This window comes from Grampus griseus (assembly GCF_964374135.1).
Source record: "Grampus griseus genome assembly, chromosome: 7".
Lineage (NCBI taxonomy): Eukaryota > Metazoa > Chordata > Mammalia > Artiodactyla > Delphinidae > Grampus > Grampus griseus.
In genome coordinates, this window is record NC_139001.1 from 93,081,526 (window position 1) to 93,369,883 (window position 288,358).

The following is a 288,358-nucleotide window of genomic DNA, read 5'->3' on the forward strand; positions in this document are numbered from 1 at the left end:
AGGGCTCTTTATATATTCTAAATATAAGTGCTTTGTCAAATATGTTTGGCAACTAGCTTCTCCCAGTCTGAAGCTTGCCTTTTCTTTTTTTCCTTAGTTTCCTTTCAAAGAGCAGAAGTTTTTGATTTTATAGTTGTGCTCCTGTGGTCTATTTAAGAAATCTCTAACTAACCCAATGTCACGTGTATTTTTTGTTATGTTTTCTTCTATAATTTTAGTAATTTGAGCTCTAACGTTTACATCTGTTTTCCATTTCGAGTTAATTTTTGTCTACAGTATTTGTAAGGGTTAAGGTTCTTACCCCCCACCCCTTCATGTACATATTTAGTTGATCCAGACCATCTGTTGAAAAGACTATCCTTTCCCTGTTGAATTAACTTGGCACCTTTGTGGAAAAGCGTTAACTATATAAATATGGGTCTATTTCTAAACTCTGTTCTATTCCATTGATCTGTGTGTCTGTGCTTGCACCAAAACCACAGTGTCTTGATTTTTGCAGTTTTAAATAAATCTTGAAATCAGAGAGTTTAAGTCCACCAGCCTTGTTTCTTTTTCAGGATTATTTTAACTCTTCTGAGTCCTGTGCCTTTCCTTTTATATATATATATATATATTTTTTTTTTTTTTTTTGCGGTACGCGGGCCTCTCACTGCTGTGGCCTCTCCCGTTGCGGGGCACAGGCTCCGGACGCGCAGGCTCAGCGGCCATGGCTCACGGGCCCAGCCGCTCCGCAGCATGTGGGATCTTCCGGGACTGGGGCATGAACCCGCGTCCCCTGCATCTGCAGGCGGACTCTCAACCACTGCGCCACCAGGGAAGCCCCCTTTTTATATTTTTATATCATCAATTTCTTCAGAGAAGCCTGCTGAGGTTTTGATTTGGATGGCACTGACTGTATAGATCAGTTTGGGGAAAATTGCCATCTTAACAGTATTGAGTCTTCCAATCCATGAATATAAAACATTCCATTTTTTTTTTAGGTCTTCTTTAATTTCCTTTTGTAATATTTTTTTTTTAGTTTTCAGTGTACTAGTTCTGTGTACTAGTTCATCATACCTCTTTGTAAATCTAACCATGTGCTTTTGGAAAGAATGTGTATTCTGTCCTTGTTGACTGTAGAGTGTTTATAAAAAGTATTACTGGGTTTTTTGTCTAGTTCTTTCAATTGCTGAAATCAAACATGATTTTGGAATTGTCTTATTTCTCCCTGTAACTCTGTAAATGTTTGATTCATGTATTTTGAAGCTTTGTTATTAGGAATATACACTTATATGATTGTTATGTCTTCCTGATTAATTGGCCGTTTTATCTAATGAAATGCCACTTTATAACTCCAGTAATGCTCTCTCGTGAAATCTGTGTTATCTGATAGTAATATAGCCATTCCCATCTTCCTGTGGTTATTGTTTACATGGTACATCTTTTTCCATAATTTACCTTCAGCCCACCTCTGTCTTTATATTTAATGAGTTTCTTATAGACAGCATATAGTTGGATCTTGTTTATCCATTCTAACAATCTACATTTTAATTGGAGAGTTTATCCCAAAAGGTTTAATGTAGTTATTTATATGGTTAGATTTGTATCTACCATTTTTTGTTTCCTCCTTCCCTCTTGTTTGTTTTTTATCTATTTTTCCTTTCCTGTCTTTTTTTAAATGACTATTTCAATAGTTTTTAGAATTTCACTTTAGTTTTCCTGTTGGCATTTTAAGTAAACTTATTTCTATTTTTTTTTTAGTGACTGCTCTAATAATTATAATATACATTCTTAACATTTACAGTCCACTTAATAGTTGCTAATTTTATATTTAAAGATTTTATATCTATGTTTATATCTGTGTTCTTTTTCATGTTGTTCTCTTTCAATTTGGATATCTATGGCATATCAGTCTCTGATTTTTGAAATAGTTTAAGAGAGAGTTGTTTTTGTTTTGTTTTGATTTTTGGCCAGGCCACACGGCTTGCAGGATCTTAGTTCTCCCAACCAGGAATCGAACCCAGGCCCCCTGCAGTGGAAGCACAGAGCCCTAACCACTTGACCACCAGGGAATTCCCAAGAGAGAGTTTTATATTTAATGGAATAATCATAGTATTCTCATGGTTTTAAAAAAAATTAATCTTATCATTTTGTGCCTTTTCTCTCTAACTTTTTAAAATTATTGTCTTATTAGACATTTATCTATTGTTAAAATCTCTTCAGCTGACATTTTTAACTTTTGATTCTATTAATCCTATTTTTTGTATTTTAGTTCATTAATTTCTGCTCTTGTATCATTTTTCTTCTTTCTGCTTCTTTCTTTATTTTTTTTTTTACACCATTAAATCCTCTTGTTGCCTACAAACAGTTTGCTGTCAGTACCGTATAGTTGTTTTTCCTTTGTAGATAATCTGGCCTCTTTCCTTGGTAGCATCTAACTTGCCTCTTTATCTTTGATATTCTACTAATTCCTTATGATCTGTTTGACAGTTATTCATCTTGTTCAGTATTCAGTGTGCCTTTTGTCTAGGACCCATATCTGTTTTCAATTACGGAAAATTCTCAGCAAGTCTCTCTTCAAATACTGCTTCTTCACCACTTTCTCCATTTTTTTTTTTTTTTTGAAACTCTAAACAGCTAAATTTGGGCCTCTAACCATTCTATTGTCTCATATTTTTCATCTTTGTCTCTATTCTGTGTATGGATGAATTCCTTGGTCCTGTCTTCTGATGTATTTAATTATTCTTCAAATATGCCTTGTCTAAAATTAACCTCATTTGTTGTATTTTTTTATTTCAATGACTATATTTTTCACGTCTAAAGCTTCTAATTAGTTTTTATCTCATTTATGTCTATTTTTGTTCATACATTCTTTGGTGACAATTATGCCATCATTTGTGTCTTTCAGTTTTTTATTACATTGTACTACAAAATATTTTTGCCTGTGTCTAATTTTGTTTTTGTCTTTTCTTGACACGTGTTTACATAGAAGGGGTTATCACATGTAAACTCATTGGACCATCTTGAGGAAGGTGACTATAATATGAAAGAAGAAAATAATGCTTAAACAATGAATAGATGCTATCTCCTAGTACAGTAGTTTTTGTACTAAGTTGTTACCAGTTGACATTTGCAGTGGCTGAGTGTAGCAGGCTCCACAGGAAGTTCTGTCTAGCTGTTGCATGGAGCACAAAGCATTCTGCTAGAGTAGAGTCAAATTTGTAATGAGGCTTTTGTCATAGACCCATCTCTTGTATTGCATGACTTCCTGCATTTCAGATTTCTTTTTCTCTTTAACTTATAGTAACAGTACTTTCTGAAGTCAAACTTTGTTAACTCAAGCTGAAACATGTTTAAGACTTTTAAAAAATATTTTTCCTTTAAGTGACTGTTATATACAGTACATTACTGTATAGATGGATCAGATAGGAATATATTTTTCAGCACAGAAGCTCCTGTAAGCTCTGGAAGGTTTGGGTTTTTTTGTTTGTTTTCATTTTTTACCAGCTTTATTGAGATATAATTGACATATCTGGAAGTATTTAGACCATTACAGTTGTCTTGCCCATGGGTCAGCCTTATTTTTTAATTAAAATTTTAATTTTTAACTTTTAAATTAATAATTGACTTATAATACTAGATTCAGGTGTACAATGTACTGACTTTATATTTTATACATTACAAAATGATCACCAAGATAAGTCTAGTTACCGTCTGTCACCATAAAAAGTTATTATAATATTATTGACTATATCCCGATGCTGTACATTTCATCCCCATGACTTACTTTACAACTGGAAGTTTGTACCTCTTAATCTCCCTCACCTGTTTCACTCATCTCCCCACCCTCTTCCCTCTGGCAACCACCAGTTTGTTCTATCTATGAGTCTGTTTCTGTTTTGTTTGTTCACTTGTTTTGCTTTTTAGATTCCACATATAAGTGAAATCATATAGTATTTGTCTTTCTCTCTTTCACTTATTTCACTTAGCATAATATCTTCTAGGTACTCATCACGAAGGGCAAGATTTTATTCCTTTTTCTGGCTGAGTAGTATTCCATTTTGTATATATACCAAATATATATACTGGAGGATAAAGAGGTTATATATATATATATAATGGATAAAGAGGATATATATATATCCTCTTTATCAATTCATCTATTGATGGATGCAGGTTGCTTCCATATCTTATTATAAATAATGCTGCAGTGAACAAAGAGGTGCATATATCTCTTCAAGTTGGTGTTTTTATTTTCTTTGGAAAAATACTCAGGAGTAAAATTGTTGGATCATGTGGTAGTTCTATTTTTAATTTTTTGAGGAATCTCCATACTTTCCATAGTGGCTATATTAGTTTACATTCCTACCAACAGTACACAAGGGTTCCCTTTCCTCCACATCCTCACCAACACCTGTTATTTGTTGTCTTTTTAATAGTAGTCATCTGACAGGTATGAGGTGATATCTCATTGTGGTTTTGATTTGTATTTCCCTGATGATTAGCGATGTTGAGCATCTTTCCATGTGTCTGTTGGCCATCTGTATATCTTTCTTAGAAAAATGTCTATTCAGATCCTCTGCCCATTTTTTAATTGGGTTTCTTTTTTTGATATTGAGTTGTATGAGTTCTTGGTATATTTTAGATATTAACCCCTTATCAGATAAATTGTTTGCAAATATCTTCTCCCATTCAGTAGATGGCATTTCCATTTTGTTAATAGTTTTCTATTCTGTGCAACACTTTTTAGTTTGATGTAGTCCCATCTGTTTATTTTTCTTTCCCTTGCCTGAGGAAACATATCAAAAAAATATTGCTAAGGTCAATGTAAAAGAGCAGACTGCCTATGTTTTCTTCTAGGAGTTATGGATTCAGGTCTTGCATTTAAGTCTTTAATCCATTTTGAGTTTATTTTTGCATATGGTGTGAGAAAGTAGTCCAGTTTGATTCTTCTGGATGTAGCTGTCTAGTTTTCCGACCACCATTTATTGAAGAGGCTGTCTTTTCCCCATTGTATGTTCTGGCCACCTTTGTTATAAATTAATTGACCATGTAAGTGTGGATTTATTTCTGAATTCTCTGTTCATTCCATTGATCTACGTATCTGTTTTCGTGCCAGTGCCATACTGTTTTGATGATGTAGCATTGTAGTATAGTTTGAAATCAGGATGCATGATAACTCCACCTCTTAAGATTCTTTTGGCTATTCAGGTCTTTTGTGTTTCCATACACATTTTTAGAATTATTTGTTCTAGTTCTGTGAAAAATGCCATTGGTCTTTTGCTAGGGATTGCATTGGTTCTGTGCATTTCCTTGAGAAGTATGGTCATTTTAACAATATTAATTCTTCCAATCCATGAGCACAGTATATTTTTCCGTTTGTGTAATCTTCAGTTTCTGTCATCAGTTTCTTATAGTGTTCTGAGTACAGGTCTTTTACCTCCTTGGTTAGATTTATTCCTGGGTATTCTATTCTTTTTTTATGCAATTATAGGGAGAACTGTTTTCTTAATTTCTCTGTCTGATAGTTAATTGTTAGCGTGTAAAAATACAACAGATATCGGTATATTAATTTTGTATTCCGCAACTTTACTGAATTCAATTCTAATAGTTTTTTTGGTGGTGTCTTTAGGATTTTCTGTATATAATATCGTGTCATCTGCACACAGTAACAGTTTTACTTCTGTCCTTCTAATTTGAATTCCTTTTATTTCTTTTTCTTATCTGATTGCTATGGCTAGGGCTTCCAGTACTATGTTGAATAAAATTGGTGAAAGTGGGCAACCTTGGCTTGTTCCTGATCTTAGAGGAAATGCTTTTTTCACCATTGAATATAATGTTGGCTGTAAGTTTGTCATATATAGCATTATGTTGAGGTATATTCCCTCTACCCACTTCATTAAGTGTTTTTATCATAAATGGATGTTGGATTTTGTCAAAAGCTTTTTTTTTTTTTTTTGCTGTTGTAGTCCTGTTTTACCATGTTGTTGTTTCATTCATATTTTTTATTTTTTCTACTAAATCTTTAAAATTTCTCTAATTTTATTTTATTTTTTATTCTTAGTTATTGTTCTGCACACACACACACCCTTTTCTTTCCACACCACATGGCTTGCAGGATATTCACTCCCAGGCCAGGAGTCGGGCCTGGGCTCCTATGGTGGGAGCGCCAAGTCCAAGCCACTGGACTCAGAGAACTTCAGGCCCCAGGGAATATTAATAGGAGTGAGTTCTCCCAGAGGTCCTCTTCTCAGCACCAAGACCTGGCTCCACCCAACTGCCTGCTAATTCCAGTGCTGGACATCTCAGGCCAAACAACCAGCAAGACAGGAGCCCAGCCCCACCCATCAAAAAAAAATGAGACAACAAAAAAATATGTTACAGATGACAGAGCAAGGTAAAAACCTACAAGACCAAATAAATGAACAGGAAATAGGCAACCTACCTGAAAAAGAATTCAGAGTAATGAGAGTAAAGATGATCCAACATCTCAGAAACAGAATGGAGGCATGGATCAAGAAATTACAAGAAATGTTTAACAAGGACCTAGAAGAACTAAAGAACAAACAAATAGTGATGACCAACACAATATCTGAAATGAAAAATACACTAGAAGGAATCAATAGCAGAATAACTGAGAGAAGAAAGAATAAGTGAGCTGGAAGATAGAATGGTAGAAATAACTGCCAAGAAGCAGAATAAAGAAAAAAAGAAAGAAACAGTCTCAGAGACTTCTGGGACAACATTAAACACACCAACACTCGAATGATAGGATCCCAGAAGAAAAAGAGAAAGAGAAAGGGTCTGAGAAAATATTTGAAGAGATTATAGTCAAAACTTCCCTAACATGGGAAAGGAAATAGCCACCCAAGTCCAGGAAGCACAGAGTCCCATACAGGATAAACCCAAGAAGGAACACGCCAAGACATATTAATCAAAGTAACAAAAATTAAATTCAAAGAAAAAATATTAAAAGCAGCAAGGGAAAAGCAAAAAAACAACATACAAGGGAATCCACATGAGATTATCAGCTGATTTTTCAGCAGAAACTCTGCAGGCCAGAAGGGAGTGGAAGGATATATTTTAAAGTGTTGAAAGGGAAAAACCTATAACCAAGATTAATCTACCCAGCAAGGATCTCATTCACATTCGACGGAGAAATCAAAAGCTTTACTGACAAGCAAAAGTTAAGAGAATTCAGCACCACCAAACCAGCTTTACAATAAATGCTAAGGAACTTCTCTAGGCGGGAAACGCCAGAGAAGAAAAAGACCTACAACAAGAAGCCCAAAACAATTAAGAAAATGGTAATAGGAACATGCATATCAATAATTACCTTAAATGTGAATGGATTAAATGCTCCAACCAAAAAAACACCAACCAAAAATACACAGACTGGCTGAATGGATACAAAAACAAGACCCGTATATATGTTGTCTATAAGAGACCAACTTCAGACCTACAAAAACAAACCTAAAACAATTAAGAAAATGGTAATAGGAACATGCATATCAATAATTACCTTAAGTGTGAATGGATTAAATGCTCCAACCAAAAAGACACAGACTGGCTGAATGGATACAAAAACAAGACCCATATATATGCTGTCTATAAGAGACCCACTTCAGACCTAGGGACACATACAGACTGAAAGTGAGGTGATGGAAAAAGATATTCCATGCAAATGGAAATCAAAAGAAAGCTTGAGTAGCAATACTCATTATCAAATGAAATAGACTTTAAAATAAAGACTGTTATAATAGACAAGGAAGGACACTACATAATGATCAAGGGATCAATCCAAGAAGATATAACAATTATAAATATTTATGCACCCAACATAGGAACACTTCAATATATAAGGCAAATGCTAACAGCCATAAAAGGGGAAACCAACAGTAACACACTAATAGTAGGGGACTTTTAACACCCCACTTACACCAAAGGACAGATCATCCAGACAGAAAATTAATAAGGAAACACAAGCTTTAAATGACACAATAGACCAGATAGACTTAATTGATACTTACAGGACATTCCATCCAAAAGCAGAAGAATACACTTTCTTCTCAAGTGCACACGGAACATTCTCCAAGATAGATCACATCTTGTGTCACAAATCAAGCCACAGTAAATTTAAGAAAATTGAAATCTCATCAAGCATCTTTTCTGACCACAATGCTATGAGATTAGAAATCAGTCACAGGAAAAAAACTGTAAAAAACACAAATACATGGAGGGTAAACAGTGCACTGCTAAATAACCAAGAGAGCACTGAAGAAATCAAAGAGGAAATTTAAAAATACATAGAAACAAGTGACAATGAAATCATGACGACCCAAAACCTATGGGACACAGCAAAAGCAGTTCTAAGAGGGAAGTTTATAGCAATTCAGTCTCACCTCAAGAAAAAAGAAAAATCTCAAATAAACAATCTAACCTTACACCTAAAGCAACTAGATAAAGAAGAACAATGAAAACCCAAATTTAGTAGAAGGAAAGAAATCATAAATATCAGAGCAGAAATAAATGAAAAAGAAATGAAAGAAACAATAGCAAAGATCAATAAAACTAAAAGTTGGTTCTTTGAGAACATAGACAAAATTGATAAACCATTAGCCAGACTCATCAAGAAAAAAAGGGAAAGAACTCAAATCAATACAATTAGAAATGAAAAAGGAGAAATTACAACTGACACCACAGAATTACAGAGGATGATAAGAGACTACTACAAGCAACTATATGCCAATAAAATGGACAACCTGGAAGAACAAATTCTTGGAAAGCTACAGACTTCCAAGACTGAACCAGGAAGGAAATAGAAAATGTAAACAAATCGATCACAAGTAATGAAATTGAAACTGTAATTAAAAACCTTCCAACAAATGTCCAGGACCAGATGGCTTCACAGGTGAATTCTATCAAACATTTAGAGAAGAGCTAACACCTATCTTTCTCAAACTCTTCCAAAAAATTGCAGATGGAGGAACTCTCCCAAACTCGCTCTACAAGACCACCATCACCCTGATACCAAAACCTGGCAAAGATATCACACAAAAAAGAAAATTACAGCCCAATATCACTGATGAACATAGATGCAAAAATCCTCAATAAAATACTAGCAAACAGTACCCAACAGCACATTAAAAGGATCACACACCATGATCAAGTGGGATTTACCCCAGGGATGCAAGGATTCTTCAATATATGCAAACCAATCAATGTGATACACCAGATTAACAAGATGAAGAATAAGCCACATGATCACCTCAATAGAGGCAGAAAAAGCTTTTGAAAAAATTCAACACCCATTTATGATTAAAAAACTCCAGAAAGTGGGCATAGAGGGAAACTACCTCAACATAATAAAGGCCATATACAACAGACCCACAGCTAACATCATTCTCAGTAGTGAAAAACTGAAAGCATTTCCTCTAAGATCAGGAATAAGACAAGGATGTCCACTTTCGCCACTCTTATTCAACATAGTTTTAGAAGTCCTAGCCATGGCAATCAGAGAAGAAAGAGAAATAAAAGGAATACAAATTGGAAAAGAAGAAGTAAAACTGTCACTGTTTGCAGATGACATGATACTATACATAGAAAATCCTAAAGATGCCACCAGAAAATTACTGGAGATAATCAATGAATTTGGTAAAGTGGCAGGATACAAAATTAATGCACAGAAATCTCTTGCATTTCTATATACTAATAACAAAATATCAGAAAGAGAAATTAAGGAAACAATCTGAATTACCATTCCAACAAAATGAATAAAATACCTAGGAATAAACCTACCTAAGGAGGCAAAAGACCTGTACTCAGAAAACTATAAGATACTGATGAAAGAAATCAAAGATGACACAAACAGATGGAGAGATATACCATGTTTTTGGATTGGAAGAATATTGTGAAAATGACTATACTACCCAAAGCAATCTACAGATTCAATGCAATCCCTGTCAAATTACCAATGGCATTTTTCACAGAATTAGAACAAAAAGTTTCACAATTTGTATGGAAACACAAAAGACTCGGAATAGCCAAAGCAAACTTGAGAAAGAAAAATGGAGCTGGAGGAATCAGGCTCCCTGACTTCAGATTATACTACAAAGCTACAGTAATCAAGACAGTATGGTACTGGCACAAAGACAGAAATATAGATCAATGGTACAGGACAGAAAGCCCAGAGATAAACCTACGCACCTATGGTCACCTAATCTATGACAAAGGAGGCAAGAATATACAATGGAGAAAAGACAGCCTCTTCGATAAATGGTACTGGAAAAACTGGACAGCAACATGTAAAAGAATGAAATTAGAACACTCCCTAACCTCATACACAGAAATAAACTCAAAATGGATGAAAGACCTAAATGTAAGACCAAACACTATAAAACTCTTAGAGGAAAACATAGGCAGAACACTCTTTGACATAAACCACAGCAAGTTCTTTTTTGATCCACCTCCTAGAGTAATGAAAATAAAAACAAAAATAAACAAATGGGACCTAATTAAACTTAAAAGCTTCTGCACAGCAAAGGAAACCATAAACAACAGGAAAAGACAACCCTCAGAATGGGAGAAAATATTTGCAGATGAAGCAACTGACAAAGGATTAATCTCCAAAATATACAAATATCTCATGTAGCTCAATATCAAAAAGCTAACCACCCAATCAAAAAATGGGCAGAAGACCTAAGTAGACATTTTTCCAAAGAAGACATACAGATGGCCAAGAGGCACATGAAAAGATGCTCAACATCACTAATTATTAGCAAATGTAAATCAAAACTACAATGAGGTATCACCTCACATGGGTCAGAGTGACCATCACCAAAAAAATCTACAAACAATAAATGCTGGAGAGGGTGTGGAGAACAGGGAACCCTCTTGCACTGTTGGTGGGAACGTAAATTGATACAGCCACTATGGAGAACAGTATGGAGATTCCTTAAAAAACTAAAAATAGAACTACCATATGACCCAGCAATCCCACTACTGGGCATATACCCTGAGAAAACCATAATTCAAAAAGACCTGTACTCCAATTTTCATTGCAGCAGTATTTGCCATAGCCAGGAAATAGCAACAACCTAAATGTCCATCAACAGATGAATGGATAACGAAGGTGTGGTACATATACACAATGGAATATTACTCAGCCATAAAAAGGAACGAAATTGGGTCATTTGTAGAGACGTGGATGGACCTAGAGACTGTCATACAGAGTGAAGTAAGTCAGAAAGAGAAAATCAAATATATATTAACACACATATGTGGAATGCAGAAAAATGGTACAGATGAACCTATTTGCAAAGCAGAAATAGAGACAGACATAGAGAACAAACATATGGACACCAAGGGGGGAAAGGGGGGTGGGATGAATTGGGAGATTGGGATTGACATATATACACTACTGTGTATAAAATAGATAACTAATGAGAATCTGCTGTATAGCACAGAGAACTCTACTCAATGCTCTGTGGTGACCTAAATAGGAAGGAAATCCAAAAAAAGAGGGGATATATGTATACATGTAGCTGATTCACTACATTGTACAGCAGAAACTAATACAACATGGCAAAGCAACTATACCCCAATAAAATAATAATAATAATAATAAACATTGATCTATCAGGAATTCCCTGGTGGTCCAGTGGTTAGGACTCTACTCTTCCACTGCAGGGGTCACAGGTTCAATCCCTGGTCAGGGAACTAAGATCCAGCATGCTGTGTGGTTCGGCCAATAAATAGATAGATAGATAGATGTTTCGGCCAATAAATAAATAAATAGGTAGGTAGATAAATAAGTATTGATCTAGGCAATTGACTATACTGCAGGGTATTCAACCCAAAGAAAACTATATTTTCTTACTATCAAGACCACATGGATTTGCACTTAATTTTTCTCCAAAATTCCTGTTACTCTTCATTCCTGCTGTTTCTTCAACTGGATTTTTTAAACAATTTGGTGTAGCAATGTGGAGTCAAAAAATGGCTGGAAAATAATTCTCAGTCTCAGATCTCCTCATCTGCACAGTGGAGTTAATGCCTACCTTGCAGAATTGTGAGGATTAAATGAGACACATAGGTAAAAGTTCTTTTACAGGTCCAAGATATAAATTGTATTCACTAAACAGGTATTGTTAATGCTAAGGGCAGGCACCTGGTCTTAACCTTTCTGTAGCCCCATATTCAGAGCTTGGTTCTTTGGGACACTAGTCCACCATCTTCTCCGTCTGCTGGCTTTCCAAATAAAATTGCTATTTCTTGCTAGAACAACTTGTCTCTCGATTTATTGGCCTGTCATGCAGTGAGCAGTGCAAGCTTGGACTCAGCTCCCAGGTCAGCCAGGAGGCTGGCTGCTCATTGCCAGCCAGCCCTGGCTGGGGAACTTTGGGGGTAAGGTGCTAGCAGCTGCCAGGACCACTTGTCCTGAGGATCTTTCCTTCAAAATTCCCCGAAGTGACACCAGTAGCCCCAGTGTTTAGTAGCTGGAGCAAGGAATAGACCAACAGGCTTATTACAGTATGGTCTGCCTATATCCAATTTAAGTAGCCTTACATCCTTTCCAACCCAGAGACCAAGTCCTCCTTAAAACCAGGAGAGAACAAGGGCCTGAACCTCAGCTGACTGAAAGAGGGACACATAATGTTACTTACCATGCACTCATCTGTCACGTTAGCTGGGCTCACAGGAAACATCTTGACCAGGCTCGCCTGTGAATGGCTGCAGGAAGGAAGAAATTAGCATATCCCCTCCAGGACTTTACCACCTCCCCTTTTAGTATAAAAGAAGCCTGAATTCTAACTCAGGGAAGATGGTTCTTTGAGATACTAGTCCACCATCTTCTCAGTCTGCTGAGAAGACTTTCCAAATAAAGTCACTATTCCTTGCCCTACCCCTGCCCCCCAAAATGACATGTGCCTGATATTAGTTATAAATTGGCTGGTTAATTTTGACAGTTCAGGAAAGAAGATGTTAATAATTAACCCAGGATAAAGAGGAGTTTTACACAGAAATTTTACTTTTATATTCACCTCTGACAGTGTATTGTATTCATTTAAATGTGAAAATGTATAATATATTTATTTAAAACACCAAAGTGTGACCCAAAGGCCTTCTTTAAAAATAAGCCATCTGGGCTTCCCTGGTGGCGCAGTGGTTGGTAGTCTGCCTGCCGATGCAGGGGACACGGGTTCGTGCCCCGGTCTGGGAGGGTCCCACATGCCGCGGAGCGGCTGGGCCCGTGAGCCATGGCCGCTGAGCCTGCGCGTCCGGAGCCTGTGCTCCGCAGCGGGAGAGGCCACAGCAGTGAGGGGCCCGCATACTGCAAAAAAAATAAAATAAAATAAAAAAATAAAAATAAAAATAAGCCATCTATAACAGGGAGCAAGGAAATGGGGACCTTACTCCTATAACCACAAGGAAGTGATTTCTTCCAAAAACCTGGGGAAGCTTCAAGGTAGATGCCTCTCCAAGGGTTTTCAGAGAAGAGGCCAGCTTGGTTGGTATCTTGATTTCAGCCTTATGAGACACTAAGCAGAGCATCCATCCAAGCCCCCCAGATTTATGATCTACAGAATGGTGAGCTAACAAGTGGATGTTGTTTTAAGTCCCTAAATTTGTCATAATTTGTTATGTAATAGAAGAAAACTAATACACTAGCTGACTTGGATTCAAATCTTAGCTTTGTCCTTTCTTCAATTTGTGATGGTGGACAAGTTACTTCATCTCTTTGTTTTCCCATCTGTAAATGGAGATAATAATGCACAGCCCAAAAGTTGGTGGGAGGACTGGATTAGCTGCACTCGTGCTGGCACCTAGAAGCTGACACCTGCTACTTGTGAGGAAGAATCAGAATAGCCGAAAGAGTCCCCCAAACTGGCCACCAGGTGGTGCCAAACAGGAACAGCTGAGTTTTCATTCTGAACGCCAAGCTGGACTAGGAAAGGGAAGCAGTGGGACAATGGGAGTGAGGCTGGTTCTTTATACTTATGACTGTTTACAACTCAGGTGTACAGAATCAAGAGAATTACAAAGGTAAACTGCAGAGAGATGCTATGCAATATGTGCAGAAGTTATAAAATGTAATGATTTACTTAAAACCTATGTCATTCCAAATGTATTTGAGGTAGTTTACAAAATAAAGCCATATATCAAAATAATAATAAGAAAATTGGTGAAAAGAAAAGAAAGGAAAACCAGGGATATACAAACTGTGTGGTATTAAGATCTTTTACCCATGCTAAGGATGGTTTTTGACCTTCCCAGTAATCACTGAAAGCAAGGACACAAGGACAGTATACAATTCACAGAGAAATTTGCTCAGAAAAAGCAGAGACCTGGGAGAGAGTCCTCACGTGGATCCTTACAAACTAGACGCCACATCATATTGGGAAAGATTTCTTGGAAAATACACCACAGACATTTATAGTTCCTTCTTGATGTTTCTTTGTGTGTCTTTTGCATATTTTAAATTCAAATTTTAGTATTTTTCTTCATGATTTTTATGGGTTTGTTATACGATAAGAATAGCGTTTTGTCATATTTGTTGTCTATCATATTGCAACAAAAACACCGAAGAGTTAATATCACAAATGTATTTATTTAATTTTGTTTATATTTTGACATGAGTTTTAAATTTTTAGGTAGTCTAATATATAGATATATATTTTCTTATATATATGTGTGTGTAAGGAATAGGTATACATATGTACACATATATTATACAATCTCCTATTACTTTATAGCTAGAATGCATTTTTCCACCTAGAGACCAGTTAAATTGCCTTTATTTTCTTCCAGTTTGTAATGGCTTAATTTAAAAAATTTCTGTTGCCTAAAGACTACTGAATTTCAAAACGCATCTGAGGTTCAGGCCAGCGTTCATAAGAACTGGAATGGGTAGTATTCCTTAAGCAAATAAAAGGAAACCTTTTCTAAGAAAAAAAATTTTAATAAAAAATAAATTAAAAAAAATTAAAACAAGCCATCTAGGTAAGAGTGGTAGCCACCAGTTTGTGAAGTCTTGCCATTTTTTTTAATATACTCTCTCTTCAAATCATTGTTTGTTTGTACCTTGCTTAATTAAAATGAGCCAGACTCTTAACTGCTGCCCAGAAAGTTGGACTAGTGGCTGCCGCTGTTTTTCATAGATTAAGATGTCATTATGGAAGGAAGAGATATGGGAACATATGTATATGTATAACTGATTCACTTTGTTATAAAACAGAAACTAACACACCACTGTAAAGCAATTATAAGCCAATAAAGATGTTAAAAAATAAATAAATTTTTTTAAAAAAAAGATGTCATTATGTCCCTAGAGGAAGTAAATGCTCTATTTTCAATGTAGTCTTTAGGGAACTCTTTTTCCAGATAACTTTTTAAAACCTTATCTCTTAAAGATGTTCAACTTCCCTGGCAATCAAATTGAAACACCAGTGAGATATCAAACTGGCAGTGATGATAAGACATGCTTATTGTTTGCAACAGGATGGAGAATTGGGAACTTAGAGGCATTGTTGGTGGAGTGTAAACTGGCCCTCAGCCTGCCTTTCCGGAAGGCAGTTCAGCCGTATGTATCAAAATGTGAATGTGCACTGCCTTTGACCCTGTAAACATTCACTCTTAGAATTTATCCTAAGAGTACAGGTACTCAAAAAAGATGTTATAAGAATACTTACTGCAGCATTGTTTATACCAGTGGGAAAAAAATTGTTATCAACCTAAATTTCCATTAATAGGTCATTAAATAATGTTTTATTCATATTATAGAATGTTAATCAGTCATTGAAAAGCACAATACAGGCAGTCCTTGCTTTGCATAGTTGTGCAGGACCCTAAAAATGAACATACAAACCCAAACTGTGCAAAGCAATGTCAAAAATCAAAGGGGGAAAATATGATTGTTCTGTGACCTTAAAAATCTGTCAAGTATTAAAAATTCTCTTAGTGTTAGTTACAAGTGTATAGGGAAATTTAAAAATAGTAAAATTAATATTTACTTAATTGTACATTATAATTTAAAATATTAGAAACATTAAGAATTATAATTTTAGTCCTTTGTAAAAAAATCTATTAAGAGTAATTTGGACAGTGTTTCCCGTCTTCTTGTTTAGTATGGAGTGGCCACCTCTCCTATGTTTTGGTGAATTTTCATACTACTTCTTAAATTCAGATAAGCTTCTGACACTTTGCCCTTTGTACTTTCAATGTCATGAAATATCTCCAAGAGTTGTTTTACTGTGAAGTTTTTTGCTGCTATCACTTCATGTGAAATATCTTCATCCTCTCCAACACAGCCACTTTCTTTGTTTATGTCAAGAAGTTCATCTAGCTTCATATCTGGAGTTTCTCAAATGGTGGCAGTGTCAACACTCCCATGTTCTCATTTCCTCTATAAAGCCATTTATGTTTGATTCAAATTTTACTCTGTTTCTTTGCTACACTTTTATTTTTGTTAGACAATTCCCACTTTCAATTATCTATTTTTGCAAAATATCACATGGGTTCATCAGTAGGAGACAACATAACTACCATGCTTTGCTCTCTGTATGAACTGAATAACGTGCAGTGATCAGTCACTGACAAGCTTTGAAAGAAGTGACATGATTGGTCACAGATCATGACAAACATCTGTTATTTACGGAGTGATATGTGGACTAAAGAGCTAGTAATCATGTTTGTATTTTAAGGTAACTGAAATTTGAACCATGTTGTTAGGGGACTGGTGTGATTTAACAAGACGGTTGAAACTGAAAATCGTACTTATCAGAAACATGCAAAACTAGGACTACATATATGTGTATTCATTGTCATTGAAAACTCTTCTTGTGAGCTGGACATTATTTGCCCCTTCTCCTCTCTGCTGTGTGCCCAGGGAAGCCAACTTCTATGGACTACATCAACCAGGTAACCTTCCCAATGTCTTCTAATTGGGTTTGGTCATTGGAAGCCACCAACAGGAGATCAGGTGGAGGGAGAAGAGAAAGATCAGGATATTTATTTTTCTTCTCTGCTGGGCTACATTTTGGCCTTGGCTGTTCTCCTCTCCTGAAGGCTACAGCTTCCATGGAGCAGAAGGTCACAGCTTCCTCCCTACAACCACAGCTTCTTCTCAGGTCCCATTGCTGCTCCCTCTCTTTGCCCCTTCAGGCCTAAAGTGGGTAATAGCTTCCTATGGTTGCTGGCTCTTGGATGCTTCACTATCCCTTCCTGGTTTCCTTTAAAGCTTCCCAAACCTTTGTTTATGGCCTCTTCACAAAACGCTCTTCAAGCATACTCCTCCTGAGTGTGCCATGTTTCCCACCAGGACCCTAGCCTAGATACCACGTCACACTGTTTATGGAAAACTATATGTACATATCCAAATATGTATATGCACTCCAAGAGAGGTCTGAAAGGATATAAACATAACATTGTTTTTAGCCCTTTGCCTTTTTCCTGTCTGCTTTTAAAAATAAGTGGATTACATGTATTAATGGATTATTTGAGCTTCAAAACAGTTATTCATTTCTCTAATTTAGTCAAATCTTTATACAAGTTTCCAAATTAACCACTCTACTTTTCTAACATACTCAGCCAGACATATCTTTGTATGAGTGTTCTTTAAAGCTGTTCTAACAAAGAAGAGCTGATCATGCAGCAATTCATATTAAGAAATTGCTGAACAGAGACAAGTTTTAGGAATTAAATGAGATTAGTTGTCGGTTTTCTTAAATAGGGCAACTCAGAACATGCTTTATGCCCTTACAGACTCCTGCACCTGGGCTGTGACTGGATCTAATTTGGGATAGCTAACATGTTCCAATTTGCAGGAAAACCGTAGACATGCACACATAGATTTATTGCTGCTCTGACTGGTTATTAGCCACAGCCTCCATATATCCAACTTAATATTTCCTTCAGAACCAGACGTAATTGTATTTTCCACCTGTGAGAAGCATTAAAATGCTAATTCCAAAGTTCTTTTGTTTTCTTATTACTCACTCGAATATTTAAAAAGGCAAAGCAGACATGCTGGGGCTAAACATATACACAAAATGGATTTTGAAAATGCCTGTGTGACTTTATCATTCGAAATGCTGAAGGTTCTGTGTGTTTGGGTCTTTTTTTAATTTTTATTTTAGGCGATGAGAAAGTAAAACATTTCTTGAATGTTTTTAAAGAAACCTATCATAGGGACTTCCCTGGTGGTCCAGCGGTTAAGAATCTGCCTGCCAGTGCAAGGGACACAGGTTCGATCCCTGATCCAGGAAGATCCCACATGCCATGGAGCAACTAAGCCTGTGAGCCACAACTACTGAGCCCACGTGCCACAACTACTGAAGCCCACACGCCTAGAGCCCGCGCTCACGCAACAAGAGAAGCCACCACAATGAGAAGCCCCTGCACTGCAACAGAGAGTAGCCCCTGCTCACCACAACTAGAGAAAGTCCACGCGCAGCAACAAAGACCCAGTGCAGCAAAAAAAAAAAAAAGAGAAAGAAAGAAACCTATCATAGAAGAGCATCCTAAAAGAAGATCTGTTCCCTGGAATTCCTTCCCTTTGCCCTGACAGTTTACACAGAAGTACTTGCAGAATGCACCGTGCTGGTTTTATGATTGTGGATTAAAGAGATATTTCCTCCATAACATTTTTATGTTTGCCCCATTTTTTATAAGACATTCAAAAAGTGTAATAATAACAATAATATCCTAATTTATTTTTACTTTCTAAGTCTAGTATACATGGAACTAATAACTGTTGAACAGAATACTTCACACTTCGCTCTGACCCATCTATATGGAATGCTATCAGGTTTGAGTGGTGCCTAGAACAGGAGAGGGCTCTTAAGCAGGTCCAGGCTGTGGTTCAAGTAGTAGAACCTGCAGTTGTAATAGTATCAGTGGTGAGAAAAGGTACCATGTGGAGTTTATAGGAGGCCTGAATAGGAGAATCACAACATAGACCCGTTAGCTTTTTAAGCAAGGCTATGTCGTCTTCAGCAGAGAACTATACACCATTCAGTAAACAGCCCCTGGCTTGCTACAGGGCCCTGGTGGAGATAGAGCATGTGACTATAGGACATCAAGTGATCATGCAGCCGGACCTTCCCATTATGTGTTCTATCAGATCCACCAAATTATAAGGGTCAAGGCAATCCATCATAAGATAGTGGTTGGTATGTCTGAGACTGGGCATGAATAGAAAAGGGCCCAAGTAAGCCGGATAGGCAGGACTCCCAGAGTCCCTTGTCATCACCACTGTTGCTTCAGTGCTTCTCCTTGCTGAAACTTATGGCCGTGCATGGGGGACAAGGAGACTTCCTTAAGACCAGCTGGCAGAGGAGGAAAGGGGCCATGTTTGGCTCATGGCTGGGCTGACTCGGCAAGTAGCTGCTGCTGCTGCACTACTACCACTCAAGGGTGGCCTTGAAAGGCTTGAAACCTGCCCAGTACAGTGCCTCTGGCTGTCTGTTTTGTATGGAAAGAGAAATGGTCCAATGTAAGACCATACACAACCTTTGCGGGCATCAGTGAATGGCTAGGCTGATTAGTCAGAGGCCAGGAAAAAGACTGGAAATTTGACAATAAGGAGGCTTATAGAAAAAGCATATGGATAGATCTATGGGCATAGGCACAAAATGTAAAGATCTTAGTAACACATATTAATGCCCACTAGAGAATATCCACCACACAAGAGGCACTAGTAGACAGAATGTCTTGGCCAGTTGATGTCAGCCAGCCTCTGTTGTCAGCCATTGCAAGCCTGGCACAATAGCCTCGTGAAAGAGTAACCAGGTGGCAGAGAGAGGCTTTGAGCCCAGCATTAGTTTCCACTCACCAAGGCTGAGCTAATTACTCCCACTGCTAAATGTCCTTTAGGCCAGCAAAGAAATCAATGCTGAGCCACAGTACGGCACCATATCTTGAGGAAACCAACCTTTTACTTTTAGTAAGTTGAATACATTTGGAACTTTCCACCCTGGAGAGAAGAGCAATTCACCTTAAGTTGACTCAATGCATACATCAGGTTATGAGTTTTCCTTTCCTGCCCACATGGCATCTAGTAGCAGTCCAGGGGCTTACCAAGTTTGATCCACCAACATGGAATCCCACACTAAAACTCAGACTGAGTCCCACTTTATAACAAAGCATTAGGCACCATACCATGGGATTTACTGATTGAGGAGTCTGGCTTCTGGTTAAAAACCTATGGGTGATTTTTCAGACCCAGTTACAAAAGCTCTACCTGACAGAGAAAGCTGCCCTCCCCGCACCAGAGTTGGTGCACAGTGAATGCATTGCAGTCTCTGAAGGGAGATGCATTCAAGGATGCAGACCCCTTTGGCTGGTCATACTCCACATATTTACATCCCTAGCCCAGGCACTTTCATTCCTAAGTCTCTTTATCTGAGGCCTTGGGCAGAAGTCTTCTTTAGGCAGCTTTGCTGAGACCTCCTAATAGAAGATGGGTTGGGGGGGAAGTGGCAGGCTGGGGGTAAGGAGGGTGGACCTTGAAGATGTCTTTTCCCATTCCAACTCAGTACCCAGGACTTTTTCCCTCCAAGCCCTTCCCTCTGACCCCACCCTCCACCTCAGGATCCTAAAACTATCATAGCCTTTTGTTCAAGGCTCCCTCAACAATGAGATGACCCCCAAATCTGCACGGATCCACCACTCATCATTCCATGGGGGAAAAGGAACAGAGGAATCTGCTTTCTCTGGGTTTAGCCTCTTGCTTACACCATTACAATAAGTGCTTAAAAGTTTAGCTCTTTCATTTTTGGCTTATTTCATTAATCAGCTACTCAGACACTTGACAGTTTAGCTCTTTCCCAACTCAGCTGAGCTCCCGACACTGATCTATTACATACTGCACACCCCCAGAAGCTTCAAGTCTTACAGAAGGACAGAGGGACCTTTTGAATGCTCGACCAAGGTGCCAGTGTGGAGATATTGTACAAGGAGGGGGTACCACCTCCAGCACATGTTATACACCTTAAGTCAACAACCACTGCAAGATGCACGGTGCCCATTAGGTAGAATACAAGGGTCCGGGATACAAGAGGTGTAAGGAGTGGCCCTGCTCACCATCTCTTCCAGTGGTCCACCTGGGAAATTAGTGCTCTCTTCCCCACAGAATGAGACTGTGTGGATCTAGAGGTCCTGGATTCCAGAGAGTTAGCACTTCCACCAGGAGACACAATAGAGCCCCATAAACTAGAAACTGTAACTGCTGTTTGGCCATTTCAGGTTCCTCATGCCAGAAAGCAGGAGACAAGGAAGAGACACGATATTGGCAGGTTTATTTGATCTGATTGGCAGGAGGAAGGGCAGCTGGGACAGAAGAAAACGTTTGACATCAGATAATCCAGTAGGGCTTCTCCTCGTACATCTGCTAACCAGTTTTAGCCATGACCTGAGAAAGGTATGGTGACCAAAAGCTTAGGTCCCTCAAGTACAAAGTTCTCTGTCACTGCACCAGGTAAGCCACCTACAGCAAAGGTGCTGGCTGAGAGTGAGGGGAATCAAGAATGAGTGGCAGGGCTTCCCTGGTGGCGCAGTGGTTGAGAGTCCACCTGCCGATGCAGGGTACATGGGTTCGTGCCCTGGTCCGGGAAGATCCCACATGCCGCCGAGCGGCTGGGCCCGAGAGCCATGGCCGCTGAGCCTGCGCGTCCGGAGCCTGTGCTCCGCAACGGGAGACGCCACAACAGTGAGAGGCCCGCGTACCGCAAAAAAAAAAAAGATAAGAATGAGTGGTAGAGGAGGAGTCATGATGAGTACCAGTTGTAGCCTCAAGATCAGCTTCAGCTGCAAGGGCCGTCTTTCATCCTACTAACCTTCCTCTTGTAAGTTTCTCCAGGAAAAGAGCCAACCAGGATCCTGGAGATGCTGTTCCCAGATGCAGAGTTACTTACCATATGAAGCAAGTGGATCTGAGAGGTGCAAGCGTGGGCTGTAGTGGATTCTGTGATGTGCCACCCAGACACCCTCTTCAGGACCTCATTCACCACCAGCCACAGGAGTGCTGGCTGTTGAAAACTCACAGCCATATCCCTTTCTAGGAATTGCCCTTGACCGAAGGAAGGTGCTCCACCTAAAGTTACACTTCCTCCCCAAGGGCAGCCTGCATCCAATGACTGCTTGATGCTGGGGTCAAAGGTCCAGTCCCCTACCTCTATGTGGGACAGCTCTGAGGGGCCATCTGACCTCCAGGGCTATCTGTGGGATCAGCTGAGGTCTCTGTTGCAACTGCATCGCAGTTCAATTTCTCCCTCTACCCGGTTGTGCTTTCCCTAACTCCACTAGGTATTGATCCCAAGAGCACTCCCCCATAAATCTCCTGCACAGAAATCTCTGTCTCAGAATCCATTTCTAAGGACTAAGACAATGAGGAAGATGTAGTCTCAGAGTTTCACCCTCTGTGTGAAATGCAACAGGAGAGCATACCCTTGTGTAAGCCACAATGGAACAATCAAAGAAATCCAGATTTAGTGCAGTCCATTGAACTGTATTTATTGAAAGCTGGTGAGGTTCCCCAGAAAATCGTTAGAATACATGTAAAAACTAAATGTGGTCTCATTTTTTCTTCTTAAATCGGCAAGGAGGGAAAAAATGGCAATGGTACTACCACAATGCTGGAGAGTGTATCATTTTTCTGGAGGACAGTTTGAAAACACATATCAAGAGTATTAAAATGCTTTCCCCTTTGACTCATTAATTCCTCAAAAACATCTAAAGATTTAAATTAAATTTGTAAAAATATACTACATGGGTGGACTTTATAGTAATCTAGATAGCCATTAAAATAATACTGAAATATATTGGGTTGGCCAAAAAGTGCCTTCGGTTTTTAAGTAAAAATAAAAGACACATTTTTCATTTTCACCAAGAACTTTATTGAACAATGTATTCACCCTTTTGTTCCACTACCTTCTGCCATTTTTCAGGCAACTTCATAATTCCATCTTCCCAAAACTTTTTATCTTTTTGAGCAAAGAACTGTTCCAGGTGCCTTTTACAGTCTTCTACAGAATTGAAATTTTTTCCATTAATAGAATTTTGTAAAGACCTAAATAAATGGAAATCCGAAGGTGCAATGTCTGGTGAATACGGTGGATGAAGCAGAATTTCCCAGCTAAGCTGTAACAGTTTTTGCCTGGTCATCAAAGAAACATGCGGTCTTGCATTATCCTGATGGAAGATTATGTGTTTTCTGTTAACTAATTCTGGATGCTTTTAGTCGAGTGCTGCTTTCAGTTGGTCTAATTGGGAGCAGAACTTGTTGGAATTAATCGTTTGGTTTTCCAGAAGGAGCTCATAATAGAGGACTCCCTTCCAATCCCATCATATACACAACATCTCCTTCTTTGGATGAAGACCGGCCTTTGGCGTGGTTGGTGGTGGTTCATTGCACTTGCCCCACGATCTCTTCCATTCCACATTGTTGTACAGTATCCACTTTTCATAGCTCGTCACAATTTGTTTTAAAAATGGAAATTTTTCATTACATTTAAGTAGAGAATCGCATGCAGAAATACAGACAAGAAGGTTTTTTTCGCTTAACTTGAATGGAACCCAAACATCAAAGCAATTCACATAACCAAGCTGGTGCAAATGATTTTCAACACTTGATTTGCATATTCTGAGTATGTCAGCTATCTCCCGAGTGGTATAACATAAATTGTTCTCAATTAATGTCTCGATTTGAGCGCTATCAACTTCAACTGGTCTACCCAACCGTGGCGCATCGTCCAGCGAGAAATCTCCAGCAAGAAACTTCGCAAACCACTTTTGACATGTTCGATCAGTCACAACACCTTCTCCATATACTGTACAAATCTTTTTTTTGCGTTTCAGTTGCGTTTTTACCTTTCTTGAAATAATAAAGCATAATATGCCAAAAATGTTGCTTTTTTTCTTCCATCTTCAATATTAAAATGGCTACACAAAAATTCACCAATTGTGAGGACTTCTCTGGTAGCGCAGTGGTTAAGAATCCACCTGCCAATGCAGGGGACACAGGTTTGAGCCCTGGTCCAGGAAGATCCCACATGCCGCGGAGCAACTAAGCCCATGCACCACAACTACTGAGCCTGTGCTCTAGAGCCCGTGCTCCGCAACGAGAGAAGCCACCGCAATGAGAAGCCCACGCACCGCAATGAAGAGTAGCCCCAGCTCGCTGCAACTAGAGAAAGCCCGTGCGCAGCAACGAAGACCCAACGTAGCCAAAAAAAAAAAAAAAAAAATTCACCAATTCTGATAAGTCTTTTTTTAAATGCACGCTGATATGACAGCTGTCACATACAATCTAACAAAATTGTTTCGAATGAAGTTAAAGACACCTAAGTGCTACTAGAGCCATCTCACAGAAAAAAACGAATGAACCTTTTGGCCCACCCAATATTTATCAAAATATTAACCAATAATATTTCTGTGTGATACAATTTGGGGTGGCTTATATTGTCTTTTATCTGTATCTCTCTGCCTTTATTTATCTGTACCCCTCTGAATATGTATTACTTGCAATTGTTAAAATTATAATTTATTATAAAATAAGGAATGAAAGATTTTTTTTTGCCTCCCCATAGGTTATCTCAATTTACAGAAAATATCCTAATTAGAATCCTCCATTTCAACTTTCTACTTTCATATCACTTTATATTTTATGTATTTTGGTATACTTGCATTTTTCTGCAATTTTTAGTTGTATTCATATCCTGCCTCCATCATTAGGTTGTAAGTTTCTAAGAGCCCTATCTACAGAAATGTCGGCCCATTGAAGGATACCCCAACACACTGATGACTGAAGGACAGGATTCATACACTGAGCTGTAGCACAGAAAGAACCAGTAGCAGCACGAAGCACTACAGCCCTTTGTTCCTGTTAATTAAAAATATAACAACAAAACCCACACATGCCACACACTCTCAGATATTCTAGTTGAAGCCATGCTAGGAATCAGACTAGCTGTCCTTATTGCCTCCCACATACCTGTGCAATGCAATGCCTTCTAAACATCGCTATCAGTCATACAATCCTCTATAACCGCGGAAAGGAGCACGGGTTCTTTTTGGTTTTGTGTTTCTTTTTTGTTTCCTTTCACTTAATTATTCACAATAACCTGGTGGACTTGCATTCAGATCAGAAAAATGTTTCGTTTGGTTGTATGTGAGCTGCTTGTAAGTGCCTCTTTTTCTGAGCTGCCTGTCAACCCACCAGTCTTATAGGCCCAGAATGAGTCTCCTGGGGCTGATAAAAGATGGATGATTAGCCCCTGATGCCGGCACAGCCTGCCACAACTGCACGTGAAAAGTATGCATCTCTTTTTGTCTTGAAGAATGGGTTGTAAAATTTCCTTTTTCAATTTCAAGCCAAGAAGATGGGTTTTATCTCTTTATAAAACACTGGGTCATTATTGGGCTAACTGTAACAGAAACAATTTACCTGGTTGAGGCTCAACAGCAAGAAGGAATGAATTCTATCCAAGTTTTCAGTGTGCTCCACTTCAGCCTGGCCCCCTAGAATATAAGCTACACAACAGACAGGCACTGCAGTATCAGTAGTACCTTGGTACTGATGCATAGTAGGTACTCATTAAATATTTGTTGCATGATTGAATAAATGAATGAATGGAGCAAAGTTTGGGGATTGCTGAGACTTTGGGGTACCAGGTAGCTTCTATTACCCAAATAATCATTTCTCACGGACAGACCGCCACCTGTAATTCTAAGCTCAGAATTTAACCCATTTGGCTTAAGGTTCTTATTTCACTTAAAATGAAAATGCCCTGTGCATTGGTAAGAGAATAAATTGGTACAACCTTATTGAAAACCAATTTGGCAGTTTAGGCAAATCGAAAATATTAATTCCCTTTCACCTAGGACCAGCCCTTCCAGAAATTTATCCTCCAGAAATACGCACATACAAAGAGGTTTATTGCACTGTTGTTTCTAATGGGGGGCAAGGGGAAGAAGGGAGGGGGAAAAACCCTAACCTAACCTACATACCCACATGTAAGGGATTGGTTAGGGGAAAGCAATTTAACCACTGACTCTCCTCTCCCATTGATCAAAGATTCTGTGTGACCTTGACTTCCTCTCTCCTCCAGGGTGCTTCTAAGAGGCATGAGCCAGTTCCTCTGTGGTGACAACAGGGAAACCTGAGAGGCACAGGGGGCAGGAGATACCATCAAGTGGCTCAGAGCGCTCATGGAACTGGAACAAGAGACACGTGAGGACCTGAAGGGGTACAAAAGAGCATCTGATATAGTGGCTGTATGTTTTTTTACAGGAATGCTTGTCTTTTACAGATTCATACTGGACTGTTTACAAAAGAAATTATACAACGTCAGAAATTTCCCAAATAATTTAATGTCAGGAGAAGATGGTGGGGTTATAGATCCAATAAGATTGAACTAGGTGATAGATACATAGGGGTGCATAATTCTATTCTACTTTTTAATATATTTGAAATTTTCTATAATAAAAATTTTTCTTAAGAAAACGTGCCCTTTGGTTTCTTAGAGATGTTAAGTCTTCCCAAGTTCCCAGTTTTAATCAGTCAATAAAAATGTTTGATATCAAGCCAAAAGATAACAGCCTGAAAAGAAAACCAACCTAATCACGCAGAAAACTACGTGTGCCAACTGGGAGATGGAATGTTTCCAGAGTTCAGAGAAAGGAGAGAGAACTGTAGGCTGGGAGGTCAGAAAGTCTCACGGTGGAGGTGAGACAGTAAGGAGACAGGTCTAATCATAATGGACACATATCCCATGTTGCCAAGGGGTCTCTGGGTCCCTGCAAACGGGAATGCCAGCCATATCAGCCCTACTTGGGTCCTCATAGCACAGTCCTTAGGGAAATGCATTCCTGGAACACTGGCATTTGCTCTTGGATCTCCTCAATAACTCTGAAGTTAAGACATGCCTTAGGCCAAAGTTTCTCCCAGGCACATGTCATATCATTCTTGGTCTTTCCTCCCAAGTGGCAGTGATGTTTATGAAGCCCTTCATAACATCCATCTTCCACCCATCTCCAGCTGGTAGTCCTAATACGGTGAGTTGCAGAACACACTCACTTCGGCAGATGGCGATGTGCAGTTCTGCGGTGTGGTGGGCTAACCAACCTTTACTGGTACAGAGTATACAGTACAGCAGGCTACAGTGGTTCTCTTTGGCTGAGCACTCATAGGAGCACTCAAAGGAAGGTTACACACACCACACGCACACACACACACAACACACACAGCACACACATGCTATACCGTAGTGTATTTATGTCATCAAGTATATATATATATATATATATATGTCATCAAGTATACATATATATATACACATATATATATATATATATTTTTTTTTTTGGTCTGGTCACACCACGTGGCATGCGGGATCTTAGTTCCCCAACTAGGGATCGAACCCATGCCCCCTGCAGTGCAAGCACGGAATCTTAACCACTGGACCACCAGGGAATTCCCCTACAAATATATTTTTATGGAAAATATTTTAGAGATAAATAGCGTTATAATGAATCAGTACTGAGGAGGGCTAAATAGAATATGAGTATGATATCTAATATGTGCCAGGCATATTTGCACATATTATGAAGCACTTTATACATATTATCTCTTTTAATCCTTACAATGACAGCCCTATTAGCAGGTTCTATTATTACCCCTCAGATAAAAACTCATTATACATATTATCTTATTTACTCTTTATAACGATAGTGCTGTTAATGGTTTCTATTATTGTCCCACAGATAGCAAACCTATTGCACAGAGAGGTTAAGTAACTTACCCAAGATCACTTAAGTATTGGAGCCAGGACTCACATCCAGAGCCCATGTGCTTAACTGTTGAAGCTATGCCAATTACTCCGCATACAAAACGTCCTTCCAGGTACAACTGGATTCTGGTGCAAGGTTCTGAGTGAGTACTCCTTTATTGTACATACTTTTGTAGAGTAAAAGGCTTCCCCATATTTGCCTTTTGGGGATGACAAGTAGGATTAGCTAAGGCCAATTTTCTTGGAGAAGGGCTATGTGCAGGGAAACTGCTAGCCCATCTAGTAACTCTGTGCAATCTGGAACAAAGCTCTCTACCAGGGCGATTGGCTGGGCTGGTAGAGTTTGACTGGGTTTCAGCAGCCTTGCTACCATAGGTGGTAACCCTGGCCGTACGAGTGGAAGAGGGTGTAACAGGAGGCCTCTGTGGAGTGAGATAACCCCTTCCATCGCAAATGGTGGGGACCATGTAGTCTCCCCTCTTCTCCTCAGTTGCCAGAGGGAGAGAGTAACTGCTGACTGGCTCTCTCTCCCTGCACCTGTGCTCCAACAGCCAACTGTTTCAAAAGCACCAAAGCCTGTGTCAAGGGCCTCTCAACCCAGACAGAGCAGAGCACGTCGCTTACAATCCACTCTGTCTTTGTAGCCCAACTTAGTAAGGAGTGGTCGCCACTCACTCTGCTTCCTCTGCTCTCTTCACTCCCCTGCAATCTAACTTCCACCCCTCCACATCACTGAAGCTCCTTCCGCCATGTTTAGTCTCTGTCCTCCTTGACCACTCTGCAGCCTTTACCACTGACAATGACTAGTTCCAGAGTCTTCTCTTTTGGCTTTTCAGATTCTCCTCCTATTTCTTTGGCTGTTCTTTTTCTTTCCCAGTCTCTCCCATGGCATTTTCCTCTTCAACCTCCTTTTTTATTTTTTGGCCACGCCCTGCAGCATGTGGGATCCTAGTTCCCTGACCACGGATTGAACCCAGGCCACCTGCATTGGAAGTGTGAAGTCTTAACCATTGGACCACCAGGGAAGTCCTAGGATGCCCCTCAGCCTCCTTTTAAATGCTGGTATTCCCCAGGGTCTCATGCTTGGACCTACCTTCTCTTTCTTCAGATGCTCTTTGGGTGATCACATCTATTCCTAAGGCTGCTCTACCATCTCTTCTGAGGATTCCTCACTCTGTTTCTGCTGTCCAAATCTTTCCTAAACTTGAGAAGAAAAAAAAAGTTAATTTCAACAAACCTTTGCTTATACAATTTTTGAAAATAAACTTCTTTCATTTTATAATGTTCTTTAGATAAATGTTGGCCAAAACCTCAGAGCTCAAGATTTAGGTCATTCAATGTCCAGAAATATCCACCCCATAACACTTAGCGAAGCCTGTCCTCATTGTAAATGAATCGGCTAAATCACACTTACTGTTCTGTTAGAAAAAAATCCAACTTCGTTTTTCAATGCAAACAAAAATGTTAATATTCTTTCAAGAAATAGTCCTAAAAAACACTGGGAGAGAAAATCTGGAAGACATTTTGTAAAACTAATGACTAAAAGCAGTCAAATTGATATTAAAATAATACCAATATAATTAAATTACCCATTTTCATAATAGCTATAAAAACAAGAATAAATTTATATGCTGCTCCTCTTTTCTTGAAGTATAATAATGTAATATAAGTATGGTCAAAATGATGTTATAATAAATTGAGAAATATAATGAAAGTTTTAAATATTTTTGCAGTAACTGTGTGTGTGTGTAATTATGGCACTCACCTTTGGAAAAAATTAAATAAGTATTATATAAAAACAGGTAGAAACTGCCATCATTACCACTGCCCTCACCACTACTTTTGCTACACATTATGACCAAACTTCTCATATGTAAGTAACTAAAGTGGAAGGCAAATGACTAAAAAGGCATTTAATCATGTACTGCTAAAAACGAATTGATCAGCAGCTAACATCTAATTCTCTTGTTTAGTTAATAAGAGGTAATATATATTACATATTTTATAAGATGAGGATTGACTTTATTTGGAAGAAAATATTTCATCATATGATTTGATAAATATATTATTGAATATCGTACACCACCTAAACCATGTAAAAATTAAATCTGCTGGTTTTATTCAAAATATATTGAAGTGTTGGTAATCAAGGAAAATATTACAATTAGCTTTAAAAGAATCAGCATCATCAACCTGTACTGCTACAGCCCGGCCAAAGATATGTCTCAGGAAAAAGAGCCCTTATCTTATAGAGATGCCTTCTGACATATCTACAGATGAAATGATATGATATCTAGGATGTGCTTCAAAATCATAAGGGAATGATGAGAACTGTACTTTACCTCTATGGTCTTCCTCCCAAACCCCCTAACTACAGTCTAAACATGAGAAAAAATATCAGACAAATCCCAACTGAGGAATATTTTGCAAAATACCCGAGCTGTATACCTGAAAACTGTCAATGTCATCAAAACCAAGAAAATTCTGAGAAACTGCAAGACCAGAGGAGACTAAAGAGATAGGACAACTCAATGTAATGTGGTATCCTGGGTGGGATCCTGGAAGAGAAAAGGGACATTAGGGGAAAACTACTGAAATCGAAATAAAGTATGGAGTTTAGTTAATAATACTGAAGTTCCTTCTTTAATTGTGACATATGTACTGTGGTAATGTAAGATGTTAACAATAGGGAAAAATGGGCATAGAGTATATGACTACCTTTTGCAAGACTATTTTAAAAGACGATTCGAAAATAAAAAGTTTAAGATAATCACTATGGAGAGGGAAAAGCAGATGGGGTGTGTGGTTGGGACAGGATTGGCCACATGTTAGTGCTTATCGGGGTTACATAATGAAAGTTCATTAAACTATTCTGTCTACATTTATGTGTGTTTGAAATTCTCTATTATAAGGTTAAAAAACACATACATTGTGTTGGGGGTTCCTCAAAGCCATCCTCAGGTTCAATGATTTGCTAGGAGGACTCCAGGACTCAGCATATAATCATACTCATGGCTATGATTTATTACAGTGAAAGGATAGAAAGTAAAATCAGCAAAGGGAAAAGGCACAGGAGGCAAAATCCTGAGGAGACCAAGCACAAGCTTCCTAGAGTCCTTCCCCTCTGGAGTCATACAGAATGCACTTAATTCCTTCCCAGCATCAAACTGTAATAACACACACATGTCTACCAGGGAAGCTCATTTGAGAAGCCTGTGTTGTTACTGGGGGCTGGTCACATAAGCACCGTCTACCGAGCACATGTCAAGATTCCAAACTGTCAGAAGATATTCAGTATCAACCACGTTGTTTGTAAAAAGCATTTCAGGCACAGTGAGCCATCCTTACCATTTAGGGAAAGTGTAATATCAGTGTAGGGAACTGTTTACCAGTCAAGTTCCCAAGTGCCAGCCAAAGGCCAACCTTGCAAGCAGGCCTTTCTAAGGATAGCAGTCTCAGGCTTACACACACACAGAGGCATACTACTCTCTGGGATACAGCTCAGATATGTTTCATAACTCACATCCTCCTCTTCTATGGAAGGTAGCTCCACTACCCTCACTAGGAGACCTCATCTCCTATTCTGGTCCAGAGGTGCATGTCTGAAGGGGAAAGGGAGGGCCTGTGAGGTGTAGAGAGTTGAGAAGAGCAAGTTCCAAGTTTCTCAGTGGGCACAGCTGTAAATTAGCCTGGAACTCTGCACTCCTGTTCTTTGATTTTTTCCTTCTGTACACGGTGCTTTAGTTCTGGGAAATCTACCTTGAGGACAGAAGAGGAAGAGAAGGGGGAAAAAGAAAAATGGGAAAGAAAAGAAGGAGGACTTTTGAGAGAATGAGACAGAATCTGGTCAGCAATCTGCTCCTAGATAGCTCCTGGATCCATTCTTGTGCCAGTGCAGAAGGGCTGTGAATATCATGAAACAGGTGAGTTTGAGGTTCTTAAAGTATATACAAGTGGTGATGTCTTGTAGGCAGGCAGATCTGGAGCTGGTGAAGGGCTGAAGGGTACAGGCCTGCAAGGGCTCCCATCCCCTTCAAATGAAGCAATATACACACTAATACACTACAGCACACAAGTAATGAGTTTTTGGTTAAACCTTGTAAATATCTTGTGAATAGTGTCTTTCTCTATGTGTGTGTGTTAAAAGAATTACTGTAGCTTCATGTCATCCTGTTCGGCATTTAAAAAAATATTTTTTTTTTAATGTGCTTGGAAGCCTCAAAAAATGGAATTGATCCAGGCTTCTTGTAATTTCTTGGAGCCCCAGGAAACAGAACTGGTTGGTGATACAGATTCAGAAGTCATCAGCACCAAGGCCTTGGTAAATTGAAAACAAGTGAGTGAAGGGGATCGCCCAAGAGAGCTCCTTTATGGAAAAAGAGGGCTCTGGGACGAGAACATTTAAGGCACTCCCTAAAGAGGCGCCTACAAAGGAGGCTAACCAGGAATGGCCAAAGAGATAAGAGAAAAATCAAGTGAAACGAAGTCGGGAAAATATGGCAAAAGAGAGGGGAAGTCAAGAGGACACAAACCAAGAGTGCGTTTGAGAGGGGAAGTAATCAACAGCGTCAAATATTCGCTGATTTTTCCCGGTCAGCACCAACCAGAGTAATTCTGCCAACTCCCCTCTCTCCCCTCCCCCTGGTACTGTTACTACGTCACTTTTGACTCTTACAGGGTTTCAGCCGGTGGTTTACAGTTTATATCCTCCAATTAGATGGCTCAAGCAGGAGGTCGGAATCTTACTCATTTTCCTCTTCCATAAGGCATTACGCCTCTTGCTCAATTAATATAAGTGAAACTATTTGAAGAACATTTGAAAAACCACCCCCGGGCAAAGATCTTACGTTTTAACTCGCTCCAGCAGCCAAATTCCCCCGGACACGAACAACTGCGCAGGCGCAGAGGCCGATCACCCGGCTTTCTCTGGTCTTTGCATTTGGCGCGAAATCTCCGTTTCGTGGGAGGGGCTGAGAGAGACGCCGCGCTCATTGGACAGGTTTGGCGCGAAATCCCCGAGCTCCTGCGCCACGATTGGCTCCGGCCTTCCGGCGAAGGGGCGGGGCAGAGGAGGTGCGCGCCGAGCGGCAGCGTCCGGGGAGAAGCAACTCTCTGCGGTCCAGTGAGGCGCCGGCGGCCCCTCAGCATTAAGCAGCGATGGACCTCGCGGCGGCAGCGGAGCCTGGCGCCGGCAGCCAGCACCTGGAAGTCCGCGACGAGGTGGCCGAGAAGTGCCAGAAACTATTCGTGGACTTCTTGGAGGAGTAAGTCGGAGGGCGCCCCTTACCCGCGGAACTTCCCCTCCCGCCCCTCGCGGCTTCCGGAGCCCGGGGGCGCCGTGGGCCCCGCGCGTGTTCGGGAACTGAGGGGTCGGGCGCCTCGGAGAGCGGGCCGCGGAGAGGAGGCTGGGCCGGCTGGGCTGGTTTCCGGGGGTGAAATCCATCTGGAGCTCTTCCGCAAACTCCTGCCGTGCGCAGTGCCCTAGGCCGAGCGCTTTAGGCCCGTCGTTCAGTCCTCACAGCCTGTAAGGCTGGTGGTCGCGTAGCCCCCGGTTCCTTGTTCGGACCCTGAGGCTGGGTGGGGATGAGTAACTCGTCCAGTTAGGCCGCGCGTCCTCAGGGTCGCGGGGGACGCCGAACTGGCGTATGAATCCTGGCGGGGGCCTGACTGGGGTCCACCGAGGGCCTGGCAGCCCTGGAGCCCGTGGAGTTGAAAGGGCCGGAGTGAACCCCGTGGTTGACAGATGCTCGGGCGAGGGCCCGACCTGCTTATGGCGCTGAACGCACTTCCTCCGTCTCTTCCTTTCCTTCCAACCCTCCAAACCCCACTTTTCTTTTTTTTCTGTTGCCTTTTTTTAGGCTCCAGGCATCTCAAACCCCCTCTCCCTGGCTTTCAGCCACTGCCACCAGTTACTTTTCTTAGATTGTGCAGATATAGCTCTGCTTTCCCTGAGTGGGACTCTACCGCCTCCGGGAAGAAGTGGAAGCACTGCGGAATGTCTTAGGAAATTCTCTCTTTTTTTTTTTTAAGAGCTCAGTTTTTTAATTTGATCGTTTCTTGCATTTGAAGTTCTCCTCGATGACATCTTGGCCTGAGACTCTTTGCCATAGTCCTAAAAAAAAAAAAGTCATATGCGGTTTTACTAATATTTAGAAACTCCACTAAGTTGTTAGCGCTAGTTATAGTGAAGCTTTTAAAAATTAGCACATGTCTTACGAAAATGCTTCCCATCCTTAAAATTTCTTTTAGCTATTCTCAAGGGCCTTAATGACTTCCACGTCTTTAAGGCTCATAACATGGCAGGAAATTCTTTTTTTTTTTTTTTTTTTATTGTGGTAAAACCTTTACCATTTTAACCTTTTTTTTTTTTCTTGGCCGTGCCCTGTGGTACATGGGATCTTAGTTCCCCAACCAGGGATCGAACCCATGCCCCCTGTTTTGGGAAGAGAGTCTCAACCACGGGACCACCAGGGAAGTCCCCATTTTAACCTTTTTTAAACACAGAGTTCACTGGCGTTAAGTACATTTACCTTGTTATACAGCCATCACCAACATCCATCTCCAGACCACTTTTCTTCTTCCCAAACTGAAACTCTGCACCCACTAAACAATGATTCACCATTCCCCCCCGACCCTCCTGCCCCTGACAACCACCATTCTATTTTCTGTCTGTGAACTTGACTACTCTAGGTACCTCAGACTTGGAGTCATACAATATTTGTCCTTTTGTGACCAGCTTACTTCACTTAGCATAGTGTGTCTTTGAGGTTTTCCATGCTGTAGCATGCGCCAGAATTTCCTTTTGAAGGATGAATAGTATATCATTGTATGTCTATACCACATTTCGTTTGTCTCTTCATCCATCCGTGGATGTGTAGGTTGTTTCCACACTTTTACCACTGTGAATAATTCTGCTGTCTTGTGAAATTCTGATAGAGTTAAAACCATAGTTTAACTTATATTACCCTACTTTTGGCAATGTTACTCTCTGCCTGACAGCTCTTCATCCTTCAAAGCCTAGCTAAAGAATCATACCTCATTTGTTAAACCCTAGAAACCTTTCAGGCAGCACCAATCCTTTCTTCCCTTATGTTCCCAAGCTGCCATTTTCTGTCATCTCTGGTAATATATTTACCTGTCAGCCGTTTCATCTGAATGTAAATCCCATCCTTAATCCCCCCTAGCCACCACACCACATTACACAGGTCCTCAGTTATGTTTGATTTTAACAAATAATGTAATTACCTTTGCTTCCTTGAAGTTTGCCATGCAGCTGACTCCTGGGCACAATGATGAACAAGACAAATAATCCCTGTATTTGTTGGGGAAAAAATGTTAACGCCCTCTCAAAATACCAACTTTGATTGCCATTGCTTATGGAATAAGATCCAAATTCTTCACAGCTGCCTTTTCCAGTTTGATCTTCCACAGCCATTCTGTCATTATCCACACTCCTCCCATACCCTTCCTGACTTTGCTACATACTTGCAAACATCTGTAGCCAATCTATCCACCACTCATTTTTTTTTTCTTTCAAATTTTGAAAGTCTTTCAACGCCGAATTCCAGTGTTACCTTTTATATGCATGAAGCCTTTGTAGATGTTCCTGTTAGGCAAAATTAGTTTATATTCCCCTGTTACATTCTTTTACCTCCTCCTTTTTCTTTTTCCTTTTTATTTTATAGTGGAAAGAACACTTAACATGAAATCTACCTTCTTAACAAAATTTTAACTACTGTGTTATTGTTGTACAGTAGATCTGTTAGAGCTTATTCATCTTGCTTGACTGAAACTTTATGCCTGTAGTACCTCCACATTCTCCTCTTCCTCCTACCACCATACCACTCTTTGATTCTATGAATTTGACTTTTGGGGGTTTTTTTTGGCCTCTCCCAATGGCTTGTGAGATCTTAGTTCCCTGGCCAGGGATCGAACCCCGGGCCCACGGCAGTGAAAGCGTGGAGTCCTAACGACTGCATCACCAGGGAATTCCTGAATTTGACTTTTAGATACCTCATATTAGTAGAATCATGCAATATTTGTCTTTCTGTAATTGGCTTATTTCACTTAGCACCATGTCCTCAAGATTCATCCATATTGAGACATTGCAGAATATCCTGTTTTAAGGTTGAATAATATTCTGTTGTATGTGTATACTACATTTTGTTCGTTCATTTGTCATGAACATTTAGATGTCTTGTCCCTCTTTTTAGTAGAAATGTCTCCTATGAGAGTGTCAACCCCAGCAGAGGGACGATGCTGTCATTTCCAGCCTGTGGTACCTCTGGCATAGTGCTTTGCAGATAGATATTTAGGTATTTAACAGTTAGAACATGCTGTATTTGAAGGAGGAATTGATTTTTTCTCAAAACTAATCTGCATGGTTATGTTAGAAGAACAAAAATCAAATATGTTCGTATGATACGCTTTTGGAAAAAACACACCAGCTTTACTTTGTGTGTGTGTATGTTTCCTTTTTCCTGAAGGTCTTAGGCGCTGAAGCACCTCATTTCTGTGTATTTATTTGTATTCTGGTTCATAAATCAACAGCTAATCTGTCAGTTTTCTCTTTAGAAATTAAATCTTTGGATTTTAACCTGTATTTCTTTCTTTTTTTTTATATCATTAATAGAGTTGGGTTTTTTTGAGTTTTTTTATTACTTATCACTTTTTTTAATATATGGCACATTCTTATTAGTTATCTATTTTATACATATTAGTGTATATATGTCAGTCCTAATCTCCCAATTCATCTCACCATCACCACCACCAACAACAGCCCCTCGCTTTCCCCCCTTGGTGTCCATACATTTGTTCTCTACATCTGTGTCTCTATTTCTGCCTTGCAAATGATTCATCTGTACCATTTTTCTAGATTCCACATATATATGTTAATATACGATATTTGTTTTTCTCTTTCCAACTTAACTTCACTCTGTATGGCAGTCTCTAGGTCCATCCACGTCTCTACAAATGACCCAGTTTCATTCCTTTTTATGGCTGAGTAATAGTCCATTGTATATATGTACCACATCTTCTTTATCCATTTGTCTGTCAATGGGCATTTAGGTTGCTTCCATGACCTGGCTGTTGCAAATAGTGCTGCAGTGAACATTGCGACGCATGTGTCTTTTTGAATTATGGTTTTCTCTGGGTATATGCCCAGTGGTGGGATTGTTGGGTCCTATGGTAGTTCTATTTTTAGTTTTTTAAGGAACCTCCATAGTGGCTGTATCAGTTTACATTCCCACCAACAGTGCAAGAGGGTTCCCTTATCTCCACACCCTCTCCAGTATTTGTTATTTGTAGATTTTCTGATGATGCCCATTCTGACCAGTGTGTGAAACCTCATTATAGTTTTGATTTGTATTTCTCTAATAATTAGTGATGTTGAGCATCTTTTCATGTGCCTCTTGGCCATCTGTGTGTCTTCTTTGGAGAAATGTCTATTTAGGTCTTCTGCCCATTTTTTGATTGGCTTGTTTGTTTTTTTAATATTGAGCTGCATGAGCTGTTTATATATTTTGGAGAGTAATCCTTTGTCCGTTGATTCATTTGCAAATATTTTCTCCCATTCTGAGGGTTGTCTTTTCATCTTGTTTATACTTTCCTTTGCTGTGCAGAAGTTTTTAAGTTTCATTAGGTCCCACTTGTTTATTTTTGTTTTTATTTTCATTACTTCAGGAGGTGGGTCAGAAAGGATCTTGCTGTGATGTATGTCATAGAGTGTTCTGACTATGTTTTCCTCTAAGAGTTTTATAGTGTCTGGCCTTACATTTAAGTATTTAATCCATTTTTAGTTTATTTTTGTGTATGGTGTTAGGGAATGTGCTAATTTCATTCTTTTACATATAGCTGTCCAGTTTTCCCAGCACCATTTATTGAAGAGATTGTCTTTTCTCCATTGTATATCCTTGCTTCCTTTGTCATAGATTAGTTGACCATAGGTGCGTGGGTTTATCTCTGGGCTTTCTATCCTGTTCCATTGATCTATATTTCTGTTTTTATGCCAGTACCATGTTGCCTTCGTTACTGTAGCTTTGTAGTATAGTCTGAAGTCTGGGACTTCCAGCTGTGGTTCCTCCAGCTCCGTTTTTTCCCCTCAAGATTGCTTTGGCTATTCGTTTTTTCCCCTCAAGATTGCTTTGGCTATTCGGGGTCTTTTGTGTCTCTATACAAATTTTAAGATTTTTTGTTCTAGTTCTGGAAAAAATGCCATTGGTCATTTGATAGGGATTGCATTGAATCTATAGATTGCTTTGGGTGGTATAGTCATTTTCACAATATTGATTCTTCCAATACAAGAACATGATATATCTCTATCTGCTTGTGTCATCTTTGATTTCTTTCATCAGTGTCTTATGGTTTTCTGAGTACAGGTTTTCTGTCTCCTTAGGTTTATTCCTAGGTATTCTTTTTGTTGCAGTGGTGAATGGGACTGTGTCCTTAATTTCTCTTTCTGATCCTTCATTGTTAGTGTATAGGAATGCAAGAGATTTCTATGAATTAATTTTGTATTCTGCAAGTTTACCAAATTCATTGATTAGCTCTAGTAGTTTTCTGCTGGCATCTTTAGGATTATCTATGTACAGTATCATCTGCAGATGGTGACAGTTTTACTTCTTCTTTTCCAATTCGGATTCCTTTTATTTTTCTTCTGTAATTGCCATGGCTAGGACTTGCAAAACTGTTGAATAAGAGTGGCGAAAGTGGACATCCTTGTCTTGTTCCTGATCTTACAGGGAATGGTTTCAGTTTTTCACCATTGAGAATGATGTTTGCTGTGGGTTTGTCATATATGGCCTTTATTATGTTGAGGTAGGATCCCTCTATGCCCACTTTCTGGAGAGTTTTTATCATAAATGGGTGTTGAAATTTGTCAAAAGCTTTTTATGCATCTTTTGAGAGTTGAATATTGTCAGAAGCTTTTTATGCATCTTTTGAGATTATCATATGGTTTTTATCCTTCAATTTGTTAATATGGTGTATCACATTGGTTGATTTGCATATGTTGAATCCTTGCATCCCTGGGATAAATCCCACTTCATCATGGTATATGATCCTTTTAATGTGTTGTTGGATTCTGTTTGCTAGTATTTTGTTGACGATTTTTGCATCTATATTCATCAGTGATATTGGTCTGTAATTTTTTTTTTTTGTAGTATCTTTGTCTGGTTTTGATATCAGGGTGATGTCCTCATAAAATGAGTTTGGGAGTGTTCCTTTGTCTGTAATTTTTTGGAAGAGTGTTAGCCTTCTCTAAACCTTTGGTAGAATTCACCTGTGAAGCTGTCTGGTCCTGGACTTTTGTTTGTTGGAAGATTTTTAATCACAGTTTCAATTTCATTACTTGTGATTGGTCTGTTCATATTTTCTGCCTCTTCCCAGTTCAGTCTTGGAAGGTTATACCTTTCTAAGAATTTGTCCATTTCTTCCAAGTTGTCCATTTTATTGGCATAGAGTTGATCTTTGCTGTTGTTTTCTTTGTTTCTATTTCATTTATTTTTGCTCTGAGCTGTATGATTTCTATCCTTGTACTAACTTTGGGTTTTGTTTGTTGTTTCTCTAGTTCCTTTAGGTGTGAGGTTAGATTGTTTATTTGAGATTTTTCTTGTTTCTTGAGGTAGGATTGTATTGTTATAAACTTCCCTCTTAGAACTGCTTTTGCTGCATCCCATAGGTTTTGGATTGTCATGTTTTCATTGTTATTTGTCTCTATGTATTTTTTGATGTCCTCTTTGATTTCTTCAGTGATCTCTTGGTTATTTAGTAACATATTGTTTAGCCTCCATATGTTTGTGTTTTTTACATTTTTTTTTCCCCTGTAATTGATTTCTAATCTCATAGTGTTGTGGTTGGAAAAGATGCTTGATATGATTTCAGTTTTCTTAAATTTACCAAGGTTTGGTTTGTGACCCAAGATGTGATCTATCCTGGAGAATGTTCTGTGTGCACTTGAGAAGAAAGTGTAATCTGCTGTTTTCGGATGGAATGTCCTATAAATATCAATTAAATCTATCTGGTCTATTGTGTCATTTAAAGCTTGTGTTTCCTTATTAATTTTCTGTCTGGATGATTTGTCTATTGGTGTAGGAGAGGCGTTATAAAGTCCCCCACTATTATTGTGTTACTATTGATATCCTCTTTAATAGCTGTTAGCATTTGCCTTGTGTATTGAGGTGTTCCTATTTTGGGTGCCTATAAGTTTATAATTGTTTTATCTTCTTCTTGGATTGATCCCTTGATCATTATGTAGTGTCCTTGTCTCTTGTAATATTCTTTATTTTGTTTGTTTGTTTGTTTTGCGGTACATGGGCCTCTCACTGTTGTGGCCTCTTCCATTGCGGAGCACAGGCTCCGGATGCGCAGGCTCAGTGGCCATGGCTCACGGCCCTAGCTACTCCGCGGCATGTGGGATCTTCCCGGATCGGGGCACGAACCCGTGTCCCCTGCATCGGCAGGCGGACTCTGTACCACTGCACCACCAGGGAAGCCCTATTCTTTATTTTAAAGTCTATTTTACCTGATATAAGTATTGCTACTCCAGCTTTCTTTTGATGTCCATTTGCATGGAATAACTTTTTCCATCCCCTCACTTTCAGTCTGTATGTATCTCTTATAGACAGCATATATACGGGTCTTGTTTTTGTATCCATTAAGCAAGCCTGTGTCTTTTGGTTGGAGCATTTAATTCAATCACATTCAAGGTAATTATCGATATGTATTTTCCTATTACCATTTTCTTAATTGTTTTACGTTTGTTTTTGTAGGTTCTTTTCTTTTGGGTTTCCCACTTAGAGAAGTTCCTTTAGCATTTGTTGTAGAGCTGGTTTGGTGGTGCGGAATTCTCTTAGCTTTTGTGTGTCTATAAAGCTTTTGATTTCTCCATCGAATCTGAATGAGATCCTTGCTGGGTAGAGTAATCTTGGTTGTAGGTTCTTCCCTTTCATCACTTTAAATATATCGTGCCACTCCCTTCTGGCTTGTGGAGTTTCTGCTGAGAAATCAGTTGTTAACCTTATGGGAGTTCCCTTGTATGTTATTTGTCGTTTTTCCCTTGTTGCCTTTAATAATTTTTCTTTGTCTTTAATTTTTGTCAGTTTGATTACTGTGTGTCTTGGCGTGTTTCTCTTTGGGTTTATCCTGCCTAGGACTCTCTGTGCTTCCTGGACTTGGGTGACTATTTCCTTTCCCATGTTAGGGAAGTTTTCAACTATAATCTCTTCAGATATTTTCTCAGGTCGATTCTCTCTCTCTTCTCCTTCTGGGACCCCTATAATGCAAATGTTGGTGCATTTAATGTTGTCCCAGAGGTCTCTTAGGCTGTCTTCATTTCTTTTCATTCTTTTTTCTTTATTCTGTTCCTCAGCAGTGAATTCCACCATTCTGTCTTCCAGGTCACTTATCCATTCTTCTGTCTCAGTTATTCTACTGATTGCTTCTAGTGTATTTTTCATTTCAGTTATTGTATTATTCATCTCTGTTTGTTTTTTACTTCTTCTAGGTCTTTGTTAAACATTTCTTGCATTTTCTCAATCTTTGCCTCCATTCTTTTTCCGAGGTCCTGGATCGTCTTCACTATCATTATTCTGAATTCTTTTTCTGGAAGGTTACCTATCTCCCCTTCATTTAATTGTTTTTCTGCGGTCTTATCTTGTTCCTTCACCTGGTATAGTCCTCTGCCTTTTTATTTTGTCTGTCTCTCTGTGAATGTGGTTTTCGTTCCATAGGCTGCAGGATTGTAGCTCTTCTTGCTTCTGCTGTCTGCCCTCTGGTGGTTGAGGCTATCTAAGAGGCTTGTGCAAGCTTCCTGATGGGGTGGGTAGAGCTGGCTGTTGCTCTGGTGGGCAGAGCTTAGTAACACTTTAATCCACTTGTCTGCTGATGGGTGAGGCTGAGTGTCCTCCCTGTTGGTTGTTTGGCCTGAGGCGACCCAGCACTGGAGCCTACAGGCTCTTTGGTGGGCGACACCAGGAGGTGTCTACTTCCCAGAACTTCTGCTGCCAGTGTCCTTGTCCTCGCAGTGAACCATAGCCACCCCCTGCCTCTGCCAGAGACCCTCCAACACTAGCAGGTAGGTCTGGTTCAGTCTCCTATGGGGTCGCTGCTCCTTCCCCTGGGTCCCGATGTGCACACTACTTTGTGTGTGCCCTCCAGGAGTGGAGTCTCTGTTTCCCCCAGTCCTGTCGAAGTCCTGCAGTCAAATCCCGCTAGCCTTTAAAGTCTGATTCTCTGGGAATTCTTCCTCCCGTTGCCGGACCCCCAGGTTGGGAAGCCTGACATGGGGCTCAGAACCTTCACTCCAGTGGGTGGATTTCCGTGGTAAAATTGTTCTCCAGTTTGTGAGTCACCCACCCAGCGGTTATGGGATTTGATTTTATTGTGATTGCGCACCTCCTACCGCCTCATTGCAGCTTCTCCTTTGTCTTTGGATGTGGGATATCTTTTTTGGTGAGTTCCAGTGTCTTCCTGTTGATGATTGTCCAGCAGCTAGTTGTGATTCCGGTGCTCTCACGAGAGGGAGTGAGCACACGTCCTTCTACTCCGCCATCTTGAACCAAACTCCTAACCTGGATATCTTGATTTAATATTTTCTAATCAACAAATACTAACTATTCCTTTATTGTTGGTGTGTACAGTTAAGATTGGAAAGTGTTAAATCAAGAAATTCAGATTTAAATCTGAAGACGTAGTTTTGCTATGTTCCCAGCTTTGTACAAAACATTTTAAAGGCATTTTCTCATTTAATCTTCACAGTGATCTTAAGAGATAAGATGATGTTCTAATCTTTTTTATTATTTTTTTTCAAACAGAAGAGGGACAGGTTTAGAATAGGTAAGTAACTTGCCCCAAGTTATACAACTACTAAAATGGGCCTGTCTGACCCTAAAACTGATGGTCTTTAACCAATATGCTGAATTATCAGGCATTCACATTCTTCTTTTTGCTGCCTAATTCTTAGGTTTAATCTGACTTGCATGTATCTACAGGTTCCAGAACAGCGATGGAGAAATTAAGTACTTGCAGTTAGCTGAGGAGTTAATTCGTCCCGAGAGAAACACATTGGTTGTGAGTTTTTTGGACCTGGAGCAATTTAACCAGCAACTTTCCACCACCATTCAAGAGGAGTTCTATAGGTTTGGTGTATTAATCTTCACTTTAAATAGACATGTAGCCTGGGAAGCCAGCTATTCTTAGAATGGAAGTGTTCATTTGTGAGGCAAAAGGGCAGCTGTCACAGAGGCCCTTCGATACAGCCAGTGGTCATTTTAGTGCTGCTCTGAACTAATTTAAGCCTTTGTGGAGTTGACTGTTTTTCACATGCGAATGTTGAAAACCTTTGTTTTCTATGTAGTTTTTCCAGGTGTTAAGAGGATTGCTTTGTTTCAGGCTTCAGTGCTATTGCTATGTCATTCATTTAATCCACTCTCCCTCCCCATATCATATAAAATCCCTTGAAACATTTTAAAAGCTGAATGGTATTTTTTTGGCAGAAATTAGACATTAGGCTTTTGTTTTGCTTTCAATTGCTATATAAAGCCAGAAATATCTTTCTACACAAAACTTAGTTTAAATAAAATCAGGTTAAAATAAACACTGTGGACTGTTACGAAAGAGAAATGAAGACCCAGGAGTAAGGAGTCACAGTCTTGTTCTTTTACCTGGTGTACTGGGAGATGGAGAACTTGTCTCGGTGTTTCTAGTCATATATGGCTATCAAGAACGGTTAGAGGGATAAGCAGGAGAGTTTATTGTGATAGTATGTAGCAGGAAAAGTTGTACTGACAAGTGAGAGGGAAATAGAAAATCAGGGCTGATGGTGGAAACACCTGTGCCTGTACCTCATACACAGACCGTGCTGCAGTTCTGTCTCCTGAAAGTAGCTGATTTTTCAGAGGACTTCCAGATCCTACCACTTAAACCAAGCTGCCTCAGCTATTTAAAAGTTAAGAGAACATGCACACTTCCATCTAACCAGTCAAGTGAAACGTTTCTGCCAACTTGCTCTGAAATCAGTACACCAATTCCTTCCCTGCCCTTATCCACTTCCTATCAATCAAGAATAAAACCTGGAAGAAAATAGTAGGCCTTGACAAGTGGGAGGCTGCCTTGCTAGGTAGTATACTGCCCAGGTGGTTCAAGTAGAGTCATCTTGGACAGAGGAGTGACCTGCTGTGTGCATGCTAAATGATTATTTAAAAATAATAGGTTTTCAGGAACAGCATTTTATCTTTGGTGTTTCTATTGTCTTAGATATATTTATGGTGGAATAGGAGAGGATTGAAGATGCTCTAAACCTGGATCAGATGATAGAAGTGTCCCACAGAGTTAAATTCTAAAGCTTGGTTGTAGCCAGATGAAATTCCTTACTTTCAGCTGTTGGGAAGCATAAGGGGAAGGAGCCCTTGGTAAGCCTCTTGAAGTTGTCAGTTGATTTACTTTTTGTTTGTTTTTCAGAGTTTACCCTTACCTGTGTCGGGCCTTGAAAACCTTTGTCAAAGACCGTAAAGAGATCCCTCTTGCCAAGGATTTTTATGTTGCATTCCAAGATCTTCCTACCAGACACAAGTAAGAAACCCTTCTTTGAAAAAAAAAAATTCCCCAAATAGTATAGGCATCACTTAATTGTCAGAAAGCTCAGAAGGTTGTAGTCTTAGGTCTATAAAGAGTTATATCCAGGTCTATAAAGAGTTATATCCAGTTATCCAGAAGATTTAGTTTTGGAAAATATGTATTTCCAGGAAAATGGGATGGGAAGTATGTTAAGTGAAGCAATTTCTGGGGATTATAGTATTTTAGGAGACCTTTTAAGGGATGTTGAGGTGAAAAATTAGTGAGAAAATATGAAAACTGAGAACAGTCACAAAAATTAATGAATTGTCAAGAGCTTAAATAGCATAGCTTTTAAACTGTTTTCCTCTTTAGCAGTTATTTAAAGAATAAATTTGTTGGAGGAAATTGAAGTGATATTTTGAAAACTTAAACTACTAAAATTACTTATAAAATTACCAAGTTATTTAATATAAAATGGGTTTGTGAAATACAGTGTTTTCTAAACCTTCAAGTTCAGAAAAAAAATTTTTCCTATGATAATTTTTCCCAAGGATAACTTTACTGTGAAAATGCTTATTTAGAAATGTAGGTAAGAAAAAAATGTATTTGCATATAAAACAAAAATGGGATCATTGTGTTTTATAATTGTAATTGCATTTCTTTCATGTCCTTTACTTAGTTTTTCTTATTTATTCATTTATGTATTTTGTTGTGGATGCATGTACATTATACTTCAGGAATGGGCATGTTGACTAAATTATTCTTGTAGGAGAGTCCAAAGAATACCTTGTCTCTTATTTTGTTGTTGTTATTTTAAGCATAAATTATCATTGAATATCCTCTCATTAAAAGTGAAAATTTTTAGTTTGAAAATGAATATTTAGTAATACAATATCTGTCTTTAAACAGAATTCGAGAACTCAACTCATCCAGAATTGGTTTGCTCACTCGCATCAGTGGGCAGGTGGTACGGACTCACCCAGTTCATCCAGAGCTTGTGAGCGGAACTTTCCTGTGCTTGGACTGTCAGACAGTGATCAAGGATGTAGAACAACAATTCAGATACACACAGCCAAACATCTGCCGAAATCCAGTTTGTGCCAACAGAAGGAGATTCCTGCTGGATACAAATAAATCGAGATTTGTTGATTTTCAAAAGGTGCTTATTAATTTCTTTTTAGATCAGATTCAGCCTATGCTAATAATTCACTTCTAGGCACTTGTAATTATTATAAGCTTACTTAGGCAATGTTAAACTCAGTTTTTATGTAAGTCAAGGTTCATCAAGTGTGACTACAGATTTAAGCTAAAAATTTGTAATGCAAATTTCAATTATCAGTATATAAATGTGTTCTAACCATTAATAACTTGGATTGGAAGCTCCTTCAGGCAAATAAAATGTATTTGTCAAAGAATAAACAGTAACCATTATTATTACTGTTATTATTACAAGCTAGAGTTAGGAAAATTTTTGCAGAAGTAGAGACTTGTTGGTGTAAGACTTGGAGTTGGTGGTTAGGAGGGAGGAAGGCATAAATAAAAGGACAGGTGAAAATGGACATGCTTGTCAATAGCAATGAGGATTATCATGATTAAAGTAGAGGAACCAAATTGGAGATCATCTGAGAGATGATTTGGTATGAAGCATGGAAGTACTTGGAGCCTTAAATCTCAGATTGAGAAGCTTGGACCTATCTTGATAAGCAAGGGGATAAGTTTTCAGATGATGTGAATTTTAAAGGAAGATTAATGAGACAACTGTGTGTGGTATTTAACAAGAGACTAATAGGCAGTTGTAGTAACTGGGCAAGAGTTGGATGGTAGCAGTAAGAATGAAGGGGCTAAAGCTCTTCAGGGCTTAGTAACTCTGATATATGCAAAGAGAAAAGCTGCAGCAGCTCAAGCACTGGAGAATGAGTACCAGACTAAAATAAATAATTTATATTAAATTCAGTTTTTAGTCCTTACTTAGTTTTCTTGTTTTATTCTGATACTTGGTTTATAGGAAACGTGTTCTTACCAACAACTTTGGGTAAAAGATGCTTTATATTTGATAAAGAACATGATATAACAACCAAGTACAAAATATGAATTTAGGTTGGGTCTTGGTTTGGGGGGGAAAAAACAGCTGTAATAAAGGACATTCTTGACAACTGGGGAAATTTGAAGATGGACTAGATAAAGAAGTCGTTATGGAATTAAATATTTAAATCTCTTGGTGTGATTGATGGTATTGTGGTTACATAGGAGACTGTCTTTATTCTTAAGAGGTGAGTGCTAAAATATTTAGGGGTGAAGTATCTTGATTTTTGCAACTTCTTTCAAATAATACAGTAAAAATATGTGTGTCTTAAGTAATGTTAACAGTTGTGTTGAGGTGGAGGGTATAAAAGATGTGAAATTTTTCATAAAATTTCCCTGACAATTTAGAGGAAGATGGAACACAGAACAATTATTTAAAGTCAGTTTGAACAAAGAAAAAAATACATGTTGTTTAATGACAGTAAAAGTGAACTTGAAGTTTTTAAGTAGATGTAATCTCTTACCAAATTGAAAGTTTTATGGTAGAGAATTTTTAAAATGAATGTTGGCACATGTCAGAAGTCTGCAAACTAGTAAGATAATTTAGGATATGTCGATATTTGTGGCATTTAATTTAGATTGCATGGCATTTGAAATAGATCTCTTCTCATCCTTGGCAATTTATTTGTCTTTGTTACAGGTTCGTATTCAAGAGACTCAAGCTGAGCTTCCTCGAGGGAGTATCCCTCGCAGTTTAGAAGTGATCTTGAGGGCTGAAGCTGTGGAGTCAGCTCAAGCTGGTGACAAGTGTGACTTTACAGGGACGCTGATTGTTGTGCCTGATGTGTCTAAGCTTAGCATACCAGGTCAGTAATCTGTGGCTCAAATTTAACAAATTCTCAGTTACCCGAACTGCAGAGTATCTAGCTTCTTGCGTCTTCCTTGTCTTATTTTTGGCTACCAATCAGAGGGTGAGCAAGGAACTATGATGAGAGTAAAAACAAATTGGTTTGCTATAAAAGCTACTGTTCTGAAAAATTTCAAAGCCTAAATGAAATATTTGCATTTATAGGTTTCATTTATCTGAGCAGTTTTGATTCTCAGCACCTTCAGTATTTGAGCTGTGAAACAGTCTATCATTCATTGTTTCAGGAGCACGTGCAGAAACTAATTACCGTGTCAGTGGTGTTGATGGATATGAGACAGAAGGCATTCGAGGGCTCCGGGCACTTGGTGTTAGGGATCTTTCATACAGGCTGGTCTTTCTTGCCTGTTGTGTTGCACCAACCAACCCCAGGGTGAGTCTTCTTAGTAGAATGGCAGAGCTTAAGAAAGGCATCCCCTGAGGCTGCCGCAAACTCAGTGTTAAAAACAGGGTTGGGTTGAGATTTGTTCTTTAGTTTTAAAACCAGATTTTTTCATGTCTGTCTTCCCGATCTTAAGGAAAAGTCTTATTTATTTTTGTACATAAGAGCTCAATGCTTTAAGAGCATTGGTACTATTATTATTCATAGTGGTTTTTCTGTTTTTGTTTTTCTGTTTTTAATTGTTAAAGTTCCTCTGTCACGTTCCTCGAGAAAGTACAAGTAGAAAAATTTAGTATCTGGGAAGTACAGTATACTGCTCTTTCTGAGAGTGATCGACCCCAGGTATTGTAGTTCTTCAGAGCTTGATTTTGTTCCAGGAGGGGAAAGCAGTGAGGAAAAGTTTGGAAAATGAGTGGTGAACATAATGTACTGTTTCTTCATTTTCATCTTCATATGAGTGATTAACATTTTATTATGGCTCATCTCATGAGCATCTAGATTCATTTAGATAGCAATACAAAACAATAATGGTAGCTTTTTTTGTTTTTTTTAAATCACTGGACAAATGACAAGCTCTTCAATATCTTAACTTAGGCCATACTGGTTAGGAGATTTTTTTTAAAAACCTTTACAGTCAGCAGATTCTGAAGTTGACCTCCCAGGCTATATTTCGTTTGTGGTGATGTTTCTTCTCTTTCACATTATTTTGACTGTTTCTATACTACTATTTTTTTCCTTTCTTCTCCACCCCTCAGTTCGGAGGAAAAGAGCTCCGAGATGAGGAACAGACAGCTGAGAGCATTAAGAACCAAATGACTGTGAAGGAGTGGGAGAAAGTGTTTGAAATGAGTCAAGATAAAAATCTATACCACAATCTTTGTACAAGCCTGTTCCCTACTATACATGGTAAGAGTTCTATCCATTTGTGGCATAAACTTGAAATCAAAATAATGATTATAAAACAGCAACATGTGACTTCTTAAAACACAAAAGTCAGGTTATGAAAGTTTTTTAGTGGGTTTAGAAGGGGTTTTAAAAAGTCATTTATAAAAGGACAGATATTATACAATTCCACTTAAAATGAGGTACTTAAAACAGGTAAATTCACAGAGAAAGAAAGTAGAAAGAGGTTACCTGGTGAGGAGGGAAATAGGGAATTGTTGTTTAATGGATAGAGTTTCTGTTTGGGATGATGAAAAGTTCTAGAAATGGATAGGGGTGATGGTTATAAAAGATAATGAATGTACTTAATTCCACTGGACCACTTAAAAGTTGTGTATATTTTACCACAATTTTTTTTTTCCTGAAGGTTACTATTTTATTTACACAGATAGTTAAGGACTGGAAGAGAATAATGTTTGGTTTTTTTAATTGAAGTATAGTTGATTTACAATGTTGTGTTAGTTTCAGGTATACAGCACAGTGATTCAGTTATATACATATATATATTCTTGTTCAGATTGTTTTCCTGTATAGGTTATTACAAAATATTGAGTATAGTTTCCCGTGCTATCCACTAGGTCATTGTTGGTTATCTATTTTATATATAGTACTGTGTATATATTAATCCCAACTTCCTAATTTATCCCCCCCACCTTCCCCCTTTGGTAACCATAAATTTGTTAGAGAATAATGTTAACTTAAACATCATTGGAAATAGATTATTCTTGACATGACTCTTACTAGGAAATGAACCTAGCAGAATTCTTAAATTATATTAAATTTACAAAAAAGTTCGGACTGCCCGCAGCAAATTCTATACATGAAAACTTTTTTTTTTTTTTTCTTTTTTTTGTGGTACGCGGGCCTCTCACTGCTGTGGCCTCTCCCGTTTTGGAGCACAGGCTCCGGACGCGCAGGCTCAGCGGCCATGGCTTATAGGCCCAGCCGCTCCGCGGCATGTGGGATCTTCCCCGACCGGGGCATGAACCTGTGTCCCCTGCATTGGGAGGCGGACTCTCAACCACTGCGCCACCAGGGAAGCCCATGAAAACATTTTTATAAGTGTCTAACAACTGTAATCTACTTTTAACAAGTATCACTACCACAGGCAGGTAGTCAAATAAGTGCTCACTTACATTTTCTTTGGCTTGTTGATGCCCCTCTCCCATATTTCTTAAACTTGCCAAATACAGTTTTTCCAAGTTCTTTATTTTCTGAGTTTGTGATTCCTCCCATTCTGTCCTTAGTTCTTCTGCCAAACGAGTGAGTTGCTGATTTCTTCTCTGTTTTATATCTTCTCTTATTTGTAAAGCAATATCTCTTTCTTGTTCTCAAACCTGTAGCAATCTTAATTTTCATCTTCTTTCATAATCTTCCTTTAAAATGAAGGCTTCCTCATTAGCACCCAATCTCAGCCTGCTGGCAGCATACACCACCTTTCTTTTCATTTTCATGTAGTACTTTAAATCTGAAGGTTCCGGGAAATGGGACCCCAGACTCAGGAACTGTGGCTCAGACAGAGAAGGTCTCAGCGGCCGCCACACAGCAGCCTCCCGACAGCCGTTTGTGCGCCTGCAGGGCGGCCATAGCCAAGCCCTCGTCACTCTACCAGTTTTTTTAAATTTTTATTATTTATTTATTTTTCGCTGCATTGGGTCTTCATTGCTATGCGCAGGCTTTCTCTAGTTGTGGCATGCAGGCTTCTCATTGCGGTGGCTTCTCTTGTTGCGGAGCACGGGCTCTAGGCACATGCGCTTCAGTAGTTGTGGCACACAGGCTCAGTAGTTGTGGCTTGCGGGCTCCAGAGTGCAGGCTCAGCAGTTGTGGCACACAGTCTTGGTTGCTCCACAGCATGTGGGATCTTCCTGGACCAGGGCTCAAACCCGTGTCCCCTGCATTGGCAGGCGGATTCTTAACCACTGCGCCACCAGGGAAGCCCTCTACCATAGTTTTTTTTTTTTAAAAAAAAAAAAGGTCATTTAGTCTTTTTTTCTGGCTTTAGGATAGAACTGCACTTAAGTATACTCTAATATGCCAGATTAATATCCTGATCTCATTTTTCTTTTTAGTTTTCATGGTGGAGAGAGATTTCTTGATGTTTTTTGGCTATATTACTATGCCTATAGCTTGTGGTTTCTTCTTTCATATTTTCTTAGCTCTTGGTTACTAGCTGCTCACTTGATTAAATCCCCTTGTGTGTTGAGGATTTGACTAAATTTTCAGGCCTCATGCTTTACCCTTGTTTTTTCCATCCTTATCTTCCGCATTCAGTTGGAGTTATGGCAAGAATTCATAAGATTATGGGTACTTGGGGCTTCCCTGGTGGCGCAGTGGTTGAGAATCTGCCTGCTAATGCAGGGGACACGGGTTCGAGCCCTGGTCTGGGAGGATCCCACATGCCGCGGAGCAGTTAGGCCCGTGAGCCACAACTACTGAGCCTGCGCGTCTGGAGCCTGTGCTCTGCAACAAGAGAGGCCGCCATAGTGAGAGGCCCACGCACCGCGATGAAGAGTGGCCCCCGCTTGCCACAACTAGAGAAAGCCCTCGCACAGAAACGAAGATGCAACACAGCAAAAATAAATAAATTAATTAATAAACTCCTACCCCCAACATCTTTTTTAAAAAAAAAAAGATTATGGGTATTTCTCTTAGGTATATACATATATTTTTAAGCTATTGGGATTTTTACAAATATTTATTTGTTTATTTATTTGCCTGTATTGGGTCTTAGTTGCGGCACGCGGGATCTTTCATTGTGGTGTGTGGGCTCTTCATTGCAGTGCACGGGCTTCTCTCTAGTTGTGGTGTGTGTGGGTTCTCTAGTTGTGGCACACGGGCTCTAGAGCATGCAGGCTCAGTAGTTGTGGTATCCAGGCTCTCTAGTTGTGGTGCACGGGCTTAGTTGCACTGTGGCACGTGGGATCTTAGTTCCCTGACCAGGGATTGAACCCGCGTCCCCTGCATTGGATGGCAGATTCTTAAGCATTGGACCACCAGGGAAGTCCCTAGGTATATATTTTTAATCATTGAAAATTAACCTTTTTTTCTACTTAAATATTTGGTCAGTGAAATTGAACTGAAATTCTTTTATGTTAATAATCTTTTGTGGATTTTAGAGTGTCCTCCCTTATAATGAGTAGGTGTCAAATTTTATGTTGCTCCATTCCCCTGTAAACTAAACTGTTGCTACATAACAAATTATACCAAAACTTCATGGCTTGAAACAACAAACATTATCTCATAAAGTCTATAGGTCAGAAATTTGAGAGAGACTTAGCTAGGTGGTTCCGGCTCAGTCTTTGATGAGTTTGTAGCCAAGACGTCATCTGGGGCTGCAGTCATCTGAAGGCTTGACTTGGGCTGGAGAATCCACTGATGAGGGAGCTTACTCACTGCTTATGTTAGTGCTAGTTGTCAGCTGGAAGCCTCAGTTCCTTGCCACATGAGTCTCTTCCATTGAGCTGGTTCAGTGTCCTCCCAACACAGCAGCTGGCTTCCCCCAGAGCCTGCAATCCAAGAGAGCAGAGCAAGGAGGAAGCAAAGTGCTTCTCAGGACCTAGTGTCAGAAGTTAAGACACCTTCACTTCTACCATAGGCTATTTGTGGGAAGCAAGTTGCTAAGCCCAGCCACACTTAAGGAGAGGAGAATTAAGCTCCATCTAGAAAAGCGGATTATCAAATAATTTGTGGGCCATTTTAAAACTACCACACCTCCAACACATTTGTTTCATATAGGTTATGAGTCAGAGAAATTTTGTTTTTGGATTGGATTTTTAATTTTTTGCTTTTAAGGAGTGTTTTGTATAAATGTACCTAGCACTTTGTTGATGGAATTCACAGAAAGTCATAATAACTAAAACGGAAAAATGTTTCTTCTGGTATCACATTTCTAAAAATCTGGTGTTGTCTTTTTTTTTTTAATTGTGCATTTCCTTCTTATATTGCATTTATAAACAGTTCTCAGAAGCAGCTGTAAATCACATTCAGCATCTTATCTAATCCATATCAGTTCAATTAGCTTGTATTTATATTCAGCATGGGCCACTGTACCTGATACAAAAGAAGTAAGTCATGGACCATTTCCTCAAACTCTTGGTAGAGCTGTAAGACTTGCCTGCAGAAAGAACTAGCAAATGTGGTAGGCTGTAGTGGACATAGTTTATTTATGGGGAGAGATATTTGAGGACTGTGACATGGGGAAAGGCTTTGTTTAGGAAGTAGGACTTACGGACAAGGAGAGGCTCTTAGAATGGGGAGCATTGCCATCTATGATTAGGTGAAGACATTAGGACAGTGACTGGGTGACTTTACATTCACAGGACAAGAACCACATATTTTTACTCTAGTCTTAGCTTTTCTTCAGCGGTCTCTGTTCTTTTCGTTGGTAAATATGCCTTTGTAGTTTCCTGTGAAATTGTTTAACCTCATGTTGAAAAATACCTTGGATTTTCATTTCAGGCAATGACGAAGTAAAACGGGGTATCTTGCTGATGCTCTTTGGTGGTGTTCCAAAGACAACAGGGGAAGGAACCTCTCTTCGAGGGGACATAAATGTTTGCATTGTTGGTGACCCAAGTACAGCTAAGAGCCAGTTTCTCAAGTAAGTGTTTGCCTGAGATAGTACAGCAGAGAAAACAATATGCGTAGTTCCAGGCTTTCTGTGCTACCAAGAATGCAGTCAGTGTGCCCTTACCGGAGCAGGAGTATAAATTATGACTGTTGAATATATAACTCTCTTAGGTTAAGTACACCTTAATTTGTTAAGTAGAATGTAAGAACATTTTACAATTTTGGGGAATAGGGAAAAATTGTCTGTAATTCCAGTCCCACATAGAATTTTTTTAATCTTTGTGTAAAAGTCTTTGAATATATGAATATATATTCTCATGGTTGTAAGTCACAGCATGCATAATTTTAATTTACCCTAAATATTTTTCCATGTTTCTTTATGTTCATGATTGTTGTTTTTTGTTGGTATAACTTACAAAATCATTCCCCTAGCCTGATATTAGACAATATAACAGTAATTTATTTTAATAGTCAAATACAGTGAACATCATAATGTGTATAAGTTTTTATTTTATTATTTTCCTTTGGGTAAATTCCTAGGCATAGGATTGCTGAGATTAAGAATACAAACATCCTTAAGGTTCTTAAAGAGGACACTCTTTCCAAAAACAGTGTGAAAAAGATGAGACATTTTATGCTAAACCTATCAGTATGAGTAGTACTTTAGCAATTTTTGCTTATTTTTAAAAGCTATAATAAAACACTTGCTTACTTTCAAACTTTTAAGAAACTTAGAGGTCAAGATAAGAGCAACCAGTTTTTGAGCACTTGCTGTGTTCTTGGGGGGGGGGGGTGGTGTGTGTGTGTGTGTGTGTGTGTGTGTGTGTGTGTGTGTGTGTGTGTGTGTGTGTGTGTGTGTGTGTGTGTGTGTGTGTGTGTGTGTGTGTGTGTGTGTGTGTGTGTGTGTGTGTGTGTGTGTGTGTGATGTCTTATCCTACCAGCATCCAGACAGGCATGTAATATTATTCTCTTCTTTTAGGGAGGCAATCAAAACTTCTCTGAGCCTCAGTAATTTGCCTAACTGCATAGAGCTGACAAGTGCCTCTAAGCCATGAATATTAGAACTTAGCATTTTGACTGCCAAGGATGTGCTCTTCATACTATATCAAGCTGCCTTTCCTTTATTTGTCTGGGAAATTTTTAACATGGAAATGTTCTAGAAGCTGAAACATTTTTAGTTGAAGTTTTATAATTAAATACTATTTCCTTCAAGTATATCAGGGACTGAGTTCTAGATTTGAAGGTAATAGTCCTGTGTTAAGAGAATTCTCTTTTTTTCTCATTTCCTCTGCCCCTGCCTCCCACCTCTCCCACCACCACCACAGAAAGATGTACTGCAGTGTTGCCTCTGAACAGTATTGTACACGATTATGTTTGCTTTTTAACAATATTAAGTCTTTTGATCCATTAACATGGGATATCTTGGTCTTCTTTAATTTTTCAATAATGTTTTGTAGTTTTCAGGGTATAAGCTTGCTCTTCTTTTATTAAACTTATTTCTAAGTATTTTATTCTTTTTGATGCTATTGTAAATGGAACTGTTTTCTTAGTTAAATTTTTGGGTTGTTTATTGCAAGTGTGTAGAAATACAATTACTGATCTTTTATCTTGCAGCATCGCAAGAACTGACTTATTAGTTCTAACTGTTATAGTGGATTTCATAGGATTTTCTGTCGACAAGATCATGTTAACTGCAAATGGTGATAGTTGTTGTTTCTTTCAAATCTGGGTGACTTTTTCTTGCCTAGTTGCCCTGGCTGAACCTTTCAGTATAATGTTGAATAGAAGTGGCAAGAGCAGACCCCTAAGTCTTGTTCCTGCTCTTAGGGGGAAAGCATTCAGCCTTTTACCATTACGTATGATGTTAGCTGTGGGTTTTCATAGATGCCCTTTACCAGATTGAGGGAAAGTCTCTTCTAGTTAGTTGAGTTTTTATCATGATGGCCGTTAGATTTTTTGACATGCTTTTTCTGCATCTGTTAAGGTGGTTCTTATCATTTTTTAATATGGCATGTTATTGATTCTTAGATGTTAAACCAGCCTTGCCTTTTTGGAATAAATGTCCCATCTTGTTTTGTTTTCTTTTCTTTTTTTCGTTGTAGTTGTTTGTTTTGTTTTGTTTTTTGTTTGTTTTCATTTTAAGTGCACGGCCTTCTAATAGATCATTTTTGCTGAACTGTTTATTATTGTTTTTGCCATGTATGAACTTCATCTTCCTTTAACAGGAATGGATTTGACCTATTTAAAAGACCAAAGGAGAAAAGGCTTTCTCTTTGGTCTATGGCATGTGTCTTTATGAATTGCTTTTTTTCTTAATGCCTCTTTCAAATGTTCTTTTAGAAATTTAAATTCTTACTTGACATAAGCCATAACCAGCTGATAATCCTGAAAAGGTTGCTTTGTAGTCATATATTAATGAATATGATAACCTTGAACAGGCACGTGGAGGAATTCAGTCCCAGAGCTGTCTATACCAGTGGCAAAGCATCCAGTGCTGCTGGCTTAACAGCAGCTGTTGTGAGAGATGAAGAATCTCATGAGTTTGTCATTGAGGCTGGAGCTTTGATGCTGGCTGATAATGTAAGAACGTTTTACCCTCTTGGATATAAAGAAATCAGAATATCCCCATCCCCATCAATAAAGGCCTATACGTTCCTATTAAGGAGATGTCCTCTTTTTAATAAGTACTTTTAATAAATAATTCATGGTTTTATTAATCTAGAAATTGGGATTGTCATCATTAATTAGCACTTTCTGAACTTCTCTAGAACGTATTACTTGCCCTGAGCTTGTGTGTTTGCTGTGACTAGTACTTCTCAGCAGTTTTCCTTTCTAGACTGTGACACATCTATGAGTATATCTATTGCATTTTGCATGTATTTGTCATAGATCAGTTAGCTCTGTGAATGCGTGTAAATTGTAGCTATATATACTTACAAACATTATGTTCCAACTCCATCCTTCACTTTCCCAGCCTAAAGTCAACACTGAGGTAGCAGAATATTTTGACCCTGAGATTTATACAAGGTTTTGATGTTGAATAAAAGTGCAGTAAGTAACTGCATGTTTTTAGTTTCACTCTTGGTTTAAAATGAGTCAAAAGAGTATGGTTCCCTCGAGCTCTGGGAACTATTGTACTATCTTATTCTAGTAGAGGGAGTTAGGATTGCTTACTTACCTATCTTAGTTGTTTAAAAGAACTGAAAGGTCTCTGTGGTAGCAAACTTTGAGTTTCCTTGCCGTTTGACATCTGAAAGGCAGTTTCTTATGCTAGGTTTGTTTGGTTACAGGGTGTGTGTTGTATTGATGAATTTGATAAGATGGAGGTGCGGGATCAAGTTGCTATTCACGAAGCTATGGAACAGCAGACCATCTCCATCACTAAAGCAGGAGTGAAGGTACGTGTGTCCACTTCTGTTCCATTGCATCTTGCCTTAGCCTTGTAGATTAATGTGGCTCTAGACGATCACTTGGATAAAATGCATTACTTCAACATGAAATGCAGTTTACTGAAACGGAAAACACAGCCTTGAGGATTATTAATCAAGTCGATGGATTATTTAAATGAAAATAATAAGTACAATATTGTAACTAGCATTAGAGAGAAATCAAACTTTAAAAATAAAAGTAATACATTCAAATAGTTAAGAAAAATGTAAGCAATACTTTAAACCGTAAGTTAAAAAAAAATCTTCCCCTCCAACTCCTAGCACCAATAGATTCTCAGAAGTATCTGCTGAGTTTATGTCCCTTTTAGGAATATTTTATCATAAATAAGCATAATACACATACAGTTTTGTTCCTTGTTCATTTAACTTCATAATTTTATTTTGGTAATCTTTCTATACCAGTATATATTAGATCCACTTGTCTTTTTATTACTCCATGATTTTCAATTGTACATACCCCAGTTTGGCTCATTAGACTCTTATAAAGAAGAGTGACATTCAGGTCATTTCCAGCCTTTAGTATTACAAACAATATTGTAAACATCCTTGTACATATCTTCCTGTACCTAGCTGCAAGATAAATTCTTAGTAAGAAATTGCTGGCTTAAAGGGTGTGCACATCATACCATCAACATCATATGGGAGTACCTGTTGCTATATATTATCAGACTTTAATTTTGATGATTCACTGGGTGAAAGATGATATCTTATTCTTTTGGTTTGCATTTAGTTCATTATGAATGAGGTTGAGCATTTTGTCATATGCCATTACAGTTGTCTTTTTAAACCTGTCACGATTTTTCCTTTTGTGGTCAGGCTACTCTAAATGCCAGGACATCCATTTTGGCAGCAGCAAACCCAATCAGTGGACACTATGACAGATCAAAATCATTGAAACAGAATATAAACTTATCAGCTCCTATCATGTCCCGATTTGATCTCTTCTTTATACTTGTGGATGAATGTAATGAGGTAACTATGAGCTATCGCTCTGAGCTTCCTTTATTATTTCCAGTTTGAGTAATTGAGTGAGACAAGCCTGGAGGATGTACTCCTGAAGAACTGGTGCATGTGTTGTCACTGACCTTTCATTTCTCTCAGAGTGGCACAGGATTGGACAGGGGTTTATTAAGCAACTGAAAATCACTTGAATTGCTTGTTCTGCTTAATTGTGTTGAATATCAAGTTTTTTGGTTTTGTTGCTGTTTTTGTTTTGTTTTTTTTAAAGATTTATTACTTATTTACTTATTTATTTATGGCTGCACTGGGTCTTAGTTGCGGCACGCGGGATCTTTTGTTGTGTTGCACAGGCTTCTCTCTAGTGTGGCATGCAGGTTTTCTCTTCTCTAGTTTTGGTGCACAGGCTCCAGGGCATGTGGGCTCTGTAGTTTGTGGCACTCAGGATCTCTAATTGAGGCACACAAGCTCAGTAGTGGTGGCATGCGAGCTCAGTAGTTGTGGCGCGCAGGCTGAGTTGCTCCACGGCATGTGGGATCTTAGTTCCCTGACCAGGGATCAAACCCGCGTCCCCTGCATTGGAAGGCAGATTCTTAACCACTGGACCACCAGGGAAGTCCCCTTGTTACTGTTTTTTAATTCTCAAAAAAACAGTATTTCAGTTAATTCCCAACCATACTCTTTAAGAGGTTTTTTTTTTTTTTTTGCGGTACACGGGCCTCTCACTATTGTGGCCTCTCCCGTTGCGGAGCACAGGCTCTGGACGCGCAGGCTCAGCGGCCATGGCTCACGGGCCCAGCCACTCCATGGCATGTGGGATCCTCCCAGACCGGGGCACGAACCCGTGTCCCTTGCTTCGGCAGGCGGATTCTCAGCCACTGCGCCACCAGGGAAGCCCATGATTTTTATTAGATTTTTGTTTTTGTTCTTTCATTAAGGTTGAAAAGAATTGGGGTTCCAAACAAATTTTTCTTTTTCTTTTTTTTTTCAAATTGAGTCATTTGTCTTCCTCTGTCTTCCTATCAAATTATTGCATGTGTCACATTTTTTTTCCTAATTGTGTAAGAATGTTAAGATTGAATATAAAATTGCAGATTTAGGGACTTCCTTGGTGGCACAGTTGTTAAGAATCTGCCTGCCAATGCAGGGGACACGGGTTTGAGCCCTGGTCTGGGAAGATCCCACATGCTGCGGAGCAACTAAGCCCGTGCGCCGTAACTACTGAGCCTCTGCTCTAGAGCCCGTGAGCCACAACTAGTGAGGCCCGCACACCTAGAGCCCATGGTCCACAACAAGAGAAGCCACCTCAATGAAGAGTAACCCCCTCTCGCTGCAACTAGAGAAAACCTGCGCGCAGCAAAAAAGACCCTATGCAGCCATAAATAAATAAATAAATAAATAAAAGAAATTTTTTTTAAAAAACTGCAGATTTACTTACATTCTAACATGTCAGTATTAGAGTTATTTATACTTAGACTTAAATATTTAACAACATTGCACATCTCAGATGTGCACAGAAGTACAAAATGACCTTCTGTAGAAGGTCATGTTGTACTGTACTTTTAATTGCTGAGCATGGAGGTCCTACAGTACATTAGGTACAATGCATACCTCTTGCTTACGGCAAAATTTTAAATTCATCTAGATAAAATTTGCCTCCCATTAATGTGAATGTTTAGAGGGTTTTCGTTTTTTATGTTTGGGTTTGGTTCTTTTCCTTCACAAATCTATATAAATGTTTAACCCAGTCCCCTCCTCCCCATTGTTGGGCATTGTCTGATTTTCATATATTTCTGTCTATATATAATTTACTAAATTAGTTTTTTAGCTTTTTAATTAGAAATAATTTCAAACTTACAGAAAAGTTGCAGGAAATATAATAGTGCATATAATACTCATATACCCTTTATTCAGTTCACATTAACTTTTTGCCCTGTTTGCTTTACCATTTGCTGTGTATCTCTACTTTTTTTTTCTGTACTATTTGAGAGTATTGCATATTTTTAGTGTGATTTTATTTTTTTCAATGTTAATAACGGTTCTGTGATGATCATCATTCGTATGTTCATAAGCGGCAACGTAATGTAGTGGCTAGGAGGATGGACTCTGAAACTAGACTCTTCATATCCTTGCTCTATTACTAACTGTGTGGACAAGTTACTTAATCTTTCCAGGCCTCAATTTATTCATCTGTAAAATGGGGGTAATAATTATCTACCTAGTAAATTTTTTGTGAGGGTTGCATGAATTAATGCTTCTAGACACACTTAGGGCCCTAGAAATCTTATTTCTGCCATATTAAAGTCAGTAAATTCCTTCAGGAATAGTCTTAGAGTAGGGCAAAGGTATACATTTAAACTTTTGATTTTGGATGTGGTACTAAATTTTCATCAGAAACTTGAACCCATTAATACATCTTATGGTGGCATATTAGAGCTATTGTTGTTAGCTATAAAAAATTTCTTAATGCCTGGGATAGTCTGGAGTGGATATTACTATAACTGATTAAAATGACTTTCTTATTTTGAATTAGGTTACAGACTATGCTATCGCCAGGCGAATAGTAGACTTGCATTCAAGAATTGAAGAATCAATTGATCGTGTGTATTCCCTTGATGATATCAGGAGGTATCTTCTTTTTGCAAGACAGTTTAAGCCCAAGGTAACCTGCCCTTTTGTACTGTAATTGGGCATAATAAGTATATGAAAGTGGCATTTAAACAAAAGCGTTGTATGGAAATTAACTGAACCTGACTTGTTTGGGTGTTTAAGGTCATTTGGTTGGTTAGTTGGTTGGTTTGATTTTGGTTTGGGTTTTCTGGTTTGTTTTTGGTTTTTTTTGAGAACAGTTTGTTTCCTCAGAGAGACTTGAGAAAGGGAATTTTTTAAAAGTCTGAAAAGTTCAATTTCTTTAACTTTTTAGGTATAATAAAAAGATTTTTATGGGTGAACAGTTTTGAATAACCAAATAATGTAGGATATCCTTTTATTTCAACCATTATTCCTAAGAATCTTAAAACTGCATGTGTTTAAATCAGTAGTCTACTGAATGCTCTCAAATCTATCTCTGAGGGAAGCTTGTATTCCTCTAGGTTATTGTAATGAACATGAGTAACTTTTACAATACAGGATCCAGGGTGCTCACTTGGACATTTATTTTTAAGATAAACCTCCATAATGCATTTTTTTTGACATTTTCCTAAAGTAGAGTACAAAAAAAAAATTGTTTGATTCTGGTTGAGGTTTTTACACTCTTTCTGGCTTGACTTTTGGGAGTTATGCTTAGATTTTAATTATCTATCACCTTCACTTAATATTGGGATTGACTCTCACTGTCCCAAGGGAAGGGTAAAGCACTTTTGTTTGCAGAGGCATTTATTCTCCATGACTACGCTGGTCCCTCTTGACTTTGGTATGCTTCCTTAATATGCTTAGTTCCTTGCTCTGAAAAACAGTATTCTTTAGAATGCCTCATTTTGTTGTTATTATTTAATTAATAATAAGGTATATATACAGTAGGGGATATGTTGCAAGACCCCCAGTGGATGCCAGAAACCACAGATAGTACCAAGCCCTATATGTACGATGTTTTTTCCTATACGTACATACCTGTGATAAAGTTCAGTTTATAAGTTAGGCACAATAAGAGAATATCTGAATTGCCAGCATTACTACTCTTGCACTTTGAGGCCATTATTAAGTAAAATAAGGGTTACTTGAACACAAGCACTATGTTACCCTAACAGTTGATCTGATAACCAAAATGGCTACTAAGTGACTAATAAGCAGGTAACATATACAGTGTGGATACACTGGATAAAGGGATGATTCTTGTCCCAGATGGGACATTGGACAGCATAAAATTTCATCACACTTCTCAGAATGGTGCACAATTTAAAACTTATAAATTGTTTATCTCTGGGATTTTCTGTTTAATATTTTCAGACTTCAGGTGACCACAGGTAACTGAAACCACAGAACGTGAAGCCACTGATAGGGGGCAGTATTATATATATTGACTTTTCTTTTTCCCAAAGACTGCATAAGTTAATTAACTGAGCCTCAAGAATAGCCTGAGCAGTAATCTGTTTAATGAGCTTTCGCATGTTGGGTATAAAAGTATACATTGTTTAGAAATGGTCATTTGCTTAAATACTAACTCTACTGTCTTCCTATTCATAAAATTAGTACATGGAATTCATAGTCCTCCTTTGTATTAGTTTCTTTTGAAAGGCATTTCAGTATTAATTTCTTGTCATTGGTTTCAAAGTTTTGACCTTCTTAGTTCCCCCAGAGTATCTTCACCTGGAAGGCTCTTAAACTTAATGTTTAAAGCTGCTCCCATTAAGTAGAAATGCTCTGACTTCACTGATATTCTGGAACAGATTTCTAAAGAGTCGGAGGACTTCATTGTGGAACAGTATAAACGCCTCCGCCAGAGGGATGGTTCTGGAGTAACCAAGTCTTCATGGAGGATTACAGTGCGACAGCTTGAGAGCATGATCCGTCTCTCTGAAGCAATGGCTCGGATGCACTGCTGTGATGAGGTATCAAAGTCACTCTAACATAATGGGAAAGAGAAATTGATTTGTTGGCTTACAAGCTGTTTTTATGTTTGGTATAAGACATACTAGCATTAGCTGCAGATTTATTTTTATATGACTATTGAGTGCTCATAGGATACATGACCCCTGACCCTGGGGTTTTCCCCTTGAAGAATGTTGCTGTCAACCATTTTTTGAATGTAGTAGTTAGATTAATGATAATGAGATAATCATGACATAGATTATAGAGTACATACATATAGAGGTGAGTTCAAGATTAATGCCATTCATTCAAGGAAAATTTGTTTAAATCCTACAATGTGCTAGGCCTGTGGGAGGGGATACAGATATGATAATGTAGCCTCCAGTCTCCTAATAAAGGAATTCTCCTTTGTATAACATGTGTATATTAAATTGTTCTTTGAGCCCTGGGTTCTACAGGTACATGTCAGTGGGTATTTAGGGAGTAAATGGGGGGCAGAGTGGAAGGATGCCCTCATCTCTGCTTCAAGCAAACAAGCCCTGCTTTTATCTAGCTTTATATTTTAGACAGTGTAAGATTTTGTTTGAGGAAGGAGTTTGGCTATTTTTCTTAATAGTATGATTGAGGTATAATTCACATAGAGAAAAATGTACAGCTTTGACTTTTTACGTACACCCTTGTGGCCACTCAGCTTATAACAAAGAAGGTTTACATCATCCTAAAAAGTTCCCTTGCACCCTTCCTTCCCCAGAAGTAACCACTGTTCTTACTTCATTCACCATTTCTATCTCATAGATTTCATTTTTTGGCTTTTTTCCTTTTGTCTAATTTTTCAAATTCTCTGATGTGGTACTTTACTGTTTACAAAATACTTTCACACTGTCTTACTTGTTATTCTTTGATTCTCCTGACATTTAGTGGACATCTTTGTAAGTTAGGAGATGAATAAAAGAGCCCCTGTCTTCCATTGCTGATAGTTTGGTGGGAGCAAGACATATGTTTAATTAAGCATGTGAAATATGAGAGGCGATATTAGATGGAGTGTCATCAGCAAAGAGTACAGAGATCAATGAATTATTTCATAACAAAGGTGGAGGGTTTGGGGAGATGCCAACATTTAAACTGGATCACTGAAGGGTGTATAGAATTTTGGTAGGAATTTTTAGAGTGAAGGTGGAAAGTTTAGAGTGAAGGGTATTGGGAGGAATATAGTGGAATCTGTAGAGAAAGAATAGGCCATGATGGAGAGGAATTCTTAAAAACCATACTAACATTTGTACCTTTTTTTTTTTCTTCATTGTAATGTTTCTTAAAATGAATTTCATAGAACTGATGTGTCTTGGAGAATTTCTAACAGATTTTTCTTTCCTTTTTTTGGTTTTTCAATAGGTAGTAAATGCATATGATATAAAATAAATATACATATATGCATATATATATACACAGATGCAGTTCCTGAATAAAATTGAGTGTTTTTGCATATATTTAAGAGCCATTTCTACTTCCTTTTATGATCATATTCTTTGTTCACTTTTTACTTTGTTTTATTAGAAGGCCTCCCCCACTCTAAGATTATAAAAGAATTTTCTCAGGATTTCCTCAAGCATTTAGATGGTTTCATTGTTTGTATTTAAATCATTCAAACATTTGGTATTTATCGTTCTGTAAGATGTGAGGTGTAAATCAGTTGATTCTTTTTCAGCTAGTTTCCTAGTTGTTCCAACACCACTTACTGAACAATCCGTCTTTTCCACACTGGTTTGGTATGCTTTTATTATATATTCTTGTGTTTGTTAGGATCTCTTTCCTGAATTCTGTTCCTATGCTGTCTTAGCCTCCTCTTGCATTAGTACCACAATATTTTAAATGTTCTCTTTTGTTCCACTGCATTGTTGCACTTTTTTTCCAATGCATGTTCCACTGCATTGTTCTCTTTTGGCTGTTGTGAACTTAATAGCCAGCTGGCTTTGTTTTGTTTTGGTTTTTATTGATGAGTGATATTCACTGTTTGAGGAAAGCATCCTAGGAACTTGTTTGGAAAACCCAGGAATTTTTGAACAAAGCACTAACCATTCTGTCTCTAGACTGCTGTTCTAATCTATAGATTCTGAACTTGAGCTACAACATTTCCAGCCTCCAGCCACCTCTGCTCACTTCAGACTGGCCCACATAATCCTGATTGGCAAGAACCAATTCCTTAATACCTATCCTATTGCTCCTGAATTCAGTGTTTTTTGTATACTGACAGACTCCTTGGTTTGTCTGAAGTCAAGGGGAGATTCTGTTGGCATTCAAGGACCTCTCTGTTCAGCCCTGAAATGGGTTTTTCCTCCAGTTGCATGGCTTTTCCCTGTACTTGTGCTACTAAATGTATAAAGGTATATAATTATACCACCCCCTAGATTTTCCCTAATTGTTGAATATATTGTGAAATATGAAATACATTCACCCTTAAAGCTATCTGTCCATTTATCTTTATTTCAAAAATCTGAACATAGGGCCAGCATATACTTGAGCTCAGTATTTGAGGTGAAATTTAAATATGAATAAAATAAAAATAGTATACCCCCCAAAAAATTATTGATATTGAGAACATGTTAAATTTATATGTTAATATGGAGAATTGACTTCTTTATGATGATTTTTTCTAAGAAAGCATAATAGCAGTTAGAATCTAGATTATGCCACTATAAAAATCTCAGCTGTTTAAAACAGAAACAATTACATTTTTTTGCTCATGCTTCATGTTCATTTATGTTAGCCAGAGGCTCTGCGCTTCACATCGCTCAGAAATTCAGGCTGATGTAAAGGTTCTTTCTTGACATACACTTCCATGATCACAGAAGACAGAAAAGACAAGGTGAATCATATGCCATTTCTTAACCTTCTATCTAGAAATGACATGACACTGCTGGTCACATTTCATTGGTCAGAGGAATTAACACGGCCATGCCTAAGTTCAAGAGGTTAAAACAGTGCCTTCCTTTCAGGTGTCTAGAATGACAAATGCAAACATTCGTTAACAGTTCTGAGTACCAGAGACCTCATTATCTTTCCACTTATGTCTTTTTTTTTTTTTTAACATCTTTATTGGGGTACAGTTGCTTCACAATGGTGTGTTAGTTTCCGCTTCACAACAAAGTGAATCAGCCATACATATACACATGTTCCCATATCTCTTCCCTCCTGCGTCCCCCTCCCTCCCACCCTCCCTATCCCACCCCTCCAGGCGGTCACAAAGCACCGAGCTGATGTCCCTGTGCTATGCGGCTGCTTCCCACTAGCTATCTACCTTATGTTTGGTAGTGTATATATGTCCATGCCTCTCTCTCGCTTTGTCACAGCTCACTCTTCCCCCTCCCCATATCCTCAAGTCCGTTCTCCAGTAGGTCTGTGTCTTTATTCCTGTCTTACCCCTAGGTTCTTCATGACATTTTTTTCCCTTAAATTCCATATATATGTGTTAGCATACGGTATTTGTCTTTCTCTTTCTGACTTCACTCTGTATGACAGACTCTAGGACTATCCACCTCATTACAAATAGCTCAGTTTCGTTTCTTTTTATGGCTGAGTAATATTCCATTATATATATGTGCCACATCTTTATCCATTCATCCGATGATGGGCACTTAGTTTGTTTCCATCTCCGGGCTATTGCAAATAGAGCTGCAATGAAAATTTTGGTATGTGACTCTTTTTTAATTATGGTTTTCTCAGGGTATATGCCCAGTAGTGGGATTGCTGGGTCATATGGTAGTTGTATTTGTAGTTTTTTAAGGAACCTCCATACCGTTCTCCATAGTGGCTGTACCAATTCACATTCCCAGCAGCAGTGTAGGAGTGTTCCCTTTTCTTCACACCCTCTCCAGCATTTATTGTTTCTAGATTTTTCCACATATGTCTTTTGTTTCACTCAATAGGTTTTAAAGTTCATATGATTTTTGCATGTTTCTTGTTGAATTTATTTCTTGATATTTTGTTATTTTTGTGGGTATTGAAGGTAGACTTTTTTCATTTTATATTTTAACTGGTTGTTGCGTGTATATATGAACTATTGATTTCTGTATGCTAGTTTTGTACTATTCTGATGCCTTTTGTTTGTAGTAGTTTTTCAGTTGAGTCTGTTGATTTTCCAGATTTTTGTTCTTATTTGCAAATGATAAATGGCATATGTTTTTCTTTCTATTCTTATTGAAAAAGAAACTTAATCTTTTCCCATATTTTCCACTAATTTACCTTTGCTGTTGTAATACAATGTCTAATAATTATGACATTGGACATTTTTTTCTTGTTCCTAATTGGCTCTGTGGCTGAGATATGATGTGTTTTTATCAATAGGAACTATACATTTATTATTATGTCTTGAATATTTTTATCAAGAAGGTTTTTTTTTTTTGGCCAGTTGTCTTTTTAGTGTGTATAGAGTTAATCATGATTTTTTTTTCTCCTGGATCTATTAAAATGAAAAATAAATTAATAGACTTTCTAATGTCAAGCCTTCCTGGAATAAATCCCACTTTTTTTTAATGCATTTGGCTTCTGTTTGCTGTTATTTAGAATTTTTAAAGCAGTACTCATAAAAAACATTGATTCCATTTGTTTTTGCAGTCTGTTTTATTATCGTGGTTATTTCATTTACATTTTTGAAAGTTTTCCCCTTTTTTCTCTGTTCTAGAATGGTTTTCTATTGCATTAAAATTATCTGCTATTTTACTGATATGAATTCTCAAGTAAAACTCTCTGGGTCTAGTGTATACAATTTGGGTGCATCGTTCTTAATTTCTGCCATGGAAGTCAGTCTTGTTTAGATTTTCTATCTCTTCTTGGGTCAGTTTTGGTAAGCTACATTTTCCTAGAAAAGTATCCACTACCAAGAGTTGTTTCAGAGTTTAATAATATCCAGTTAGAATAATATCCAGTTAGAATGTTTTTTTGGTTGCTTGTTTTAATTTTACTGCATTGTGATTAGAAAATGATGTCTATGTTTCTCATTTAGTTTTTTGGTTTTTTGGAATTTGGTTTTTTGGATGCTTTGTAGCCCAGAGCCTATTTCCATAAGTGTTCCATGAGCACTTCAATGGAAGGCCTAGTCTCTGTTTACAGTGTATATAATTTTATATATCTGTGAAGGGGGAGGTTACCTTATTATGTTACATAGGTCTTCTATTTTTTTGTGGGGTTTTTTGGTCTACTGTATCTTCTCTAGATTGAAAGTTAAAAGTCTCCTATGGGGACTTCACTGGTGGTGCAGAGGTTGAGAATCCGCCTGCCAATGCGCATGGGACAAGGGATCAAGCCCTGGTCTGGGAAGATCCCACATGCTGTGGAACAACTAAGCCCGTGAGCTACAGCTACTGAGCCTGCGCTCTAGAGCCCGTGAGCCACAACTACTGAAGCCCACGTGCCTAGAGGCCGTGCTCCGCAACAAGAGAAGCCACCGCAAGGAGAAGCCTGGGCGCCGCAATGAAGAGTAGCCCCCACTCGCTGCAACTAGAGCCTGCACATAGCAATGAAGACCCAGTGCAGCCAAAAATTAATTAATTAATTAAAAGAAAAGTCTCCTATGAATAGGTTTTATTTCTCTACCAACATAGTTATTGTCTCTTTGTATTTATCCTTTTTTCTCCTGTAAATTCTATTTTACTGATATTGTTGTTCTCTTAACTGATACATATATTTTCATTGAGATTTGTACCCTCTAACTTTGTCTCATTTATGCCTTTTGGCCTGAACTCCACCTTGCTTTCTTTGTTAGGTATACAGGTATACCTTTGCCTAACTTTTTACTATTTTTCGGCATTTCTGAGTAAGTTTAAGTGTGTCTTATATACATATACAGCATAGAGTCGGATTTTGTTTTGTGATGCAAAGAAAATTTATTTAGCATGTAAGTTAAACCCATTTACATTTATTGGTATGAGAGATAGGTTTATTTGGGTTTTCGTTTTTGTTTTCTTTTTATAGTTGACATGATTTTTCATTTTGTGGTCACTTTGCTTTTGCTTGTATGTGTAGTTCTGAGATTCAGAAAGTTATTTTAGTGGTTACTTTTATTATTATAACTTTATATTGTACCCTTAGTTCTCTATTGGTTCTCTACTATGAAGTGATAAAATTAGCATGTTTCATCTTCTTTCTTCTTCCCTTCCCTCCCAACCACCTGATTTTAGTAAATAATATTTTACTGTTTACCTTTGCACAGTCAGATATGCTTATCCATGGCTTGATTTATCATCTGTTACAGGTGAGAGGCAATCAGCAAAATTTTTTTTTAATTGGGATATAGTTGTCTTACAATGTTGTGTTAGTTTCTACTGTACAGCAAAGTGGAGTTCCCTGTGCTATACAGCAGATTCTCATTAGTTATCTATTTTATACATATTAGTGTATGTATATGTCAATTGCAATCTCCCAATTCATCCCACCTCCCCTTTCCCTCCTTGGTGTCCATACGTTTGTTCTCTGTCTTTCTGCCTTGCAAAAAGTTTGATCTGTACAATTTTTCTAGATTCCATGTATATGTGTTCATATATGACATTTGTTTTTCTCTTTCTGACTTACTTCATTTTGTATGACAGTCTCTAGGTCCATCCACGCCTCTACAAATGACCCAATTTCTGTCCTTTTTATGGCTGAGTAATATTCCATTGTATATATATATACCACATCTTCTTTAACCATTCATCTGTTGATAGGCATTTAGGTTGCTTCCATGACCTGGCTATTGTAAATAGTGCTGCAATGAATATTGGGGTGCATATGTCGTTTTGAATTAATGGTTTTCTCTGGGTATATGCCCAGTAGTGGAATTGCTGGGTCATATGGTAATTCTATTTTTAGTTTTTTTAATGAACCTCCATACCTTTCTCCACAGTGGCTGTATCAATTTACATTCCTACCAACAGTGCAAGAGGGTTCCCTTTTCTCCACACCCTCTCCAGCACTAATTGTTTGTAGATTTTTTGGTGATGGCCATTCTGACTGGTGTGAGGTGATACCTCATTGTAGTTTTGATTTGCATTTCTCTAGTAGTTAGTGATGTTGAGCATCTTTTCATATGCGTCTTGGCCATCTATATGTCTTTGGAGAAATGTTTATTTACGTCTTCCGCTCATTTTGGGGGCTATCAGCAAATTTACTCCCATCTCTTGGGTCTCCCTGTACCCCTCTATCTTCAGGACATATACCATTTACATTTTGTTCTGTCACTCTTGATTCCCACGTTTGTTTAAGTCTTAGTTTTGTAGCTAAATGTGTGCAAGGCATGATCATTGGAGATAAATTTGTTACGATTTCTAACTTATCACTTCACTGATTGAAAATTGGCCTTTTTTCAAGGGTTTGATGAAAAAGATGAGTTCATGGGAATAATATTCCCTGAGTGTTATGTTCAGCAGGGTTATTTGTAGTCTTTACCTGAATGACATCCAACCTCTGGCTCATATTTTCTTTTCTTAGAAATTTTTCTACTGTATCCTGACATCAGTTGTTCTTTGCGAAAATCTGAGGCCAGCCCTTGATTATTAATTTTTCCTCCATAAGTAGTTTGATATTTTTCTCTTTCCAAAGTATTCTCTCTTATTTTTGTAGACCAGTAAGTTTACTAGGATATGTCTTGATATTGACTGTTCTCAAATGGCTTAAAGTTTCATTGCAGGTGGTAATGTATTTAAAGGAAAAAAAAAAAAGGCTGCTCTGCTGGGTTTATCTATTGTTATAGGGCTCAGCTCATTAGGAAGGGAGTAGATTTAGAGAGACTGTTGATTATTCATACAAAGACTTAAAGCAGTCTCCCCCTGCCCCCAAATAGACTTGTAATTTTTCTTCTAAGTAGGCTTTTTTTTTTGAGGCAAAACATACGTACAGAGAGTGCACAAATCACAAGTGTACAGTTCTGTTAACTTTCAATGAACGTATCTATGTAATCTATACCCAGATCAGGAAGTTGAACATTCCTTACTAGCATCTCTAAGAGCTACCCTTTCAGTTTGTTTACAGTCACTGCTACTGTTCTCTGAGGATAACCTTTTTTTTTTTTCTTTATGGTTATATAGTATTCTAACCATACTTTTCCTGATGGTTAGTTAGGTTGTTTTCAACCTTTTTTCCCCTCCCAGTTGTGGTTAAATACACGTAACTATCAGTGAATGTTATCACAGTGATTGGCTCATTCTTCTATTAATGGACATTTGGATAGTTCCAATTTGGGTTCTTATGGGATGTGCAGGTCTTTTAGTTCATCTGATGTATTTATACCTACATTTCTGTTTGGTGTGTATCTAGGAGTGGAATCATTGGGTCATAGATTGTAGGTGTGTGCAGTTTAGTAAAGCCTGAAAATCAGTTTTCCATAATGGTTGTAACAATTTATATTCCCAGCAGCAGTGAATGAAAGTTGTCTACATTCTCAATATTGTTGGTCCTTTTAACCATTCTGGTGAATTTATGGTGTTCTCTCATATTTTATGTTGTGTAGAGGGAGAATGTGAGAAAACCAAAATGCCACTGTAATTTCATATGGAGAAAGTCTGTTTGTTGTATCAAAAAGACTGGCTTACTGATTTACTTCATCTTGATTGGCTTAGGTCCAGCCTAAACATGTGAAGGAAGCTTTCAGGTTACTGAATAAATCAATCATCCGTGTAGAAACACCTGATGTCAATCTAGATCAAGACGAAGATGCCCAGATGGAGGTAGATGAGGGCCCAGATGGCATCCATGGTGAGGTGTCTGTTCATGACTGTTCTAGAGTTAGGGACCAAAATGTTCTCTGAGATGTCATGGTAAAAGTGCACTTACTGATGGTTGTGAAGTCTATTAGCAAAAGGGGAAAAAATGGATATTGAATTTTATTAACTGTTTCTAAGTTAAAATATAATTACTTGATATAAAATATATATGCTTGAAAGACTGAGAGAAAAAACACCAAAATGGAGACAGTGGACTTAATATTGCAAATGCACTTTCAGATTATGAAATCCTTTTATCTCCCAATCTTCCCATCCCTTCCAAATGGGTTTTTGTCTTCACTGGTAGCATTTATAAACTTTCTAATTTATTTATACAATTACTAAATACTGAGTATAACTATATGGTTATAGTATTAAAATATAAGTATTTATACTTATATATATAAGTATAAATATATTTATATTATTAATATTAGTATTAAATTAATTATTTAATTTAATACTATATTATTATTATTTATATTATATAGTTATATATTATATATTATATATATTATATATTATATATATAATATATTTATATATTATATATATTATATATTATATATAATATATAATATATTTATATATTATATATATATAATATATATATTATATATTTATATATATAGTTATATAATTATAACTATATAATATAGTTATAATTATATAACTATATTTTTATATAATATATATTATATAAATATATATTTATTTTTATATATATATTATATAAAAATATAGTTATATATATATTATATATAGTTATATATATATTATATATAGTTATATATATAGTTATATATATAAATATATATTTTATATATTTTTATATATATAATATAGATATTTTTATATACATATAAATATATAATATATATAAATATATATTTATATATATAAATATATATATAAACACATATTTATATAATATTTATATTTATATATTATATATATTTATATATATAATTTATATATAATAATATAAAAAATTATATATTTTTACATGATATTTATATTTATAAATATTTTTATATTTATATATATATTTTATATATTTATATATAAAATATATATATATTAAATATAAATATTTTTATATATTTTTTATAAATATAAAAATTTTATATAATATTTATATTTATAAAAATATTCATAAATATTTATATATTATATATTTATATATATATAAATATATATAAATATATATAATATATAGTTATATATAGTTATATAATTATAACTATATAATATAGTTATAATTATATAACTATATTAATATTATTAATAGTAGTATTAAAATATAAGTAGTATATTTATAAACATTTAATAGGGGAGTATTGGAGGCACAGAAAGAAGATTCAAACAGTTAATATTTCACTTAGGTCATGCTGATATCCCTGCTCCTGTGAATGGAATTAATGGCCACAGTGAAGACATGAACCAAGATGCTGTTCCAAAACCCTCCTTAAGGCTGGGCTTCTCCGAATACTGCCGAATCTCTAACCTTATTGTGCTTCATCTCAGAAAGATGGAAGAAGGTGAGGCCATACATACTTAGTGCTGCTCACATGCTGAGTCACTTACATAAGCTGTATTCACATAAACAACTTTTTTTTTTCTTGTCTAACATCTTTTTTTTCTTTAACATCTTCATTGGAGTATAATTGCTTTACAGTGGTGTGTTAGTTTCTGCTTTATGACAAAGTGAATCAGCTAACAACTTCTGATTGCTAAAGATTGTGTTATTTTGTCAGAAGAGATGAGAAACTGTTAGGCAAGCTCACTTTGGCAAACAAAATCTACTAGGGAATGTCAGCATATCTACCAGCCCAGACATTTCCCCACAAGTTCATTGTCAAAGGTTTATGACTCATTCTTATTAATGTCCTTGGCCTATTTTAATATTTGTGAAGCTGAATTTGGGATCTGATAATATATAAAGACGCACTTAACAAATGTTTTTACAGATGCAAAGTCACTTTTCCTTACAATGGGTTTGTTTAAAATGGATGGACTCCTAGAGTGTTTATATATCATAGACAAGTAATTGAAACTCAAAAGGCTATTAGCACAAGTACATTCCAGACTAGAAATGAAGTAAAATCCTCATTTCTCTGTAGGTAAAGTGTGATACCTGAACATTACTATCCTTCCTGTTCTTAACTGCTTTACCATGCTATCCAGGTTTTCTCAACCTGTAATTAGCCACAAGGCAGAAGGAAAAGTGATTAAATCAAGGGGTTGAACTTAAACTTCGATTTGGTGATTAACCATCAAAAAATTCTTATTTGACTGTCAGTATGCTGGCTTCCAGACATATTCTCATCAGAGTGTCCTAACTGCGATGGAGGAAGAGAACACCAGAGATTGTCTTAGCTTACTAAAAGATTTAAGCCCTTTAGTTTCTGCCCTCATTCCCCTGGGAACTGTGGACCAGTGGGAAGGAGGAAAGAAGGCAGTAAAGAGGCCACTAGGACAGAGAGGTTTTAGTTCCAGTCCCTTCTCACATAAAAAGATTTGGGAGCAAACATTCCTGTGTTCATGTTGTACTTATTCTTTCTCTCTCTCATGCAACTAAGTTTTAAACATGGCCAACCATCAATGGAGCAAAGATACGATTAGCACCCACACACTGCATTCCACAGATAAATTCTAGGTCTTCCTCCTTTCCCTAAAAAAAGAAAAAAGACGCTATTCACCCAGCCAGGTAAGTTATTAATTCTCAGTCTTCAGATAGACAGCTGTTTTCTAACAAAACTTTATTTTTTTTAAAGTTCATTTATTTATTTAGGCTACTCTGGGTCTTCGTTGCCACTCTCAGGCTTCTCTGGTTGCAGCACATGGGCTCTAGGGCACGTGGGTTCATTGCGGTATGTGGGATCTTTGTTCCCCAACCAGGGATGGAACCCAGTCCCCCTGCATTGGGAGTGCAGAGTCTTAACCATTGGACCACCAGGGAAGTCCCCTGGCAAAACTTTAAACTGTAAACCAAAGAGATTACTTACTCAAAAGCATTTGGACAAACCACTGAAATTTCAGTACAACCATAATAAAACTTTTCAGAGGCATCATCAGTAAAGCTAAAATTTTCCTATTTTGATTTTGTATTTTATTAGCAATTTCTAAAATCAAGACAAATGAAGTTTTCTTTTAGTATACTTTATATCTGTGATAGTTTAAAATATTGCCAGGTTCCAAATTCTCTTGTGAATTTAGAGTTCTGGACTCTAAAGGGCAGGTAGTTCAGTCAATAAGGATAGACCTTGCTGGAATAAATTGGTAATTTTTTATTTTTGAGTGAACACCTATGGATTTCACTCCTTGGTTAACCTCAATTCCATAAAGTGTTCCCCTTTCCAAAGAGGAATAGTTGTATTTAAGCAGTTTTGCTTGCTGTGACTTCATTCCTAATTTACGCTTTCAACTGCTGTTGACAGATTATCATAGGTGGTGAAGCATGAGAAGGTGAAGGAAACACCTTCATACTTTGAAGTCGTTATAGCTTTAAGAAACTTGTTTCTTATAATCTCTATTTTTTTAGATTTTTCTTTTCAGGATAAAGTAAGGCATACTTTAATTCAAGTAATATTTTTCAGGCTTATGCTGGAAGATTGCAAATCTTATTTCAGCAGATATGTTTTCTGACAGATTGAAGGTTATCTAATCTGTACATTATCTTGTGCATGCAGACTCCAAGAATTGGCAATACAGTTTGCTACAAGGATAATTTAATCCTTTTTAAATGTATTTTTTGTTGTTACAGAAGAGGATGAGTCGGCATTAAAGAGGAGTGAGCTTGTTAATTGGTACTTGAAGGAAATCGAATCAGAAATAGATTCTGAAGAGGAGCTGATAAATAAAAAGAGAATCATAGAGAAAGTCATTTATCGACTCACCCACTATGTACGTATATAATTAAGCTTGCTGAGGTATTACAGAAGGAGTTCATGCCTCAAATCTTTGTAGGTTCATTAGATGTTCATTTATTTTGAATCATTAGGATCTAGTCAGAATTAGGAGTTGTATAAAACAAGAGAGAATTATTAACAGTTAATTGACTTATTTCTTCTGCTAAAATAAGCAGAACTTAAAGCTGGTAAAGTGAATTTAGGGTCTTATTATTTGTGTGTTTTTAACCTTTGTTTTCCACTCTACCATAAACCTTTGAGCGTCCTGACCACTGTCACCTATTTTCTGCATTTTATCCTTCCTCATGTTATCTCCCCCATTACCCAGCTTAAAATCTATCCCATGATCACTTTTTTCTTATACTTTCAACTTCATTCATTCTCTTTTATATTACTTGCTTGGCAAAATTCCAGATTTGGTTCAATCTAATTCGTTTTCTATACCTATATCTATGCAGTTAAAAGTATCTGGAGAAAAGCATACAACCATGTGCCCACTTTTATTTTAAATTCATGACCACAAATCTCAAATGGACAATTCTTTACTTCTGTCTTATCAACGTCACAGTAGTACTGACCTCACAGTAGCACTGCCCGATGCTATTACTTTTCCCTAGGCAGTTCATTCTCCTACTCTCTTAAAGGACCATTACATACATACCTTCTCACTACTCCAATCAGTTGATTATTTTCAGTATTCAGCTTGTCAGCAGCATCTGTCAAAGTTGATCACTCCTGGTCTTCCCTGGTGGTGCAGTGGTTGAGAGTCCGCCTGCCGATGCAGGGGACATGGGTTCGTGCCCCGGGCCGGGAAGATCCCACATGCCATGGAGCGGCTGGGCCCGTGAGCCATGGCCGCTGAGACTGTGTGTCCAGAGCCTGTGCTCTGCAACGGGAGAGGCCACAGCAGTGAGAGGCCCGTGTACCGCAAAAAAAAAAAAAAAAAAAAGTTGATCACTCCTAGAAATACTTTGTTCACTTGGCTTCTGAGTCACCATGTTCTCCTGGGTCTTCTCCTTCTCACTGGTTATTTCCTCTTATTCTCTTTTCCTGAGTCTTTCTCTTGTCACTTTTTAAATGAAATATTATGCTTAGTTCTCAGACCTCTTTTCTATTTATATTCATTGCCTAAGTGATCTCATTTGGTTCTATGAATTAAAAACCATTTGTGATGACTCCCATATTTATATCTCCAGCTCTCACCTGTCCTCTAAATTGCTAATGTATGTAGCTAGCTGCCTACTTGCAAATTAATAGGCGTCTCACGCTTAATGTGTTCAAAACAGTTTTTCCTTGCAATGTTTCACTTACTCATTTGCTTTAAGCCAGGCACCTTAGAATTATCCTTGATTCCTTGACTTCTCTTTCCCCTCACAACTTCTCTCCTTTTATAAGCAAATCCTGTGAGCCTTGCCTTCAGTATCAGTATTCTCTGTTTTCTTCTCACCACCGTCACATCTACCCAAGCCACCGTGCCTGGACCTCCATGGGTGCCTCCTAACTGTCCTCCCTTGCAGTGGCTCTCTGCCCAGCAGCCAGACAGATCTTTTAACAAATCAAATTGTTTTAGTGCCCTTCCTTCTAGTCCTTCTCTCACATTTAGAATAAAATCCAGTCTCCGTACCGTGGCCTGCAGAACCCTACACAAGCAAGCCCCTGCCCACCTCATTCACCTCTTTTCATAGCCTCTTCCCCTTGCCCATTCTGCTTAGTGACACTGTCCTTGTCACTGTTCCTTAGACACACCAAGCATGAAGGCCTTTGTACATGCCCTTTGTTTCTTTGCCCATATTCCATCCTCCATTCTGAGGTCTGCTCAAATGTTACCTTCTCGGAGAAGTTATTCTTGCCTGGCCAGTCAGAAGGGGTGCTGTCACCCCTTTACCCTGCTTTGTTTCTTCATAGTGCTTATCATTGCCTGGCAGTATAGTCTTTATTTAGGTGTTTATTTTGTCTCTCTTGTTAACATGCAAGCACCATGAGGACAGGGACTTTGTTTCTTTAGCCACTGTGTCCCCAGAATCTACAGTGGTGCCTAAGTCATAGAGGGCTCAAATACTTGTTAAATGATTGAATTTTTCTGTTCAAATGGCAGAGATTGCAGTTGACTTCACAATGCTCACTATATAAATATTATAGTTGTCACATATCAGGGTTTGTCATCTGAAAAATTATTTCCCTATAGAACTAGATGAGTCTATGGTTACAGGTGTGGGGGTGTGGGAAGAACTATTCCATTCAAAATTTAATGAATAATATGTATAAAAATAAAGCTGAACTGGGATGGCGTTGTGCTCAGAGTTGTCTATCTAGTTAGTGGTGGGCAATGTGTTTGCATCAGGCCAGCCCTTCCCTCCCTTGTGGCCCTGGGATCAGTGTAAGATAAGATGGTCCATGCAAGAAATCCACATTTGGACACGTTGTGAAATTAACTGATCTAAATTGGGCTTACCTTTTTAAGTTTGACTCACCGCCTGAGCCAACTCAGTACAGAAGACTAAGGAACTTGTACTGTGCTAATCAAATATGCTTCCTGTGAAGGTGTGTTAGTACATAGAGTGAGTGCTTGAAAGTGTCCAATCCCTCTTAGTGGAATTAGTGCTTATACTGTGGGCCTTTTCCACCTTCTTAGGATCACATCACTATTTCCTGAGTTCCTCTGTATGGGCCTTCGGTAGGAGCCTTTCTCATTTGTGGACGTATTAGACTTATAGTTACATCATGGCTTCAAATCTGTCATCAAGTTTATTAAGCCACATGGCATGTTCTGCTTTTTTTAATTAGTTAATAGGTCAGAGGGAAAATTGTTTCATGTTAATTATCTTTAGATTCTACTTCTAACTAAATTATGAATGGATGGTATATAAAAGAGTTCAGTGGCCAATAATTAAAAATTAACATAATATTAAGTGAAATTAAACACTTATCAGAGTGATAAACAGAATCATAAACATACTTATCAGAGGATTTTATACAATTGCATGATTGTAAAATTCATATGTTCTTTTTTGAAGTTATATTTATAAGTAGTTGATATATATGCTAGGGAACCTGATTAAAATCACAACGTCAGTCTTACTGATGTATTTCTTAATTTTTCAAAAGTTTATGATATGAAAAAGTCTATATCCTAATGGGAAGGTGACTTAGCAGAAGCTTGATATTGACTTTAAGATATAGTCCTTTTTCTGAGAGAGTTTCTGGGGGGAAATGAAAGAAAATGTTAGTCACAAATATTCAGAAGAAGGGTCAAGTCCAAGTCCTGTGTATCTTAGCATTCTTATAATACTGCTGGAGAACTGAGGACAAACGTTTGTGTTTCATAGGATCATGTTCTAATTGAGCTCACCCAAGCTGGATTGAAAGGCTCCACAGAAGGAAGTGAGAGCTATGAAGAAGATCCCTACTTAGTAGTTAACCCTAACTACTTGCTTGAAGATTGAGCTATTGAAAGTAACCAGAGAAACTGGCCTTCCACCTCTGGCGTGGAGTCTGGGTGGAGCTCTACTAGCCAGAGAAGTGCTTCTGGGAGTGATGATTCAGGAAGATTTACTCTGAGGAAGAAGAACCAAGTTGATTGCCTCATATGTCACATTCCTTTTATACCAACGCAGGTTTTATCCCTTTGTTTAGTGTGCTTCTTGCCTAAAAAAAGTTGGATTGCAATAGTGTGTCATTTCTATAACTGAGACCTTTGTTTTCATGTGTAGGAAAAGGTCTGTTGTTTTTGTTATGTGGTGTCTTATTGGAGAAATAACATTTTTCAATTGCCAACTACTTTTTTTCACCAAAATAACTTTTTCTGCAGTTGTCTATTGGCTTTATTTCTATTATAAATTATTGCTTCCATTTATTCATGAATATGAGTCTTTCCCTTTTTGCTTGATTCCTGGGGCAAAGGGGTGGAAATACGGCATTATGGTAAACATTTAGGTGTAGGTTCCTGTGAGGAGAGTCCTTATAAGAATTTGTTAGTGTGAAAGCTAAGAGGCCTTGGAGATGACTTTCCAAGGTTAATTCCAGTTCTCTTTGGTTTTTTTTAAAGACAGTTTATGAAAATAAAAAGTTTATTATACTTTTTGCATTACTCTTTAATAACTTTTTTAACTTATATATCCTAAGAGTAAGGTCTCAGAATTATTTTCTAACTGCTTTTTTAAGGGAAATACATTTTTTTTTAAGATTTTTTTTGATGTGGACGACTTTTAAAGTCTTTATTGAATTTGTTACAATATTGCTTCTGTTTTTTCCTTTGGTTTTTTGGCCACGAGGTATGTGGGGTCCTAGCTCCCCAACCAGGGATCAAACCCACACCCCCTGCATTGGAAGGTGAAGTCTTAACCACTGGGCCGCCAGGGGAGTCCCCAATATGTCATTTTCTATATTACAGACCACCCTTAAATTTTATGGCATTTTTCCAGGAAAAGAGTTATTGCTGTTTATGATATTAATAGTCCCTGAGGCTTAGCTTTGATCAGTATGTACATGATGTAGCATTTCCTTTTGCTGCAGCTTTTGACAACAGATGATTCTGGGGCCTGCGGGGCCAGTTGGGGAATGTTTATATGTGGTATTTGAGTTCACTAATACAAACCTCTCTCCACTGGTTTGCGTACAATAGGGTAAGGGAGACTAGAAATGGATAGAGAAGTTGCAGTTAGCAGCTGCAGGGTATAAGCTCCTGTGAAAACTATGTTCCTAGTTAATGGAGGTAGGAGAGCCTGTTGGAATAAGGAAACTTCAGTGTACAGGATCTCAGACTTCCTGTTGAGACAGGAGAGTCTAGGATAAGGCATGGACCAAGGCAGGGACGTTCAGTAACAGGTGATAGGAAGAACAACGAGTAAAAACTCAGAAGACAGCAAGAAAGAGTTCCTTCCATGCACTGATTCCCAACTTGATAAAGAAAATGGGGTGAGGAGGTTCCGAAAAGAGAAACAGCCTGACAGAAATTTGAACTTCAATTTGATCAAATACTGAACCCCGAAGCAAAGTGTGAAGCCCAGGGAAGATGAGTTCCTTAATGGTGAATCTGTCTTCTCCTCCCCAATTCTGTCGTTAGTGAAAGTAGGGGCTCTAAAGCAAAGTGAGGCCATTAATACAACTAAAATCAGTTTTTACCCATCTGAATAAGTGTGCTTACTTTTTCACACACCCCCTTTCTCTACATGTTGTCAGGGAAACGAAGTGGCTAATGGATGATGGAGCATGTATAAGATCTTTATGAAGAAAATTAGATGAGTATTTAGTAAGCAGATGTAACTTCTTTCTGAATAGGACGTCTTAAATATTGTAAGTTGTCAACTGATCCATAAATTTAATGTATTTTCAACCAAATGCCGACAGATGTCCATCAATAAGCAAATGACTACATAAATTGTGATATAGCAATGCTCTGAGTTATGCAAACTAAAATGAGGGAAATGAAGATGTTTGAAATGGAAATATCTCTAGGACACATGGAAAAGAAAATGTGCAAATAAAGCTGTGTAGCACCTAAATATATAAAGCAAGTATTAACAGACATAGACAGCAAATATTAACAGGATAGACAGCAAAACAATAATAGCAGGGAACTTTAGTACCCCACTTTCATCAAAAGGATAGATCATCCAGTCAGATTATCAATAAGGAAGCACTGACCTTAAATAACATGTTTAGACCAGATGGATGTAACAGACATGCAGAACATTCCATCCAAAAGCAACAGAATATAGACTCTTTTCAAGCACACATGGAAAATTCTTCAGGACAGATCATATGTTAGGACACAAAACAAGTCAATACGTTTAAGAAGACTGAAATCAATATCAGGCATCTTTTCTGACCATAATGGTATAAAACTAGAAATCAACTACAAGAAGCCTAAAAATTTCACAAATATGTGGAAATTAAGCAACCTACTGAACAACCAATGGGTCAAAGAAGAAATTTAAAAATAATGAGAAATGAAAATGGAAACAACATACCAAAACTTACGGGATACAGCAAAAACAGTCTAAGAGGGAAGTATATAGGGATAAAAGCCTACATCAAGAAACAAAGATCGCAACCTAACTTGCTATCTCGGGGGGAAAAAAATGAAGCCCAAAGTTAGTAGAAGAAAGGAAAGAGCAATGAAACTTAAGAGCTGGTTTTTTTCTTTTTAAGATAAAATTGATAAAACTTTAGCTAGACTCACAAAAAAAGCCCTCAAAATCAGAAAGGAAAGAGGAGGTGTTACAAGTTGTACCATGGAAATACAAAGAATCAGATGTTACTGTGAATGATTGTTGGCCAACAAATTGGATAGCCTAGAAGTGGACTGCTAGAAACATACCTACCAAGATTGAATCATGATGAAATGTGAAATGTGAGTAGTCTGGTTAGTAGTGAGGAGATTGAATCAATAATCAAAAACCTCCCAACAAAAGTCCAGGACCATATGGCTTCACTGATGACTTCTACCAAACATTTAAAGAATTAATACCAGTCCTTCTCAAACACTTCCAAAAAATCAAAGAGGAGGAACCACTTCCAAATTCATTTTATGAAACCAGCATTACCCTGATACCAAAGCCAGACAAGGACACCTAAAGAAAAGAAAATTATAGGCCAATATCCCTGATGTACAAAATAGATGCAAAAATCCTTAACAAAACTTCAACAGTATGTTAAAATGACCATACAACATGATCAAGTGGGATTATTCCAGGATGCAAGGATGATTCAACATCTGAAAATCAATCAGTGTATTACACCAGTTTAACAAAAAAGGATAAAAATCATGGTCCTCTCCATAGATGGGGAAAAAAGCATTTGGTAAAATTCAACATCCATTTATGATTTTAAAAAACTGTCAACAAATTGAATATAGAGAGAAAGTACCTCAACATAATAAAGGCCATAGAGACTTTCCTGGTGGTCCCCTGGTTAAGACTCTGTGCTCCCATTGCAGGGGGCCCGGGTTCGATCTCTGGTCGGGGAACTAGATCCTGCATGCCACAACTAAAAACGGATCCTGCACACGGCAACAAAGATTCCATGTGCCACAACTAAGACCCAGCATGGCCAAATATTAAGAATAAAGGCCATAAATGGCAAGCCCACAGCTAATCATACTCTTGGGGATGAGACAAGGGTGCCTGCTCTCACCTCTTATTCAATATAGTATTGGAATCCTAGCCAGAGCTAGGAAAGAAAGGCATCGAAATTAAGGAGAAGTAAAATTGTCACTATTTGCAGATGACATGATGTTGCATATAGAAAACCCTAAAGACTCCACCAAAAAACTTAGAATTGATCAATGAATTCAGCAAAATTGCAGCATACTAAATCAATATGCAAAAATCTGCATTTCTATACACTAATAAAAACTACCAGAAAAAGAAATTAAGGAAATAATCCCATTTACAGTTGCATAGTAAGAAAAAACATACCTAGGGATAAATTTAACCAAGGAGGTAAAAGACCTGTACACTGAAAACTATAAGCGTGGTGAAAGAAATTGAAGAAGACACAGATAAATGGAAAGATATTCCGTGCTTACAGATTGGAAGAATTAATATTGTTAAAATGCCCATACTATCCAGAGGAATCTACACATTCAGTGCAATCTCTATCAAAATTTCCATGGCATTTTTCACAGAAATAGAACAGACAATCCTAAGACTTGTATGGAACCACAAAAGACCCAGAATAGCCAAAGCAGTGTTGAGAAAGAATAAAGCTAGAGGTATCATGCTTCCTGATTTCAAGCTGTATTACAAAGGTATAGTAATTAAAACATTATGGTATTGACATTAAAACATACGTATAGATCAGTAGGACAGAATAGAGAACCTAGAAATAAACCCATGTATATATAGTCAGTTAATTTACAACAAAGGAACCAAAAATATACGATAGGGAAAGACGGTCTCTTAAATAAATGGTGTTGGGAAAACTAGATCACTACCTTACACCATACACAAAAGTTAATATGGATTAAAGAGTTGGAGATTAAACCTGAAATCATAAACTTCGTAGAAGAAAACACAGGTGGTAGTTTCCTTGATATCAATCTTGGCAATGATTTTTTGGATTTGACGCTAAAGCAAAGGCAACAAAAGCAAAAATAAATAAATAGGGCTACAACAAACTAAAAAGCTTCTGCACAGCAAAGAAAACCATCAGTCAAATGAAAAAGAATGGGAGAAGATATTTGCAAATACTGTATCTGATAAGGGCTTAATATCCAAAGTATGTAAAGAATTTATACAAGATAACCGTCTAAAATGGGCAGACAATCTGAATAGGCATTTTTCCAAAGAAGATATTCAGATTGCCAACATACATGAAAAGGTGCTCAACATAACTAATCATCAGGGAAATGAAAGTCAAAACCACAATGAGCTATTACATTACACCCATGAGAAAGGCTATTATGAAAAAGGCAAAAAATAACAAGCGTTGGCAAGGATGTGGAGAAAAGAGAACTCTTGTATAATATTGGTGAGAGCCTCTATGGAAAACATAGAGGTTTCCCAAAAAACTAAAAATACAACTACCATATAAATCCAGCAATTCCACTTCTAGGTATTTATCTGAAGAAAATGAAAAAGCTAACTCAAAAGATTGATGCACCCTCATGTTCATTGCCACATTATTTACAATAGCCAAGACATGGAAGCAACCTAAGTGTTCACTGATGGAAGAATGCATAAAATGTATATATATGTACAATCAAGTATTATTCAGCCCTAAAAAGAAGGAAATCTTGTCATTTGTGACAACATGGATGAAACTGGAGGGCATTATGCTAAATGAAATAAGACAGAAAGACAAATAGTGTATAATCTGTGTGGAATCTAAAACATTTTTAGAGTAACTTTTTAATTTATTCATTTTATTTTTTTGGCTATGTTGGGTCTTAGCTGCAGCATGCGGGATCTTTTCGTTGTGACACATGGGCTTCTCTAGTTGTAGTGCACAGGCTTCTCTCTAGTTGTGGTGTGCGGGTTTTCTCTGTCTAATTGTGGCGTGAAGGCTCCAGGGTGTATGGGCTGTGTAGTTTGCGGCATGCAGGCTCTCATGTTGAGGTGCGTGAGCTCAGTAGTTGTGGCGTGTGGGCTTAGTTCCCCTGCAGCATGTGAGATCTTAGTTCCCCGACCAGGGATCAAACCCGTGTCCCTTCATTGGAAGGTGTATTCTTTACCACTGGACTACCAGGGAAGTCCCTAAAAAAATATTTTTAATAAAATAAAAAATGAACTCATAGGTACAAAGGCTAGATTGGTGGTTGCCAGAGGTGGAGGTGGTAGGTGGGTGAAATGGGTGAAAGTGGTCAAAAGGTACAAACTTACAGTTACAAAATAAATGTCATGGGGATGTAATGTACACCATGGTGACTATAGTTAATAACACTCTATTTGAAAGTTGCTAAGAGAGTAGATCTTAAACGTTCTCACCACACACAAGAAAAAAATTTGTATCTATGTGTGGTGATGGATATGTTAACTAGATTTATTGTGGTGATATGTGTGCAGTGTATACAATCATGTTGTACACCTGGAACAAATATAATGTTATATGTCAATTGTATCAATTTTTAAAAATTAATTTTAAAAAGGAAAAATACAAGCTTTTCTTAAAACTTTGTAGAAGAGGCTTTTTAAAACTATGTATAAGCAGAGATGCCATAAGGAAAAAAAATAATAAATTTGACTACACCAAAGTTTAAAAATTAAAAACCAGAGCTACAGATTGGGAAAATGTTTTCTCAACCTATATACGAGAGAAAGGATTAATGTCCAGGAAAAATAAGCTGCAGATGAGAAGAATATACTATATATATGTTTCAATAGCTATATATTTTCTCAGTTTATAATGGGAAAAAGATTATTTCCCAAAATGGATACAGAGCTGATACAAATCAATTTTAAAAATCATTCAAAATTATAAACACACTAATAATTTGATAATATTGTAATAGCATTGGTGGGTTTGTCTGGAATTTGATGTTGTAATGCACTACTGGTAGGAGTATAAATCGGGACACTCCTTTTAGGGAAAAATTTGTCAGTACCATTAGAAGTTAAAATATAACTGACTACCCTATTACCCAGCAATTGTACTCTTCAATATCTTCCCTGAAGAAATAACCTATATATGTATAGAAAAAGGTATATACAATGACATTCATTGTGACATTGTGACACTGAAAATGGAAAATAACCTAAAACCTAATCAACAAATTAATGATTATGCAAGGTCACAAAGTGCAGCTTTCAAAAAGAATAAGATATATCAATATTTGCACAATGTGAAGATCTCCAAGTTGTGCTATATGGTAAAAATACCAGTTGTAGATCAATACTCACATTATAGTACCTCTTATTTTGTAAACTTGTTAGGTAAAAGTATATTCTTTATGTACATACACATGTAATAAATGGTGAATACTTTTTAGGAAGTAGCTGGGATTAGGTATAAGGCAAATGGAACTATTATCTAAATTTTGGGGATATTTATGAGAATGCATTTATTTAATATTTCTATAATTAATATAATATGCTTTTAGAGAGATAACAATGATTATAAACACAGGAATCTGAAAAATGATACATTTATATGAAGCTGTCAGGGCCACCTTGAAAATTCCACTAAGTGAAATAAAACTTTCTATTAAAATGAATATATATATACATTAACAAGACAATTCTAGGAAAAAGAATGATAGAAGAGGCCATGTCCTATCATAAAGTGAAAAGTACTACGCTACACAGGTATAAAAATTGAAATACTGTGGTACTGGCACAGGAATAGATAGACAAGGAGTAGAAAGTCTAGAAACACATATGTCTAGATATATATTTCATTTCTGATAGTTGGCATTTCAAATAGTGGGGAGAGAATGGCCTATTCAATAACCCATTAGAAATTGATAAACCTACCACACAGCACAAACAAAGTTAAAATTCAAGATGGGCTAAAGATCTAAAGATTAGAAACAAGAATATTAAATAATACATTTCACACAAGCTTTCAAAAATATGGTACCAAGTAATGTATTTTGAAGGACACTATAAACCAAATTTTAAAACTAACACTAGAGAGAAATTTTTTTTCTATCACATTTTAATACATGATATCCAAACTCTATTAAGAGTTCTTATATCAATAATAAGTTAATAAAAATGTACAAAGGATATAAAGAAGAAAAACAAGTAGCCAATTAACCTGAAAAGCTACCCCTCTAAACAGAAACAAGTGTCCAAAATATGAAGTTTTATAACAGGTGTGAGCAAACCAGAGAGATTTAGACACACTTCTAACTGTAGGTAGGATTTAAATTTGAAGAAGCCTGTTTTAGAAGACTTTGGATTACAATAAAAATTCCAAATGGGCATGCCATTGAGTCAGCAACTTAATTTCTAAGAATCTATCTTAAAGAAAAGAAATGTGGACAAAGATGTATAACTAAAGATACAGATATTAATTTGCAACATATTAAAATTAAGAACCAACCAGTGTTCAATACGCAAGAGATTAAACTATGGTACAACCTTACTGTGGAATGCTATGCATCTGTTAAAAAGAAGTGGGTCTACATATTCTGGTATAAACAGAGCTCCAAGCACTATTAAGTGAAGGAAAATAAAAAACAACTGAGGAATGCTACATAAGACATAATTCCATATATGTTAAATTATATATTTTAAATGTTATACACATGTATGTTTGCATTATATATATGTAATAATAGCTATCATTCAGTTGCATTGTTCTTAATATGCTAATGAATGACCTCATTTAAATCTCACAACCTATCTGTCACCATTATACAGATGAGGAAGCAGGCATAGAGAAATTTAGTAACTTTCGCCAGATGAGATTTAAACACTGGCATTCCAACTCCTGAACAGCCATTAATATGTACAGAGAAAGGAAACTGGAAGGAAGCACAGTGTTGAAAGTGATTACCCTATGAAGGGAAGGGAAGAGGGGAATTAGTAAGTTTTCATATATATTTCTGTATTGTTTGAATCTTTTACAAAATGTGTTCATCATTTACTTACATATTTTTATTTTATTTTATTTATTTTTAAGATTTTTTATTTATTTATTTTTGGCTGCGTGGGGTCTTAGTTGCGGCACTTGGGATCTTCACTGAGGCATGCAGGATCTTCTGTTGTGGCACGTGGTGTCTTCATTGCGGCTCCCAGGCTTCTCTCTAGTTGTGGCATGCAGGTTTTTTCTCTTCTCTAGTTGTGGTGCACAGGCTCCACGGCACGTGGGCTCTGTAGTTTGTGGCACACGGGCTCTAGACGGGGCGCAAGAGCTCAGTAGTTGTGGCGTGCAGGCTTAGTTGCCCTGTGGCATGTGGGATCATAGTTCCCTGACAAGGGATCAAACCCGTGTCCCCTGCCTTGTAAAGTGGATTCTTTACCACTGAACCACCAGGAAGTCCCTACTTTTTTTTTTTTTTTTTTTTTTATTGGCTGCGTTGGGTCTTTGTTGCTGTGCGCAGGCTTTCTCTACTTGCAGCGAGTGGGGGCTACTGTTCATTGTGGTGTGCAGGCTTCTTATTGTGGTGGCTTCTCTTTTGCGGAGCAAGGGCTCCAGGCGCGGACTCCAATAGTTGTGTCACGCAGGCTCAGTAGTTGTGGCTCACGGGCTCTAGAGCACAGGCTCAGTAGTTGTGGTGCACGGGCTCAGTTGCTCCACTGTGTGTGGGATCTTCCCGGACCAGGGCTCTCACCCATGTCCCCTGCATTGGCAGGCGGATTCTTAACCACTGCGCCACCAGGGAAGTCCCTCTACATGTTTTTTTGTGTGTGTTTTTTTCCCGGTATGTGGGCCTCTCACTGTTGTGGCCTCTCCCGTTGCAGAGCAGAGATTCCAGATGCGCAGGCTCAGCGGCCATGGCGCATGGGCCCAGCCGCTCCGCGGCATGTGGGATCTTCCCGGACCAGGGCACGAACCCGTGTCCCCTGTATTGGCAGGCGGACTCTCAACCACTGCGCCACCAGGGAAGCCCCCCCCGCTACATGTTTTTAAAGGAGAAAAAAAGTTTGGCGAGGAACTCACTTTTGTTCTGCTATGTAAATAAGTTTTAAAATAATTTGTAAGTAAGAAAAAAATGTGGAGAACTTTTTTTCTGCAGACACTTCCCAGGTTCCTTGGCATAAATTGTGTGAGAAGTTTGAGGTTTTTGTGTTATCTCTTATAGTTTTAAATTTTTTTGATGTTACATAGGTGAATCACATACTGATTTTATTATCGTAGATAACCCAGTTACATAGTAAGTGTTTACAGTCACTTAATATTTTACAACCTCAACTGTAGTTATAAAGTAAGTATTCCACATACCTCCTAACAGTTCCTTGAAGATGGAGCTAGTCTGGCATTTAGTCCTTATTGTCCTCCTAAGTTTTTCTTGTTGGGGGTTAGACTGGGAATCTGATAGAAACTTCATTTCAGCTGCTGGTCCTCTAACCAGCGACTTGCTACACAACCTGAGGGGTCCACTGGGAAACCAGGATGCTCCCTTTGTAACAGGAGACAAAGAAATTTATGTTTGTCACCAGCCACTGCCCTCTTTCCTGCCAGAGTACTTTAGCAGTGTTCGTGCCATTATGATCACTCATTACAAAGTATTTCTGCCGTGGGCACAGCTACTCCCAGAAGGAACCTCCAAGAACCCAGACAAGGAAACAGTGCAGTGCTACCGGCAACTCCTTGAGGCCCTCAAGAGTGCTCAGCTTCAGCCCCTGGTGGTCCTGCACCACCAGACCCTTCCTGCCAGCACCGTCCAGAGAACTGAGGCCTTTGCTGATCTCTTTGCTGACTATGCCTCCTTCATCTTCCACTCCTTTGGGGACCTAGTTGAGATCTGGTTCACTTTTAGTGACTTGGAGGAAGTGATAATGGAGCTTCCCCACCAGGAATCAAGATCTTCACGTCTCCAGATCCTCACTGATGCCCACAGAAAAGCCTATGAGATTTTCCATGAAAAATATGCTTCTCAAGGTGAGTACACATGACCCAGGTGGCTGACCCACCGGCAGCCTTCATTACCCACCTTCCTCCACCCTCCTTAAAGCAGGACTCAGCATTTCTTTCCACTTACCTCCAATAGTCCCTTTGGGACTTCCCTGGCAGTCCAGTGGTTAAGACTCCGAGCTTCCACCGCAGGGGGTATGGGTTCAAGCATCCCTGGTCGGGGAAGTAAGATTCCGCATGCCACAAAGCACAGCCTAAAAAAAGTCCCCCATATCTATTTATTAGTGAGAAATTAATACCGTACTGAAGATTTCCCAGTGGAGGTAGGTAGGGGTGGTTTACATTGTACAGTGCCCAGCATTCCCTTTGAAAAATATCTTTTGAGCCCCCTTGCCCAATCTTTTTTTTTTTTTTTAATAAATTTATTTATTTATTTTTGGCTGTGTTGGGTCTTTGTTGCTGTGCACAAGCTTTCTTTAGTTGTGGTGAGTGGGGGCTGCTCTTCGTTGTGGTGCGCGGGCTTCTCATTGTCGTGGCTTCTCGTTGTGGAGCACGGGCTCTAGGCGCGCAGGCTTCAGTAGTTGTGGCACGCGGGCTCAGTAGTTGTGGCTTGTGGGCTCTAGAGCGCAGGCTCAGTAGTTGTAGCGCATGGGCTGAGTTGCTCTGCGGCATGTGGGATCTTCCCAGGCCAGGGCTCGAACCCATGTCCCTTGCATTGGCAGGCAGATTCTTAACCACTGCGCCGCCAGGGAAGTCCCCTTGCCCAATCTTGAGTCTGCACTATCACCGATTATCTTTCTGTCCTCCTTTCTCCAGTCCTGCATCCCTGACTCTTCCTACCATTTCAAGATTGCCCATCCTCTCATCCACCCCGTTTTCTTTTATTTATTTATTTATTTTTATTTTATGTGTGTGTGTGTGTGTGTGTTTCGGTCATGCCCCTCAGCTTGGGGGATCTCAGTTCCCCGACCAGGGATCAAACCCATGCCCCCTGCAGTGGAAGCCCAGAGTTCTAACCACTGGACCTCCAGGGAATTCCTGAGCCTCCCCTTTTTCTTATGCAAAGCGAGTTACATGTTCTAGTTGAAGCCTATATTCCAGCAGGGGAGACAAATACAAAGATAAAATAATAATATGCTGACAGATAGTGAGAAGAGCATGCTTACAATTGTCCGTATTCCTGCTTCATGGCTAGTTTAAGGTTCCAATTCAGTAGGCCCGGATGGAATCAGGACATTGATTTTAATAAATTCCGTAGGTGAATCTAGGCTAGGTACACCAAAAAATTGGTACACCAATTTTGAGAACCAATTTTGGATTATATATGCTTCCTGGTTTTTATTATATACTGTATGTATATTTTTATACATAGTATATAATACATCTGCATACTTGTATACTCTGCCTTTGAAACTTAACATATTTAATGAATATATTCTCATTTTATTAAAAACTCTTTGAAAGCATGATTTTCAGTGTTGTTACAGGTTCCCATTATATTAATGGATCATAGAGTTTAAAATATTCTTTCATTTTTGTATATAAGTTTATTTAATTTTCACTATTAAAAATTATGTTGGGCTTCCCTGGTGGCGCAGTGGTTGAGAGTCCACCTGCCGATGCAGGGGACACGGGTTCGTGCCCTGCTCCGGGAAGATCCCGCATGCCGCCGAGCGGCTGGGCCCGTGAGCCATGGCCGCTTTTAACCAACATATGTTGGTTAAAAGCAAAATAACTTTTTGAAGGTGGGGATATTGAATAATATCCCCCAAACTGAAAAGGAACTTTGAGACCAAAGTGAAGCAGGCAACTTCATAAAATGCAATTATGGAGTTTACTGTGGGTAATTTACATATGGGTAAGATCGGGTGAACAGTGATCTGGAAGCATTTGCAGCTGCATTCCTTACTGCCAAAAGGGGCACAAGGGAATTTAAAGGGGCCAAAGCTAAAAATGCAGTCTGATTATTAAGGGAGAAGCACATCTGCACCAGTGGGACTGGAAGTTTTTCCATCCCCTTGGGGGTCTCATGACCATTATTCCTTGAGGACCATTAACCATCTGTGTCAGCTAAAGAGCATTCTTCCAGTTCTTGTATCTGATGAAGACAAGGGTAAAAGTTGATAGGAAACTTATCTGGCTTGGGTGCATTACTTGTGAGTAGGCTAAAGCTCAGTCACACAGGAAGGGGAGGGGTTAGGACTGTGGGCCTAAGGTGGAGCTGACAAAATAGAGTCAGTGTGGTTCAGCCACACAATAACTAACACCCATGGAGTGACCACTCAGTCCAGCAATTAAAATATAACAATACTGTGGTGATTTTGTAACACGGAATTATTGAATCACTATGTTGTGCACATGGAACTAACATAGTGTTGTAGGTCAATTATGCTTCAATTTTTTAAAGAGTAAGAAAACAGCAAAAAATTATATATAATATATAATACATATATATAATATATATATTACACCACTTCACATCAATTAGGATGGCTGTAATAAAAAAGACAGACAGGGACTTCCCTGGTGGCGCAGTGGTTCAGAATCTGCCTGCCAATGCAGGGGACACAAGTTCCAGCCCTGGCCCAGGAAGATCTCACATGCTGGAGAGCAACTAAGCCTGTGTGCCACAACTACTGAGCCTGTGCTCTAGAGCTCAAGAGCCACAAGTACTGAGCCTACGTGCCACAACTACTGAAACCCATGCACCTAGAGCCCGTGCTCCACACCAAGAGAAGCCACCACAATGAGAAGCCTGCGCACCGCAACGAAGAGTAGCCCCCACTTGCTGCAACCAGAGAAAGCCCGCGCACAGCAATGAAGACCCAATGCAGCCAAAAATAAATAAGTAAATAAATTTATTTTTTTAAAAAAAGACACAATAACAAGTGTTGGCAATGATGCTGAGAAATTGGAACACTCATACTTTGCTGGTGGGAATGAATTATGGTGCAGCCACTTTGGAAATCAGTTTGGCAGTTCCTCAAGTTAAATTTTAGAGTTACCATATGACTCAACAATTCCTCTCCTAGGTATATATCCAAGAGAAATGAAAGCAAATGTCCAGACAAAAACGCATCACAAATGTTCATAGCAGTATTATTCGTAATAACCAAAAGTGGAAACAACCCTAATGTCCATCAATTGATGGATAAACAAAAAGTGGCATATCAGTACAATGGAGTATTACTCAGCCCTTGAAAGGAATGATGTACTGATTCGTACTACAACATGATAATCCTTGAAGACATTATGCTAAGTGAAAGCAGCCAGTCTCAGACCACATATTATATGATTTCATTTATATTAAATATACAGAGTAGACAAATCTATAGAGACACTAAAGTAGAGTAGCTATATCTGGGGCTAGAAGAGAGAATGGGAAGTGACTGCTAATGGTTATATAATTTCTTCCTGGGTTACTAAAATGTTCTGGAATTAGTGGAGATGGTTGCACAGCTTTGTAAATGTACTAAAGACCACTGAATTGTATACTTTAAAGCGATGAATTTTATGGTATATGAATTATATCTCAGTTTTTTAATGTTAAAAAATTAATTGGAAGGTTGAGGGTTTATAAAACAAAACAAACCATACCACAACTTATGTCTACTTGTATATTCTTCCCTATCTCATCTCCCATTCTCCCCCACCCCATCCCAGGTTACCACTGTGCTAAATATTCCATCCATTTTTATTAGTCTATGGCTTTCCCCTCTTCCCCATTTGGTGTCCGTAATGGAGGTACAAGGTCAAACGTTTTGAATAAAAATATTTAATTACAGAAAAATTGGGATTTTACTAAATATATTGTAGCCCCCCAAAATTCACCATGTTTTAAAAATATGTTTAAAAATTAAATTCCCGAGCTTCCCTGGTGGCGCAGTGGTTGAGAGTCCGCCTGCTGATGCAGGGGACACAGGTTCGTGCCCCGGTCCGGGAGGATCCCACATGCCGCGGAGCGGCTGGGCCCGTGAGCCATGGACGCTGGGCCTGTTTGTCCGGAGCCTGTGCTCCGCGATGGGAGAGGCCACAGCAGTGAGAGGCCCGCGTACCACAAAAAAAAAAAAAAAAAAAAAAAATTAAACTCCCATTTACTGCTGATTAGAAAATAAACAAGGTGAAATGCAGTTCTGATTTTTTCCTAAGAATTTTTTTATCAGGGTATGATTTACACACAGTGAAGTGCATAGATCTTAATTTTACACTTTGATTAGTTTTGACAAACCCATACATCCATGTAACCCATACCTTTATCAAGATATAAGACATTAACCAACACCTCCAAAAATCCCATTCCTGATCAATTTTATCCCTTCCTAATCAATCTCTACCCAAGGAACAACCACTGATCTGACTTCTATCAGCATAGTTACGAATGGAATCATAAGTATGTACTTTTTTGTTTGTCTTTTTTCATTTGGCATGTTTGTGAGATTATTTTGTTGCTGTATTAGTAATTTGCTCCTTGTTTCTTCTAAGTGGTGTTCTATCATGGATGTATCACAATTGAGGGGCATTGGTGCAATTTCCAGTTTTTATCTCCTATAAATAAGTTGCTATGAACGTTCTTGTACAAGTTTTTGCATGGACATATGTTTTCATTTCTCTTGGATAAATACCTAGGAGTGGAATTGCTGGATTTCAGGGGAGAGATGTATTTGACTTTCTAAGAAACTGCCAGTTTCCCAAAGCAATTGTTCCATTTTATACTCTCACTAGCCGTGTGTGAGAATTTCAGTGGCCTCACATCCTCACCAACGTTTGGCATTTTTATCCTTTCTATTTTAGCCATTCTGATGGTATCTCATTGAGATTCCATTACTTTTTAAAAAATATAGTTTCTATCCCAACTGCATGTGTGCTTAAACAATATAGTTTTCAATTTTGAGTGGTTTGGTTTTGAGCATCATGAAAGAGTATTATACTTTTTGTAGTCCTCTAGGACTTCTTTTTTCTCCAACAAAACTGTTTCAAAAACTTACTCATATTGTTGAATATAGCTATAGTATCTTCTTTTCACTGCTATCTGATATTCCATTGTGGGACTAAGCCACATTTTATTGATTAATTCTGCTGCTTATGTGCATCAGCCACCAGAATGGCTACTATTTTTAAAAAGCAGAAGATCCCAAGTGTTGGTGAGGATAGAGAGAAATTATAACCCTGTGCATTGCTGGCCAGTATGTAAACGGTGTAGCCACTATGGAAAACTCTGTGGCAGTTCCTCAAGAAATTAAACATAAAATTACCATATGATCTAGCACTTGTGGGTATATACCCAAAAGAATTGAAAGCAGGGACTTGAACAGATATTTGCACACCCATTTTCATAGCAGCATTATTCACAATAGCCAAAAGATGGAAATAATCCAAATGCCCAGACAAGGATGAATGGATAAAGAAAATATGCTAGATACATACAATTGAATATTATTCAGCGTTAAAAAGAAATGAAATTCTGACACATGCTACAGCATGGATGAACCTTGAAGACATTATGCTAAGTGAAATAAGCCAGACACAAAAGGACAAATATTGTATGGTTCCACCTATGTGAGGGACCTAGAATGATCAAATTCACAGAGACAGAAAGTAGAATAATGATTACCAGAGGCTGGGAGGAGGGGGAAATGGGGGAGATACTGATCATGGACACAGAGTTTCAGCTTGAGATGATGGAAAAGTTTGGGAGGTAGATGGTGGTGACAGTTGCACAGCAATGTGGATGTATTTAAAGCCACTTAAAAAAATTTTAATGGTAAATTTTATGTTATGTATTTTTACCACAATTCTGAAAAGTTCTTTTCTAATCTTTCTATATGTGTTATTATAAACCTCCTATTGATGTTTTTAATGTGCACCATGGGAAGGATACAAAAGAAGGTTCTTAGCAGAGAGTCAGAGGGAGAGCAGGAGAGTGAACATCCCTCTCACATAAGAGTAGAGTTGCACATAGCACCCACCTCTTGTACAACACTGGGACACAATCTACAGCAACACTTGAGTCCCCACCCACCTCTTGAAGCATTGATACTAGCAGTTCAATACTGTCCGTATTACTTTTATTGAAGCATTTAGGGCAAAAGAGAAAGGAGCAAACGGAAAGGGACTATTTTTTAATGGACAACGGCAATGGTTTTTGGAGGAAGAACTTCCCTTTGTGGTGGAAACAGAATTGAGCTTATCCTTAGTGAAATCTACTAATGCCTGTGAGGGACATGAACTTACACAGTGCTGTGCAGTGATTTTTCTACATGGCCTTGAAACAGTTAATTCTCAACCCACAGCAAATACTGACTTTGAGTTCTGTAGACAAGAATACTGACTTTTAACCATCTCCAGCAAAAATTACAAGATAAATTATCTTAAGCCAGAGCAATTACCCCCCATTTCATTCCCAAGAAAACATGAAACTGCAAGCTTAGAATGAGAATCTAGTTTTGAGTAATCTGCATTTTACATTATTTTAAGAAGTATAGTTTGTGCTTGCACTGGGAACAGGTTGGGAACCATATCGGGAAGTTTATTTTGTATGATATGAGAATTTCTGGGACTTCAGGTACATTAGTTCACTCTGATTCTAAAAACAGCTTGTAAAGTCAAATAGAAGTGATTTGTGGGTCAATTGTGCTTAGGGATTAACTGTACTCTTGTGTCATGTCATTGATCCAGAGATAATACTAAATTGTACATTTTAAAGTGTTCAGCACAGTCTGAGAACACGTGTTCTATGTGAGCTGATGTGATGATAGACTGAAGCATGGAAATCTGTGGAATATGAAATGGCTCCATCGGGCACAATCACTGAATAACTGGGAAATATCTTTATCTTATCAGAATGAGGACTAAATGTCTCTGAGTGATATTCCCTTCTCAGGGGATTTCAAAGTTCCATTATGTTTATCAAAATAAGAACTTTGATAGTTGGCAGCGGTTGTTAATAGTGGTTTCATTGACTGGGGAGATCTTTCTCCTGTACAGAATTTGGATGCAGGAGAGAAGTCAGACATATAGTCTTATAGTTTAAGTCTCAAACTCTGGTTTCATTCAATTTTTGTTTACTGTTTCCAAAGCACAGGTCTGAGCACCTGCCTATGCACCCAGTCCTAAGCTTGCTGTTTGGAGGGCCTAGAGAAATGTTTAAGTTTGCCCCTCAAGGAGCACACAATCCAGCAGGAGATAAAGACTTATGCACATCAAAGAGTTAGATGGCACTGCTAACAACTGAGGAATCCCAAGTCCACAGCAGCGTGTTTCGAGTTGTGGTCTGAGCATCACTGCCTCAGAAGCACCCAGGAAGCTTGTTAAAAGGCACTTGCTCCTGGGCCCACCCCAGTGGGCTGACGAGAAGGACAGGTGATTCTGATGCACATAAGCTTAAGCACCACTGTTAGGTGATCAAATGTCAAAGCAAGTGGGTACAAGCTGCACAGATTTATATTTCCTTCATGCGCAGTAAGTGTCGAATGGACATTTGCACAGCAAAAAAGGACAGGTAACAGCAGTCCCCTGAGAACGCCCTGCCTTTCAAAAGTCCCTCCCCACTTGGAACTCTTAGCTGTTTGGAACCAATGGTTCCCAAGCTTTACTGTGTATCAGAATCACCTGGAGAGCTTGTAAAGCACGCAGAGACCAAGGTTTATTAGGAACTTAGGACGCAGTTCTCTCCTTTCCGCCTTTTACATTGCTCAGGGTTGGGAGAAGGAACTGCTTTTATTCTTACAAAAGACTTTACGAGTGTCCTGCACTTCACCATCCTGATTTACATGAAACACTCTTTAAAAGGACATTTTTAATTTTTTTTTTAAATTTATTTTATTTATTGTTTTTGCGTTACGCGGGCCTCTCACTGTTGTGGCCTCTCCCGTTGCGGAGCGCAGGCTCCAGACGCGCAGGCTCAGCGGCCATGGCCCACGGGCCCAGCCGCTCCGCGGCATGTGGGATCCTCCCGGACCGGGGCATGAACCCGTGTCCCCTGCATCGGCAGGCGGACTCTCAACCACTGCGCCACCAGGGAAGCCCAGGACATTTTTTAAAAAGCTACCTTGTTTTCTAAAATCTTTCAGCTAGGGTAAAATCATGTGAGTGATTTCTTAAGAAATCCTTTTTAAAGTCAGTGAACATGGAATAGAAAGGTCAAGAGGAAATGAGTTCGCCAGGGGCTTCTGGGTTCACAGGCTCCTTCCTCTCTCACCTTCAGCCCTTCCTCTGGTTGGTTTCAGGCCAAAAGCTCTCTGTCGTCCTGCGAGCCCAGGTGGTCTCCGAGCTCCTGCTAGAACCGTCTACGTCTGCACTTGCCAAGGTAATGACAGCCCAAAGAAATAGTATCTGTAACTTCTCAGGAAAGTTGCTATTTTAATTTTAAAAAACCAAGAGAAATTTTTGTCTGTTGGCTTGACATTCTTTTTTTTAATCTATTTTATTGAAGTATAGTTGACTTACAATGTTGTGTTAATTTCTGCTGTACAGCAAAGTGATTCAGTTATACATATATATATGTATTCTTTTTCATATTCTTTTCCATTATGGTTTATCACAGGGTATTGAATATAGTTCCCTGTGCTATACAGTAGGACCTTGTTGTTTATCCATCCTCTGTATAATAGTTTGCTTGACATTCTTACAAATGCCTCTTATGAGTGTTATGCATTCTCTAGATTCATAATTACTTTAAAACAAAATCCTATTTGTTGTAGCCCCAGCTCTCACTTGGTCAAGTGTCAGATTTTGCCTGCACAAAGAAGTCAAATGCCTCTGCTCTTGCTCTGACTTTTTATTAAAAGAGCTTCTTAGAAGAGCAGTCAGTGTTTTTAGCAAAACAGATACTAGGGTAAAGGTTTTTTTTTTTTTAAAAAGTAATGTCCCCCTAGAGTGCCCATCCTGGTTTTGACCTCGTCTAAATACACCTTTTAAATATAATTTTAATAAGAAAAGTTAAAACATCTGAGAATTTAACAGCTTTGGCCCTTGTAATGTTGGCTGCTGGGCGGTATGGAACGCCCTTAGAGAAAACAACTGATTTCTGTAGTTGTGCAGCACTGGTGTCTGTGTTATGATGGAGGCCCCATATGCCAAGGTCCAATTTCAGATTTACCAGCTCAGGGATTTAAAAACCAGACATGATAAGGTTCTGAAATGGCCAGGTCCAAGACTGATTGTATGGCCATATTACCATCTAAATTCTTTTACGAGGGGCGATAATTGCTATCAGTTATGAGCTCAGGAGACCAAAGTGCTGATTGAAAAGTGTTTGTCAAGCAGCAGTCTTTGAACTGGTCTCTCTGCCCCCACTCCTGCCACGCATCTGGGCCGCCTTCCGAAAGCACAGTTTTGTTCATTTCCCTACTGAGAAGCTACACTCCCCTGAATTGGTGAAATTCCTCAGGGCCTTCCAGAATATGGCTCACTCAGGCCTTCTTGCTCTCTGGCCTCACCTTTTTGTCCCAGCGTGTATGCTATTTTTCCTGCCGACTCTCCTGCATTCCCTACCTCAAGTCCTATCCTCCTGGCCTTCCTCAAATCTCTTCCAACAAAATTCTGTCTATTTTTAACATCTGTGTGGATGTGCCCTCCATCAGGAGGCCTCTATTAATAATACTCCCTCACTCAACCTGATGTGATCTCTCCCAGCTTGGAACCCTTAGCCACTTGTTTAGATCAGCGGTTCCCAAGCTTTGGTATGTACCAGAATCACCTGGAGAGCTAGTAAAGAACACAGAGGCCAAGGCTTAATGTGGAGGGTTGCCGTGGGCCTTCATAGGCTTCCCAAGTTCCCAGGTGAGTCTAATCCCCACCAAGATTTGAGGACCACTGATGTGGATTTTTCATATAGCACTTAGAACTTTCTGCCTGTTCTTCATATAGTCAGTGCATCTGTTAACACTCTGTATCAAGTTGGAAGCTTCTGTGGATCTCACTCATCTTTAAACCCAGCACAGTGACTTTCAAGGGTATGAACTCAATGATCATGTGCTGTATGGAATTGACAAACAAAGCAAGCGCTGATAGGGCAGAGGGGAAGGTTCGAGTGGAGCTCACCAGCGGGGAGCAAGCCTGTGGAATGTTGAGTAAACACCAGTGATAACTTGACTGGGAAAGCCATAGGGAGCCAGAGGAGAGTCAGTTATCAAATGTCACAGTGCACTGGGTTGTCAGCAGATACCATTATTGACGGTCTTTGTCCCAAGGGAAGAGAAGGGGAGAAGACAGGCAATGATCTGGTCATGGCCAGGATAGAAATGGCTCGCTGAAAAGGGTAGGGAGGGGATCACCGTGGTATCTGCATATGTTTAGACTCTGAATCTGTAGTTCTTAAAGTATATGTAGGCCAGAGACAGGGCAGAGGGGTATGTCCTTAACTGGAGCACAGACGGGGGTGTCCATGGACCATGAGAGTTCTGTTCTCCAATAATAATGTGGACCAGGCTAAGGCCAGCTGGGATGGACTTTAAACTGTGGCCTGAATGTAGCCAGTGACTATAGCCTACAATTAAAACAAAACCCCAAACCCCAGTAGGGTCTGCCGAAATTACTAAGGGGCCTGTGGGTGGGTGAGGGCTGCACTGCCTCCGTCCTGCAAAGTGGAAGGCCATGAGGAGGGTGCTGCTCAGGGCAGCTCTGGCCTCTGACTCCCTTCCTTCGTGCTCATCCACTTGGTGGAAACCCACCCTTTCTGGCATATGGTGCTTCTTTCATTCACTCACTCATTCAATTGTGTGCATTTATTGAGAGCTTCCTGTGTGCCAGGCACTTTGCTGAGTGCACACGTGATGTATTCCCCACAGCACGTAGGCACACCCCACACACATTCTCACTGTGTCCCCAGCTTTTCCTCATCCTGCTTTTCCCTTGGAAAATCCCACTTTGGAGTATTCCATTTAGTAATAAGGGGAGAAACAAAAAAAGAATACTTCTGAGCAGTTCTTTGTCTTGAAATTCCTTGTGCTCTGATGATCCTATTTACTTATTTCCAGGACGCAGTTGACTTCCTCTCTCTAGATTTATCTTATGGATGCCAAAGCGAGGCAGGTTTCCGGCAGAAGCTGAGTCAATTGCAGGTAATTTGAGCTGTTTTCCATATTGATGATGAATGGCAAAGTTTCCTGAGAGCATATTAGACATTTAATGCTTCAGCTGATGTGTAAACTGAACTTCCTCCAAGAGTCCATATACTTGCAGGGAATTCCCCAGCGGTCCAGTGGTTGGGACTCTGTGCTTTCATCACTGCCAAGGGCCCGAGTTCAATCCCTGGTCAGGGAACTAAGATCCCACAAGCTTCTCGGTGCAGCCAAAAATAAGTAAACAAATAAAAGATTCCACATACTTGCAGAGTTGCATCTGGAGAGATTCCTATAGAGAACATCTGGAGGTTAGATAGTCTTCCCTGGAAAGGATAATGAGGGTTGGCTTGTTAAGGTAAATATTTACATGGATCCTCTGCTCTCTTGTGTAGAAAACTACTGAGAATCCAAATTCCAGTGTTCATTCTGAGATTAAAACAGACATTTCATGGATGTGGTCATGTAGATATTTATCCTGACAAGCCAACCCTCACTATCCCTCCACTCTCCTCAGAGCACCTGCACCCCCTCTCTGAGCCTCAGCTGCTGCTCCCCACTGGCACACAGGTGTCTTAGGGCCTGAGGACCCACAGGTTCTGAATTCTTCAGGAGGTACATGTAGGAGTCCCACGTTCCCTTCTCAGAAGAGGCTTTGCTCACCAGGGGCTTCCCCACTCAGCAGAGGGCTCCTGCAGCTCTCCAGTCCTGTGATACCACAGGCTGCCTCACTGCATATGGATCTTCCAGGGAGGGGAAAACCCTCGGTTCCCTTAGGAGTTTGGCTTTGCGCACTGACCTGGCCCAGGGAAAGAACAAGACTACGTGGGTCACAGCTCCACTCACTGGTTCTGAGCGACTTACTTGGTTTCTCGGAGATTAAGGCTTGAGGCTCATTGTTACTGGTTTCTCTGAGAAAATAAAGAACCCGCCTGGCTTCTTTTTAAGTAGTTGCTATTGGTATTTCTCAGTGGCTGTTAACGACTAGAGGAGGAAAACTCAGTGTGGGAAAAATGACAAAACCCAACCTCCCCCAAAAAAGGTAACCTAAAGTGAGGTCAAACAACATGTCAGCCTAAAGATGTTTCTTTTGACACTGAAATGGCTAGAAATGGGAGAGAAATTATACCTGCTCCAATTCTAATGAAGATAGCTTCTTTTAAATTTCTTTATGGAGTATGTCAGATATATCCAAAGGTAGAAGGAAAAGTAAACTGAAGCCATCCCCAGCTTCAAAAGCTATCAACTCGTGGCTGATCTTGTTTCATCTATACCCTACCTTCCCCCTCTCAAACCAGATTGTTTTGAAGCAAACCCTAGACATCCATAAACATCTTGACAGTGGCACCTGATTGAGCTTCTTGTAGCAGCACAGGCCCCTGACATGAGCAGACTGCCTTGTTCCTGGTCCTAACACAGTGACTGGTTCTAGGAGGTACCTTGTAGCCTGAGGTGATGGCAGAAATTAGCCTGTCTCTTTGGTGGGGGTCAGTGTAGAGAATGGTCTATGTTATTGAAAAGTGTAGATTTTTCTCCCTCAAGTCTAGAGTCGGCTCTCTTTATTGACTGAGATGGCTAGCGGTCATTTCCAAAACCAAATTGAGTGTCGTGACTTCTCATCTTTAAAATCTGTCCCTGTTAACAAAAAACTTACTCTAGGCAGCTTCAGTTCACTTGCTGGCCTATATCATTTCAGACTATTGAGCCAAAAGTGGAAGTTTTCATCTTCAATCTGAAACTCCAGGACTGCCTCTCCATGAGGAAGAACCCAGCTGATCAGTTCTTCAGCCTTCTCACAGGTGAGTGGACCATCACTGGAGAGGTTTGGAGTGATATTTGGTGCACTGGCTTGTGGGGTAGCTATTTTAAAAGTCTGGGGTTCCAATGGGAGGAGCGACCAGAGGAGGGGTGGTCTGAGAGCCCATCCCAGATGAGTTTAGTGTCCCTTGTCTTCTTGTTGTTGGTCTTGATCCCTTAGCTCCCACTGACCCAAGAAAGGAGAGAGGTTCTGTACGAGGATGGTAAGGATGCCTTGGTCTCATGGAAATAAAGACCATCAGGCCTCAGATGTCAGGTGAAAGCATGGCAACTGCCCTGTGTCCATCTGTCCACTTCCATTACCCCTCCCTCTAAGGTCTCTCATCTCTGCCCCCCTTGGCAGGGCTGCCTCTCTCCCCTCAGCCACCTTACTTTTGTTCATTTCCCCATTACCTAATCAAAATCTTCAGGTATAGGACCCACAGCTCATGGAGCATCTCCTTGGTGTCTCTTAGTTCAAATTCTTGAGTGTGAATCTGATGGGTGGGCCATGTAATCAGAAGATTGCTCCTGGGACTTCCCTGGTGGTCAAGTGGTTAAGTCTCTGTGCTACCACTGCAGGGGGCACGGGTTCCATCCCTGGTTGGGGAACTAAGATCCCACATGCCACATGGTGTGGCTATTAAAAGAAGGAGAAGAAGAAGGTTGCTCCTGGTCCAATCCGGCCAAGGGAAAGTAGGAGGTCCACTAAGGCCTCAGGGGCTGAGGACCACTAGACACTCTGCAGGAAGGGCCAAGGGGCACGCTCCTGCATGCCTGGATATCCAGTTCAGTCCCCCTGTAAGGTCAGAATATGGGAGAAGTTGGTAGTGCCCTTTCTACTACCTGTAACCAGTGCTGAGCTGGCTTCACAGACCTCTTGAACTGCATCCATGGATACCACTTAATAACTCTTGCCCTAACTCATCTTTGATGGTATAATGATTTCCGTTCTTAAATCCCATCACTTTCTAAATGGTTAAAATGGTCAATTTTATGTTTATGTATAGTTTCTTACAAAAAAAATAAAATTCCGCCCCTTTCTGATATTTGAGTTTTGAGTCAGTTGTTCTCCTTGTTTGGTCTCCAGACAAGCAGCATTAGCATCACTTGGGAACTTGTTAGACATTCACATTCTAGAGCCCACCTCAGATCAGAAACTGTGATCAGAAACTTTGGAGTGGGCCCAGCAATCTGTGTTGAACAAGCTCTGCAGGTGATGCTGATGCACATGGAAGTTTGAGAACCACTGTTCTATCACTTTTGAGTTCTATAAATCTTTAGCCTGTGGAATTTTCCAGAGGGGTTTGGAGCCATTGCTTGGGGTTTGGGTGTGGTGTATAAGTGAGGAAAACTGTTGATAGTAGTCATGCATATTGTTGGTTGGGCTTCAGGTGGAGTGAATTAAATGTCTTCTCTTACAGCCATAAGGGAAGAACAAGTGCTCACCATTGGGTTTGATCTTAGTACATTCCTGAGCTGTTCATCAAGTTCCAAGAAAAGGTAATGTTAGATTTCCTGTGGGACTACCAATAACTGATATTTGCAGAATACTCTGTTGTTCTTTCACATGTGTAAACACAGGGGACTGTTGTCATCTGCCTCTTGGACCAGTGAGTCCTTTGTGGCCAAGGACTAGAGATGAAGGCTCAGAGGGGAAAGCAGGGAGCAGTGTCTCTGGCCACCACATGGTTCTCCTCTAGTTCACCCAAGTGCACACAGCTAGCAGAGCTGGTGTTTAAACCCCTGCCTTCTAGTTTAGATCTTGTTGGAGGCATTGTGAGGTTGTGGACGAGCAGGCTGGGTTAATGATAGATCTGCCCATCCCTGAAGTTATGTGATCTGAGTAAGTAAGGTGAGTTCTCTGCACCATTTCCTCACACAAAATGTGAAACATCTTACCCGTGAGGAGATGGCATAGATAGGAAAGCCAGCTGTGCAGCAGGGCAGAAGCCTAAATCAGCAGTTTCTCAGGACAAAGGTTTTAAATTATTGTGGGATTGCAAATAATTTCTTTGCACATGACTAAAGTACCAAAATTTGTAAGTGACATACTGAAAAAAATTAGAGTAGATTTGAGGTTATCTCCATAATTATATCATTCTCATGCACTTATATTCCAATGCGCTTCTTGAGAAAAGTTTGGTGTGGAAGCCAGTGCAGGGAACTTCTCAGAACCGTGGGGGTATGTTACACACCTGAGCATCATATACCGTGTGTCAAGGAAGGACCAAGGCCCGGAGGCAATCATTGGCTTCCCAGACCTTCAGCTAGAGCTCACCTCAGACATTTCTAGCACAGCTCTGTCCAAGATCATAAACTTCAGTTGCCACCACCTCTTTGCACTTTTTCTCTTGCAGCATTTGGCTGTCCTCAGCTGTGTCTCCTTCCATTGTTCAGTCCTCTCAACTCACTTCAAATCAGCAGTTCAGATCACCAGACCCTAAGCAGCTGCACATGTCAGGCTTTGTGCCGGGAGTATGAACAGTATGATGAGCAAGTAGATCAGAACTGCTCTCTGTTCACACGTGGAGTCAGCTGAGGAGTGCTGGGCTATCTTTTCAGAAAATAAAACTCAAGAGGTCATAATAAACGTGGTACCCTGGGGACTTCCCTGGCGGACCAGTGGTTAGGACTCTGTGCTTCCACTGCAGGGGCCACGGGTTCCATCTCGGCTTGGGGAACTAAGATCCCACATGTCACGCATGACATGGCAAAAGAAAAAGAAAGGGGGCACCCTGAGATCACAATGATTGCAAAACCACAAGATGACATGAGACACCGGCTCCAGGATTCTCTAACACCTTGATCTCTCAGTACCTTGCATGCAGGGAAGATCCAACATTGGCTAACGTTAAACCGAGAGTGGGGGCGGGGGGTTCTCACTCAGGTGGATGTTGATGGAGAACCTGCAGGGGCAGGTGGCAGCACGTCCTGAGAGGACGGGCATCATTTTCTTGTCGGAGTGTTTTAGTCCTCAGAAGTGAGACAGAGAGGCCCGCCAGTGATTCTAGCACAGAGTATGGCAGGAGATACAGACTGCTCCCCAAAGGAGGGAAAAAGAGCATTACCTGGGATGCTCTGAGGTGGCTTAGAGTGCGGGGTGAGGGGTGGCTGAAGGAGGACACTTGGAGGGCTGGGCATAGAGACTTTCTGTGCTAAATCTCTTCCCAAGTTAGGCAAACCCAGGACTCCCAGCTCCAAGGCCTGTATGGCAAGTTCTGTGTTATCCAGGGGCAGTTTGTTTCTTTAAGACCTCTTCTCACCCAAGCCAGAAGGACGGTCATAGTCAGAAGGGTTGGGTCAGAACAGCTGAGTGGGCACCCCTCCATGCCCCTGGTGTGCTCCAGAGTCATGCATCTGTTTTGGGTAATCCACAACTATAGGCTATCATTTCCCCTCACCACTTTTCTACCAAATGCGGATGAGTTGATGCTTAATAAAATAGGAGGAGCTTAAATTTGGAAGGTCCAGGCTCCACTCCACGGGAGGGAGGTCTTTTCTGCAGTGTCTCCGTCACTTCTACCGGTTCTGTGCTCTGGGCCAACCTTGTATAAGTGTCAGCCCCTCGATGGCCCAAGGACAGGGAGATGCTCTTGTACTCCACTTCCTCTCTTCATGAGTGTTCTCTTCTCCAGGCCAAACACACCCACCTCCACCAATCCTTCCTCAAGTTTGCCCTCTGCTGGTGTAACTGCTGCATGTTATCACGCACTGCTTTCCAGCCTGCAGGACAGGACTCAGATAGAGAAAACAATAAAGAAAGAAGGGACGGAGGGAAGGAGGAAGGAAGGAGAGAGAAGGAAAACAGATTAGAAGTAAATAGAATATATCAGACTTCATTGTGTATGAGAATAGCATTTTTATGTTATGCTTTATTTCAGCTATGTTTATTTCTGATGTTTATTTCAGATACATTTATTTCTGAAATAAAACATAACATGCACATAAATGTCTACACGTCTACACACATACATAGTGATATGTGGTTAAAAGCACAGATTCTGTGCTGTACCATTTGCAAGCTGTGTAATCTAGGAGGAGTTCTCATTTTTTAAAAAAAACAAGATGTAAGTTTATTGATATAAATAAAGCCTGAAGATGGACAGTCTAGAGTGGGTAAAAATCATCAGGAATCCAGGCTCCTATCTTGTTGCTTTGTTATTCTTAACAAAACTTCTACCTCATGGTGCAGGATGGATGCTTGAGCTCCTGCCATTATGACCATAATCCAGGCAGCATGAAGAAGAAAGGAGGTTATAGTCAGGGTTGACATTTGAGTGGTACACATCAGTAGAGATGTACCAGTCATTCAATTATTGAAATATTTCTGTACCAGCTGGTAAGTAGCTGCTGACCCCCTGATGCCCGAAGTTACTCATTTCTTTAAGTCTCAGTTTCCTCCTCTGTAGGAAGAAGATAAATAATGTAGTACTTATCTTGTACACTTATTTTGAAAATTAAATGAGATAATGTACATACATTTTTATCATAGTGGTCACCATAGAATCAAAAGTCTCAGTAAATTGAAGTCATTATTATTAGCTATGTTTTATAAATATACACTATAAGAAGAAAAACTTTCATCAGAACTGAAGACTGTATTCAAGGGTGATCTAATGTAGCAAACAGTAGCATTGGTACAGTATTTTCACTCATGCAGGAGCAATGATAACTCACCAAGAAGAGACAATGATAATAATTTTCCCATCTACTTGCTGCCCATGACTTTGGGTCGGTGTTTCCGGAATCTTTACTGATTACACACATTGTCACTGTTCATCGGTCTGGGGGCATTTGTAACTTACAGAGTCATTACTTATACTATGTCCCTTTATGTCACTTCACTCCTACAGCTGGTCTTGTTCTCTGACTGACAACCTGACCCTCCAGACTCTCCTGCAGCTGGACCCGGAGACAGCAGTAGACTCCTCTCTGCCCCACTCAGCCTATCAGAGAGTCTGGGAAATGTTTGCCAACCAGTCCAGGGCAGAAAGGGATGCTTTCCTGCAGGATGTTTTTCCTGAGGGTTTCCTCTGGGGCGTCTCCACAGGGGCTTTTAATGTGGAAGGAGGCTGGGCCGAGGACGGAAGAGGGGCGAGCATCTGGGACAGAGTTGGGCACCAGAACACCGGCAAGGGCCAAGCAACGCCAGAGGTGGCCAGTGACAGTTACCACAAGGTGGACACTGATGTCGCCCTGCTTCGTGGCCTCCGGGCCCAGGTCTACAAGTTCTCCATCTCCTGGTCCCGCATCTTCCCCACTGGGCAGGGGCAGAGCCCCAACCTCCGGGGCGTCGCCTACTACAACATGCTGATCGACAGGCTGCTGGACTCGCATATCGAGCCCATGGCCACGCTGTCCCACTGGGACCTGCCTCAGGCCCTGCAGGATCGCGGCGGGTGGCAGAATGAGAGCATGGTGGATATCTTCCTGGACTATGCGGCCTTCTGCTTCTCCACTTTTGGGGACCGTGTGAAGCTGTGGGTGACCTTCCACGAGCCGTGGGTGATGAGCTACGCGGGCTACGGCACCGGCCAACACGCACCAGGCATCTCCAACCCAGGGATGGCCTCTTTTAAGGTACTTCCCATCCTTGCAATGCCTACTTGTTAGAAGAGAAAGGACATTGGGTTGGAAAAATGTTTATTTTACCTTCCCATCAGCAAGTCTTTCCTTTCTTGTTCCTTTAAAGGAAATCAGAGGGAGGGAGGGAAGGAACCATAAATTCTTAATCACCTTATTTGTCCAAACACTATTCTGGCACTTTAAAAATTGTTGCCACCTCCTCAGAACGGCTCTGATGGATGAGGGAATCGGGGCTTAGGAGGAGAAGACATTGGTCGTGATGACATTGCTAGTGGGTTAGCAGTGTGAAGCCAACATTTGAGCCCAAGTCCCTTGACTCCAAAGCAAGTTTTCCATGTCAGCCAGGACTCTTAATTGCAAGTGACAGAAAACCCAACCCAAACTGACTTAAACAAGGAGGGAATTTCTGAGTTCTGGAAACTGAAGAGTCTTAGTTTTAGCTGATCAGAGTGGAGCTTGATTAGACCACAGATGATGTTACCAGGACTCGATTTTTCTTCTTCTCTTGCTCCCCTCACTGGCTTTATTCTTGGGCTGGCTGGTAGCCAGATGGCCACAATCCTTCTCTCATATTTCAAGATCAGCAGAAAACAGAAAAGACAGCTTGCCTCTGTTCTGGCGTTCCCAGGAAAGTTCTCCCCGTGCTCATTGTCTCTGCATGGGTCGCGTGCCCATCCCTGAACCAGTCGCTGGGTCTAGGCTAGGGGACTGTGTGGCATTGATTGGTTTTGACCCAGGTCCCAGCTCTACCCCTCAACACACTGGCTGAGAGACAGGGAAGTGGCAGTGGGGAGGGTGGTCTTTCCAGAGGGCAATCAGGGTATCATTTCAACAAGAAGGTGATGTGTATCCTTGAGACAAAATTTAAAATGGCTTAACATGGGTCCCATCCATCATTTCCCTTTTTCTTCAAAAGCTCCCAGGAAACCTACCAGCTTCCCTGGCTGCATTCTTCAGGACAATTAGTCTAGCTTTCCCCCAGCACCTTTTGGGTTCTCTTCTCTTCTGAAAGAGGAGCATTCACTGGGCCCCAGGCTAGATGTTAAGTGCCATCAAGACACTTAACTGTCAATTAGAGAACAATTCAAAATACCCACAACGAGAGTGAGCTGGAATACTGTGAATAAATGCCAAAATATAGCACTTAAGTCAAGGCTTCCATTCTGCTCTTGTTCAGCAAGTGACCGTACCCACGGAGACAGAGAACACTTCTGAAAGGGGAAAGCTTGAACCTTTCTGTTTGTCTTTGTTGTAAAACTCATCCCAGCCTTTACACCTTAGGCTTCTTATCCCTACAGCCGTGGCTCCTGAGACTTTTCTACAGAGACTTTTATGAGAAAGTCCACCTCACTTTTTTTTTTTTTTTTTTTTTTGTGGCTGCGTTGAGTCTTCGTTGCTGCGTGCGGGCTTTCTCTACTTGCAGCGAGTGAGGGCTACTCCTCGTTGTGGTGCGTGAGCTTCTCATTGCGGTGGCTTCTCTTATTGCGGAGCACGAGCTCTAGGCGCGCAGGCTTCAGTAGTTGTGGCACGCAGGCTCAGTAGTTGTGGCTCGCAGGCTCTAGAGCACAGGCTCAGTAGTTGTGACACACGGGCTTCATTGCTCCGCGGCATGAGGGATCTTCCCGGGCCAGGGCACTAACCCGTGTCCCCTGCATTGGCAGGCGGATTCTTAACCACTGCACCACCAGGGAAGCCCCACCTCACTTTTCTCTTTCAATTCTTCCTTTTATTTATAAAACATTATGACACCATTAAGGAAAAATTTCCAAGAAAAGATATTTTTCATAGTTCTACTAGTATTTCCTTCCAGTCATGGCTTCCTTACATTCATAGTGTAGTCACAGTGTGCACTCAGCTTAGTGCCCTTGTTTTCTTTTTGTTGTTGTTGTTTTTATTGAAGTATAGTTGATTTACAACGTTGTATCAATCTCTGCTGTACAGCAAAGTGACTCACTTATACACATATAGACTTTTTTTTAGGTATTTAGTCTTTATTCTGAATCTGATAGACAACAGTTATTTTTTTAATTTTTAAATTTCATTTAATTAATTTTTTTATACAGCAGGTTCTTATTAGTCATCAATTTTATACACATCAGTGTATACATGTCAATCCCAATCTCCCAATTCATCACACCACCACCACCCCCCCCACTGCTTTCCCCCCTTGGTGTCCATACGTTTGTTCTCTACCTCTGTTTCTCATTTTCTGCCCTGCAAACCAGTTCATCTGTACCATTTTTCTAGGTTCCACATATATGCATTAATATACGATATTTGTTTTTCCCTTTCTGACTTCACTCTGTGTGACTGTCTCTAGATCCATCCACGTCTCAACAAATGACCCAATTTTATTCCTTTTTATGAAAAGGAATTGTATTCCATTTTATATATATATACCACATATTCTTTATCCATTCATCTGTCGATGGACATTTAGGTTGCTTCCATGACCTGGCTATTGTAAATAGTGCTGCAATGAACATTGGGGTACATGTGTCTTTTTGAATTATAGTTTTCTCTGGGTATTTGCCCAGTAGTGGGATTGCTGGATCATATGGTATTTCTAATTTTAGTTTTTTTTTTTTTTGTGTGTGTGTGTGTGTGTGTGTGGTACCCGGGCCTCTCACTGTTGTGGCCTCTCCCGTTGCAGAGCGCAGGCTCAGTGGCCATGGCTCACGGGCCCAGCCGCTCCGCGGCATGTGGGATCTTCCCGGACCGGGGCACGAACCCGTGTCCCCTGCATCGGCAGGCGGACTCTCAACAACTGTGCCACCAGGGAAGCCCTATTTTTAGTTTTTATAAGGAACCTCCATACTGTTCTCCATAGTGGCTGTATCAATTTACATTCCCACCAACAGTGCAAGAGGATTCCCTTGTCTCCACACCCTCTCCAGCATTTGTTGTCTGTAGACTTTCTGATGATGCCCATTCTAACTGGTGTGAGGTGATACCTCATTGTAGTTTTGATTTGCATTTCTCTAATAATTAGTGATGTTGAGCAGCTTTTCATGTGCTTCTTGGCCATCTGTATGTCTTCTTTGGAGAAATGTCTATTTAGGTCTTCTGCCCATTTTTGGATTGGGTTGTTTGTATTTTTAATATTGAGCTGCATGAGCTGTTTATATATTTTGGAGAATAATTCTTTGTCCGTTGATTCGTTTGCAAATATTTTCTCCCATTCTGAGCGTTGTCTTTTCGTCTTGTTTATGGTTTCCTTTGCTGTGCAAAAGCTTTGAAGTTTCATTAGGTCCCATTTGTTTATTTTTGTTTTTATTAACATTACTCTAGGAGGTGGATCAAAAAAGACCTTCCTGTGATTTATGTCAAAGAGTTTTCTTCCTATGTTTTCCTCTAACAGTTTTATAGTGTCCGGTCTTACATTTATGTCTCTAATCCATTTTGAGTTTATTTTTGTGTATGGTGTTAGGGAGTGTTCTAATTTCATTCTTTTACATGTAGCTGTCCAGTTTTCCCAGCACCACTTATTGAAGAGACTGTCTTTTCTCCATTGTATAGCCTTGCCTCCTTTGTCATAGATTAGTTGACCATAGGTGCGTGGGTTTATCTCTGGGCTTTCTATCTTGTTCCATGGATCTATATTTCTGTTTTTGTGCCAGTACCTTATAGTCTTGATGACTGTAGCTTTGTAGTATAGTCTGAAGTCAGGGAGTCTGATTCCTCCAGCTCCGTTTTTTTCCCTCAAGACTGCTTTGGCTATTTGGGGTCTTTTGTGTCTCCATACAAATTTTAAGATTTTTTGTTCTAGTTCCGTAAAAAATGCCATTGGTAATTTGATAGGGATTGCACTGAATCTGTAGATTGCTTTGGGTAGTATAGTCATTTTCACAATATTGATTCTTCTAATCCAGGAACATGATATATCTCTCCATCTGTTGGTATCATCTTTAATTTCTTTCATCAGTGTCTTATAATTTTCTGCATACAGGTCTTTTGTCCCCCTAGGTAGGTTTATTCCTAGGTATTTTATTCTTTTTGTTGCAGTGGCAAATGGGAGTGTTTCCTTAATTTCTCTTTCAGATTTTTCATCATTAGTGTATAGGAATGCAAGAGATTTCTGTGCATTAATTTTGTATCCTGCAACTTTATAAAATTCATTGATCAGCTCTAGTAGTTTTCTGGTGGCATCTTTAGGATTCCCTATGTATAGCATCATGTCATCTGCAAACAGTGACAGTTTTACTTCTTGTTTTCCAATTTGTATCCCTTTTATTTTTTTTCTTCTCTGATTGCCGTGCCAGGACTTCCAAAACTATGTTGAATAATAGTGCTGAGAGTGGACATCCTTGTCTTGTTCCTGATCTTAGAGGAAATGCTTTCAGTTTTCCACCATTGAGAATAATGTTTGCTGTGGGTTTGTCATATATGGCCTTTATTATGTTGAGGTAGTTTCCCTCTATGCCCACTTTCTGGAGAGTTTTTATCATAAATGGGTGTTGAATTTTGTCAAAAGCTCTTTCTGCATCTATTGAGATGATCATATGGTTTTTACTTTCAATTTGATAATATGGTGTATCACATTGATTGGTTTGCATATATTGAAGAATCCTTGCATTCCTAGGGTAAACTCCACTTGATTATGGTGTATGATCCTTTTAATGTGTTGTTGGATTCTGTTTGCTAGTATTTTGTTGAGGATTTTTGCATCTATATTCATCAGTGATATTGGTCTGTAATTTTCTTTTTTTGTAGTATCTTTGTATGGTTTTGGTATCAGGGTGATGGTGGACTCATAGAATGAGCTTGGGAGTTGTTCCTTCCTCTGCAATTTTTTGGAAGAGTTTGAGAAGGATGGGTGTTAGCTCTTCTCTGTTTGATAGAATTCACCTGTGAAGCCATCTGGTCCTGGACTTTTTTTTTTTTTTTTGGTGGTACACAGGCCTCTCACTGTTGTAGCCTCTCCTGTTGTGGATCACAGGCTTCGGACGCACAGGCTTAGCGGCCATGGCTCACGGGCCCAGCCGCTCCACGGCATGTGGGATCTTCCCGGACCAGGGCACGAACCCGCGTTCCCTGCATCGGCAGGCGGGCTCTCAAGCACTGCGCCACCAGGGAAGCCCGGTTGGAAGATTTTTAATCACAGTTTGAATTTCATTACTTGTGATTGGTCTGTTCATATTTTATATTTCCTCCTGGTTCAGTCTTGGAAGGTTATAGTTTTCTAAGAATTTGTCCATTTCTTCCAGGTTGTCCCTTTTATTGGCATAGAGTTCCTTGTAGTAGTCTCTTAGAATGCTTTGTATTTCTGTGGTGTCTGTTGTAACTTCTCCCTTTTCATTTCTAATTTTATTAATTTGAGTCCTCTCCCTCTTTTTTTTTTTTTTTTGCGGTACGCAGGCCTCTCACTGTTGTGGCCTCTCCCGTTGCGGAGCCCAGGCTCCAGGCACACAGGCTCAGCGGCCATGGCTCACGGGCCCAGCCGCTCCGCGGCATGTGGGATCTTCCCGGACTGGGGCACGAACCTGTGTCCGCTGCATCGGCAGGTGGACTCTCAACCACCGCACCACGAGGGAAGCCCTCTCTCTTTTTCTTGATGAGTCTGGCAAATGGTTTATCAATTTTGTTTATCTTCTCAAAGAAGCAGCTTTTAGTTTTATTGATCTTTGCTATTGTTTTCTTTGTTTCTATTTCATTTATTTCTGCTCTGATCTTTATGATTTCTTTCCTTCTGCTAACTTTGGGTTTTGTTTGTTCTTCTTTCTCTGGTTCCTTTAGGTGTAAGGTTAGATTGTTTATTTGCGATTTTGTTTGTTTCTTGAGATAGGCTTGTATAGCTATAAACTTCCCTCTTAGAAGTGCTTTTGCTACATCCCATAGGTTTTGGATCATCGTGTTTTCATTGTCATTTGTCTCTAGGTATTATTTGATCTCCTCTTTGATTTCTTTAGTGATCTCTTGGTTATTTAGTAATGTATTGTTTAGCCTCCATGTGTTTGTGTTTTTTATGTTTTTTTCCCTGTAATTCATTTTTTTTATGGATTTTTTAAAATATTTATTTATTGATTGATTGATTGATTGATGGCTGTGTTGGGTCTTCGTTTCTGTGCGAGGACTTTCTCTAGTTGCGGCAAGTGGGGGCCACTCTTCATCGCGGTGCACGGGCCTCTCACTATCGCGGCCTCTCTTGTTGTGGAGCATAGGCTCCAGACGCGCAGGCTCAGTAATTGTGGCTCATGGGCCCAGTTGCTCTGCAGCATGTGGGATCTTCCCAGACCAGGGCTTGAACCCGTGTCCCCTGCACTGGCAGGCAGGCTCTCAACCACTGCGCCACCAGGGAAGCCCTCCCTGTAATTCATTTTTAATCTCATAGCATTGTGGTCAGAAAAGATGCTTGATATGATTTCAGTTTTCTTAAATTTACTGAGGCTTGATTTGTGACCCAGGATCCTGGAGAATGTTCCATGCGCACTTGAGAAGAAAGTGTAATCTGCTGTTTTTGGATGGAATGTCCTATAAATATCAATTAAATCTATCTGGTCTATTGTGTCATTTAAAGCTTCTGTTTCCTTATTTTCATTTTGGATGATCTGTCCATTGGTGTAAGTGAGGTGTTAAAGTCCCCCACTATTATTGTGTTACTGTCGATTTCCTCTTTTATAGCTGTTAGCAGTTGCCTTATGTATTGAGGTGCTCCTATGTTTGGTGCATATATATTTATAATTCTTATTGTTATATCTTCTTCTTGGATTCATCCCTTGATCATTGTGTAGTGTCCTTCCTTGTCTCTTGTAACAGTCTTTATTTTAAAGTCTATTTTATCTGGTATGAGTATTGCTACTCCAGCTTTCTATTGATTTCCATTTGCACGGAATAACTTTTTCCATCCCCTCACTTTCAGTCTGTATGTGTCCCTAGGTCTGAAGTGGGTCTCTTGTAGACAGCATATATATGGGTCTTGTTTTTGTATCCATTCAGCAAGGCTGTTTCTTTTGGTTGGAGCATTTAATCCATTTACATTTAAGGTAATTATCGATATGTATGTTCCTATGACCATTTTCTTAATTGTTTCGGGTTTGTTTATGTAGGTCCTTTTCTTCTCTTGTGCTTTCCACTTAGAGAAGTTCCTTTAGCATTTGTTGTAGAGCTGGTTTGGCGGTGCTGAATTCTCTTAGCTTTTGCTTGTCTGTAAAGCTCTTGATTTCTTCATCGAATCTGAATGAGATCCTTGCCGGGTAGAGTAATCTTGGTTGTAGGTTCTTCCCTTTCATCACTTTAAGTATATCATGCCACTCCCTTCTGGCTTGTAGAGTTTCTGCTGAGAAATCAGCTGTTAACCTTATGGGAGTTCCCTTGTATGTTATTTGTCGTTTTTCCCTTGCTGCTTTCAATAATTTTTCTTTGTCTTTAATTTTTGCCAATTTGATTACTATGTGTCTCGACATGTTTCTCCTTGGGTTTATCCTGTATGGGACTCTCTGCGCTTCCTGGCCTTGGGTGACTATTTCCGTTCCCATGGTAGGGATGTTTTCGACTATAATCAAATATTTTCTCTGATCCTTTCTCTCTCTCTTCTCCTTCTGGGATCCCTATAATGTGAATGTTGTTGTGTTTAATGTTGTCCCAGAGGTCTCTTAGGCTATCTTCATTTCTTTTCATTATTTTTTTCCTTATTCTGTTCCACAGCAGTGAATTCCACCATTCTGTCTTCCAGGTAACTTATACGTTCTTCTGCCTCAGTTATTCTGCTATTGATTCCTTCTAGTGTAGTTTTCATTTCAGTTATTGTATTGTTCATCTCTGATTGTTTGTTCTTTAATTCTTCTAGGTCTTTGTTAAACATTTCTTGCATCTTCTCGATCTTTGCCTCCATTCTTTTTCTGAGGTCCTGGATCATCTTCACTATCATTATTCTGAATTCTTTTTCTGGAAGGTTGCCTATCTCCACTTCATTTAGTTGTTTTTCTGGGGTTTTATCTTGTTCCTTCATCTGGTACATAGCCCTCTGCCTTTTCATCTTGTCTTTCTGTGAAAGTGGTTTTTGTTCCACAGGCTGCAGGATTGTAGTTCTTGCTTCTGCTGTCTGCCCTCTGGTGGATGAGGCTATCTAAGAGGCTTGTGCAAGTTTCCTGATGGGAGGGACTGGTGGTGGGTAGAGCTGGGTGTTGCTCTGGTGGGCAGAGCTCAGTAAAACTGTAATCTGCTTGACTGCTGATGGATGGGGCTGGGTTCCCTCCCTGTTGGTTGTTTGGCCTGAGGCAACCCAACACTGAAGCCTACCTGGGCTCTTCGGTGGGGCTAATGGCAGACTCTGGGAGGGCTCATGCCAAGGAGTCCTTCCCAGAACTTCTGTTGCCAGTGTCCTTGTCCCCATGGTGAGCCACAGCCCCCCCACCCCCGCCTCTGCAGGAGACCCTCCAACACTAGCAGGTAGGTCTGGTTCAGTCTCCTATGGGGTCACTGCTCCTTCCCCTGGGTCCCGATGTGCACACTACTTTGTGTGTACCCTCCAAGAGTGGAGTCTCTGTTTCCCCCAGCCCTGTCGAAGTCCTGCAATCAAATCCCACTAGCCTTCAAAGTCTGATTCTCTATGAATTCCTCCTCCCGTTGCCGGACCCCCAGGTTGGGAAGCCTGATGTGGGGCTCAGAACCTTCACTCCAGTGGGTGGACTTCTGTGGTATAAGTGTTCTACAGTTTGTGAGTCACCCACCCAGCAGTTATGGGATTTGATTTTATTGTGATAGCACTCCTTCTACCATCTCATTGTGGCTTCTCCTTTGTCTTTGCATGTACGGTATCTTTTTTGGTGAGTTCTAGTGTCTTCCTGTTGATGACTGTCCAGCAGCTAGTTGTGATTCTGGTGTTCTCACAAGAGGGAGTGAGAGCACGTCCTTCTACTCCGCCATCTTGGTTCAGGCTCCCTAGACATTCTTTTTTAAGTATTCTTTTTTCATTATGATTTATCCCAAGAGATTGGATATAGTTCCCTGTGCTCTACAGTAGGACCTTGTTGTTTATCCATTCTAAATGTAATAGTTTGCATCTACCAACCCCAAACTCCCTGTCCATTCCTCTCCCTCCCCACCTCCCCCTTGGCAACCGCAAGTCTGATCTCGATGTCTGTGGGTCTGTTTCTGTTTTGTAGATAGGTTCTTTTGAGCATATTTTAGATTCCACATATAATATCATATGGTATTTGTCTTTCTCTTTCTGACTTATTTCACTTAGTATGATAATCTCTAGTTGCATCCATGCTGCTGCAAATGGCATTATTTTGTTCTTTTTTATGGCTGAGTAGTATTCCATTGTATATATGTACCACATCTTCATTATCCGTTCGTCTGTTGATGGGCATTTAGGTTGCTTCCATATCTTGGCTATTGTGAATAGTGCTGCTGTGAACATAGGGGTGCATGTGTCTTTTTATTTTTTAGAGTAGTTTCAGGTTCACAGCAAAACTGAGTGGAAGACACAGAGACTTCCCATTTACTCCCTGCCCCCACACATGTATAGCGTCCCCCGTTATCGACATCCCCCACCTGCACGGCAGATTTGTTACAATCAAAGACATATACAATGATCTATACACCGACACATTATCATTCTAGTGCCCATTTTTTACTTGAAATGTCATTAAACCTTTTCCATGTCATTACATGATCACAGTGATTGTTTCTGATGGTTGCCTAGTATTCCACTGAGCACCCTGCCCCAACACCAGCAAGCTTAGAAGGGAAGCCTTCCTGCCTTTTAGAAAGGAGCACACTTTGCTGTTGGAGATTAGGACCCACCCAGTTAAGAACTAACATTTGGGACATTAGAAGCAGTCAGGAGCTTCTCTTCCTAGAGCACGTTTTGGGTGTAAAATTCTTCAAACATAGGTGTCATCATCTTCACATGATAAAAAGGAAAAGAAAAAGGTGCTAAGCTGTAGCAAACCTCCTCCTGCACTCCAGGTTTCTGCTCTGTGCTGTATGTACACAGTTGCATTGAATCCTCCTGGATGGATCCATAATTACCCACTTCCTGCAGACAAGGAAGCTGAAGTCGAGGGAGAAGATGGTTTGAGTTTACTGAGCATGTTAGTGATAGAGTCAATATTCAGATGTAGGCTTGTTATACTCCAGGTACCCCACCTTTAACGTTTCTCCTGGTGCTCCACCAAGGAAAGATGTTGACATTTGTAAGACCATGAGTTAAGTCTACAGCAGATCCTGGTTGTGGTTTCTCTTCCTAGACTTCATTAAGTAGAAAGGAGAACAGGAAGACTAGAAATAATTTCCCCCTCTTTTGTGTGTTAACTAAAGTGATTGCCCCTGCCAATTAGTTGTGGACTAGTCAATAAGCCCTTCCTGGGACTTCCCTGGTGGCGCAGTGGTTAAGAGTCCGCCTGCCAATGCAGGGGACACGGGTTCGAGCCCTGGTCCGGGAAGATCCCACATGCCGCGGAGCAACTAAGCCCACGTGCCACAACTACTGAAGCCCGCATGCCTAGAACCCGTACTCTGAAACAAGAGAAGCCACCGCAATGAGAAGCCCACGCACCGCAACAAAGAGTAGCTCCCGCTCAACACAACTAGAGAAAATCCACACACAGTAACGAAGACCCAATGCAACCAAAGATTTAAAAAATTAAAAAAAAAAAAAAAAGCACTTACTGAGGACAGAGGCAGAGGAACTGGGTGATGATCCAGGCCTGGGGTCAGACTGCCTGTGCTCTCCCCTTCTCTGGATCCTGTGTTCCTCACCTGTATCATAGTAATAGTATTTGTACTTGCCACATAAGTGAGGATCACACAAGATAAGCCATTGACACCTGTTATTGTTAATGTGGTTGTGGTGCTGTCGCTATCGACCTGGTGATGGTGGTGATGGTGGTGGTATTGACTTGTTGACACAGTTGTGGATGTTGCTGACATTGTTGCTGTTGACTTTATTAACTTGCTACCGTTACTGACTTTGGTGTCAACTTGCTGACGTTGTTGTTGACTTGTTATTGGCTTGTGGGTGCTGTTGTTGTCACTAAGACCTGTATTTCCTTCTTTCTTCCTCACAAGGTGGCTCACGTGGTGCTCAAGGCTCATGCCAGGGCTTGGCACCACTACAACAGCCAACATCGCCCACAGCAGCAGGGGCGAGTAGGCATTGTACTGAACTCAGACTGGGCAGAGCCCCTGTCCCCAGGGAGGCCTGAGGACCGGAGAGCCTCTGAACGCTTCCTGCACTTCATGCTGGGCTGGTTTGCACACCCCATCTTTGTGGATGGAGACTACCCGGCTGCCCTGAGAGCCCAGATCCAACAGACAAACAAACAGTGCCCCAGTCCTGTGGCCCAGCTCCCTAAGTTCACCGAAGCAGAGAAGCAGCTCCTGAAGGGCTCCGCTGACTTTCTGGGTCTGTCCCATTACACTTCCCGCCTCATCAGCAAGGCCCAAGGAGATACCTGCGTCCCCAGCTATGATACCATTGGAGGCTTCTCCCAACACGTGGACCCTGCGTGGCCCCAGACCGAATCCCCTTGGATTCGTGTGGTACCCTGGGGTATAAGGAGGCTGTTGCAGTTTGTATCCTTGGAATACACAAGAGGAAAAGTTCCAATCTACCTGGCTGGGAATGGCATGCCCATAGGGGAAAGTGAAGATCTCATCAATGATTCCTTGAGAATTGACTACTTCAATCAATATATCAATGAGGTGCTCAAGGGTAAGAATGTGGATATGCTGGTGATTGGAACGTGGGTGGTACTTCATCAAGTCTTCAGAGTTTTGTTTTGAGGGACAAAGACAGTCTCCAAAGAAAATGAAGCCAAAAAGTAGTATTTGTAGTAATAGTGTGAGTCCTTCATATCAGCCTCCTAACTCTCTCCCTCAAAGGCCTCAAGCCTTTACTTTTATATTGCTAGTGCCTACAGCGCTCCCTTCTACACTCTGCCTATCTGAGTCCTATCTATCCATCAAACCTCATCATCTTTTAACACATTTAGTTAACAAATATTTATTGAGTGCCCATTACATGCCAGACATTGTGCAAGACAGTAGGGGTACCATATTGAACCAACACCTTCTTTTCCCAGAGGGGACTCAGAGTCTACAGAGGGACGCAGACAGAAAAGTGCAATATATGGTGATGATGGCATTACAGGGTGACATGAGGACACTCAGGGTGGGACTCCAGCCCATTAAATCTTCCCCCATCGCTCCAGCCTGGCCTGATCTTCATTTCCTTCGACGGGGTATAAAATCTACATTCCACATCATTCACTTTGGTCCACTTAACCTATATCTACAGTCTCATTTTTACCTTATATGTCTTTTTATTTCAAGTAAAAAGGAGAGGCAAATAGGTTTCATCTCAGTACGTCAGTCCTAATCAACTGATAGTGGCTAGCTGTCTGCCTAGAGGGCTGTGTTGAGAAGATTTCGAGGCCTTGTCTAGAATCAAAGAGAAAGAGTTTAGAAGTGACCCCTGCCCTGGGCACTGCAGTAAGGAATGGAGACCTACATCCCACTGTTAGTGAGGTCAGACTTCACCTGTACTCTCCTCAGTATCAAGGAATCCCTTTAAGACATTATCTCAAGTGATCCTTGAAACAGCCTTGTTCAGTAAATAGGGGCAGATATTATCTTCATGGGACAACTATGAAAACCGATGCTCTGAGAGATTAAATGATATGCCCAGACATCCAGTGAGTGGAGCCATAGGCCCTTCTGTTTCTGGCTCAGCAATTCCTTCTGCCCACTAACCTATGAGGCTTTTATTCATCTTTATGTTCCCAGAGCCTAGCACAGCGTGGGATAAAGTAGGTGCCTACTAAATTATTTATTGAGTGAATGAGCGACGTTACCTACCTCTTACACAGTCATCCACAGCTATTGCTCTGACTCCTGGTTGACTCACTAGAACATTTTTAATTCTTTCACAGTTCTGGAGGCCAGAAGTCCAAAATCAAGACGTCACTAGGAACACTTTCCATCCAAAGCCTCTGAGGGAGAATCCTTCCTTGCCTCTTCCAGCTTCTGGGGGATCTAGGCTTTCCTTGGCTGTGGCTGCATGACTCCAATCTCTGCCTTCACCTTCACATGGCCTTCTCCCCTATGTCACTTATGATGATGCTTGTCACTGAATTTAGGACCCACCTTGATTAATCCAGGATGGTCTCATTTTGAGATCCTTAACTTAGTGAATTATATTTGCAAAACCCCTTTTGCCAAATAAGGTTACATCAGTAGTACCAGGGGTCAGCACTTGGATATACCTTTTTGGGGACCACAATTCAAGCCACTGAATCAGAGAATACATTTTTTTAGGCTTTATTTCTCCTTTTAAAAACGGAATGCGTGATTATTTCATGTCAATATTACTAAACATAAAGAAGAAAAAACAAAAGCATATTTTTTAAAGATTAAATGATTTATGTATGCTGTATTAAACCAAGGAGTCCTGACACTAGCAGATGGGGCACTTTTTCTTTTTCTTTTTTTTTTTTTGCAGTACGCGGGCCTCTCACTGCTGTGGCCTCTCCCGTTGCGGAGCACAGGCTCCGGACGCGCAGGCTCAGCGGCCATGGCTCACGGGCCCAGCCGCTCCGCGGCATGTGGGATCTTCCCGGACCGGGGCACGAACCCGTGTCCCCTGCATCGGCAGGCGGACTCTCAACCACTGCGCCACCAGGGAAGCCCGGGGCACTTTTTCTTTATTACTCATTTTAAGGTAGGGACACACCTTTCAATTGAGACTTATGGCCACAGATGTGGCCTGATGTTTTGTGTGGGTCTTACGGATTTTCCTTTTACTTGTTATGAGGAGGAAAAAGGGTTAATATCTTGGGGGTAACCCAAGTCACCTCCCGAACTTTCATGTTAAAAGGAAAACCTTTTAAAAGTAACATCAGCCCTTTGCAACTCTGTCATCATTTCAGACCCCAACCAATCCTTGCTTAACACACACCCTTACTTCTTGCCAGCTCCAATCCTAATTCTCGACAAACAATTTATGTAACCTTGCAGTTTTTGCCTTTGTAAGCGTCCCCCATTTTATAGTGGAACACAATTCAAGTGCTTCCTGACTCTGTGTCTCCCGGGCTTCAGTGCTAACAAACCCCAAAATAGACACCTCTATTTTAAAAATAATAAAAATAAAAGGCAACATCAGTAACAGACTTTAAAACAATCCCAATTTTGGTTTTCTCCACAGCTGTCAAGGAGGACTCAGTGGATGTTCAATCTTACATTGCTCGTTCCCTCATCGACGGCTTCGAAGGCCCCTCTGGGTACAGCCAGAGGTTTGGGCTGTACCATGTCAACTTCAACGACAGCAGCAGGCCAAGGACTCCCAGGAAATCTGCCTACTTTTTCACCAGCATGATTGAAAAGAATGGTTTCCTCACCAAGGTAGTAAAAAGACTGCCACCATCCAGTAAAGCAAACGTCCCCCGGAAAATCAGAGCCTTCACGTTTCCATCCGAGGTACCCTCCAAGGCTAAAGTAGTCTGGGAAAAGTTCTCCAACCAACCCAAGTTTGAAAGAGATTTGTTCTACCACGGCACGTTCCGGGATGACTTCCTGTGGGGCGTGTCCTCGTCAGCCTATCAGATTGAAGGAGCTTGGGATGCTGACGGCAAAGGCCCCAGCATCTGGGATAATTTTACCCACACACCAGGGAGCAACGTGAAAAACAGTGCTACTGGAGACATAGCCTGTGACAGCTATAACCATCTGGATGCTGATCTGAACATGCTTCGAGCTCTGAAGGTGAAGGCCTATCGCTTCTCCATCTCCTGGTCTCGGATTTTCCCGACTGGAAGAAACACTTCTGTCAACATACGTGGTGTTGATTATTACAACAGGCTGATTGATGGCTTGGTGGCAAGCAGCATCTCTCCCATGGTGACACTGTTCCACTGGGACCTGCCCCAGGCCCTCCAGGATATTGGAGGCTGGGAGAATCCTTCCTTGATTGAGTTGTTTAACAGCTATGCAGACTTTTGTTTCCAGACCTTTGGTGACAGAGTCAAGTTCTGGATGACTTTTAACGACCCCACATCCCAGGCATGGTTGGGGTATGGCTCAGGGAAATTTCCCCCAAATGTGAACGACCCAGGCTGGGGACCTTACAGAATTGGCCATGCAATCATCAAAGCTCATGCCAGAGTCTATCACACTTACGATGAGAAGTACAGGCAAGAGCAGAAGGGGGTCATCTCTTTGAGCCTTGGTGCACACTGGGCAGAGCCCCAGTCGCCGGGGGTCCCCAGGGATGTGGAGGCAGCTGACCGAATGCTGCAGTTCTCACTGGGCTGGTTCGCCCACCCCATCTTCCGAAACGGAGACTATCCCGATGCCATGAAGTGGAAAGTGGGGAACAGGAGTGAACTACAGCACTTAGCCACCTCCCGCCTGCCCAGCTTCACTGAGGAAGAGAAGAGGTACATCTCAGCTACGGCCGACGTGTTCTGCCTCAACACCTACTCCTCCAGAATCGTGCGGCATGCAACACCCAGGTTAAACCCGCCCTCCTATGAAGATGATCGGGAGCTGACCGAGAGGGAAGACTCTTCCTGGCCCTCCACGGCAGTGAACAGAGCTGCATCCTGGGGGATGCGAAGACTGCTCAACTGGATCAAGGAAGAGTATGGGGACGTCCCCATTTACATCACTGAAAACGGAGCAGGGCTGACAGATCCGAAAGTGGAAGATACCAGTAGGATATTTTACCACAAAACCTATATCAATGAAGCTTTGAAAGGTATGTGAGTGTTCATGTCCCCCTTACAAAATCTCCCAACGTCCACATGTCATGTGCCTGAAATGGTTTTGCAGAGTGGATTACACACCATCAACAGGTCTCCCTTTTATACCCTAATTCCGTAATTCTTTCCCGGTCTGGGGTTACATATCCCTTTGGGAATCTGAAAAAAGCAATGGCCATCTCCCCAAATGTACACACAGGGTCCCACAGGAGTATTCTCATGGGTCCATTCATTCATTATTGAGCAACTACTATGTGACAAGTTCTATTCTAAGTGCTGGGGACACAGCAGTGAACAAAATAAACAACTTTCTGCTGACACGGAGCTTATATTCTGGTGGGTTCCATGCACCCTAGAGCAATAAACTCTTCTCTAATTCACATTTCTGTATTTAACTTCTAAAGTAGGCTGAGACTCTTGAATTTCAGACATGTCCCTTTACCCCAACAAAAGAATTTGATTTTGCAAAGATCAGTCATTAATACTTGCTATGGGGGCATCAGTGTTGACAAAAAGAAAGAGACAAGATGATCTATCAGGGCACACATTACTTGTGTGCACAAGTTGGTGGTTTAGGACTACCTGCAGTGAGGAGTCCTCCTGGTGTAAAGCTCTCCTCTGCTGTCTGTGGAACGTTCCCAGCCTACAGGCTCGACGGTGTCGACCTTCGAGGATATGCTGCATGGTCCCTGATGGACAGTTTTGAGTGGCTAAATGGCTACACGGTCAAGTTCGGACTGTACCATGTTGATTTCAATAACGTGAACAGGCCTCGCACAGCAAGAGCCTCTGCCAGGTACTACACGGAGGTCATCATCAGTAACGGCATGCCGCTGCCCAAGGAAGACGAGTTTCTCTATGGACAGTTTCCCAAGGGCTTCAGCTGGAGTGTGGCTACCGCTTCATATCAGGTGAGGAGTTCAGGACAATTCACCATCTACAGCAAACCTACTATGTGCCAGGCTCTGGGGTCAGGGCTGGAGAGGGCAGGTGGGAGCAGTGGATTTTTATAGACCTGTGGGAGGGAAGTACGGCTACCTTGCGGGGGGAGTCTGGGAAGCCCTTTTCCCAGACAGCTTGGCTTCTTCACATCCCCAAATTCAGGTGGGCCATCACAGTTACAAGGGCTGTGCTGAGATGGGTGTTAGCAGACCGGATGGAGCAGGTGGAGCCTGGAAGAAATACTTAGGCAAAGACATGCAAATATGAAGATTCTCAGCTGGATGCCTTTATTTCTCACCTAGTCTCTTCCCAGCAGACAGTTCGATCAAAATGGCTATCACATGGGCCTGGGCGTTTTCTGATGTCCTAATAACATCATACCTCTACTTTATTCATGCTAAATGAAGCTCACTAATACAGAAAATATGAGGATTTACTTTTCCTCAGAAAAAAAAGAAAGATAAAAAACAAAGAGTGACTTGCCCAGGCAGTTAGGGGTGTGACCCTGCCTTACATCTTCTTCCTCCATTTATTTTCTTTGATACAGGAGTAGGGGTTTGTATTCTCAGTGTGGAACCTGGGTGGGGTCAGTGGTCTGAGCTGACTTGACTCTGGGTTGCTCAGCCCTTGGATTTTTTCTAGGTGACCATAGCTGCTGAAAATGTTTCTGAGGAAGGTGAGGGTAGCTACCCCCAGACGACCAGACTACCAAGGTATAATGAAGTCTCAGACCAAATTCTGCCATATCCAGACATATGTTAACTAAGCACACTAACACAGGAACTATTCATGTATCCTATTCCATGGCCTGGAGAAAACCTCAGCTCTTGGTCCTCTTCGGTGCTCTGGTCAACACTGTGCATGAAAGGTGCACTTGAGGAAATGCCAAGATTTCAGAGACAGGATCCTGTTGCTCCAGGGAGACAGAATCTTCTGTAGCAGGGTTTCTCCAGCTGGGTCTGATTGACATTTGGGGCTGGATAGTTCTTTGTTGTGGGCCCGTCCTGTGAACATGTAGGATGTTTAGCAGCAAACCTGGCCTTTACCCACTAGATGCCAGTAGACTCCTCCCCCAGCTGTAACAACTAAAAAAATGTCTGCAGACATTGCTAAGTGTCTCCTCAGAGACAAAATAGTCCCTGGGTGAGAACCACTGCCCCACAGGTTTATAGCTGGACTTACTTATTCTAGGGCTAGGGTTAGGGACTTATTCTAGGGCACAGGTTGCAGGCCTGAATCATTTATTACTATGAGAGTTGACAAATGGTGATTTTCTGAGTTCATCATTGCTTTTATATTTATTAGGTGGCATTCAAAAGAAAGGTCAAGCTTTGTCTTTTCTCCTACTTATTTACATTTTACTTATATGTAAATATATATTGATATATATCATCAGTATGGCCTTGTGAAGTCCTATTTTTTTTCCAATGGGTTATACTTTTGCTATTATTATGTATGCAGATGCTTAAATCGTCCACCTTTTGCCTGGTGGATTGTCCTTTAGCTGGATCCTGTGTCCTTTTGACATGGCCCATCATTCTTTGAGCACTCTGTTAATTCTTTCTGGTGCAACAAGATGTTCCAGGCTCATCTTGTATCTTTTCTGCTCCGGCCCTGTAATCAGCCATTTCTCTAATGAGCCCTGGTTCCTTTTATTGGATAAGGGCATTTAGAAACCAAGACCTGGGTGCTAGGTGTGCTCACTGCTACTGGGGTGTCATTACTTCTAGGCCCGCTCAGTGGACAGAGCTAGGAAATGCATGTGTGTGTACACACCACACATACACACACACACACACATACACGTGAGTATATATCTAGTTCTACATCCACCCAAATCTTTATGTTAAAAAACACAGATACCTCCATTGCAATCCAACTCTACAGGGTTAATGCTGGCCTTCCCACTTTTCATATTTGTATCTCTTTTCTCCAATGATGAGAAATCTAGTTCCTAATATCTTCAACATAGTCACTTATTTTCTTAGTCCCCCTGCATTAACTAGTCTCCCAACCACCAAGCCATCTCCTGCACCGAGATGGGCCACACGGGGTGCACTCCCGCTGACCTAGGGCCTGCCACTCTCAGAGGGGCTTCTTGCTGAGAATGCCAGCACTACCTTAGCTGCAGCCAATCACACAGTATCACACTATATATGCTTAAGTGTTTTAAAGTAAATTATGGAAATTACACCTCTCAGACTACCTAAGCCCATAGGTAGGCATTTGCCCAGTGGCTTGTGGTCAGTTTATAGGTTAGGTGGGAGGAGGAAAAGGAGGCACAGAAACAGTGATACACATCCTGATTAGAAACTCTGCCTCTACATCTGGCATCATTGGGATTTGTTTGGCTGTGATTGGGGTTGAGGCATGTGGAATTGTTCATTCAAACTTTTAGTGAGCACCCACCATACTCCAGACACTGCTGCATTGACTGCTGGGCCACCAAGATGAAAGACGCAATGCCTAGACCTCAGTCTTGTAGGAAGAAAGCCAGTCAGCAAGCGGATAATTGTGCAGTGCAGCATGACAGTGCTGTGATGTTCAGAAAGTATGTACAGGAAGCTGTAGGAGTTCAGAAATCGAGGGGTGGCAGAGAAGGTGATGCTGACTTATGTCAGGACTCACCCACTGACTGGGAAGGGCTTGACTACATGACTTGCTTAGACCATGTCTTGTCATCTTGAGATCGAAGGTGCGTGGAGAGCAGATGGCAAAGGGCTCAGTATTTGGGACACGTTTTCTCACACACCACTGAGAGTTGGGAATGATGACACTGGAGACGTGGCCTGTGACAGTTATCACAAGATTGCCGAGGATGTGGTCGCCCTGCAGAACCTGGGTGTGACCCACTATCGCTTTTCCATCTCTTGGACTCGCATCCTCCCTGACGGAACTACCAAATACATCAATGAAGCGGGCCTGAACTACTACATGCGGCTCATCGACGCGCTGCAGGCTGCCAGCATCCAGCCCCAGGTGAGATGGGGCCCTGACCTGGCCTTGGCCAAGTCCCCTGGGAGCCAGTTGGGCTGGAGAGAACATTTCTTGTGTGAAAAAAATGCTGTTTTCAAATTTAATTTTTGAATGATCAGTAAAGATTTTCCTTCTGCCGCTGACCTCTAGCCATGTTTCCCTCATAGGTGACCAAGTTTGCTGGGTTCTCATGTCCTTTTGTGTATGTGACCAGTAGGCATGTGTATATGTGTATGTATATGCCTTTTCCCCTCTTTTTTCCTAATGGTATGATACATACAGTTTGATACTTGCTTTTTAAAAAATTTTTTATTTATTATTTATTTGGTTGTGCCAGGTCTTAGTTGTGGCAGGCGGGCTCCTTAGTTGTGGTATGTGGGCTTCTTAGTTGCAGCTCACAGGCTATTTAGTTGTGGCACGTGGGCTCCTTAGTTGTGGCTGGCGGGCTTTTACAGATATTTCCATATCCATACATAGTTTCCTCATTTGTTGCTTTTTTGCTTTGTTTTAGTTATGTGGTAATCGTTTGTACCTTACTTCTCTAATCACTTCCCTATTAATGGACACTCTTCCCTGTGATGTTTCCACTCTTGCCATTATAACCAGCACTACAATGAGTAACCATAGATGCATAATTACACTAGGGTGGAAGTTTATCTGTAGGATATGGTTCTAGGAGCAGAACTGCTGAGGCAAAAGTGCACGTGTTTTTAAGCCATGAGTTATTATGAATAATAATACAGAAGCTCACTTGTGGGCTTCTTTACTGTCACCAAATCTTTTACATTTTACTTGGGAGCATAAGAATACTTCTCCTTTTCCCCTGGGCCATTTATGATAAACAACTGGAGGGCACTAGTTCTATGATACTGTGTGTTTCCTCTGCTGTATTGATTGGAGATTATGCACTGCAGCCAGAGCATAATCTCCGCATTAACCCCTCCCCCCCACCCCCCACCCCAAAAGCAGAGATTTTTACAAATAAAAGTGCTACCTGGACTTCTCACACTGCTAACACTGCAGGAACAAATCATCCATGCGGCGTTTATTACAGTGTGTGTGACCACTAGCTGTGATGGAGAGGGGATGGCCAGTGGCTGCCCTGCAGGAGCCCAAGATCTGGGGGGAAACGAGCTCCATTACACATAACAATTCACAACATCAGAAAGAACAGAACTCAGGGCTTAATGATTTTGTAGTTCTTATTTTTTTAAATAGATTTTAAAATATTTATTTATTTTTGGCTGTGCCACGTGTCATGCAGGATCTTAGTTTCCCGACCAGGGATCGAACCCAGGGTCTTGGCAGCGAGAGCATGGAGTCCTAACCACTGGACCTCCAGGGAATTCCCTGTAGTTCTTAAGGGCATTGAGACACCGCAGAAAAGAAAAGTGCTGTGGCCGGAAAAAGCTTCAAGGAGGTGTGGGTCTTGAAGAAAGAGGACAGTCTGGGTGGGTGGGTGGGCAGGGGAAGGGCATTTCAGGCAAAGGGAGAGACTGGGCCTGAGCTGAAGATGGTTGGCAGCCCAGTGGAGACTGCGGACAGTGGAGACCCCCGGCGTGGCCAAGAGGGGGTGTGTCAGGAGCATCAAGGGAAGACCCGGAGAGAGGAAAGGCTACCACACGGACATGGCCATAGGGGCCCCTCTCCAGCAAAGGGTTCCCAGGTCCTCAGAAAGAACCTCCAGACAGATGTCCATGGGGATGCCCCTTTACAAGCAAAATGCCTCAGAGCCTCAGACTCTCAGTGCAGTCTATCCCGGCGGTTCTGAAGCTCTAGCATTTCTGATCCTTGACTACAACCATAGCTAACATTTGCTGAAGAGATGGCAGGATGTCAGCCACTTTTTGTGTCCTCTGCCATGTGATTTCGGCCTCACAACGATTCCGGGACATGGAGGTCTCAGGGCCTGAGCCTGGGGTCAGATGGCTGGTAGGTGGCAGAGCTGAGACTCAAACCCAGGCTTCTCTGAGCCAGAGGTATGAATTTCTCACACTTCAACACTGCTGTCCTACCCTTCCGGCCAGAGAACCCTGAGGCTTATTTGTCACATCATTCATCCTCAGCTTTAGCAGTAGACATTTACGCTGGTGCATACAGCATCGCTGGCTTCCCATGAAAAGGAGGTTGATGGAAATGCTGATCTTGCTTTTTCACAGGTGACCATTTACCACTGGGACCTGCCGCAGGCACTCCAGGACATCGGAGGCTGGGAGAATGAGACGGTTGTACAGCGGTTTAAGGAGTATGCAGATGTGCTCTTCCAGAGGCTGGGGGACAAGGTGAAGTTCTGGATCACACTGAACGAGCCCTTTGTCATTGCTAACCAGGGCTATGGCTATGGGACAGCAGCTCCAGGTAAAGGTCCCAGACCCCCCCTTGTCAGCTCTTTGGAGTGTGGCATTCTCAGCACCACAAAGACATGAAATCCAGGTGGCCCTGGAGGAGGAGGCTACGAAAGCCCGAAGGCAGTGCTTCATAATCCCTGCCTTCTGCTCAGGGCTGCCTGGCAGGCAGCAGAGCTTCCCCCTTCTGACACCACTTTTGCTGAACATGAACTTCACGTCTCAATACATCCAAATGGCTTCATTGCTCTCTCTCTACCTCTGATCTGCCTCAGATAGGAAGCTGCCTGAGATCAAGGGTGTGGACTAATCAATATAGGAAAGGACAATACATCAGACTGTACAGATCCACAGTGGTTTTTGCAACTCCAAAAATGCAAAAGTTTCCAATATATGATTTGGCTGACCTGGGCTTAACCTGACTTGAACCAATGTGAGGTGACATCCCACTTAGAGTGAACATTCAGAAGTTCTGCACGAGCAGTGCTCGTTTCGGCAGCACATATGCTAAAATTGGAAAAGTTCAGCAGCAGACGTATTAATGTCCTTAATCGTGGAGAGCTGTCCTGGGCCCTGCTGGGGTCATATGTAACTATGTTATATGCAACTTATTACTTTTCCAAGACACAGAAACCTTTTAATCCCAAAATACATCAAACCCTGGGTTTTTTGTTTTTTTTTAATTGAAGTATATAGTTGATTTACAGTGCTGTGTTCCTAAGAGTTTTTAATAAGGAATTGTGGACCTCTCCTTGTCCCTTGAGAACCCTCCAATTTTCCTTTTCTTGAGTTCTGAGCCTTAGAGAGTAAATTCGTGTTCATTTATGTGATTCCTTGGGATTACATGTAAAAGCTGGAAAGAGCCACGGGGAGATCTGCTTTGACCCATTACCAGATGTATCTCCCATTGGTCCTTGGTTGACACTTTGGTTTATCATTCCTTCAACATATGAGAGGCAGCCTCTCTCATAACATTTGCTCTCAAGGAATCTCTGTGTCAGATGCTTCCATCAGCTATACTCTCCAACTCTTACTTTCACTGTGGGTCCCCGCAGAGTGCCAGGATGTCACCTCCTGAGGCACACACTCTTCTGGGTACTTTGCCTGTTACATATGAGCCACTCTTTGGGCGAGGGGTACAGAAACCAACACCTGTCAATCAAGTGCCTTCTCTTTGCCAGACACAGTACTTCTGGGTGCTTTGCACACACACTGTTTCATTTCCTTCTCATAAGAACTCTCTATTGCTCATTTTGCAGAGGAAGGAACTGAAAGACTGAATTACTCAACCCAAAGTTACCTGGCCAGCTTTAAAAAGTGGAGACAGGATTTGAATTCCATTCTTCCTCAAGCCAAAATCTTCAGCCTTTCTCCCAAACACGAAGAGGCCATCTATAGGCAGAAAGTGATATTCTTGGCCACATTTATTCTTCACTGACATCTCTGTGTATATTTCCAGGAATCTCCTCCAGGCCTGGCACTGGTCCCTACATTGCTGGCCACAACCTAATAAAGGCTCACGCTGAGGCCTGGCATCTGTACAACGATGTGTACCGCGCCCGTCAAGGTGGCATGATTTCCATCACCATCAGCAGCGACTGGGCTGAGCCTAGAGACCCCTCCAACCAGGAAGACGTGGAGGCCGCCAGGAGATACGTTCAGGTCTGTTCTTCCTCTGGGCATTGTTCTTACTCTTGCTCTTTTCCCCTCCTGTCACGATCTAATGGAAACAGAATTAGACTGCGAAACAAAGATTTAGGAACTAGGCCCTGCGTTGCTATTACCTTATTCTGTGCCCTTGGGAAAATCATCTAAACTTTTTGTACTGTAGTCTTCTCATCTTTGAAATGGAGGTGACCTAACTACCTCATAGGTTTGCTGTGATGAAAGTTCTTTGGGGTTGTTTTCTTTCAAGTCTTAAAAAAATAATTTATACATATAGCTCTTACTGGATGCAACACTGGCTTGAAGCTAAATAACAGAAAGAAATTCTGCCTTTTCAATCTGGTTTGACTATAGGAGCTAATAGAACTGGGCTGCAATGTCACATTTCGCCTCTAGGTGTCACCATCTGATTTTACTTACTCTGCCTAAGAATTACCTTAAGTTGGGGGCTTTAGGTTATGTGAAACTCATTAGCGCCCCGAATTTTCCATGAGCTTCACATAAGGATATGCATCTTTTGGTCATGGAATTTTGCTCCTGGGAAGTGGAAGCACAAGTAAGCAGGTCCCAACAACACGGCCCACCCTTATTTCAGCCTGGGCCCCTGCAAGACGAGAGAGAGAACGGTGCTCTTCATGCCATAGCTTTTCCCTGGCTCCTGCTACTGTCTCTGAAGAGGTCTGAAGGCACCCTCTCCCATGTTTCAGCATCAGGAAAAAAAAGCAAGCTTCTCTCTCTCTCCAGATTGCTCCCCACTTTTAAAGGCTCTGAGGAGGAGTCCGGAAACTGTGGCATTTCTGAAAGGACACCAATGGCCTTGGTTTGCCAAATTCTTCACAAACGAACTTGACAAAGGTGGTCAAATTAAAAAGTGCAAACAAGAACTTAATGTCCCATTTGCTAGCCAGCTAGGGGGAAGGCCTTGGAACAAAATTAATTCATTACCTCATTTCAGACTCACAGAACTGGTGAGTTAGAGCAATAATTTGTTTTCTGAAATCAAAACAAACCTCAGGAAATGTTAGGCTGTAGTCTCATTATCACAGCTCGTCCATGAACTGTGATCCTGCAGCTCAGGACTATGATATGTATGTCCCCTAATAAAATCAGCTTCCACAGAAACAATTTCTCACCTCAGAGTGAACTGAAGCTTCTTTTACCAGAGTGAGTATGTTCCAAGCCTCATCTCTGACTGGGAATGGAAGGCTGTCCTCAACCCACATTTCAGGGAGTAGCCAGCAGGTGAGGGGAGGATGTCGAGACAGAAGAAGCCTCTCAGGACCCACAGCGTCATAGCACTTGGTTGCCACATACACCCCCTAAGGGTAAGGATGGCCTGGACCTCATTCAAGAAAACAGACTGAAAAGTTCCTCACTTTGCGAGTCCAAAACCCATGAAGAATCATCCTTTGCCTGGGCAACCAGCCTTGCACCTGGTTCCTCCCAGAGGTTCTGGTGGGTCCTTAGGCGTGAGGACGGGGAAGGACCTGCTCTGTGGTAAGAGAGGAAATCAGGGCCTGGAGGCTTGGGGTCTCTCCCCCTCTTCTGCAGGACCCTCCTAAGGGCAGCCAGCCGCATTTGTCAAGTCCAGGGCCAAATCGGTTCACATCCCTCAAGCTACAGTGGGTGAGAACATTGCCCTTCCCACAGTGAGCTCCCAGCGGGGTGACAAGACCTGTGGGCATTTGAGCTGCAATATGGGAACAGCCGCAGAAGAGAGGCACGCTTCATACTGGGTTGGGGAGAAGGGGCCCTGGGGTCAGCGACGCCTGAGCCGGGAGCTCCGGTCTCCTGTGGGCCCGCCTGTTAATGCCGGCACTGACTGTTCCCCCTTAACCCCACCCGCAGTTCATGGGAGGCTGGTTCGCACATCCGATTTTCAAGAATGGGGATTACCCCGAGGTGATGAAGACACGGGTCCGTGACAGGAGCTTGGCGGCAGGCCTCAACAAGTCTCGGTAGGTCCTGGCGCTGCCACGCACTCAGCCATGAGAGCTGGGAGGATGTCTGCTCTGTGGTGCCCAACTGAGGCTCCTGGGTGTATGGCACAGTGACGAGAGCATGGCTGTTGGGGTCAGAGAGGCGTGTCTTAGGCGTGTCTGAGCTTCCTTGCTTGCCGGGAAGATTACACGCGAATGTGTATGTGAATTGCTTAGCCCAGGACCTGGCATGGCTGTGACAGGCAGTTAAGACAAAAGGCAGTTGCCTTTATTATTATTCTTCAGAATAGCCAGGAAATCCGTCCCCAGGGCACCTACTTCTTAGCGACCCACCATCTCACTCCGAGGACAAATTCCCCAGCTCATCTTATCCTATTTCATCACCTTAGGAGTGAATGTGGGTAGCAATGGGTGACTCTTAGCCGAGTGCTTTTTGTCCTTTGGCCAGTGGGTGGCAATGGTTTGCACCGAGGCAGTCCTACTTCCGTCAAGGAAGTAACAGCAACGTCAGCAACAGCTAACATTGATCCATCTTCTGTGGGCACTTTCACTCCTATTTAAAGATGAGTAAGCTGAAGCACAGAGATTATGGCAAGACTGCCCAGCTGTTCAGTGATGGAGCTGGGATTTGAAAGCAGGCTGACTGCAGGGCCCGTGCTCGTTTAAGAGTCGTCCGGCTGGGGATTTAGAGGTGTGGCGTGGGGAAGGGGACGCAGTGCCCTGGCCTTCTGGGAACACACCCACAAGCTCTAAGGTAGCTCATGTGACCATAAGAAGGGGAGGCTAGGGTAAAACTTCAAAAGGCAAGCATTCCTAACACAGCCTTTGAGTCTTATACCTGTGAGGATGAAATAATCCATCCTGGCCCTTAAAACGCACGTGTGTGCTGGCCTGGTTAGGGTTAAGTCCTGCTGAGCCAAAAGGTCTGATCTGTCAACCCTGGTCTCCAACAAGCAAGTGAGTGCTCCAGTCCATTAACACAACCTTGCTGAGCACCTACTGTGTACCCAGGCCAGGGCCAGGCCCGGCAAGGTCCACACAAAGAGGGGGTTCCAAATATGGTTCCTCAAGTGCTGACACACTGGCTGGGAAGACAGTGACCTTCATCACTCCAAGGAATTCTATTCCCCAATTTCTTCATGCAAGGAAAACTCAGAGGAGATCAGGGCAGGCTGGGTAGACCCAGGAGACTTCACGGACAAGACAGGACATCAGCTGAGCCTGGGCCTTGAGAAGGAACAGCATTTGGGAGAGCAGAGGCCCTTCCATCCAATGGGGAGGCGTGTGAGCACCGGCCTAGAGGTCGGAATGAGTGGGACACCTGCAGCTGGAATTCGGGAGACTTGGCCCAGTAGCGGTGGGAGGGCCAAGGCCACATGGTGCCGGGCCTGGAGGCCGAGCACAGGGGCTCAGCCTTGACGCCACGGGACCTGAGGAACCCCTGCTGGCTCCTGAGCGGGGAAATAAAGGCGTGGGCACGGGGGCTTAGTTTTGCCCCAGTATTTCAGAAACCCCAGGGAGGGAAGGTTCTTCCCCAGGTTAATGGTAGCAGAAAGGTCAAGGTGAGGTGTCAGGCACCTAAGCAGGGCATTCTCTAGGCAACCCTAAACCTGCAGCATGTAGTCAGGATTTGGCTGAGATGAACCTCTAAGTGTTGCACACAAGTGCATGTTGATTGAATTGTATAGAAAAGTCTCACTAAGAATACATGGAAAGAATGTCTACATGTGTATAACTGAGTCACTTTGCAGTACGGCAGAAATTGGCACTACACTGTACATCAACTATACTTCAATTAAAAAAAAAAAGAATACAAGGAAAATGTTCCACCAGATGTTTAAAAAGAAAGTGCAGGGCTTCCCTGGTGGTGCAGTTGTTAAGAATCCGCCTGCCAATGCAGGGGACACGGGTTCGAGCCCTGGTCCGGAAAGATCCCACATGCCGCGGAGCAACTAGGCCCGTGTGCCACAACTACTGAGCCCGCGAACCACAACTACTGAAGCCTGTGCGCCCAGAGCCCGTGCTCCGCAACAAGAGAAGCCACCGCAATGAGAAGCCCGCGCACCGCAACCAGAGAAAGCCCGCTTGCATTAACGAAGACCCAACACAGTCAAAAATAAGTTAACTAATTTTTTAAAAAGTGCAGTGAAATCATGTGAGCAGAAAAGTCCAAGTCTCAAAAGTTCAGTCAATTCAATTTGTAAAAGTATTTCCCCTACTAATGAGGATGACTTTGGAGAAAAACAGCACGCCTAAACAAACCACAGTAAAAACTTGCAACAGGAAGAGAGAGAGGGAGGAGAGGTCTGTGGTCTGGTAGAAGGAGGCTCAGGTGCCTTCAGCAGCAGCTGGGAGGGCCTCTCCTTGCTCCCAGCCAGAGGCCCGTAGTCACCTCCAGGTACCTGAGTTTAGAGCCCTCCACCAACACCCCACAGCACGTTCTCTTCCCAAACCCCACGTCCTTAATGGCCCTTTCCTTCCAGGCTCCCTGAGTTCACAGAGAGTGAGAAGAGGAGGATCAACGGCACCTATGACTTTTTTGGGTTCAATCACTACACCACTGTCCTGGCCTACGATCTCAACTATGACTCTTGGATCTCTTCCTTCGATGCAGACAGGTAAGGAAGGGTGCCTGGAACAATCTTTGGAAAAGACAGCAAAGTGCTCCTCTTCTCTCACTTAGAGGCCTGTACAGCCTCTGAAACTGCCTCCTCATGCTGTGTATCCTGGGGTTTTTGCAAGATGAGCCCCATCTCCTGAGATACCTAAAAGAACCTCTATCAGTCAGATAGTAATTCAGGCTAGGGTTTCCAAGATGCTTTCCATTTAAAAAGCAGACAGGCTTAAGAGTTTTTAAAAACATGAAAAAAAGGTTTTTTTTTCTTTCGGTTTTCTTTTTTCATCAGATTTGTTTCACTTACCAGATGTTATTTCAGTCAAAATAACAAGCTTCTTTTTTCCTTTTGAGGGTAAAGGTTAAACTATTATTTCTGTATTACAAATAATATATGTTCACAGTAGAAACACTGGAAAGCAAGAACAGGAAATTCTTGTGTCATTTCAGAAGTATGTGTGTGTGTGTATGGGTGTACTACCTCTCTATATATTTATATTATATACAGTTTATATAGTATATAGTTATACAGAAATGTTTATTACAAAAAATCAGGATTATTATGTGTGCACACTGTTTTGTCCCTCTTCTGACAAAGCATCTTTCCCCATCAGTAGCTGTGACTCTGTCCGGGTTCTTTCTTTGGAAACAAGCGCTGACATCCCCACTGCATCCTGCAACCACCAGAGTCAGGCTTGCTGAGCAGGGCTGAGAGGCCTCCCTGCTGGTCCCCGTTCACACACCCACTCGACTCTTGCTGCCTCATGGGTCCTGGGACTGTCTCCCCAGGCACCTGTGCTCAAGCTTATGAAACGCCCCACATGCAGTTCAGGTGAACAATAAATCCAGCTCCTGATAAAACGCAACAGTTTTTTTTCCTGAAGGATTTGGACGTTAAGAAATATCTAAATGGCTGTTCCTCCTAATGAAATGCATGAGCTTCTGTGCACCCCCGCAGAGCTCCCTCTGGCACAACCTGATGCCCTCTCCTTGCCCATCGCTGGAGAGAGAGGAAGGGTCTTGGGCACTTGAGGCAGGTCCCAGCATATCTACCCCATCATCACATGAATGGAGGCCCAAATACTGGTGCCTGTGGCTGTGCCTGTGGCCTGCGGGTGGCGTCGACCAGACGTAGGTGACTCAAGGGCGCCTCTTCTCTGAAGACAGCACTCGCATCCCATGGGAGATTACGGTAAGGGAAGCTCAGAGCCCTTTCACATCTAGTGTGAGGTGTGGCCTGTTAACAGAGCCGTGGAGGGTTAGATCCATGAGTAAGACCATTCCTCTGTACAGGTAGAAAGCAGAACAGAGAGCTTAGGTGGCCTGTCCAAAGTTACACCAGCACTGACTGATGCCACTACAACTAGTGAAAAGAGAATCCGAGGCCTTTTGACCCTTCTAGGTGTAGCTACGACTCTCGAGTCTAGGCAAAAATCTAGGTTTTCTTCCAGTGTAAATCCTGTTTTGTGCAGAGGGCCTCTTGGGATTTACAAATCGAGACCTAAACCTTAGCGTTTTAACTCGTAGGGGAGTTGCCTCCGTCACAGATCGCTCTTGGCCAGACTCTGGCTCCTTCTGGCTGAAGATGACACCTTTCGGCTTCAGGAGGATCCTGAACTGGTTAAAGGAGGAGTACAACAACCCCCCGATCTACGTAACAGAAAATGGAGTGTCCCAGCGGGAAGAATCAGACCTCAACGACACTGCTAGGATCTACTACCTCCGCAGTTACATCAACGAGGCGCTCAAAGGTATGCCAGGCCCCCGCCCTTCCTCCAAGTGCACCTTTCACTGCTGGAAACAAACATATGCTAACGTCTGCAGTCAGGGCAGTACTACATCCACAAGCCCGAGGTGAGAAAGATGAGGTTTCTAGCTCGTTTTGGGTTTAAGCCTTTGGGGCTGCACACTAAGAGTCTTCCTTCCTAGATATAAGCTCAGCAAGCAAACCCTGTTGCCTGATACAGCTAAGACCCGAGTTCTTGGCCTGTCATTTGCTCTGCTTGATCCTCTGGTGTCAATGCCCCTGAACAGCAGTGCCCTCCTGAGGACAGTCTGGGTGGGGGCCACATGGAATGGGCTGGAGGGGTTGTCTGTATGATCTTTTGTTCCCCAAGCAAAAGTTTGAGGCCCTTAGCTCAGCAGAACAACCTGGGATGGGACTATGACACAGAAACGGTAAGTAATGCTGAGTAAAAGAAAATGAGCAATGCAGCAGCAAAAAGAAACGATTAGAAAATCTTATTCCAGACAAAATATTTTTCTATAGGGAAGAGCATTAACACTCTAAGGCTCTGTCCAAGACCAATAACCCATGATGTGAAGACAAGGGGGATTACACATGACCCAGGAGGATTAATTTAGTCTCTACCCATGTTCCTGACTCCCATTCAGGGCTGAGCCTTTCTAGAAAATGCAAGAGCACCCATGGAGGACCAGCTAACGATTCCTGCATGCAAAGGGTGGGCAGCTCTCTTAAAGAGCTGAAAAAAGCTCACCTTGACCTGCATGCAGGGACCGTAGGAAAGCTGTGGGCAGGCATGGCCTCAGTAGGCCTGGTGGAAAGGTGTCTTGGGAAGACCAGGGAAGCTCAAGCTGGGGCCTGTCTTTGGGCAGCTGTGCAGGATAAGGTGGACCTTCGAGGATACACGGTTTGGACTCTGATGGACAACTTTGAGTGGGCCACAGGCTTCGCAGAGAAGTTCGGTGTGCATTTCGTGAACTATACTGACACTTCTCTGCCAAGGATCCCCAAAGCGTCGGCCAAGTTCTACGCCTCCATAGTCCGGTGCAACGGCTTCCCTGACCCCGCTGCAGGGCCACACCCTTGTCTGCAGCAAGGTGAGACGTGGCACTGGGAGGGACAAAAGCCAGAGGGTGAGGGGCGAGGGGGCCTGTTTCTATTTTCTTCTAGTTTACTACCCTCCTCTCTGCCTCTCCATCCCCTTCATTCATTCAACCAACATTTCTGTTCTTTGAATGCTCCAGACATTCTTAGGATGGAACAAAGGAATTAGGGTTAAAGTTACATCGAGAAACTAGGCCCTGGTCTGGCAACAGCAGGTCTAGATTCTTGTCCCAGCCCTACCACTAACTTGCTGTGCAGCCTTAGGCAAGAAACTAAGCGAACGCTGGGCCGATGCAAGGATCAAACACCGTGCCTGGCACAATGTAAGGTGGCCAATGTTTGCTGAGTGACTGAAAAAGTATAAAGTACTATACAAATTAAGAGACAATTATCCAGTATAGATTATACTCTAATCACTCAGAGGGATGCTTCAAAACTAAAATGACGTGACTTCCTTCAGAGGCTCATAACTCAGTGTGAAGGATTCGTATCGTCACCTCCGCAACATGCTCACCCTGTAGCTTCTCTACCGCAAGGATCTGGCTCGGGCTTAATCTAGGTTAACATACATCTGATAACTCCGTCTGTACCAATGCACACACTGCCTCTGTTGTCCTCTCCTAGATGCTGAGCCCACCGCCAGCCCCATGAGAGAAGAGGACGTTCAGTTCCTGGGGCTCAGGCTGGGTACAACAGAGGCCCAGACAGCACTGTATGTACTCTTTGCTCTAATGCTTCTTGGAGTCTCTGGTGTGGCATTTCTGTCCTACAAGTACTGTAAGCACTCCAAGCAAAAGCAAACACAACCAGGTGAACAGGAATTGAGCCACAGTTCTTCACTCTGACCTCAAGTTACCACCTCCTCCAGTTCTGCAAAATAGGCCTAGTTTCTTTGAAGCCTTTGCCACCTCCAGGACCAATGAGGATCTTATAATTTACCCATAACAGAGTTTGTAAAAGTCTCTGCACTATTAGATACTAATTAAACTTGAAGGATTTCAAGTCTCTGATTAAAATGGAAATATCTCCACCTTGCCTCAGTATCAGGAATTCACGTGCGCATTAGATGACCCTGCGAGTGGCTCTTGTGGAAATAAGTAGATACTGAATGCGTCTACTGGTTCTGTGAGCCACTGAACTGGGCTGTTTTAATTTTCAGAGATTTTAAAGGCAAAAACATTAGTAAGAACCATATCAATCCTTTTCATAAAAATTCAACTGCAATGTCACCTCCTGCCCTCTCTTCAGGCTCCCTCCCAGACGCTTACCTTGTGTTCCTCAGAAACTAAAAAAGGTGCTATTAACTGTGTCCTGTCTATCTTCTATGGGTGCTTCTCCTTGAGAAGGCAGGTTCCACAGAAGTTATGACTGTCCGCTTGTATAGCTTCACCACAGTAATCCTCTGCTGTTAGCTTTTGGAGGCCAGAGGGCCACGTCTCAGTGTCCCTGGCAGGCACATTTTGGAGACAGGGCAGAGGAAACACACCCGCTGCATTTGTGTGCTCATTCACAAAACATATGCTGAGTAGCAGCGAGTCTTTATCAATGCCCCTTGGAGGTGCTAATCAGACAGTCACAGTATGGAACACTCAAACTTGTTTAGTCTATATATTCTTCCTAGATATCTGGGAGAAAGTTTTTTTTTAAAATAGAGCAGTTTTCAATTGGTTTTAAAAGGCCAATCACACTCGAAATTTTGCTTCTTATAAGTGTTCCTTACCTGAATTGTATCTATAGAAAATTCCTATCAAAATGTTCCACTGCCGTGGGCCCCAACCTGACAGTCAGAATTGCAGGGCACAAGCATTTTTCTCCTACCAATAGACAGAAAAAGTTTATCAGATGGGGTGAAGATGGTTCTAAAAGTGATATCAGAGACATTCGTATAAGCTTTCAATTATACCTAAAGTCAATATAACTTTTTTTTTGGTGGGGGGGCCAGGACATGAAAAAGAATAATATAAAGTTTCACATGAAACAAACTTGAGAAAAGATCCAGGATAAATCTGGGGGGAAAAAGAATATAAAATATATTATAAAACTAGTTATAAAAAGTAGTTTTGAAACAGAGAGAATAGAAAGATCAACAAAGGAAAAGAGAGCCGAGACAAACCAGCCATGCGTGGGAACAGGGTGCATGACAGAGGCGGCCTGCCAAATCAGGGGCGGGGGGCAGGTGGATGATGGACCACTCCATACATTGAGGTGGCTCACAGGTTAGCTCTTGAGGATGTTAGCCACAGGCGGGGAAAGGGAGCCACATCCCTTACTCGGATACAAGATGTAAATGTAAAAAAATGAAACCACGAGAATGCTAGAATAGATGGGTAAATTTTTTTTAAATTACTTTCTGAAATGGGAAAAGTATTTTATAATCAAGACTTAAGACCCAGAGGCCATAAAGAAAAACGCTGATACAGGACCACATAAAAATTCTGGCAAGAAATTACCATCAACATACTCATCAAAAGATGAACATGGAGAAGATATGTATAGCATATGCTAGACAAAGGGCTAACTTTCTTAATATACGTGAAATTGTTATAAATCAGTAAGAAAAAGATGATAAACACAAAATGAAAACACAGGCAGTTCTCAGAAAATAAATCAAAATAACCAATAATATTAAAAGATGCTCACCTTCATTCAAAATCAACACAATGCATATAAAATGCATACAGTTTTTCATTTATCATGTTGACAAAGATGCAAAAGTATAATACAGTGCTGCCAAGGATGTGGGGAAATCAACATCCTCCTGTTAGCTGCTGTAAATTCACAGAGCCTTTACAGGAGGCAATTCCCCAGCATTTTTTATAATCCAAACTGCAAACACCCTTTGACTCAGTGACGTTCAAGTATACTTCCACAGCTAAGAAGACACCTTCCCAAAGATGTTCACTGTAGCAATGTTTGTAATAGAAAAACAAACACAAGCACAAAAACTGTAATAACCAATGAACGCAACCAGAGAATGGGTAAGTTTATCAAGTGAAATGCTTTGCAGCCATTAATGAGAATGAGGTAGCTATGTGTTGATGGGGAAAGATCTTCAAGACTGTGTACGTAAAAAAGCAAGATGCAGAGTAGTATATATATAATATGATCCCATTTATTTAAAAAATAAAGATTACATATTTGCTTATGTATGCATAAAATTTTTCTGAAAACTACAAAAGAAACTGTTAATAGAGGTTACTTCTGGGGACTAGAACTGGGGATAGGATACAAAGAGGAAGATGTCATTTTATAGCCTTCCATACGGTTTTGAATTTACCATGCACACTTTTTAAAATATAAAATTGATGAAGGATCCTCTTACTCAAAGACTGAATCATTCTTTTATGTACGTTTCTCTAAGAATCTCTATTTGATTTTTTTTCAAGGCAAACTTGGTTTTTTATTCACATATTGCTATGTTTTTAAAGACGACAAACCTTTACTGAAATGGGATGCTTGCTGGAGATGTTTCTTTTTCAAGCTTACTTTTTAAATTATGGAAGTAATTTCATTACAGAAAATTGAGAAACATATAAGGATGCAAAAAAGAACTAAAATTATATATAATCACTCTTACCACCATTAACGTTTGGTGCGTTTTCTTTACATTATGTTAATACATAGTACTACCTCTATATAAAATGTGTTTATAAAGCTGAGATCATACTGTACCTACAGCTCTGTATCCTGCTTTTTTCCCGGAACGCATAACAGGTACTCAATAAATACGTTAAACTGAATTGTTCAATTAGTATTGTGCCATTTCTCCTCAGCAAAAGTTAATTCTGCAGAAGGCATTTAGCTGGTTTCTAATTCTGAAGTAAAATAAATAAAACTTAACATGTTTATACCTAACTTTTGCCTGCATTTATGGTCATTCCTTCAAAAAACGTATTAGATCAAAGAGCATGAAATATTTAAGGTTTCTGACAATGTTTTTCAGAAAGATTATCCCAGTTTTCATTCCTACTAACAACGTACCTGGTCTCACTGTTTCCTTGCCAACACTATTACCATTTTTTAAAGTCACTGTTACTTCATTGGTGAAAAACGAAGTTTGCTCTGGGAAAATTTCTTCCTCCCATTACAAAATAAAGTCAGAGTCCTTCTATCCCAATCTAAACACAAAAGATTAGAAGAGGAACAGTCAAACTTACTCCCTCTTTCAAACATTCTTAGTGTCTCCACCACCATAAACATATAGTAGCACATTAGTCAGATTAAGAACCTAAAATTCTTAAGAATAACCAAATGAGCAAGAGGCAGATCTTAATTCCCTACTTCTTGTCCTACAATACAGGTACTTCAATTCTTTGAAGAGTGATTATCATTATTGAGAGCAAAACTTCAGTATAAAGGTGACAGAGAACTAGTTGTAGACCAGCAGTTGTTTTGTCCGATGAGAACAAAGACCATAACATTATGCAAACAAAGCAATGCCTCCCTGAATTAGGAGAGACAATAACATAGCATCGGTGTGTGTCAGAAAATTTCTTCCTGCAGTGATATTTAAGATAAGGTGGTCACCTCCTTTCCTGGGATAGTTCCAGGGCAGTACAGTGGGGTAGGGGGGTATCAGAGACACATGACCTCCACACAGCCCTGTGCAACAAAAAGATGCTAGGATAACAAAACTTAAAGGAAAGATAAGATCATTCTGATTTTTGGAAAAGATTTTTTTATTCAGTGTTTAAGATTAAAAACTACAAGATTTTGCTTGCAGCTGATGAGCAAGAAGAGAAAAGTTAAACCCAAATTATCATCTGATTGGCTAGTTAAAACGCTCTGACTCAAAATCAAATTATTCAGTTACTTTGTGTGGGCTGAGGAGTTCTGGAGCAAAACAGCCCTAAACAAAACATATCATCTGAGAGCACAGGGCTAATGGGCATATGAAATACTAAACAAGAAAGCTGATAAAGGGAGGCTGTCGCAGACCTTTTGTTATTTTAGGCTTCTAGCAGTTGGTTACCATATACAAGGACCTAGCAGCCAGTTATTTTATCTCTTGACTTGTCTGAGGTTAAACAACTTTAACCCACTAAGCAGGAATAAAGAGACATTTTGTAGATGAGTTGGAAAACATAAAGCAGTCCCACTTCTCCAGCAGAATTTTAGTTGAATTAAATCGTAAGAGAAACAATGATTACTGCACATATTGTACTTGTCACACTACATCTGTTGAGTAGAATTTCCGTTCCAAGTGTTGTTTTCATCTTCACCATCGTCTTGAGTCCTCAATCTGTATATCTTGCCCTCCTTTTTAAAGTCTTCCCCCCGTTTCTCCAGCACTCTTTTTCTGACTGGTTCCCTGAAATAACAAAAGAGGGAGGAAAGAAGAAGATGATATAAAATGAAAACAGCAGTAACACAAAGCCATTTCTTTTAAACTGCCATTAGTATAGTTTAAGAAAAGTCCACAGAGATCATTATATCTACTAATGCAGTACTAGACTTTATACATTTTTGGTGGTGTAACTTCATCTGTTCTCTAAGCCAAACTAGTCACATCATGTTGTCCATGTATTTCTTGGTGACTCACTAAGTTTTAGAAGACTGGGACCACTTGCCAACTAAATCTTTCCTTTATTATTTATGCAAGCTGATGTATCTACTAAAATATTTATTTATAACTTACACAACACCCTAGAGGCTATCCCAAACTCCAATCATAGCTTAATATACAGAAATGGTCAGTTAGCAATTTTCAATCCTGTCAGAATCTTTTAAGAGTGATTTATTTCTGCATGGACAATTTAGAACAAACAGTTCTTCATCTGAAAATGGAAAGGAAACAGGTGAAATTTACACTAATACATTCTCCAACACTGGAGGGGAAGAGAGAGAGAAAAACAAAAACCAGTGGTGGAACACGAAGCTTCACCTGCTCGGATATACATTCATCCCATCCTTTGCCCCAACCCAAGACCTTTTCCCTTACCTGAAATAAATTTTTGAAACCCACACAGCAAGCTCTTCTATATGACAGTAATTCAGGATGAAATGCTTCCATTCATTGCTCAGTAAGAGCTCTGAAATTCAGACCTAACAAGACCTAGTTTGAATGCTGTTCTAAAACTAGATAGAGAACAATTTCTCTGTCCCCACTTGAGTAATGTACTTGTCTTCCTGCTTAATAGTTAAGAAAGAAATAAAGGCTGCATCAGCCCAGTCACAATGTTAACACAAATTGTCATCTAGAGAGTCAACAGCACACAAGATGAGGGATCTCCTTACAGCAGACAAAGGCAAGGATTTTCATTACTTACCACATATGATTGGTGTGAGGATTTGCTATTAATGGCCCAATAAAGTATTGAACAATACTAGGTATATATTGTAATAAACTGTGCTATTAATTATTAGAAGGGGGTATAATCTCGAATTCTAAGAAAATAATTCCTGTAAACCTCTTTCAAATATGTAGAATTTTAACAGAGGTATGAGCTAAGATCATTAGTGTTGTCTATCAGTATTACCATTCAAACCTTGGCCATCTCCAACAAAAGTAAGGCCTCTTGGTTAAGGAACTAGTCCAAAATAACTCTCTGAAGAGTTACTTCATTTTCAAGTGAACATCCAGTTTGGTCCTTCTCTGAATGACCCAGAGGAGGCAGTTAAATTATCTACAGCACAATGATCCCTCTAAAGTAATCATACAAGATGACTGTAAGAAATTAATGAAGTATCTTGTCAGACAAAACATGGGTAACAAGAAAAGATATTACTGTTTAGACCTGAAAAAAATATGCCTTTTGTTATGGGATAAAGAGAATTCAATAAATGAAATAATAAAATCAGTAGCAGTGAAAGTTGCTTTCCATGGAATAGGTTTTAGAAAGATGGCTGAGAGAACTCAGGTATTGAGCTTCCCAGAACATGTTGGGTTTTCCCCCTTATACAGAGAAAAGGCAAAGTATCCATAACAAAATTTTTCATTTTGAATAAGGCATTGGGCATTACTAACATATTTTGCAAATGGGGAAAATACAAACAAATACCTTTTTTCTGAGTTGCCAGACGATGCAAGGTTTGAGGATTCCAATGACGCTGCTCTCACCGAGGTCTGTGCAGGAGGAGGATTACTGAATAAGAAGTTGCTAATCAATCTCCAGATGGCAAGGAATGGGTAAAGTACTGTCCCCAAGAATGTCCAAAAGTCGCCACTGGAAGAATGTACCATGGATGTAGTTGGTCTTCCTGCCTAAAAATTAAGAAAGAACCTAGATAAAGACAACATCGGCCCAACCACATCACACTCAAGGTTCCAGATAAACTTTTTTACCTGGAAAAGTCCTGTGGATTTTAGTTTACTGCAAGAAGGTAAAATTGCCATCTTTTGCTGTTTTTCAAGTGTGTAAACTTCTAGGAACTCCTGGAGCTCTTTTTCTTTAAAGGAGTAATTACAACACAGAAACTGGAAAGTAGTTTCTCAGTGAAATGAACCAATTATTTTGAAGAGAACTAAACTTTTGTAATGAAATTAACAAGTTTGATTTTAAAAGTCTTTCTTAATGATTTTTAAAAAGGGAAAGGTTTCAGATCTCAATGAATACAACTAATCCTGATTACTGGAGGACTGTTTTAGGTGTGGGGCTAAAGCTCAGATCTGGGTAAGCTACAGTAGTCCCCCTGCTTACCTGCAGGGGATACTTTCCAAGACCCCCAGTGGATGCCTGAAACCATGGATAGTACCAAACACTAAAGATACTATGTTTTTCCCTATACATACATACCTGTGATAAAGTTTAATTTATAAATTAGGCACAATAAGGGACTAGCAAAATTGCCAGCATCATCAGTCTTGAGCTTTGGAGCCATTATTAAATAAAATTAGGGTTCCTTGAACACAAGCACCGCAATATTTCGACAGTCTATCCAATAACCAAGAGGGCCAGAAAGCGACTAATGAGCAGGTAACATACAGAGCATGGATACGCTGAACAAAGGGATGATTCATGTTCCAGATGGGACAACACACCATTTCATCACACTACTCACGACGGCCCGCAATTTAAAGCTTATGAATTGTTTATTTCTGGAATTTTCCATGTAATGTTTTCAAAGTGCGGTTGGCCACGAGTAACTGAAAGCACGGAAGGAGAAACTGCAGGTTTGGGGGCACTACTATATACTAACCAAGATATGGAAGAACCAAGCTCTCATCCCAGCTCTGGCACTTAAGGTGGCACCTTGGCAAAATTATTTAAGGTTCTGAGCCTTTTTTTTAATCAGAGATTAAAATATTGTTAGGATCAGATGGGATTAATATGTTTAAAAATGAATGTTATTTTTAGATTAAAATGTTTTTTTAAAAATTGGTAAACAGTACTCATATACTCATACATAAATAAATGACACCAAGTCAGTAGATTAGGCAGATATTCTACATTTCTTTTCCTCTCCTACTGGTCGTTTTTTGTACATGAAAATAGGTGAGGGAAAAAGCTGAAAATTTATATTGTGTCTCACTAGCAATACAAATATAAAGCCCAGGATAATGGAACAATAAACTGATCTAACATTTTTTGATAATTTGGACTTTAATTACCCACAGTACACTTTTCACCTTCCCTTCCTCTAATTATAAGAAAAGATCAAGAGCAGAACAAACAGGACTATAAGAATAGAAAAAATATATATGCATATACATACTGGCAACAGTACCACTGAAGCACTTGGGGCAAGTTCCAAATCCAGTAATTTCTTTTTATAATCTTCTTTGGTAAATTCCCTCCTGGGAAACATTGTTGCTAATGAAAAATTACCGTAAGTGTTGCCAACAGTCTGTAACATAACAATAAGTTTTAAAACCTTACAGTGGAACCTTTTTAAAGTAAGATATTACAAACGCATATGCATCCAAAATGACTGCTTTAATTTTAAAAGTTCACTTAAATGTAAAATCAAAAAACATTTATAAAAACTTTGTGCTTCAAAAAATAGCTGAAGGCTATCAAATCCAAAGAGTACCTAAAAGCTTTTAAAACTCAAAAATGACCATGAGTGTTTCCCTGGTGGCACAGTGGTTGAGAGTCCGCCTGCCGATGCAGGGGACGTGGGTTCGTGCCCCGGTCCGGGAAGATCCCACATGCCGCGGAGTGGCTGGGCCCGTGAGCCATGGCCACTGAGCCTGCGCGTCCGGAGCCTGTGCTCCGCAACGGGAGAGGCCACAACAGTGAGAAGCCCGTGTACTGCAAAAAAAAAAAAAAAAAAGACCACGAAATAGCAAGAATATGTTTCCCAAGACTATATAAATATACTGAATAAAAATGAACAATTAGATATCTTAAGTATGACTGCAGTTTGCAATTAGAGTTTTCACTGTCCTTTGGCAAACTTACATTAATATCTCACAAATACCCATTTGGATTGTAGGTATTTTGTATTAAAAATCTGGAATAGACCAGAATTTCCCTCATATTATACATACGACAGGAGTTTTTGCCTCCTCCTTGTCTCAGTAAATGGTCCATAATCAACCCATATCACACACATAATCCCAGGTCCAGGAATTTACAGTGGGCAAGCATCACAGTCACTTTCACAATGTTAAATCACCTATACTTATAAAATCTTCCAAAGGAAGAGTCTAATTTCTGTTTTTTGTAATTTTTTTAAATTTTTATTTATTTATTTATGGCTGTGTTGTGTCTTCGTTTCTGTGCGAGGGCTTTCTCTAGTTGCGGCGAGCGGGGTCCACTCTTCATCACAGTGCGTGGGCCTCTCACTATCACGGCCTCTCTTGTTGCGGAGCATAGGCTCCAGATGCGCAGGCTCAGCAGTTGTGGCTCACAGGCCTAGTTGCTCTGCGGCATGTGGGATATTCCCAGACCAGGGCTCGAACCCGTGTCCCCTGCATTGGCAGGCAGACTCTCAACCACTGCGCCACCAGGGAAGCCCTGTTTTTTTGTAATTTTTTACTCTAGGTCATACTACCTCTCTCACTGTTCTCACTCAACATAAGGTCACAAAATTAGGTCACTGTACTGAGATGAAGTTCTAATAGGACTGATGCAATTAAAGATCTTTCTTTTTTACACATGTGATTCCCTCTTCACTTACCTGTGGCAGAAGCACCCCATTTGGGGAGGCCCTAAGTGGGGCTCCAAGACAAAAGAAGGATGAAAGAGGCTATCTGGAGTTGATTCTACTATAAAGCTTGGGGAAAGGGGTTATTAAAATAACTTTTTATACTGTCCAGCCAAGCTCACCAGTGGAAGAAGGCATATAACTTTTTAGGCATCCTTTTCTTGGGACCTATAAGTGAGATGGCAGACTAAATGCAGAAGAGGTCTAGCAGAAAAGTCTGAATCCTAATTTTAATCTTGAAGTGATATGTAAAACAAATACCAGTGCGTGTAATAAGCCTAGATCCTAAAGGACATCTGATGCCTCATTTTGAAAAAGTAATCAATCAGAGAATAAAAACTAACTGGAAAGTACTCATATCTTCTCTTCTAAGATGTCAGTTTCACCACCATTCAGATCTTGAACAAGGCCATGTTCTGGAAGTAAATTCCTGAAGAAGATACTTGTTGCCAAATAAAGATTATTGATCTTTAGGTTTGATCAACTGGCAGATGGTGGGAAAACTGCCAGCCCTAAAGCATTCTAAGCAACTTGCAGAAAATTCAGAGAGAGGACTAAGAAAAAATGCATCTTTTACAGAGGACAACTCCTTCAGATTAGACTTCTGGAAAATCACTCGCTTTTCATTCCTCCAACTGAATGTACTAAGCACTGAGAAAAGTTTCCAGAGTCTATTTTACAATAGCAGCAAATTCATCTTTTTACAGAACAAGCAGATATGCTGTTCCCATATGGCACTCATACATGACGGAAGCTCCACAACATCCCAGAGGCATCTTGTGCCTCGCTCCTGGGGATAAGTCATAACTTATTCATACTCTTCAAATCCTGCCTGGAAAACTTCCCCTCCTACATTCTAATAACCCATTCACCTACCTTCATTACAACTCAAGACATAAATTTACCTGTGCAGCAAACTGCCTTGCTTCTTCTAGAGGAGCATCAGAAGGGAACTGATTTGTAAAGGAAGAACCATCAGGAAGACGGAATTGAATTCTCGCAACACTGCTATGAGAAAATGAAAATTTAAGTCAGCATCTTTACTTATACACATTCTCAAACGACATCATTAAAACTAAGAGAAAATGGAAGTGGTAATGTGTAATGAAAACAGGTTTTTACGGAGAGTTGGGGAGGGAGGATTGGAGGAAGGTGGTCAAAAGGTATAAAATTCTAATTTAAGGTAAATAAGTACTAGGGATGTAACGTACAAGACGACTATAGCTAACACTGCTGTTATGATATATAGGAAAGCTGTTGAGAGTAAATCCTAAGAATTTTCATCGTAAGAAAAGAGGTTTTTTAACTGTATCTCTATTTAGCCCATGAACAACAGGGGTCTGAGCTGCACGGGTCCACGTAGAGGTGGATTTTTTGCAATAAACACATACTACAGCACTGCACTATCCACGGCTGACTGAATCCATGGATGCAGAACCGTGGACACGGAGTCATACATGGAATTTTGACTACGCGGGGGTGGCACGCCAACTGCAACCCCGCACTGTCCAAGGGCCAAATGTGTATGAGAAGATGGATGTTAGCTGAACGCGCCGTGGTAATCATTTCAAAATATATGTAAATCAAACCATCAGGCTGTATTCCTTAAACTTACAGAGAAATGTATGTCAAATATTTCTCCAATTAGAGAAAATAAAAAGAAAATTGGCTTTTTTCACAGTCAAATCTCATTTATTATTTTTAACAACAGTTTTGAGATAAAATTCACCTTTAAAATGTACAATTCAGTGGTTTTTAATACAGTCAGAGCTGTGCAACCATCACTACTATCTAATTCCAGAACATTCTCATCACCCCAAAAAGAAACCAAGCGCTTTAGCAGTCAGTCCCCATCCCTCCCTCTCCCTTTTCCTGGCAGCCACTCATCTACTTTCTGTCTTTGTGAATTTGTCTGTTTCTGGCACTTCCTATAACGGAATCATAAGATGTGTGACTTGTTGGTAACTGGCTTTTTTCATGTAGCATTATATGTTCCAGGTTCATCCAAGTTGTAGCAAGGGTCAGTACTTCCTTCCTTTTTATTGCTGAAAAATATTCCATCGTATGCTATATACTATATTTTGTTTATCCCCTCTTCAGTTGATGGACATTTTGGTTATTAGCACATTTTGGCTATTATGAAGAACACTGCTATGAATATTCATGTACAGGTTTCTGTGTGGACATTGTTTTCAACTCTCTTGGATATATACTTAAGAGTAGAATTGCTTAGCATTTTGAGGAACTGCCAAGTTGTTTTTCCAAAGTGGTTGTACCATTTTATAACCCCATCAGCAATGTAGGAAGGTTCCAAATTCTCCACATCCTTGCCAAGACCTGGCGGTTACTTACTTACATTACTTACTTACTTACTTATTTTTTTTCGGCCATGAGGCATTCAGGGTCTTAGTTCCCTGACCAGGGATCGAACCTGTGCCCCCTACATTGGGAGCATGGAATCCCAATCACTGAACCGCCAGGGAAGTCCTGGTGGTCACTTTAAATTTAGCCTTCCTAGAAGGTGTGGTTTTGATTTGATTTTCCTAATGACTAATAATGTGGAGCATCTTTTCATGTGCTCATTAATCACTTGTATATCTTCTCTGAAAAAATATCTATTCAAATTCTTTCCCCATATTTAAATTGGCTTGTTTGCTTCCTTGTTGTTGACTTTTTATATTCCAGTTACAAGTCCGTTATCAGATATATGGTTTGCAAATATTTTCTCCAATTTTTTTTTTTTGGCCGCACTGTGTGGCATGCAGGATCTTAGTTCCCTGACCAGGGATCAAACCCATGCCCCCTGCAGTGGAAGCGCGGAGTCTTAACCACTGGACCGCCAGGGAAGTCCCTCCAATTTTGTGGGTTGTCTTTTCACTATCCTGATGATATATGATATCCTTTGAAGCATAAAAGTTTTTAATTTCGATGAAGTCCAACTTATCTGTTGCTTTCTTTTGTCACTTGTGCTTTTGGTGTCATGTCTAAGAATCCACTGCCTATTCCAAGATCACAAGATTTCCTCATTTCTTTTCCTCCCAAGAGTTTATACTTCTAGCTTTCACACTTAGGTAGATGATCCATATGGTGTGAGATAATGGTCCAAATTTATTATTTTGCACATGGATATCCACTTGTCCAAGCAGCATCTGTTGAAGACACCATTTTCTCCCCCATTGAATAGTCTCAGTAAACTTTTCAAAAATCAGTTGATCATAAACGCATAGGTTTATTTCTAGAGACTCAATTCCTACTACAGGCATACCTCAGAGATATTGTGGGTTTGGTTCCACACCACCACAATTATCACAGTAAAGCGAGTCACATGAAATTTTTGGTTTCCCAGTGCATGTAAGTTATGTTTATACTATACTCCAGTCTAATAAGTGTGCAGTAGCATATGTCTAGAAAAACCATGTACATGCCTTAATTAAAAAATATTTTATTGCTAAAAATGCTAACTATCAACTGACAACAGAGTTGCCACAAAACTTCAATCTGTAAAAAACTGCAATAAAGCATTAGCGCAATAAACGAGGTATGCCTATACATCAACCCATCTGTCCATCCTTATGCCAATACCACCCTGTCTTGGTTACCGTAGTTTCATAGTTAAGTTTTAAAATCAGAAAGTTTGAGTCCTCCAACTTTGTTCTTTTTCCAGATTGTTTTGACTATTCTGGGTCCCTTGCATTTCCATATAAATTTTAGAATCAGATTCCTGCATAAATTTTGGCAAAAAAAAAACAGCTAGAATTTTGATAGGGATTATGTTGCATCTGTAAACCAGCTTGAGGATTACTGCCATCTTAACAATATAGACTTCTGATCTATGAAAACAAAATATCTTTCCATGTATTTAGTTAGGTGTTCTTTAATTATTTCGATAATGTTTTCTAGTTTTCAGTGTACAAATTTTACACTTCTGTTAAATATATTCTTAAGTATTTTATGACTTTCGGAAAATAGTTTTTATTTATTTTATTTATTTATTTTTGGCTACACTGGGTCTTCATTGCTGCGCACGGGCTTTCTCTAGTTGCAGTGAGTGGGGGCTACTCTTCATTGCAGTTCGCGTGCTTCTCATTGCACTGGCTTCTCTTGTTACAGAGCATGGGCTCTAGGTGCACAGGCTTCAGTAGTTGTGGTGCGCGGGCTCAGTAGTTGTGGCTTGCAGGCTCTAGAGCACAGGCTCAGTAGTTGTGGCACACAGGCTTAGCTGCTCCGCAGCATGTGGGATCTTCCCAGACCAGGGCTCGAACCCATGTCCCCTGTATTGGCAGGCGGATTCTTAACCACTGCGCCACCAGGGAAATCCCACTTGTTAATCTTCTAATATAGAAAATACAGAAAAGTACAAAGAACAAAACAAACATTAACCGTAATCCTACTAGCAGTATGTACTGGAAATCTGAATTTTTGTCTTTGCAACACATTTTTGTTTGGGGAACTGCCTTATCCCTCCAATTCATTCATTCATTCGGGTATGATTATCAGTAATATTTCCTTATCTCCTTCAGCACAGGGGTGGGCATGTCTACTACCCCAACCAGCTGGCCTATACAAGTGGACATAGTGATTGGTATTAAGATGGCCACATGACCCAAGCAGGGCCAATCAGAATTCTCAGTGAATGAGAAAAAGGATTAGTCTTTCCTCTCTAGGATCAGAAGCTCAAGATCCTGGAAGGTGCCAGGAGGCCCTAGGCTCTCCTGACACTATCTAAAGAGTTTCTCTGAGAATAAAGCGAAGACAGAAACCAAGAGATTAAAAGGAGAGAGAAAAAATCCTAATAATATCCTTCAGATCTCTGGATCTGGTGATGCCTAACCAATTCTATCACTGTAACTCCCAGCTGCAGAGCCAACAGATTCCCTCTTTTGCTTAATCCTGTTTGACTTGATACTCTAACAAGTGAAGAATTCCAGTACACATGAGATAATCACTATAATCATTTTGATGTATGTGCTTTCTGTCTTTTGAAAAGAGATTTCTTCAGCCTTCTTTTAAACATCATGTATTTAGTACCATTACGTTGTACATTCACATTCAATGACAAATAGCACTGGCAGCTGCCAAACTGCTCAATATGTTCTTGCAGAACGATTTATTAATCCACAGAACACATCAGTGTTAAAAAGCAGCCCACAACTGCTTTTCTCCTCAGCTGCCATGTACACACATACATTTTAGCAGGAAATAAAGTACCTTCTTTCTCTTGTGGAAGAGTCTCTCTTGACTTCCATTTCTGCCTGTTTGGCTAGCAGGGCAGCAGCTTTAGCAGCTTCTACTTCTTCCTTTGTCTTTGCAAAACGAGCAGCTCTCTCTGCACGGTCCTTTAAAACAGTTGTTAGATACTAATTATATTTCACTGCCAGAAAGATCTAGTTACACATTTCCAAACATAAGGAACATAAATATGCATGAAATTCCTTAAGGCCATACATGAACTTCATCACTCTGATTCTGGTATTTTTTAGTTTTATCAACTTTCAGGGACCAGAGTTATTAGTAAACAAACAAGGACTTGATTTTGGTCACTATTCTCTCTCTAAAGTCTGGAACAAGGTCTGGCAAATAACAGATAATCAATAAATATTTACTGAATGAATAAATAAACGAACAATATTAAGTAGGGTGTAATATGTATTACAACTGCTTAATTCTAAAAGCAATTGTTGGGACTTCCCTGGTGGCGCAGTGGTTAAGAATCCGCCTGCCAATTCAGGGGACATGGGTTCGATCCCCGGTCCGGGAAGATCCCACATGCCACGGAGCAACTGAGCCCGTGCACACAACTACTAAAGCCTGTGCGCCTAGAGCCTGTGCTGCACAACAAGAGAAGTCGCTGCAATGAGAAGCATGCACGCTGCAACAAAGAGTAACTCCCACTCTCCACAACTAGAGAAAGCCTGCGCACAGCAACAAAGACCCAATGCAGCCAAAAATAAATTAATTTTTAAAAAATAAATAAATAAAAGCAATTATTGCAAAACTATCCTAAAGCTTGATGTGTCTAAATCCTTTGAATGTCCTAAAAAAGATGCTTATGACTAGTGGAGCCTGTGACGTTGCAAATTCTTAGCTTCTTTCCTGGGGAATCTTTGAAAACTACCTTTTCACTACTGATAAAATTCATAATATAACACTGAGAAAAACTACTTACAAAAAATCATCTCAAGTTTAATCTTAACTGTATTTTAATTCAATACACAATTTCTAGGAAAAGAAAACAGAATTGGTATGCTCTGAGTCCCTAAAATCTACTATTTTCGTGTGCCCTGTCTGGTAGTAAGCCAAAACCATTGTGCATGAAAAAACAATTTCACTAATGTTCTAGAGTCAAGCATTAAAAATAAACTTAATACTCACCAGTGCAATCTGCTGTTTTATACGCTCTCGAGCTGCCCTATCTTCTGCCTTTTCTCTGTTTCTTTCCTCTAACATTCTTTTTGTTAATTCTTCTTCTTGCTTTCTTTTATAATCCAACATTTCTTTTCCAGTTTTCCTCCTCTCAATTTCCTTCTTAATCTCTCTCTGAATTAAAGAAAAAGTAAGTTTTATGAGTCAAAAACAAAATTTAATAATCTTCCCTTAATATTATTTTGTATGCAGGGAAAGCCAGTTGTAGGGTACAGCTAAAGGAACAGAACAACTTCACAAAATCTAGGGGTCTAGTAGAATATATTAACAGCATGGGTTAATGGTCAAATGTCTATCAATTTATAAGTCTTTGCCAGTGGTTCTGTTAAGATTATGATGTGGTCAGTGTCATTTGAAAAAAAAAAACATTACAGGTCTTTGGTTTCTGAGGTGCCCTCTAAGGACATGGTAGTCATTTATTTAGCTTGAAGACCTGATAACCTTCGTATATTAGAGCCCCAAAGAGATGACGGAGTTCAGGTGCACGAGGTGAGAAAAACGAATGGTGCACTAGAATGCAGCAACACCAAAGGAAAAATTCAGCAAAATATCTACGCATTTCTTTTTCACAAAAAGGAACTAAAACTCTGAACTGCATCAAACCAATTTTAGTTCAAGTCCCTTTATTCTTAGCATAAAGGATTTATTGCAGAGGAAGAAAAGATGGTCCAACCTATTCCTAGCAATTTATAAAATGAACACAAAAAAGTGTACACTATGACCTTACTACAGAAGACAGATAATTCCCCTCACTGTGCTGCAACACTGAACTATATAACCAGGAAGCCATTCCAGGTTTGCCAAACTGAATAGGGAATCAAATGCTCCCTCACTTAAGGGAAGAGGAAAACAATGCCAGGCACATGCACTTTACCTGTTCTTCCTCTTTCCTTTTCTCTTCTCTCCTTTCTTCAAGTTTTTTGGTTAGTCTGTATTTTAAAAGTTTAAAAAATACATTAACTGAGATACATCATATTAATATAAATTACATTTAGAAGATTTCTTTAGCTAAAAACTGGGGAAATGTGGAGACAGACAAAAAACCTCCTGAAGGCAAAGCAACAACTTACCTACCTGGTCCCTGCCCCTAGGGAAATCCATGAGGAGTCAGTGGGACCATCAGAAGCCTCACTCCAGCTCTAAGTGCCTTACCTCCTACTTAACATTAGTTCCCATTCCTCCCAATTTATCAGATCTTGATTTTTTTTGTTTTGGCTGTGCCATGTGGCTTGTGGGATCTTAGTTCCCCGACCAGGGATTGAACCTGGGGCCTTGGCAGTGAGAGCTCAGAGTCCCAACCACTGGACTGCCAGGGAATTCCCTGAATATTTATTTGAAAATATGCATCTTCAAATACGTATGTATAAATCAATGACTTATAAATGCTTTACTTCTTACAAAGACGTAAACAGTATTATGGCACAAAACTGTTAAAAAAATAAAAGCAAAAAGCTGAAGGCTAACATTTATACAAACCAGTAATTCCGAAATTGATTCTGAACTGTGAGAAACTCAGCAATTAAAAACTAATGATTCTGAAAGCAGACAGTGGTAATGGCTGCACAACCTTGTGAATATATAAAAACCCACTGAATTGCATACTTTGAATTTTATGGTATGTGAATTATATCTCAATTTTAAAAAACTAATGGCACTTTCTCTCAGAGGGATTTAGGTTACACAGGTATATGCATTTGTTAAAACTCAGTTGAACAACTTGTGCCAGAAATCAAGGGATGCTCAAAGAACGATGGTTTAGAACCCCAAAGAGATGATGAAGTTTAGGTGCACACAGTGAGAAAAATGAATGATGCGCTAGAACACAGCAACACCAGAGGAAAAATTTAGCAAAATGTCTACAGATTTCTTTTTTACAAAAAGGATGTCAAAAGGACATAAGGCCCAGGATGAAGAGGTTCCACTAACCAAATGTGAAGCAATCTGTGCATCAAAAAAAAATTGTAAGAGAAATTAATTGTAACACATTAGGGTTAAAAAAAGGACCCATGAAATATCTTACTGCTGACGGAAGTTATGAATTGGTATAACCACTCTGGAAAACTGTTCAGCCAGTATCTATGACCCAGAAATTCAGACTCCTGAAAATACACCCAAAAAATATGTTCACCAAGACATGTAATAAAAGAATGTTCATAGCAATTCTTTCTTAACTGACCCAAACTGAAAATAATTCAACAGTAGAATGGATAAATAAATTGTGGTACAGTCAATACACAGTCAATATAGCTATACAGTAACAAGCAACAATTTGAAGTGCTTACACAATTTTAATTATATGATCATATGACCCGGATTTTTGAAATGCTGTCTAAGCAGCTAATAGTTACTTCCCAATGAAAACTGTTTTGTTATTAAGAGCTTGTCAACATTTTATCTAATCTCAACATTAGTATCCCTTTTCAAAAGCTTAACAAATTTTGTGTATATGTATCTTCTAAGAGTGCTTTATAGTTTTTTTCAATTTAAGAAATCTCAAACAGCTGTAGACCCACTCTGTCCTGACAGGCTAACTATAAAAGTAATAATGCTCAATGAAGAAAACTTGGCAACCCCAGAACAAAGCAAAGAAAAAAAATCTCGAATTCCAATTTCATAGATACCAGTATAAACACTTTGGTGCATATCTTAACATAACTTTTTTGGACTCATTATACTATATAACACATATACACCAATATGTGTACATATTTTTTAATTAAAAATGTCATATTATATTCTATTTACAGAACCGTCAGGCAGACACAAGCAGACACCCCTTTACGTAAGAATGGAAACTATTGGGGGGAATTCCCTGGCTGTCCAGTGGTTAGGACTCTGAGCTCTCATTGCCAAGGGCCCGGGTTCGATCCCTAGTTGGGGAACTAAGATCCCACAAGCCATGCAGCGTGGCCAAAAAAAAAAAGGACTATTAAGTAATAACAGAAACTCCCCTTTCCCACAGGAATTAAATAGCACTTGATCTCACCCCACAATAAAGGGCTACCTGCCATGTTTCTTCACATCCCCCCCCGCCACAACTCTCGAAATCTTTTCCTGATTTTTCATTTTCACTTCACCCCAGGATCCCAGGGTGATGCAAGTAAGGGTGCACAGTGGTGGGCTTGGTGTTAGCAAAGCAGAAAGAAACAGAAGAGGATGAGCCCCTGGGACTCTGGTTCCCTACTGCTTTTCTTCCAGACACACACCATTTCTCATTGCTGTGAGAGATCTACCTTGCTTTGCACCTCCAGATTCTGGCCCTGCCCCAACTCCCATAAAGAACAATCAGAATCTAGGTTTTGCTAAAATGAAGCACATTTTTACTGAATCATAAGCTAACCCAAATACCCAATGTCAGCAATCATTTTGAACTCTGGTTCCCCATAACATCTATGTGAACAAGAAAATATCAAGTCTAAGTAATTTTTCTTAACTTCCACATTACACTGAATGATTTTTAAGTCAAGATTTTAAAATATTCCTGCTTATCCATTCACCATTAACTCAGTTATCTTTTAAGAATCATAGTATAAGACTATGATTTGATAATCACTACAAAATTAAAAATACTAAACTAGAAACCACAAGAAGTCAGAAATTTGATTATGAGACCAACTAATAACACATGACACTTAATAGACACCCACTTATGCAGAACCCAGGCTCAGTACATAGTCATAAAATTAGCTGAAGTTCTTGCCCATCTGGAACTTATCCTATGACACAGAGAGATAAAAGCAGAAGTAACAGATGGAAACACATGTACCAAAATACTAGTGAAAAAGGGATTCTTAAAATTATCAGACCTGAAGCTGACTGACGACTTCAGAGATACAGAAGTTTTTACTTCTAGAATGTAGTTTTTATGGATACAAATAAGTTGGTCAGGTAATAAAAAAACTTCAACCTAGAATTCTGAAATTTCATTTGTGTAATTTTAGCTCTTATTCAAATCAATGAAATAACTGAAAACCACTGTCTTTCTAACAAAATACTATTTCCAAAAACAAAACCAAACCTTTCCACTCTGATGGTGAGCTCCTCTGTAGGTCTCTGATTTGAACATCCACCAGGCTCTTGAGACACAGTGGCCTGGCCTGAAATTTCTCCTCCTTAATTATTAAAAAAAAAAAAAAAAAGAAAGAAAGAAAGAAAAGAAATAAGAAGAATATTGCATTCAATGCCAATTTTTAAAAAGGTATATATCTTTTGGGTTACAACGTCTGTTAACAATCTTGTTTCTTAAACAATACATTTTTTCCCTAAGAATGGAGTAGGAGATAAGAAATGAGCTATTACTAGTGATAATTCTTATGACTGGATCTGGATACAAAAGTATATAAATGGGAAATAAGGCAGCTACCCAGCTGAAAGCCACTGAGCTAAAACATGAAATATTAATCTGGCAGTGACAGATACAACAAAAGTAGATTAAGCATGCCTGGCCAGGGGTAGGCTCTACTCTAAAGAAGCATGGTGCAATATCTTTGGTATCCCATAGGATAGCCACTAGTCAGGGACAAGTGGCTACTCAGCACTAGTAATAAGGCCAGTGCAGGTGAGAGACTAAATTTTTAATTGTATTTAATTTTAATTTAATTTAATTTAATTTAATTTGTGGCTGCGGTTATGGTATCCAATAGTGAAGCTCTAGGGACTTCCCCGGCTGTCCAGTGGTTAGGACCCTGCACTTCCACTGCAGGCGGCACGGGTTTGATACCTGGTTGGCGAACTAAGATCCGGCATGCTGTGCATCACAGTCAAAAAAAAAAAAAAAAAAAAAAGGTGGAGGGGGGAATTCTAGAGGCCAAGTTTGATACTGAGTATCACTCTAGACTTATGATGATCCAAGGGATCTGCTTCTGCACACCACAATGATTCCTTAGAAAAGCTTTTTACATCTACACTAGTGTTCTTTTAAGGATCTCCTGAAGGACAGAATTTTGTCCTGGCCTGCTGTAGAGGATAGCTATGGTCTGGTACTCCCTTTCAGAACCTCTGCTATTTCCTTCCTTACCACTCACCATCAACTTAATTCTTCTTTACCTTTTTGATCCCTGGAAGAGCATGGACTGCGGAGCAACAGAGTCTGGGCTGAATCCTGTTCTGTCACTTTAGTAAGTTACTTACTCTCACTGTACCTCTTCCGTAAAATGGGGATAGTAACCTCATAGAAATGTCATGAGAAGTATGTGTTAATAGAAGTAAAACGCTGAGACTTCTACTAGGACTAGCACATAGTAAGTGCTTCAGTTATTACAGCAGTAGTAGAAATATTAGAATTATTAAACAGAACCAAAGGTACACATCTCTTCTTACCTCTGCATTCAGTGCATCACCTATGTAACTTGAAATCAGCCACAGTAGGAATATTTACACTTTGGAAATTAGCAAACACTACAAATAAGGGCTTTTTATCTCCCCCCAAAAAATAACGTTTTGTTAAATATTTACCAGCATACCACTGAATGAAACCCTTGGATAAGAAGTGGTAACCTCTGGCAGCCAGTGTGTGTTCAGTAGGAAATTAATCACTTTTCTTTAGTAAATAAAATGAATGCCAAGGACATTTGTATCTTTTTTATTTTTTATTTTTTTGCGGTACGCAGGCCTCTCACTGCTGTGGCCTCTCCCGTTACAGAGCACAGGCTCCGGACGCGCAGGCTCAGCGGCCATGGCTCACGGGCCCAGCAGTTCCGCGGCATGTGGGATCCTCCCAGACCGGGGCACGAACCCGTGTCCCCTGCATCGGCAGGCAGACTCTCAACCACTGCGCCACCAGGGAAGCCCGACATTTATATCTTGATATCAGAAAAAAAATTTAAGAAAACTTCTGAAGATAATTTGTGGACAAGCTGAAAAGAAAAGTGCTGTGTGTAACTTAGGTGGATCTATGACTCATAAACAAAGAAAAATGGATGGCAATAAGCTAAAACAACTGATAAAAATCCAAACACAGGGACTTCCCTGGTGGCACAATGGTTAGGAATCTGCCTGCCAATGCAGGGGACACAGGTTCAATACCTGGTCCAAGAAGATCCCACATGCCACAGAGCAACTAAGCCCGTGCACCACAACTACTGAACCTGTGCTCTAGCGCCCGCGAGCCTAGAGCCTGTTTTCTGCAACAAGAGGCGCCACCGAAATGCAATGAGAAGCCCGCGCACCACAACGAAGAGTAGCGCCCGCTCACCACAGCTAGAGAAAAGCCCGCGCGCAGCAACAAAGACCCAATGCAGCCAAAAATAAATAAATAAATAAATGTATTTTTTTTAAAAAAATCCAAAAACAATAAAAATTTACTAGAGGAGGTTCTGTCTTTAGGTTTAAGAAGACAACTGGAGGGCTTTCCTGGTGGTGCAGTGGTTAAGAATCTGCCTGCCAATGCAGGGGATGGGGCTTCAAGCCCTGATCCAGGAAGATCCCACATGCCGTGGAGCAACTAAGTCCGTGCGACACAACTACTGAGCCTGTGCTCTAGACCCTGGGAGCCACACCTACTGAGCCTGCACGCCACAACTACTGAAGCCCACGTGCCTAGAGCACGTGCTCTACAACAAGAGAAGCCACCGCAATGAGAAGCCCGCGCACGGCAACAAAGAGTAGCCCCCGCTCACCGCAACTAGAGAAAGCCCACGCACAGCAACAAAGATCCAACACAGCCAAAATTAAAAAGATAAATTAATTTTAAAAAAATGATATATTGGACTCCAACTCAAACAAACTGAAAAACTTAGCGTAATATAAATATTGCCTAGATAATTAATGATAAAAAGGAATTACTGTTAAACTTTCTAGGTTTCATAAGGGATAATGGTATTGTGGTTATTTTTTTAAAGTGCTTATCTTTTAGATACCAACATTTTTTGTTTTGTTTTGTTTTTGCTGTGCCATGTGGCTTATGGGATTTTTAGTTCCCTGACCAGGGACTGAACTCGGGCCCTAGGCAGTGACAGCGCGGACTCCTAACCACTGGACCACCAGGAAATTCCCAGTACCAACATTTTTAAAGATGAAATGATATAATGCCTAAGTGTGTTCTAAATAATAAATGGCAAGGAGATGAGGAAAGGGGGCATAGATGAAACAATATGGGCCATGAATCAAAAATAGTTGGGGGACTTGTCTGGCGGTCCAGTGGTTAAGACTCCGCACTTCCACTGTAGTGGGCGCAGTTTGATCCCTGGTCAGGGAACTAAGATCCTACAAGGCACGGGGTGCAGCCAAAAAAAAAAAAAAAAGTTGGAAGATAGGCAATGGGTTCATGGGATGGGATTTCTTATACTATTTTCTCTACTTCTGTATATGTTTGAAATTTTCCATAATGAAGCTAAAAAAAAAAAAAAAAGCTACAAAGAACTAAGATTAGAGTTGCTACTCACCTCGGATAAGACAGAGTCTAACAGTTTGAGTCTAACCAAATTAACTGCCTACTAAAACAAAAACATCAACACTCTTTGTGGGAATATAACAGAATCCAGAGTGTTATGTGTAACTCTTTAAGTAGCACTAAAGCACTCAAGTTAATGGGAAATTACAGAGCATCAAATTGCAGTTCAATAAAGGAAGAACTTTTCTAAAAACTAGGGCTTTGACAATAGAATAGGCTTCCTAGCAAGGTACTGAGCTTCCTGTCATTAAATGTATTCAAATAGAGGCTTGATGATTATCTATCCAGGATGCTGGAGCACGATCACCTTTTAGGATACTAATATTCTAACTTCTTAACTTATCTAACCCTACATTGCCTAATACAAAGCTATATTACACAGAACAACTCTGACTGTGCATGATCCCTAATATACAGTATAAAATTTCTCCTCTGCCTTTTCTATCAACCCCTCTGCAGTCACACCTCCTACTGCTACAAGCTCTATTTTACAATTAACTTTTAATTCTAATTTTAAAAGTGCAAATACTATTCTCTTAAAAGTAAATAGTATTTTATGTTATAAAAACAATTTCAAACACATCAGTTCACTTGGTCCTTTCAATATCCTCTGGCTGAGAAGAGATTTACAAAACTCATGAGTATCATAATGACAGTCCCTGAACCATAGCACAGTAGCAGAAATTACTACTATCAGCTGTTCTGGACTGTTGCCTATTTGGGTTTGAAGGACAGAGTCACTGACTTGATCCCCTTCTACCACTAAATGACAAACATTAAATTTAAAGTTAAATGAACGTGCAGAGGGAAAATACAGTATTCTTATTTTTAAGGATATTAATCCACGGCCTTTATAGTGAAGTGGAGTGTTTAGTGTACCCAAAAGGGTACATTAAAAATTACCTGTTGCAGAATCTGACTTTGTATCAGAAGTGGGTGGTGTCTCACAGAGCTCTACATTTCTGGACTGACAGTTTTCAGAAGTGTTGTTATGTTCAGATGAGGTGGATGAAGTAGAGACTGAACTTTCTGACTGGCCTCTATTTGCCACTGATATTTCACCTTTTAACGAGTGCATCTAGGGAGAAAAAACATTGGAATTTAATTACAGATAAGAATCTAAGTTTACCATGGTATATGAGACCAAAACATGAGCAAGTCAATTTGTACTCCACAGAAGGGAGAAGTACTAAACTTTCCAAGTAAATCAATCTAAAATGTATAATCCTAAATATGACATAATCACATTATAGAATTCAACTGCAAGGTGACAAGAGCACAAAAAGATATTTAAAGCACACTGTTGACTTTTCTTACAATTAGAATTCAAGGAAAAAAGTTACAAGCTATATTAGCCATCTGCCCAAAGTGGATGCAAGTGAGAAATTGAGTAAGGTCCTTAAAACAAGTCAAGCAATATACTGTTAGGGATTTTAATGTGACAGCAACTCCCTTTTGCAACAAAATAATAGTGACTGCATTATGTGGCTGGCTGAGGGAGAAAAAGGGAAAGGAGAATAAGAAGTCACTCGTGTATTAGGTATAGGCACCTCGAACTGCATAATGTTATTTTCAAAACCAGTCCAGAAAGACAGTATTTACTACCTTTTAATAGCATGGTTAGTTCCTGAATATTCAGAGTGGCTCCAAAAATATTCCAATGTCAAGTTCCTGACAAACCATTTACCCATGTTTATACAAAGAACATTCTGTTTCTTCTCACCTGCCGGACTTTGTGGATTCTGGTAACAAGTTCATCTGCAGGAACACTTCCTGCTATTACTTCCAAGGGAATTCCACTGTCTCCAATAAAGAAACTGGATGGAACACACACTACAGGATCTGTACAGTTTAATTAAGTCTAACAATTCATGGGAAACAAGAGAATAATTTTATGAAACACTATTGGTAACAAAGCAAAAGAAATCATCCTTGTGAATTTCACAATATAATCAGCTAACATGTTCACAAAATAATTTCAACTACCCTGTCACTATGCCTGTAGTGCAGGTGATATGTGAATTATGATTTATCTATATCACATATATAAGTGGAAAACATCCACTACATTCCCCTCTATCATAACTTTTACATCTATCTTACCTCTTGCTAGCTACTTCTAACATTCCAACCAAACTGCATCATATTGGTCTCCAGCTATTCACAATTTACAAAAACTCCCCAAGGGGACTTCCCTGGCGGTCCACTGGGTAAGACTCTGCACTCCCACTGCAGGAAGCAGGGGTTCCATCCCTGGTCGTGGAACTAGGATCCTGCATGCTGCACGGTGCAGCCAAAAAAAAAAAAAAAAAAACCAACAAACTCCCCACGATTCCATTTGCTACAAGGTACTTACTGTCTCAAAGGACACTTAGCAATATAAAGTTTCCATAAACAAGAATGCATGAGTTCCTAAATAAAAACGAATAATTTCTAATTGTCATGAATCAACCAAAAGAAAGGAAACTCCTCAAGCAAAATATATATAAAACCAATTCTTCATGGAAAGGATACAGATCTGTGAAAATTGTAGGCAGGCTTCACTGTAAAACAAAATCAAACAGAAAATCACTAGATGAATACAAGTATTTCCCAAATATTGAGTTGTTTTTATAAAAATTTACTGTAGCAATTACAAGTATTTTTCTTAAACTATTAGTTCCTTTCATAGCCAGCAACTGAAAGGGGAAAAACGTAATCCTTATCTCACAGACCTTTTTTGGTTTGTTTTATAATTTTCAGATTAAAGAGCACTTGTTCTTGCAGCCCACACACTGGTGGCCAGATCTGGCACCTAAAAATCAACTTAGCATCTGCCCCATGTGGCTTCCTCAGCAGCAAGTATTTCTGAATACAGTATCTTAACTTGTAATAAGAAGATATTAATACCTGTGACTTACTTGTGCAAGTGATAATACTTTTATAATAACAAAGGATTCAAAAAAACCTAAATATCCACCAATAAAAACTAATGAATCATGCAATTGCAAAAAGGATAAAAGTATAAAAAGGTATGTCAAACTACTACCATTTTTGTAAAAAAGGGGAGGAAAACAAATATATTTTCTTGATTTGGTTGCCTCCAGAGAAGAGAACTGGGTGGTCAGGGACAGGGATGGGAGAGAGACTTTACACTATAATACAAATAAAAGACACTGATCAATGTAGAGGAATAATACCAAGAATCAAATTAATGCTTCTAAGAACCAGAAATTTGCTTCATTTTCTCTGAATATAAGGCATGATTATCATAAAAACATCTAAAAATACAAAAGTATAAAGAAAAAAATTACCAAGAATCCTACCTTTTCAGAAATAACCACTGTAAACTTTTGATGCATTTCCAATCTATTTTCAATGCAGGACATAACATAAACTAACATGTTCCTAGAACATTAGGTAGCTTTGTTACTATTATATAATAAATAAAATTTACTTTTCATAATTTAAAAGACACACTAGATTCTATTAGTAGACTGTCCAAAATGAAACAACTATCAACCATCACTATACACAGGTATCCCTGCATCTGCTAATAGAAATTTGTTTTAAAAAATACTGGATATATCAGTCTGTATATAAATCTCAACAATTCTGAAATTCTCATTTCTTCCACATTCCCAATAAACCTCTACATTCCTCCTGCCATTACTGACTCTAAAAGGTGCTTCTGGAAGAAAATGAACAATATCAATGACACAGTAGACTCTTTTAAAAAACGATTACAGCTCAAATGTATAGTTCAGTAACTGCTGCTGTTGTGAGGCAGACTATACTATGATTTGCTTTGTGATGTTTTGTTAATAAAGAAAATTTTTAAATAAAAAGTTTACAAACTTATAGGTAAATTTCTGAATATTTTAATCTTGACAGTAATTTTCATTTTGATATTACCGATATCAAAAGGACAGAACTACCACTTTAAAACTGCTAATGAATTAATGTTTCCAGGCATTTATCATTGATGGCTGCTGCTAACATAAAGAGAAACAACAGAGCATTATGTACCCTCTAATGGGAGAATGGAAGACTTACCACCATCTATGAAGTAGTCAAGGGGGAAAAAAACCTAACCTGAATCCAACTGTCAATTTACAGAAAATAGAGGACAGAGTAATAAACTAAATGACACTAACAGAGCTGCAATACTGTAGTAGTACTGTAGGAAACTACATAACGAATGACCTGGTTTCCCAAGAAAATAAACTGCAAAGAAAAAGACAGACACAGAAGCGAAGCCTACAGAGTAAAAGAGACTTGAGAGAGATCAATGCATCACAATGCGTGGACCTTGATGGATCCTGAACCAAACTGTAATAAATTAAATAATAAAACCATGACTGATGAGAGAACTGAAAATTTGAACACTGAGTAGATATTTCAAGTTAAGAAATTAGATTCATTTTTGAAGTATTACAGTTATGTTAAAAAAATTAAGAATCCTTATCTTTCAGAGACATACAAAAATATTTATAGATGAAGTGATTTGATGACTGAGATTTATTTCAAAATTATATGGGATGAGTTGAAGTGGGTGAGTGAATAGATGAACAAGACTGACCATGAGTTGATAACTGTCAAAGTAGTTGACAGTACAAGGGGGTTCATTACACTACTCAAGCACTTTTGTGTGTGTCTGAAATTCTCTATCCCCCCCCAAAAAAAAAAAAAATTAACGAGGGGCAGAGGGATGTATTAACAAAATAAAACAGACTTGTGGTTATCAGGTCCTACAATGGACCTGTAAATGTCCTTATTCTTATTGAATAAAATGGTTCCATTTTCAAAAATAGGATCCAAAAGAGTGGTCAACCTTTCAGAGATATTTCAGGACCACAGTTCCTTTGCATTACTGGTGCATGTCACATAGCTACTTGGTAGACCAAGAATTCATAAGTTTTTCAGTATGATATAATGATGAACTTGAAAAATGGCAATCAGAATTTAAGTCCCTAAAATGTCTTAGACAAAAATCAACATTCTTATAGTCTAAGACTATCACCATAAATCACAACCAAAGACAATGGTTAAAAAAATTTTTAATTACAAGATTAAAACATAAGCAAACCTTTTGGTATCGATTTTAATAGCAACAAAACTGTTTGAAGATGCTTCTGTCACTTTCTCATCTTCCCAACTTGCAGCCATCTGTGTAGACTGCTCATCATCACCTGTAAAACATTTCAAGCATTCTTAAAACATAAGGCCAGTATCTGCTGATTCTTTTCCCTGGAAATCTGGAACTGCAAATAAAATGTAATCTCACAAATAATATTTTCTACCAAATCTGAATTTTCCATAAATGAAAAGTGTGACTTATATGCATTGTTAACATTAATGAGGGCTTCCCTGGTGGCGCAGTGGTTGAGAGTCCGCCTGCTGATGCAGGGGACGCGGGTTTGTGCCCCGGTCCGGGAAGATCCTACATGCCGCGGAGCGGCTGGGCCCATGCGCCATGGCTGCTGAGCTTGCACGTCCGGAGCCTGTGCTCCGTAATGGGAGAGGCCCCAACAGTGAGAGGCCCGCGTACCACAAAAAAAAAAAAAAAAAGTAATGAAAAACAAAATACTGCTATTTAGATTATACAAAGTGTTTTCTAAATGAAGACATCCGAATTATGATGCAAATATTATCACAATAATTAGAAGTCATGGGCAGAAATGTGACTACTTTGGCTTTTCTACATGATTTTAGAAAATAAATGTACAATACTTTTCCTTTATGCAGCATCTTTCTGTTGAGTTCAGTGTCCTCCACACACACCCCACTTATTTTCCAGAATTCCTCCAAGGTAGACAGAAGCAGGTGCAATCCTGTCTGCAGTTTTGGACCTGTCTTTTGTTATAGGCATACTAATTATAAAAGTTACACTGATCCAAAACTAATTATGCTGACAGAATTCAGCACGGTGGCTACTTTGGTAGAGCTACTATTGACCGGGAAGGAGGATGAAGGAGGCTCTGGGGTCTTGGAAATATTTATATCTTTTTTTTAAAATTTTTATTTTATATTAGAGCATAGTTGATTAACAATGTTGTGTTAGTTTCAGGTCTACAGCAAAGTGATTCAATTATACATATACATGGATCTATTCTTTTTCAAATTCTTTCCTCATTTAGGTTATTACAGAATATTGAGCAGAGTTCCCTGCGCTATACCATAGGTCCTTGTTGATTATCCATTTTAAATACAGTAGTGTGTACATGTCAATCCCAAACTCCCAATCTATCCCTACCCCCCAGTTCCCCCTGGTAACCATAAATTCATTCTCTGTGAATCTGTTTCTATTTTGTAAATAAGTTCATTTGCATCATTTGTTTTCAGATTCCACATATAAGTAATATCATATGATAGGAAATGTTTGTATCTTATCTGATAGTTACACAAGTGTATTCATCTACAAAAATTCATCTAGTTGTTCACTGAATATATTTCATTTAATATACTGTATGCCATACCTCAGGGACAAAATGTTTTAGAAGTTATACCTATCTAGAGATTATTTCCATTTTAGACTTGTAATATCCAGATTTTGGCATAACCACTTATTGGTGGGCAAAGGGAAACTTACCTGAGTTAAGTCACTGAAAAATATTTCTGAGGTTAGCAGAGCTAAGTGCTTTTTCAAAGGTGAGCAACCTTTGCCAATTTATGCTTAAAAAGGCTTCAGGTCACATTTTTTGCTTTACAAAAATGAGATCTTTCTATACCTACTCTTTTGTAGGCCACTTTCTTCCCATGTGTCTTCCCGCCTTCCCCAATTTAATCCACCCTTAGCCTTCCCCATTTCAGTTATCTGTTAATGGGTAACACCATCCTTTCAGTTCCCAGGCCAAAAAGTTTAGTTATTCTTGCCTTCAACTGACGGTATCTCCAAAATATATCCAGGGACTTCCCCGGCAGTCCAGTGGTTAAGACTCTGCACTTCCAGTGCAATGAGTGCGGGTTCGATCCCTGGTAGGGGAACTAATATCCCGCATGCTGTGTGGCACGGCCAAAAAATTTAATAATAATAATAATAATATATATATATATATATATATTTTTAAAGCACCTTTCTTTAAAAAGTCAGATCAGGGACTTCCCTGGTGGTCCAGTGGTTAGGACTCCACACTCTCACTGCCGAGGGCCAGGGTTCAATTTCAATCCCTGGTGGGGGAGCTGAGATCCCACCACAAACTGTACGGCACAGCCAAAAATAAAATAAAATAAAAAGTCAGATTACGTCAACCCTCTGATCAAAATTCTACAATAGCTCCCTATTTCCCTCAGAGTAAAAGCAAAAAGTCCTTACAAATGACCTCAGGCCTTCAGTTACCTCTCTGACCTCATTTCCTTTTATTTTTTTGCTGTCCCTTTCCTTCCTATCCCTTTCCTTTCTATTCCTCAAATATTAAAGACATTCTTTCCATAGGTCTGTGTACTAGCTGTTTCCTCAGCCTGCAATATTCTTCCCCCAGATACCTACATGGTTAACTCTCAACTCCCGTAAGTCCTTGCTCAAATATTATCTTCTCAATACAAACTTTCCCTAATCACTACTTTAAAATTAAACACTTCAGGGAGTTCCCTGGTGGTCCAGTGGTTAGGACTTGATGCTTTCACTGAGGGGACCCAGGTTCAATCCCTGGTGGGGGAACTACGATCCCACAAGTCGCACAGCATGGCAAAAAAATAAAATAAAATAAAATTACACACTTCAGATATTCCCAAAGCTCCCTCATTTCCCGCTTTTTTTTTCTGTAATGCTTATCACCTTCTAATAGACTATGCGTTTTACTTATTATGTTTACTGTTTATTGTCTGTCTCCCTGCACTAGAATGCATGTTCCATGAGAGCAAGGATTGTTTTCCTTTTTATTTACTGATATAACTCAAATGCCTACAACAGAACCTGGCCTACAGTAAAATACCTGGAATATAGCAGGCTCTCAGTAAGTATTTTGTGGAATGAATAGCTAAATTTCTGGTATAGTATCTTGGCATGCCTACAAAAACTTGACTAATGCTGCACAGTTAAAAACATTTTTTGTGAAATGAGATACAGGAATATTCAGTAATAAGGGGCTTGAGAAATCTGGCCACAGAAAAGTAGACAGGGACTAGAATGCACCCACAGACCAAGACCAAAAGAATGCCCATTAGCAGACCCCTAGATGTTGAAGCAGCAAACGGGAAAACTTTTATTTACAGTGAGATCATTCTGAGCACATCTTCAGACACTATGGGGTGAGGAGAGATGTAAAATTCCAAGTAAATGACAGGACTTTCAACCTAGAAAATAGCTATATAGGAACATTTTTACTAAACTTAGAGAAGGCTGTGAGGTGATAGGGATCTTTTTCCTTCAGTCTTTCTTTCATACGTTCACTATTTTATTCCACATTTACGTTGTGCTAGGCACTGAGCTACAAACTAAATATAAAACAAGTGAGATACTGTATGCCCTCAGTGGAGCTTAAAATCTAAAGATACAAAAAAAAGTATTTGTTTGGTCACCCTCTCTGAGGTGATATTTAAGGTAAGACCTAAAGGATGCAAGAGCTGAGCCATGCCACAAGCCAGAAGAGTTCACTACACAGAAGGAATTTCCATGTAGGGAAAGGTCTGTGTAATTATGAGTCTTGTGAACAACAGGGCGCAGGAGACAAGACGAGACTGAAGAGTTAAGGGTCCAGAGATGACGCCCACACTTAGGTTTCTCCAACTGGATGTAAGGTGGTGCCATTTACTTAGAACACTGGGGGAAAACAAAACAGGTTCAAGCAGTAATACTTTTAGTCTTGAGAATCCTGTGAGGCATCCAAGTGGGGATGTCAAGTTGGTGCCTGGAAGGATGGATCTGCCACTTCTCAGGCCGATGTCCTTCACTCCCTCACCCATGCTGTACGACGTAGATAGGGTCTCAAGTGTTCCAACCCCACTAGCAATATCTGTCCATGAGTCAGGCTACTGCAGAAGCAGCTGCTTGACCAAAAGTGATGGAAGACTGAATGGAATTACATTAACTCAGCAAGAGTTATCTTAACACTGCTGGGTGGGATTATTAATTGCCAACTTCAGTACCTTTAGTTTCTTATTTTTAATCAAATTATGAACTATGCTGTGGAGTTAGGTGGGCCAAAGATTTTAGGAGAAAACATTACATCCTTGGTGGTATGAGCAGTATCCAAAAGAAAAGCCACTTAAAAGAATAGTACAGGGCTTCCCTGGTGGCGCAGTGGTTAAGAGTCCACCTGCCGATGCAGGGGACAAGGGTTCATGCCCCGGTCCGGGAAGATCCCACATGCCGCGGAGCGGCTGGGCCCGTGAGCCATGGCCGCTGAGCCTGCGTGTCCAGAGCCTGTGCTCTGCAACAGGAGAGGCCACAGCAGTGAGAGGCCCGCGTACTGCAAAAAAAAAAAAAAAAAGAATAGTACAAACTCTGAAGCAAAGAGCTGCAGACCCGACAATCAGTAACTCCAACCTAGAAAAACTCAACTGGTCAAAACCTAAAGGGTTTTTTAGTCTATTTTAACCAAAAAATGAGGCATGAAATAGTGTCTGTCAGTCACGGAGATTTTAGCCAACTAGGAACACTAGTCAGTGAACCCACACCTCTACTTCAGAATCCTTATCAGATTATTCTGTCTTCCCAAGAATAGAATCAAAATCTTCAGTTTGATTTCTTTCAACTTACACAGCTATAATACTTTGAAAATCCTTGTTAACTCGTTGACTTAACTAGTAGTAATCTCTCTAATCTCTTAACATCAATCCTACATATTCTTTAATTCATCCATGAAAATTTCAGTAAAATATAAACAATCTACCTAAAATGCTTCCCACTTGAGTGGTTATATGAAGCAAAGATTACCCTTAAGACCACTCCTTCCAACTATAAACACTCCTTCCAACTATTATATCTTTTTAATTTTCAGTGAGTTGGTACATTACTATCAAGGTCTCAGACCTAAGAAAATCATGAGTTCTGGCTGTGTTCTTCAAAGTCAAGAACAGAGGTCTAAGCAATCTATAAGTGTTGCAGTTTCATGACTCCACTGTCTACACACTCCTGGAGGGACACTAATCCTACCTAATCTTGGAGATTAACTTCCTAAAACTCTAGAAAAACCAACAGTATTTTCAATGAGTCAAAGGACTGACTCCTTCGGCAGATTGCTAACAGTCCTCCTGCAAACACTCAACAGTCACTGATACCCTAAAAGCATACGACAGGGCTTCCCTGGTGGCGCAGTGGTTAAGAATCCGCCTGCCAATGCAGGGGACACGGGTTCAAGCCGTGGTCGGGGAAGATGCCACATGCCGCGGAGCAACTAAGCCCGTGCGCCACAACTACTCAGCCTGCACTCTAGAGCCCTCAAGCCACAACTACTGAAGCTCCTGTGCCTAGAGCCCGTGCTCCACAACAAGAGAAGCCACCACAATGAGAAGCCCGTGCACTGCAACGAAGAGTAGTCCCAGCTCACCACAACTAGAGAAGGCCTGAGCACAGCAACGAAGATCCAATGCAGCCAAAGATAAATAAAATAAATAAATGTATAAAAGAAAAAAATAAATAAAAGCATAAGATACATGCTCATCAGTAAAAAGTTAATTGAAGAATGTATGTATTATATATACACACAAAGCCCCAAAAATCTATAACTTAATGATGAATAAATCGTTACTAAACACAAATAGTTGAAATAATACACCTCAAATTAACGTAGTCACAAACACTGATTTGGTTCATGTAATGAAGACCAACAAAACCTCACAGAAGCAAAGGTTTACGGTAAATCTAGAAGATTTCAGTAATAAAATACGGAGCAAAATAACCCAGAGCAACACGGCATAAATGAGTTAGTACACCTTCTGAAACTGTAGCTATGAGACTAGGAAGACAACAAAAAGAACCAAGGCTGGTGTGTCTACTTCTTCTAAACAAATGGTTTTTTAAAAAAAATCAACTTGCAAGAAAGTAATTATTCCACATTAGATTCACCACTCCCATATCACTGTAAAAAAAAAAATCAAACCTATATAGACCTCAAAAGTTTGCGTTTCAGGAACATACGAAAGCCAGTAACCGTAAACATCAGGTGCTTTCTCTTTGTTGATTACCGATGACACAGCTTTCTTCCTGACAGCACACAACTAATTACAAGTAAAACTGCCTGCCTAATGGCCCGGCTCTCTTCCCACCTACACACTAACTACACGGGCGTTAAAGCCTCCCCAAGTGGATCCTCGGGGACAGAGCGCCCTACCAGGGGGGCCCGGGAGGCGGCGGTGGCGTCAGTGTACGCGCGGGGTCAGGCTCGGCGGGGCGCTGCGGGCTGAGCGGCGAGGGCCTGCTCCACCCGTCCCCTCGCCCCGCGCAGTGAGATGACCGTGGGGCTCGGCGCGCTTTGGCAGCGAGGCCGGGGCCGTGCCTCCCGCCGGGGGCCGGGAGAAGCGGGCGGTGAGGGGCCAGGCCCGGTGCGCTCCAAACGGACGGGGGAGGAGCTGAGACGCCAGGGAGACGGGCAGCCCGGGCCTCTCGGCGTCCGGAGGAAAGGCTGGGGGCCCCTGGGATTAGAAGTAGGCCGGAGGGGGTGTCCCGGCCACGTCTCGCGCCCTCGCCTCCTTCACCTGCCACGAACACCACGAAGACCGCGCCGCTCCTCTTGGCCGACGCGATGGCGGCCGGAATGGCGCCCTGGAACCACAGCATCGCTGCCCTCGGGCACAGGCGCTCGCTCGGTGTGTAGTCGCCTCGGTCCCGGAGCTGGCCCCGCCCTCTCCGTCGTTGGGCCCCGCGGCCCGCCTCCGGCTCCGCACCGGCGCGCAAGCCCGTCAGCGGTCCCCAGGACGCGCGCAAGCGCGCAGGCCGAGGCGCGCCCCGCGACACATGACGCCACGCGTCGCCGTCGGCACCGCGCTCCCGTGCCTTGTCTCGTTGGCAAGTCGGTGCGTGCGGGCGCCCGCGAGGCCGCAGGCCCTGCAGTCGCGGAAGTGGAAGGAGGCAGCGGAAAGGATGACTAATCGCTAAGTGGCGGCGGCGGCGGCGGCGCCTTCCTGAGGCATGACGGGAATTGTAGTCTTCTTAGGCTTGGCTCCTTTAATGTGGGAAATGTCACTGTGGTTTCCCGGGCACGGCTAAGGGGGCAGCAGTGAGAACCACTTCACAATCTATAAAGAGGAGAAGTGGCGCTAGTCACCGGGAGATGCCATTCTCGGCATTACTGAGACCTTAAATGTGGAGGAAATCATCCCCGCCCCGGGTGGAACCCTGCGTAGTGGGACCATGTAATTGTGTATTATGATTAGTGGTCATTGTGCGATAGGGTGGGTGTCTCTCGGTATAGAACTAAACGGGCTTTGTAGGGATTTACTGCAAGGCTTTGATTTCTATTGGACTTAATTTATCAGCTCAACCTTGAAGAAAGGAACCACAGCAGTCACCTTCTGTAATACCGTACAGCCCGTGTACCTGAGGGGAGGTATTGGTTGAACGCAGACCTTGAGTAATTTCATTGTGGTTGGTTAGAGATCATTCCAAACCTCAAAACGCTTAGCTACGCTGTTGCCACAGCTGCTTTCAAAAGTCAAAAGCAGAGAATAGATAATGATGTATTTTCCAGCTACTTTTTAAGGTAATACAAAAGAGAAGAATAGATAATTTTGTTTACGATGACAGAGTACTGTGATCAAGATAGGGCACTTTGTGGTTGGTTGCCATTAAAATGAAAACTGTTCATACTTAATACTTTCTTGAAATTACATGGTCTCTATTAACTATTGGCTAAAGCCTTGTATGGTTTATTTAAAGTTGCATACGCTATTATATTAGACATCCTACATCATTTAAATTTCTCTTACAGCAGTACAGTCATTTAACAATCCTTGCAGGGTTAAGGAGGAGCTACATCTGAAAATATACCTTTCCTACAAATATTTAACCTAAAAATAGCTAACATTCTTTCCGATTTTTTTTTTTTTTTTTTTTTTTTTTTTGGCTGCATTGGGTCTTCGTTGCTCCGCACGGGCTTTCTCTAGTTGCGGTGAACGGGGGCTACTCTTCGTTGCGCTGCGCGGGCTTCTCACTGTAGTGGTTTCTCTCGTTGCGGAGCACGAGCTCTAGGCACGCCGAGCTTCAGTAGTTGCAGCACACAGGTTCAGTAGTTGCAGCACTCGGGCTCTAGATGTGCAGGCTTCAGTAGTTGTGGCACGCAGGCTCAGTAGTTGTGGCGCATGGACTTAGTTGCTCCGCGGCCTGTGGGATCTTTCCGGATCAGGGATCGAACTCTTGTTCCCTGCATTGGCAGGCGGATTCTTAACCACTGCGCCACCAGGGAAGTCCCTCTTTCTGATTTTTATTTACACTTTTCCAACCAGGCCTCTCATACAGTGTTATTATAAACTGAAATATAATGCTGATTACAGACAGTTGCTGCTTACATAGGACACCATGCCTCAGGAAGAATTAGAGTTGATCTTCAACGTCAACTTTAAATGGATTCCTTGTGATTCCATCAACATATATATCCTTTTGGTAGAGCAATGTCTTTATTTCTAACGTTAGAATTAATATTAGAAGAATCATTCATAGCCTTTCACTCATTCATCAACTATTTATTGCTCATCTGCTATGAACTAGGCATTGTATCTGGCATTGATAAGAAGGTGAGGCAGTCAGACAAAGGCCCTGCCTTTGTGACTGCACAGTCTAAAGAGGAAGACAAGTGATGATGCATGCCACAAGAGGGGAAATTCTGAGTGCTTCAGAAATGTGATGATGTGACCCGACGTGGATAGCAGGGTTAGAAAAGACGTTTCTGAGGAGATGGCATGTGAGGGGAAATCTAGCTAGGTGAAGGAGAAGACCATTCGAGATAGAGGAAACAGCAGTGTGAAGGCTCCGAACGAAGCAAATGAGAAAGTACCCTTGAAGAACTGAAAAATGTCCAGTGTGACTAGAACATACAAAGAGTTGTATGGTGTAAATGAGGCTGGAAAGATAGCAAGGTTAGCTCATCCAGGGCCTTGGAAGTCATGTTAAGGATTGCAGACATTTTTCTAAGAATTGTAGAAAACCATTGAAGAATTTTAAACTGAGGAGTTACACATAAGATGTGTGTTTTTAATATGCAGCTATGCTGCAGTTTTAGTGGATTGTATTGGAAGTGGAAAGAGTGAAAGTGAAGAGACTGGTTAAGAACCCAGAAGTGGGTGCTTTTGAGAATTCTGGAAGCGGACCCAATAGGTTTTGTTGATCAATTAGCTATGGAATTTGAGGAAGGAGGAGTCAAGAAGAGATCTTGGGTTTCTGTTTTGAGAAACTGTATAGAAGATGGTAGTGTGATAGGGACCACTGAAGGAAGAGCAGGTAGGTGGGGACGTGGGCATGAAGATGTGAGTTCAATATTATTAGCCATGTGTTTGGAGTGCTGGAGAGACAGCAGGAGGAGATGTTAAGTAGGCAGATAGATGTCAGGTTGGGAGCTCAGAAAACTGTTCTTACCTCGAGATAGGAATGTGAGATTTCTCTACATACAGGGGATAATTGAAGCTCTGGAGGATGTTCTCACTTACGGTGTGTGCAAAATGAGGTAAGACAAGAGTTATGACGGAGGTCTTAAGACCTCCGACATCTATAGCGTTGTGTAGGAAAGTACAAACCAGTAACAGAGACTTAGGAAAGGTATGGGGGTATGTTGAGGGGGGAGGGGGAGAATGGGAGCTTGTGATACCAAAGAAGCCAAGGGTAGAGAGATTTTTGAGAAGGGAGTGGGAAGCCGCTGTGTTGAATGCTGCTCTCAGGTCAAGTTAAATAAGATTTTTGAATGTCCATTGTTTCTAGTAATATGAAGGTGATTATCAACTTAGCAAGAGGGGTTTTGATGGGTTCTTCTGTGTGGAAGCCAGATGGCAATGGGTTGAAGAGTAAAGGGAGATAGGGAGGGCTTTTTTAAAGATTGGAGAAACTTGTACCCTATCAAGTATTGATGGAAAGGAGCTAGTCTTGGAGAGATTGAATACACAGGAAACAGGGAGGCCCCTAGGAAGATGAGAGGGAATATGTGATATATGGCAAATTCTGCTAATAGCCCACCCAACAATCATGCTTCTACCACGCCCCCCATTTTTCTTTGCTGGCAGAGTTTCCCCACTGAGAGGGAAACTGCTAGATACCTGGTTTTTTTTTTTTGTTTTTTTTGTGGTACGCAGTCCTGTCACTGTTGTGGCCTCTCCTGTTGCAGAGCACAGGCCCCGGACACGCAGGCTCAGCGGCCATGGCTCACGGGCCCAGCCACTCTGCGGCATGTGGGATCTTCCCGGACCGGGGCATGAACCCGTGTCCCCTGCATCGGCAGGCGGACTCTCAAGCACTGCGCCACCAGGGAATCCCCTAGATACCTGTTTTTTTCAACCTCCTCTTAGAGCCAGTAGGACTTCGTGGGAAGTGGGGATTGGGGTGGAGGCAGTTCTAGGAGAAGTTTTCCTTAAAAAAGAGACACATGGAAGAAAGCACAACCCTTCTCCGTGTGCCTATGCTGCCTGGTACTGCTATGGCTAGAGGAACGACATTGCCAACTCTCTGAGAATGGTAGAATGGAATATGGAAAGCACCCGTGTCTGTGATGACTCAAGTCCTGTCTTGTGGGAGAACAACTGTCCTCATAAGTTAGGCTATTCTGTAAGTTGGATATTGCTTCTTGTAATCACCACCATTCTAAACAAACTGGGATGGGATCCAGAACACAGGCAGACAGAAGAGATACCCTTTCCATATTAACAGGAAGAAGAGTGGAAAAATAACTTTGGACATAAAGAAGCTTATAAGTTTCAGGACAGTAAGTTGAGGAAGTTTTCATCCGAATGCTGGACCCTATGAAGGAGAGGTCATTTGCTGAGAGTGATGGGGAAGGTAAGGAAATTGGCGCCTTGAAGTTCGGAGCAACGTCTGAAATAATATTGAGGAGTGTTGAAAGGCAAGGGCCGAGGGAGACAGTGTGCCAAGCAGTGCTGAGGGCCTGGTGAGATTGGTGGCCCCGCCTTTTCCCAGTTGTGTGATTTTCTTCAGTGATCACTCAGTTCCTGGGGTACAAGCGCTGAGGATGTGGAGACTTGGATTTACATAGGGCCTAGACAGCACGAGAAAGGACAAAGGAACAAGGGAATTGAGGAGATTAGCAAGAGTGAGTGATGTGATGGACCAGGGAATCTAAGCTGAGTGGGAAGGCAAGTGAGTGCAGAAAGGAGACCATGGATACCAAAAATAAGTCAGGTTGGGGGCAGGCAATGGCCTGGAGGGCAAGGAGTAGGCAAGGGACTCGTCAGCAATATGGGATTTTATTTTAATTCTATTCATTTATTTTTTGGCCACGCCGTGCGGCTTGCGGGATCTTAGATCCCTGACCAGTGCTCCCAGCAGTGGAAGCGCGGAGTCCTAACCACTGGACCGCCAGGGAAGTCCCCAGCAATATGGGATTTTAAAATGGTCAATCTTCTGGGTGCGGGGGAAAAACAAACCTAGTCAGGAATTATAGAAATTCCTGATTTCTTTGCCATTCTTGAGCTTAGAAGTCCAATATTGTCGAATTCAATGAGAAGTATCCCTTACTGAATCAACATGCCCTTCTTTCTTCCGTCACAGAGAATGAAACTAGAGTCTCCTCCCTTTACTCTGTGTGCAACCAGCCACAGCAATCTGTCAGTTCCTTTATGTTATCTGAAATCCTTTCCATTTCAATGTAGTGAAAAAACAAAACAAAACAAAACAAAAAAAAAAAAATGGGCTTCCCTGGTGGCTGACAGTCCGCCTGCCTATGCAGGGGACACGGGTTCGTGCCCCGGTCCGGGAGGATCCCACATGCCGCGGAGCGGCTGGGCCCGTGAGCCACGGCCGCTGAGCCTGCGCGTCTGGAGCCTGTGCTCCGCAACGGGAGAGGCCACAACAGTGAGAGGCCCGCGTACCGCAAAAAACAAACAAACAAACAAACAAATCAATGTAGTGGATGCTATGCTGCCCCGCCCAAAGCCCCACTTCACAGCCATGGTGCTCGCTCCGCCAGCTGCTGGGACGTCGGCTGCTGAAGGCTCTAAACCGCGTCCTTCTCCGAGAGTTGCGCTCAGCTGAGGGCACAAAGGCCCGGGACGCTTGCCTCATTAGGCTTCTGGAGAGCCTCCAGTCTCCAGCCGTCCCCCTGGGATTACCCTAAGCCTCTGTTACCTCTGCATTTTACCAGGGTTGTTACCGATGTAATTTACTCGCTGATAAACTCCCCGCAAGCAGATCTTCTCTCAGTCACGGAAGCCAAATGAGGCAGAACCCCAGTCGCCTGAAAGACTCATTCAGCTTTCCTCACTGCTCTTTCTGCTTTCTTTCCAGGGCATCCCACAAAATGATGTCACAGCCAACTTCTCTGCCCTCCCCGCCCCCATATTATTTTCAGCATTTTTGTACAGCTTAAAAATCCTTACTAGCTCTGTAGTACCTCTAAAAATAAAGTACAAATTCTGTAGCTCAGCGTTCAAAATCCTCTACAACTTGGCTCCAACACTGCTTTTCCAACATTCGTTCTTCTACTTCCCCACCTGACCTCTCTGGGCCAACCAGACTATTCTATCCGCTGTCTATCCAGGCCATGTTCCTTGCCATCTCTGCTTTTGTTCATTGGTTCCTCTTGCATGGAACTCTCTCCTTTCTTTCAGTCAACACATATTTGAGTGCCCACAGGGGACAGGCTGTAGGCCAGGAGCTTGGAAGAGAAATATTGGTTGACTGAAAGATATTATCTTTGCCCTCAAAAAGCTTACAGTCTAGCCACTGGGAGAAACCGATCCGTAGATAGGTGACCATAATACGTCGGTTTGGGTAAAATGAAAGAACCATATATAGGGTATTAGAGAGAGGAAGGGAGGGACAGGGATGGCCTTTTGGAGGAAGTGGCATCAGCCCTGTTTTTCAAATGGACCTGAATCACTGATGGAAATTATAGCTCAATTTTACAGTCAGACCCGCTGAGCAGAAGCTTGTTTATTGGTGTGCAGCTGGCAACCTATGAAATGAGTTATGTCCCGTTCTTTTCTGTTCTTTTCCAAGCCCACCACTCCACCTCGCTCTAGAGATAAAAGGCTTCCCATGAGCTGGGTTCCAAGGATTTATGGGCTTCTTCGGTGCAGAAAGATGGGCCTCACTGCCATGAGCTCTTCTCTGAGGGACGGTAGACACCGGGCCTGTTCCCAGGTCCGGAGGCAGTGAAGATGAAGACCAGGTTTCGGTTGGTGTGTCTCTGACCATTGGGAGAACCCCAGCCCAACAGCCTGACCCACCTGCTTGGCTCCAGTGTGAGTTCTCAAAGTCCAGCTTCTTGTCACCACAGACAGACAGGTGGTTCACAGTCGTTCTGGGCTGAGATGGGGAACCCTCCCAGTTGGCTGACCATGAATTTTCTGGCTTTCTACCTCTCCAATCTGTCAGTTCTCCTCTGTGACCCATTCCCATGTGCTGCTTCAGGTTTGCTGACGGAGTTCCTGCGGCCCTTTACCCAGCAGGGGGGCAAACCACGGTGGCTGCTGTGTCACCAAGCTGCTCAGTGCCAGCTTCCGTCTAAGAGACTGGAAGACAGCTGGTCAGGGAAAGTGGCACATCTGGAGTACAGTTTCTCATGGCCATTCTATCCTGTGAATATTTTATTTTATATATATATTTAAATTCCTGGGTTTATGCTTTCTTTCCTCCAAAAGATGAAAAGCAGCAGCTCTACTTAGTTTTCTTTTCCCCACAATGCCTTGTGTCCTTTGCAGACTGAATGAGTTTTTAGGGTCATGAGGTTAAAGGTTCCCCACTACAAAGGTTTTAGTTCAATTTGCACAGATAAAAACCCATCACAAACTGAATTCTTAACTCTGGTCACTCAAATGTATTCCAATATTCATAGGAAGGTGGAAGGTTCAGTGCCAGACTTTACCATTGCTTGAAAAGGAAAGCAAACTGTATTTCTTACTGAAGCTTGACATGTAAATCCCACACCATTCTTTAAAAAAAAAAAAAAGACATTTTTTTGTTCCGTAGAAACTTGCACCTGTTTACCACCAGAGGAGGCTGTATGACTTACATATTGCAAAGCTACTAATATAAAAAACAGTCTACTTATATAAAAAACAGTCTACTTATATAAAAAAATAGTCTCTGTTCTTGCTTTTTCATCAGTGAAAAAGGGGAAGCGTAAAAAAAGTAAGTTGCTTATGGAAGGCATACTCACTCACCTATAGACCAAGAAGAAGATAATTTAGTTACTGTACGAGGCTTATAGATGCACATGAAATTTAAAAAGTAAAGAAGAGGGACTTCCCTGGTGGTCCAGTGGTTAAGAATCTGCCTTCCAATGCAGGGCACGCGGGTTTGATCCCTGGTCGGGGCACTAATATCCCACATGCCGTGGAGCAACTAAGCCCTCAACTAGAGAGCCCGTGTGCTGCACCCTACAGAACCCCACAACTAGAGAGAAGCCTGGGCGCCACAACGAAGAACCTGTGCACTGCAGAGAAAGATCCCGTGATCCCGCGTGCTGCGACTAAGACCCGACGCAGCCAAAAATTAAAAAATAAATAAATATAAAAAAAAAGGGAAGAAGAAATATTTGAATATGTTGTAAGCTTCACTCACAACAATCAAATTTTCATAAGTAAAGACAGGGTGGCACTCCTCTCTCGCTTCTCCTATAGATCCAGGTGAATAAGACAAATAAAAAATGGCAGTCAAGGGACTTCCCTAGTGGTCCAGCACTTAAGACTCCAAGCTTCCACTGTGGTGGGGGAGCGGGTTCGATCCCTGGTCAGGGAACTAAGATCCCACATGCCACATGGTGCGGCCAAAAAAAAAAAAAAAAAGGCAATCAACACAGACATAGAGAGTAGACTTGTGGTTTCTAAAGGGGAGGGGGTGGGGGAGGGATGGACTGGGAGTTTGGGATCAGCAGATGCAAACTATTATATAGAGAATGGATAAGATGCAACAACATCTGGATAAGATGCAATGGATAAGATGCAACAAGGTCCTACTGTATAGCACAGGGAGCCATCCTGTGATAAACCATAATGGAAAAGAATATGAAAAAGAATATACATATATAGGTATAACTGAATCATTTTGCTGTACAGCAGAAATTAACACAACATTGTAAATCAACTATACTTCAATAAAATAATTTTTTTTTTAAAATGGCAGTCATTACTTTGGCAAGGCTTAAAGCAGTAACGTAAGCAGTTAAGCCCATGAACCCTGGAGTCAGCTGCCTGTTTCAGGTATACAGCCAACACTCACTAGCTGTGTGACCCTGGGCAAATTTCCTCACCTCTCTGATACTTCAGTTGCCTCGCTGTAAACTGAGACAATAATAGAATTTACCTTTCAGGGCTACTGTGATGATTAAATAGGAACCCTTGTAAGTGTTTAGCAAGTGCTTGGCACGTGATAATTAACTGTTTTACAAATGTTAGCTATTATTTCTCCCTGCCTGCCAAAACTGTGCTTGAGAAAAATATACGTGTGCCTTTCAGGATTCAAAGCTTTTGACTCAGCCAGATCATTTCTTCATTTAATCATGAGACAAATATTTACTGAGAAAGGCACTGGTGGGAGCTGGGGATGTATTAGTAAACAAAAGCCATAGATGTTTTTCCTGCCCTGAAGATTACATACTGATGGGTAGAAAAATATTAAGGAACTAACTGGCCAATTACTCATATAATTACCATTGTGATTAATGCTTTGAAGAGAAAGTACAGGATATTATTAGAGTTATTACTGGCAGAAGTGACTTAGTCTGGAGGACTGAATTAAGGAGCTCTGGAGGAAGAGCAGGCTATCTGAAGGAAGAAATACTTGAGGTGGGATGTGAAGTGTGAGTACAAATGAACAGAAATTGGAGGGTAGCGGGGGAAGAATAAATGTTCCAGGCAGAGGGTAAATTACACGTGGGAAAAAAACAATCCTCATATTTCAGTGGCTAAACCCAAGAAAGGTTTATTTCTCATTCACTTCACGTACGAATGTCAGTCAGAGGCGTAAGGGGGTGGTTGTGCGAGGGGTTTTGCCCCATCCAGTCGTTAAGAACTCTTGAATACTCCCATTAGTGGCTCTTCCTTTTCCTGGCATCCCGGAGATCTCCCTGACATCCTATACGTGCAGCCAACAAGCAAATTTCAATGTCTACATATCACCTGGAGATCAGGTTAAAAACACAGATTCTGGGCTTCCCTGGTGGCGCAGTGGTTAAGGATCCGCCTGCCAATGCAGGAGACAGGGGTTTGAGCCCTGGTCCGGGAAGATCCCACGTGCTGTGGAGCAACTAAGCCCGTGCGCCACAACTACTGAGACTGCACCCTAGAGCCCACGAGCCACAACTACTGAGTCTGCACTCTAGAGCCCGTGCGCCACAACTACTGAGCCTGCGCCCTAGAGCCCACGAGCCACAACTACTGAGCCTGCACTCTAGAGCCCGTGCGCCACAACTACTAAGCCTGTGCCCTAGAGCCTTTGAGCCACAGCTACTGAAGCCCGTGCGCCTAGAGCCCGTGCTCCACAACAACAGAACCACCGCAATGAGAACCTGCGCACAGCAACGAAGACCCAACGCAGCCATAAATAAATAAATAAATAAATTTTTAAAAAAACCCACCACCAACAACAAAAAAACACACAGATTCTGATTCAAGTTGGTCTGGGGGTGGATATGAGATTCTGCATGTGTATCAAGCTGTCTGGTGATACTGACCACTGCCTGGTTTCTAGCCCCCCCACTCTGATTAGCAAGAGCAGGGAGAATCTCTTAGAAGGTGTTAGGGGCCAAGCACAGAGGGGCATGCATCATTTCTACTTAAATTTCACTGGCCAAAACTCAGACACATGGCGCATCTAGGTGCAGGGGCTGGAAAACCTAGTCTGACAACGTGCCAAGGAAGAGACACATCCACCTCCTACCACAGTTTGCTGAAACACTAACCAACCTCTGCCACAGATGGGGAGAATCCCAGTGTCTGGCAGAAGATCACCACTTTACAGAACCCAGAGACAAGACAGCATGGCATGTTCGAGGAACTTAGGGAAGTCCAGTGTGACTAGAACCTAGGCAGGGAGAAGGCAAGTGCCAAGTAAGCCTGGAGATGTAGGTAGGCAAGGGTCAGAGCATGCAAGACCCGGGAAGTGATAAAGATTTTGGACAGTGAAAAGTCATGTGGCTATTGAACATTTGAAATGTGGCTAGTGCAACCGAGGAACTGAATTGCTATTTTATTTAATTTTAATTAATAAATTTAATAAATTTACTAGCTACATGTGGCTTGTAGCTACCATTTTGGATAGCACAGCTTCAGGAATTGGAATAAAATGTTTACGTGGGAAGATAACCAACAACACTTCACTTGACAGTATAGGATCAAAACCAAATAAGTCACATAGTACAGTATACACTATGTTATACTGCAGGATAGAAGAGATTGCAGATGAAGACAGTTTATCCTGATATTAAGAGTCCCTGCATCCAGCCATACCCGAAGCATCTATCCCTCATCTTTTCAATTACAGTGAGCCAATAAATTCCCTTGGTTACTTGAACCCCTTTGAGTTGGGTTTTTATAACTTTAAGCACTATAAACAGTACAGTGTCTACATGTAAGTGTTCAAGAAGCATCAGATGTTATTTATTTATTTTTTTTGTGGTACGCGGGCCTCTCACTGCCGTGGCCTCTCCCGTTGCGGAGCACAGGCTCCGGACGCGCAGGCTCAGCGGCCATGGCTCACGGGCCCAGCCACTCCGCGGCATGTGGGATCTTCCCGGACTGGGGCACGAACCTGTGTCCCCTGCATTGGCAGGCGGACTCTCAACCACTGCGCCACCAGGGAAGCCCCCAGATGTTATTTTTATCTCAGTAGACTTGAGTGACCAGGTAAAATCCCAAATGGAGTCCTGACAGGTAGAAGATAATAGCGCAAACAGCAGAATCCGCTCCAGCCAGTTTAAACAGAAAAGTAATTAATTCAAGGTTACCTGCTCACAGACCCTCAGGAAGATGAGACTGAGCAGTTTTGAAATCTCCTGGGATTGCACACAGAAACAATCGAACTATGGATACAACGAGGAATTCTGTGTAGAGCCTGCTTCCTCCCCTGTTCTCTTCCTAATCAGATTCTTCCGGATGTGAGGGTGGCTGGTGGAGCCCCAGATTGCACGTCCGGATCACAGCTTTTCTGAGCAAGTGAACTTGAGAATTGAGTCATCCCAGCTGCTCTTTTGGGGTAGAAAGACTTGTAATGTGGGATTTGCCCAAATATAGGAAGGGTATTTAAAAGGTCTAAATTTGACAGATGACCACAAAGGATGATGATGTCTTGGTGAAAGTTTAATGTAGGATAATGTAGACAACAATTGAAGAGGAATAGCTCAAGGATATATTGTATTGATGTGACATTGCAGGGGCCCAAATTGAGTGTTTTGTTGGCTTTTGTCGAGTTATTTGAATAAGCTTTTTCCGTTTTTTCATGTGGGGTTAATAAAGCTAGTGATATGCCCCAGATGTATGTATGATTCCCAACTACTTGTGAGTTTTCTCATAACCAAGATTAATAATAACCTCCTTCTCCCAGGAGATCAATGCAAGTCCCAGCTCTAGCCATGTGGTTTGAGTTATTTATCTGAAAATACGAATGCCTTAGTGCTTTGCTACTTAAAGTGTGGTCAAAGTACCAGCAGCATCATCGACTTTTGCAATCTCAAGCCCCACCCCAGACCTACTGAATCAAGATCTGCACTTTAACCAGATTTCCCAGGGGACTCATATGCACATTTTATTCCACTTCCTCTTGTGACCAACCAGCCCATCTCTGAAGACCAGCCCCTACCTCGCCCCAGCCCCAGCCATTAAGGAACTAAGCTAAGTGCCAAGATAGCCAGAGCAGGGCATGTGAATCATGTTTCTGTTCCAGTTCCCTCCCATCTCCTGACAGCACTTAGGGGAAGAGGTCCAGACCAGATTAATAACCAGGATTCTCCTGATTCTCTCTCTCAAACAGTCAACAAATATTTGTTGAACAACTAATGGGTACTTGGGAATACAGCCACAAGCAAGGTAAGATCTTTGATCTCATGGAATTTGTATTCTAGTAGTACAGACAAAATAAACAAACAAAAGATCTGATAGTGATGATAAGCAGAAAATTGAGATAAAGTGATTGTGTTTGGGTGGCTACATTAGACTGGGTGGCTCATAAAGGCTTTTCTGCTGAAGTGGCATTTATATGAAAGATAAAGGTGCTGGTCAAGAACAGAGCATTCCAAAAAAGAGGGAAAGAACAAGCACAAATGTCCTGGGGTGACATAAGATCAGAGATGTAGGCAGGGCTAGACTGAGTTTTGTAAACCAAGATATTTTAATAATAGGTCACTGAGGGATTTGGGGCATGGGAAATGACATAAGTTGATTATCTTTTAGATCATTCTGGCTCTGTGAAGATATGGGAACAAGAGTGGAAGCTGCGAGACCGGTTAGGAAGGCCATTTCAGTTCAACACAGGATGATGACAGCTTGGACCAGGGTGGTGGTAATGAAGATGAAGAAAATCCTCAGTATCCTGAGGGAAACTTCAGGATTTGGTTTGGAGGCAAAGTCAGTGGGGATTTTTTTTAACTTTTTTTGTTTTGTCTGCGCTGTGTGGCTTGCGGGATCTTAGTTCCCTGACCACGGATGGAACCCGTGCCCCATGCAGTGGAAGCATGAAACCTTAGCCTCTGGATGGCCACGGAAGTCCCTCAATGAGGATTTTTATTGGGTATTTGTGCTTGTGGTAAATTGTTTCCAAAGATGACTGCAACCATTATCTTCCATCCTACATGCCTTTTTGTCACTTCTCTCATCAAGAGGTAGGGTTTATTTCCTCTGCTGTGAGTTGACCCTATGACTTTATTTGGTTGTGCCAGGTCTTAGTTGCGGCTCGCTGGCTCCTTAGTTGTGGCATGTGAACTCTTAGTTGCAGCATGCACGTGGGATCTAGTTCTCTGACCAGGGATCGAACCCAGGCCCCCTGTGTTGGGAGTACAGTCTTAACCACTGCACCACCAGGGAAGTCCCAACCCTATGACTTTTTAAAACGACATCTGGGACTCCCAGACTGTTACCCCAAAACTGGGTTTGCCTCTTGGTGCGTGTCCAGCCAAAAGACACAACCAAGACAAAGACTGGGAGAAGGAAGGATTTATTATTGCAGCAAATAAAGAGAACACCAGGGATCTTTCCCAAAGCAGTGTCTCCCCAAACAGTAAAATTGGGTACGTTTTAAGCTAAGGGTACATACATATTTGTGAAAGGGCTTGTGCAGAGAAGAATTCAGCACAGACAGAACTGGGGCAAAGGTTGACTGAAGTCATGAAGGTCAGGAAAGGTCAACATCATCATTCCATCCGCCACCTGGGTGGGAGCCTTACTTCCTGCAGAACTCAAAGATATGTTTCAGATTGCTAGGTACATCCCTTGAAGAGGAAATAGGACTCTGTTTTATCACTGAACTATTCTTTCTTTTTCCCTTTTTTTTTTTTTAAAGATTTAATTTTATTTTTGGCTACGTTGGGTCTTTCTTGCTGCGAGCAGACACGAGTGGGCTTTCTCTAGCTGTGGTGAGGCGGGGGCTACTCTTCGTTGCGATGCGCGGGCTTCTCCTTGCTGTGGCTTCTCTTGTTGCGGAGCACGGGCTCTAGGCGTGCGGGCTTCAGTAGTTGTGGCTCGCGGGCTCAGGAGCTGTGGCTCGTGGGCTGTAGAGTGCAGGCTCGGTAGTTGTGGTGCACGGGCTTAGTTGCTCCGTGGGATGTGGGATCTTCCTGGACCAGGGATTGAACCTGTGTCCCTTGCACTGGCAGGTGGATTCTCATCCACTGCGCCACCAGGGAAGCCCCTGAACTATTGTTTCTTGACTGCTTTTCCTTTGTTTATGCATCATCTCTTAGGTTCCAGTTGATCTAGTGGTTGAGTGCTGGACAGGGGGGTTGAAATTCTGCAAGACAGCTCAATAAAGTGCTCAGGCTATCTTTACCATTGAAATAGAACTGGAAGTCTTTACTGATTTATTATCTTTGCTATTGTCGCTTCTCTTGCCTGTTAACAGTTTGTTCTTTTGTTTCCTTAAGATCGTTATTACTGAGACCTGTTCAAGGGCAAGCATTGTGGCCAGGTTTACATCAAAAATGGCTTAGGCCAAAATGGCTTCTCTTATGTCAAGAAAGCCATGCTGCTTGTCTTTCTCCAGGGACCCCCTACCCTGTCTGCTTACAAGACCAGGTTTTAAGAGGCCTTTAATTATTCTGTCACAGAAAAAGAAAGAAATCCTGCCGTCTGCAACAACATGAATGAACCTTAAGGAAGTTATGCTAAGTGAAGTAGGCCAGAGAAAGACAAATACTGTCTGATCTCACTTACATGTAGAATCTAAAAAAACCCTGAATTTATAGAAACGGAGAATAGATTGGTGGTTGCCAGGAATGGGGCTGGGAGGAATGGGGGAAGGAGGTCACAGGGTACAAACTTCCAGTTGTAAGGTGAGTAAGTTCTGGGGAGTCAATGTACAGCATGGTGACTTATTTATAAAGTCCAGGCCATGACGCTGGAGAAAGCTATGTGGACAGAGATGCCTTGGAGGATGAGATACCTCGAGAAGAGAGCGTCCACATGGAGAACTGAGGCATGGAGCCCAGACATGTGAGTCCACTTTGGAACTTCCAGCCTAGCTCAGCTGATAGCAGGTGGAGAAGGGCCAAGCTGTCCTCGTTGAGCCTGACCCATAGGATTGGTCCTTTAAACCACTAAATTTGGGTGATTTGTTAAGCAGCAAGAGAGAACTGAAACAATGCTGTGTTTTTTGTTTGTTTGTTTGTTTGTTTTTTGGGGGGGGCTAATGTAGCTGATGATTTATCTATTTCAATGCTTCCCCCTGCAAAGAACCAACATCTTCAGTTTTCTGATTAGGTCCTACAGGCTTTTCCTTACACTCCTCCAATACTTTTATGCTGGTGAAATCAAACCAACATGAATCCAAGTGTAGACACTAAAGGGGAAAATGACTTTACACATATGCAAAATGCAGCCGGAGCACATGTGGCCAAGGGGAAAATGACTTACACATATGCAAAATGCAGCTGGAGCACATGTGGCCATGGGGGTAGATTAAGAAGGGCTGCTGTGTCTGCCTGTTTCTCAGGCTGTTAAGGACTATAAGCTGAATGAGTGCACCTAAGTCTCTGGTTCTCTTTTAGCATCAGCTCATAAAGGCTGTGAGAATTCCAAGCAACACAGGGCCAGCTTTGAACCCTGCCACCTTCACGCTAGCGCAACACTGGTCACCAATAGAAGATAGAATCTGTGCTCATTGCCTTTAAAGACAATACATACCACATGTCATTATCTGCTGGGCAGGCAGGAGACTGGGAATGTGGGGATCTAGCCGCCTTCACACAGGCCCTGTGGCTGGCCTCTGCTGGTCTTACACTTGCATTCTTTCTGCTGCTGCTGATGTGGAGAACCCAACTCTCTCTGCTTCCCGAGGTAGCTGTGGATGTGCTGGCTTGACCCTTCCCAAGCCACTCTGGCACTGTGGGCTCTATTGAGACCTGCAGGTTTCCACACTATTCACAGGTCACAGGTCCCTCCCTGGTGGAATAAAAAAAAAAAACAAACCAATTTCTTAGCTTGGGGGAGGGTTCAGATCCCTACTTTGTTGTCAGCTGAGATGACAAGCTAATTCTTTTAAATTACTGTTGGCAAACACACTTTGTACTCCAGATTCACAAAAACATACCCAATATATCCATGTTCTTTGTGGACCAAAGGCTTAAAAACCCGTAAGCCAGGACTTCGCCGGTTCGAGCCCTGGGCTGGGAAGGTCCCACATGCTGCAGAGCAACTAAGCCTGTGCACCACAACTACGCAGTCCGCACTCTAGAGCCCGTGAGCCACAGCTACTGAGCCCACGTGCTGCACCTACTGAAGCCTGTGCACCCAGAGCCTGTGCTCCACAAGAGAAGCCACCGCAATGAGAAGCCCGAGCACCGCAACAAAGAGTAGACCCCGTTCGCCGCAACTAGAGAAAGCCCATACACAGCAACGAAGACCCAGCACAGCCAAAAAAAAACCAACAAAAACCCGTAAGCCATATTCTCAGTTTTCTAATACATAAGGTAGCAGAAATGCCCACAAAGTTATTAAATACCCTCTATCATCCCCCAAGGGGCTGCTGGAGCTGCTAATATTGGCACGGGTAAGAATAACTCATCTTACTGATAGAAGTACTACCTTCCCCTAAATATGGTCAGTGCTCTGGGAAAACCCACAGCCAGGACTGTGGGACATCTGAAGCTGCCTGTAGGAAGGTTTAGGGTATGGGCCAAATCACACCTTTAAATGCCTCCTGTGTGTGCTTCTTCCTCCCATCGTTTTTCTATAGGTGAAATCAGATTTTAGATCAAAACAGGAGAATATAGTGTAGGGAATGCGTGCATAGTTTTGTAACGTGTGTGGTGGTGGGGTGATGTCAACAGTATTCCCATGTGACTGTCAGGGGACAGGGGTGGAGTAGCCTTGCTCCGCTTTCCTCTGGACAGTCTTCAGCTCCTCCAGGGTAAACCAAGGGTCTAGAACAAAACTTTAGGTGTAACGTACAGCACGATGACTCGTCATTAATACTGTGTTGTACATTTGAAAGTTGCTAATAGATCTTTAAAAAGTCCAAAAAAAAAAAACCTTACATAGGTTTACCAGGCTTACTACTGCAAAAGTTAAAGAGAATATTCAGAGAATTGAAATAGACCATAGGATTGTAGTTTTGTTTCCACCCCCATGATTAAATAATAATTCTTGCTGCAATGTTGGCCCTAATTACATGTCCTCTCCATCTCTGACTCTCTGCAGTCAAAAATTAAATTCACCAGTCCTCGAAAGTGAGCGATTCTCACAGTCCTCATTCTTCTTTCTCTGTGTATGGCTCCTTAATCTGACATGGTTTAAAGGCAGCTCCCACTTCTCCCAGGAGCACAACATTCATAATTGGAATGCACCAGCCTGTGGGGAAGTCCGGGATTCCCCGGGACGAAGTAGGGCTTTGCGAATGCTCTAGAAGGAGTGAACATCTGTACCAGAGCCTGGTTCGCACCTACTGCTCTTGAGTTGCAAAGTAAAGCCCTAGCCTGGGCTGGAAGCCAGTCAGGCTGATGGCTGACTGCCCTGCCTCCGACCCCTACTCTGGGTTTCTCAGCGGTTTGACTTTGCTGGGCTAACAAATGGTGAAAGCTTTCTATAAAGTATTTGAGTTAAACGGGACAACTGGGTGCTCAAAATACCAGCTAAAAACACAAATTCTTTACCGAACCGAACATAATGTTCTATTTTCATTGTAGATGAAATGTTCTATTTGTTCCTATTTTCATGTTCTATTTTCTGACTATAAGTTTGTTCATACTCAAAATTGTCTACAATTGACTGGAATTAAGTTATGAGAGAACGAAATGACATGAGTCATACCCACAAGAAACACTCCGACAGAGAAAGTGATGCTTTGTAGAATATTTGTAAAACGAGGCAGTTTACTGTCTTTCATCTTCCTTAAGTCTGAAATTGAAATCTTCAAGACAGGTTAAGTCTTCAACACTGACTCTCATTGAAAAACATGATTTTAATTTACAAAAGACAAAGTGGGTATACATTTGTAAACATTTATTCTCTTGAACTGAAAAGGGCTTGCATCAGCACACATTGTACAGCCTTGCGAATTGAAAAAAAGGTTCCTTGTTCATAAGTGCAATGAATCTTTGATGTCCAGTGATCCGCTGCAAACAATGAAAACACATTCTAAACCACTTGAAGAAGTTTCCAGCATTCATCAAATGCATTTCCTCAGGTGACAAAAAAAATCCACAAGGAAGGGAATGAAAATAAGTGGCATTTAATTATTGGAGGGAGATGAAAAAAAAAAAAGTGGAAGTATTTTCCTGCCTAGAATGATTCCTATTCCCCTTTGAACCTAAGTGGTTTGATTAAGAGGCATTAAGAACATAATTTAATTTACCCTTAATATTCATACGACCTAAGTGAATAAGGAAAAGACCCTACGAGGGAGTTCTATATTTTCTGGAAATTGTTTCTGTGTTTAGAGATACAGGGGAAGAGTAATTTTCTATTTGTGGGCTCTCCTTAGTCACCCTCCAGCCCCTCAAAGACAGTGCATGGTTGTGACTGGGTTATTACACTCCTGCATTCTTTTTCCCCCAAATTCTATGTTGGGTCACACTGTGCTGGCTGCAAAAAAAGAAATACAGGTTGCAACTGTTTGTAATCATTCTGAAGAATAATTTGCTGTACAATAGAGCTTTGGATCTGATACAAGAATTCAGAAATATAAAACAAAATAACTATAAAAGTTAGGAGGCAGTTGAACAGCATTTCCTCAGAAAAAGCTGCTAACTCTGTATCATTCCGATGTGGATTCCTACAGTCATTTGGGGTGAACTTTCCCCCCTTGGCTGGATCACTGGCCTGTCTTCAGAAGTTGTTAACGCCACGACCACACATCCTAGGAGTCTCTATCATGTTAACAGAAGCTCCAAATACCAAGCCAGTTAAAGATGGGAGAGGACGGGGGAATCACAAAGGCCATGGGTCCAAGGTGGCTGTTACTGAGAACTTGCCCTTTCCAAAATGTGAAAGTCATAGTGCTTCTTGCTCGTTCTCAGCTTAAACTTGTTAACCGAGTTAATCTGTTTCTTCAGAGCATTCTGCGCGGCGGAGATGGAGGGGAATGTGGCTAAGACAGTGTACGTGGAGGCCAAGTCACTGGGTTTAGAGCGTTCGGGGTTGACAGTGCTGTCCCCGCTGCCACAGCAGAGGGGGTGACGACGCAGCTGGGGCTGGGACTGGGGGTCCCGGAGCCACCGGATCTTGGCGCCAATTTTAAAGAGTTCCCCAAAAAGCTTCTCGGCTTCCATGCGAGTTATTCCATCTGGTAGTTCAGTAATTTCCAAGACCTTCCCAACAACTAGAATGGAAAAGGTGAGCAATTAATAACCCCTGTTACCCACAGGTGGGCAAAAAGTACTGCAGACACAAATATGACACAGGAAACGAACATAACTTTCTGAAACCACTCAAATCCACAGAGTTATACGTGTTATGGCTGTCTTCTAAACATTTCCTACCTACTCCTCAGGCGGTCACACTGGCAGCCTCACATACAAAACGCAGCCTGTGCAGTGGCGTCTCCAAACTAGGTGTGTGATCCTGGGCACACAGGTTCCTGAACTTCGAATTCCCATTGTAAACCTGCACAGGATCTTTAAAAGAGCACCTGCCCTAACGCCCCCAAGGCTGTTGAAAAGCAAGTTAAGGTACCGACTTGAAAACACCCTGCCATAGAAAGGCAATGTATTTTTTCGTTCAGCCTGTCACCTAAAGGGTGTAAGGACTATTTCCTTTCTCAAAGAATACAGAGGCAACGCGTTTCATCCTACCTGTTCCTCTCTCACATCTCTTTTGAATCCTTTTGGTCCCTTCACCCCTCCTAAACCCACCTGTACCTCAGTACTCTCAAATTCTGAAAAGAGACGGAATCAAAAGAACACGTTCAAGAACCCTACATTATAGATGGCATAATTTTCTAAGACTTTGTGCAGGACTCTAGAAGAGGAAAACCCGTTTCTGTGGTGTGGCAGTTTTACAGACTGTCAGGCCAACAGTTTGTAGAACCACATCCGGATGCCTCTTGGGGACACACCTGCTTCTCCTGCACCAAGGTCGGTGGATGCAGCTTTTTTAGCTTGTTTCCTTCCTCGGTTTCCATGCCTGCTGCCAGACTGACCCTGAAAATCCACAAACATGAATAATAAGGTTAACGATGCCGCAAAACGTGATTGCGATTGTTCGACCGCTTAACGCATGACCATACTCACTCTGGGTTTTCTACTTCAGCCGAAAAAAAACCCAGTTCCAGGCCTTCTGAATTCTGCCTCGGCGGCAGGGGTACTTTGGCCTGTCACTATCACCAGTCACTTGCCGAACAGTCTTTGTAAGTGAGAGCGCCCAATGGCCTCCACCGCCCCCCAATATGTGGACTGCAATCAGGGACCCCTGCTCCACCAAGCGGCCCACCACCTTCTCCCTCTCTCTGCTCTCGGACAGGCCAGGGCAACACCGATACATCCACTGGCCCAGGCACACAGTTCTCCTTAGTGCGGTGCCAACTCGGGGGCCAGGGCACTCCACACTCTCAGCAACAGAAGCATGATGCTCGCCAACAAAGCCCAGGAGGTCAAGACAGCTGGCTCTCACACCTGTTGGGCTGGTATGTGTCCGTGCAGAACAGCAGGAGGGTTGTACTGCAGGGGCTGGCCAAGTAACGGGTATCTGGCATCTCCTGAAAGTTGATAAAAAATGATTTTTACGTTTTCCTCGGGTATGAAGAACTTCTCAGTTTTCTCAGCTGTCTCAGGATGAGACAGGGAAACATGTTTAGTATAATAAAATAGTGTAGGTATTGACATATTTTTTTAAAAGAATTAAAAGCCTCCATCTAGCCTTTAAAGAGCTGGGGTAAACTTCTGAAAGGACTAAGGACTAATAACAATGGTTATGAGGGAGGTTAAGTGGTACGAGCTGGGGAGACAGGTTAGCACGGAGAGAACAGCTCTGTAAACCTTAACATTCTATGCGAAATCCACCAAAGTAACTGTAATAGCTCATTACGCCCACTTGAGATGCTAAAATCCGCATTTTTCTCTGATGCTTAAAAATTAACAGAAGTTACATTTCAGGGGATGGAAAAAAACCTTGGAAAAACATGAAGCTCTCTATCTCTCCAAATTCATTATTACTTACTATAAACATATGCATTTATACATATACATATCCTCATGCAAACATTTTTCTAGGCTTAATCAATGGGTATATTTACATTCTAGGTTTTGGGTCTGCTCTTAAGCTCTCTTTAAATGAAAGTCTGTAACAATATTTATAACGTAAACTTGCTTAGAAAGACTGGCACAGTTCCTCAGTGTTACTCATGAGCAAGCAACCCCTTCCTAAATCAACAAGTGAGGGGTAGGCAGGATGGAGATACTCCAATTATTTTCTTTCACGCATGAGTGCCTATAAGTCATCCCGTGGAAAGGGCTTCATAAATGCTGACTGCAAAAGCCTTGTCCTGGAGAGTAATGTTCTCATTTGTTATATTCTCCTTTTATTTTAACTGTAAATCCCCCAATGTAGCACATTCAGCGTCTGGAGAAGGGTTATGCGCAGCCACTAGGACAGCATCTTCAAGAAATCACAGTGCTTCTCCTGACACTTTCCTAACAGAGAGAACCAAGGCATGAACCTCCTGCCACTCTGTGGGGCTCTTTTCTTTCTTTCTTTTTTTTTTTGCGGTACGCGGGCCTCTCACTGTTGTGGCCCCTCCCGTTGCGGAGCACAGGCTCCGGACGCGCAGGCTCAGCGGCCATGGCTCACGGGCCCAGCCGCTCCGCGGCATGTGGGATCTTCCCGGACCGGGGCACGAACCCATGTCCCCTGCATCGGCAGGCGGACTCTCAACCACTGCGCCACCAGGGAAGCCCTGTGGGGCTCTTTTCTGATGAACACTTTTGGGGTGCTTGGGCAGCTCCCTGGCAGAATACACTCAGGACATACTTGCTCCATCCCAAACAATAGTTGAAGGGAAGATATGACATGGAGGTTTAGCACTGAGATCAAAGATGCAATTTTAAGCATGAAGATGTATAAAAACAGTTGCAAAGAAGTCAGAGTTGGGTTTCCCTGGTGGCGCAGTGGTTGAGAGTCCGCCTGCCGATGCAGGGAACACGGGTTCGTGCCCCGCTCTGGGAAGATCCCACATGCCGCAGAGTGGCTGGGCCCGTGAGCCATGGCCGCTGAGCCTGTGCGTCCGGAGCCTGTGCTCCGCAACAGGAGAGGCCACAACAGTGAGAAGCCCGCATACCGCAAAAAAAAAAAAAAGAGTCAGAGTTAAGTTCAGGCCTATGGAGCAGTATTCTTTGCAAATACAGAGATGAGACTGTAGTCAGCAACAGCCATAGACCCCTCCTGGTAGGCTATTACTGCCACATACTGTTTCAATCCACACACTGTTTCAATTAATTTTTTTATAACGTGCTTTATTTTTCTAGTTTATTAAAGTTATTTGGCTTTGTAAAATCGTGGAAATAAGAGAATTATAAAGGAGAAGTTAGAGACCACCCTGGTAATTCCATTACTTCTAACATTTTGGTGTGTATCTTTCCAGTCTTGGTTTTATGTACGTGTGCTTATACATATATATATGTGTGCATTTTGTAATTCTCTGAAAAACCTGAGATATAATTAACGTAAAATAAAATACACATCTTTAGTGTTGGGTTTGATGAAATCTAACTATTGTAAAAGTTCATGTAACCATGACCCAGAGAGAGGAGTACTTCCATCTCCTTGGAAGTTCCCTCAAGCTCCTTTTCAGTCAATTCCATATCTCATTCACACCACAATCTGAGTGCTAACATCGTAGCTTAGTTGCCTACAGTTGGATTTCATAAAATTAGAATCCTGTCTTCTTTTTGTGTCTGGTTTGCTTTTTGCTTAACACGACTTGGAGATTCATCCGTGCTGTTGCACGCCAGTGGTTTGCTTTGTTCATTTTTATTGCTGAGCTGTAAGGAATACTACAGTTTTTTTATCCAATCTCCTGATGGTGGACATTTGGGTCACTGTCCAGTAGTGGCTGTTATAAGAAAATAAGGTTGTTATAAATGTACTTGTACAAGTCTGCACAGACATGTCTTCCTTTCTCTTGGGTAAATACCTAGGAGTGGAACTGCTGCACTGTTAGGTAAGTGATTAACTTTGTAAGAAACTGCCACATCTTTTTCCAAAGTGGTCATATCATTTTACACTCCCACACCAATGTGTGAAAATGTTGGTTGCTCTGTATCTTCACCAACATTTGGTTTTGTTAGTCTCTTTGACTATAGCCATTCTAGTGGGGGTGAGCGGTATTTCACTGAGATTTTAATGTTCCTTTCCCTAATGAATGATGCTGAGCACCTTTTCAAGGGCTTATTAGACATCTGTTTATCTTCTTTTTTGAAATGTCCATGTAACTTGTTCCTTTTTTTTTTAACATCTTTATCGGAGTACAATTGCTTTACATTGTTGTGTTAGTTTTTGCTGTATAACAAAGTGAATCAGCTATATATATATATATATATATATATATATATATATATATATATATATATATATCAATCACCATATCTCCTCCCTCTTGCATCTTCCTCCCACCCTCCCTACCCCACCCCTCTACGTGGTCACAAAGCACCGAGCTGATCTCCCTGTGCTATGCGGCTGCTTCCCACTAGCTATCTATTTTACCATTTGGTAGTGTATATAAGTCAATGCTACTCTCTCACTTCATCCCAGCTTACCCTTCCCCCTCCCCGTGTCCTCAAGTCCATTCTCTATGTCTGTGTCTTTATTCCTGTCCTGACCCTAGGTTCTTCAGAACCATTTTTTTAAGATTCCATATATATGTGTTAGCATACAGTATTTGTTTTTCTCTTTCTGACTTACTTCACTCTGTATGACAGACTCTAGGTCCATCCACCTTATTACAAATAACTCAATTTCGTTTCTTTTCATGGCTGAGTAAATATTCCATTGTATACATGTGCCACATTTTCTTTATCCATTCATCTGTCAATGGACACTTACGTTGCTTCCATGTCCTAGCCATTGTAAATAACTTGTTCTTTAAAAATCACTCACTGTACTATGACTACTTCCCCTCCTAATGATTCTTTAAGACATTATTTTTAGATTACTGTATAGAATTACTTATATGGAGATATATACATCCATAATCTAATTAATCTCCTTACTAATGGACATTTAGATTGTTTTTGAACTTTTCTGGCATAGAATAAACTCTTCTGTGCATAAACCATTGTGTGCATTATCCTTAGGATAAATTCCAGAAAATAAAATTAATGGTTTCCATGTTATTTTATAATCATCTGCTTGAGTTTCTGCTCCTCCAACTAGACTGAGGGCTGATGACGATGAGGTCTTGGCCTTATTCATCTTTGTACATCTGGGGCACAGTAAGTCCTCAATATTTGTTGAATAAATTTTTGAATAAACTCTTGATATTATTAGTCTAATATAGAAATTAGAAATACAAAACAGATACCACATAGCCTATTACTACTACAGAGGAATGGAGCTGAAGAATAAGTCAGTCATTTTAATTCATCATGTAATTATTATAAGTAATTAATAAATTAGGAATTAATTAATTACTTTTTTGGGGGGGGGCCAGGCTGTGCGGTATGCTGGATCTTATTTCCCTGACCAGGGATTGAACCCGTGCCCCATGCAGTGGAAGCGTGGCGTCTTAACCACTGGACTGCCAGGGAAGTCCCAGTAATTGATTATTAATTGTGATGAAACCTTAAGGTTAGGAGAGTGAATGGTAATAAATAAAGATGCCTGAGTGAGGTGAAAATGCAGTCCTGTGGAATAATGAAAGGTAGTGGTACCAAGTAAATCACAAAGTGACTGGGAATGGATGTCCTAAAATTCTCTGAGGCTGTGACTAGCTTTGTGCACACTTACCTTGCCCAGGGACAAAGGGTCTAGAAAACTGGGGTATGATGGAAAGTGGCGGTCCAGAGGGACGGACAGTTTTCAGGGTAGACAGCTGAGCTGGTGCTGGCGACTGAGCTGGTGAAATAATGGGACTACTGAGTTGAGGACTGTGCTGCAATTATATCAAGAAAAAAGGTCAGCATTTTAGGCTTTTTGCAAATTTCCTTTTGGACAGAAATTTTTACTCTTTCTGATTACAGATATGTACTTGTTACACCACTGCAATAGCTACTTTGTTATTTAAAAAGTTAAAACAGTATAGAAATTTATAATTTCCAATTCCCAAGGATAAACACTGGTAAACTGTTTCCATGCACATGCATCCATACATCTGTTTTACAAAAATGGAAACAGACTATACATCCTATTTCTGAATCTTGCTTTTGTACCTTTACAATAATATTGTAGATACTTTTCCATCAGAGAATATACACATCTACTTCATTCTTTTTTTCATATTAACTGTTTATTTTCAACTTCATCCTTAAAACAGTTGCAAAAATAGTCCAAAAAATTTCAGATTTCCCAAATGTCAATATTTTATTATATTTGCTCTCTCTATATATAGTTACTTCTTTTCTGAACTATTAGAGAATGAGTTGCTCACGATACCACTCTATTTCCAACATAATTAGTGTCTATTTCCTAAAAACAAGGACATTTTCTTAAATAACCACAGTGAATTATCAAAATCAGGTGACTAACAACATAATATCACATAATTTATATAATTTATTCAAATTTTGCCAACTGTCCCACTAAGGTACTTTATAGCAGAAGAAAAAAAGAAAGAAAAACTTCCTCCTTCTAGTACAGAATCCACTGTAGAATCAACTGCTGCATTTAATTGTCTTGTCTCTTTAACCTTCTTCACCTAGAAAAGTCTGTCTTTCTTCTCTCTCATGATTTTGACATTTTGAAGATCAGTTTCTGAAGGTCACTCTGAAGACCAGTTATTTTGTAGAATGGCTCTCAACTTGGGTTTGCCTACTGTTTCCTCATCAAAAAGCTTATGATATACATTTGGGGAAGGGAATTCCAGAGAAGTGATGTTGTGTCCTTCTCAATGCATCCTGTGAGAAGGTACATGCCATCCATTTGTCACCACAGTACTGGTGATGTTTCTTTTGACTGCTTGGTTAAGGTGGTGTCTGCCAGGTTTCTCCATTGTCAAGTTACTATTTTTTCCTTTCTAGTTATAAATGTCTCGTGGGGAGATCATAATATCTCTGAACAGAGACAATTTTACTTCTTCATTTCCAACTGGGACACATTTTATTTCTTTTTCTTACCTAATTGCATTGCCTAGAACCTCCAGTACAATCTTGGTTGGTGAAGATACTTCGTATGATATTTACCTTTTAAAATCTGTTAAGGTTTGGGGACTTCCCTGGTGGCGCAGTGGTTAAGAATCTGCCTGCCAATGCGGGGGACATGGGTTCCAGCCCTGGTCCAGGAAGATCCTACATGCTGCGAAGCAACTAAGCCTGTGCACCACAACTACGGAGCCTGTGCTCTAAAGCCCGTGAGCCATAGCTACTGATTCCGTGTGCCACAACTACTGAAGCCCGCATGCCAAGAGCCCATGCTCCACAACAAGAGAAGCCAGAGCAGTGAGAAGCCTACATACTGCAATGAAGAGGAGCCACTGCTCGCTGCAACCAGAGAAAGCCTGCACACAGCAACAAAGACCCAATGCAGCCGTAAATAAATAAATTAAAATAAATAAATAAAATCTGTTAAGGCTTTACATGTGGCCTAACAATAAAGTCTATCGAAGAAGATGTGCAGTGTGCACCTAAGAGGAATGTATATGCTGTTGTTGTCAGGTAGTCTGTGTATGTTTGTTAGATCTAGTTGGTTCACTGTGTTTAAGCTAATTTTTTACTTATCTTCTGTCTGGTTGTTCCATCCATTATTGAGAGTAGGGTATTATGTCTCCAACTATTAATGTAGAACTGCCTATTTCTCCCTTCAATTGTGTCAGTTTTTGCTTCATATATTTTGATGGTCTGTAATTAGGTGTGTAAGAGTTTAGAATTGTTATATCTTCTTGCTGTATTGAACCTTTTATTAATATATAATATTCTTTGTATCTTGTAAAGTTTTTGGATCTGATATTAGCATAACCACCTCTGCTCTCTTGTGGTTATGATTTGCATGAAGTATCTTTTTTCATCCTTTCACTTTCAATCTATTTGTGTCTTTGGATCTAAAGTGAATCTCTTGTAGACAGCATATAGTTAGATCATGTGTTTTTATCCATTCAACCAATCTGTCTTTTGAATGAAGATTTTAATCCACTTCCATTTAAAGCGATTACCAATCAAGGGGGATTTAATTTTATCATTTTGCTATTTGTTTTCTGTATGTCTTATTGCTTTTTGTCCCTCATTTCCTGCACTACTGTCTTCTTTTGTGTTTGCTTGATTTTTTTGTACTGAAATGTTAAAATTCCTTTCTCATTTCCTTTTGTATACATCCCATAGCTTTTTTCCTTCGTGGTTACCTTGGGGATTACACCTAACATCCAAAAGTTAAATATAATGCTCAAATTTGAATTTATACTAGCTTAACTTCAATAACATACAAAAACTGTGCTCCTCTGTCTCTACCCCGTTTAGTTGCTGATGTCACAAAATTACATTTTTATACTCTATGTGCCCCCCAAAAAACTTATAATTCATTCTTTTTTTTGGCCGCACTGCATGGCAGGCAGGATCTTAGTTCTCTGACCAGGGATCGAACCTGTGCCCCTTGCAGTGGAGGCGCAGAGTCTTAACCACTGGACTGCCAGCGAAGTCCCAAACTTATAATTCTTTTAAGTGCATTAGTCTCTTAAATTATGTAGAAAACAAAATGGGGAGTTAGAAATCAAAGTTATAATAACACTGTCTTTGAGATAATAATTGTTTAAAAAATATTAATCTCTTAATTCATGTAGAAAGCAAAAAGTGGAATTATAAACCATTGGAACAATATTACTAGCTTTTATAATTGCCCATGTACTTAACTGAGAGCTTTTTCCCCCATATGGCTTCATGTTACTGTTTAGCATATTTTCATTTCACTCTGCGGGACTCTTTTGAGAACTTCTGGCAGGGCAGGTCTCAAATTTTGTTATCTAGGAATTCTTAATTTCTCCCTCACTTTTGAAGGGCAGTTTTTTTTTAAAAAAAATAAATTTATTTATTTATTTATTTTTGGCTGCATTGGGTCTTCATTGCTGCACATGGGCTTTCTCTAATGCCAGTGAGTGGGGGCTACTCTTTGTTGTGGTGCGCAGGGTGCGCGGGCTTCAGTAGTTGTGGCTTGCAGGCTCAGTAGTTGTGGCTCGCGGGCTCTAGAGCAGAGGCTCAGCAGTTGTGGTGCATGGGCTTAGTTGCTCTGCGGCAGGTGGGATCTTCCCCGACCAGGGATTGAACACGGGTCTTCTGCATTGGCAGGCGGATTCTTAACCACTGCGCCACCGGGGAAGGCCCTGAAGGACAGTTTTGCTAGATATAGGATTCTTGGTTGACGGTTTTTCTTCTTGTAGCACTTTGAATATATCGGCCTGTTGCCTCCAGTCTCCAAAGTTTCTGATGAGAGATCTGCTGATAATCTTTTTGACAATCCCTTATATGTGATGAGTTGTTTCTTTCTTGCTGCTTTTAATATTCTTTGTCTTTCTAAAAATTGATTACAGTATGTCTCAGTGTGCATCTCTGAGTTCACCTTACTTGGAGTTTGTTGAGCTGCTTGATGTTTACATTCATGTCTTTTATCAAATTTGAGAAGTTTTCAGTCATTATTTCTTCAAATATTCTCTCTGTCCCCTTCTCTCTTCTCCTTCTGAGATACCCACAGTGTTTATGTTGGTCCACTTGATGGTGTTCCATAGGTTCCTTAGGCTCTGTTCACTTTTCTTCATTCTTTTTTGTCTGTTCCTCAGACTCGAATCATTTACATTGTCCTATCTTCAAGTTCTCTGATTCCTTCTTTTGCCTGCTCAAATTTACCAATGAATTCCTTTAGTGTATTTTTTCATTTTAGTCATTCTATTTTTAGCTCTAGAATTTTTCCTAAATGGCACAGAAATTTATTTAATAATTTACCCACTACTGAATATCAGACTAGTTTCAGATTTTCAGTGTTACAACAGAGAAGAAAGAAATATCCTTGCAAACATATTCTTGCATGTTTGTTCCACAATTTTTACTAGACCAAGTTCTAGAAGTGAATTTGTGAATCAGAGGCCTTCCACATTTTGAAAAACGTCACTAAACTGCACTCCAAAAAGAGTTGTATCAATTTACCAAGAGTCACAAGAGAGTTTACAACTGGATATATTTGCCAACACTGCAAATTAATAGTCTTCCTAAATATCCCAATTATACAGATAAAAAAACTATTTTTATATCTTTATCTCTTTAATGGCCACTGGCCATTTATAGTTTGTGAGCTAGCCTATAAGTGACCGTTGCCTTTTTTATTTTGATATGATTTTGTCATGTGCATTGACAAATTTTTTTAGTTTGTCTTTAAAAAAAAAATTAAAAACCTTTCAATGTTGTAGACAAACTTTCAAGTATATAAAAGTATATACTCATCATAGACAGATGAGTATAACAAACTTCCATATACTCATCATCCAGCTTTGATTGTGATATCCCCTGTTTTTTTTCTTACTAGACAATTTAAGGGAAATCTCAGATTATCACAGTATTTCACTTGTGAATATTTCAGTATATAAATATTTCTATCTAACAGATAAGAACTATTACAAAAAACTCCACCTTTATCATATTAACAAAATTAACATATTTAACTGTCCACTTTTTGCCCCAAAATGTCTTTTGGCTGTTCAGTATCCAAGGAAGATCGCCATATATTGCATCTGATTGTTATAACTCTTAAGTCTCTTTTATTTTTTTATTTTTATTTTTTTTTTTGCCGTACGCGGGCCTCTCACTGTTGTGGCCTCTCCCGTTGCAGAGCACAGGCTCCGGACGCGCAGGCTCAGCGGCCATGGCTCACGGGCCCAGCCACTCTGCGGCATGTGGGATCTTCCCGGACCGGGGCATGAACCCGTGTCCCCTGCATCGGCAAGCGGACTCTCAACCACTGCGCCACCAGGGAAGCCCTTAAGTCTCTTTTAATCTACAACAGACTCATCCTTCATTTAAAAATGCCATTTATTTGTTAAAGAAATAGGCCAATTTATCCAATAAAATATTCCACTGTACATATAAATTGCTTTATATTTTCTTCCTTTATTTTCTGTAAATTAACAGCTAGACTTAGAGAGGCTTGATTAGACTCAGGTTCAATATATATATATTTTTTTGGCTGCACTGCACGGCTTATGGGATCTTAGTTCCCCGACCAGGGATCAAACCCATGCCCCCAGCAATGGAAGCTCAGAGTCCTAATCACTAGACTGCCAGAAAATTCCCAGGTTCAATATTTTTGACAAGAGTATATCATAGGTGATGCTTCTAAACCACATTAGGAAGCAAATAATGTTTGGTTGGCCCAATTTAATTGATGCTACAATTGAACAGTTGCTTCAAGTGCTGTCTGCCTAATCTACCCATTTTAAAGTTCCCCATAAATCGTTTCCTAATGTTTCTGGCATTTGCTGATGATGTTTCCCTGTTCATTACTTTAACAGGATTCCAAAATAGTGATTTTTAAATTCTATCATTGTTTTTAAATTTATTAGTTGTATTTCTTCTATGATGAAGAGCATTCCCTCATCAACTTTCTGGCTACAGTAAAATACAGTTCAGACGGGAAAGGTAGGATAACAGCTTAATTCATTTTCTTTACCAAATTTCAGATCTAGTTTATCTTCTGAATTTTTAAATTAAAAAAATTTAAATTATGCAAACGTTGGGAAACATATTTAAATATTGAAATAAATTGTCTGGATATAGAGAATGTTCAAACTTCTTTACTAATCTGTTTGAGAAGATTTCAAATTCGGCATCAAGCCTTATAGGTTGGTCAACCTTATGTAACTAAATATTGAAAGTTTTAAAATTATAATAAAAGAAGCATCTTACCTGAACAATATTGTCTATACTGCTAAATTCCACACACTTCTGTCCTCTCTGGTGATCACAGTAGTATTTGTTTTGCTTCCACAGTGGGGGTGAATGGGCACGAGACTGTGGATTGTTTGGTACACTGAGCTGCATCATCACCATTCCGCCACCAGCTGGTGGAGGTGGCACAGCTGAAAATCAGAATCAGGACACTGCAATTAGCAAACTTTAGCAAATAGCTGGTACCTTTAAACACCAAGATAATGGCAATAATTTTACATCTCTGAAAAAAATTTTACTGCTATTTATGCAAGCCAGATTTAAACTCTAATGCTTATACTACAAGTGCTGTGTTTAAAAAGACATTGAAATTGACTCTGTAGACCTAAACATCTCACTTAACCTCAACATAGTAAGTCAGGAAAGTCCAATTATCTACAACAAGACCTAGTATAGAGTAGGACAATTGCGATATGATCTACAAAAGTGCTTAATTTTTAAAATAAATTCATTTTCAAACGAGCATTATTCTAAATACATAAAGGAACACTCTGGGAAAAATTAGTATCCTATAGAAATTTTGACATACAGAGAAAAGTCGTCTTTTGAGTGAATCGGTCTCATGCGGTGGGAAAAAGTTTGGGATACAGGAATCAGAAAGCACAATTTCAGTGCCCTGAAATGTCCTATAACTCTGGGGAAATTATTTTTCCTCTTTTATTGTATTTTCTCATCTGAAAAAGGCTAGGAAGACCTCCTTGGCTGACTTTAAAGAGTTATAATAATCATATGCATGTACAAATACTGCTAGCTGTACAGTACCTGTGGACTACAATATCTACGTTCTTATCTGATTTATTCCTGCCATGGCACTGGTACTGCAGCACTACTAGTATTCGGAATGTAACTCTGCTACTCACCATTTCAGTGTAAGGTAACATGCCCTGTGCCCCACCTCCCGGGCCACTGTTTGCATTGCAGTAATCATAATGGTAGTTTCCAATTCCCCAGAAATAGCACCACACTGACCTGGCTAGGCACACCACAGAAGGGCTGACTGCTTTGGAACATCTCAAGGTTCTCACTGGCCACAGCAGCCCATGCTGATGCAGCCACTATTAGTCATGTATTTGATAATCATTTATTGTTTCTCTGCTTCTTTGAGATTACATATGTCAACAGATCATTACAATAAAATATGATAAAGGATTGTTTAAGACACTATGGAAGCAGAGAAAATGAAGCAACAAACTGTTTTAAGGACTGAGGAAGACTTTGCAGAAGAGGTGATTTCTGAGTCAAACTTCAAGGATAAGCAGGATTTTGGCAAACTGGATGGCGGACAGGCATTCCAGGTGGAGGGAAGAACAGGTACACAAGTATCTTTGGCATGAAAGAGCATAGTATATTCTACAAATAGAGTTCTGTATGACTTGAGCACATACGTATAAATAGAAGGCTTAATTGCTAGGGAGTGTAGATGGAGAATCTATGCAAATTTTTAATTCAGAGGAATGACATGAAGAGACATCTGTTTCAGGACAGTGATTCTTGAACTGTGTATATATGTGTGCATGTGTTGTGGAGGAGGAAAGCTGGACATGGGGCAACATGAAATAAGCAAAACACATAAGAAATTACTGTGAAGACATGAAAAGAACTGACCAAAAGTAGAGGCAGTGAGGAAGGAAAGACGGTACCAGCTTTGAGGAAATGGTGAAGCCTGAGTGTGAAAGGGGAGAATGGAAGAGAGTTATAATTTTGCCATTTGTATTGGACCCTAGATAGAAGGCGAGGAAAGGGAGGCAGGAAGAGGGAGAAATATTAAATCTAGTGCCCCGGACACATCCCTGAGTAGGAATGTCCAGCAGGCAGTTGGCTATGTGGTCTTGTCTTGGCAGAAATAAAATTTGGGAGACACTGGCAAAAAGCCGTTGTTGAAACCGAGGAAGTGGCTGGACTTCCGAGGAAGAAGCTGAAGAGTAATGAGAGAAGGTATCCCAGAGAACATCACTACTTATGAGGCAGGCAGGAAGGAGAGCCTGAGGAGGAGAATCGGAGAGCAGCGGCAGTGGTAGCAGGGGAAAAGGAAGAAGTGGGCGGAAACTGTTAGCTCTGATTTCTCATGGCACCCTGCATACTCTGGGTACATCTCAGCACCTAACAAGTTGAAAACCTTTATCTAGAAATGTCCAAGGAACTTATTTCTCAAATGGACAAACCATTGCCTTCTTTTTTTCCAATTGTCTATTCATACCTGCACACTGGTGGCCTTGAAGCTGCTGGGAATTGCATGGTGAAGTAGTTCGAGGCAACTGTACTTGTTCTGATCCTGGAGGTTGCAAGTAACCCACTGAGGAGCTATGGGGAAAAAAATCAAACATACACAAAAACACAGCACAATGAGATGGAGATGACTGTAAAGATTCTTTGAATGAACAGTCCTATAAATTTATTTAAATAAAATTATTTTTCAAGTAGGTCAGCTTAGTAAAAGTCAAAACTAACTCTTTTCTAAACTGAGAGTTATAAATAATTACTTTTTGGATAAAAATCACCTTGTTTTTGACAATAACACAGATTTTTAAAAATAACTCCTGATTTCATTGCTCTTATTCTTTTACGACTTATTCTAAATATGATTTTTGTACTGTTCAAATAATTATTTTAAAAAGAAGAAAAATAACTCACTAATTTTACAGAATAAAAAGGTACTTTATTTGGATCTCACTAAGCTATACTTTAGAAGAGAGAATATGCAGTTAGACAATGATGAGACTCAGAAAAAAATACGTTATTCCCTAAAAAATGTGCTATCTAAGGACATAAGGTACTATCTAAGGAATAAAATAAACAATAGAACATGATTCTGACATATTCTAATAGAAATACTGACAAAAATAGAAGGCTGTTATTGTAAAACCATTAAGCTATTACTGTATTTTTCAATGGTTAGTCTTTGAGAATCAAACTAATATGGGATTTGTCATATGTCTTTAAAGTTTTCTCCATTTAGCAATTTCAAGAAAATAGTGAAAATCACAGAGCAATACCGTGAATTCTTTCCGAGAATTCTCAAGGAATCAGAAATCTTAATTTATTATAAAACCCTGTTACCACCCTTTTTTAATCATTTAAATCAACTTTCTTTACATGGTATTTTATTTCTTAATCTAGCTTTAACAACTTTTTGCATTTACGGCTCACATAACTGCATCAAAAATACTACATTAGATCCAAGTACTGAATTACAGAAAAAACAGGGAGACATGTTAAACAACACCATGATGACACAATCAGTCAAATCCAGACTCTGGGACACTCTACAAGACAAATGTGTGAAAACATAAGCAGTACTTGTGAGGTAGCTGGTAATACAAAGACCAACTGGATATTGGATATAATTAAGAAATTAACTGTTAAATTTTTTAGAATGTGAAACAGTACTATTAAGTTAGGTAGGTTTAAAAAAACCTTTTAGGGATACCTATACTGAAATACTCGTGAATGAAAATAATATGATACCTGGGTTTATTTCAAAATAATATGGGAGGATGAAATAGAAGTTTAAATGAAAACAGATTAGTCATTAGTTGATAAATGTACAAGCTAAGTGATGCGTACATGGGGGTTCAGTACACTTCTGTTTACAATTATGTGTATTTAAAAATGTCTGTAGGGACTTTCCTGGTGGTCCAGTGGTAAAGAATCCGCCTTCCAATGTAGGGTGCGTGGGTTTGATCCCTGGTCCGGGAACTAAGATCCCGCATGCTGTGGGGCAACTAAGCCCGCGCGCCTCAACGAGAGAGCCCAAGTGCTGCAAACTACAGAACCCACGTGCTCTGGAGCCCTTGCGCCACAACTACAGAGCCCACGTGCCCTGGAGTCTGCATGCCACAACTAGAGAGAGAAAACCGCACACCACAACTGGAGAGAAGCCCAGGTGCCACAGCTAGAGAGAAGTCCACACGCTGCAAAAATGAGCCTGTGCACCACAACCGAAAAAAAAAAAAAAAAGAAAGAAGAAAAGATCCTGCACACCACAACAAAGACCCGAGGCAGCCAAAGGGGGAAAAAAAAAAAAAAGGGACTTCCCTGGTAGCGCAGTGGTGAAGAATCTGCCTGTCAATGCAGGGGACACGCGTTTGATCCCTGGTACGGGAGGATCCCACATGCCTCAGAGTAACTAAGCCCGAGCGCCACAACTACTGAGCCTACACTCTGGAGCCCGCGAGCCACAACTACTGAAGCCCGCATGCCTAGACCCCATGCTCCACAACAAGAGAAACCACTGCAGTGAGAAGCCTGCACACCGCAACGAAGAGCAGCCTTCGCTTGCTGCAACTAGAGAAAACCCGCACACAGCAACGAAGACCCACGCAGCCAGAAATAAATAAATTTATTAAAAACAAACAAACAGGGCTTCCCTGGTGGCGCAGTGGTTGAGGGTCCACCTGCCAATGCAGGGGACGCGGGTTCGTGCCCCGGTCCGGGAGGATCCCACATGCCGTGCAGCAGCTGGGCCCGTGAGCCATGGACGCTGGGCCTGCGCATCCGGAGCCTGTGCTCCGAAACGGGAGAGGCCACAGCGGTGAGGGGCCCGCGTACCGAAGACAAACAAAAACAAAAACACCCAAACAAACAAAAACATTAAAAAAATGTACCAAGGAACTTAAAAACAGTCATATCTTATGATCTATTAATCCCACTCTAAAGATCCTATAAAAATGAAGAAATTCAAGTTGCTCACCAGGGTTAACAAATTATTGTATATTCATAAAATCAAACATTAAAAATTATATTTACAAAGAAATTTTTAATGACGTGAAAAACCCTACACCACACGAACAAAAAATATCCAATAGTACCACAACTATGTTAAAACTACATACAAAGACTTCCTTGGTGGCGCAGTGGTTAAGAATCCGCCTGCCAATGCAGGGGACATGGGTTTGAGCCCTGATCCGGGAAGATCCCACATGCCGCGCAGCAACTAAGCCCGTGTGCCACAACTACGGAGCCCGCGTGCCACAGCTACTGAAGCCCGTGTGCCTAGAGCCCGTGCTCTGCAACAACAGAAGCTACCACAATGAGAAGCCCGTGCACTGCAACAAAGAGTAGACCCACTTGCCGCAACTAGAGAAAGCCTGCGCGCAGCAACAAAGACCCAACACAGCCAAAAATAAATTTATTTTAAAAAACCAAAAAAAACTACATACGAAAAGAAAAAAGATTGAGAGAATAATATGAACATGACAGTAGCAGTTAACTTTTCCAAAAATGCACACATGCATTTAATAATTCTAATCACTAAAAATACCCTATGAAAACTGCCTGACAAGTTCAACTTTTAAATGCTGTATCAGGGATTTAATATCAACTAATAATCTGAATCTCCTTCAGAAGAAGTCACAGTATGCCCTGTGAAGTCAATTACACTGATCTTCTGAAATATAAGTCACCTTCAATTCATTTGAGGGGTAGACCTCAGTCAGGTTTGCTGTCTCTGGAAGAAAATATTAGCTTTCTGCCTTATAAGCTCTTTGCAATTAGAGGTGACTTCTACCTTATGTATTTTTGTGATGAGGATATCTAGCTAGGACAATATAAACAAACCCTCAACCAATTAGAATTTGACCAAACTATATGCTCAATTAATGAAAATAAATGCCAAATAAAACTTTTATTGTACAATATTTGGAGTTTTCCTTACATGCAAATGGCCAATTTTTCTAGGCTTTCTGGTTAAATGTTTATATTCCTAGAAGTATTCATTTATAGCTCACCTATTTCCAATGTGAAAGATTAAAAAAACCTGAGTATACTAAAAAACAGAGAAGAGAAAACACTTAAAAGCAAAACAGAAATGGTGTAGGGACATCTGGGATAAGATTGTTGTGTTCACTGAGAACTGAATCTACTTTGTGTTTCCCGGCAGCTAAGACAAGTTGGTGAACCCAGAGGATACTAAGACTCTGCCAGGAAGACAAAGGAAGCAAACATTTAAGCCTCTGGCAGACGCTGGGTTACAGGCGTATCACAATTGTATTCTATATTGAATTTAAAGCACGTAGTTAATTATAGAGCAATTTAGTCCTTTGATAGAAGACATGAAACGCAGTTCATAATTTTACCAGAAAACTGAGAAGCTGAGGGGGAAATCTTGCCTGAAGAGAGGATTACTTCCTGTTAAAAAATAGGTAGGGGGCTTCCCTGGTGGCGCAGTCGTTGGGAGTCCGCCTGCTGGTGCAGGGGACGTGGGTTCGTGTCCCGGTCCGGGAGGATCCCGCATGCCGCGGAGCGGCTGGGCCTGTGAGCCGTGGCCGCTGGGCCTGCACGTCCGGAGCCTGTGCTCCGCAACGGGAGAGGCCACGGCAGGGAGAGGCCCGCGTACCGCCAAAAAAAAAAAAAAAAAAGGTAGGATGTAGAATTACTTGCAGTAAGGGCTAACATTTTCCTTAAAATGAACTTTGTAGTTTTCAAGTACTTGAATGAGACCCAAGGGTCTGCACTGCACATTTCACATAAAAGATGCCTTTGGCTTGAGAAATATAAGGGTAGCTCTTATCAAACACAATCAACCACAAAGATATCTGTGGTGCTCCTGGGAGGATGACTGAGTTTGAGAAGGGCCATACTCTAACCATCCCACTAGTATAAACTGGTTATTATCAAGCAGCTCTGTCAGTGCAGAGCTAACGGATATATCACTTTAGTAGCTCACTGAAGTGGCAGCAAACATTCACCAAACAGTAATTTTAGCTTTAGTATAGCTGATCCTAAGGTGCTCTTTTTAACAATTACTGAGCTGCTTATTAAGTCTGTGAGACCGTAAAATTGTCACTGGCACTGAGGACGATGCTTGTATGCCTGTGTGATACAGCTGAAGAACAGGTATCCCATTCCTCAAACAGCTTCATAAAATCTTTTAAATATAATTTCAAAAGACAGGATGCCAGAACAGTATAATTTCTTCTTTTCTGAATCAAATTTCACCAATTAGAGACTGACTTCTGGCATGACAGCATGAGTTTACCGATCTGCTCTCCCCACTGAAAGCTATAAAAAAGCAACCATTGAAACACTATGGAAATGATCCTAAGGATGAAGAGCAAACTAGAAACATCTATTCAAGAACATGTATGAAAACTCAGTAAGAAAAGTGAGTTTGGGGCTTTCCTGGTGGCGCAGTGGTTCGGAGTCCGCCTGCCGATGCAGGGAACACGGGTTCGTGACCCGGTCCAGGAAGATCCCACATGCCGCGGAGCGGCTGGGCCCGTGAGCCATGGCCGCTGAGCCTGCGCGTCCAGAGCCTGTGCTCCGCAACGGAAGAGGCCACAACAGTGAGAGGCCCGTGTACCGAAAAAAAAAAAACAGAAACAAACACGAAAAGTGAGTTTGATATTTGAACCAATACTGCTCCTTCCTGCCCCTCCCAGTTTAGTGAAGTACAGACTCTACTCCAGACAGCTGTAGCCAAGAACACAGAGCTCCCTCTCCCCACAGCACCAGAGGGAGGATTTCTTCCTAGGAGGAGTAGTATGTCAGCTTTCTCATCCTGCCCTCAGGTACCTGCTGCTGAAGCTAAATCTGGGGTGAATGAACATGAGAGGCGGGAACTCCTTTCCACCCAACCTCCACTTGTACAACAGAGGGTCTACTGTGGGTGTGATATGCAGAGAATACTGGGGCCCTGGCCTGATCACCCTTGCCCCAGCTCCTGAAGTGGTGATTTTTCACACTAGGAGAGGTAAGCCAGTGATCCTAGGCTGTGGTCTCCCCACCCTCTACCAAGTGCTCAGCTCATAGGATAGGGTGTCACTTTTAGAGAAGCTAATCACTGTCCTAATCTCCAGCTTCTGAGCCCTGGCTCAGAGATTTTTCTGGGGAGAAAAGAGGCTATAAAACAGCACCTAATGTATTCTCCAAAGAACTGTCTTTTTAAAAATTTATTTATTCATTTATTATTTTTGGCTGCGTTGGGTCTTCATTGCTGTGCATGGGCTTTCTCTAGTTGTGGCGAGCGGGGGCTACTCTTCGTTGTGGTGCATGGGCTTCTCATTGAGGTGGCTTTTCTTGTTGTGGAGCACAGGCTCTAGGCGCACAGGATTCAGTAGTTGTGGCTCACGGGCTCAGTAGTTGTGGCTTGTGGGCTCTAGAGTGCAGCCTCAGTAGTTGTGTGCATGGGCTTAGTTGCTCTGCAGCATGTGGGATCTTCCTGGACCAGGGCTGGAACCTGTGTCCCCTGCATTGGCAGGCGGATTCTTAACCATTGCGCCACCAGGGAAGCCCTCCAGCTTTTGTTTGTTTGTTTGTTTGTTTTTGCGGTAGGCGGGCCTCTCATTGCCATGGCCTCCCCCGCTGCGGAGCACAGGCTCCGGACGCGCAGGCTCAGCGGCCATGGCTCATGGGCCCAGCCGCTCCGCGGCATGTGGGATCCTCCCGGACTGGGGCACGAACCCACGTCCGCTGCATCGGCAGGCGGACTCCCAACCACTGCTCCACCCGGGAAGCCCTCCAGCTTTTATTAATTACAAATAATACTGCAGTGAACACCTTTAGCATTATCTTTGCACCTTTGTGCTGGTATTTCAACCAGATAAATTTCTAGAAATAGAACTACTGGATTAAAGGCGGATTCTTAACCACTGCACCACCACGGAAGCCCCAAAAGAACTGTCTTTAATTGCAACAGAGTGGGACGAAGTTCAAGCCTACAGGTGCTTTCAGGAACAGTGATGATTGTGGTAAAGACAACTGGGAGGAGATTCAAGATTCAGGCTAAACTGTAGGCTTGCTAGTTTGCAAGAGGGAAACAGGTAAAAAGACAGCAGGAATGAGCCTTCCTTATGTCAGAATAAAAATCAAATATTGACTACAGAAACTTTTTCTTCAGAGGAGACAGATTTTGATTGAATTACTTTGTAGAGCAATTTATGAGTCAGTTCATTATTGAAAACAACAGGGTAATCAGCTAGCAGTTAGTGGATGCTGTCAAGGAAAAAGAGAAACAAGAGTCCAAACGAAACCACTGTGATTCCAGGATGACTGTGAGAATACCCAAAATAGTTTTCCCTGCTTGAGGAAAAAAATCAGAGGCTGAACATTTGCTGGTGGTGGGAGGTTTAAATAGACTTCATTAAAATAATCCAGTCAGTCACTAAACAAATTAGCAAGTGAACAACAATAACCAGACCTGCTACAATACATTATCTAAGATGTCTAATTAAAAAAAAAATTACAAGGCATGAAAATAAACAGTAAGGTGTAATCCATACTTTGGATGCAAGCAGGGAACAGAAACTGCCTGTGAGAAAGAAAGAAACTGCCTGTGAGAAAGAACAGATTTTTCACATTTATCAGAAAGGCCGTAAAGTAGCCATTACAGACATGTTCACAAAACCAAAGGAAACCATGCATAGGGAAGTAAAGAAGGAATGGTGACAAGGTTGCATTAACAAATAGAGAATATTGGGACTTCCCTGGCGGCACAGTGGTTAAGAATCCGCTTGCCAATGCAGGGGACACGGGTTCGAGCCCTGGTGGAGGAAGACAGATTAAAAGAGATTATATAAGTTAAAGAACAGAGAGAAAAAGGAACACAGAAAAAAGAGCTTCAGAGAAATGTGGGGTGTTGTTAAACAATCCTACACATGTATAATGGGATTATCAGAGAGGAGAGAAAGCAGCAGAAATGACATTCCAAGAAATAATGGCTGAAAACATCCCAAATTTATTGAAAAACAATAACCTACTCATCCAGAAACCTCAACAAACTCTAAGCAGAATAAATGCAGAGATCCAAAGAGATACCATAGTAAAAATGCTGAAAGTCAAAGACACGCAGCAAGAGAAAAATGACTAGTTACTTATAATGTAACCCCCAGTAAGATTAACAGCTAACTTCCCAGCAGACAAGATGAAGGTCAGAAGGCAGTGGGAAAACATATTCAAAATGGTCAAGGGAAAAACCTGTTAACAAAGATTCCTATATCCAGCAAAGCTATTTTTCAAAATGATGGCAAAACTAAGACTTTCCTTAGTAAATACAAACTGTGAATTTGTTGACGGCAATAGGCACTTTACAATAGGCACTAATTAGAACAAACACAAAAAGATAAAGAGTACAGTATTATGGACTGAATGCTTGCATCCCTCCCAAATTCAGATGTTGAAACCCTAACCTCAATGTAATGGTATTTGGAGATGGGGCCATGAAGAGGTAACTAGGTTAGATGACGTCATGTGGGTGGAGCCCTGGTCCAATGAGATTAGCACTCTTATAAGAAAAGACATCAGAGAACTTGCTCTTCCTCTGCTTGCACAGGCTGAAGAAAGGCCAAATGAGCCCACAATGAGAAGGTGGCCATCTGCAAACCAAGGGGAGAAGCCTCGCCAGATATCAACCCTGCTGGTACCTTGATCTTGGATTTCCAGTCTCCAGAACAGTGAGAAAATAAATTTCTGTTGTTTATGCCACCCAGTCGTTATGGCAGCCTGAGCAGACTAATACAACCAAGAACAGGTAATTATGTAATTGGAAAGACTGTAGAAATGCATATTTTCCCTCCTTTCTTCTGATTTTAGAGGCAAGTGTATAAAATAATATGTATATAATATAATGTTGGGCCTATAACATATACAAATGTAACATATTTGCCAATAATAGCATGAAGGATGTGGGTGGGAACAAAGCTGTATGGGCTAAGGAAATGCCTACTGATGGTAAGGTAATAGTTATAACAATGTATTGTGTTTGTAATATTAATATAATATGTATAACAAGAATACCAGAAAAAAGGGGGGAAAGAGAATAGAGCAGTGTAGCAGTAACTTTTCTTTATATCACTAGAATTAAACTAGTGTAAATCAGAAGCTGACTTGGATAAGTTAAGATATATACGGTAAATCCTAGAAAAACCACTAACAAAAACCCTCTAGAAAAGTAAAATAGAAAGAAAGAAATTAAAATGCTACATTAGGAAATATTCATTTAATGCAAGAGAAAGCAGGAAAAGGAAGAATAAAAAAACAAACACAGGAGATAGAAAACAAAAAGCAAAATGGCAGACATAAGCCAAGTACATTAATAATAACATTAAATGTGAATGGATTAAATGATTCCATCAAAAGACAGAGATTGTCAGGATAAAAAATGATCCAACTATATGCTGTCTACAGGAGACACAAAGGCTGAAAATAACAGGATGGCAAAAGATATATCACACAAACAGTAACCACAAGAAAGCTGGTATGTCTATATTAATATACGACAAAACAGACTTTAAAACAAAAACTGTATGAGATAAAGAAAGCATTTCATAATGAAAAAGGGTCAGGGAAATATAATAGTTGTAAACGTATCAGCTCCTAGTAAAGGAGCACCAAAATACATGAAACACACACTGAAAAGAATGTAAGGAGAAATATACAATTCAATGATAGTAGCTGGAGATTTGAACACTCCACTTGCCTTTTTTTTGGCCACACCGTGTGGCTCGTGGGATCTTAGTTCCCAGACCAGGGATTGAACCCAGGCCCACGGCAGTGAAAGCAGGGAGTCCTAACCACTGGACTGCCAGGGAATTCCCAACACTCCGCTTTCAATAATGAATAGAACAACAATACAGCAGATCAACAAGGAACAGAAAACCTGGACAACACTATAAACTAATTAGACCTAAGAGACATCTACAGAACACTCCATCCAACAATAACAGAATATACAATCTTTTCAAGTGTACGTAGAATATTCTCCCGATAGACCATATGCTGGGCCATAAAATGAACCTCAGTAAATTTAAAAGGATAGAAATAATACAAAGTATGTTCTCCAACCACAATGGAATGAAATTAGAAATAAACAGCAGGAAAAAACTTGGGACACACACAAGTAAGTAGAAATTAAACACCACAATACTATGTTACCAATAGGTCAAAGAAGAAATCAAAATAGAAACCAGAAAATACTTTGGGATGAACGAAGATGAAGATACAACATGCCAAATCTTACGGAATGCCACTAAAGCAGTGCTTAGAGGGAAACTTATAGCTGTAAATGCCAATATTAAAAAAGAAGAAAGATCTCAGATCAATAACCTACACTTCCATCTTAAGACATTGGGTGGAGGGCTGGGGGACAGATCACCAAACCAAAAGCAAGCCAAAGGAAGTAAATAAGAAAGATTACAATGGGAATAAACAAAATAGAGAACAGAAAAACAAGATGAAAATCAGTAAAACCCAAAAGCTGGTTCACTGAAAAGATCAACAAAATTGACAACTTTTTGTTAAATTGACCAAGAAAAAAAGAGAGAAAACTCAAATTACCAGAGTCAGAAATGAAGAGGGGAGATTATTAGACTACAGAAATAAAAAGGATAATAAAATAGTATGCAAAATTGTATACCAAGAAAATAGATCAAATTCCCAGAAATATACCAACTGCCAAAACGAACTCAAGTAGAAACAGATAATCAGAATGGATCTATAACAAGTGAAGAGATTGAAGTAGTAATCATAAAACAACTTACACACACACACACACACACACACACAAGCCCCTGCATAGAAGGTTTCACCACTGAATTCTATCAAACATTTAAAGAAAAATTAACAATAATTCTTCATAAACTCTTCCAAAAAACATAGAAAAGAACACTTCCCAACTCATTCTATATTACCCCAATACTAAAACCAGACAAAGGCACCACAAGACCACAGACCAATATCTCTTATGAATATAAATGCTAAAATCTGACCAAGTGTGATTTATCCCAGGAATGCCAGGGTCATTTAATATCTGAAAACCAATTAATGTAATACATTATATTTTCTCAACATGATACAGAGTACCTATGAAAAATCCACAACTAACATCTTTATTAAGGTGGAAGACTGAATGCTGTCTAGTCACGAAGGAGACAAGGATGTCAGCTCTCACTACTTGTATGGAACAGTGTACTAAGCGTTCCAACCAGAGCAATAAGGCAAGAAAATGAAATAAAAGGTACCCAAATTGAAAAGGAAGAAATAAAACAATTTCTTCACAGATGAATATGGAAAATCCCAAGAAATCTATTTAAGAAGTATTATAACTAGTAAATGAGTTCAACAAAGTTGTAGGATACAGGATCAGTACACAAAAAATAATCTGCATCTCTATACACTTCCAATGAACAATCAAAATGAAATTAAAACAATTCCATTCATAGTATCATCATGAAGAATAAAACACTTAGGAATAAGTTTAATAAAACAAGTGAAAAATCAACTCTAAAAACTACAGAAGCATTGTTGAAAGAAATTAAAGATCTAAATAATTGAAAAACATCCCATGTTCATGGAATGGAAGAATTAACATAGTTAAGATGCCAATTCTCCAAATTAATCTACAGATCTGACACAATCTCCATCAGAATCCCAGTTGACTTCTTTGTGGAAATGGATAAACTGATTACAAAATTCATATGGAACTGCAAGGGACCCAGAATAGCCAAAACAATCTTGATAAGAGAACCAAACTGGAGGACTCACACATACTGATTTCAAAACTTCATCAATACAGTGTGGCACTGGCACAGGATAAACAGATTAGTAGAAGAGCACTGACAGTCCAGAAATAAACCCAGACATCTATGATCATCTGATTTTCAATAAGGGTACCAAGACCATTCAATGGGGAAAGAACAGTCTTTTCAACAAATAGCACTGGGAAAACTAAATAGTTATGTGCAAAACAATGAAGTTGGATGCTTGTCTCATACCATATAAAAAATTAACTAAAAATGGATCAAAGATTTAAATGTCAGACCTAGGGGCTTCCCTGGTGGCGCAGTGGTTGGGAGTCTGCCTGCCGATGCAGGGGACATGGGTTCGTGCCCCGGTCCGGGAGGATGCCACGTGCCACGGAGCAGCTGGGCCCGTGAGCCATAGCTGCTGAGCCTGCGCATCCGGAGCCTGTGCTCTGCAACGGGAGAGGCCACAGCGGTGAGAGGCCCGCGTACCGCAAACCACCACCGCCCCCCCCCCAAAAAAAGATTTAAATGTCAGACCTAAAACTATAAAATTCTTAGAAGATATAGACATAAATCTTGGTGATCACAGACCTGGTAATAAATTCTTTGATATGATACCAAAAGCATGAGCAACAAAAGAAAAAAAGATTAAATGGACTTCATCAAAGTGAAAAACTTTTGTACTTGAAAGGACTGCATCAAGAAAGTGAAAAGACAACCCACAGAAAGAGAGAAAATATTTACAAATTATATATCTGTTAAAGGACCTGTACCAGAATATATGAAGAACTCTTACAATTCAACAATAAAAAGACACACAACCCAATTAAATTGAGCAAAGGATCTGAATATACATTTCTCCAAGGAAAATATACAAATGGCTTAAAAAGCACATGAAAAGACATTCAGTATTATTAGTCATCAGGAAAATCAAAATCAAAATCACGAGATATTACTTCACACCTACTAGAATGGTTATAATAAAAAAGTCAGATAATTAACAAGTATTAAAGGATGTGCAGAGGACTTCCCTGGTGGCACAGTGGTTAAGAATCCACCTGCCAATGCAGGGGACACGGGTTTGACCCCTGGCCTGGGGAAGATCCCACATGCCGTGGAGTAACTAAGCCCACGCACCACAACTAATGAGCCTGCATTTTAGAACCCGAGCGCCACAACTACTGAGCCCGCACACCACAACTACTGAAGCCTGCACACCTAGAGCCCGTGCTCTGCAACAAGAGAAGCCACTGCAATGAGAAGCACGTGCACCGCAATGAAGAGTAGCCCTCGCTTGCTGCAACTAGAGAAAGCCCGCGTGCAGCAACAAAGACCCAACGCAACCAAAAATAAACAAAATAAATAATTTATATTAAGAAAGAAGCATGTGGAGAAATTAGATCACTCATGCACTGCTTATGGAAATGTAAAACGTTGCAGCTGCTTTGGAAAACATCATCCTCAAATGATTAAACATACAGTTACCACATGACCCAGTGATTCCACTCCCAAGTATATACCTAAGAGAAATGAAAACAGATGTCTACACAAAAATGTACAAACTAACGTTTACAGCAGTAGTCAAAGGTGGAAACAACCCAAATGTCCATCAACCGACAAATGGATAAACACAATGTGATATATCCCTACCATGGAGTATTATTCAGCTATAAAAAGGAGTAACCTACTGGTAATATGCTACAACATGGATGAACCTTAAAAACATTACGCTGAGTGAAAGCAGCCAGTCACAAATGACTACACATAATTCCATTGATATGAAATGTCCGTATCAGGGAACTCTACAGAGACCGAAAGTAGATTAGTGGCTAGGAGATGATGGTGGTGGTGGAGGGAGTTGGAGGGTGATAGCTAAAGAGTACGGAGTTTCCTTTTTTTCCCCCTTCATCAGTATATTCACATTAAAATTTTTAAAACTGTGATGAAATACACATAGCATACAATTTATCAACTTAATCGTTTTAAGCATATAGCTCACTGCCATTAAACACATTCACATCGTTTCACAATCATTACCACCATCCATCTCCAGAACTCTTCATCTTGCATAACTGAAAATGAACCCATTAAATGGCAACTCCCCATTCCTCCTTTCCTCAGCCCCTGGCAACCACCATTCTACTTTCTGATTCTATTCATTTGATGACTCTAGGTAACTCAAATAAGTAGAATTATACAGTATTGGTCCTTTTCTGACTGGCTTACTTCACACAGTATAATGTCTTCAAGATTCATCCATGCTGTAGCATGTGACAGAATTTCCTTCCTTTTAAAGACTGAATAATATTCCACTGTATGTGTACACCACATTTAATTTATCCATTTATCTGCTGATGGACACTTGGTTTGCTTCTACTTCAGGGTTTTGTTTTTTCTTTATAAATTTATTTATTTTATCTTTGGCTGTGTTGGGTGTTCGTTGCTGCGTGCGGGCTTTCTCTAGCTGTGGCAAGTGGGGGCTACTCTTCGTTGTGGTGCGCAGGCTTCTCGTTGTGGTGGCTTCTCTTGTTGCGGAGCATGGGCTCTAGAGCGCAGGCTCAGTAGTTGTGGCGCATGGGCTTAGTTGCTCCACGGCATGTGGGATCTTCCCGGACCAGGGCTCAAACCCGTGTCCCCTACATTGGCACGTGGATTCTTAACCACCGCGCCACCAGGGAAGCCCTACTTCAGGGTTTTTGTTTGTTTTTCCGGAGAGAAAAATGTTCTAAAATTGACTGTGGTGATGGTTGCTGCACATCTGTGAATATACGAAAAACTATTAAGCAGTACACTTAAGTGGGTGAATTGTATGGTATATGAATTTTACCTCAATAATGCTGTTTACAAAAAAGATAAATAAGGAAATAGTAGAACGGACAAAAACGGTGCATATGTAAAAGGTACACACAAAGAAGTCATATTATATGAAGTCACCCACAAAATGGTTGATGATTTAGGAAAAGTAATAGTATTCAAAACCCTACATAAAAATGTCATTGCTATCATTCATCTCTTCTCTTTATGGTTTTGCAAATATAACGACTGTTATTTCAAATTATTATTATTTTTGATGGGAGAATAGGACCCAGTGTATTCTTCTTAAGCAATAATTAGTTCACTTGAAAAGCAAGTCTCACATGTGCTACAGTTTTTAGTGACTACTAAAGATGATGTCATTGAAAACTGATGAATATTTGGCAAGGTGTGCTTTGGTTTTCTGCCTTTTTAAACCATCTGACGTCTTACTGCCAGTGATAGTCAAACAAACTTCCTGAACTTAATAACATTGCTTAGTAGACATGTGCTGTGTTCCCTGAAGATGCTGTAAGTAATCGATATAATCCATTTGGGGACTATAGTAGTCTGGGTATCACACGTTTAATTCTTTAATAATGAATTAAAGAGACTGAAGCGGGTAACAAAAAACAAGCACTCTGAATCTCAATAGTCCCAATGACTGATTCACCATCTGTGACAACCTGAGCAAATTTCACCAGAATTTAAACCAAATTTAATCAGCCTAGCAGAAAAAATTAAAATTAAAAATGAAAGTAAACTATTCAAAGGTTACTCCATATTTCTCTTGGATCATTTTTGTTGGATTTTCCTATGAATAACAACATTTTTTACAACTTGTTTTTGGAGCAATTTTAATTTTGGGGGTGGATTATATTTGTGGTAAACCTTTTAGAGGTAGAATTACAGAATAAAAAAGTACAGCAGTTTCATGTTTTGTTAAATATCAACAGACTGATTTATAGAATCAGTTTTCATATACCTAGCACCCAGCAATGTTTGTCTCTCTGCTTAGTGTTAACTGTTTTGTCCTCCTTTTTTGGTTAAGGTTGCCTTAGTTCTCATTTCTTAAGATTGTTGGGGAGAGTGAACATTTTCTCATGTGATAATTTATTATTAGTTCTTGTCAAATGGGTGAAGTACTTATTTCCATGAATTATTTGTGGAGTTCATTCTAGAACTCCACAAATAATTATCATTAATATTATCATTCTAGAACATACAGAAGTGATACAAATGTTTATAAGCTTTTATCAGACATCTGTCACATTTCCCCACATCTTGATGCTTTCTTTTTGAAATCTAAATGTAACTGTGCTGAATCTTTATATCAAAACAACCTTTAAAACATTCATCTACTCTTTGATAACGCACTTCATATCTTGAATCCTAAATCAGTGAGAAAAATAAAGCAGTCAGAAAAGTATTTTCATAAACTCTTCACCACACCTATCTACATACTAATATCTGAGCCCATGCACTCTGCTTTTCCTCCATTTACCATACGCAAATCCTCTGCATTTTATTTATGGCTAACCGACTTTCCATTTGAGTGTTTACTCTCATCCGCCTTGAGGACCTTACAACTCTACCCCCTCTCTCCTATAGCAACACACCTCTTTCTGGTGTCTTTCATTTTAGCATGCAAACACTTCTTTTTTCAATTAAGAACAGGACACTCTCTCTTAACCTCATTTTCCCCTCCCATATACTACTGAAATTCAATGCTCCCTTTAGGGATGCAATTCTCAAAAGTTGTCTCTATTTAGTGTCTCCAGTTCCTCTCCTCCCATTCTCTTGCCCCTTATCTCTTAAAGTCTTCCCCCATAGTTAATGATTTTATTACCTATTTAGGGGTTTGAAATATATATACAACAAGAGTACCCAGAAATATATTATACATTTTAAAGAATTATAAGATGAAGAACTATGTAACCTCCATTTGGATTAAGAAAAGGACATCACTAAGTTTCCACAACTTTCCTCACCATGTACCTCTAACTATTGTATAGCAGTGCTCCACACGTAGGTTTAACTTTTTAAACAAATTGTTTCTGAAGGTGTTTTTTTTTTAAATTACTGAGGTTTGAGAATTCTTCATATCCTCTCTACAGAAGTACTTTTTCAGATATTTGATTTCCCAGTCAGTATATTGTTTGACTTTTCATTTTTATTCTGTTGTGTAGCCAGTTTCCAACTGGTATAATTTTCTTACTGTCTGAAAGACTTCCTTTAACATTCCTTGCAGTACAGGTAAGCTGGTGATTAATTGTTTCAGTTTTTGCATGTTTGAAATAGTCTTTATTTCATATTTGTTTCTGAAAAATATTTCTACTGGTATAGAATTCTGTTTTTTCTCTCATAACCCCAAATACAGATGTTGTACCACTGTCTTCTGGCTTGTATTGTTTCTAACAAGAAGTCTATCGAAGTCTTATCTTTGTTCCTCTATATGTAACGTGTCTTTTTTTCTCTGGCTACTTTTACAATTTTCCCTTTATAACGTTTTGAAAAGTTTCCTCCATATTTCTTTTGCCTGAGTTTGTTGAACTTTTTGGATATGCAGGTTTATGATTTTCATAAATTTTGAAACATTTCAGCCATTACTATTCAAATATTTTTTTGTCCGCCCTTTTCCTCTCTTTGGAGGATGCCAATTGCACATGCATTAGGCCCCCTGAAAAGCACTGATGCTCTGTTCATTATTTCCTAGTTCTTCTTCCTCTGTCTGAATTTTATACTGGCATTGTTTCAGTCAGTTTCAATTGACTGATTTTTCCTCATTATTGGCCTTATTAGTTTCTCACTTCCTTGCATACTTCCTGATTTTTGATTGGATGCCAGGCATTATGAATTTAACCTTGTTGACTGTTGGATATCCTTGTTTTTTTGTTTGTTTGTTTTGGCCGTGTTGGGTCTTCATTGCTGTGCGCAGGCTTTCTCTAGTTGCGGCGAGCGTGGGCTACTCTTTGTTGCAGTGCATGGGCTTCTCACTGCGGTGGCTTCTCTTATTGCAGAGCACAGGCTCTAGGTGCGCAGGCTTCAGTAGTCGTGGTGTGCGGGCTCAGTAGTTGTGGCTCGTGGACTCTAGAGCACAGGCTCAGTAGCTGTGGGGCACGGGCTTAGTTGCTCTGTGGCATGGTATCTTCCAGGACCAGGGATTGGACCTGCGTTCCCTGCATTGGTAGGCGGATTTTTTTTTTTTTTTTTTTTTTTTTGCGGTACACGGGCCTCTCCTTGCTGTGGCCTCTCCCGTTGCGGAGCACAGGCTCTGGACGCGTAGGCTCAGCGGCCATGGCTCACGGGCCCAGCCGCTCCGCGGCATGTGGGATCCTCCCAGAACGGGGCACGAACCTGTGTCCTGTGCATCGGAAGGCGGACTCTCAACCACTGCACCACCAGGGAAGCCCGCAAGCGGATTCTTAACCACTGCGCCAGCAGGGAAGTCCCCCTTGTATTTTTAAATAATATTTCTGAGCTTTGTTCTGAGCCACAGTTATCTGGAGACAATTTAATCCTCTTGGGTCCTGCTTGTTTAAGGCAGGACCAGAGCAGCTTTTAATCTAAGGCTAATTGTCCTCCACTACTGAGACAGTATTCTTTTAAGTCCTCTACTCAATGCCTCATGTGTTATGAGGTTTTGACATACTGGCTGGTAGGAATTTAAACTCTTCCTGTCCTTGTGTGAGCTTCAGGGATTGTTCTGCCTGTTCCTTTTGAATGGTTCTTTTCCCTGCCTTGGGGAGTTTTTGCACATAAATGCACCAGTCAGAAATCAACTAAGACTCAAAAGGGTTCCACTTAGATCTCCAGAGCAACCTCTTTGTAACCCTCTTCTCTTCAGTATGCTGCCCTGCAAACTCTAAGCCACCTTGGCTTCCTGGGACTCCTAATTCCATCTCCTTAACTTAGACAGAGGGTCTTGCTTGGGTTCCTCCTCCCTGAGATGTGGCTAGGACACTCTCCCCAGGCAGCAAGCTGGAGCAATCGGAAGACTCACTTGTTTGTTTTCCCTCTCTCAGGGTTTACTGTCCCTCACTGCCTAATGAAAACTGTTGTTTCATGTATTTGTCTCTAGTTTTAAAGTTATGGTAGGAGGATAAATTTGGTTTCTACTACTCTATCATGGCTGGAAATGGAAATCAAGAGGATGTAGGTTTTTAAGATCCTTTCATCAACATGTCTGATATTGTCCCCAACACTGATAAGTAAAACACAGGAGTTGTTTTACACAGGAGTGTGAAACACAAGAGTTGTTTTACACAGCAGTATAAAACACACTCTCAAGGAATAGAAATTATTCACAAAATAAAATAAATAGAATATGCCAAAGGGGCACTTCCAACACAAACCTTTTCTGCTTCCTAAACTTGGAGTATCTCAGGGGATCGCTTGTTATCTAGGTTACCTATGGCCTGAAGAAATAACAAATAAAATGGCAAGCCATTCAAATTCTTGGGCTGTGAAGAAAGTCAGGATGGATTTTGAGAAACAATTTGGAAAAGCTTAAAATTTACTTGAGGAAGAAAGCTGTAAAAATCTAACGAATAATTCAAAAGTGGGTGGGAAGATTAAGAGGTGTACTCCTTTTTCCTTATGTTTAAAAAAAAAACTAACTGAATTTCTCCTTACATAAGTTCTTTGCCTTCTGTCTTTCAAAAAAGTACTACCTATTTTTGAATAAATACTCTTCTTGACCTTTTATCTGTAAGACTTCATGAACTGCAAAACTTGTAATTTCCTTCTTAGAGTTCTTTATTTGTTATTTTGGCCACATTGTGGGGCTGGCTTATTTATTTATTTATTCATCACAAATTATTTATTTACTTATTTTTGGCTGCATTGGGTCTTCGTTGCTGCATGTGGGCTTTCTCTAGTTGTGGTGAGCGGGGCTACTCTTCGTTGCGGTGCACGGGCTTCTCATTGCGGTGGCTTCTCTTGTTGCGGAGCATGGGCTCTAGGCACGCAGGCTTCAGTAGTTGTGGCATGCGGTCTCAGTAGTTGTGGCTCATGGGCTCCAGAGCACAGGCTGAGTAGTTGTGGCGCATGGGCTCAGATGCTCCGCGGCATGTGGGATCTTCCCGGACCAGAGATTGAACCTGTGTCCCGTCTTGGCAGGTGGATTCTTAACTACTGCGCCACCAGGGAAGTCCCTGGTTCAATTTTGAAACCAGAGCTTATGAACAATGTAATTAAAAATATAGAAAATATATGATTCCTAACAAATTTCACATATTATGTGTACACTGAAAAATAACTTGAATGAAGACACCAAAATTTAACAGTGATTATCTCTGAGTGGTGAGATTGTAGCTGATTTGCTTTTTCACCCTTTTTTACATTTTGAAAATTTTATATTTTCAAATTTTCTACAATGACTCTGTATTGTACGTATAATCAGGAAGACCCAAACAAGTTAAATAGAGAGAACAGTCTTTTAACGGACAAAATGTAGATGCAGGAGAATTATTTTGCCCAATAGAAACTCACTGAGAGAGACTGAAAAATGAAAAGATTTTTGCATGAAATAACACCTCTCCTCCTTATTCTTTAAAGATATCTACTTAAAAATTATTAATCTAAAATAGAGACTTCCAAAAAAATAAAATAAAATAGAGACTTCCCTGGTGGTGCAGTGGTTAAGAATCCACCTGCCAATGCAGGGGACAAGGGTTTGAGCCCTCGTCCGGGAAGATCACACATGCCATGGAGCAACTAAGACCGTGCGCCACAACTACTGAGCCTGCGTTCCGGAGCCCGTGAGCCACAACTACTGAGCCCACATACCACAACTACTGAAGCCCGTGCGCCTAGAGCCCATGCTCCACGACAAGAGAAGCCACCGCAATGAGAAGCTTGTGCACCTCAACAAAGAGTAGCCCCTGCTCACTGCAACTGGAGAAAGCCCACGGGCAGCAAGAAAGACCCAATGCAGCCAAAAATAAATAAATAAATTTATATTAAAAAATTACTATTATCACTCATTTTTGGTGAGTTTACAAGAAATGGAATAGCTATAAGCATCCTCTTCCCTTCCTATTTAACATTATTTTTGTCCATATAACTTAATTTACTAATTAATTTTGCTGATAAATAAAAGCTGTTATATCAATGAAGAGAAAATAAACATTCTGAAAAGGCAGTGTTTTAGCACCAGAAGTAACTTTCTCATTACATTTTATTTCTCTAGGCTAAGTGTTAACAAATTTCCTTTTAATAACAACAGAAGTAAAAGTTCACTAAAACATGTGGTTCAGATTGAGACTCTGTTATTGACAATTATTTCAAAGGATGGCTGAGGCAAACAAAAAACCAAAATGCAAAACTAGAAGTTTAGGAGAAATTAAAGGAATCCAAAACAGTTCCAGAAGTAGGACAAAGGGGACACTAGAGGGATACTAGTTTACAAAATGAGGAAAAATAGACTATGCAGATGGAAAAGGGAAAAAGACTTAAAAGTAGGATTTCTTTTTCATTATTTCATAAAGATTCTGTGAAACCTTTTTTTTAGAGTTCTGAAAAATAAAGGTTACAGTCTCTTCAAGTTCCCCTCTCTGTACGCTAGCCCTTTGAGATTGCAGATCAAAGACAAAAGTATATTCTCCTTTTGAATTTCAAGATAAAAATGGGAAAATAAATGGTAATACAATAAAACCCCAAATGGGAGCATTTTGAAAATATTATCCAACTAGCCTGCCCATTTTTGCAGACTGTAGGAATGAAATTAGATTTTTCTCTACATCATAGACAGAAATACCATGATTTGTTGTAAAACTAGTTTCTCTGACCGGTACATGGCTTGCTGAAAGTGACAAGACACATGATTTGTATCAGGCTATGCTAAATGCTCATAGTACACATAACAACACAATCCAATCCAAACACAAAATTGCCTCAGTGATAACTGATTGGTTGAGCTGAAAGTAAAGATAATTCAAATTCCACTTTTCTGCATAAGGAGCCGCCACAAGAAAATGGATTGCTAAGCAACTCAAGCTAAGGAAGACATTTTTCAGAACAAAGCCTCCCTTAGTGTTCTTACAGAAATCTTATAATCTGGTAACGTTTTAGTATAAACATGAGTGTTTGGATCAGGACCCTATAGCTTAGAGTTTAAGATATACTTTCCCGCTGTGAACAAACTGAGATTTATTATAATTGCTGGTATGGAGTAATCGACATAGTTTTACCTTAGGACACTGGGTCTTGGATGAAATTTTACAATGACAGATATTATGACTTTCTTGCAAATGTGTAAAATATTACTGGGTTATGGAGACTTGTGCATAGCTGAAGTGTACAGATGAAAAAAAGGGCTGGTTAGCATAGGTCAGTGAGTCTCAACTCTTATTGTCAGAAGAATCACCTGGAAGGCTTTAAAAAATAATGGGAAATTTTAACACAGTATAAATTTCTATTTTCAGGACTTCCCTAGCAGTCCAGTGGTTAAGACTCCGTGCTTCCATTGCAGGGGACGCAGGTTCAATCCCTGGTCCGGGAACTAAGATCCTGCGTGCTGCACAGTGAGGCCCCCCAAAATTTTTTTTTAAATTTTCACTGTGCAGCAGCTCTACCACAAAAGAGCTGGGGCTCGTCATTGTATAAAACTCCAAAGTTGCCTGTGAGATTTCAACCAACTTGTTTAAAAAGCCTGGGCCTTTTCAGTTTGTGGTATCCACAGAGAAGAGGAAATATGTGAGTTCCTCAGGTGTGTATGTATGTGTGTTTATGACAACAAATAAAATGAGAGTCAAGTCCCCATTTTCCCAAACAGATTCAATGAAGCAAGTACTGCAACCCCTTCTTCACCTCTAAATACCATCTGTAACCATAACTGGGTGACAACCTCTTATCAGCAATTCTACCTTCAGACTCCTTATTAAAAAGAGCACCAAGGCTACTCTGGCAACCTTACAGAAATGTCATGAGAATAAATGAAAGACTGTAATCCACTCTGAACAGCAGACTAAAAGTACCCAACTCAAAGGAAGACTATTTTTTTTTTTAACACATTAGGCTTATCAGAGAAGTTTCTGTTCTTTTAAGTTAAGTGGCTAATAGAATACTTCACGACTTGCTTTAATATAGACCTACTATCATTTGCTTCTCATATGCCTCCCTCCTCTTACTGATGAAAAAGGAGCTCCCCAGAGCCTGAAAGATTCCAGCAAGATATTTTGCTCTTGAAGTTATATACAGGAAATACATTCTCCCCAGACTCTTACAAAAACCTTAAATATTAACACATAAACGCTCTTAACTCTAAGATCTATGGCCAACTATTGATTCCACTTAGGTGAGTAAAAAGAGACTGGCCTACTACTTTCAGGCACATGAGAGAAAATTTGATTCTCCATTGGTTTACATATGGAATGCCCTGCTTATACTGATTTTGTTTAAAAAAATGCTAGATAAATAGATTGTATTGTAGTTTTTCTATTCTAGATTAGAGAATGATCTCAGGTAATGCCCCTTAGGCAACTTTAAAATTAGCAACAGACCACAATCCTGATAAACAATGAGGAGCTGTAAGATTAGGCTTTTTATTCATACTCACCTTAAATTATTTTGTTGGCCAGGTGGAATGATGCTATAGTAAACTGGCATTCCTGCTGTAGGCATAGATCCTTGATTAGGCTGATTAGGGAACATAACAGGCTGTTGATAAGTCTGATGGGCAATTCCTTGAGAACCTTGAGGCAGTGAAACCTAAAATTTGAAAGGCAATTTAAAGGCAAAAACGTTCTTTAAAACCTTGCAAATGTTAATGTCTCCAGCCTCCATAAACTTTCAAGTGTGAGCAGTTAGGAATAAGGTAAAACTGCCAACAGGCTGTCCTGATAAGTTAGTTACAGCATTACCACTTTATTTCAATGTTCCTTTTAGCTGGTTATTGTTTTTGGCTAGCATTTATCAATAGTACAGTAGGCTAGGAGTTATGACTCACATCCCAAAGTAGAAGTTATCTTATTATTTTTATTTTAAAAATTTATTTATTTAATTTTTGGCTGCGTTGGGTCTTTGCTGCTGCACACAGGCTTTCTTTAGTTGCAGGGAGCCAGGGTTACTCTTCGTTGTGGTGTGCAGGCTTCAGTAGTTGTGGCAGGCGGGTTCAGTAGTTGTGGCTCATGGGCTCTACAGCACAGGCTCAGCAGTTGCGGTGCACGGGCTTAGTTGCTCCGCGGCATGTGGGATCTTCCCGGACCAGGGATCGAAGCCATGTCCCCTGCATTGGCAGGTGGATTCTGAACCAATGTGCCACCAGGGAAGTCCCAGAAGTTATTTTAAAAAAGAAACAGTTTCCAAATAAGGATGACCCTTTCACATGGAAAGAGTAATGCAATTTACCTCAGGTAGAGCGAAGTAAAACTCAGATGGGGTACTAGTGAGATACACTGGATCAGAAAGTGTGAGCTCTGAAGCTTAAGATATCTAGATGTGATACTGACTCCATCAATTTTACTATATATGTGACACTGGGCAAACGACTTAACTCAGATTCTGAGGCCCCAGAGTTCATTATCTGCAAAAACAGGATGCCACCTCCACCTCAGGAGGGGTATCATCTCCATTATAATCTCCATTTACAGGATCTGGCACAGCAGGCATCTGATGAACAGTGGATCTTTCAATTCTCTGTTTTCCACATTCATCTACATAGAAACCACAAGAACATAATCAGGACTTCCCTGGTGGTGCAGTGGTTAAGAATCCGCCTGCCAATGCAGGGGACACGGGTTTGATCCCTGGTCTGGGAAGATCCCACATGCTGTGGAGCAACTAAGCCCGCGAGCCACAACTACTGAGCCCTCACGCCACAACTACTGAAGTCCACAGGCCTCGAGCCCATGCTCTGTAACAATATAAGACACTGCCATGAGAAGCCCGCGCAACACAACCAAGAGTAGCTCCCGCTCGCCGCAACTACAGAAAGCCCGCGCACAGCAATGAAGACCCAACGTGGCCAAAAATAAATAAATTAAAAAAAAAAACGCAAAAAAACACATGAACATAATGGATTCATTTCTCTAGTTTCCAGTTTCTAAAACAGAAACCACAACGGCATAACGGTTTTGTAATTTACAAGTGCACCACATTAGTTGCATTACAATGATTTTGGTAAATAAAGCCTGTGTAAAAGCTTCTGATGATGATGTCAGCAACAGTAGTAACAGTGATGACAATCAAAGTTAACATTACCGAGTACTTACTACCATGTTCAGGTTCTGTTCCAAGAACTTTATGTATATTATTACATCAAGTCTTCCTAACAACCCTAAGAAGTTACTTTTATCATCCTTGTTTTATAGAAGGGGTTAAAAATTGAGGTTAATAACTTGCCCAAGGTTGTATAGCTAGTAAGGAGAAAAGTCGGGGTTTGAACCCATGCCCACTGGCTCCAGAGCCTTAGTTCTTTAACCACTTCATCATTCTCTATACTTGGGCTCTGTGATTTATAAGTTGATGATTAACTTCTAAGTCTTGCCTATATAACATGTTTCTAAACTAGTAACTAGTCCTTTCAAAATACACAGTAATCTCTTAAACTACTTTCAATTTGGCTCAGCAGCAAACATAAAGTTGTTGGTTTGATTTATCCAATTTTTTATGACAAAATATATTTCAGTCTTTTTGTCTACTGAGGCAGTGTAACATCCTAAGATTATTTCTGATTCTATCTAAGTTAGTGTATACGCAAGATCTAGGAAAAATGGCAACTCAATCTAGATGATTTAAGCTACAGAATAAATTTGTAACTAGTGGTAAAGAAAAAACTGAAGTACCAAAAGAGAGGAAACCATACTTGAGAATGTACAGCCGCAGAATATACTCTACTGAGTAGATGACTTTTCAGGTTTATTATTTATTTGTTAATTTAAAATTTTATTTTTATTTTTTCAGCCGTGATGCACGACTTGCAGGATCTTAGTTCTCCGACCAGGGGTTGAACCCAGGCCCTTGGCAGTGAAAGCGACGAGTCCTAACCACTGGACTGCTAGGGAATTCCTTCGGGCTTATTTTTTAGATGACAGTTTATTACCACCTAGCTTATCTAACCAAATGTAGTAGGAAGCATGAAGCAGCCTGTCATTCACTGCTTATCAGAGCAATACATCTCACAGTCATTCACCCAGTGGAAGGATTACATGAAATACCATGAGAAAATAATTTATAACTTTTAAAAAAGTGTGCTATAGAAATGATAATAATTGTCTTAGCTCTGAAACACTTTCAGTATCTAGCTCCATTTTTAAAAACTACACTAACAAGGATGTAATTTATTTTAAACTTATATTTATTTTTTTATAGTTAATCCACCAGTTAATTTTCCAGTGTTAAACTAATCTTTCTTTTATTTATTTGTTTGTTTATTTATTTATTTAGTCTAGTCTGCACCAGGTCTTAGTTTTGGCACGCAGGATCTTTAGTTGCGGCATGCGGACTCTTAGTTGCAGCATGCATGCGGGATCTAGTTCCCCGACCATGGATTGAACCCGGGCCCCCAGCACTGGGTGCACAGAGTCTTACTCACTGGACCACCAGGGAAGTCCCTAAACTTATATTTCACGGGAGATCTTATTTACACAGTGCCTGGGCATCTAACAGATGCTCAGCAGACTAGATTAGGTAGCATGACCAGGGTCCTTGAGAAGGGAGAGCTCCTGGCTTGGTAGTGATCCTGTCTAATATCTAGCTACAGAAGAAGCAGGGGATGGGCAGTCTCATGGGCCTCGGCTTAAGCAGGGTGGACTGGAGTAAAAAACATGGAGGATTTGAGAGAAAAGAAAGATATAAAATCTAGTTTCAGGATGTATCTTCTTTTTTCCTTAGTTGCTTTCTATTATCAAGGGGCTTCAAAAGTAGACATATTCTTAGTGCTCAGAAGTCTTCAACAATTCCACATTTTACATTTTAATTACAATTTTCATTTTCTGGAATTACAAGAATATGCTACCTCCTTTGCTCATATCCTTCCCCATCCTCAGAATGCCTTAACTAATTTATGCCCATAATTTTCTTTTAAGAGCTGATTAAAGGTTTATACCTTTCTAGAAGACTTCTGTATTAAGTCCCTAACCTATTCACGGCCATATTCCACAATTCCTTCAGTTAGTGGTCTGTATAGTATCATCAATTTGTTGACCTGTGTTTAGATGTACATTGATCTTCCCAGCTAGATTATTTTTACCTTGTTGAGATGAATGACAACGGCCTTTGGATTTCTTAACATTCGAGTCAGTTATGGGAAACCATGAGGCTAATAAAACAAACTCACTCGCAGGTTATTCCAGAAAGGTAAAGGAAGGTAAAATAAATTTCTGGAAATGTGCCATAGATGGGCTAAAGAAATCTGACTTATTCATGAAACAGTAGGTATTTCTACTTTAGAACTATAAATTAAAATCCATGACATTTTCAATACATGACATACTCTTCCTTTTTTTGATTTAGTGAGGGGGAAAAAGCTCAGTTCCGGCATGGGAAATTGCACATCCTTCTCTATTCTATAAATACTGACTTATAATCTGTACTGTATTTCATATACCTACCTCTACCTTTATTTTTCCCTCCCATTCCATTCTCAAGAGATTTTCTAAGGAGCTGAAGAATAGAATAAGACACTTGCTCATATATTGATACTTATGTACTGAATAGCTGGAAACACAGACAATGCCAGAAAAATCTACTTCTCAAAATTAATATGGTTCAGATATTTTTTTCTAAGTTAATGAAGTGAATGAATGATGCAATAAGTGAGGACAGAACAAAGCTGCAATGACTAATAAAACTCTTAAGACTATAAAGTTATGTATTACAGAAGCATTTTCCCCATATTAAAAGGAGAAGAATGTAGCTACACATTTTAGTTATTCAAAATCCCCTCTACCCAATGCAGGTAAGAGCGACCACGTACCTGATATGATGGCACTGAAGGATAGGGGATGACCACTCCTTGAATCTGATTTCCAATGCTGTTCGGCTGGCCACCAACTAGGCTCTGACTCTGGGGTTGCTGAACTCCAACTATCCCCTGGTAGTTTTGCTGCTGGTTGGGCATAACTTGATAACCTGTAATGGCACAGTGAGTTAAATCCTGCTTTGAATTTAATTTATTTCACTAGCAGTATGTTTTTGTATTTTAAGCAAGTACTTTGTGTTCTAAGATGACAGAGTTTTGTTTAAACAGCAAGTCTCAAAAATCTTCTGTTATGAGAGCTAATATTTAAAAGGTTTACTATGTAGGTAACCCAAGTCAGCTACCCTCTCCGCCCTCCCAAAATAACACTCAAATAAAATTTGGGTACAAAGATTTCCTTTGCAGTTGAGGAAATTTATAGGGCCACAGAGTTGGTTTATATACACAATTACTAGTTAGTGTATAGTACAGTCGGTTATTAAAAATAGTTTCTGTGGGCCAGGACTGGCTACATAATTTGTGGGACCCAGTGCAAAAGCAAAATGCAGGGCCTCTTGTTAAAAAATGGAGAGTTTTGAGTTGGTAGTAGTAGAACTAGTCCTTCTGGAGACTGAAAATAATGGCAGGGGGGGAACCACTTTTATAGAATAGTTGTATGTTTGAAAAACCACACTAAGATACGAATCCTTATATTAGGAATGTGTCAAGGGCACAAGGAAAAATTGAGTTACCTAGCAATTTTTAAGGTTATTTCCTTATATTATTAAGGTCACTTAACAGAGGAACAGATCATTAGAGGGGTTAAGCAATCTGCCCAAAGTTCACAAATCAAAAACCTAAGGGACAGTTCTTCCTAAACTGAAGGCACTGTTGGTAATTTAACTAGTAAGTTAAGAGTATAAACATACTTTTATTAAGTGAATTTATCAGTTATTTAAACAAGAATCCACAATGATAAGCTTTGAGTAGTGAATATGAATTGTACAATATGTGTCTCCTGACCCTAAGAGGATTCCTTTAAGTAAACCAGTTAGCTCAAGACTTATGTAAATTACTAAAACTACCACAAATCCTTTTTTTGTTTTTTTTAAAAGAAACCAGATAAAAATAAATAACTGACCTTCTAATCAGGGTATCTAAAAAGCTTCTACAAAGATAAACCAAACTATGGCATTGCCTGTACAAACTTCAACAACTAAAGGTCAGCGAAATGATTTCTCTGATAGCACCATAAATCTATTCTGCTACCTTATAAATATCAAGATTTCATCTCCATCCTTATTAATTCCTAAAGCAACAGGAATGGCAAAGATCCCATCTCAGGTATTGATTGTAGACAAGGGTATCACTCACTGCAGTTGCCTGGAAGCCTCAATGATTCCACTCAATGGCTAAATAATTGAATAAATTCTAACATCAACCTTCTCTAAAGATATGAATACAAAACATATCCAGTAACTAAGCAACATATTAACAACAAAGTAAAAATCAAGTACAAATCCAGTTATAGTGAATACTTTAATAGTGAAGGGTTTTATAAAATGATGCTATTTCTATGGCAACAGTGCTTTATTGCCATGTTTCAAATGAGTTCTCGCCAATCTAGCTTTCCCCAAAACTGTATATTATGGTCCTTATGTGTAATAAAGTGATTGTTAACATGCTGTTTCTGAAACATTTCTCCCTGTGAAATTCCTATAGTCCTCAAATCTGGTGGTAAAGAAGCTTCTTTCTTTCTTTCTTTCTTTTTTCCGGTACGCGGGCCTCTCACTGTTGTGGCCTCTCCCGTTGCGGAGCACAGGCTCTGGACACGCAGGCTCAGCGGCCATGGCTCACAGGCCCAGCCGCTCCGCGGCACGTGGGATCTTCCCGGAGCGGGGCACGAACCCGTGTTCCCTGCATCGGCAGGTGGACTCTCAACCACTGTGCCACCAGGGAAGCCCAAGAAGCTTCTTTCTTGCTCCTTAGCCTAATAATTAACAACCAACCCTATTTTCAGTTTACCAAATAACAAGTATTTCAAATTCATACTCAAGTCCAAATATCATCGAAACGTACACTGACACATTTCTACCCCTAGGAAAAGAAAGGGCAGGAATGGAAATGGGATGTGAAGACCCTTTTTTGTGTTGGAAACACCACCTCTCATCCACACATACATCTATTGCAGGGTCAGAATTTGGGCTCAGCTCTTTATAGACTGGGAAAGTAACTTCTTACAATGGTCTTGTCCGAATTACAGTCCACTAAAATTAAAAAGAAAAATGTGACCACCTAGCAGAATTCACTGTAACATAATGTGACTTAAATACCTTGACTTAAATAGTCACGTCCCCCTAAGAAACTCAAGTGTTTTTCAAACTATTTTTGTATTTTATTCATTGCCAGTATTTGGAGGTTCACCTTGTTTGCCTCCTGCCTGCAACTCCCTCTTATGAAAAGAAATCTGACACAGAAAACTTCAATACATAGCTATAGATTTCATGACACAGTGGTCTAATGCAGCATCACCTGGACACTACATCATGGAATTTACACCGATAAATTTCCAATGGTATTTTAGATTCTTTAATGCAACCTTAACTCCACTAATATCCATTCCTACGAATGTATATATATATCTCTCCACACAAACATCACATTTTGAAAATGTGCAACATAACATAAAATCTAAAACATCTGACTCTAGCACCTCATTTGTCATAGACGGTTATGTAAAGATGCTGTGAGCTCAAGATGTGCCTGGAGGGTGATAAAAGGTGAGTGAAACACGATCCCTATCTTTGAAATTAGGCATTCTTAGCCATGACACCATAACAGAAGAGCAGAATAAACAGGGCATTATGAAATTAAGAGGGAGAAGTTAATCCTGGCTGGTATTCACAAAGGAAGTAACATATGAGCCTGGACTTAAAGAAAAGGTCTGGACAAAGTAAAAAACATATTTGAGGAACAGGGAAGAAAAGTGGAAGATGAAGGCAGAATATTGGTGGAGAACCAGAGATTTTACAAGTAGAAAAGCAGTGAGAACTACTAAGAGGTTCCAGATTTTAAAGATTGTGAAAGTAGAAAAAATAACTAATATTAGTACTTCATTCAGAAGTAGCACAAATAAACTGGGAACATGTTTTTAAATAACAGTGGAGCTAATAAAAATAAGAATGTCAAACACATTAAAAGAAAATACCTTCCTAAGAAGCTCTCTTATTAATCTTCTCATAATTTTGTTCATTGCCTCATTCCATATTTTTCTTTTTTTTTTCTTTCTTTTTTTTTGGGGGGGTACGCAGGCCTCTCACTGTTGTGGTCTCTCCCGTTGCGGAACACAGGCTCCGGACGCGCAAGCTCAGCGGCCATGGCTCACGGGCCCAGCCACTCCGCGGCATGTGGGATCTTCCCGGACCAGGGCACGAACCCATGTTCCCTGCATCGGCAGGCGGACTCTAACCACTGCGCCACCAGGGAAGCCCTATTCCATATTTCTTAAAACTCGACAGGTAATATAAAATTGTTCTTGTTAACTGTTCTCTCATGGCTTGTGTACACGTTTAAAAAACCCCCCAAATAGAAATGGTGTGCTTTTTAAGGGCAGGGTTAGAAGCTTGTAACACCCTACCCACCCCGTTAAAGGAAAAAACCCCCAAAATATCCATATCGGTTATCAAGCAAATAAGCCAAAAAAGTGGGCACTTAATATTTATACTTACTAAATAAACAGCGAGGAAGAACATATTCTTAAGAGAATGGAATCAAAATAATACACGCTTCTACACAAAACCAGGCTGACTGAGAATGAATGGCCAGTTTCTCACTGTCCACGTTTAGTGAATGGCTTTTGATAGCAAAAGCAGTACTTAAGTTTTAAGATAACATGTTTATATAATAAGGTTAAACATATTTGCCTTTTCATTAAAATGAAACTTAATCCCATGAATACAAATCACCTCAGTCTAGAATCATGGATCACTCATTATGCCTCTCCTTAAAAAATGCATAGCATGGGGCTTCCCTGGTGGCGCAGTGGTTGGGAGTCCGCCTGCCGATGCAGGGGACACGGGTTCGTGCCCCGGTCCGGGAAGATCCCACGTGCCGCGGAGCGGCTTGGGCCCGTGAGTCATGGCCGCTGAACCTGCGCGTCCGGAGCCTATGCTCCGCAACGCAACGGGAGAGGCCACAACAGTGAGAGGCCCACGTAGCAAAGGAAAAAAAAAAAAAAAAAAGCACAGCAGCCGAATCACAGTAATTTTCATGTAATTAACCTCAAAGTGTTTACTTGATAAGGAAGAAAAGAACTGTTTTAGTTCATATCTAATATGTAAAGCTTGAAATGAAGGTTTAATTTGAACACTGCTGGGGAAAAAGGGACATTAAAAACACCTTTGAAAAAGCTTTATTTGATTATAAAATAGGTTTTCATGGAAGAAAATTTGGAAAATACAAAAAAGGGGAAAAGTCAGGGTGGAAAAAACCATTTTTGCATAACAGTCACTTGTAGATAATCACTATTTACATCTTGTATATATGGTTAGCCTTATTTTCCCTGCATAGATAGCAACATACATACCCACTTACATTGTTTATAGAAATGGACCATATGACACATGCTGTTTCAAAACCTTTCTCCATGCAATGTTTCCATAGCTAATCAATAGGGCTTGTACAAAGCTATAGGAAGGAAGCATTTAAGTAAATTTTCTTAGAACATATTTAGATCTCAAGTTAACAATAAAAGGATGAGAAAAAAACTCAGCTGATCTGAACTCTCTACTGCCTTTTAGGAGGAAGGCATGTGTCAAGAAGATTACAAGACAAAAAGACCAAGTATTTTAGGACAAATTATGGCAGCTTCTGGTTTCCATTCTGCAACCCAGCCCAAACACAAATTTAGCCCAAATCTCTAAGCATTTTCATTCAGAATACTACATAATTATCATTTCTTCGATAGCAGGACAAGGCAATAATAGTAGCTAACATTTACATGACATTCACTAGGTTTTAGGTACTGTTCTAAAAACTTTCATATGCTAACTCTTTTAGTGCTCCCAATCTCATGAAGTCTTACTATCTCCATTTTTCAGATGAAAAAAAAACCACAAAAGCACAGAGAGGTTCACATTTTGTCCAAGGTTACTAGCTGTTAAGTGCTGTAGCTGGGATTTGCACGTAGTAGTCTGATTGTAAACTTTACTTTTCTCAGGGAAAAATGCTGAAGTAGAAAGAGTACTACAGTAATACTGCTCAAATAAGCAGAACACTTAAACACCTGACCTCCTTCCATTTTCTGAGAATTTTGGTTAATGAAGACTTTTACTGTAGTTTAACAGAAGTTAAACAGAGTCTAAGTCTTAACAGAAATTTAATTACAGGAAAACAAAGAATTATTGTAAATAGTCAATCAACCAGGAAAGTTTTTTTTTTTCATTTGAAGATTATTTGTATTAAGTGTTGTTACCTAAAACAGAATCAGAGTGAAAGGTGGTTGAGCAGTTAGTCCAGACTGGAGCTATACAAACTTCCGGGCTGAAAACAAGACCAGGTGTCACAGGGTTTCCACTACTCCCCAGATGCATGGTTTGTGACCTCTTTATTTCAAGGTTACATTTCTTTGTCTCATTATAATAAGATTTCACATGTATATAAAACAACTGGGAAGGGGAAGAAGACGCTCAAATGGTGACATATTTCAGGTTCCATGTTCCCTGGTCTGGGTCTCTCACTCAGCCTGAGCATTTCCATGTCAATCTCCAATGTTCCTCTTTGGGTTTTAGCTTTGCTATTTTACCTCAAAGGCTGCCTTTACTCAAAACGTATACTCTCCTGCCATATTCCGGATGAGTATACAGAAGATTTCTCCAGCAGAATTTTCATAAATGTGGCTCTCCTCTCCATCAAGTTGAACTGCTTTGCCAAGAAGTGAGCTTTTACCAATGGGGCAATGCCAGCTTTAACCTGGACACTGTGTATATAAAGGGGCATGTCCTGTAACAGGGGTGAGCCCTTCAAGTTCTTGTGAAGCAGTGGCTCTTTTCTACATACTGAATAAGCTTTACATTCATTTTTACATTCCAGGCAGGAAAACCCACAGGGTTTGAGGTTTGAACCACACTGAACAGGAAGCTGTCAGGGGCTGAGGAATCTAACTTAAAAAAAAAAAAAAAAAAAAGCATCATTTAACATTTGATACATTGTATGGCTGGTATCCCAGGAAGGAAATTCTACTGGCATTAGGACAAGTACCTGAACTGTTTTTCAAGAAGTCGTGATGTTTGATCACTCATTCCAATACTTAACGACAAACAACAGTCCAGTAACTAGTTACAAAGTATACAATTTTAGAGTATACTCTCTAAAGAACATGATATTAAATGCTGCAAAAAGATTACTGGACTTTTTTTGAATGACATAACACCATGGGATCTATGTTGGTTATTAAAGTTACTATAATCACAAGCAAAACTAGAAATATTCACTTGGAAAGCTAAAAAAGACAAGAAGTGCACAACATCATTCTACTAATCCAATTAAAGATAAGCCCCTTACTATTGTTTATGCAAGACAAAATCATTAATAGTTTATTAGCAACATAAAGGACCATGTAATTACAGACATGCCTCACTTTATGCACACTTGCTTAATAATATTTACATCTTAAAGAACTGTTCAAGTTGCTTTAAACCTGTGTTTAAACATTCACGCTGCAGAGCATCAACTGTTACAGTGGCACTTATTAGAGAAGTGGCACTGTGCTTCAGGTTCATTATCTAAGTATTCAGACCAAAGGAAGGGAGGGACATAGCTCTGATAGTTTCAAAAGTATAGTTTGAAGACTGCCAAGTATGAGAAAAAAATCCAATGATCTGGAAAAGAGGGAGAAGGTTGAAGATTAGGAAGGGTAAAGTAGATTCCTAGAGAATGAAAAGTACCACTATGTTTGAAAAGTGCTACAAGAAGAGTATTTCCAGTATTCCGACGCTCAATACATCCCCAACTTGGCTACTACCTAAACTATTCTTTCCTCAATAAAGTGTGTTTCAGTACATCATAATTAAAAAAAAAAATCCTTCCTGTGATATATCTGGATTTAACCTGGGTGTAAGAGGAAAACAGAATATCTTTTATAGAAATTTGTGAGTATTGTGGGATAGCATCTATTTTGTAAAGCAAGCAATGCCTATATTAAGTGATACCAAACAACAGAATATAAACACCCAGATCTCAATATAAGGTATTATTTAACACTGACATTCTCCTTTGTTAAAGGACTGCACTGTTGCAATATTATCCCGTTTCTTCCAGCACTTTCAGAGGAAACCACAATCAATTTTGCAAGCTGAGAGAACTAGGACAATATAAATTGATGGCTCAGGCTCTTCCCCGGAGGGCTCCAAAGAATATTCTATTTTTAACTCTCTTTCACTTCAACAGAGAAGAGAGCAAGAAGGAAACACAGTGCTCAGCAGAAAAGTATTGCACCGGCTTTAACAGGCTAGTTTTATTTTATACAGGTGATCTCAAATAGCATTTGTGTTAAAGGAAAGCATTCTTAATAATACGGATTAGACATAATTAGAAAGATAATAAAAGAAACTGAAGAAGTGCTTAGTCAGAACAGCCATTTAATAAATCTAAGGTTATTTCATTTAACAGTATTATTAAATTTTTTCAAGATTGAATTTGTACAGCAGAAGCACTGTCAGGGTAGATTCTTCCTTTTTTGGATGAGCCATTTTGCCAACTTTAAATTTAATTGTAACTAGGTATCTACAAGACAGTTTGTGAGAACTGTTTCCAAATCACCAAAATCTCAAGTTTGTAATCTGGTTTGTCTTATGTTTGCGGCACTATTCTAGTGAGCAGGCAAGTTCAACTAAGGATAGTCTGTTAGGTGAATGTGGAAGAACACACAGCTGCCAGCACATCTTTGCTATTCTTCTCCTCTATCACCCTCTGCTCTCCTACTTCTGTGCCTGAAGTAAACATAAATACAAACATAAAAACAAATCTAATAAAAACAGCCACACAGAGGTTATAGCTCACAGCTATTTAAATGACAGTCCTGTGGAAGAGGGCATACGACTCAAGGAAATCTGTGGGTACTTACCAGATACATTTGGCTCCAGTGGCGGCAGGTTAATGGAGAAGGGAAAAGGGAAATAGGTGGATTTGTAGGTAATATACAATGTTTAAGTCTGAGCTGGTCAGGCAGTGCTAAGAAATGTTTACAGAAACAATGAAAAAACAAGGATAGTCAGCGCTACTACCCAGCAATATAAATACAAAATTCCTATTACTCAAGTCAAAAGTTGTCAGTAAAGAAATTGACTGTGTAGATAGAGTCCCTATTTGACATAAGTAAATCTCTTATCAATATCACCCCTCCTCCACTTATCCAATAGGGCCCTTTCTTCCTTGCTTGCCTTTTACACCCTGGTTACTTTTAAATTTGTGCCCTGCAATGCTGCCAGTATTCTGTGCACCTTACAGACTATTTAACCTGAAATGTTCCTCCTGTGGTTGTGGTTCATCAGGACCCTACTGTAGTCTGCTGGTTGGAAAGCTAAGATTAAAGGTATAAATGCATTGATAATCCTTGAATTTAACAGAGGTTGCAAAACTAAAATGATATTTAGTTCTATGAAGTCATTTTGCTTCCCACATGCATACAATATCACAGTTTGGAAAAAAATTAAATTATATCCCTTCAAATAGCTTCAAATGCGTTTACATGTCTTAGGTCCATTTAATGGCATGCATAATAATATTCCTAAAAGGTTATTTAGCAACAGGGAAAGAGATGTATTTGACTTTCGCTAATGAGTCTGGCATGCTTAAGACATTAAACTTTTAAGAAAAGCTCCAATCAAAATTAATCTGCCATTCAAATCTGCTTTGGAAAAGAAATTAAAGCAATAGCTTTCATGAATTTTTAAAAGATAAATATATTAAGCCAAGGTTGTCACTTAAATTCAAATCCCTATTTCTGAGTATGATGCATGATTAAAAGGCATTACAATTAATGGAAAATATAAGCAAATGTTAATATACTTTAATACAGCATTAAAAAGAAAAAAAAAAAAAAAGGGCAGTGGAAACCTGAGTAAAAAGAAGCCAGGAAGCAGCTGAAAAAGAGACCGGTTCACTGTGAGAAATGTAAACCTCTCAGACAGTGCTACGGCCCCGAATCCAACAGCTCAGGAACAAGGCCAATTATTGCAAAATATTCAACATATATGGTGAAGCTGCAAACTTTTCAAAAGAGTCATAAGAATGAAAGCAGCTGCATAGAAAACAGCCAGGCCTCATAAACCTAAAATCTTTGCTACAATTACTACCTGCAGGAAAAGTTTCTTTATAGTATACCAAGCTTCTTATATGTAGTATACTTCATAGTATTCAAGCTGTAAATTTTATGATAAAGGGTTAAGATAACAAATCCATATTACTGCAGCTGGCAAGTAACCAGATCTTTTGAGATCTTTGCTTGTATGGCTCCAGTTTTGACAGTATGTCACTAAGCTACTGCACACCAGTTCTCCAATGTTCCACCTTTCTGAACTAGAAATGACTCACGTAAGACAGACACACAGAATCATGGAATTTTAGAGTACACAGAGGCTTCAATAGATGATACAGTAAAACTCCTTTACTTTGCAAGTGAGTAAATGGAAACCCGGAGGCTTTAAGTGATACACCTAATACCACTTAAATACAAATAAGGGTTGTCAGGATTTGACTCCTATTTTGTTTTCTTTCATGTTATATAATACATTGTCCAAAAGGCCTTATGTAGCCAGAATTTCTTCTGCTTCTGTTGACAGGGGCTGACTCAACCTTGTTTTAATGACCATAGTAGTTTCACATTCATAACAAAGGATTTGTACATTTATTCCCCAGCAGTAATGTTAGTACTGATTTCAATTCAGTCCCCATAATACATGGGTTTATTGTCAAGGAGATCAACAACTACTGCAGTTCTCTGGTACACACTTGCATGGAAGACCAAAGGCATTTTATCCTTGAGATATTTCCCCAACCTCCTTCCTGCCCCCAAAAGGGAAAATAACAAAAAATCCTATATTTCTATTGCCCATACCCTACCTGATCTAAGAATATTTGATTCAATTGGGTTCGTTAATTTAGGGCGAAATTTCTTTAGAGTCATATACAAACATTTAAGAATTATTTTTTTGTATGTACCTCCGTGAAAAAAAATTGTTCCAAGTTTATCAATGCTTTCATCATTTGGCTGAATTATTAGTTTCATCCTTTTATGTAATAAAACAATATGCTTCTTGACTAACTGTTATTTGACAAGAAAAAGAAAAGTAAGGGATGTAACAAATTATTTCTAATTTTAATCAGATGGGGATGGTGGAATGTAGAGAAATATTACAAGGAAAAAAAATAAAAAATGAAATCCAAAAAGTATGATGTTTGCATATAAAAATGTAAATTACTGAGAAATTGCTATAAATCTGTACAGAAAATCAGAACAAAAAGTTCCTGTGTCCATTTCCCAGTGCATTTCACTTTTCTGTTAGGAGACACACAAACATAAACGCACATTTTTTCTGTCAAGTTTGACATAAAAAATAACCATTGGCTAACAATAAAAAAATCTTTAGATTATATAATCATCCAACTCCTACTAATTCTACAAAAAGGTTCAGTATAATTACCAACACAATACGTGGCACTGGCACAACTGAACTTTTTCTTTAAAGGGAAATTTTCTCTTCTACTTATTAGCATAACAGCATTTCTTTCGCTTTCATGTAAGGGTGCTCTGAGGATTTATTTCTCTTCTATTCTTCAAACTGAATGACATGAAACCAACTCTAGTTATAAAGTGTTATATTATGACTGACTCTTTTTTTTTTTTTGCGGTACATGGGCCTCTCCCGTTGCGGAGCAGGACGCGCAGGCTCAGTGGCCATGGCTCACGGGCCCAGCTGCTCCGCGGCATGCGGAATTTTCCCGGACCAGGGCATGAACCCATGTCCCCCTGCATCGGCAGGCGGACTCTCAACCACTGAGCCACCAGGGAAGCCCATGACTGACTCTTAAGAGTCAAACACAATGTCAAAAGTCATTCAGACACATGCACTTTTCTGTGCCTGTACTGTCTAGATGCAGTCTGACTTACTGTTTCCTTCCTTCTCACCATAAACAGCATTAGGAAAACCCCCACAATTGAAACATCACCGATGACAAACATATGCCATCTGTCATGTAGATATTTTGGCCCTGAATTAGGAGGCGTAGCATTTACAGTTGCTGTCCATTAAGTGGGAATATTTTTGAAAGAGAGGCATTTGCATGAGCAAATGTGATTACCTGTGATTAAAAGTTTTAATTTTGTAGGCAGTTTGACAATGGAGAGGAATAAAAATTTTGCCATGAAAAAGAACAGAACCAAGAAGCCCACACAAATACAGAACAAAGTTTCTTTGCCTGCCTCATTAATAGGGTGTACTAATGAACTAATAAGTTAATTAGTCACATGCAAGATATTTGAATGGGGAAAGTTAAGACAAATTTTTTTTTATTATCATAACATTAGCTGTAATCTGTATTGTAATTTTGGAAGAAAAAAATCATGACAATTATGATGTGAAAAGTCAGTCATGGAGGCCCAGGAAAACTTAGGAAATAATTTCTATTAGAATAAAACAACAATGTATTTAAAGTTAGTGAGCAGTGTCATCACCAATGTGCCCAGGTATAAGGACAGCTTCTGATGCCTTTCAAAATTAGAGAATATACTAGTTTAGGTTATTTGAAGTGGAATGTATTATTAAAGTTTAGGAACAGAGGACAAATTCTAAGTTGGCCAAAATGACCACTGTATACACTCAACATCCTTTGGAAGAACATTTGTCACACATACAATACAAGGCCAGTAACATGAAAAAGGGAAAAACCTACACATTAAGTACAAGACAACTCCTGAGAGCAAGACTGAGGACCTGGAGGTTCCCCTGCTGGGGAGATATAAATAAGAGTAATATCTGGTAAAGGAAGTTGATGACTCACAATGATGAGTGAAGACTGCACAAGTGAGGAGAGGCAAGAACACTTCTCATCAGACCGCCCAGTGCAGATGTCTTTCTCCTGAAACTGTGGAACCCCTCAAGAGTTCCACACATTATCAAGAGCAAGAAACTGCGTAAGTAGCAGTGGAGGGTTATGTGGCCTCAGCTAATCATGCTGACATAGTCTGAGCACCTTCAAACGGCGACAAGAAGCTAAAAAGGATTCAAAGAAACCAATAAAAATTCTCCTTCAACACCTAGAGTTATAAAAGGCTGAAAAGAATACCTTATTAAACATCTGGGGCAGAAGTACACATGTAGGTGGGAAGCATAGAGAGGAATGAGTTCAGTCAAATTAGTAAGGTAGCTTTTATACTGAGATCACAGTTGTTTCCACGGAATGCTTAAAGAAAATTTGAAAGGGGCAAAAGAAAAACTATCTTTTCAGTTCTAATATGTTTGATATGCTTAGGATTTGACTGCATTTGGTTTAAAAATACCTTTCACTATACAACCACAAAAACAAAACACAAAAAAGATGTGTAAGAACTTCATTCCTTTTAAGGCACTCCTGCGGAGACTAAGACATCAAAATATCTTCACTAGGCTAGAGTTCTCAACCACAGTTAGGTCATTCTGGTCCTTGTTTTTGGTTAGCTGTTCAGCAGACATCTTAACTTGCCTTGTCTGCCTTTTGCTGTTTACCACAGGTGGATTACCAGGCTGTAGAGGAGGCTTCAGCTACGATGGCAGTGAGTACCTGGAAGCTGCTCACCTGGTACAATCTTCTCATTATGGCTTCCAACTCTTTAGTATAGAAACCTGACACTGTGGTATTCCCTGGAGGGTGCTAAGATCGGCCCACTCTTTTCATCTCACTGGTTTGCATATTCATAGGTATGCACCTATCTGAAACCTTTGACAGACTGAGTGTGGCAGTATCTTAACAGTAAGACTGAAATAAAAGCAGGATGAAAAAACAGCAATACTGAAAGCTAAGAATTCCTAACCTCACATACTCACCTGCCTGCTGTGCAGGCTGTGGCAGTGGTTGGTTTAGATGTGAACTGTAATGGACAGAAGGGACTGGGCGATACTGAGGTTGACTGGAGTGGTAGTGGCCTGGAGCACAATAACAGGCTGGCATCTAGGATAAGCATTAAGGAAAAAAGAAAAAATCAATTTTACTTCCGCAGCAGAATTTTTTTTTTCCTGCCAGGAACATTGGAGTGTAATGAGTAATAATTCTCCCAAATAGTAATCATCTGAAAACTGATTTTCTTAGCTTTAAATTTACCTGAAAAAAAAATTTTTAAATTTCAAACATAGTATACATAACAAAACACACCTACCAATTTGCCCACCGATCAGATTTAGTAGATTTAAATTTTGGGGCCATATTTGTTTCAGATTTTTCTCTCTTTTACCAAGTACTACTGAAATAGCTAAGGCTCACTCCAACATTCCTTTGCTCTATATCCCATAGAAAAAGCATTATCCTGAAGTTGGTATATATCATTCCCATAAATGTTTTTAAGCTTCTAGTGTGTGTGTAATGTTATTCATACATACAATTGTTGAGAATTTTAAAAGTGTACATTTACGGTACTCTATATAACTTCATGCAACTTATTTCGCAATTAACATTGTTTTTGAGCACAAATCGCTAGCTCATTCAATTTAACTGCTGAACAGCAATCACCACATAAATAAGCCAGTTTATCCATTCCTACACTAATGCACACTTGCACTGGTTCCATTCTTTAATTTTTCTCATATTTCTAATGCAAATTAGAATGCCAATACAAATTTTATTTGTCAATTATACTTAATAAAGCTGGAAAAATGCCAATAAGACTATCTTGATTTAGTTTTCCCTCCAGAGCTATCTGTATCAGCTGTGAATTTCTCTAAAAGTAATCTGATCTGGTTTGGGGTGAAGAATAAACAATTAATCCAGTGATATGGAAGTATGTGTTAACTTTATTAGGTTCACGGGTTCTCTTAGGTTCTGCTTATCTGACTGGGTTACTTCTAAAAGACCAGAGATCTGTGGAAATCTTAAAGAGTGCCCATTTCATCTGGAAACCAGCCAAGCACAGAATTCCTGGATCAGTTGTAGGCCAAGAGCCGCCTAAATTTTCTGTAATATTCTTCTGTTTTTGAAACATAAGACACAACATACATGTGATCCCTTAATTTTTCCTGGAGGTATCAGCAAGCAATAGATATATCCTGATTTCGGATCTAATCCATTATTATACTTTTCAGTATGTGTGATGTGTATAAATAATACATTCTTCCTTTTCTCCTAATTAAAAAAAAAAGATACTACTAAGGCAAAAATTATAACATCAAATTTTTCTTTATAATGTATACACATGCAATATATATGACAACAATAGCACAAACAATGGAGAGAGGGTAAATGGAATTATACTTTTAACATGACTAGTACATTTTTCTTGGAGTTTTATACGAACTCAAAGTAGATTTTGATAAGCTAAAGATACCTATCATAGTCCCTAAGGAAACCACATAAGCACAAGATTCAAAGGGCTGTAGACAAAAAGGCAACAGAAGAGATAAAACAGAACCCTGAAAGAATTCAAATAATATAAAGGAAGGAAAGCAAGAAGACAGGAGTAAAATACAGATATGACAAATGGAAAACAAATAGCAATGTGGCATACCTACATCTAACCATGTCAGGTGATATATTAAAGATAAAAGGACTAAACACTCCAATCAGACTGAATATATCAGGAAATACCAACTATATACTGTATGTGAACAACATACTTTAAAGGCTGCAAATAAGAGGATGGAAAAAGACATATCATTTAAGTGCTAATCAAAAGAAGCCACTAATATTAAAGTCAGATAAAACAGGTTTCAAGTACTTCAAGATCGAAGTTGGAGGACTCACACTTTTTTTTTTTTTTAACATCTTTATTGGGGTATAATTGCTTTGGAAGACTCACACTTTCTGATTTTAGACCTTACTAGAAAGGTACAGTAATAAAACAGTGTAGTACTGGCTAAAGATATAAATAGTGTAAAAATGAGAGTTGAGAAATAAACTCTTACACTTATGGTCAACTGATATTCGACAAGGGTACCAAGATTATTCAGCGGGAAAAGAAAAGTATCTTCAACAAAGGATGCTGAAATAAGTAGACATACACATGCAAAAGAATGAAGTTGGACCCTTACCTCATACCATATATAAAAATTAACTCAAAAGAGATACATGCCCTAAATATAGGAGCTAAACCCATAAAACTCTTAGCAGAAATCAGGGATACATTTTTATGACCTTCGGTCTGGAAATGGATTCTTACATATGACACCAAAAGCATGAGCAACAAAATGAAAAGATGGATAAAGTGAACTTCACCAAATTAAAAAAAAACTTTTATAAAGACATTATCAAAAATGTGAAAAGACAACCTACAGAATGGGTGAACATATTTGTAAAACACACATCTGATAAAGGTCTAGAATCCAGAATATACAAGGAATTCTTACAGCTCAACTAAATGACAATCTGATTTAAAGACAGGCAAAGGACTTACACATTTCTCCCCAGATCGACAATGGCCAACAAGCACATGAAAAGATGATCAATATCACTAATCATTATAGACATGCAAGTCAAAACCATGAGATAACCACTTCACGCCAGGATGGCAATAATAATAATAATAATAATGGTAAATAACAAATGTTGGCAAGGATGTGGAGAAACTGGAACCTTTATACACTGCAGGTAGGAATATAAAATGGTTCAGACACCATGGAAAACAACCTGGCAGTTCCTCAAAAAGTTAAACATAGAATTATCATATCATCCAGTAATTTTTTCCTAGGTATATACCCAAAGAAATGAAAACAGATACTCGAACAAATCCACGAACCTACATGCTCATAGAGCACTATTTACAATAGGCAAAAGGTGGAAACATCCCAAATTCAATAATGGTTGAAGATGAACAAATTGTGGTATATATATAAAATGGCATATTATTCAGCCATAAAAAGGCATGAAGTACTCATACGTGCTACAACAGGATTAACCCTGAAACATTATGATAAGCTAAAGAAGCCAGACACAGAATGTAACGTATTGCATGACTCCATTAATGTGAAGTATCCAGAATGGTAAATCCATTCTTTATAGAGAATAAAGACTGATGGTTGCCAGGGGCTGTGGGGTGAGGGGAATGGGTATGAACTTTTCTTTTGGGGTGATAAAAATGTTTTGGAACTAGACATAGTGATGGTTGCAAAACATTGTGAATGTACTAAATGCCACTGAATTGTTCACTTCAAACTGTTTAATTTTACGTTATGTGAACTTGATCTAAAAAAACAAAACCACAGGGCTTCCCTGTTGGCACAGTGGTTGAGAGTCCGCCTGCTGATGCAGGGGACACGGGTTCGTGCCCCAGTCCGGGAAGATCCCACATGCCGTGGAGTGGCTGGGCCCGTGGGCCATGGCCACTGAGCCTGCGCGTCCGGAGCCTGTGCTCCGCAACGGGAGAGGCCACAACAGTGAGAGGCCCGCGTACTGCAAAAAAAAAAACAAAAACCAAAAAAACAAACAAAAAACCCCCCACAAAACACTGAAATGATAGAGTACAAATTCTTTTCAAGTACAGACAAATCATTCCCCAAGAGACTACATGCTGGGACATGAAATAAGACTCAACAGGTTCTGAAACACTGAAAGCTTAGAGTAGATTCCCTGACCATATGCGACTAAAATAGAAATTGGTAACCATAAGCCCCAAACGTTTGGAAATTAACATGCTTCTAACGTATATCATGGGTCTAAAAAGTCAAAGGGGGACTTCCTTGGTGGCACAGTGGTTAAGAATCCACCTGCCAGTGCAGGGGACACGGGTTTGAGCCCTGGTCCAAGAAGATCCCACATGCTGCAGAGCAACTAAGCCTGTGCGCCACAACTACTGAGCCTGCACTCTACAGCCCGCAAGCCACAACAACTGAAGCCCGTGCACCTAGAGCCCATGCTCCGCAACAAGAGAAGCCACCGCAATGAGAAGCCCGCACTCCGCAACAAAGAGTAGCCGCTGCACGCTGCAACTAAAGAAAGCCCGTGTGCAGCAACGAAGACCCATGCAGCCAAAAATAAATAAATAAATAAATTTATAAAAAACAAAACAAAAAAACCTTATATTAGTAATAGTTCAAATAGAAAATGAATAAACAAAACTAATGAAGCCCTAAGTTGTTTTTCTTTTTTCTTTTCTTCCTTTTTTTTTTTTGCGGTACGCAGGCCTCTCACTGTTGTGGCCTCTCCCGTTGCGGAGCACAGGCTGCGGACGCGCAGGCTCAGCGGCCATGGCTCACGGGCCCAGCCACTCCGCGGCATGCGGGATCTTCCCGGACCGGGGCACAAAGCTGTGTCCCCTGCATTGACAGGCGGACTCCCAACCACTGCACCACCAGGGAAGCCCTTCTAAGCTGTTTTTCTTTTAACATCATCAAGAGAATTGATAAACCTCTAGTTAAACTAATAAAGGAAAAAGAAGACTGAAATTACTAATATCTTTAGATCCTGAAGATACTAAAAGTATAAAAAAGGGATATTACATATGAGCAACTTTATGCCAAAAAGTTTCACAACATAAATGAAATTGATACAAACTACCATCCAAAATGAAAAGGAAATTGTAACGGCCCTATATCTATTTAATACTAAAAAATAAGAATTCATAATTTAAAAACCTTCCCTGCAAAAGAAATCCAGGTCCAGATGGATTCATTAGTGCAATTCTAGCAAATATTCAAGAAGAAATAACACCAATTCTACATAAAATCCTTTAGAAAATAAAGGAGGGAACACTATCCAACTCATTTTGAGGTCAGTACCACCCTGGGTACTACAACCTGAAAAAGACATTACAAGCAAACTACAGACTGATATCCTTCATGAACATACATGCAAAAATCCATAAGAAAATACTAGCAAATTGAACGCAGTGATATATAAAAAAGATAACTATATCATGATATATATATCACTACATATCGCGAGGTATGTTCCAGAAACAAAAGGTTAGTTTAACATTCAAAAGTCAAAGTAATTTACTGTATAAGTAGACTAAAGGGGAAAAAACCCCACACGATCACCTCAATAGATGCCAAAAAAATTTTTTTACAAGATTAATATCCATTCATGGTAAAGACTCTTAGCAAACTAGGAATATTAGAAAATTGTACAAAAATCCCCACATATAGTATCACAGTTAATGAAAGACTGAACGCTTACCCTTACGGCTGGAAACAAGGAAAGCATATATACTTTCAAAACTTATATTTAAGTTAATACATGGATTCTAGAGATTTTTACTTCCCTCTGTTGTGTTGAAAGTATTCAACATAAGGGCTCCTAGCTAATGTAATAAGGCAAGAAAAAGAAACAAAAGGTATATAGATTGGAAAGGATAATATATGTAGAATAATCAAATTTAGAAAGTCCACAGGATAAAAGATCAGTATATAAAAAACAATTATATTTCTACATACTAGCAATGAACAAATAGAAAATAAAATTTTAAAATAATCTCCTTTAGAATATCACCTTAAAACATTCAATATTTAGGGATATATTAAAAAAATACGTGTAACACTTGTGTGATGAAAACTACAAAATACTGTTGACAAAAAATTAAGGAAGATCTAAATAAATGGAGAGAGATACCATGTTCGTGCATTGGACGATTCAATGGTGTTAAGATGTTAATTCTCCCCAAAATGATCTACCTCTTCTTAAAATGTATCATTTTATTTTTATAGTGCATTTACTTTACTGTGTTTCTCTTAAGCTAATCAGAACAAAAAAACTTCTCAGAGTCAGAAGGAAACTCAAAGATCACATAGTGTAACCCTCCAACTGAAGTGTCTACATGTCATGTGGTTGTCTAGCATGAACTTGAAAATCTCCAAAAGGGAAGATGACTACAAGCTTTGCTTACAGGTTCTCACAAATCCTATCCATGCGAAATTAAAAATAAGCTCTCTAGGGGCTTCCCTGATGGCGCTGGGGTTGAGAATCTGCCTGCCAATGCAGGGAACACGGGTTTGGGCCCTGGTCTGGGAAGATCCCACATGCCGCGGAGCAACTGGGCCCGTGAGCCACAACTACTGAGCCTGCGCGTCTGGAGCCTGTGCTCCGCAACAAGAGAGGCCGCGACAGTGAGAGGCCCGCGCACCACGATGAAGAGTGGCCCCCGCTCGCCGCAACTAGAGAAAGCCCTCGTGCAGAAACGAAGACCCAACACAGACAAAAATAAATTAATTAATTAAAAAAAATTAAAAAAAAAACCTCTCTAAAGTTAAAAGTGATCTTAAATGAGAGGCTTCCACAGGAGAGAAAAGATGAAAAAGCAATGTACCTGTGGAGAGGGCTGTTGAATATATCCTTGCTGCTGGAGCACAGGCTGGCTGACAGGATGACCAGAGGCAGAATAGCCAGCAGTAGGGACTGGCTGCCCAGGTGGTAGCGGAGGAGGAGGCGGTGGCGGCGGTGGTGGAGGGGCTGCTGTCATGATATAACCAGACTGCTGTGGGGACTGAAGAACAACAGTGGACTGGAACATGGTGGCGTGAGGATCAGAACCATCTGCAGATGGCTGGCGGGCAAGACTCATGTGGCTAAACTGAGACCCAAGGTTGTCCTGCTAACAAAGGGAGAAGTCAGAAATCAGTAAGCTTTCCATACATAGACCAAACTTATCAAAGAAAACTACTTCACATATTTTAAGAAGAGTTGCAGTAGTATATATTACGGAAATCATGTATCTGCAACAGACATGACTTAATAGAAGAACAGCTTCAAGAAAATTAGAACTCTAAGGCAGCAAGGTAGGACTATTACAATGCTATCATTGCAAATTACTCATAAAATATATCTAACAGAAATGTATAGCATGCAGAAAAGAGTAGGGTGTAACATTACACAATAAAAAAATGAAAAGACACTATCTAAATGAAGACTAAAGGCACACTTTTATATTATACAATTAACATTTTCTGAAAGGACTTTGAAGACCAGGAGTCTAGCAGCGCATGGTACTAATTACTCTTTACTTTAAATCGGTGCCCTTCTTCCCAGAAGGCAAGATTCAGGTTCTATGCATTTCTGTATCTCCTCCCATACCTAACAATCAAATATACTAGCAGAAATGAAATAAAATATATAAAATCTACCCTCCCTGATGCACACTCTAATCTCTCAACAATAATTTGGTCATAAACTCTTCCACAGTGTTTATCCTTAAGTCAGATGTTAGACAAATATAATCCAAATGACAGTTTCCTACTGCTTTTGCTACTTAAGAGAGCCGGCAATGGTGCCCAGCCAAGAAAGAGTTACGATTTATATGCCATCTGACAAATGTTTCTCTGACTCAACAGCATAAGGATCAATTCTGACTAGTCTACATAATATCACTGATATGACGATAATGGAGTTAAAAAGGCATTCCCTTGCTCCCAAGGAGCCACAGACTGGCGACAATATGTACCATATTTTGTTAAGAGGGAAAATTTGAAAAAAAGTTACTTAAAATATTGCGGTAATTGAGTTGTTAGATCAAAGCTGTTGACATGTCTGCAATTTCTATAATCTGCTGGTTTCTGCAAAGTAAATTAAGGCTATGGAGATGATAAAGGGACTGAAAAAAAAGGGAACCTGACTTAGTGACTGAAAGTATATGGCTTTACTCTTCCCAAATGGTTGTTCTGACAGAGTCTAGCACTATTCATAGAATTCAATGAATAGTTTCAGAAGAGGAAAATATACTTACAAATACCTACTAGCTGTAATTACAACGTAATATGGCCAAATATTTTAAAAAGAGATACCATAACTATATACCACCATCAGAGTCATCTTGGTAAAAAAAGTCATTTTCTTAATCCAATGATCTGCCATTTTTCCAAAACATTTTTGAGGTTTTTATGGTATTTCTAAAAATGTTGTCAACCTTCTCAATGCTGGCAAAATTTCATTTTTTTCAGACTGAAAGTGATTTTCGAAAATCATTCAGAGCCAAGGCTGGTAAATAAGGTTGCCTCAAGCTTAAAACAAAAACACCCCCAACAAAACAAAACATTTCTAAAAAGTGGCAAGTGATTTTAAGATATAGCTTATAATTTAACCTGGATGTGATTTCAAAATGTGATGGCCAGATAGTCTGAAAAATAAGAGCATCACTGGGAAAAGTATACTGGTGGTTAGGCAGATTCATCTAAAGGGAAGGACATTAACACTTATTGAATATCTATTTCATGTTAGGCACTATGCAGGAGGTACTTTATATGGTGCCCTCATATGCTCAGTAACTAGAGAAGGTCACAGAGAGAACACATGGCAACGGTGTATCTGAGTTCTTACTGAGATGTATAACTTGGGGCATACTTTGGATTAAATGAAGTACCATCATTTTTAGTCACAGATTACATATCTAGAGATCCTCTTTGGAAATACACTAAGGAGGATGTCTTGTGTAATTGGAAGCTCCAATTCACCCTAATGACTGATACTAAGTCTACTGGACCTGGGGCACTGGGGAAAGAACAGAAAGCCTAAACCCAGATGAAAGCTGCCACCCCAGGACCGCACAGACCTGCACTGGCCTCAATGAGAAAATTAGCTAAAACATCTTAGGACTTGAAAAGGGAGGAAAAGATTAGGCTTTATACAATCACTGTGATAAGCCAATATAACAAATATTTTATGGAAGAGAATAAATTATTTCTAATACAGGTTAGAAATGCTTTTTCAAAATGTATGTAACCCTGACTTTAGAAAATCACAAAAGAACATAACACATCAATCACATTCACAAGGATTCATCACACATCCATCCACAGAAACAACGCAGGAGGTGAATAGAGATATAGTACCACGGAGTATTGCTGGGTGGGTGAGACTGGCAGGAACGGGGATGGGTAAGGGGCTGTAGAGTACTGAACAGGCTGTGAAGAGGGCTGCAGAGGACGAATAGGCTAAGGAATAACAGGTTGGCAAACAATGTTAATGTCGGAATAAAATGTTAGAAGAATTGCATAAAATGGAAAGTTACACTTTTTTTGGCAATAACTTAAAACTACAAAGTCACCTAAAATACAACATTATAGGAAACAACAAAAACAATACTAAGCGAAGAAACTCTACATAGAAAAATTTTGAGAACATACATTTAAATTTAAAACATAATTAGAAAGATAATTTTTTTCATAAAAGTATTTATTAGATTCACTGCAACAGGTAATTTAGACATTTCAAATCCTATTATCTAACAAGACCCCTGGGTTAAGTCAGTAAAAGCAAAACCATTTATCCTTACTTCCTGGTTTGATGACGGGGCTGTTCTACTTAGCTATGTAACACTAAGTAATAAAAGAAAAACTTCACTCACTCTTATTATCAGACAGTATATCTTACATAATACCTATGGCCAAGTATCCTCTCTATTTGATAAGGTATGATTAGATAACTCTTTTGGGACCAAACTGCCTAAATTTTAGCAATTTTTAAACAAAAATGTACTGTGAGTACCATTAATAGCCTAAAGAAAACACACACATACATATAAGCGCGTCCACACACACACAAACAGATCTTTTTACATGAGGAAGATAAACACAGTTTTCTTCTCACTAAAAATTTTTACTGAGAGAATATTAGGAGCTGAGAAACTACACTTGGTCTTTGAACAACTCAGGGATTAGGGGCACTGACCCTCTGCACGGTCAAAAATCTGTGTATAACTTATGGTTGGTCCTGTGCCTGCAGATTCTACTCCACAGATTCAACCAATCACAGATCATGTATACTGTAGTTATGTATTTAGTGAAAAAAATCTATGTATAAGTGGACCCTCGCAGTTCAAACCCATGTGGTTTGACGATCCACTGTAATTATTTGAAATTCTTTTTACTAACGAAATACTCCTGCATTCCAGAGAAAAAAAATTTTAAGTTTTATGTTTCCCAAGGGCACTCAAAACACAGGTGTTCTGAAACATGAAAGAGGTTTCAATCCTTTCTAAATTTTAGGGAATACAGCTGGCCATCTACAGGCTAATAATGGCATTTAGTTTCCCAGTCTTACATTTATATAGTTTATTACAAAGGACAATATATATATTGGTTTAATGACTATCATAATCTACCATTCAGGTGGCAATCAGGTTAAGGGAAATTAAGTGACCTGTATACAACCATTTAAACAAGCACTGGAGGAACCCAAGTCATTTTATCTAATGAAAACTCTTAGTTTTGGTTACAATATATATACATGAATCTCCCTGGACAATATCTCCAAACAGTATACTTCAGAAACGCAAAATTAACTAAATAAGATTTAGTTAATTTTGGGAACTAAAATTAACTAAATTAACAGGGAATAATCTAGATAAGGAGAAATTCTTAGGACTAAGACGTATAATGATGAGTTTGCCCTTCCACCACAAAATCAACACAACAGTTTCTGGAAAAAATGAAAGGCTTAGATTAGTTTAGAATTCCACAAAAAATTCTGGAGCTAACATACTAAAAAAAGTATAAGCTGAAAATCTACAGAGTAGCCACTGGTTCCTCACTAACCTCTTGATTAGAAATTAGCAAGCTTCCTAATGGATGACAGCACATATCACACTAAATGAGGTGTTGTGGCTTTAAAACTACCAAGTACAAGCTATATAATGTGTTATTAAGTCAGACAACCATTAAGACACAACTTTCTTCCAGAAAACGTGACCTACTAGGTCAGTGTCAGATGAAACAAAAGCCTTAGTCTGCTGGGGCGTAAAAGAAAGAAGAACACTGTGAGCACTAAGGGTAGGACTTAATGTCTGCTAGAGTGTCAAGTGGTAATGAGAAAAATGTGGGCTAGAAGACTGGCTGATCAAAGTGAAATTCTGACACTAAGTAGAAAGGAAAAAGCGTTAGCACTTCCTTTTTCCTACTTAAATTGCAACTGGCTGTAAAATAACATCCACTTAAAGTGACTGGTTTCAAGAACGCAGCCCATTTGAAGGCTTTGGAAATCACAGCATTACTGTGTTTGGTTATTTGAAATTTCATGGATGGATTATCTCAGTGTGCAAGAGATCGCTACTGAGTATCATTTGTTCATCAATTCTCTATTCTTGTATTTGACGAAGAATTACCAGAAACACCTGAAGCAATGCCAGGAAAAACAGCCATGAAGTTTGAGGCATACCCCAATATTTCAAGTTATAGTCTATTAAGACAGCATTTCTTTTTTTTTTTGCGGTATGCGGAGCTCTCACTGTTGTGGCCTCTCCCGTTGCGGAGCACAGGCTCTGGACACGCAGGCTCAGCGGCCATGGCTCACGGGCCCAGCCTCTCCGCAGCGTGTGGGATCTTCCCAGACCGGGGCACGAACCCATGTCCCCTGCATCAGCAGGCGGACTCTCAACCACTGCGCCACCAGGAAAGCCCTAAGACAGCATTTCTAAACTAAGCTGCCTACATCTTCACTTAGGACTGTCTTTTAAAGCTAAATCAGGCAAAGCTATTTCTAAGAGATAATAATCTGAAACATATAACCACAGATTAAACCCTTAGGATTTTTTGAAGGTGCCTGGCTAACATTATTTCCATTGAATTAAATCAAATGAAAATCAGCCCTATAAAGCTCCTGGTGAAATTCACAGCACTGCAAAGATGACCACACAATAGCAGATGAAAGGGAAACACTTCAAGACCAAGTTGAATGAAACCAAGGCAGAGAAGGCCAGGGAGGGAGTTTTATGTAGTTTAATATGTACCTGAGTGTATGTAATCAAACGGGGTTGGGAAGTAGGTATGGGAGTCTTTGGAAGTAGTTTTAGACAGTTTCCTCTACATATATGAATTCATTGTATGGTCCTGGAAATGCATCAAACACCTTGAAGTCCTACTGCAGAGAAACTGCCTTGCCCAGTATTACAAGTCTTAATTGCCAGAGCAATAATTATTTGCATTAGTTTAAAAATATTTGATAACTTTATCAAACTGCTCATACATTTTTCACCCCTGCAGTACAAATATAACTTGTGAATAAAACTAATGAAATTTCTCCAGTCCAAGTTTATCACTATACTTCTTTCACAAAACATTACTCTGCATGTTCTCACCAGTGGAATATTTAGATCGTCTTCCAGGGAAAAAGAGGTGCATATAACTGTACAAACTGCCTTTGATATGCTACACAACCTTTAAAAGATAGAATGAAAGTAAGAATTTACACTAGTATAGTCAAGTTCAGCAAGAATGAGTAACACATCTACAGGGGAAAAGCTTGAATGTGAAAATGCATGTGTAAACTCTAAACATTTATACAAATTCAAGATATTATTAAGAGTACTACTGAGAATTCTAAATCAATGTTTCTGTCTTTATCTTTCACAGAGCAGGTGGGGTGGAGAGTACCTTGTAGCGAGGCGAGTCAACTCAGTTTCTTCTAAGTGCTTGATCTGTTGAATCTTAGAACAACTCACTTTGCTCACTGGGGTAATGAACTATCTTAGTTTTGCTTTTTATTCCTCTGGTCCCTTGCCTGCTGTTGTGAAATGCAAGGTATAAAATACTCACCATACAGGGTCGTGAGATAAAAATTTCCCTTCCTTCCAATATATATTCTGTTTTCATTAGCAGAAAAGCCCTTGAAGTTAACCTCTCTTCCTACGAGCGATGAGTAGGACATCACTGGTGGAGAATACTAAAGTTCTAAGAGACACTTACTTGGGCTCTCTCGATTCTAATTAGTGACTTTAGTCACAAATATGCAAAGGCAGGTGAACTTAGCATTGTGTAATCGTGGACGTGTGCACCTGTGAGAAGATGTGATGGGCTGCTTGCTGCTGAGGTGGCAGTGCTGGCAGAGGCGGCTGTGGAGGTCCAGGCACTTGGGCTCTAACTGGCTGCTGAGTCACAGGAGGGCTACACACAACTGGACTCCCATCTGGGTTTAGGAAGGGCTGACCTGAAAATTTTAAAAAGGAAGAACAAAAGATCATTTACGACGGAGACCGAATATAGGTCTCTCTACAGACAACTTACAGCACATGTCTGCAGTCCTGATTCATAATTCCAAAAGCGTCAAGGTTCTGGAAACCAAAAGCTTTTCTTACCTTGGAAAGCAAAGCCTGACCTTACACGAGCCTATTAATAGTCTTTATATTTCCCACTTAGAGTAAATATTCAAAATTTTTGCTGTGGTGTTTTACTATGGGGGTGCCGTGCCAGAAACCACTTGAGTTGTTTTATACTACACAGTATTTTCCAAGAAACTCAATTCTGAAACACATCTTGCTCAAGGGATTGAGTTACAGGATTGTGTAACATTTCAGTTTCAAGGGGAAAAAAAAAATACTTGACTTTGGGATACTGGAAATTTATTAATTAGCCTGTTAGATGGTAAGAAATATCTAATTTACAGGTCACACTGCATATATTTAACTAGTAAGATTAAAAGCTGATGAAAATTAAAATGGTTGATAACTTCAAATTTCAAATTGTGGAGTTGATGGCAGTGTCCTTATTTTATAACTTCTAACTTGTTAAAAGTAGAAAATAATTTAAAAATTCTAAATAATTTTCTAAAAAAATTTCCTTTCACTTCCAATGAGCTTTACTCATAGGTAAGAAATAAAACGAGAGAGAACTTTAGTACTGATCTTGAGGCTTATTCTTATTGGTTACCAATTACGGGAGGAATACTTTTAAGTAACTCTCTACACATACATTCTAAACAAGTTTTTCTTATTATGCAAAGTAATATTCTTAGAAATAACTAACAAATACAGAATAACTAACAAATACAGATCAGAAAGTAAATAAATTCCCCATAATCTTATCATCAACAATTTGGATACCTTCCTTCCAGACTTTTTCAATGTACACATAAACAGATTCAAAGAGTAGTATTTTTCCTTGCTATACACTGAATGATTTAAAAAAACACACTAGATTATTAAAAAAAGAAAGAAAGAAAAATGAAAGGACTATGTGAAATAAAGAGATCATTGACTACATACCCTTTTAGGATGGGAAGAATATCTATGTGTCTTAAACTGCCTTCAAAACATCCTCTCTTTAAAATAAACTTGTGACATATAATAAAATAATATTTGGGAAAGCAGAATACACTGTTCCATTGCTGTCAAGTGGAAAAAATTCTCCAAAGTCAAACTATTTTCATCAGTTAATTTCCTGATAATTTATGTGATGGTTATAGATAACTAAAAGCAAGCCATGCTGGATATTTGTTGATTGTTATAAATAATTTTGAAAAAAAAAATGGTAGAGAAGACTTGAGTGAAAGCACGTTTAAAAGTAACTTAAGGATTGTGTGAAAAAAGCTGGATGTGTGGTGATGCTGTTCTCAAAAACAAAGAGATCACTTTTGGGCTAATTTAAAATTAAGTATACAATTTAATTTCAGGTTGCTTAGTTTCTCATTTCTACTCAAATGAAGCTTCCACGTTACCAAAACCATGTTAACTAATATTCTGAATTAAAAATAATAGAAAATAGTAAAATATTAAATCATCTTATATTCTGCCCCAGGAAAACAGGAAGTTTAGTAATATAATAGACTTGAAGGATCAGAAGATAACGGTTATAAAGCAAAAACTGAGTTTCTGAAGAGTCAGTTATTTACGCTAATTCCATTTTTACAACAGAAACAAAAGTTTGAATACTTTATCTTAAAAAAGAGATGCAAATGAAATCTGAAGGTAACAAGTTCCCAGCCATGGTTTTTTCTACAACAAACAAAAGGCAGGTTTCAGGACACTCAGAGACTCTGACACTCTCACCTGTATCTACCTTGCCCAACTACTGCCATGCTGATATGACCACATTAGCTAAATCTGAATCTTTAAGGAAGGTTATTGAATGACTTAAGGTTATTTTCATTATCTTACCATATGATTGGGCTATGTTATTTTGATTAGAAACCAAAACTTCTTGCCATTTAAAAAAAATTTTATTTTCTCAATATAAGTCATTTTTGCCAATATACATAATGAAATGTATTATGACTGCAGTTTCTTAATCTCTCTGAAGTTCAGTTTCCTTATCTGTAAATGTAGATTTCACCTACCTAACAGGGTTGCTATAAGTAATGTATTTAAAGCACATAACACAGTACATGACACATGATAAACAATAAATACAAAGTACTATCTAATTGCAAGGAATGTGTTGTCAATATTAATTCATAACGACTATCTATTTTCTTTCACTACTAATAAGATGTTCTTTAGCTTTTCCTAAGTAGAAAACAGTTACCATATTCAGAAGAGCAATTACTTATGGGTTCTTTCCACCGCATTACGTAAGAAGTAAGAGCTGCTAAGGTTCTCCTTCTTCATGAAATGCATACTATTTTTCCCACAGTAAAACTGTTCTATCAAATAAAGTTCTTTCAAAGGTGGTTGTCCCATTTCTAGGAAATGAATTGTTTCTTAATTATTTGGCCTAAAAGATGATGTCATGGATGTCACAAGGAGAAAAATACTTTCTGATATAAATGTCTTTTAACATTCTCTAGCATAAAGTGTTTTTATTAAAGTTCTAGGGAAAATGCTAATCACACATGAAATATAAAAAGCTGACAATGCATATACAGATAATACATTTAATACATATTCTTTAGTTTTCAGATAACTCCTGATATCTCAACTGAAATAAACCTTTTTCTGGATACCAACCTGTTTGTGGGTTGATCAGAATACTGCCAGGTGGTATGCCTGTCGCTTCCAAGGGAAGCAAAAAGAAGCTAGTGCTAGGAGATGCGACTTGCCCATTTAGGCCACCATCAAAGGAAAGAGAACTATGAGTGCTGACAGTTGGATAGACGACAGGTGCGCCATGAGAAGACTGGCTGAGAGCTGTACCTGGAAGAGGCTGCTGGATGTGAGAGAGAGAGCCCGTAGATGACCCTACACTACCAGAAGACTCAGAACCTAGGGGAGGAGTAATGAAAAAGAGGGAATTTTTTAAACCTCATATAAAAACGCAGGTTTTAAATAAGTAACAATAAAATTCACATTGCATAACATGCAGTTACCACATAAAAGCATGAACTATTTTTGACTTACTGTACAATTTTGCTTCCCCTCTCCACCAAGAACATGTTTAATACAGCAAAACTGATCACATAAGTTGCAAAAGAAGTCATAGCCAAAGCATGCAACTAAAGCAAGTCTATAATACTGGGTTGGCCAAAAGATTCGTTCGGTTTTTTTCCGTAAGATGGCTCTAGTAGCACTTAGTTCTCTTTAACTTTATTTGAAACAAGTTTGTTAGACTGTATGTGACAGCTGCAGTTAAAAAAAAACTTACCAAAATTGGTGAATTTTTGTAAAGCCATTTTAATATTGAAGATGGAAGAAAATAGCAACATTTTCGGCATATTATGCTTTATTATTTGAAAAAAGGTAAAAACGCAACTGAAACGCAAAAAGAGATTTGTGCCGTGTATGGAGAAGGTGCTGCGACTGATCGAATACGTCAAAAGTGGTTTGCGAACTTTCGTGATGGATATTTCCTGCTGGACGATACTCCAGAGCTAAGTAGACTAGTTGAAGTTGACAGCGATCAAACTGAGACGTTAATTGAGAACAATCAACGTTATACTACATAGGAGATAGGTGACATACTCAAAATATCCAAATCAAGCATTGAAAATCATTTGCACTAGCCTGGTTATGTGAATCGCTTTGATGTTTGGGTTCCACGTAAGTTAAGTGAAAAAAACCTTCTCGACTGTATTTCTACATGAAATTCTCTACTGAAATGTAATGAAATCGGTTTTTTTTTTTTTTTTTTTTGCGGTATGGGGGCCTCTCACTGCTGTGGCCTCTCTCCCGTTGCGGAGCACAGGCTCCGGACGTGCAGGCTCAGCGGCCATGGCTCACGGGCCCAGCCGCTCTGCGGCATGTGGGATCTTCCCGGACCGGGGCATGAACCTGCGTCCACTGCATTGGCAGGCGGACTCTCAACCACTGCGCCACCAAGAAGTCCCGAAATCGTTCCGTTTTTAAAACACATTGTGACGGGCGATGAAAAGTGGATACTATAAGATAACGTGGAATGGAAGAGATCATGGGGCAAGTGAAATGAACCACCAACCACACCAAAGGCCACTCTTCATCCAAAGAAGGTGACTGTGTAAATAGTGGGATTGGAAGGGGGTCCTCTATTATAAGCTCCTTCCGGAAAACCAAACGATTCACTCCAAGAAGTACTGCTCCCAGTTAGACCAAATGAAAGCAGCACTCGAAGAAAAGCGTCCAGAATTAGTCAACAGAAAACACATAATCTTCCATCGAGGTAACGCAAGATGGCATGTTTCTTTTTTTTTTCTTTTTTTTTTTTGGTGGTACGGGGGCCTCTCACTGTTGTGGCCTCTCCCGTTGCGGAGCACAGGCTCCGGACGTGCAGGCTCAGCGGCCATGGCTCAGGGGCCCAGCCGCTCCGCGGCATGTGGGATCTTCCCGGACCAGGGCACGAACCCGTGTCCCCTGCATCGGCAGGCGGACTCTCAACCACTGCGCCACCAGGGAAGCCCGGCATGTTTCTTTGATGACCAGGCAAAAACTGTTGCAGCTTGGCTGGGAAGTTCTGATTCATCTGCCGTATTCACCAGACATTGCACCTTTGGATTTCCATTTATTTCAGTCTTTACAAAATTCTCTTAATGGAAAAAAAATTTCAATTCTCTTGAAGACTGTAAAAGGCACCTGGAACAGTTCTTTGCTCAAAAAGATAAAAAGTTTTGGGAAGATGGAATTATGAAGTTGCCTGAAAAATGGCAGAAGGCAATGGAACGGTGAATATGTTGTTCAATAAAGTTCTTGGTGAAAATGAAAAATGTGTCTTTTATTTTTACTTAAAAACCGAAGGCACTATTTGGCCAACCCAGTAACAGCAGCCACAGACAGCCACAAAAAACACATTACCCACATTCCCAAAAGGACAAAGTTATGTATACTTTTACCTTTTAGATTAACACCTAGGAATATACAGATTATAATTTTTCCCCCAGGACAAAGAACTTAGCACAGCCAAATGCCCAAAACCTCTTATATCAGAAACCCCTTATCTATAAGAACACAGAAAGATTAAGAGTAGTGTAGGAAATATCAAAAATGATAATTCTCTATCAAGAGAAACAACTGTCAGGTTTCACTGCAGACTTTCATTTTCAGCTCGTAATCATAGCATCTTCCTGTAACGTAAAGTCAACTTTCAATTTTTTATCATAGCAAGGGACAAAGGTAGAATAAAAATATTCTAAGTACTTACATTAGCATCAGCTTAAAATTTATTTCTCACTGTACTTAATAAGCTAATTTGATAATTTATTTTTAACTGCTTTCCTGCCTCCAATCTACTTAATTTTCTATTATACAGAGACTGAAGAAGTCACCGACTTTCAGTATAATGGCTTAAGGTAGACAATGAGACAATGAAAGAAAAGAAAAGATTTTGATGATGTAAATAGTTAATTAGGTTTTGAATAACAGAATTGACTCTGGGATGGAGAATTAATTTTTAATGAATGACATAAACAAATATGATACACTACAGCGACTGCCTCGGAAGGATAACTTCTATTTTAAGTTGTGCCAAAAATGACTATCTCCAAGAACTATATGAAAAAAAGTTTTTTCCTAATAAAAGAATTAAATATTTATTTTCATCTCTGAAGATAATATAGATTATAAATAGTACATGTTCTAAAAATGTTTTAGGGACTTCCCTGGTGGTCTAGTGGTTGAGAATATGTCTTGCAATGCAGGGTCACTGGTTTGATCCCTGGTCAGGGAACTAAGATCCCACATGCTGCTGGGCAACTGGGTCCGTGCGCTGCAACTACTGAGCCTGTGCAGAGCCTGTGCAGTCTGGAGCCTGCGCACCGCAACAAAAGATCCCACGTGCCATAACTAAGACTCGATGCAGCAAAAAAATATAAATAAATAAATTTAAAAAAATGTTTTCATTTGGCTGTGTGTCTAAATGACTTTCTCACAACACATGAGTAGTTTTTTTTCCTGTTATGATGACATGATGACTGACCGTTTATCAAATAAATGCATATTTGGTACATATGCATATTTCTTATATTCATTTACCTATCTTTAGCAAGAGTCTATCATATACACTAAGACATTTTAAATATACACATTATAAGTTAAAAAGATGACAAGTGCAATTCACAAACCTTAAGAATTTAAAGTACTGAATTACAGTCAGAGATGAGAAAAATTTACTCTGTCACCTTCAAATTTACACCTCTCCCTTCAATTGTTATCTGTGTAAAACCATATATCTAGGCTTTACCCGAAAGGATAAAGAGCCATTTCTGCTGATTTTCATGCTTATTTTGGGATACAAATAAAGATCCGTGAGGATCCTAAAAGAGACATGAATTTTAGTATCGAAGCCAGTGAAAGTGAAAAGAGAAAAATGCTAGGAGCCTAAAAGTTATGTAATCTAAAAGCAAAGAAGCTAGTAGAATGAGAATGTTATTGAAATTTCTACTTATCCATAATAATTACATTGTATTATATTTCTTTAGTTTTTAAATTCCTCAAAAACTCAGCAGTTTTATATGTTTTTTTTGGAATGGCAAATGAACTTTATCATGAAATGCACTCAATAATATGATAGTATTAGCTGAATTTCAGCTAATGACAGTATTAGCTGAAAATGCAATCAATGTTAACTAATCCTAGGTAAGGAAAGATGCCTTCTGTAAATCTCTCTCACACAGAGAATAAATCCTAATGTCAGTAAACGTGTTACCTCTTAAGTACTTTGGAGGTGCTCAATGTACTGCTGGTAGGAATCCTATATTTTAGGATAATTACAGAAGCCACATGATGAATAAAGAGCTAAGACAACATTAGGGAAACTAATGTTTTGACTGCACAGTTCTAGACAGATATTTATACCTGTTTTTGAAAGCCTGCCTATGCTTTTGCTGCTTCCAGAACTATCACCTCTTGTCAGAACTGAAATTCCACTGAAGCTGCTGGCTTTGGTTACAGCGGGCTTGAAGTTTCGGAGAGAGCTGTCTGAATCCGTGCTGCTCCAGGGTCGTGGTTCAGAGTACTTCAACTCGTTCTCAGTGCTGCTCTGATGGCTATTTGTTGATCTCCCTGAAGAATCTTTATTAACTCTGTAATTTAGAAATAAAACTTTGAGAAGCTAATAGAGACAAAAAGGAAAATTATTTAAAAAATGCTTTAAATATTCAATACTGTGTACTGCACGAAAACATGCTTCCAATACCTAAATATCTGGCGCCTCTGCTGCGTGCTACTAGCATCCTCATCTTGGATTCTGTTGGCATTTTCATAAAACATTTTTATTTTTTTTAAAACATTTTTATTTTTATTAGCATCAGTGAGACACTTAGCAAAACAAATGTTAAAAAGCCCCTCACCTTTTGTCAATAATATAATTCTCTTGGGAACACAGGGACTAGAAAGAAAGAACAGATATAAAAAGTTGAGCATTTGTCGGATAACGCCATCTGGAAACTAACGATGACAACAAAAATCGTGTAACAATTTTAAAAAAGTAGTTACCCTCACCCCTCAAATCAAACATGGTGATAAGTTGCAAAATAAGTGACAATGAAAAATTATTTTGGCTTGGAGATACTATGCTTATTTTTAACAGATACACATTTTTGAAGCCATTCATTTTTGTTGTACAAAGTAGCTTGAAATTCAAATATCTAACAAGTGAACCCATTTTCACTATTACATATTCGAAGTATACACCTGTCTGTAGATTCCACCTCCTTCACTCAACAAATATTTTGATCACCTGTGCTTTGGCAGTAGCTGTAGCAGTGAACTAGCAGCTACGCCTCAATGTAGCTTACAGCCAAAATCCTCCAGTGCTATTAACCTAACTCAGGCAACCATCTGTTTTGCATCTTGTATTATTACAACAGTCTTCTAGTTTTCCAGCTACCAGTTTTGCTCTTTTCATCCAATTTAAACAGCAGAAGCCATAGCTATCTCTCTAAAATATCAATCTGATCACGCCTGTTCCCTCCTTAATAGCCCCCTTCGTTCTAGCACAGGGGTCCACAAACTACAGTCAGCTACCTGTTTTTGTAAATATACATTCATCAGAACACAGCCATGCCCATTCATTTGTGTATTGTCTATGGATGCTTTCATATTAAAATGGCAGATTTGAGTTGTTGCAATAAAGACTATATAGCTTGAAAGCCTAAAATACTCATTATCTGTCCCATTATAGAAAAAGTTTGCTGACCCCTGCTCTAGCTAAAAGCCCCAACCTCCTTAACTAGCTTTCAGGAGCAAGTCACCTGCTTCCTGCTTATTTCTCCAATTGAAACGCCCCTCAATTCTTGTCACCTAGGCTACAATCCAGGTACTCTGAATCTCTCAATTCCTCATGTGTCAAATTCTCCTTTATCTCTGGCTCGCTGCAGATGTTGACCCTGGACACGGAATACTTCACTCCTTCAGTTCTTCTCTTGGAAGCTAACTCTCCCTCTCACTCCTCAATTCTGGTTTGTGGTGCTTCTCTGCTGTGTTCCTTATTTTACCTTCACGTTTCTATACAAATCACACACCATGTTGTCATTATCTGAATACTCATCATGGGTAAAGACCTCATCCATCTTACAAACTAGAGAGAGGAAATAGATCTAGGTTAGGCTCTGAGTTCAGAAGACATGGGCTGAAATCCCAACTCTGGCATTTTCTAGCTGGATGATCCTTGTCTATTTTCCTTAGTTTCCTGGAGCCTCAGTTTACTTATCTATAAAATAAAAACAGTGATAGTATCTACCATATATAGGGTTGTTTGGGAGATAAATTAATGTAAATGTCCATGGATATGTTCTCCAGTGCCCAGCACAGCACCTACTATACATGATCAATAAGATTTGTTGAATATTATAAAGTTTTAACTGACAGTCTAGATTTTAATGTCATTTACGTTTTTTTTTTTTTTAATACAGAGCTAACTTCTATCTCTGGTGGTATTAACACAAATTACATATATTCTTTTTTTTTTTTTTTTTTTTTTTGTGGTACACAGGCCTCTCACTGTTGTGGCCTCTCCCGTTGTGGAGCACAGGCTCCGGGGCCATGGCTCACGGGCCCAGCTGCTCCGCGGCATGTGGGATCTTCCCGGACCGGGGCACGAACCCACGTCCCCTGCATTGGAAGGCGGACTCTCAACCACTGCGCCACCAGGGAAGCCTTACATATATTCTTATATCCTTGACTAGTACCCTGTACTGCACAGAGCAGGTGCTTAACAGATATTGGTAAAATCAAACTGATTCTCCCTTAAATATATGTGTAAAGTAATCAGCCACTTAAAAGATCTCTTCCAGGACTTCCCTGGTGGTCCAATGGTTAAGACTCTAAGCTCCCAAAGCGGTGGGTGTGGGTTGGATCCCGGGTCAGGAAACTAAGATCCCACACACCGCACAGAGCAGCCAAAAAACAACAACAACAACAACAACAACAACAAAGATCTCTTCCATATAATCACTTATAAAGTAGAAAACAAATATTAAACTGAAAAATCAATTAGCTGTATTTTAAAAGAAGAAACAAGTTATTTATCAAGAAAAGTCCACTAACAAGTAGGATTTAGAGTACATGATTTTGTAGACAGTGATCAATGTTCTAAAAATCTCAACTCTGTGAGAAGTTTGGAAGAAAAAAATATTACATAAACTATATACTCAGTCTAATATACTACTCCTTAGTCGATCTGCTTTCAACTTTTGAAAAGTTTATACAACTGGTGCAAAGTAGTATTTTATAAACTACTAAATCATTAACATGAACAAGACAGACTGCAGTATTTCTAAAGGGGTGACTTTATATGTAACAAATGTAGTTAGAAGTATATGTGATCAATAGATTGAGGGAGGAGTGAACCCCTATAATGCAATTAGCATATATTTACACATGAAGAGCTAAATATAAGTTAGAACATACATCTTGGGAAAATATTCGGTCTCTAGCTCTCTGGTACTCTTCTTCTCTTTCTTCTATAGATTTGCTTCTTCTGTCATCTTTCAAACGTATTCTCATCTGAAGAAAAGAGAACAATTAATCTTGGGAAAATGGTCTGCTGGTATAAGTCCAGCACCTATAAAAATGCTCTAGTCATGCTAGGTTACCTGGTTATCATCTTTGTCAAAGCTAGAGTTATCTCTCTTGAGGATATATCGTTTCTGAAAGTCTTCACCTTTATCATCCTTAATATGTTCATTAAATTTCTGATCAGGTCTAAAAAAAAAAAAAGCAAAAACCAAGGGAACAAAAGAGATAATACAAAATATTTACAGAAAAGTTAAATATAACGCTTTATAGAAGGTGATAAATATAAGTTACCACTCACTAGTGCCATTAATAGATACTTATGTTATCTCAATTACTCCTCAAAACAATCTAATGAGAAAATATTAACTACCCCATGTCATGACTGAAAGGCTGTATGAAATACATTGTGGGCTCTGGAATTTGACTGCTAAGGTTCAAATACTCAGCTTTAACACTTAGTTGTGCTTTAGGACTTACACAAGTTACTTATTAACCTTTATTTCCCCTAGTTTCCTCACTTGTAAATAGGAATTACAGTGTACCTACTTCATATGGCTGTTGTGAAGATGGAATGAATCAATAGATGACCAGCACTTAAAACAGTAAACACTCAGTAGAAGTTTGTTATTATTATATTACTGAGAAAACTGAGGTTCAAATGGCTAAAGCAAGGGTCCAAGGTCAAAGGGCAAGTACATGACTGAGCCATACTTGGAGCCCTGGTATGTAAGACTCAAAGCCTGTATATCATCTTTGCATTGCCTCCTCTAAATCTAAGAAACAATTCTGGGACAAAGAAAAAAGTATAGCACAGTATTTTATGTTACATTCCTATAGTACCTGGTTTGGTGTTAATCAAATATTTTGTGGCTGAATTTAATAAAGCTTAAGAGACTACTTCAAAATGCAACCAAGTTACCAAGAATTCATAATTACAGCAGGGTACATCTTTGTTTTATATTAATTGAAATAGGTTAAAAAGAGAAGTTCCTTTTTGAAGGTTAATGTTACAACCTAAAGAAATGATTATGAACTCTTAACAACATATTTTATGGCTGATTGGCCGGTCTTTCCTCTATGGAAATGTTGCAAGTTCTGCTGAGATCCAGAAGACAGACAAGGTTGTTGCCCTTGGAAAATTACAATTATATAAAACTTCACTTTCTGAAATGTATTCTCAGCTTCAACAAATTAATCCATTCAACACTCTTGAGATGTAATACCATCCTATTATAAAACTGAAATATGTGATATATAAAAAGTATATTTAGAGGAAATAAAGGCTAACTGAACCCCTAAGCAATTTTTTACATATACTTTAAATATATATTATGTAGTCACATAATATATTATGAATACCCTAAATAAATTTCTAAACCAAATAAACCTCAGTAATGACATTTTCAGCAAACTTGACCAGATATTTCAATATGTAGTAATCAAGTTAACACTTCTGAATATTTGTTTTAACCTAGTGAATTTTTAGTAAAGTACTGTATCTACCTCCTGTCAAATGATGCAAAAGATTTTTTAAAAAAATAAATTTATTTATTTTGTTTATTTATTTTTGGTTGCATTGGGTCTTCGTTGCTGCGTGCGGGTTTTCTCTAGTTGTGGTGAACGGGGCCTACTCTTAGCTGTGGTGTGGTGGCTTCTCTTGTTGTGGAGCACGGGCTCTAGGCGAATGGGCTTCAGTAGTTGCGGCTCGCGGGCTCTAGAGCGCAGGCTCACCAGTTGTGGCGCATGGACTTAGTTGCTCCACGGCAATGTGGGATCTTCCCGGACCGGGGCTCGAACTCATGTCCCCTGCATTGGCAGGTGGATTCTTAACCACCGCGTCACCAGGGAAGCCCGATGCAAAAGATTTTAAAATGAGAATTATGGGGCTTCCCAGGTGGCGCAGTGGTTGAGAGTCCGCCTGCCGATGCAGGGGACATGGGTTCGTGCCCCGGTCCGGGAAGATCCCACATGTCGCGGAGCAGCTGGGCCCGTGAGCCATGGCTGCTGAGCCTGCGCGTCCGGAGCCTGTGCTCCGCAACAGGAGAGGCCACGACAGTGAGAGGCCCGTGTACCGAAAAAAATAAAAATAAAATAAAATAAAATAAATAAAATGAGAAGTATGTAAGTAAGCTGAAGAAATCTCTATTTTAAAATATACTTAGATAAGTGAAACAGAGCACATCTCCACATAAAGCGATACAGAGAACTAAAGAGAAAAATAAAAGAGTAAAAAGATTTCATGACCAAACTGATAAGAAAAAGATTGCTTTCTTTAGGAATTTGAAGGATTATCTATTTAGTTCTGACAATGGCAGTATGTTGTTATTTATTTGTCCATGATTGCCCCATTTACTTATATCAACTATTTCTGTAGCTGTTCAAAATCACATTTTCTTATTGAAGGAATTTGTACTTGGGTGAAAAAAGAGATGGTTATACCAATATGAACTATAAGATTTAACCAAGAGCCTGGCAACTTTTCTAAGAGCAGCTGGATCCCCACACCAAACAGCATTAGCAGGCATTTCAGCTAACCTTAAGACTGTCTTACCTCTGTCTTTTATAGATGCCTGAATTTACTGCCCTGCAATCGCCAACTTCCCGCTCCAATGAGACAGCCCAGTGGACACCGGGTTGTTGACATCCACAACACCACTGGTTCAAGGCTGGAGCGGGTAATCTGCCTATGAGGAAAAGGCAAGTTTGTTTTTATTCATTGTGGAGCAGATCTCTAAGGTTTTCTGATTTACATCCTTCTTCATATTCCAGAAGAAATAAAATAAGAATACAGTGTAACGTCAATGATCTGAAATGTCTAGTAATAATTACGCTATTGATCCATTCTTCTTTAAGTACATCATAAACATCTGCGTTTAGCTAAACTTTTCATGATCTGGATAAAGAGAACCTTGACATCACTTGCAGCATTCAAATAACTGAGGTTACACTGTATTGAAAACCTTAGAGAGTCACCAGTCGAAATGTTAGTCAAAATGCCTGCTAATGTACACATGCTTGGGCATCCAGCAGCTCTGAGTAATGTTGAAAGGTACTGGTTAAATGAAGTAGAGTTCTGTTCACCTTAAGTCCAGCTCGTAGGTTATGGTTACTATCCAACTTTAGCCATGATACAACTAACTAGGAAAAAGCTGAAAGATGAGGATATTTTCAAAAGACTGAAAGACAGGCATAGGAAAATTAAATCAGATTCCCATTTGCAGGTAAAATTTAATGCCCCTGAAAATATGGGATCCTTTTCAAAGACATCTGTCTTCATTAATTTAATTTTAGTTGTAGTAACAATCATTTAAAAATACTAGCTTCCACCAATATACCTATTTAGTTGACAAAATACTATTTGAAATGGAAGAAAACCAACTTAGTCAAGCAAACAATATGACAGCTACAAGGGTAAAGGCCATTATAACAAAAAGGAAATTAATGAATTTATTTATTCATTTATTTATAAACCGTGCAAACTGAAGGGTTCATAATAGACAGAACCCTGAGAAGTCTAGCTTCAAGGAAGGAAGAAAAACAATGAACTGAAAAGCATTATTTATGGCATCTGAAGCTGTCTGCTGCTCATTATCACAGATCCACTGCCGCCACATATGAAATTAATATAGAAAATTCTTTTGATAGGAAACCACCGCGAAGTATAATGTTAGCTGAACTCAACTGCGTTAGCTTCACAAATAGGCCTCTGCATTGGGCCTTTTGCTCCCACATATCAGCACTGATTATCTATTTCACCATACTGTACAGGTATCACTTTTTAAAGCAAATGATTCCTCTTAACTCCTTAAAATTTCTTCCTCAGTCAATTACACATAGCCCAGAAGGGTACAAAACATTATGGATGATACTGGATTAACCAGTAAGTCTCACCGTCCTGAGATTTGTGGAAGAAACGGAGCAAAAACAAAGGTGGAAAAGACAGTAAACTGATAGAAAATTAATTAAATGTAAGGGTGTTAAAGTTTGCTCTCTTTTTTTTAAATTTGCCTGAGGTTGGCCACAGGTAACTAAATTATATTAATTCAAAAATCCGCAAGAGAATGATTATTAAACATTACTGATATTATGACCTTTGAGGGTTTTTTAAAACCCATCCTCATTCATCTGTCTTATTTCAGTCCAGACTGGTGCATTTTACACCTTGTTGAGTTAAATCTACTTTTTGGTCCCGTCACATACGGTTGTCACGAAGCTGAATTAGGCTGCTAAAACATGTGGAAAACCTGAGATAAAAGGTGCTACAGAAAGATAAAGTAGTATCAAACACATAGATAATATATAACTACATTTCTTGATACTTACATTCTTGTATTGCTAGTTTTGTTTACTATGACAGACTTCCCACTCTGATCAACATTGTGGTCTAATCCAAAGTAAGCAGCGACTCTGTGTAATAGCATCCTATGGTAAGATGTCATTGGGGGGAATTTTTTACGTGGAGACCTAAAAGTAGAAGAAAAACTAATTTAGTAAATCTTGAAGAACTGTGATGACAATTTATTTTCTTGTTAAAGGTTAGGACTTACTCATTATTACCAATGAAATCTAAAATTTCTTGTTCCAATTTCAACAGCATCATTCTGTCCCTGAAACAAAATATGAAAACTCTTATATATAAAATTTAACACTGACCTAATCATACCATAAATGTTGAATTTACAGGGCTATTTTTTTTGGGGGGGGTAAAACCTGTATACTGAAGAACATCATAAGCTTGATGCTAGAATGTTTACATGCTTTCTAAAAAAAAGTAATATTTTAAAAGATGACTTTTTAAAATTTTATGGAAAATTTCACACATACACAATTGTAGAGAGACTATCATCCAATTTCAACAATTACCATCATGTGGCCATTCTTAAAACAGATATATCTTGATCTGCTAAATATTACTATATTAGATTCTGTTCTGCAAATGTATGGATTATAACAGCATATTAGTCCTTACTTCCCTACTCAATAAAGCTAAGAGGTAGCAGGAAAACAGACATCTTTAGTCAGGCTCATGACTTTGTTATTCTGAACTCCATAGAAACAGTACTCTAAAGAACATGCAATGCCAGTAACAACAGGAATACTCCTATGGGAATCCAATGCTAGTTTATAAATGGAACTATAGCAGAGAAGTATGAACTATATTACTAACTCTAATTCAGAAGGAGAGGACTTTTCAAATCATTCTGAAAATCACTATTATATATTTCTAAGACTTTGGGAATTTTTCCCACAAAGAATCAAAATGAACCAAAGACCTCCAACATGTAAAATAAATAGGGACGCTAGGGAACACCTGCACGTGCTCCTTTAGACCACTAGGGTCCTATTTAGCACACTTACAAAATAAGTTACTGGTACCACTCCCTTTCAAAGGACCTCCCTGCCCACACACCAAGAACATGGCTCAAGAGAGTATTCCTGTGCTCACTGTAAATGTCATGCGCATGTGGGAAAAACAAAACAAAACAGAAACAAAAAAAACCCCTCAAAGAACCTTAAAGCTAGAAGTAGCTTTACAAATCATTCAGTTCTGTTCCTAAAATTTTATAGATCAAGAAAACTAGGCCAAGAGGTTAATGTTTCCCTCCCAAATAAACACTATATAGTAGATCCCTCTCAAATTTTAAAAGGAAACAGTGCCCTTGCTTAAGTTGCCCGAAAGTCTATACATCAGCTCTGAGTTTGATCTTTTCTCTATATTGTGGAAGAAGTCTTATAAAAAACTGAGTAATATTAACCATACATATTTTTATATCAGTTGAAAAAAATCAAGAGAATAACATGCCTATGTGGTGATTTCAAACCCAAAGCTGAAAACACGATTACATTTTAACTCAAATTCTAGCAACATTCAATTCTGCCCCTAAACCTGTTTCTCCTTCAGTATTCTGCATTATCAGCGTGGCACTACCTTTCACTTGGCATATTGTACTAGAAGCATTTTTGGCCCATTACTGTGCTTTTAAAAATCCTCCTATGCAGTTAATTACTATTGCAAAATTTATCTATCTTCAATCTATTTTTCTTCTATTTCTACTGCCACTACCCTGGATCCAAGCAATCAGGATCTCTGACTTGACTACTGTAATAGTAGTGTATTATCTCTCTGTATCCTCCCTTGTTCCCTCCTAATCCGTTCTACCTGGAGCATCCATAACAATCTTTTAGAAACACACATGTGAACACAAGTCATGGCCTTGGTTAAATATTTATCACAGGTTTCTCACTGCTCATAGGTTATAACTGAACACCTGTAATGTGGCCTACAAGGTGGGCATGATCTGGTCTTCATCTACCTCTTTAGCTTCCTTTCCTGCCCCTTACTCACGAAACTCTTATCATTTTAGCTTACCCCTGTAATTGCCAAGCTGGTTCCTTGAACAAGCTGTTTCCTTTGCCTAGGACAGCTTCTTATATTCTTTCTTAGAACCTGTTTCTTTCATACCTTTAATAGCGTTTATCACAATTACCATTATATAGTTATTTGGACTATAGAGAGGAGCTCAACAAATGTAACTGTGTGGAATAAATTAATCAGATTATTTCATCCACGTCTTTTAATATTTTTTTCTTAAAATGTTGGGGGAGGATGGGAAATTTTTACTTCATAAGGTTTCCCCCAAAAAAGGACTTATTTACTTAACTATAAGACCCTCTTTTCTTCTAATTTTTTTGGGGTCAATTTGTCTTGAGATGATATAATTTTCAGTAACTTTCCTAATGTATTTTATATACTTGTTGCAGGGGAAAAAAAAGGAATCTGAGGCAGGCAACTTATTCAGCATTCATGAAACAGTGCATTTAAATTTGTTTCCTCTGTTTGAGCTCAACAGCAGGCCTAAGATATGTGAAATGTTCTTCAGTGAATGAACTGGCATTGAAAACAAATTTCTGTTGTCTCCATGAAAGTAAACAAAATCTAACGATTTTACTAGCTATTGATACAAATTCAGGTTTTTATTTTTTTTTCCTTTCGCATGTAGATCTATGGATTGCAGAGGATTTTCTATTATTACCTGGGCCATTTATTTAAATAAGTTCCCGTACTTAGTTTACGAAATTTTCAGTTAGTAAAAAGTAGAACTTGTTAGGAAAATAGCTTTCCTAAGTTCTCAAGATTTACACTTCCTGCCTGTATCATATAGCTATGTATGTATATGATACATGTATGTATGTATATGATACTATGTATGTATATGTATATGATATATCTATAGCTTGGTCTAAGTTTCCAAATTTTCAAATCTGTAATCAAGGTTAGATATTTTGGTAATGGCCATAAGTTAAAAATTAATAATCCTTTATAGAAGCATTACATACATCAAACTAACAGATCCACAAATTCCTTTTCTTAAGGCATAAGGTTTATTAGCGCATGAACCTAAAAGTAGGCACGCATTGAACTTATCATATAACGTTTAAAAACAGACCAATAAATGCTGTCTATTTATTAAAGAAATAATAAAAACAAAGATCTCAATCAAACTGACCAATAAACTATTATCTAAAGTGAAAATGAAGGGGCAAGAATCTTTTAGTTACCAGTGCTCTAGTCATTATACCAGAACTGACTTTAGAGAAAGTGTGTGCAGCTGGTATACAAGTGGCAAATAAAAAAGAAGAAAACAACAATGCTTCCATCTGACCACCCCCTTCCCAATGTTCCACATGACCTGGGTCAAATATCTGCAACAGGCAAGAAATAAGATGATTCAGACATTACCTCCAGTAAAAGTAATTTTAGGAAATATTTCAAACACAGAACAATTGTACGATATTCCCCAGAACAATACAGTTTACTTTTACAATATCCATTCTCAGGATTTATCCATGGGGCTGCTCCCCTCCATTAGCGATGTAATATAGTTGCCTATATTGTCCATGTTTCTTTAGTACACTGTGGAATTTACACAAAACGGGTATAAAATCAATACAAAAACAGGTATAAAAACCATGTGAGTGAGTGTAAACTCTATCTTGGACAACTTCAGGTTCCCGGGTTCTAAACTAGTAATGAGTATTATTATAGTTTCCGATAATATTTCTTGAAACAGGAATTCCAGATAAACTGTTATTTAACACCTGAGGTTAAGTTTATTCATCGGGATGAGAACAAGATAAAAGATTAATGATCTGAAGAAAAAATTTGAAATAAAACATTAGCTAAATTTTAGTATCACTAAAAGTAAATCTGCTTAACATTTAGAAATCTCTGAGCAACAATCTTGAAAGCTCTAATGGAAATTTGCCAGACTTATTACTAATTTTGTGCCACGTATATCTGGCAATTAATTGTGTGTTTCATTGAGAGAACACTGAGCTATCACTTAGGCAAATTTTGTTTCTCACAAAATTTAACATTAGCTACAACTTTCTAATCCACACTGACATTACTAATAACTTATTCATTAGCCATTACATGAATGATTCACCTATATATTTATTCAAATAAAAATGCATACACAGAAGGATTAAAGTTGTAATACATGCTACACAACATGGATGAACCTTGAAAATATTATGCTAAGTGAATGAAGCCAATCACAAAAGACCACATACATATGATTTCATTCACATGAGATATCCAAAACAAGGAAGTCTGTAGAGACAAACTAGATTAGGGTTCAGGGCATAGAGAGGTGATAGCAAAAGCATTCAGGGTTTCTTTCTGGGGTGATGAAAAAGTCCTAAAATTGACTGTAGTGATGGTTGCACGTATCTGTGAATATACTAAAAACCATTAAATTGTACACTTTAAAAACACATATGGGGCTTCCCCGGTGGCACAGTGGTTGAGAGTCCGCCTGCCGATGCAGGGGACGTGGGTTCGTGCCCTGGTCCGGGAGGATCCCATGTGCCGCAGGGCGGCTGGGCCCGTGGGCCATGGCCGCTGGGCCTGCGCATCCGGAGCCTGTGCTCCGCAACGGGAGTAGGCCACAGCAGTGCGAGGCCCGTGTACCGCAAAAAAAAAAAAAAAAACCACATATGCAGATAACTTTAAAACTTTTTCATTTATAGAGGAAAACAAGAGAATTGCACAAAAGAAAAATATTTTGGAATGTATAAATATAGATTTCTATATTTGTCCTTATTGATGTTTCTCCTACAGGTTCAGAAGAAAGAAAAATTCTGCCTGTTTAAGATCCCATCTTATTTTACACAAACTAGCTATGTATTTTCTACCATGCTCCTATTCCTTAATCTATTGAGTTCTAGTTTCCACCATCCTACCACAAATGAAATGGTTTGTTAAAATAGCCAACAACTTCCTAGTTCCTCAATCTAATGGATTGTTTCATTTTACCTTTCATGATACTGTTGCCGATTGGCTGACTTCTAAGACAAGCGTTCTCATGATTCTTTTGCAATCTTTAACACCCATGGTCTCTTCCTTCACATCTACCCTTAACACGTTGCCTTTCCACAGAACAAAGCAAGAGTCACTTCTACTGAAGACTGATGGCTGCCGATAACAGCAGCCAGGCTCATTTACCTGAAAACCAGAGCCTTTTAACTGCTGACACACTTCATCTCACTGTGGCTTTCCATCAGGCACCTCAAACTATACTTATTTATAACAGAACATGCCTTACTCCATTCAGGCTTGCCCTTATTTACTTCCCCTGTTAATGGAACTAGCTGTCAGTCCAGCCAGAAATCTAGCAGCTGTTCTGTTCTGCTCCAACGTGCCACTACTCTTCCATATCCAAATAATTACCAAGTCCTGCCACGGTATTTCTTAGATGTCTTTCGAATGTGTCCCTTCCTCTCTATTCTTCTCTATGTTCATCAATCCACAGTCCTTGCTTATGATCTTGGCCCCTCACTGACAAAGTAATCTTTCTAAAACATAAATCTCATTATAGCATCACCCTTTTGAAAATTCACCCTTTTGAAAATTCTGTCATGACTCCTCAACGTAGCATGCCATACTCAGTATTTCTCAAACGATGAACTATTGGCATCTCAAGTAAGGCTATTTTTCGTCGATCATTGCATCCCTAGCTTACCAGTAGCATTCCTTACTCATTCACCACCCCAGTGTGTTGGTACTATCCTAGGTTGAGGACAACTGCATAATCTGCTTTCATTCCTCAACAACGCCCTCCGCCTCATTTTCTACAATCACTTGCCACATGCCTCCCTGCTAGAGCCAGAGTGTACAATCTCGTCTTTGCTTGGATATGCCACCTCTCTCTCGTACGACCGTGCCCTGGCGATGCTCTTGTCTCCCTCGTGCCGCTCATGTTCCAGTTTAAAGAACTCTGAATTCAAGACTCAGCTCAGGCATTATCTTTTCAGTGAAGCCTTCCCATATCCTTTCAGAGGTTGGGATCCCCTCCCTGTGCTTTTAAAGCACACTGAAAAACTTCTTTTACAACATCTATTCTATTTTAATTACATATCATGGGTTTTTTTTTTCTAGCACACAGACAGTGAATATTTTAGGGTCAGAGATTATATTTTGTTCATCTTTATATCTACAATGTTTAGCACAATGCTTAGCACGTGATATATACCCAAGAAATGCCTGTTCAATGGACTAATGAATTCACCTTTCAGTTGGGACCGCTGAGGAATAAGTTTGCGGAGTTGGCTGACTTCTTCCTCACCTCACACTTATACATCTTCAGCCCATATTACAGGGAGACCACTTTTCAATTTGGTGGGTCCCCTTTTGGGGTTTATGTTAAATGTAAAATAGGAAATCAAGATGGTACTGAAACAATAAATCCTGAATGAAATTAAAGGTGTATCTTGAAGCAAGACATGAGATAAGGCTCAATGATACTAAAGAGAGTTGTTTGTTTTCTTTCATGTGCACCTATCCAATGAACTGAAGATTTCACAAATTTTTACTACCACTCTGGGAAGCTAAAAATTTCACAAATTTTTACTACCACTCTGGGAAGCTAACATTCTTAACCTTCAAGTCTTCTACCCCATGAACATGTTGGTCAGATATTTTGTGGATAAACCTCTCTGTGGGGAGACTGCCTCACTGGGGTCGATGACCTGTCAAAAAGCTAAATCTATTTATCTAGTACCTTGGCAAAACAAAGGACTTCACAATTAGTTAAATTTGTGACTCAAATAAGCACCTTAAAAATCTTTGGGTTGGAGGTTTATAAACTAAGCAAGAAGAAACAAAAATTCTGCATTCAATTAAGTCCAAAAACTTGTTATAAGTGAATACACTAAGTTATCTGGTTGAGTGCTTTATCATGAGGTATATTTCTCTCTCTCCTATTTCATGATTAATGATAACTCTTCATCTCAATTAAGAGTCAAAATAGCTTGGTGATTCTGTATTTTCCCAAATTCCTAAAGAGTATGAATTATCTTTATATCATGGTGATATACATAATGCCAAAAGATATTTATACATGTGCATATAGAGGCCAACAACATCTTAGCCCTAAGAAACTAAAATGTTTCTGGTGTACTTTAAATATTTTAATCTTATTCTAACTCAGTAATGAAAACATATATAACAAAATTATGGTACTCTAGAAGCAATGTAAACCTTATAAATTTAATTTTTACCTGGGATTGTTTTTTAATGTATTTACTAAAAATTCATGTAGATCTATGCCAGTTGAATCAGTGTATTCTTGACTGGAATCTAAAAAACAACAACACAAAAACCCAGTATAAAGTTGTTTGAAACAAATCCCTTTCCCTTTACACATGATGTATATTAAAATAAAATGAGATGCCCCACATTGAAAAAAAACTGACAAAGTAGGAAAATGGAATTTATGATGAATTCAGATGACCACAATTTTGCTACTCCCATATAATGAGCATGACACGGATTTACGTAACTGTATGTCTATGTACATTCTTAAAAAAATTTATCTCTCAAATGTGCCAGTTTAATTTGTTCTGAATTCTTAAAGATCCTTTTATATACTCACCACAGTCCTCATATTCAAAAATGTCTCAAGCAAAAAATCAGTATGATTTAGACAATTAACTACGTTTGAAGCAAATTGAGTCTGCTTAGTTCAGTTACAAATATAAGTGCAGGCAATAATTTGGAGATAGGCAGGAACTGTAGCTCTGAAAGAATATTTAATTAGATTTGATCGGGTCTATCACAAAAAGCTCGCTTTCAAAATGTTTCTTTACAAACATTCATGTTTATTTCTTCCCCTTAAATGTAATAGCCTTATGCTGTTTATAAAACTGGTCAACATAACTGGGTCTATAAATTAAAAAAGCATTTTTATAGACTTGTAATGATATATGATGAAGTCCCTTAAAATTTATTATAAAAGATAAACATTCTAGGTTTCCAAGAATATTCTTACTGGATACTGAACATTTTGGCATCAGCTCTCTGTATCATAAGGAATTAAAAAAAAATAATATTTTTAGTGGAATCAGTATTCAAATTATAGTGATTCCATTATTTCAATACAAGAGACAGACCAATAAGTGATCATGACAGTTATCTTCCTTGGTGACTTTTGCATGTGTTGCAGTTTTTTGGCTAAAGCATCTTACTGATGTTCAGCAGAACTGCCTTATGCCATTTTGCCCAGAACAGTATCATCCCTTCGGTCTGTTCGAGATCATTTTTAATAGAAATACACTATGTAAAATTATTCAAGGGGTAAAGGATGGAATTATCGACAGTAAAACTAAAATTTTGTTTAAAAAACACAGAAATAAATTGCAAACCTCTTGATAACATTTTTCTGGGCAACTTATCACTGGCTTTTTCTTTTTCTGCTTCATCTTTTGAGGGCTTCTCCTCTTTTTCAAATGATTGTGTTAACTGGATCTGAATTTTCTCCTGTTGGAAGGTAAAATCAGTTATTAAGTGAAAATATAAAGTGATTCAGTTAATACCTCACATTTGTATTTTTTTGAGTAATACAAAATTGTATGGAGAAAAAGATTTTTATTTTATCCAATTAGATTCTTCAAACTAGAATACAACTTAAAATATTTTTACCGTTTTAATCAACTCTTGATAAAAAAATGTTAAAATTAAGGCTTTGAGTTGAATTTATCAATTGAAACATATCCTGAAAATTATCTTAGAGAAAATAAATGTTTTTTTAAGACTAGTTTAAATGAATCTACTTGTAAAACCCTTGGAGGACAGAACAGGTCTTTTTAACCTATTTTTTTTTTTGCAGTGGAGATGCCACAGTCAAGCAAAGTATGACAATTATCATCAATCATGACAATAGGAACATATGAGTCAGGTCAACACTTATCAAAAAATACTTTGAGTGTCCATTATAATCATATTTCTTCATTTTCTTGCCATATAAAACTGTAAATAAAAACTTTCCAAAACCAAATCCCCCACTTTGCTTATTTCCTATTTGAGCCTACTATCACTGTTCCTCCTTCAATCACCACAAAGTTGTTTTAGAAAGATTTCAAACAAAATTGTTTTCCTTAGTGATATGTAATATTTACTTGTAAAGTAACCATATTCTCTAAGACTGAAAAGGAGAACTACGTCTACATTTTATTTTTGAAACAATGTCATTACATGCAATTTCAGAACCCAAAGGAATTACTGGAAATTAATTCATATAGCTCAAATAGATAAAAATCACATAGCTCTGTTTATTCAGGCAAACTTATAAAGAAAGGCAGACTAACTTCCAGACCATTTCTACTAAAGATAAAGGTACAGCCTATATGCAAGCTAAATTACTGTATACAGTTGTTCTTTAGAGATGAAAAATATTAATCAATTACTTCGCTTTTCTAGGTGAGGGTTGGTGGTGACGGTAGGCGCAATAAGTCAATATTGAAGAAGATATAAATTTCAGGAATCTTAAACTTGCAGCCACCAGGATTTCTATTACCCATTTTCTCCCCACATAATTTTTTTCAAAATAGTATTTGGCAGAAGAATTTCAGATCAAATACATACATATTTTTTCCTATGGTGTTGCTGACTGCTATTTTCATCTTTTTTCAACTCTGCTTCCCATTCCATCCCAGTTCAAAATTGTGCTCAGGATATAGGACAAAAGCTATGCACTGGCAATTTCCACTAAAACGATGAACACCTGCTTTAAGCCCTCCTTTGTCTTGTTTACCAAATCTCATACGTTAATCAATGTCATACGTTCATCAACCAGTCATTTTTCTCATTATGACTCATTTTCTAATCCACTTTCCTCATTCTTTTTTAACTGTAAAATAGATATTTAAAAATGAATCCCAGAACTATGCTTCAGAAGTAGAATATTTAGAAGTTCTCCTGACTTACAGCTTCTCTATTGCTGTTACTCAAGGATATTCCATAAAATCCAGGTTGGAAGAAAAGATTTCACATTTACAACTTCACTAAAAGGCACTTATAATGACTATCAGATTTCATTTCCAAATTCTCTTTCTAAAGTCACATATTTTAATTACAGATATTAAACTATTTATCAAGATGAATTGTATTTAAAAATCCAGTATGCATAATGTACTGAGGCTTGTCTTCAGTTGGTACTGAGCCCTTGTTTTCAGTAGCAAATAAACAAGACATATTTTAAATGCCGAAGTCCTTATACACGAACTCTCCTGACTATAAATAACTCAAATGAGAGCAATATCTCCATAGGTAGCTGTAATTCCTTTACTCTTCACTTTGTAATTGACATCATTTATTGAGGTCACTTCCCTCTCATTAGCTGTCATCTGACACAAATGACATCTCTCTTTTAATTGCCTCTCAACCTTTGGAACAATGAGTTTTATTCCAGATTAATTCCTCAAAAATCACATTCTGAAGCAAGCATTATTAGTTGGAAAGTATCTCTGCCGTCAAGGATTTGGTACTAGTACATTTTACAAGAAATAACTTATTTTCCAATTCCCAGTCAGATGCAATTTAGTTAACTCAAGACTGGGAAAAAGACTTTCTATTAAAAAGAATATCTTTTGTTCAGAGAGGGTAATAATAGGTTATTATCCCAAAAGAAAAAGTTAACTGTATCCAAGAGAAATTGAGAAAGACTATATTACGTGGAATAACTGAACTCTGGCATAACCATCTTATTCATTATCCAAATGCTGTAACTCAGCTGTTTTGAACAATATATACATTAATATACAACATATACTCCTTATATTAATTTTTTCTCATAAATTTTCACTAGACAAATCTATGCAGTACTATAAGAACCCTCTCCCCCCTTCTGCCTCCCACAATAATTTTTCAGATAGGTGAAATGTACCAAATAAAACCAAAGATCATGTCTGTTACAGTTTTTCTCAAAAAAGGCACCTTTTCTGGACTAACAGTCTTATGAATGCCTGACCCTTCTCATTTCCTCTATCTCCTTGGACTAATTATTCCAAGAGGCTAAGATGGTGTAACATTTTGGTCAACAAAACAAAGAAATTAATTTTCAAAAAACATTACATTGCCAACTGCTCCACCCCGAACAGGTGCATTCTTTACTCTGAATGTACAAAAGAACTTTTAAAAATCAAAAGTAAATTTTGAACCCTATGTTGCTTGACACTTGAACGAATTTCAAAGGAAACTGATATTAAGTGCATTGACAATAAATAATCAATCAAAAAAGTCCTTTTGTTATAATTCAGAGACAGAGTTGTAGTGCTTTTAAAAACAGAACACATTCTAAATATGTGACAACTATCTTCAGTATCTATAGTAGGCTTTTGACGTCATCATCTTCTAAATCAAGGCAAAGCATAACTGTCTTTGCTTGAATTAACAAACGTACAATTAGCATTAAAAAAAAAAAAGACATACAACCTGTCATGGCTTTTTTTCTCTTTTCCTTTATTCAGTCATGTGTCTTAACCACAAAATTGCCTCAATTCTTTGGAAACTAATTGTTGGAATACAGAGGGATTTTAGGTTATTCAAACTCTTAAAAAGTAGAACAAGCCACAAAGAGCCAAAGTTATCACATTGATAAACACTGGTAGAGGGTCCAAAAATAATTATATGTAAATGTCCAAATGTAGAATAAGACAAAGATCAATCCATAACTGAGATTAACAGAAAAGTAAAGTCATAGCATTAAAAAGAATATAAAAAGCAAAAAACCAAACTATTTGCTTGAGCCTTGGTAGTTCTATACTTGGCAAACATAGACAGAAGAGGAATTAGAAATATTAGGCAACTATTAGAGCCATGCTAATACGAAAACAGACTTCACCACGCATTCAGGTTAAGTAAAATGATATGTAAGCAGAAGTCTTAGGTAGTCTCCTCTTCACACTCGAGAGGTGTTTGACAAATTTCTAAAAGCCAAAATCAAATTTGGGCAAATTCAAGGGCAAATTTCATCACAATCACATTAACTGGAAGTAGTACTTTAATATAACTTTTCCATAACAACTTATAATTTCCCTTAAAGCCATATTCTCAGTTAATTATATGATCTCTAAGTTTTTCCAGTGAGAAATCATTGCACTAAGCCTTAGACTTAGTAGTTTCACTTAGTAAAAACATACATAACACACGTACATGCACATCCAAATTTTATTTAACATTATGAAAAAATTTTCTCCAGGAAGTAGGTTTTTCCACAACTTTAAATAATTAATTTTTTTCCTTTTTTATTTTGCTTATTGCTTTTTTTTTTTTTTTTACCTGGTTCTCCTGTGATATCTCTGCTGTAGGGGGTGGTGGAGATTCTTCACACACTGCAAGGCTCCGAACTAGCTTTAACTTTGAGCTTGACTAAAGAAAAGTATTTAAAATTAACACTACATTCCATAAATCTAGGGCATATCCAAAAGCCCCCTAGAGTTTCTTAAGTTTCTTTATAATAGTTTCTGCCATGTACAGACGTAGGTGAAATGTGCAAATTAAATATATCATTAAATACCATTAAAACCTTTTGTTATGAGGGAAAACAATAACTGCAGTTTTGAAAATAATAGCAATAGCAAGAATGGGAATAACTCCAATCTCAAAACCCAAAGAATGATGAGAAAGCCATTTTCTCTACAGATGAAGAACCATTAAAGATATAAAAGCAGTGCACAAAAGCGACTAGGCAAGACAAAAAACCCAAATAAAACAAAATAAGCTTTCTGCCCCAAAGAAAATATGACAAAACTAAACTGAATGCAGTGCTCTATGAAAACAAAGATTCATCAAGCATGAAGGCCCTTGGCATGCCAGCACAAAATATTTACTATACCTTAGACCTTTTTCCTGTCTGTCCAAATGACTGCAGTGGCCGCTGAATACACAAGAAAGATTTGTATTAAATTTCATACTGAAACAAAAGATTGCTTCTTAGTTCATAATCCTAAACCACAGAGAAACTAACTGCACAAAGAATGGAAAACGAGGAAATCAAAGTTGGTTTCAAGTAAAGAAGTACTGATTCCTCCCAAAAGCACACTTGCAGAAGATTCTCTAAAATCCTTCTGTGGGTTGGCATGTCCTTTAAGTGAGCAAATAGCCACAATTTCTGTGTTAATTGAGCTAAATTGAATTTATAAGGTAAATTCTTAGACAGTAGCAAAATAAAATATACTTCTTTGGTATTCGATAACATATTACACTTTAGCCAAGGTTAGGGGGAAAAAAACCCCCACAAAGTCCTGAGGAATTTTAAGTGGCTGTGCTCAGCAAAGTTCCAAACTTACTAAGGAGAATGTTTCAAATGCCCATTGAGTCAGAGTACAACCACCTCTCTACTGAGTCTTTTCAGCACTGTACTTCATAGTACACCCCCAGTTTACTAGCACAGACTCCTACTTGCCTAATCTAGGGTAAGGCCATGAAGCAGAAATGAAGAAAAGTGGGCAAGGTTCTAATATGTATGTTCAGCTTGACCACCAGATCATCAATCACGCGAATAGGGAACTCACTGGGGTGAGTAGCTCTAGTCTGTGATACCAGGCTTTGGCTTGGGAAAGCAGCTGAAGTCCCTGTGAACCGAAGCCAGATAGGTTTTCTTTCCTTCCACCTCCTTCTAATCTACTTGTTTAACACCAACCCCAAACAGTACAAGGTCCAGGTATCTATCATTTATACTCAATGCCAGGGAGCCAGTTTGGTATCAAACATAAAACAAAGTCCTTAATACCTAGATGAGTATGCTTCACATATGAAAAAAAG

The 288,358-nt window shown here is 39.7% G+C and overlaps 4 protein-coding genes across 13 annotated transcripts in view; 2 read left to right on the plus strand and 2 right to left on the minus strand.

Annotated features, from left to right (window-relative positions):
- Positions 1–32,875: 32,875 nt before the first annotated feature.
- MCM6 (minichromosome maintenance complex component 6) lies at positions 32,876–78,907 on the plus strand. The gene is made up of 17 exons (XM_082658396.1): positions 32,876–33,031; positions 42,758–42,904; positions 44,226–44,336; positions 45,231–45,480; positions 47,044–47,209; positions 47,496–47,641; positions 48,406–48,556; positions 53,051–53,192; positions 55,600–55,741; positions 56,452–56,559; positions 57,427–57,582; positions 60,101–60,229; positions 61,953–62,114; positions 70,680–70,815; positions 72,209–72,364; positions 74,590–74,729; positions 78,061–78,907. The coding sequence occupies exons 1-17, from the start codon at positions 32,925–32,927 to the stop codon at positions 78,175–78,177; spliced, it is 2,466 nt and encodes an 821-aa protein (XP_082514522.1). The 5' UTR covers positions 32,876–32,924; the 3' UTR covers positions 78,178–78,907.
- A 9,179-nt stretch (positions 78,908–88,086) lies between these two features.
- On the plus strand, positions 88,087–139,027 carry LCT (lactase; the record flags this gene model as incomplete). The annotated part of the gene is made up of 17 exons (XM_082657763.1): positions 88,087–88,726; positions 96,925–97,004; positions 99,676–99,759; positions 101,456–101,558; positions 102,981–103,059; positions 106,413–107,139; positions 118,162–118,807; positions 121,298–122,848; positions 123,495–123,763; positions 126,483–126,773; positions 128,930–129,128; positions 130,575–130,777; positions 132,629–132,738; positions 135,204–135,338; positions 136,862–137,085; positions 137,951–138,175; positions 138,807–139,027. The coding sequence occupies 17 exons, from the start codon at positions 88,087–88,089 to the stop codon at positions 139,025–139,027; spliced, it is 5,787 nt and encodes a 1,928-aa protein (XP_082513889.1).
- A 3,816-nt stretch (positions 139,028–142,843) lies between these two features.
- Positions 142,844–173,893, minus strand: UBXN4 (UBX domain protein 4). 2 transcript variants are annotated; one of them, XM_082657765.1, is made up of 13 exons: positions 173,704–173,893; positions 167,156–167,258; positions 164,602–164,630; positions 163,811–163,929; positions 162,991–163,165; positions 158,716–158,809; positions 155,572–155,626; positions 154,647–154,811; positions 153,483–153,610; positions 149,180–149,279; positions 146,838–146,969; positions 145,184–145,386; positions 142,844–143,493 (listed from the first exon to the last, which is right to left on the minus strand). In XM_082657765.1, the coding sequence occupies exons 1-13, from the start codon at positions 173,783–173,785 to the stop codon at positions 143,355–143,357; spliced, it is 1,524 nt and encodes a 507-aa protein (XP_082513891.1). In that variant the 5' UTR covers positions 173,786–173,893; the 3' UTR covers positions 142,844–143,354. The 2 variants fall into 2 exon arrangements, with proteins under 2 accessions (XP_082513891.1, XP_082513890.1); XM_082657764.1 differs by having other exon boundaries at positions 149,180–149,282; positions 173,704–173,892.
- Positions 173,894–191,762: 17,869 nt separating this feature from the next.
- R3HDM1 (R3H domain containing 1) overlaps positions 191,763–288,358 on the minus strand; it is a 114,595-nt gene continuing 17,999 nt past the window's right edge. Inside the window, exons 3-26 of one of the 9 annotated variants that reach the window (XM_082658215.1) lie at positions 287,430–287,471; positions 286,874–286,963; positions 282,961–283,075; positions 281,818–281,896; positions 274,800–274,859; positions 274,576–274,716; positions 270,330–270,438; positions 270,145–270,240; positions 267,585–267,622; positions 267,431–267,481; positions 267,091–267,317; positions 263,026–263,094; positions 259,954–260,105; positions 256,016–256,117; positions 253,501–253,785; positions 247,100–247,223; positions 234,039–234,193; positions 229,680–229,831; positions 207,067–207,170; positions 204,828–205,000; positions 198,745–198,889; positions 194,418–194,500; positions 193,862–193,946; positions 191,763–193,126 (exon numbers count right to left, since the gene is read on the minus strand). In XM_082658215.1, coding sequence (XP_082514341.1) covers positions 192,765–193,126; positions 193,862–193,946; positions 194,418–194,500; positions 198,745–198,889; positions 204,828–205,000; positions 207,067–207,170; positions 229,680–229,831; positions 234,039–234,193; positions 247,100–247,223; positions 253,501–253,785; positions 256,016–256,117; positions 259,954–260,105; positions 263,026–263,094; positions 267,091–267,317; positions 267,431–267,481; positions 267,585–267,622; positions 270,145–270,240; positions 270,330–270,438; positions 274,576–274,716; positions 274,800–274,859; positions 281,818–281,896; positions 282,961–283,075; positions 286,874–286,963; positions 287,430–287,471 — 3,039 coding nt within the window. In that variant the 3' untranslated portion in view covers positions 191,763–192,764. Of the gene's footprint in view, positions 193,127–193,861; positions 193,947–194,417; positions 194,501–198,744; positions 198,890–204,827; positions 205,001–207,066; positions 207,171–229,679; positions 229,832–234,038; positions 234,194–247,099; positions 247,224–253,500; positions 253,786–256,015; positions 256,118–259,953; positions 260,106–262,839; positions 263,095–267,090; positions 267,318–267,430; positions 267,482–267,584; positions 267,623–270,144; positions 270,241–270,329; positions 270,439–274,575; positions 274,717–274,799; positions 274,860–281,817; positions 281,897–282,960; positions 283,076–286,873; positions 286,964–287,429; positions 287,472–288,358 lie in introns of those variants that run through there. The other 8 variants (XM_082658210.1, XM_082658211.1, XM_082658213.1 and 5 more) reach the window with 8 other exon arrangements.

Coding starts and splice junctions, on each gene's coding strand:
- MCM6 (XM_082658396.1), top strand. CDS start 32,925: ATGGACCTCGCGGCGGCAGCGGAGCCTGGCGCCGGCAGCCAGCACCTG. Junction 33,032..42,757: donor TTCGTGGACTTCTTGGAGGA/GTAAGTCGGAGG, acceptor ATGTATCTACAG/GTTCCAGAACAGCGATGGAG. Junction 42,905..44,225: donor ATTCAAGAGGAGTTCTATAG/GTTTGGTGTATT, acceptor TTTGTTTTTCAG/AGTTTACCCTTACCTGTGTC.
- UBXN4 (XM_082657764.1), bottom strand. CDS start 173,785: ATGCTGTGGTTCCAGGGCGCCATTCCGGCCGCCATCGCGTCGGCCAAG. Junction 154,812..155,571: donor AAAGGAAAGAGGAAGAACAG/GTAAAGTGCATG, acceptor TCTTTAATTCAG/AGAGAGATTAAGAAGGAAAT. Junction 146,970..149,179: donor CAAGGCAGTTTGCTGCACAG/GTAAATTTATGT, acceptor GTTATGTTACAG/ACTGTTGGCAACACTTACGG.